The sequence below is a fragment of the Haliotis rubra genome, unplaced genomic scaffold (assembly GCF_003918875.1).
Source record: "Haliotis rubra isolate DU_JTF1 unplaced genomic scaffold, ASM391887v1 Scf118, whole genome shotgun sequence".
NCBI classification, from domain to species: Eukaryota; Metazoa; Mollusca; class Gastropoda; order Lepetellida; family Haliotidae; genus Haliotis; species Haliotis rubra.
The window spans coordinates 1,285,738-1,574,095 of record NW_025765092.1 but is presented as its reverse complement, the minus strand read 5'-3'; the positions used below and the strand labels follow the sequence as shown (position 1 = coordinate 1,574,095).

The 288,358-nt window shown below is 39.2% G+C and overlaps 11 protein-coding genes across 33 annotated transcripts; 4 read left to right on the top strand and 7 right to left on the bottom strand.

Moving 5' to 3' along the window:
* The first annotated feature begins 2,782 nt into the window (after positions 1 to 2,782).
* Positions 2,783 to 11,668, top strand: LOC124259282 (E3 ubiquitin-protein ligase RMND5A-like). Of its 6 annotated transcripts, none has more exons than XM_046693427.1 (10): positions 2,783 to 2,934; positions 5,328 to 5,467; positions 6,621 to 6,758; positions 8,041 to 8,141; positions 8,391 to 8,557; positions 8,852 to 9,017; positions 9,690 to 9,756; positions 10,044 to 10,079; positions 10,533 to 10,687; positions 11,017 to 11,668. In XM_046693427.1, the coding sequence occupies exons 1-10, from the start codon at positions 2,799 to 2,801 to the stop codon at positions 11,078 to 11,080; spliced, it is 1,170 nt and encodes a 389-aa protein (XP_046549383.1). In that variant the 5' UTR covers positions 2,783 to 2,798; the 3' UTR covers positions 11,081 to 11,668. The 6 variants fall into 6 exon arrangements, with proteins under 6 accessions (XP_046549383.1, XP_046549355.1, XP_046549374.1 ...); XM_046693399.1 differs by lacking the exon at positions 10,044 to 10,079 and adding an exon at positions 9,799 to 9,843 and having other exon boundaries at positions 11,002 to 11,668; XM_046693418.1 differs by having other exon boundaries at positions 5,322 to 5,467.
* A 15,304-nt stretch (positions 11,669 to 26,972) lies between these two features.
* On the bottom strand, positions 26,973 to 39,023 carry LOC124259403 (4-hydroxyphenylpyruvate dioxygenase-like protein). The gene is made up of 5 exons (XM_046693539.1): positions 38,310 to 39,023; positions 31,857 to 32,017; positions 30,918 to 31,069; positions 29,767 to 29,885; positions 26,973 to 28,709 (listed from the first exon to the last, which is right to left on the bottom strand). The coding sequence occupies exons 1-5, from the start codon at positions 38,471 to 38,473 to the stop codon at positions 28,547 to 28,549; spliced, it is 759 nt and encodes a 252-aa protein (XP_046549495.1). The 5' UTR covers positions 38,474 to 39,023; the 3' UTR covers positions 26,973 to 28,546.
* Positions 39,024 to 43,399: 4,376 nt separating this feature from the next.
* LOC124259488 (pollen-specific leucine-rich repeat extensin-like protein 1) lies at positions 43,400 to 44,425 on the bottom strand. Its single transcript, XM_046693622.1, has one exon. It carries the CDS (start codon positions 44,423 to 44,425, stop codon positions 43,400 to 43,402), a length of 1,026 nt encoding a protein of 341 aa, XP_046549578.1.
* Positions 44,426 to 52,927: 8,502 nt separating this feature from the next.
* LOC124259273 lies at positions 52,928 to 62,504 on the top strand. Its single transcript, XM_046693381.1, has 6 exons — positions 52,928 to 53,046; positions 57,359 to 57,524; positions 58,057 to 58,178; positions 59,624 to 59,738; positions 61,666 to 61,820; positions 62,362 to 62,504. The coding sequence occupies exons 1-6, from the start codon at positions 52,998 to 53,000 to the stop codon at positions 62,391 to 62,393; spliced, it is 639 nt and encodes a 212-aa protein (XP_046549337.1). The 5' UTR covers positions 52,928 to 52,997; the 3' UTR covers positions 62,394 to 62,504.
* Positions 62,505 to 68,902: 6,398 nt separating this feature from the next.
* LOC124259393 lies at positions 68,903 to 76,506 on the bottom strand. Its single transcript, XM_046693526.1, has 5 exons — positions 76,407 to 76,506; positions 72,648 to 72,798; positions 72,408 to 72,532; positions 70,172 to 70,310; positions 68,903 to 69,488 (listed from the first exon to the last, which is right to left on the bottom strand). The coding sequence occupies exons 1-5, from the start codon at positions 76,462 to 76,464 to the stop codon at positions 69,362 to 69,364; spliced, it is 600 nt and encodes a 199-aa protein (XP_046549482.1). The 5' UTR covers positions 76,465 to 76,506; the 3' UTR covers positions 68,903 to 69,361.
* Positions 76,507 to 83,844: 7,338 nt separating this feature from the next.
* On the bottom strand, positions 83,845 to 92,806 carry LOC124259385 (2-methyl-6-phytyl-1,4-hydroquinone methyltransferase 1, chloroplastic-like). Its single transcript, XM_046693514.1, has 5 exons — positions 92,755 to 92,806; positions 87,139 to 87,267; positions 86,572 to 86,707; positions 85,985 to 86,077; positions 83,845 to 84,029 (listed from the first exon to the last, which is right to left on the bottom strand). Exons 2-5 carry the CDS (start codon positions 87,262 to 87,264, stop codon positions 83,845 to 83,847), a joined length of 540 nt encoding a protein of 179 aa, XP_046549470.1. The 5' UTR covers positions 87,265 to 87,267; positions 92,755 to 92,806.
* A 33,387-nt stretch (positions 92,807 to 126,193) lies between these two features.
* On the top strand, positions 126,194 to 135,205 carry LOC124259375. The gene is made up of 5 exons (XM_046693504.1): positions 126,194 to 126,404; positions 131,639 to 131,767; positions 132,153 to 132,288; positions 132,785 to 132,877; positions 134,853 to 135,205. The coding sequence occupies exons 1-5, from the start codon at positions 126,252 to 126,254 to the stop codon at positions 135,035 to 135,037; spliced, it is 696 nt and encodes a 231-aa protein (XP_046549460.1). The 5' UTR covers positions 126,194 to 126,251; the 3' UTR covers positions 135,038 to 135,205.
* Positions 135,206 to 141,032: 5,827 nt separating this feature from the next.
* On the bottom strand, positions 141,033 to 158,367 carry LOC124259478 (2-methyl-6-phytyl-1,4-hydroquinone methyltransferase 1, chloroplastic-like). Its single transcript, XM_046693613.1, has 6 exons — positions 158,248 to 158,367; positions 145,676 to 145,804; positions 145,097 to 145,232; positions 144,511 to 144,603; positions 142,377 to 142,489; positions 141,033 to 141,068 (listed from the first exon to the last, which is right to left on the bottom strand). The coding sequence occupies exons 2-6, from the start codon at positions 145,799 to 145,801 to the stop codon at positions 141,033 to 141,035; spliced, it is 504 nt and encodes a 167-aa protein (XP_046549569.1). The 5' UTR covers positions 145,802 to 145,804; positions 158,248 to 158,367.
* Positions 158,368 to 165,920: 7,553 nt separating this feature from the next.
* On the top strand, positions 165,921 to 176,509 carry LOC124259264 (methyltransferase-like protein 27). The gene is made up of 5 exons (XM_046693374.1): positions 165,921 to 166,118; positions 171,391 to 171,519; positions 174,133 to 174,271; positions 174,644 to 174,736; positions 175,221 to 176,509. Exons 1-5 carry the CDS (start codon positions 165,960 to 165,962, stop codon positions 175,403 to 175,405), a joined length of 705 nt encoding a protein of 234 aa, XP_046549330.1. The 5' UTR covers positions 165,921 to 165,959; the 3' UTR covers positions 175,406 to 176,509.
* A 2,464-nt stretch (positions 176,510 to 178,973) lies between these two features.
* LOC124259141 (inositol hexakisphosphate and diphosphoinositol-pentakisphosphate kinase 2-like) lies at positions 178,974 to 254,546 on the bottom strand. 16 transcript variants are annotated; one of them, XM_046693239.1, is made up of 34 exons: positions 254,447 to 254,546; positions 250,965 to 251,200; positions 249,430 to 249,725; positions 248,586 to 248,671; positions 245,966 to 246,117; positions 243,929 to 244,030; positions 240,790 to 240,951; positions 240,061 to 240,182; positions 235,826 to 235,927; positions 235,283 to 235,369; positions 234,804 to 234,989; positions 233,212 to 233,297; positions 216,610 to 216,735; positions 213,586 to 213,704; positions 212,496 to 212,608; positions 210,462 to 210,482; positions 206,350 to 206,416; positions 206,054 to 206,195; positions 205,595 to 205,821; positions 204,816 to 204,961; positions 204,401 to 204,515; positions 202,629 to 202,736; positions 201,758 to 201,883; positions 200,796 to 200,930; positions 200,342 to 200,431; positions 199,541 to 199,691; positions 198,029 to 198,109; positions 197,340 to 197,402; positions 192,328 to 192,429; positions 191,671 to 191,676; positions 189,262 to 189,312; positions 186,973 to 187,050; positions 182,535 to 182,744; positions 178,974 to 180,380 (listed from the first exon to the last, which is right to left on the bottom strand). In XM_046693239.1, the coding sequence occupies exons 2-34, from the start codon at positions 251,115 to 251,117 to the stop codon at positions 180,166 to 180,168; spliced, it is 4,026 nt and encodes a 1,341-aa protein (XP_046549195.1). In that variant the 5' UTR covers positions 251,118 to 251,200; positions 254,447 to 254,546; the 3' UTR covers positions 178,974 to 180,165. The 16 variants fall into 16 exon arrangements, with proteins under 16 accessions (XP_046549195.1, XP_046549201.1, XP_046549247.1 ...); XM_046693245.1 differs by having other exon boundaries at positions 216,616 to 216,735; XM_046693291.1 differs by lacking the exon at positions 186,973 to 187,050.
* A 4,449-nt stretch (positions 254,547 to 258,995) lies between these two features.
* LOC124259240 (DNA polymerase nu-like) lies at positions 258,996 to 277,001 on the bottom strand. 3 transcript variants are annotated; one of them, XM_046693353.1, is made up of 22 exons: positions 276,935 to 277,001; positions 276,082 to 276,239; positions 274,487 to 275,704; positions 274,096 to 274,136; positions 273,544 to 273,632; positions 272,596 to 272,772; positions 271,423 to 271,529; positions 270,821 to 270,930; positions 269,743 to 269,861; positions 268,958 to 269,167; positions 268,395 to 268,478; positions 267,594 to 267,749; positions 265,379 to 265,562; positions 264,574 to 264,654; positions 264,078 to 264,192; positions 263,589 to 263,671; positions 261,700 to 261,771; positions 261,262 to 261,321; positions 261,000 to 261,110; positions 260,627 to 260,708; positions 259,951 to 260,018; positions 258,996 to 259,319 (listed from the first exon to the last, which is right to left on the bottom strand). In XM_046693353.1, the coding sequence occupies exons 3-22, from the start codon at positions 274,819 to 274,821 to the stop codon at positions 259,195 to 259,197; spliced, it is 2,409 nt and encodes an 802-aa protein (XP_046549309.1). In that variant the 5' UTR covers positions 274,822 to 275,704; positions 276,082 to 276,239; positions 276,935 to 277,001; the 3' UTR covers positions 258,996 to 259,194. The 3 variants fall into 3 exon arrangements, with proteins under 3 accessions (XP_046549309.1, XP_046549315.1, XP_046549323.1); XM_046693359.1 differs by having other exon boundaries at positions 274,487 to 275,666; XM_046693367.1 differs by lacking the exon at positions 264,574 to 264,654.
* Between the last annotated feature and the right edge of the window lie 11,357 nt (positions 277,002 to 288,358).

Sequence of the window (288,358 nt, the reverse complement as noted above, 5' to 3'; positions counted from 1 at the left end):
CACTTAATGTTGAAATAATAATAAGAGGAAATATAATAATACTATAACGGAGGTGGTGATGATGATACTTTTAAGAAATAAGACAGTGTTAAGAAGTGATGATAAAATTGATGTTTTAGGCCATGATGATTTGTTTAACACCGCACTCAGCAATATTCCTGTCTGTAAATAATCGAGTCTGGACGAGACAATCCAGTGATCAACAGCATGAGCATCGATCCACACAATTGGGATACGATGATATGTGTCAATCAAGTCAGCGACCCTGACCACCCGATCCCGTTAGTCGCCTCTTACGACAAGCATGGGTTACTGAAGACCAAATCTAACCCAGATCTTCACGGGTCCAGACGGTGATGATATCTTCGATTGTTATTAATGTTGTTGTTACGATGATACTATTATATTAGGAACCGTTCATAAATTATGGCTAGGGGGGTGATGATGATGATTTTGTGGGGCACCCATTTTGTTCTCTGGGGAGCTAAGGGGTTATCAATTTTGTGCACATGTACCGGGGTCATCAATTTTGTACATAAAAATATTTTAAAATCACGCTTAGAAATTATTGGGGGTGGGGGGGTGGTGGTGTAATTGTTTTTGTACATAACATGCAGGGGGTCACTTATTTATTTTGTACATAAATTTTAGGGGGGTCATCCACATTGTACATGCTTCTCAGTAAAAATCATCATCAACCCCCACCCCACCCCACCATAAATTATGAACGGTCCCTTACTGCATACAACCAATCAAAGGTTAGTGTGATATTTCTTTCTTGTCCAGTCTTCTATGTCACATATATCTTTTTTATAAGAAGACGCAAGAGTGCAAATGAATTTTCACAAACTCTCCGAGATATGTTAATAATTCGACAGACAGAATCGCTAATCAGCATAAGTTTCACAAGTCTTTTTGTAAACAATGTATTTTCAAATTTATGCAGAAGTTATATTTTAGGACTGCCTGTTCTGTTATCAAATTATGTATTTCTGTCGGCGCTAAATGGGATATGTTTCACATTTATAAGAACGTCATTAGAACCAGAGACCATATAGATTATATGGTCTCTGTTGGAACTAACAATTACGATGATACTATTATATTAGGAACCGTTCATGAATTATGGCTAGGGGATATGGGGTGTGTGTGTGTGTGTGTGTGTGTGTGTGTGATGATGACGTGTGTGTGTGTGTGTGTGTGTGTGTGTGTTTTTTTTTTGTGTTGTGTGTGTCACCCATTTTGTTCTGGGGAGCTGGGGTGGGGTTATCAATTTTGTGCACATGTACCGGGGGTCATCAATTTTGTACATAAAAATATTTTAAAATCATGCTTAGAAATTATTGGGGTGGGGGTGGTGTAATTGATTTTGTACATGACATACAGGGGGTCACTTATTTATTTTGTACATAAATTTTAGGGGGTCATCCACACTGTACATGCTTCTGATTAAAAAATCATCATCAACCCCCACCCCACCCCACCATAAATTATGAACGGTCCCTTACTGCATACAACCAATCAAAGGTAAGTGTGATATTTCTTTCTTGTCCAGTCTTCTATGTCATATAGATCTATATCTTTTTATAAGAAGACGCAAGAGTGCAAATGAATTTTCACAAACTCTCCGAGATATGTTAATGATTCGACAGACAGAATCGCTAATCAGCATAAGTTTCACAAGTCTTTTTGTAAACAATGTATTTTCAAATTTATGCAGAAGTTATATTTTAGGACTGCCTGTTCTGTTATCAAATTATGTATTTCTATCGGCGCTAAATGGGATATGTTTCACATTTATAAGAACGTCATTAGAACCAGAGACCACATAGATTATATGGTCTCTGTTGGAACTAACAATGTTTATAGCTAAAACACATGGAATTATCATGAAACGGCCCTCCTATATTATCAGAAATTTGCGGGCCGCTGCAAATGATATTGGACCGCTCAACCGTAACGACGGGCCACTGTCAGTTCTGTTGTCAAGTGACGTCATAGTGAGTGCGTCGGCTCATTCGACATTGGCTTTGGACTGGCAGATAGTCTGAGTCAAACAAGTCAAAGCAACCCGAATTCCCGCTTTAAATAACTGTAATATTGGCTTTCCTTCTGGTGCTAACCTTAACAATTGCACTATTAACGTTGTTGTTGGACCAAAACCGAACACTGACATAGTTTGACATGTTGCAGACTATGGTCTTGTTAAAGGCCAAGGTCGAATATCGTCACTTTCTGTTGTGACGTCACTTGAATTGTTCGATGACGTAATTGCATGCGGGCACATTCGTCACCACTCGGCCCTTTCCGTAATTCGGCTTGTCCCGGAATAACACGAATTGGTCACGGATGCATTCGGGCAGTCAACCCCGTCAGAAGTTGGTTTTGAGTTTACTTACAGTCAAATTCCTTCATTGTTTCCTTTTTCTTTTCAACACAAATTCCATGTATTTTAGCAATATTACCGGTAATGTTAATGGAAGAAGCTAGCCCTCGGGGCCCTCCTTCTGCAAATGATAATGCCCTCAAAAATTGCATTACCCTTATAACATTGTTAAATTAAGTAAATTAGTGACCACTGTTTATGCTATTTTAACCACTCGCGAAAGTGTCGTCACGATTTCAATACCCACGTACTAAGCATATTAATGTGACCTCGTTCATTATTTTTAAAATGTTCTTTACCACGAACGTATTGAAACAGATATTGCCAGAAGCAGCTATAAAAGAATCGCAAGCACTACTACATGCAGTTGTCTTTTCCTGGTTAGTTAAAGGTCATGGTCGTGGTCTGAAAAATGGAGGCCTGTGCTGCAGTGGAACGGGAAATCGACAGAGTTTTGTCAAAATTCACATCCCTCCATAACCACAGCCAGCGAACTGTTGAAGAACTAAGCACTTCCATTGAAAGTTTACGTCGAGAACTTAATGAGGGTAAGATTTGAAACAAGAAAACATTATTTTCAGCCTTGTGTTTTCGGCCTTATCTGTTCTTTGTTTGTAAACAAACTTGGTATTTTGAGATTTCATGTCAAGCAAAGACCAGCTGGTACTGTATCTTGCTGTGAATAGAGTTGGTATTGGTTGTTGATAATATTTTATGGGGGTTTAGGAGAACTGTTACCACGCAATAGTGATTCAGCAATAGTGAAATGATAAACATGATGATTATCATACTTACACCAAAGTTCATTTCCTGGGCCTAGATTTTCGAGCTCTCTTAGCGCTAAGATAGTCGTAGGTGCCATACATTAACATTAACTTACGACTATCTTAGCGCTAAGAGAGCTTCGAAAATCTAGGCCCTGCTACTTATATTTCCAACCAGCACAGGCTACTGCTTATGGGGATACATGCAGATCAGTGGCTTGAACAAACTACTCACGTGGCCAGTTTGAAGAATCTCTAGATGAATTAGTTAATTAGCCAACACTTTACTTCACTTACACTGCCACTGGTACTAACAAAAACAATGTATGTTTATTTTTATGGATAGCAGCACATTTGTGTGTATACCCAGTAACCACTCCTTCTGTCAAACTCAGATCTGAATAAAAATTTCCACATTTTCTTCAGAAGTTATTGGGATAATTTGTTCAAAGAATTGAATTGCCACACATATCGATAACCATGATAAGTATGTCTGGGAATGCTGAGAAAGAATCATGTGAGATCAGTGAAGTGAAAACCTCACCAAGAGAAGCTGCATTGAAAATACCTCTATGCTGCTTCTTGATACATGATCCAAATCTGTACCACATATACGCTTCAGCAAAGTGCATGCAAATATGATAATGTATCATTGTATATTTTGGAAAGATGCAACAATATTGTAAGGGTAATGCTATTTTTGAGGGCATTATCATTTGCAGAAGCCCTATGTCTTCCATTAACTACTGACGAAGGAGGGCAGTTGAAACAGACCGAGGGCTTCTGCAAATGATAATGCCCTCAAAAATAGCATTACCGTTATTATTGCTAAAATACATGGAATTTGTGTTAAAAAATTCGTGTTTACTCAAAACCAACATCTGATGGGGTTGACTGATGGAATGCAATTACGTCATCGAACAATTCAAATGACGTCACAACAGAACGTGACGATATTCGACCTTGGCCTTTGACAAGACCATAGCCTGCCACATGTCAAACTATGTCAGACACAACTTCAGTTTTCAGTGTTCGATTTGGTCCAACAACACTGTTAATAGTGCAATTGTTAAGGATAGCACCAGCAAGAAAGTCAATATTACCGCTATTTAAACTTTAAAGCGGGAATTCGGGTTGCTTTGACTTGTTTGCCCCAGAATATCTGCCAGTCCAAAGCCAACGTTGAATGAATTGTAAGCCCACTCACCCACTATGACTCCACTTGACAACAGAACTGATAGTGGCCCGTCGTTAAGGTTGAGCGGTCCAATATCATTTGCAGCAGCCCGCAAATTTCCGATAATATGAGGGACGTTTCATGATAATTCCATGTATTTTAGCTATAAATTTAATTATCAATTTGGTAACCAGACTGGTAAACATGGTGAATATTTTTCATTTGCCGTCATGCTCAGCTATCTGAGTAAGCAGGAGCGGGATCATCACCAAAAATAAAATTACATTTTCATAACTTGAGACCTCCCAGATGAGTTGACCATGTATCGTAACAAGTGATATCTAACCGATGAACCAGAAATGAATTCCTTCAGTTTTTCCCAAGCATTGTATAAGAAAGAAAATATTGTGACACAATATATGCGAGGTTGCCCTATATGCGCCGCTATACAGTATACAACAAACAATGAAGACTTTTTATTAATGAACATTGTGTCACTGTATGAGTGATGAGTACTATTGACAGAGCAGAACACCCCACCATTTTTGTGAACACCTGGTGTCATGACTTATTTTTACTGATCTATTCAGATGAGTTTCAGCACCATGTTGCTTTTTATGCCCATTGGATTCAGTTTCGAAACATAATTGAGACTGATTGTCCTCTGGTGGTGACATTTGAAATTATCATTAATGATGTTGACGCACTTTACCAATTAAATGATGTTGCACTTCACACTGTAAACATGATGAATAACATGCTATTACAGTGGTTACAAGTGAGTTTAGTGTTAAGCCACTTTTAGCACTATCACGGCAGGGGACACCAGAAATGGGCTTCACACATTGTACCCACATGGGGAATCGAACCCAGGTTTTCGGCATGATGTGCGAACACTTAAACTACTAACCACAAGGCTACCCCACCACCCCACCATGGTTATGAAAATGACAAAGTTACATTTCAAATCTGTTTTCATTTGTCCCTTCCCTAGTTACAGAGGACCATGAACTGACTCACACACAGTCCATGATCCTGTCACAGAGCGTCAAGAGGATCCGAGATGCCGTGTCAAGACTCAGCACAGAGCACAAGGACCTGCACGGAACTGTCTCCAAAGTGGGGAAAGCTATAGATCGGGTGAGACATCTGGATCATTACTATTATTGATGTTTTAACTATCTGTTATCATGATTATGTACATGTATACAGAACAAAAAAAGTTCGATATCGTGAATGTTTGGAGGGACATATTCATGAAATTGAGTGATCAGTTTTCATAACAGAAAAGTTCCCCCAAAGTGTTCATGATCCCTGTTTGTGCTTACAGACCAAATATACATGATCATGATGATATTTATGATATTGCTGCAGGAATATCGTGTCCATCATAAATAGATTCATAATTATGATCAGTAGATATGTTTGTTATTTTAATGATTTTGATAGAATCGATACATGTAATAATAAAGGTTGCTGTTATTTCGTCCTCTATTGCATTATTGTCATTTTCACTATTTGGGAATGTTTTGGTCATAATTGACTCATATTTGTGAGGTCGATTTTATATCGGTTATTATCATGATTAACCAACCTTGATCAGCCTGTGTACTAGTGTGTTACATAGTTACATCTTTTGATCTAGAGTTTGAAATATTATATGTAACATTAGTCCATTATATCCAAACTGAAACCTTTCTGTTTTGAACAGTGCATCACTATTTCACATCCTTGGATGATTTTACAAGAATTATAGAATGGGGGGAGTCATTTGGGTTTGTCATTAGTCATAATGTCAGTTTTACTCACAACTGAACATGTAACAGGCAACTAACGGGATCGGGTGGTCAGGCTCGCAGACTTGGTTGACACATGTCATTGTATCCCAATTGATGCTCATGCTGTTGATCACTGGATTGTCTGGTCCAGACTCTATTATTTACAAACCACCGCCAGTTGGAATATTGCTGAGTGTGGTGTTAAACAAACAAACAATTGAACCACATTACACACATTTTAGGATTAATCATTTTCAGTATAATAAGGACTATGGCATGTTTTGTTATTCTATGCACATATCTAAAATAGTGGTGGAGCACGTTGACTTCTTATGATAATAAAATGGAGACTGTATAAATGAAGATCATGATTAACCAACTGGACCAACAATGCCAAAAGATTTATCTTTCAAAAACTAGAGCATAATTTCATCATTTCCTGATTTCTACTCTTGATAACACAAGGTAATGTGTCTTGACTTGCGTCTTGGGTGTAATGTTGAGAACTTTTTCAGAACTTTGTGTCCGACTTCTCTGCGATAACCACTGAGGGAGCTTTTGATGGTGAGGACAAGCAGAAGCTTCTGAATGAGGTCGTGTGTGAGCACTTCCTGCGACAAGGCATGCTGGACATTGCTGAAGCTCTCAATGAGGTAACTCTATTGTCTGGCATTGTGAATCAGTACTGTTGAAATTAGTGTTCACAGGGATTGATGCTGACCAAAATTTACTGCCCAAAGACCACAGACCACATCACCACCATTTGTTATATTTTTCTGGTCCCTAAGACCAGCATAGCAATGTTAGTGTTAAACACTGCAGCATAGGTTCGTAATCAGGGTTTGTAATTACTATAGGTGTGCACATCAGGATTCAGGAAGGGCTAGAGACATTTTCTTTTGAACTACAGCTTTTCAAGAGGTAGATTGTAGCTAAATTAACTGGTGAGGACAGGAATTTCCCACTGATATGATATTTTTCTGAAAATCAGCTGGATAAGGGGCTACAATGTGTGACTATGGAGATGCTTTGAACAGCAGGAATCTCAAATCTTGATGTCGGTTGGTAGGGTTCAGACAGTTTCTCACATTACAGACCAAAACATGGAACAAAGTGCACTTTTTGTCTCTTCTGTGGTTACATTACTTCAGGTGGGGTGAGGTGAAATGGTGTTTAGCATGGCATTGAAACCTATCACACTTAAATAGCCAGGCGCATGCATATATGTGTGTGTATATGGCTGCTTGTAATATACCAGACTGAGACAGGTTTTATGGTGTTAGCCTATTTAGACACTCAGACACATCATATTGACTCAGATACAACCAGTTCTTGTTTTACCCCCCAAATGCTGAGTGCCTGGCAGGTACCAACAAGTGTGATGCATCCTAGAATCAAAACACCAGCATTCAAACTCTGGGTAGATGCAAAATTTATGAGGTCACATTACTTAAGGCTGTATAAAACTAAAAGGGAGCTGAACAGTTCAGTGTTCATTTTCTAATTTGGTCTGGATACTGTAACTTATACAATTTTGTGAATCTTATGACAATCTCTTTCTAATTTAGGCTATAGTTTAATGCTTAACTTGCATTCCTCGTGGTGTTTGAACTAGCAGACCAAGAAGCTGCCAGGAATGTAAATCAAATTTGCTGAAAGATCCAGTTCCACTTTATGTATGTTAGAGATGAAGCATTTTGTTGTTTCACATATAAAAAAATGGAGTTTGAATATTGAATTGGAGGGAATTTTCAGAAGTCTCTTCTGGCCATTGAAGATTTGATGACCTTGAGCTTTGTGTGGTCACTTGTAACATATCTCTGGTTTGATTCTTTAATCATGGCCACAGTGTGCTGGGCCCATTTATGAAGATCAGATTAAGAGAAGTAAAAGTATTATCACCATGGTTACAAGGATGTATGAATCTTGTGACAGGACGCAGCGCTTCAGCTTGATGGAGACAGGAAGGAACCATTTCTGGAGCTGCATAGAATTCTTGGAGCCCTTAAGCTGAGAGATCTACGACCAGCTCTTGGGTAAGAACATGAAACATCACTACCGATCGGTACCGTTGTACAAACGACCTTAGTGCAAAGACTGTCGTAAGTAGGAATGTTAAGGAATGGGAGTTATGATCATAAGAGCACTAATATTGTTGTGCACAAAAGCACTCTATTTTATTGACAATATAAAATGCACTCTTGGAAGAAAGTTATGATCGCCAAAATTTACTATTGACAATATATGCACATGTTTTCACTGTCTTCATCTGCATTGTGTTCCAGCTGGGCGGAGGCTAATCGAGACCGTCTGCTCCAGAAGAACAGCTCCCTGGAGTTCAAGCTGCACCGTCTGCAGTTCATTGACCTCCTCCGACAGGGCCCGGAACGCCAGAAGGAGGCTTTGTGGTATACACGCAACTTCTCACCGTTTGCACATCAACATGCAAGAGGTCAGTAGAAATTTAGAGTTACTTCCCTTGATCAACAACTGGTTTTTGTCAATAGCTTCCTTTACTTTATCCCCAAACTTTTCTTATTGTTTGGTCTTACTCTTAATTTCTGAGGTCTATTTGATACCATGGGGTATTCTTTTTAATCAGCAAGAGAACTCCCTGTGTCAATTCTGCCTCGGCCCAAATGGGTAGTCTCTTGTACATATATTTGATTCTGTGAGCATGATGCAGTGTTCTCTATATTCAGCAAGGATTTTCCTGAAATGCAATCACCTGGTTTTGTTGTGACAGAGTTACAGGCCCTGATGGGAAGTCTCCTGTACCTGAGACAAGGAGTGGAGAACTCTCCATACTCTTCCCTGCTGGACCCCATCTACTGGGAGGAAATCTGTGACGTCTTCACACGTGATGCATGTTCCCTCATGGGGCTGTCTGTTGAAAGCCCTCTCAGTGTCAGGTACAGTAAACTTTCTGTGTGGAAGGCATGGTGAGGTATGCTAGTGGTCCACTCATCTCAATGAAGACCCTGGTTCAATACCTCACAATGCCTGAAGCCCATTCAGGCCCTGATTTCTCGGAAAAACTTAAGTTTTTACTCAAATTTCAAACTGAGTTTGACAATTTGAAACAGCTGATTTCTTAACTCAACTGCATGTTTTAAGATAAAAAGGCCCAAACAACTTAAGTAGCCTATCTACCCAACTCAAATTGTCAACTATGTTTGAGTGTAATATCGATTTCAGTTCATTCTGGAAAATGCATTTTCCTGCTTTTTCTCAAATTTGAGTAAAAACTCTTACTTAAGTCAAAACTCAGACTTAAGTTTGTTTCGAGAAATCGGGGCAAGGTATTCCATGCTGTGGAATGGCTGAAATGGCAAAAACATTTTTACTCACTTCCTCCATAATGGCATGGCTTATTATCCATGATGTCAGTTAGTTCTTTATTAACTTAATTGAAACTTTGTGTTGTTGATAATGATTTAAACTTCTTTTTTGCACCATAGCTTGTACTCAACTTTGTCCATTGTTAATAAGGTTGCTGAAATGTAAAAGTTAGCTGACCAGTAAAGTTTGTTTAAGTTTGAAATTGACTTCATGTGTAATGAGAGCTTTTATGTGGATTCCAGTATTCGAGCCGGCTGCAAGTCACTGCCTCCCCTGTTGAGTATACGACAAGTTATGCAACAGAGACAGGTCAGTTGGATAACAAGCATGACAGTAGCATCATACTCACAGGTCACTGGGGTTTGGACTAACATTAGTAACAAGGATGAGTTGCCGGTAAGTAGCATCATACTCACAGGTCATGGACTAACTAGGATGACAGTAGTCACTGGGGTTTGGACTAACATTAGTAACAAGGATGAGTTGCCGGTAAGTAGCATCATACTCACAGGTGGACTAACATTAGTAACAAGGGGTTTTAGGACGGGTTTGGACTAACAAGGATGAGTTGCCGGTAAGTAGCATCATACTCACAGGTAACTGGGGTTTGGACTAACAAGGATGAGTTGCCAGTAAGTAGCATCCGACTCACAATATGGTGTATGGATATGCAAAGTGATGAAAGGGAGATAACTCTAAACGCGGTCTTGGCTAATTGCCAACTCTGGTACTCCTTATTATAATCCGATACCTGTGCTTCAAACACTTCAAAATTAACATTGAGGTGTTCGGTAAGATAAACATGTTGTTCACTGGTCCCTGAGGGCCCATGGATTGATGTACCCTCTATGTTTGTTTATGTAGAGGGTACATCAACCCATGTCCCCCTCATGACCATAAACAACTTAATATGTTTCCAGAGTCTGGATTAAACAGGATGAGTTGCCAGTAAGTTGTCATGTACTATGCCCAAGTGAATTCCTAACATGTCACCCCAGATATTTTTGAGCATGAATTACTCATGGTTTACTTTCCATAGGAAAAATAAAATTATGCAACGGAATATTTGTATTTCACATTTGCAGGTTGAGATAGACTTGGGTCCTGAGTACAGGTACCACTCCATTTTTGCCTGCCCCATCCTTCGCCAACAAGCTACGGAAAACAACCCCCCAGTCAGGCTGGTGTGTGGCCACGTGATCTCACGTGACGCCCTCAACAAACTCTCCAATGGAAACAAGTATGTATTTATAGAAAACCTGTCAAGTCAGTTGCCAATCATGGTGTTAACGTTTAGATGTACATTAAATCATTAAACTGTCATATTGATATGAAAGAAGTACTGTGCTGATGCCTTTTATGTTTACAGAGATTATGACCTCCTAACAATTTAGATAATTCATGACATTGCAAAATAACTAACCTTCTTACTTTCCATAAAATCAGTAGGTATGGAGTTTGGCAACTGAGGATGAGAATAGTGGTTTTTAGAAGAAGTTCTTTTGAGATATGTGTTTTAAAATTCTAATAGAAGTCATACCTTATGAATGACAGTGTGCTTTATTCCAGAGTGAAGTGTCCATACTGTCCGATTGAGCAGCTGCCTGCCGAAGCCAAGAGTATTTTCTTTTGATCTCATTGTTTGGTTGTACCATAACCTACGGAGTTGTCTCCCCTGTACAATTAGATGTAGAGTAATCTCCCCTGATCCCAGCAGCAGCAGCAGCACCTCACAGTGTTAACATATTGGCAGTTGGGGATAAAAAGGCCCACCTTTATCAGCAGCAGAAGTCTGATATTCAGATAACTTAATCTTAAGTGCAGTAAAACATTCTGTTGCTCCACTCTGACAACGTATGTACAAGTTTCAAAACATTTATTTGATCAGGCTTTGAGAAATATGTTTTTTCAGGTAGGTAGTGTTATATATAATTACATATGTACATAAAATTTTGAAAAATTGCTAGACAACTGCAAAACATTAAAGATTGCTTTTGCAGATATTCTGTCAATTTCTGTACCTGTATTCTATTCACGATAAAATATTTTACTGACCTCATGTTGACTTCAAGGCAAGCAGACCACAACATTATAATATTACTAGTCCTGATCAACATTTGATGGCATTTGCCTGGTGAACAAGACGGTTAGCATTTTTCTCTTTTGCCCCCAAACATCTTTGGCTAAAAATAATGAATGGTTCCTATACACATTCAATTGAGAACAATAACATCCTGGCAAAGAGTTTGTTTTGTTAAACATGAGGTTGTTATTAACTGGATGGGTTCAAATCAAATATTTTCTGAAAGTGTTCTTTCTGTAATAACTGTCAGTTTGGGTGCTCCAGATGTGCAGAGAGAGTTACGTCCCTTAGCTATGAGTCGCTAAACATTGGCTTCAACAAAGTGTGATAAATCAATAACAGCCTGAGTCACTTTAGAATATCCTCCCATATGAGGCATTGTGTAGAATGATGCTCATGGCGTTGATCACTGGATTGTCTGGTCCAGACTCAATTATTTACTGATTGCCACCATATATATAAATGGAATATTGCTGAGTGCGGCGTAAACAACAATCCAACCAACCAACCCATATGTCTGACAAATGTCTGACATACATCCCAAACTTGACTATCTGGCTGCACAGCAAATCACTATTTAAATGGGTGCTTAACAATAATTACAAGAGCGTATTAATAACATACTTAACAACATCATTACAATGTATTAACAACAAAATTGATATCACAACAACAATGTATTGACATCAAACTTCACAATCATCACATCCTTGACCTCGAGTGCAACAAATTTCCTATACATTTTACGTGGGTGGTGACTCTTTATATTGTTAACTAAAGTGTATCTTTTGTTGAATGTTTGGTGTGAATTTGAGTATCATTCGTAATATTTTATATTTTGTCATGTTAATGATGGAGTTATGCTAACAGGTTTTCGTTACAAATCATTTGTACATTTGTAGTGTATGTTGTTTTCAATGAGTTGACTGGACAGTAGCATATTTAAAATATTTTTTTGTGGTTTAATTATTTGGCTTAATTTTGACATGGCAATATCATGGTCATAAATTATTTAAGAGATTGAATGTATGAATCAGTGAAAGGGTTGATTGAGAATCATCACAAAGGCTTTGGATTTCTTCAGTAGTTAAGTCAATGTGAAAAGTTAATACCTTTTTCAATGTGAACAAAGGGAAGTAACTGTGTATGATGCATACAAGATGCAAGAAGCTTGTGGAGTTACGGAACATGTGCAAGTAAAGTCAATCCCGGGGGAAGAGCCATTGCTGATACTAAGAGGCAGCAGAATTAATGAGGTGGTGAGGTTCGGTAACTAAGGTGACTTTGTGTCGTTCAACTCTGGCAGTGTGATCACTCCTCACATGTTAATCATGGATTGTTATTAAGGGGTGGGTGGGTAGCAGGGGGTGGTTAATGCATTTGAACTCTGCACTAGTGACCCGGGTTTGATTTCCTACATTGGTATATATGTGAAACCCATTTCTGGTGTCCCCCGCCATGATATTGCTGGAATATTGCTAAAGCGACATAATCCCAAACAAATTCATTAACTTGCTGCTAACAGGCTTCAATTATTTGACCCTGGTTTGATTCCCTACAGGGGACAATGTGTGAAGCCCATTTCTGCTGTGCCCTGCTGCGATAGTGCTGGAATATTGCTAAAAGCGGCATAAGCCCAAACAAACACACTCACTTGCTACTAACAGGCTGCAATTATATAGCTGGAATATTGCTGCGTACAACATTAAACAAAATAACGCCATACAAACAAAGAAAATAGTGTTAACGATTATGAACTTTGTTTGAATTCTAGCAGTGCTTCCAGGACATAATAAATGTAAACTTATCTAATCCATTATTCCACTAGTAATGGCATATATCTATGTAGATAGTAGTTTGTGTCATTCTTCAACCTTGTTGATTGGTTCCCAGTGATTGAATCCCTGTGAATGCTCCAGCCAGGAAAGATTGAAGTACGCAGTACGACAGATGTGCTGTATTCTTTGTGTGTAATTTGAACAATCATAATCATAATAATAAAGGAAACAATGAAGGATCATATCGTTGATAAAACTAGTCATTTTATATCCTTTTTGAACTGTTCAGTGATAACCGTTTTATTGAGATATACGTTAACACAAACATACTTTTAATAATATACATTCTTCTTCAAGTTTAGTTGTGGTTTGTGTATGGCATTTCTGAAGAAAGGAAAATATTATGTGGATTCGATATGCAGTTCCTACACATTACTTGTGACATAACTATTAGGAATATATTTCATTGCAGCCGTCAAGGGAAAGATTTGCGTTAGAAATAATCCCATTGGTTTTGGGTAGCTCAAGTTAGCTTTGGTTTGTTATATGTTAGTTTTAGATATGTTTAGCCATTGTGAGAGCTCAAAGGAAAAGATTATGTGTTTTAAATCTAAAATACTGTATCCACATGTGATATATTGTAAGTTTCAATTTCTTTGTGTTTAAAGTAATTAAGTTCACAATATTTAGCCTACCCTGCTATGTACAGACAACAGACATGATTTATTAGGATCTGGTTTTGTACAGCAAAATGGCCCTCGGGTGGCCCAGTAGGGGGAGCTGTTTCAGTGGTGGATCCACAGGGGGGGTTCAGGGGGTTCGAAACACACACACACACTTGAAAATGACTAAAGACTAGATTGAACCCCAACCCCAACCCCCAACCCCCAACCCCTTTTGAAAATTTCTGGATCCACCTCTGTGTTTGCTGTGCTGTGTTGCATACATGGCTGTGCCAGGATCCAGTTGTCATTAGTTTAAGTGCAAGATTCACAGTGAACAGTGTTGGTTTGTCAGAACAATACCCCTGGGTTTTTACAAGGGTCGGAAATATTTCACAACTGCATCACCTCAGGCATTCCTCCTGCACGAAGTGGTGGTTCGGTAGCCCAGTGGTTAAAGCGGTCGATTGTCAAAGCAAAGGCCTGTGTTCGATTCCCCACATGGGTGCAGTGTGTGAAGAACATTTCTGGTGTCCCCCGCCATGATATTGCTGGAATATTGCTTAAAGCGTCATAAAACCAAACTCATTCACTCATGCATGAAGGTGAGAAGAAATGATAGAAACGAAATATTGTTCGAAGCTGCAGTAAAAAAAATCAGTTCTCTCTCTCACACACACTCACGGACACACAGCTAAATTGAAGAAGATAATTTGTTTGATGAGGAGTCCAGGTTGTGTACATATATTTAAAAAGACAAAAAAAATACCCAAGTACATTTCCAATTTTGTATTTTATAAAGTTGTGATTGGTGAATATTAATATGACCTATTTATTTGTGCAGCTGTAATGGCTATTCCTGTGTATATATGTAAATATTACTAATATATTATTGCCAACAGATCTGGTGTATGGTAGTGTTAGTCGTACTCCTCTGTAGTCTGTCACCATGAAGGTCCGATTCCATGTTTGTACCTACTGTGTCAGTCTTTGTGCCATTGCATTTGGAAGGTGAATATCTTGGAATAAAAGTTGAAAAATAGGATTCTTGTGTCTTTGATTCAAGTCTGCCTGGGTGTGAAGCTCATTACTGGTGTCCCCCGCTGTGATGTTCTGAATATTGCTAAAAGCGGCGTAAAACCAAACTCAGTCAGTCAGTCAGTCATGTCTGCCTGGCTGTCAACCACCCAATATTCCCGGCACCATACATAGTGTACTTGTCTCAACCAGTCTTGTTTCACACAGAAGACATAGACTGTCGGAGATGGCAGTGGTCCACCTTGCTTGCAGTTTGTTATTTGCCAGCTCTGTCCAAAATTATATAGCATACATAGTCAGTGTGCATATCTCATCCAGCCTTGTTTCACACAGAAGACATAAACAGTCTGAGATAGCAGTGGTCATTTTCCATCTGTCTAAAATAATATTGCATAATTAATCAGTGTACTTGTCTCATAATATATTTGTAATATGACCATCCTTTATACCCATCTTCTTCATCTAGTCTATGATGTGACTTCAATATTAGTTGAAGTGTCATCCATAAGTTCATTGCTGCTTCAATTGTGCAGATCGATGCTCATGCTGTTGATCACTGGATTGTCTGATCCAGACTCGATTATGTACAGACTGCTGCCATATAGCTGGAATATTGCTGAATGCGGCATAAAACTAAACTCACTCACTCATTGCTGCTTAGTATTAGGTAATGTTATCAGAAACCAATTTGGTTTGATACTCAAAAGTTTGACCGCCTCCGTGGTGTAGTGGTTAGAGCGTCCGCCCGGAGAGCGGAAGGTCGCGGGTTCGATCCCCGACCGCGTCATACCAAAAGACGTTAAAATATGGTACTTGTTGGTCCCTGCCTGGCGCTCGGCATTAATGGGTACAACAAGGACTGGTCGGCTCGGAGTCAGTATAATGTGTCTGAGTGGGGTATTCATGCTTCACTGCGGCATGGTATCTCAGTGGGCTAGCACTATCAAACCAGCTTTAGTCTGGGCTAGTACAAGCAGCCGCACATACACATACACATGCATGCACGTCGTCATATGAGCGAAATATTCTCAAGCACGACGTTAAACCCAATTTCACCTCACCACCTCACCTCAAAAGTTTCTTCATAAATGACACACTCGTGAAGATAAATGTTAGAATTAGTCATTTGTAACTCGCCTGTGTTGTAAGAGATGACTAAACAGATCAGGTGATCAAGCTTGCTGACTTCATTGACAGATCATGACATCCCAACTGCAAAGATTGCTGCTCATGCTGTTGGTCACTGGATTGTTTGGTACAGACACAATTATTTACAGATTGCCGCCATATTGCTGGAAAATTTCTGAGTGCGGCGTAAAACAACTACAGTGGAATCTGTCTATAACAGACAGGCCTGGGACCGACTCATTTGTCAGAATTGTAAAGCAGTCTGGTTAGACAACTTTTGTCCATTACTGTATGGGTTATCTTGTGGTCTGAGTTGGACTCCAACAGAAGTAACGATATATATTCAACAGACTGTTATTTTAGTGAGCTAAGTCCGAATTACATGGCATTGTTCTCATATCAAGTTGATTGTTGGGACTGTTATTTTAGTCCGCAATCCATAATTGACAGAGATTATAAAGCAAGCTTTTAATGATAAATTAGGAACAAATTTGCCAGGACTCAGAGAGTAGTCCGGATTATGGAGAACACCAGATTACACAGAGTCCACTGTAGTGAAGACGCAGTCATAAATGACAACAAGCATGATGAGTCAAATTTGATGTAACGTTTCACGTTATGTCCCCATACAAAATTGCTGACACAACAGATACAGTAAACCACATTCACAGAGAAAACACAAATAACAAACTAAAGTACTGTCGGAAATAGAAAAAAACTGTATTTTCTCATTTATCTCTACAATTTATGTAGTTGATATGCACAAGTGTGAAATATCAGTTAAACTAAGTTCGGCCTACCTACAGTCTCAGTGGTAGGGAAATAGGAAACGTAGAAAAAGGACTTTACTGAGGAGAGATTAGTGCAGAAATGAGCAATGTGGGTTTTTTCTAAGTCCAAAACGATTTATTTGGAACAGACCATGGCTTTATGCAAATTAGTGTGCGACGATATTGTATTGCAAAGGACACTTTTTAAATGCCCAATTTGAAATTAGATGTAGCTGCATTATAAACGATAGCTGGCATAAAAAATAATAACTTTCATGCTGAAACTATTAAAGATGTAGCTACCATGGAGTCTCACTGTCACTATAAAAAGAAACAGATAGGAGGGGTCGTCTCAAAAGCAAAACCTGGACGGGTGTCAGGGACGATCGTTGGGGTCGGGCTGGGGGATAGAGATATCAGCTAAGATGAGATAATTATACTGGGGAAGTACACGGCATCTTATAGCAATTTACAAATAATATCCAGTCCTGTCGATCTTCGCGATCGGGTGGTCATGCCACCTATATATTGAGACATTTAATACGATGCGTTTCTATGGTTATCAGATATCATACTCTTTTACATATCTCAACATAAACTTTGTAAAAGAAAGACACGTAAGATGTCAATCAATAGATGAGGCATAGTCAACACACATGAAAAAGCACAAAATATCTTTAAGATGACCCCTTGTGCCTGTAGGCAGCACATGCATTTCATGCCAGGTGAGTCGACGGTCTGTCATCATACCTGGCTGAGCGACCTAATTGCCATCTATAGTCTGATCTATTGTTTTCAGCAGCTATTCGTATTTTTTCTAAGTTTTGCCAAATTTTAAGAGTGAACATGCTTTTCTGGATATCCTATTACGCATCCCACTGAATGCCAAGTTAGTCCAAAGAGGGTTATTTCGACATATGCTATTTGCAGTTGTGCAAACTTAGGGATACAGAGTAACAGCCTAAAAACAGGTTTTTTTCTATTTCCGACAATACTTTAACAGATATAACTACTAAGGGAGGGGGAGGAAGAGATGATGGGGGTCACCCATTTTGTTCTGGTGGAGGAGGGGGCAGTACACATGGACTAGGGAGGTCAGCAATTTTTACATAAAATATCTTAAAATTATGGGGGGGTAGTTGTAATATATTTTGCACTTGACATGAAGGGGGGTCACTTTGTACATAAATTTTAGGGGGGTCATTAACATTGTACATGCTTCCCCATAAAAATCATCACCCCCCTAGCCATAAATTATGAACGGTCCCTAATGTCCCTTTGAATTTGTTACAATCATAGTTTACTATATGTAGGATGAATTAACAGTAAAATATGGAAATAACACAGCACACAAAGGTTTGTCTATCGTTTATTCCCATGAAAAAACCATGTAAATCTATCATAGAGCATCAGTTGCACAAAATCTGTTTATCTAGTTCTGTCATGGAAACAAAATGATGCTAACTTGATGTAAAAGCTAAAGGGAAACAAACAATGCTTAATGGTAGGACAGTGAATATGCACAGTTCATTTTCATTAATGGCCATATAATAAACTTTCAGGACAAAAAAAAAAAAGACATTTCAGATACCAGGGATATCTTTCTGGTTGAGAAAAGAAATCTTGTGATTAAGACACTTTCACCCTCAACTATTTTTAGAATTTAGAAACTTCAACTTCAACACAGTCAATATTTATCAGTCTCAAAGACCGAGACAAGTCAGATATGACTGAGAAAGAAATAAGAGCAGTGTATGAAATAAGCCAGAAACCAGGCCCAACAATCCAAAGAAAATAACTCAATCTTTAGTTACAATGAATAATTTCATGTCAACCCAGTGCTTTGAGCTTGCGATATGAATGTGCAATGTTCAAACAAAAATTGTCAAGTCTAAATGTAACGCTCAATTTGAAAAATAGATTTTAAGATATGGTGGATTTACTCAGGTGTATGGAATATGTTATCTACAATTTTTACCAGACTATCAGACTGGCAAGCTGTACATTTAGACTGTCCGTCAGGCAGTAGCATGTCTCAGGCAGTCGGATGGGCCTTATTTCATACACTAATAAGAGTCACATCTGTTTGCTAACAGACAATGTTTCATCTTTTCTAAAACACATATAATTTCTCATATACTAAAATGTATATGAAATGAACTATTCAAATCTAAATGTTTTGACAAAATCAGCTGTTCTGGTCCACAAAAGGTAACAATTCAAAGGACATTCTAAAACATTTTTACATGAAGGGTCTTCAAACAACTTTCATTGATACTGATAAAGTAATAAACTCTGATATATTCATCTGATCACAGTTAGCAGAACACAGAGGCATCTCAGGGTACAATACAGTACATTACACCCTGTACAAAGGCACAATATTTACCTGACAACTAACCTCAGTGTGAGGTGTGGCCAAGTGCTGTAAGCATTATGCTAAATTAGAAACAAATTAAAACAATAAGTTAAATATTTTGCCAAATTGGTACAAAGGGCATCCTGTTCTGTCATTTTATACCTATGCAATCATTCATTGAGTCTAGAATATCGAGCTACTTAAAGCCACTATCATAATAATTTGTTTTTAATTTCATTATATTTCAATTAACTTGTTTGACCTGAAAATTAGGTACTCTACTGATATTATCATATACAACTGATGATTTGAGACATTTTTACTATTTCAATAGTTAAAACACTTCTGATACTTGGGCACATCTCCATCAGTTCTATACTACTCAACTTTTGACAAGGATACCAATCTACTTCACCCTACTACATCTACATAGTATGAGTAAGACAAGTCAATAAAATACAAGGAAATCCCTATCAAAAGTTGAATAGTATATTACATTCCCACTATATAACTACATGGAAGTAAATAAGAACCTCAATGTAGAAAATAACAATGCTGTAAAATTGCTAACGGGTATTTATTTCCTGACAACAAAAACATTTGTGTTTATAAACTGATGCACTTCAATTGAAACAAAGAAACTGAAATCAGTTATGTAATGTAAAAATGTATAACTGTTCCATGGTAATCGTTATAAGTCTACTAAATTTGAGCACCCTGTCCACTACCTCCTCGAGACAAAGCCTAACTGTATTGGCCATGTCTTGGATTCAGCAAGCAATAAGAGAGGGGACATACATTGATTATATTTTATAGAGAGAGAGAGCGATGTATTTGCATATGAGGCCATACGACCTACAGTACAAAATAGTACATAATATAGTTATTGAGTTACCAAATGTGTACATAGTATGGATCGAAGAAACAAGTTTGCTAACAATGTTTCGTAAAATAAACGTATATCAAATATTTCACAGAGTTGTTGATGATATTAATATCAGATGATGTACAGAGACTTTGAATGGAGAGTAATGCCCACTTGATGTCTTTATATATAATATTTCACAGAGTTGTTGATGATATTAATATCAGATGATGTACAGAGACTTTGAATGGAGACGTAATGCCCACTTGATGTCTTTGGGCATATTTGCATATAGACCATACGACCTACAATACAAAATAATACATAGTATGGTTCTTGAGTTACCAAATGAGTACATAGTACTTTATATATACTTATGATAACGTTCTGAATATATACCCATGTCTCTACAAACAAACAAAGTGTATGTTATCAAAAGCAAATTACAAATCCAATGAGTACAACACTTTGCTATGTCTATCAACACTATCAACACTGATGCTGTTTAGATATTACTGATATCATGCACTGATATTAATTATTCATATTATAAGTATTCCATGAACCAACATGTGGCCATCTGGTCCCTATTACGATCCGTGAGATCAACCGCGTGATTCAGAGACGTTAGTAGTCACGTGTTACATGACATGCTATGCGGCTTAGATACCCCAACTCGCCTGCACTTCTTGTCTTTAACCCCCTGGTAATTGGGCATGAGTGAGTGAGTGAGTTGGGTTTTATGCCGCTTTTAGCAATATTCCAGCAATATCATCGAGGGGGACACCAGAAATGGGCTTCACACATGTACCCATGTGGGAATCGAACCCGGGTCTTCAGCATGACGAGGGGACGCTTTAACCACCGGGCTACCCCACCGCCCCAATAGGGCATGAAGACCTTGTATCGAGCTGCTGCCATGATACATGTTGCTACTGGTACATATTCCCATCTAGATCACTCGACTATGAGTCTGACAGTGGATGTTTGTCCCATAGCGTGTCCAATGCAGGGGCGGATACAGCTTTTTGAGAAGGGGGGGTTGGGGTTGCACTTCATTTCCACGAGAGTTTCAGTGGTCATTTAGTAAACTTTCAAAACAAAATGGGGTGCACACTTCATTTTCACGAGAGTTTCAATGGTCATTTAATAAACTTTCAAAACAAAAGGGGGTGCGCACTTCATTTTCACGAGAGTTTCAATGGTCATTTAATAAACTTTCAGGACAAAATGGGGGGGTGCGCACCCCTGCACCCCTCTGAATCCGCCTATGCAATGTCACATGGTCATGGAGCAGAGAAGTGAGTGAGTGAGTGAATATAGATTAACGCCGCATCAGCAATGTTGCAGCTATTCGCGGCAAATGGAGCAGATGAGGAACTCTAGTCTTGCAAATACATTGATAGTGGGACATACTGTTACACATGTCACCCTGCAGATAGCTGTTCAATTCAATCCATGCAACAAGAAACATTACCATAACATAATGCGCAACAATGTCAACAGAACAACTCAACACAATGGGTAGCTCTGACATTTGATTCAAATTGAACTGAACCGACATATACTCCCTAAGCCACAAATATTTCAGAAAAGATTCATAGCACAAATCTTACAAAATTTTTATACCACATACATTACAGAATTTTTTTATACCACATACATTACAGAAAAGATTCATACCACATATATTACAGAAAAGATTCATACCACAAATATTACAGAAAAGATTCATACCACAAATATTACAGAAAAGATTCATACCACAAATATTACAGAAAAGATTCATACCACAAATATTACAGAAAAGATTCATACCACATACATTACAGAAAAGATTCATACCACAAATATTACAGAAAAGATTCATACCACAAATATTACAGAAAAGATTCATACCACAAATATTACAGAAAAGATTCATACCACAAATATTACAGAAAAGATTCATACCACATACATTACAGAAAAGATTCATACCACAAATATTACAGAAAAGATTCATACCACATACACAGAAAAGATTCATACCACAAATATTACAGAAAGATTCATACCACAAATATTACAGAAAAGATTCATAGCCACAAATATTACAGAAAAGATTCATACCACAAATATTACAGAAAAGATTCATACCACATACATTACAGAAAAGATTCATACCACAAATATTACAGAAAAGATTCATACCACATACATTACAGAAAAGATTCATACCACAAATATTACAGAAAAGATTCATACCACATACATTACAGAAAAGATTCATACCACAAATATTACAGAAAAGATTCATACCACAAATATTACAGAAAAGATTCATACCACATACATTACAGAAAAGATTCATACCACAAATATTACAGAAAAGATTCATACCACATACATTACAGAAAATATTCATACCACATATATTACCAAAATAGAATCATACCAAATATAATACACAAAAGATTCATACTACATATATTACAGAAAAAGTTCATAGCACTTTTATTACACAAAAGATTCATAGCACATATGAACATTATAAAAAAATATTTCATCAACAGCCAAACTCCGCTTCAATGTAAGATGACAATTTAATATTTCTGGATGATGATGTATTGGCTACACAGTATCTGTATGATACTCTCAATAAATGAAACTCTCAATAAGGATTTCTGAACAAAGCAAAATACATAACTTAACATAATTCCCAAGCAGAGCAAATTCATGTGAAAAGTAATCCTTGGGATTCTCCAGCAGAGCAATTTGAAGGGATAACTGTACCCTCACAAACAAAGCAATGTGAATGTACAATTAGATCCTCTCTTCTAGATCTGACCGCCTCCGTGGTGTAGAGTGGAAGGTCGCGGGTTCGATCCCCGACTGAATCATACCAAAAGACGTTAATATATGGTACTTGTTGGTCCCTGCCTGGCGCTCGGCATTAATGGGTACAAGGACTGGTCGGCTCGGAGTCAGTATAATGTGTCTGAGTGGGGTATTCATGCTTCACTGCGGCATGGTATCTCAGTGGGCTAGCACTATAAAACCAGCTTCAGTCTGGGCTAGTACAAGCAGCCGCACATACACATACACGCATGCACTTCGTCATATGAGCGAAATATTCTCAAGCACAACGTTAAATCCAATTTTACCTCACCTCATCTCTTCTAGATCTGCCAATGTCCATCTCTCCCCTGAGTCTCAAGAAGACCAGTGAAAGTGAAGTAATTCTAATCACCAACAATTATCATTGGCCAACCACACAAGGAATATATTCTATGTCATGAGTGAGAACATTGATCATTCTAGCAATAACAAATAGATAACAAGAGTCATCAGAAGATGACATATCCCCCCGGCCCCCACATCTTTGAAAGAACAAATCATCTGACAGTTACTTAAAGTCCAGCTTGATTTTAGACTAAGTGCAAATCGTTTCCATGGAAATCATGAAAAAAATAAATGACAAAAATCTGCAAATAGCAAAAGGCACCACTTCAAGATCTGTCTCACATATCTGCCACGTTTTACTGAAAGATATTAAGAACTTTTTGAGTTGTGCTCCGGAAACGAAACCTACCCCGCCCTTTTGAGACTCGTTTCCATGGAAACCAAGAAAAATAAAAATGACAAAAATCTGCAAATAGCAAAAGGCACTACATTGGGATCTGCCTCACATATCTGCCAAGTTTTGCTGAAAGATATTAAGTAGTTTTAGCGTTGTGCTCCGGAAACAAAACCTACCCCTCCCTTTTGAGACTAAGTCCGAATTGTTTACATGGAAACTGAGAAAATAATAAATCACAAAAATCTGCAAATAGCAAAAGGCACCACTTCAAGATCTGCCTGACATATCTGCCAAGTTTTGCTGAAAGATATTGAGAAGTTTTCGAGTTGTGCTCCGGAAACGAAGCCCACCCCTAACTTTTGGGACTAAGTCTGAATCGTTTCCATGGAAACCGGGGAAAAATAAAAATGCCAAAAATCTGCTAATAGCAAAAGGCACCACTTAAGGTTCTGTTTGATATATCTACCAAGTATTGTTGAAAAATATTGAGCGGTTTTTGAGTTATGCTCTGGAAACGAAGCCCACCCCTCTTTAAGACTAGGTCCAAAACGTTTCCATGGAAACGACAAAAATAAAACTGACAATAATCTGTAAATAGCAAAAAGCACCACCTTAGGTTATGTTTGACATATCTGACAATTTTTGTTGAAAAATATCTAACGGTCTTTGAGTTATGCTCCGGAAACAAAATTATTGCGGACAGACAGACGGACGAGGCAACAAAGAAACAGTGAACAAACAAGATTAAAAATCTGTTTACTGATTTACGCTTAGATTTCATCTCCACACAAAAGCATATGTATGTATGATTTACTGTGTGCACATAAATCTTATTTTCTTAAACCATTATAAGTTGTTCACTGGTCGCAAGGGGGGCATGGGTTGATGTACCCTCGATGTTTGTTTATGTTCCCTGAGCCCGAACAAACATCTAGGGTACAACCCATGGGCCCCGAGGGACCAGTGAACAACGTATTTATCTTACCGAACACCTTAATGTTAATTTTGAATTGTTTGAAGCACGGGTACAAATCTTTTTGTAGCCATCGTTAGATTTTGCTGACAAGAAAAACAGATTTAGAGTTATCTCCCTTTCATCAATTTGCATTCGCAAAACATCGGTAATTTCCATACATCATAAGTGATTCAATGTTATTCGAGATAAAGAATTACTACCACGAAGTACCAAATGAGTTGCCATTGACAGCGGGGTACATTGAAATGTAACTCGCTTGTAAGGGGGTAAATTGAAAATAATAGAAGAGCGCTCAGCCAATCAGAAAGCGACATTTATGTGTGAGGTAAGATAAATATATATATCCTGTTATTCTTCATTCAGCAGAAAGAAGAACCTTGTACACGGATACAATGTATTAATCCAGCAATCAAACTGACATAGATCTAAATATTTAAAGACACAGCAAAATATTTGTTTCCTACATCCCATTTCACAAAAATATATACTCTCTTGATTAAATAATTATATTACTTTATGTACATATGCAAAGTGTATTCAAATAAAATTCATTACAGATTTGATGTATGCGTATCATCCCTACGAGGGGATAAATTAATATCCCATACTACAGTCAATACCCTACAAGGAGCTCATATGGCAACAAAATATGAACAACAAGAGTCATCAGAAGATGACATATCCCCGGCCCCCATATCTTTGAAAGAACAAATCATCTGACAGTTACTTAAAGTCCAGCTTGATTTTTAGACTAAGTGCAAATCGTTTCCATGGAAATCATGAAAAAATAAATGACAAAAATCTGCAAATAGCAAAGGCACCACTTTGGGATCTGCCTCACATATCTGCCAAGTTTTGCTGAAAGATATTAAGAAGTTTTCGGGTTGTGCTCCGAAACAAAACCTACCCCTCCCTTTTGAGACTAAGTCCAAATTGTTTTCATGGAAACTGAGAAAATAATAAATTACAAATATCTGCAAATAGCAAAAGGCACCACTTTGGCATCTGCCTGACATATCTGCCAAGTTTTGCTGAAAGATATTAAGAAGTTTTCCAGTTGTGTTCGGAAGCAGAAACCCATCCCTTCCTTTTTGAGACTAAGTCCGAATCATTTCCATGGAAACCGAGAAAGTAATAAATCACAAAATATCTGCAAATAGCAAAGGCACCACTTCAAGATCTGCCTCACATATCTGCCAAGTTTTGCTGAAAGATATAGAGAGGTTTTGAGTTGTGCTCCGAAAGCGAAGCCCACCCCTCACTTTTGGGATTAAGTCCGAATCGTTTCCATGGAAACCAGGAAAAAAATTAAAATGCCAAAATCTGTAAATAGCAAAGGCACAACTTTAGGATCTGTTTGATATATCTACCAAGTTTTGTTGAAAAATATTATCACGGTTTTGAGTTGTGCTCGAGGAAGCGAAAGCAATCCTTACTTTTTGAGACTAAGTCCAAAATGTTTCCATGGAAACCGGGAAAAATAAAAATGACAAAAATCTGCAAATAGCAAAAGGCACCACTTAAGGTTCTGTTTCATACATCTACCAAGTTTTGTTGAAAAATATTGAACGGTTCTTGAGTTATGCTCCGGAAACGAAGCCCACCCCTCACTTTTGGGATTAAGTCCGAATCGTTTCCATGGAAACCGGGAAAAATAAAAATACCAAAAATCTGCAAATAGCAAAAGGCACCACTTAAGGTTCTGTTTGATATATCTACCAAGTCTTGTTGAAAAATATTGAACGGTTCTTGAGTTATGCTCGAGGAAAGCGAAGCCCACCCCTCACTTTTGGGATTAAGTCGAATCATTTCCATGGAAACCGGGGAAAAATAAAATGCAAAAATCTGTAAATAGCAAAGGCACAACTTTAGGATCTGTTTGATATATCTACCAAGTTTTGTTGAAAAATATTATCACGTTTTTGAGTTGTGCTCCGGAAGCGAAAGCAATCCTTACTTTTTGAGACTAAGTCCAAAATGTTTCCATGGAAACCAAGAAAAATAAAATGCCAAAAATCTGCAAATAGTAAAAGGCACAACTTTAGGATCTGTTTGATATATCTACCAAGTTTTGTTGAAAAATATTGAATGGTTCTTGAGTTATGCTCAGGAAAGCGAAGCCCACCCTTCTTTAAGACTAAGTCCAAAACGTTTCCATGGAAACCGAGAAAAATAAAATGACAATTATCTGTAAATAGCAAAAGGCACCACCTTAGGTTATGTTTGACATATCTACCAATTTTGGTTAAAAATATCAAGCGGTCTTTGAGTTATGGTCGAAACAAAATGATTACGGACGGACCGGATGGATGGCGTGGTGACGGACGGACGGACGGACAGACGGACGAGGGCGATGACTATATCCCCACCGCATTATATGCGGTGGGATAAAAAAAGCAGTCAAAGGTTACCACAATATTGGTTTTGATGACAATCATGTCCAGAATACACACTATATGCATGAGATCATTGCCATAACTGGTTATTGAACGAAGGGATTTATTGTACATTTCATATTCCCATACCCTGGAACACAACTATTTAGATTATTTGAAATTGTATATAATATTTCTTCAGTAAAAGAAGATTGTATTCATCATAAATAGTAATTTCAGTATACACATATTTAGATAACTAATCATGATTATACCGGTGTATGAAAAATGTTGAAAAACACTTCTGAATAACAGGTGTTATTAATAATGTGCTTAATATGTTATTTAAAAAAAACAGCCAGTTATTAACAAGACTATCATATGTATCACAGGCCAAAACAGTTTTGTTGATTATACACTCAGTAACAAATATTGAAGCCCCCTGTAAACAAATAAAAAACATATGTATCTGTTAATCAAGATTGACCCACAAAGTTTTGTATAACATCACTATGAACAGTATTCCAGTTATCAAAGAATTCTGGTATGCATAAGGGAGGTAACTCTACACAGCAATGGCTATGACAACTTGACCATCAAAGCTCCCATATAAACAGTAACAATGTCATGGCTACTCATGGCTATTTCACTTATTTCAGGAATTTATCTTATATACTAAACTATGTTCATTTTGCAAGCAAATTGGTGAACAATCACTATTTTGTGCACAATTGGGATTTCCATAAGTTCTTATTTTCCAACAGTTGATATGTCGATATTGGATACATGAACATTGTATTTGATGCAGTAATGTAAAACAAAACATAAAATCTTTTTCCTGCCTTGTCATCAGTGAAATACATGTCATCTCAACAGCTCAATCAGATTAGTTATGATTAAACAAGTTTAACATGGAAGCAGAACAGCTCTGTTCTCAATCAGGGATTATTTCCTGTCATTTGTGGCAAACTTGGCTGTTCATGAACCTGACCCGGTGAATGTATTCATGAAATCAAAACAGCTCTACATCCCTTCTCCAACAACTAACATGGAAACAAATAGATCTCCATAACATCATGAAACTCCAATCCATTAAAGACAGGGTTGGAAAAAGATTGGTCCTTGCGGTTTTCAACTATAATAATTTAATCTTGGGAAGAAATGTTAACTTACAGCATGAGGGTTATGACAAGCCCCCTTGACTTCCATGCTTAATTCTGCACACTGCATGGCTCACCATAGCTTAGAGCATGACTGGTGTTTGGAATCTTTCTGCATGTATTGAACTCCTGATCAACGCTCACATCTCAGAGATTCTGTTGCTGAGAGATTCTAACTATTGCTGAGAGATTCAGACTGTCAGTTATGCAGCATACAACTTTATTTATAACAACTTCTTGTTTATTGCAAAGAGCAACATTTTGGTGTAGATTCTTTTAGCTTGATAACACGAAATGTGACTCTATGCAATAATGCCCATCAAACAAATATTCAGACTTTGGCTCAGAGATTCTGACTGCCGCTCTTGGACAGATATGCCGACACGGACTTCCACAGCGCCTTGATGTTACCAAAACCGAACCCTGATGCTCCACATCGCTGGATGATTTCTAGGAATAAGGTGTCTCGGTCAAACAGCGGCTGGGAGAACTTCTGCATCAGGTATCTGGAACACAGTGAGTGAGTTCAGTTTTGCGCCACATTCAGCAATATTCCAGCTATATGTCTGTAAATAATCGATTCAGGACCAGACAATCTAGTGATCAACAGCATGAGCAACGATCTATGCAATTGGGATACGATGACCACCCGATCCGTTAGTCACCTCTTACGGCAAGCATGGGTTACTGAAGATCAATTCTAACCCGGATCTTCATGGGTTCTGAAAAACAATATGGTCAGTGTGAATGTGTGGAACACAGTTACACTGGGTGTCTAGGTCACACAGAGTGCAAGATCCTCCAGGAACCACAATATTTTTCCTTCCCCCAAGCCAGACCCATGAAAATCTGGGTTAGAATTTAAGCCTACCAAAGAAAACTTTCCCACTGTGCAGAAAAACGCAGAAAAGACCACATTAATCGTGGAAATAGCAACATAAACATAATACCTTGCTACTGAAACAGTAAAAACGGCAACTTTAAAAACGAACAATCGCTAAAACTGGATAAAAAAGTCTCGACCGCATGTTGACATTTTCCAGCAGTTTCATTAGTTGCAGTTACAATGTTGCAGTTTCATAGTCTTTCGTTGCCGTTTTTACTGTTTCAGTATCGAGGTAATATGTTTATGTTGCTATTTCCACGATGAATGTGGGCTTTTCTGCATTTTTCTGCGCCAATGGGAAAGTTTTCTTTGGTAGGCCTGGAATTGATCTTTAGTAATCCATGCTTGTCGTAAGAGGCAACTAATGGGATCGGGTGGTCAGGCTCGCTGACTTGGTTGACATGTCATCATATCCCAGTTGCGTAGATCGATGCTCATGATGTTGATCACTTGACTGTCTGGTCCAGACTTGAATATTTACAGACTGCCGCCATATAGCTGGAATACTGCTGAATGCGGTGTTAAACAACAAACAAACAAATCAACTCTGCTTTTCCTGCAATACAAAGTCCCTAAATGAAGCAAGTCTAGATTGTTCTCACAGGAGCGCCTTTTCAATTTATATGGAGTTATATGTTTCTGTCCGTGGCTAAGCATCGAAGAAAGGCATCTCTTACCTGTGTGTGTCTTCACTGTCTGTAGCATCTGCATCCGCCTCCATGTCAATCAGTATCCCCTGAGACTTGAGCAGCTCGGGCTTCAACCCAATTTTCTGTATCTCATCCAGCTTCCCTTCCTGTCACCATGGAGATTAGAAAACCAAATTATTTCAGATTTTGATTATTATTATTAATTATTTCAAACCTGACCAACTTCAGACCTATGCTGTGTGTGGGTATAATGATTAACACTGAAAGTTTAGCTTCCTGAGTGAGTGCAGAGTTTTACCACATGTAAAGTATTACATACTAGATGCATAAATATGCAGGGGTGGTGTGATAGCCTAGTGGTTAAAGCGTTCGCACTGAAGACTGAAGACCCGGGTTCAATTTCCCACATGGGCAAAATGTGTGAAGTCCATTTCAGGTGTTCCCCACTGTGATATTGCTGGAATATTGCTAAAAGCGGCGTAAACCAATACTTGCTCACTCACTGGAAGGATGCAAATATATTTTAAGGCTGGAAACCCTAAACATAACTGAGCATCACACAGACAAACAAATATAAAGTCCCAGTGAATGATTGTGTGTGTAAAGTTTTTATGCTTATTTTAGCAATATCCAACCAGGATGGGATTCACACATTGGACCCATTCTTGCATATCAAACAAAGGTCTGTACCATGAGTTACGCTTTAAGCACTAGACCAACACAACATTGGGGCCTAAGATCAATTCTAGCTTAAAGCCATCAACTTCATCATAGTCATGGTAACAGTCAACACAGAGATGGAGACCTGGCCCCGTTTCACGAAGCTCTTGTAAGCTTAAGTTCTCGTAACTTTTCTCGTAGCATCGTACCTCCTATGTTACAGTATAGGAGGTACGAATGCTACGAGGAAAGTTACGAGATCTTAGACTTACGAGAGCTTTGTGAAACAGGGCCCAGAACCTTTGGCAAACACCTTACCTACCAAGCTAATAGTCTAAACAATGGACAGCATTATTAATCAAAAACAGAACATGGAGAAAATATCAAATACTTCAGTTTTTATTATCTCTTTGGTTAGCGGTATGTTTTGGAATAATCTCCTGAAAGACCAAGTAACATCATGCTTGTTTGGAGTCTGTCACAGTATTTGTGGGATATTTACAGGGAGTTATTGTTACCTCATAATAATAATTGGGAGGTGGCTCGGCAAACTTGACCCCCTTCTGTCTGAGCCCGGTGATGGTGGAGATGATGTCCGGTGTGTGTAGAGCTATATGTTGCAGCCCAGGGCCATTGTGCTGCTGGAGGAATGTGTCCACCTGATTTGGCCCTGAAATAACACAAAGTGAAGAACTGAATTGAACTTAAACCTTCGATTGTTTCATTTTCAAGCCAAAGCTGGAGTATCCCTGGACCCTGCCTTGGTTCCAATGTTTACAATCACATAACAATATTTCACATGAAACTGAAAGGCCATATTTCTTTGGTAAAAGGAAGCAGATTTTGTCATTGAGGCCAAGAACTGGATTGCATGAATCTGATTTGTCAGGAGCAGTCTCTCGCTTTCACAGGGCCAATCCCACAAAGTGTAAGGTGCAGCTTTCACCTTGGTTTAACAGAAAACACAGAACTAATATCTACCTGATAAAAATTGGTCTTATTTTGAAACAGCAAAAAACCGGAAGGATGATTTTGATATTTTAAAAGCCTCACAAAAGCAAAGCAAAAATTATAAGGATCCTAAAATACCCATACTAAATTGAAATATGTTTTTTTTAAAAGTTATTAAATATCTTTTAATACACATCATACATACGAGAGTATTTCCTACTTTTCCGAATCCTGATTTCATCATCTGATAATAAAGCTGCTTGATTTCTTTCCTATTTTGTTTCATAAAAACACAAGCATTCCACAGTAACTGTGCAGTACTGAGTTTTTTAAGTACTGCCCAAACTCAAACAGTTATCACACTGGGTACCTATTCTGACCAACTTGCATTGTACAATACAGCACCAGCACTTAGCACTAAGAATGTCATAAGTGTATGTTAAGGTATGGGAGTCACTGTAGTGCTCAAGATCATCTTGTACAACATCTCTTAGAACGATTGTTACCTTGACTAGGCAAAGACTCTGCCAGTACGAATGTTATGCGATCCTGATTCTGGCTAGGTGCTACCAGTCCCACCTCGGCACACTTCCAGTACTCAAAGGCCACCATCCTCAACCCGATATTATCCCCCTTGATCACCATACCCTCCTTTTCATCCTCATCCCTGAAAGAAGAAGAAACACACCAATCAGTTGAATATGTGCAACTTCAAATTAGGACTTAACCAGTATGCTGGATTAGAATTATGTGAAGGGTTAATATTGATTTATGCTGTTGTATGCAACATCAATAAAGTGAAGTGGTGGTGGTGGTGGAATTGGGTTTAACATCGTGCTTGAGAATATTTCGCTCATATGACAAAGTGCATGCGTGTGTATGTGTATGTGCGGCTGCTTGTACTAGCCCAGACTGAAGCTGGTTTTATAGTGCTAGCCCACTGAGATACCATGCCGCAGTGAAGCATGAATACCCCACTCAGACACATTATACTGACTCCGAGCCGACTAGTCCTTGATGTACCCATTAATGCTGAGCGCCAGGCAGGGACCAACAAATACCATATTTTAATGTCTTTTGGTATGATGCAGTCAGGGATCGAACCCGTGACCTTCCGCACTCTGGGCGGATGCTCTAACCACTACACCATGGAGGCGGTAATAAAGTGAAGTAACATTGATGCTACCAATACTGACAAATAAAAGAATCAGTATCAAGAGGTACACTCACAAATAAGAAGAAGTTGTTATCCATACATTTGTCAGTATTGTACATCCCAACTAAAATGCCAATCAAAGACATTATCGATGCTATCAATTTTCTGGGAAGATACATTATTATTGATCAAGATCGATGTCCATTGTTTCAGCTGGTTGCTATTCTTATCAGGTAGACCCAGTGGTTAAAGTGCTCGTTCATCACAATGAAGACATGGGTACAATGAGTGAAGACCATTTCTGGTGTCCCCACTAGTGCTGGGAATTGGTCAAAATCTCATAATTGATGATTGGTTCATTACAACCGATCAATCATCGAAAATAATTGGTTAGCGTCATTTATGAAATTGTCCTGATTATTTTTGTTAATGGACAAAAAAAATAAAGAAAAAACCCTGTAGTTCTTTGGTGTTTTTGCAAATTGCACAAAAGGCATTTGCAAATTTCACATCTTTAAAGGATGACTAGTAGGTTAGGAACATAAATTTCTTGGAGTCTTTAAGATAAATTCAATCATGACTTGGAACGAGCTTGTAGTGGTCATGAAATGTAACAGACAAAACCAACCTTGTGAAAAATATTGTTAATGCAAACAAGTGTTCCAGAATTGTTTGTGTTCGATTATGAGAAAACATGATCGATTGCTTGGTCGTTTAGTCACTGCGACCAATCTTCGATTATTTCAATTAATCGGACCACCACTAGTCCCCACCAGTGATATTGCTGGACTATTCTTAAAAGCAATGTTAAACCATAATCACTTATGAATGTTATTCCTATTATTCTTAAACAATTCAATTTAGAAAACATGGAAGCAAACACTGGTTCATGGTTTTTAACACACATCACATTCCTGGGCAGCATGGTATATGGTGATTAGCTCCCATCCACTATCAGGTGATATGGACTCTAATACTCACAGCTGACATTTTCAGAGTTGAAAGTCCATTATCACCGTGACCAGAGATCCAACCCAGTACAGATTTGAGATGAATTATAATACACTAAAAACTCAAAAAATATTTACCCAAAATGTGGTATCTCCTGACAAACTGGCAGTAAGCAGTAACTCTTGATCAAATAATTTTTCACCAAATTTTTGGAACCAGATGCAACTACAGGACATAGGATTTTTATTGTGATTTTGAATGTATATTCATGGAAAAACTTATCACAATACCCATTATTTTTAACCCTAGCAATTTATATTCATATCATAATCATGTTTGTTTGTCTGATTATTTTGAATCTTTGGTAACATACCAATACTATGAAAAATATGGGGTGTTGCAATACAATTTCCATGTGCACGCATGGGACACCAGAAGTGTATACCTAGGTTTTAAAGATTTACACAAAATAGATAGGTTTATGAAATAATGTTTGCAAAAAGTACAAAATAAAGATGTTATACAGCATATCAAAGCAGTTTCTCCTGGGCCCTTGTAATTACAACATGAAAGTACCAACCAGACCATAAACAGCATGGTAGTTACCCTGTTTGAACCAGTATCGGAGAACAAACAGTAATAGACATGATACATGCTCCCATATTGCAATATTAATTTTTGTACTATTAAAATAAGGCTCACTGCATGTACAGCTACTGTTGTCCAACAAAGAACCAGTTTGCTTTAATCATGGTAATCACATCCATCATCTTATTCTGAACTGAAGAGATCAGTCGAACAACGAAAACCAAACAATCCCAGGGACAATATTCTGGGTCAAAGGTTTCCATTTGGAAATCACTTAAACACTATTTCAGAAACTTGTAACTACTCACCACCTGAAGTGAGTGAGTGAGTGAGTTGGGTTTGACACAGCTTTTAGCAATATTCCAGCAATATCACTGCAGGGGACACCAGAAATGGGCTTCACGCAATGTACCCATGTGAGGATTCGAACCCAGGTCTTCGGGGGGACACCAGAAATGGACCTCACACATTGTACCCATGTGGGGAATCGAACCTGGGCCTTTGGCATGACGAGCAAACGCTTTAACCACTGGGCTACCCCACTGCCATCCACCACCAAAAGTGTTCTGTATGTGTTTACTGTTAATACCCCTACCTTCAATGTTCATGTATGAAGCAGGGAGAAATACATATGTTATGAATTTGAAATGTTAGTGGTTATGGAAATGATTCTGTGACAAATGTTCATGACATGATACATATTGTTATTGCCCGACCACCAAGTTGATTACATCCTCATGAGCCACTTGTAATAAAAACTGACACTGCTCAGCACTTAATGTTCATATATAGATATCAGAAATACCGCATTCACTGTATTAAGTGCCCTGTTTTAATAACCACAAATCTGCAAGTATTCACTTTTAGAGCTACATATTAGGTCTGAAAATGTACATGACAGTCTATAGTTCCTTGTCTATATTGCAGACTTTTCAACAGAAAACAGATGCATATCCCATTTTTATAAACCTATCTCCGATTTTTTCTGCAGTAAAGTAGGTTCCCTCCAGAATCGGGTAGACCTCTGTCGTGACTTTGCACCGATCATTTCTAAGCCCAGGTTTTGAAGTACACGTTTCGAAACCTCATATCAGGTTAAATTGCGACCATTTCATTACCAAACTTAACCTGATATGAGGTTTTGAAATGACCCTTATTTATGATTGATACAACTTTGTCTTGCTATGACTGATCGTAAAATATCTCATTATTGAAAACTTCCAATATATAGTGGCGATAACTGGTTTCGAACCCGCAACTCTTCGCTCTCTAGCTTGGTGGTTTTATCCACTAGGCTACGATTCGTAACGAAGGATCGCTGTGAAGAATGAGATTGTTTGTCAGTATGAACCATGCGTTCCTCACAAGACGGTACTTTCGGGGCAGCACATGCAGGACACAGGTGGCGCTTTTGCAGAGCACGTGCATTGCGCGTGCGAGGCAAAGTGTTGGCTGCCAGTCGCATCCCAGTTGACACATGATGTTCGATCATTTGCAGGCTGTTCCATCAATGTTATTCTGATCAGTACATGCACAAATTGAAAATAATACATATTTGTGTTTTACATTCATGACGGTTCATAAGTCTGATAAAACACTCTCCCTCGGTCTTGGTCAGGGTTGTAAAACCCTGCTCTCTGGTTTTACAATATCGACCAAGACCTCGGAGTCGTGTTTTATCCTTTACATAACATACATGCAGTTATTTTCCCATATTCAGTCATATTACCTCTGGCATGTAAACACAGGGATTTGCACAGGTTTCCCTTTCCATTCATTTATTTGTCAGTATGAAACAGCAGTCCTGTTACGATTCAGTTGTACTCGGTGAATCGAACCATATCCTTTTATGAATTCCTTCATTATTCATGGTTACTACTGTAGCAGGGTGTGGAGTCATCCCACAGATGAAATCCTTACCTTGTCAGCTTGCTGATGGGGTTAACCTCTTTTGGTCATGTGGACAAGGCATCCAACTTCAGATAAGAAGGTCCATGGTTCGAATCCCAGCACGGGACTTGGAAATTTTATGGCCGCTACATTGGCACCCAACGTGGGGCTGAGCACATTCATATCAAAATTTGAGCAAAATAAATCTCAGTACCCAACTATGCGGCTCGGGACGTGCCTTCTGTTGACTGGGGAGTATGTAGCAGGGCGTGGAGTCATCCCACAGATGACATCCTTACCTTGTCAGCTTGCTGACGGGGTTAACCTCTTTGGTTACGTGAACAAGACGTCTGACTTCGGATCAGAAGGTCTGTGGTTCAAATCCCAGTACGGGACTCGGAAATTTTATGGCCGCTACACTACAATCGAATATTTACGAATATGTGTAAGAGAGTGTTTTTACTTACTAGGTTTTACTGTTTGTACTTTACTTTATCTAAGTGAATGGAATGCAAAATGGAATATATCCAAGCCATGCAATAGCGTAACTTGAGTTATTTAAAGAGTGCCCCTTGTGTCACGGACACAGATATAAGCGGCATTGTTCGCAATGTATTTCTTTTTTTATCTTATAGAAAATATCCTTTAGATGTTTCAACTTTAGCAATTACATGACATGCTGGTTATTCTTTTTCCTAGATATTAACCATAAACTATTCATGAATAAATATTCATATTCGTTATTATATATTTGCAAAAATATTGTGTTCAACTCATAGTGTATTCATTGCAGCCCCATCAGTTACCAGTCAAACTGACCTGTACACAAATGTTATACTGTGTTAGAGAGTCTACATGTCACAAAAAAACACTACTGGATTAATTCTGATAGCTTACATAAAAATATTACCAATATTTAAATACATTGTCTCATAACCTAACACTGCTGCATAATCATATCAGAGATTGTACAGGAGAGACAAACCTACCTGGGTTAATTCAGGTTGCTTACATCAAATTTTACCGAAATATATTTCAAATTGCCTAGGGGATTTATTATGTTAAATAAGGTATGTGCTGACAGAGAACTGCTACCGATGTATAGAAGTTGTATCTGCTAGTGTGTCATGAAATCAACATCTGCTTGACCTGATGACTAGTGTTGATGACTTCATCAGTTGTTGATAAAAGCCATTCAGTCTCCAACTGATCATGGTACCCGACATCTGACTGATAATCACAATCATATTGAACAGTATGTCCATCCATTTAAATGAATGTATTTGAAATATTGTATTTTGTTACAAGTGTAAATAATTATTGGCAAAGCTCTCATGAAATATGTGATCTTGTCTATCAATTGTCAGACTTCCACTTTTTTGGAAGCTGCGCAGTGGCTGAATGGGTTATGTTGCTGACTTTGTGTGCTTGTGATTAGGTGCTTGTGATTAGGTGCTTGCGATTAGGTGCCTTAGGTGTTCAAATCCCGGATGGTACACAACTCCAAAACAGTATCAGAATCTGTATGGAGAAAGTGTAATCCAAAATATAACATATGCTGAAAAAGCTGATCAGTTGATATTTATGTAACATAGATCCAGACACCAATCCAGTCATTCTTGGGAACACCATTTATGCCAATGGCTGACAACCATTAGTTTTGACTGAATTTATATAATTCAGTATAAGTATCACTCAATGCACGTACATTAATTCTAAAACAGATGGGTTTGTTTGTTTGTTGTTTAACACCACTCTCAACAATATCCCAGCTATATGGCAGCAGTCTGTTAATAATCAAGCTTGGACAAATACAATCCAGTGATCAACAACATGAGCATTGATTGAAGCAATTAGGATACGATGACATGTGTCAAGTCTTACGACAAGCATTGGCTGCTGAAGACCAATTCTAACCTGGATCTTCACAGTTGGGAGTGATTAATGCAGTTAAGGAAGTTGAAGTTAAGCAACGTCGAGCTCAGACAGTCCTTGGATTGGTGACCATGTTTTGCAGCTTGACACCTGAGAGTTTCTAGGACTTTAGTCCTGCCCCACAACGAAGCACATCTGATATATGTGGTCTCACCTTAGGCAAGTGAGTTGGTTCAAAATTGCCTCTGTTCACCCAGCAGAAAATGGGTACCCGGATGGATAAAGTCATGTGACTATAACCTTCTTAAAGCGCCTAACACTAATAGGCAGCTTGGGTTACCCGGAGTAATGATAATTAGATTCTGATTAAGTGCTGTGAGCAATCACTTGTTGTTTGGAGACTGTGCACTGTAGAAGATGACTTAATATTATTAGTATTACTAATATTAGTAGTAGTAAAGTAAGCACCTACTGAATATTGGATAATATAATTACCTACCTGTTAACCATGAACCTGACCATTCCAAAGTGTTGTTGATACCAGCTGATCACGTCAAGGAGTGTCCCCATTTCACACACAAATGTCACATGGTCAACGTGGGTTAATTCTACATTGTTTACATTTTGGGAACCGTTAACTGAAGTTTCATTCCCCCGCATCATCTGGGGTCACAGGGACAAAGCCTGGCATAAACAATCCCCGATAACCATTACTCTGTACAAGGGTGTGTTTCACGTTCCCAACGCATGACACGATGGTGGCAGTCTTCACGTCTCCTTGATCGCTCGTATGACATTGAATCGGCCTGAAACATTCGACTCCGGAGTCGATCAATTTCTTTAGACACTTTTCAATGTCTTCGACTTGAATTGCGACATCAAAAGCTGTATCGTAATTCAACTTGCTGTTTCTCTCTCTTTCCGATCCACTAGTGCCAATTCTGTTCCGATCAAACCATATTTTGACGTACGGGTCTGCGATAATTTCTTCATATACGTCGGATGTAATTTCTGTTAGAAGAAATCTTGCCCGGCCGGTCGACAGCACCCACTGTTTCGCAACTGCAGAGGTTCTGGTAGCGATTAGTTTGAAACAATACTGAGAAATTAATTTCTGGGCGACTTTAGAACCATCTTTTACACCAAATTCGATGTGATGAAGGCAGCACTGATCCATTTTGTCGGGTTCACCCCTAAACTACCACACGTGCCTTTCAGCGGTCAGAACAGCAGACAGCTATCGCAATCTCTCGACGACGCTTGTCCAAGCTTATATAGTGTTTTGGTATGCAATGAAGCGAGCCCACTGACATTGCGCGGAGGTAAACATAGATACCGAGCTCCAAACAGCGTTACATTCCAACTATGACTTCTCGTACAAAATGTAGCACGCGGTGTCGCTGAGTGTAAATGGATTATGAAATAACGATATTTGTTACATGATCAGGTTGACACAAGATGGGATAAATTCTGCAGAAATAAATTCAGAAATGAAAGTAGATTTCTCTCTATGTATTCACTACCGACCGCCAACATAACGTTGTATCAGGTGACCGAACAGGAAATAACAATCTGGTCAATGAAAATGTTAAATTTGTGATAAAAAATAACATGATTTACAGTTGATTGTATTTCTTGTTTTGCGAATCATTGTTGTTGTTTTTTTATATAGAGATTAAGATTAATGTGTGTAATTGACTAATCTAATTATCGGAAATAGCAATCAGCTTTAGGCGCACTTCATCCAATATCTATACCGGCGAATCAGTGAAAAAAAATGGTCAATATTGATATTTTGAAACAGTATTTATGATAATGACGAGTGTGACTTGAAATATGAACTGTACAATGATTGACTGGTAGAGTATGTTTTATCGCCGCTTCGAACACTATTCCAGTTATATCAAGGCTTTTCAGCTTGATGTAGGAGGAAAGCCTGACTTTGGCACAGAGAACCGTCGATAACCCAGGAATTTGTGCCAAATGGCATAATCCGAGAAGCCAGTGTTTTGCAATGGAACATAATTCTGCCATCGAAAAGCGGAACCTTGCAGTTATACATCTTGGATTAAAACACGACATGTGTCACTGCGCCAGAAAACATATATGAGAATGTCTTTCTTTAACGACAGAAACTATTCCTTTTTAAATGCCTCATTACTGCATAATAAGCTATTGTATATTTGTAATATCGTATTTGTGGTATGAATTCGAAACACCATGGTGAAGGAGACAAACAACTGATCAGGGACCCCACAAGACAACCAATCAACATTAAAGTAGAGTTGAATTAGCCAACAACTCAACAGAAATCAAATATTTCTCTGAAAATCGTATTATGATAATTATTATTATTTATGGCACAACCAACAAATAAACTTAAGGATAATAATTTAAGTGCTTCGGACAAGCCAGAGACCCCAACTTTCCCTTTGGGTCAGATATGCCAGTGTTCCATCATTGAGATTTTTTAGACTTTTTATGTTTCATAACCAGGATACATTCTGAGTGTATCATTTGAAATAATTTGAACCTTTCTGATGCATTTTGATGTGGTGGACTTGGTCTATATTTGTTTGGACCGACTGGACTGTTAAGGATCAACTTGATATATGCAAACATACCCCCTGTTGTGTCTTCCGTATGACAGTGTTTAGGAGAAACATTTTCGGATTTCTGTCTGTAACGTTAAAACACATCTTTTAGACGTTCTGCGTTTAGTTGCATTATTTGGTCCATGGATCAATCGTTAAATATCAGGAATGTGAAATAAAAACAAACTCCCATTCAGATAAGGACGCTTAAGAATATAAAGACCACCACAAGTTGTTTCCATCAGACCATTAGAAGCTGCACCCTTTCAAAAGCCCGTGATTATTTGTTCAAATAACAACCAAATGTAACCTCCATAGGTACTACAGGCAACGTATGGTACCGACAGAGACTATATACAGTGTATATACCGATATAACGTATAAACACTTTTCAACACTCTTGTCACATTCCTCAAAATGTCACAAGGAAAATAGAGAATTTGAATTATTTTTTAATGTCGACACTATATTCTCACTGAAAGAGTAAAGAATCTTAATAACTGCAATTTTATTTTTATTTCAACCCCTACGTAACCACTTCCTTTGCGAGAAAACGTTGAAGTACGGAATATTGGAACGCACATTTTGGCTCGTCGCATGCCCCTTACATAAAAGAGCAAAACGTATAAAAATGAACCAAAGCTCGACAATACGATATATTTTGACCTTAAAACATGTCGCGTTGTCGCACTATCGCCCTCTGGTAAAATACAAAATACATCGTAAGACCAGAAATTATTGAGAATTTTAGGAATATGTTTAATTGGATTTGTAGTATAAACAACCTTGACCAGCTATCAAGTGCTTGGTTTCATTCAAGAGAGACAACTCTGTTAATCCTTTTTCATTAGTTTGTGAAGAGTTATCCCCCTTTGTTTACTTGCTAGCAGACGACAATTTCAGTGATCCTCAGTATGGATGATTTAGAGAAGAGGAAGTTGATTTTAGAGTATTATAACAAGGACATCAGATCAGCTAAAGTGATTTCAAGTAGAACAGGCATCCCCTTTTGGCCACTGTTTATCGTGTTTTGAAAAAAAATGCAAATGGATATGGCATTGAGCACCAGGGAGGCGCAGGTAGGCCCAGAAAATTGACTGTCGGTGACAGGAGGCGGCTTGGTATTCTTGTTTCTAAAAACAAACCAAGGAGTTTAGGAGACTTAAGGCTGGGTATGATTGATAGAGGAACTGTGGCTGTCTGTAAGGAGACAATTAGAACTGAGCTGCATGCAATGGGTTGGCAGAAAAGTCGAGGAATTCCATCACCGATCATGAAACCTGAACAAAAGGATCGAAGATTGAACTGGTGCTTACAGCATAGAAATTTTAACTGGGACAATGTGATTTTCTCAGATGAAAGTTCTGGGTGGCTGTTTCCTAATACACTAAAATTCTGGACCAAACAAACTGAAAAACCTTTGTATCAGCGCCCAAAGTACAGTCCGAAATTTAACGTGTGGGGTGGCATATCTGTGTTAGGGGCAACGCCCCTCTGTGTATTTGAAGGGAATATGAACAGTGAGTGGTACACAGATATTCTCGAGGGATATTTACTTCCATCTGCTCACGTGTTCTATGGAAATGTTTTGATTTTCCAGCAGGACAAGGACCCAAAACATCGTTCAAAGCATTCACAGGCCTGGTTTCGGACCCAAAATATGACATTATTTGATTGGCCAAGCTATAGCCCTGACCTAAATCCAATAGAAAATGTTTGGGGACTTATGAAGGAGAGTGTCAATAAGAAAAATCTGACAAATATTGCTGAAATGAAAGAAGAGGTGGTCCGATATTGGGACAGCATTGACCACGACTTTCTAACTTCTTTGATCAGTAGTATGTCCCGCCGCATTGAAACCTGCATTGCTGCCCACGGTGACTTCAAAATACTAACTGTTCACCTGTCTTTGAATCTGGAGTTATGTCCTGCTAATATTCACATTTAATACGTGAGTAATGGGTGAATGTTTTTTTAAAAATTACAATCTTTAAATTCTCAATAAATTCTGGTTGTACTGTAAGTCAATGCGGACAATGCGACAACTCGATAAATGGGCAAAATGTCACGTTATTGTAATGTAGCATAGTCTCGCTCTGGTTAATCTCCACGTAAGGGCGACAATGTCTTAGTATCGTATTACATAGTAAATTGATAAAACTCGAAACTTAATGTAATGAACAGTGAACGTATGTCGTGTCTGGTGGCGTGGATCGGACTGGATCATGGTTACAGTGACTGGGTCGCTTGTCAGGCTCTGACTCAATGTCTAGACAATGAATACCGCTGGACAACGGCTGGCTCGGCTGAATAACGTTCTCACTCAGTAGGTCACGCCTATCAAAGAAACTACTGATGCGGCCTTAAATATATTAATTTATAATTTCTTTTTGAATTTTAATAGCAGTTTTTGTGATGAATATTAACACATTTTTCTTGTTTTGCAAATTAGTGTACAAGTTTCTTTTTCGAAAAGTGTTTCGGTCGAGATGAAAGCTATTTATTTCACATTTTATGCATACCACATAAAACTGTTATCGTCATGGACTGAAAATCGCAATGTCCGGGTATGAATTAAAACAATTGGGGATTGGAGTTATCAGTTCAATAAACCCGATCTAAAACATCTGTGTTTTTAACTCGCTACCAGATGGACATTTCATCATTTCATGTTTTCCTAGAGGGAATTGTGTCAGTGTGTAGATGCTTATGAATAAAAAAAACCCAAACAATGCCAATTGACAAATTACAAAGAAGTGAGTGAGTGAATTTAGTTTTAAGCCGCACTCAGCAATATGGCAGCTGTCTGTAAATAATCGAGTCTGGACCAAACAATCCAGTGATCAGCAGCATGAGCATCGACATACGCATTTGGGATACGATGACACGTGTCAACGAAGTCAGCAAGCCTGACCACCCGATCCCGTTAGTCGCTTCTCACGACAAGCATGGGTTACTGAAGACCAATTCTAACCCGGATCTTCACGGGTTTATATTACACGGTAAACATGAAGTGTAGGGGGTTGTTGTAGAACTGAATGAGTCGACTGAGGGGCGTGGATGTGCGTGAGGGGAGGGTGAAAGGGGTGGACCCGGAGTGGAAATGGACCCAGCGTGAGGAGTGGAACGGAGGAGCGGGGTGAACGTGAGAGGAAGGGGTGGATGTGAGAGCCAGAGGGCACGTGGAGGGTGAGAGTGGAGGGACGTGGACCTGAGGGAGGAGGGTGGACGTGGAGCAGAGAGGGGTGGACCCGAGAGGGTGGATGGAACGAGGGGAGGGGTGGACGGAGGCAGGTGTGGAGGGGTGGACCTGTGGAGAGATGAGGAGTGGAGGGTGGATGGGACGGGAGGGGTGGAGAGATGGAGGGGTGGAGGAGGGGTGGACCAGTGGAGAGGGAGTGGACCGGAGAGTGGACCTGGAGGGGTGGATGGAGTGGGTGGACCAGGGGAGAGATGGTGGAGGGGTGGACCTGGAGGAGGAGGAGGATGGAGGAGAGCCCACCAGTGGAATGGACCCGGAGAGGAAGGAGTGGAGGGGTGGAGGTGGAGCCCGATGGAGGGGTGGACCTGGAGTGGAGGAGGAGGAGGGTGGATCTGGAGGGAGAGGGGTGGACCTGGAGGACAATGGAAGTGGTGGATGTGGAGGGAGGGGGACGGGAATGGAAGGGGGTGGAGAGTGGAGGGGTGGGAGGGAGGGAGGAGGGATGTGGAGAGAGAGGGCGTGAATGGAGGGAGAGGAGTGGAGGGGGTGGACCTGAGGGAGAGGTGGAGAGTGGCGTGGATGGATGGAGGGAGAGACGCAGTGGAGTGGGGTGGACCGGACCAGAGGAGAGACGTAGTGGAGGGGCGGAATGGAATGAGGGAGACGTGACGGCGACGACGACCTGGAACGACGAACGACGTAGTGAGCCACGCGGGACCCTGAAGGAACGGAGACGGACTGACGGGGCGTGGACACAGAGGAGAGAGGAACGGTAGGAAGGGCGTGGACCTGAGGGAGAGGAGTGAGGGGGGTGGACATGAGGGAGAGACGTAGTGAGGGGCGTGGACCTGAGGGAGAGACGTAGGTGAGGGCGCGGACCTGAGGGAGACGGAGGTAGTGGAGGCCGTGGACCACGAGGGAGAGACGTAGTGAGGGGCGGACCTGAGGGAGAGAGGAGGAGGGGCGTGGACCAGAGGGAGAGACTAGTTAGTGGCGTGGGCCTGAGGGAGAGACGTAGTGAGTGGCGTGGACCTGAGGGAGGGAGGAGTGAGGGGCGTGGACCTGAGGGAGAGACGTAGTGAGGGGCGTGGACCTGAGAGAGAGAGGGGTGAGAGGCGTGGACCAGAAAGAGAGAGGAGTGAGGGGCGTGGACCTGAGAGAGAGAGGGGTGAGAGGCGTGGACCAGAAAGAGAGAGGAGTGAGGGGCGTGGACCTGAGGGAGAGAGGAGTGAGGAGCGAGGACCTGAGGGAGAGATGAGTGAGTGGCGTGGATCTGAGGGAGAGACGTAGTGAGTGGCGTGGACCTGATGGAGAGACGTAGTGAGTGGCGTGGACCTAAAGGAGAGACGTAATGAGTGGCGTGGACCTGAGGGAGAAAGGAGTGAGGGGCGTGGACCAGAGGGAGAGAGGAGTGAGGGGCGTAGACCAGAGGGAGAGAGGAGTGAGGGGTGTGGACCTGAGGGAGAGAGGAGTGAGGGGCGTGGACCAGAGGAGAGAGAGGAGTGAGGGGCGTGGACCTGAGGGAGAGGAGTGAGGGGCGTGGACCTGAGGGAGAGAGGAGTGAGGGGTGTGGACCTGAGGGAGAGACGAAGTGAGGGACGTGGACCAGAGGGAGAGACGTAGTGAGGGGCGTGGACCTGAGGGGAGACGTAGTGAGTGGCGTGAACCTGAGGGAGAGACGTAGTGAGGGGCGTGGACCTGAGGGAGAGAGGAGTGAGGGGTGTGGACCTGAGGGAGAGACGTAGTTAGGGGTGTGGACCTGAGGGAGAGACGTAGTGAGGGGCCTGGATCAGAGGGAGAGAGGAGTGAGGGGCGTGGACCTGAGGGAGAGACGTAGTGAGGGGCGTGGACCTGAGGAGAGGCGTAGTGAGTGGCGTGGACCTGATAGAGAGAGGGGTGAGAGGCGTGGACCAGGGGAAGAGAGGACTGAGGGGCGTGGATGTGAGTGTAGAGAAGGTCTTGAGTTGATATTTCAAGCTCGCATTCTTTTCACACACACACACACACACACACACACACGGCGTATGAACATAGAAATTAAACCTAGATTTTTTCAAACCGTTTGATAATATGTTGTTATATGGAATGAATGGAAAGAAAGAAACAGAAATATAAGAAACTTCGCGTTCACGAATATTTTCGATGTCAAAAGCATAGCAAACCCAAACTGAAAGAAGCGGAGGTATAATCTGCAGTTAGGAAGTTAAAACTGGACCGTCCGAGTTGCACAGCATTGACCGACGAGATCCTTTTAGCAGAGTGTAGATCATAGATGGTAGAGTCTTATGTTGTGGAACACTGAATTATGAGGAAATCTTGTGCTTTTACGATTTCCACATCAGATTTCAGTAATACATAGAGTATGAAAACGCATTTATAGAACATGAATAAACGTGAAACGTTGGCATCTGGCATTATATATTATGAACTTATAAGAAAGCGACATCTGAAGAATGTGGCACACTGTTCCTTTTGATGAAGCTTGGTTTACTGAATCACACAGACCGCAAACTACCGGAATACACCTTCTGTATTCCCTTTACTAAATCAACAAACATCAGAACACGCTCTGAACTACATGTATAATGACATGCTAACGGAAGAGTAGAACATGTCCAAATAGGTCTTCATCTAAAGCACGAGGTATGGTCAGGGCCTGTTCAGGTCCATATGATCTGCAAAAATTAAAAAAGACGAGTAAAACATTCAGGACTTTTTTGTATGTATATACAGTACAACCAGAAATTATTGAGAATTTAATTTAATGTATTTTTGTATTTTTTTCACTCATTACTCACGTATTAAATGTGAATATTAGCAGAACATAACTCCAGATTCAAAGACAGGTGAACAGTTAGTATTTTGTCAAGTCACCATGGGCAGCAATGCAGGCTTCAATGCGGCGGGGCATACTACTGATCAAAGAAGTTAGAAAGTCGTGGTCCATGCTGTCCCAATATCGGACCACCTCTTCTTTCATTTCAGCAATATTTGTCAGATTTTTCTTATTGACATTTTCTATTGGATTTAGGTCAGGGCTATAGCTTGGCCAATCTAATAATGTCATATTTTGGGTCCGAAACCAGGCCTGTGAATGCTTTGAACGATGTATTGGGTCGTTGTCCTGCTGGAAAATCCAAAAATATCCATAGAACAAGTGAGCAGATGGAAGTAAATGTCCCTCGAGAATATCTGTGTACCGCTCATTGTTCATATTCCCTTCGAATACACAGAGGGGCGTTGCCCCTAACACAGATATGCCACCCCACACGTTAAATTTCGGACTGACTGTACTTTGGGCGCTGATACAAAGGTTTTTCAGTTTGTTTGGTCCAGAATTTCAGTGTATTAGAAACAGCCACACAGAACTTTCATCTGAGAAAATCACATTGTCCCAGTTAAAATTTCTATGCTGTAAGCACCAGTTCAACCTTCGCTCCTTTTGTTCAGGTTTCATGATCGGTGATGGAATTCCTCGACTTTTCTGCAAACCCATTGCATGCAGCTCAGTTCTAATTGTCTCCTTACAGACAGCCACAGTTCTCAATCAATCATATCCAGCCTTAAGTTTTCTAAACTCCTTCGTTTGTTTTTAGAAACAAGAATACCAAGCCGCCTCCTGTCACCGACAGTCAATTTTCTGGGCCTACCTGCGCCTCCCTGGTGCTTAATGCCAGTGTATGAAATAACCCATTAACGAAGTTTTCATCCCATTTAAGAAATGTAGACTAAAAAGACATTTAGAAGTTGGAGCAGTAGGGAAGGATAACAACTTCGCTCACACTGTAATAAAGAATAAGTTCATCCATATATTGTTACACTTCCATATTGAACAGAGGAGCTCTTGTTCACAATTGTACTTTCTCTTGAAGTTGGTAAAATCTGTCTGTTCGCATTTTGTATCCATTCTTCTGTAGTCCAAAATGCCGAAAGTAAAATCATTCAAGTGTGAGACATAAACTAGCTTGATGTTAATCATTAGATCGTATCTGAAAATATTTATAACATGTTCGCACAGGTTTTCGTCACTTTAAAATATTGAGGTTTCAGTTGTGCCAGGACGCGTAACCTCCTTTGCGCTTGGACCAGTGATCATCTGGGTTAGAATGTGCCTTCAGTAACCCATGCTTGTCGTAAGAGGCGACTAACGGGATCGGATAGTCAGGCTCGCTGACTTGGTTGACACATGTCATCCCAATTGCCTATATCGATGTTCATGCTGTTGATCACTGGATTGTCTGGTCCAGACTGGATTATTTACAGACCGCGGCCATACAACTGGAATATTGCTGAGTGCGGCGTAAAACAACGACCAACCAACCAACCTTTACGCGTGATAAATACAGCACAATTAAAACCGATGATTTGGATACGGGCGAGTAATATTTTCAAATTACATCATAATGCAAGTTATAACGGCTGTTAATTGTAATTTTAATAATTTGGACATATTAAATCCCTAAAACAGGTATTTTGAATTCAATTTTCGTAATAATTTCCTGTCCTCACATCCTGAGCTGGTGGACCTTCAAAGGTATTGCGCCTAACAACGCCCTTCGCCCACCCACACTCTATGGTAATAACAGGCCATTCATCAATGCTATTTAATCTTTGACGACCCAAACAAATCCACTGATGGCAATGTCAGTGCGCTGGGTCAGGGAAAATTGGTATTATTTGGCTGTACAAGTATTTCCCCAATCACCACGCAGTGTTTTATATGTCAGCCACATTTCATAATACTCATTTGACTAAATGCCAAAAGGTTATACTGATACTTTTAATGATATTCAACCACAAATCCATGTTGTGAAAATATCTGTAATCATCTTCATTATTTATTTTTGAGGTTTTAGTACGAATTTTATATATGATGTTACGTTTTTAAAGCATTGTTATATATAAGCATTTCAGATTTTAAAAATTCTACGAATAACCTTAAGGAAAGCATTTAAGAGAAATTGCATAGAGAATGTTACAAAGTGATTGTTTCTTCTTCTTCTTCTATACCCGTGAAGGTCCGGGTTAGAATATTGATCTTCAGTAGCCCATGCTTGTCGTAAGAGGCGACTAACGGGATCGGGTGGTCAGGCTCGCTGACTTGGTTGACACATGTCATCGGTTCCCACTTGCACAGATCGATGCTCATGCTGTTGATCACTGCATTGTCTGGTCCAGACTGGATTATTTACAGACCGCCGCCATATAGCTGGAATATTGCTGAGTGGTCACTCACTCACTCTTTTTCTTCTACATACCAAGTTTCGCTATTCTGTATTCCCTTCTGCATGGTTCCAACTGATGAGGAACTGGTTGAAAAGCATGGCTCTCATTACAACTGAAGATCCGACGAAAGCATCTCGGCGCGTGAATAAATTGTCAAAGCTATTGTTGTCTGTAGATCAAATTCATTTCAAAACTACCCTTACCCTGATTCACACTTGAACAACCGGTTTCAGTTTAAGCTAAACAGTTAGAAAGTTGATATTTTACGTTGTCCATATTTTAGCTAAACTAGTCTGTGAACAACACTCGTATGAAGTAAAACAATATATCAAACACCACATACTCTATATGACTGACTGACTGAGTTTGGTTTTACGCCGCTTTTAGCAATATTCCAGCAATATCACGGCGGGGACACCAGAAATGGGCTTCACTCATTGTACCCATGTGGGGATTCGAACCCGGGTCTTCGGCGTGACGAGCCAACGCTTTAACCACTAGACTACCCCACCGCCCCTTCTCTATATGAACAAGACAGAAGCATGTAAACCACATCGACACGAAAATATAGATCTATTGTACATGTACGTATCGTATACTAAAACGCGTTGGTCGATATAGGTAAAATATAGATCTATTGTACATGTATGTATCGTATACTAAAACGCGTTGGTCGATATAGGTAAAATATAAAACGTCTCTAGAAATACAGAAGTATACTCAACCATACAGTATATTTACGACATTGTTTACCCGAACACGACCGATAACATTATAATATACATGTATGGTAAATGCCTTTGGAACATATTCTATATGGAATAAAATATAAAACAGAGAAACGTAAAATAAATGCAAAACAAGAATATACGACAGTGTGTTGGTCACATTAACTTTAAAACTAACAAAACAGGTGAAACTATAACTTGGAACTATGATAGGTGTATTATTTCGTTAGGGAAAAGGTACACGCTACACATTTACTTAATGTGTGTATAATATGCACTTTACGGTACTTTAAGGCCACTTTAAGCGACCACAGCTGCGTGTGCAATATGTCTAATGGTTAACTTGATGATCGTGATTATGAAGTCTTTGATGTTGCCATTTATCGATTTCTCAACGCTGCGTTCAGACCGCTAGACCGTGTGACCTAGTCTGTTTTCATTTCATTTCATGACTGCGGTGCGTCGATTAGTTAAATTTATATATTTATGTATATACCTAAAACAGAGACATCACCTTCATCACCATCACCTTCCATAATCATCAACATTAAATACGACTACAGCAACATGGACAATCACCATCTAAATAAAAGCAAAAATAAGTATATAAGATATGTCTGTAAAGAATCCACTGTAACTCTTGTGTTATTATTATTGTGACAATATCCACCACTGTAGAAAACAACTAAAAGTATGTCTTGCAGAAAAAACACCTTGTTGACCAATCATTAGCACCATCAACCATCACCAACCAACATCAACATTGTCCACCAAGAACAGTTCCAGTCCCTAGCAACACCAAGAACAGTTCCAGTCCCCTAGCAACACTGTCCACCGCCAACCAACATCAGCCTTGTCCACCAAGAACAGTTCTAGTCCCTAGCAACACTGTCCACCATCAACCACCATGTACACCAACCAACATCAGCCTTGTACACCAAGAACAGCACCAAGAACATGTACCCTAGCAACACTGTCCACCATCAACCAACATCATCAAGAAAGTTCCATTCCCTAGCAACACTGTCCACCATCAACCAACATCAGCCTTGTACACCAAGAACAGTTCTAGTCCCTAGCAACACTGTCCACCATCAACCAACATCAACATTGTCCACCAAGAACAGTTCCAGTCCCTAGCAACACTGTCCACCATCAACCAACACCAGCCTTGTACACCAAGAACAGTTCTAGTCCCTAGCAACACTGTCCACCATCAACCAACATCAGCCTTGTACACCAAGAACAGTTCTAGTCCCTAGCAACACTGTCCACCATCAACCAACATCAGCCTTGTACACCAAGAACAGTTCCATTCCCTAGCAACTTTGTCCACCATCAACCTACATCAGCCTTGTACACCAAGAACAGTTCTAGTCCCTAGCAACAGTGTCCACCATCAACCAACATCAGCCTTGTACACCAAGAACAGTCCCTGTCCCTGGCAACAGTGTCCAACATCAACCAACATCAACATTGTCCACCAAGAACAGTTCCTGTACATGGCAACACTGTCCACCATCAACCAACATCAGCCTTGTACACCAAGAACAGTTCCATTCCCTAGCAACACTGTCCACCATCAACCAACATCAGCCTTGTACACCAAGAACAGTTCCAGTCCCTAGCAACACTAGCAACAGTTCCATTCCCTATTGTCCACCATCAACCAACATCCAACATCAGAACCTTAGCAACACTGTCCACCATCAACCAACATCAGCCTTGTACACCAAGAACATTTCCTAGCAACACTGTCCACCATCAACCTACATCAGCCTTGTACACCAAGAACAGTTCTAGTCCCTAGCAACACTGTCCACCATCAACCAACATCAGCCTTGTACACCAAGAACAGTCCCTGTCCCTGGCAACAGTGTCCAACATCAACCAACATCAACATTGCGCACCAAGAACAGTTCCTGTACATGGCAACACTGTCCACCATCAACCAACACCAACCAACATCAACATTGTGCACCAAGAACAGTTCCTGTACATGGCAACAGTGTCCACCATCAACCAACACCAACCAACATCAACATTGTGCACCAAGAACAGTTCCTGTACATGGCAACAGTGTCCACCATCAACCAACACCAACCAACATCAACATTGTGCACCAAGAACCGTTCCAGTCCCTAGCAATACTGTCCACCATCAACCAACACCAACCAACATCAACATTGTCCACCAAGAACAGTTTCTGTCCCTGGCAACACTGTCCACCATCAACCAACACCAACCAACATCAACATTGTCCACCAAGAACAGTTCCTGTCCCTGGCAACACTGTCCACCATCAACCAACACCAACCAACATCAACATTGTCCACCAAGAACAGTTTCTGTCCCTGGCAACACTGTCCACCATCAACCAACACTAACCAACATCAACATTGTCCACCAAGAACAGTTCCTGTCCCTGGCAACACTGTCCACCATCAACCAACACCAACCAACATCAACATTGTCCACCAAGAACAGTTCCTGTCCCTGGCAACCCTGTCCACCATCAACCAACACCAACCAACATCAACATAGTCCACCAAGAACAGTGCCTGTCCCTGGCAACAATGTCCACCATCAACCAACACCAACCAACATCAACATTGTCCACCAAGAACAGTTTCTGTCCCTGGCAACACTGTCCACCATCAACCAACACTAACCAACATCAACATTGTCCACCAAGAACAGTTCCTGTCCCTGGCAACACTGTCCACTATCAACCAACACCAACCAACATCAACATTGTCCACCAAGAACAGTTCCTGTCCCTGGCAACCCTGTCCACTACAACCAACACCAACCAACATCAACATAGTCCACCAAGAACAGTGCCTGTCCCTGGCAACAATGTCCACCATCAACCAACACCAACCAACATCAAACATTGTCCACCAAGAACCGTTCCAATCCAGATCATGGCGCACCATCAACAGCCAGACACGGTTATTTTCAGGCTACTGCCATACAGCTAGCATACTCCATGAAGAACAGACAAATCAGCAACATAAGCAAAGTCAACAAATACTCATTCTCAGCAACAGCAACAGCAACAACGGCATTCATCACAAATGAAGCAAAAACAGGATGGCGTCACCAGCAACAGCAGCAGCTTCAGCTGACGCCACAGTCTACAACAACTCCTCGTGCCTACACACCAAGGAGCGCCTGATTGTCAATGGCAACTACCGATGACACACCGATACGCCAGGGTCAGATGAAATGTGAAAAGTGTGTGGACGAAATAAGTGCATGGAAAGATCAGGGAGTAAATTACTTGGAATTGGCGCAGGGAGAGCAACTGTGTCGCCGTATGGAATTACAGTAAGTGGGTTTTAATTGCCCAATTGAACTTCATCTCACTCATATAAGACAGATTCCCGTTCCAACAACTGGCAGTAACACAAGACAGTGGATAACAAGCTGACATGACTGGTTTAATCTGTGGGATCCTTCTGTCATGGGCTGCACTGTGTGGTAGGTACTGATTGTAGTTCTTTCAAAATCTGTTTTGTTAGTACATGGAAGCTTACCCAACAGCAGATGTTCTCCGGACAGCTTGACTGACTGACTGAGTTTGGTTTTACGCCGCTTTTAGCAATATTCCAGCAACATCGCGGCGGGGGACACCAGAAATGGGCTTCACACATTGTACCCATGTGGGGATTCGAACCCGGGTCTTCGGCGTGACGAGCCAACGCTTTAACCACTAGGCTATGTTGCTAGTTTTATGTAAGTCAATGGTTACATGGTGCCTTTTTAAGATTTTTATATATAAATGTGGATTAAAGAACTTCATTATATGTGTGGTTGATTAAGTGAAAGGGAGGCAGTATCAAGGCTCCAGAAATGGGCTTCACACATTGTTCCCACACTGGGAATCGAACCCGGGCATTCGAACCGGAAAGAGAGCGCTTGATTACCGCACTCCTATAAATGGCATGCTGTTGTACACATAGTTTTAGGTTTCTGGAGGGGAGCCCCGTTTCACAAAAAGCCCGCTACTATCACCGAAACTCCAATACTTTAACACAGATTTACGACACTCGTGCCGTGCCGCTTTGTGACCTCTTCGCCGACTGAATGGGGATCGTTTGGACTAGATGACTGCTACACCTTGACAAGACTCGTTTGACAAACCTTGTTTGACGATATACGTTGTCCAAAATGTGACATTAAGGAGTAATATTTTCTTGTATGAGTAAATACTACATTATTTAGAATGGCGTATTGTTAATTCTCCCACGATTTCCACCGAAGAGTGAGTGAGTGAGTGAGTATGGTTTTACGCCGCTTTTAGCAATATTCCAGCAATATCACGGCAGGGAACACCAGAAATGGGCTTCACACATTGTACCCATGTGGGGAATCGAACCCGGGTCTTCGGCGTGACGAGCGAACGCTTTAACTACTAGGCTTCCCCACCGCCCCTCCACCGAAGAAGATTACATTCATAGTAAAGTATATATTTTCAATCCGTAGGCATTTAAAAATAATGAAATCAGAATAACAGGTCACAGAGTACAGTGATGGTAACTACAATATACAAGGCGTGTGTTGCCCACGCGACTAAATCTCCAGCTCACAGTATAAATTGTACGACAAATATATCCAGCTGACCAGGAAATAGGCTTATTTATCATTATTCTGACTATTGGAGAGGTACTAATTTGCGTATTAACTGTAACGATGTAACAAAAGCTGTTAACCCGTTACCGATTGGAGGCTGCAGTTAAGAATGCATGTATTGTACTCTAGGACGATAGATATATAACTTGTTTCATGTATATCTCACAGTTACACTCGAGGTCACACGACATGATTGTACAGCTGGTACCCCCATTAATTCTGATTAAGCATTTTTTTTAGCAACTGCATGTCAGTTAATGTTTGCCTCTTGTCCTCGAGAGTATAAGAACCCGTGAAGATCCAAGTTAGAATTGATCTTCAGTAACCCATGCTTGTCGTAAAAGGCCACTAACGGGATCGGGTGGTCAGGCTCGCTGACTTGGTTGACACATGTCATTGTATCCCAATTGCATAGATCGATGCTCATGCTGTTGATCACTGGATTGCCTGGTCCAGACTCGATTACATCCAGACCGCCGCCATATAGCTGGAATATTGCTGAGTGTGGAGGATTTCTTCAAAAACTGGTTCTTCATTTCAGCTGTGGAAATTAACTATTGCTTATAATAGATAAAATACGCTCCTATTCAAAACCGCGAAGACTTGACAGCGTCGATATGTTTTTGTTTCTCATGAAGCAAGTAATAGTTAGTTTTGGCCTAATCAAACTGAATGTATCGTATTTACACAGCATGGGATTCCATTATTATGAACGAATTACATAGATCATCGTAAAGTGAATATGTCAGGACGGGATAATTTGGCACCCACGTTGATGAGTGTTCCGATAGTAGACCAAGCTTTCCCCCTCACGACTCCTCTTTAATCAAATAAGGAATATGAATTATTTTGTTAAAACTATAACAATATAATATGAGTGTTATTTAAAACGCAATTTCAAGAAAATTACCAGTCTCCAAAAGAAACCCGGTAATGCGAACTGAACCACCCACAGTACCAGCACACGTCACACTAATGCACTGGGACGTGACACATTGGCACTAACATTCCCCCATATACAACACTATCATTACACTATACCAACAAACATAGATTTACAACAACACCCAAACAACACTATCACCGCCATACCAACAAACATACATTTACAACAACACACAAACAACACTATCACCGCCATGCCAACAAACATACATTTACAACACTATCACCGCTATACTAACAAACATACATTTACAACAACACACAAACAACACCATCACCGCCATACCAACAAACATACATTTACAACAACACACAAACAACACTATCACCGCTATACCAACAAACATACATTTACAACCACACACAAACAATACTGACAACATTTTAATAAGATTCATTTACAACCACACACAAACAACACTATACTAACAAACATACATTAACCAACCACACACAAACAACACTAACAACACTATACAAACATACATTTACAACAACACACAAACAACACTATACTAACAAACATACATTTACAACAACACACAAACAACACTATCACCGCTATACCAACAAACATACATTTACAACAACAACACTATCACCGCTATACCAACAAACATACATTTACAACCACACACAAACAACACTATCACCGCTATACCAACAAACATACATTTACAACAACAACACTATCACCGCTATACCAACAAACATACATTTACAACAGCACACAAACAACACTATACTAACAAACATACATTTACAACAACACACAAACAACACTATCACCGCTATACCAACAAACATACATTTACAACAACACACAAACAACACTATACTAACAAACATACATTTACAACAACACACAAACAACACTATCACCGCTATACCAACAAACATACATTTACAACAACACACAAACAACACTAACTAACAAACTATACTAACAAACGCTACATTTACACAACAACACACAAACAACACTATCACCGCTATACCAACAAACATACATTTACAACAACACACAAACAACACTATACTAACAAACATACATTTACAACAACACACAAACAACACTATCACCGCCATACCAACAAACATACATTTACAACAACAACAAACAACACTATACTACCAACAAACATACATTTACAACCACACACAAACAACACTACATCAACACCATACCAACAAACATACATTTACAACAACACACAAACAACACTATCACCGCTATACCAACAAACATACATTTACAACAACAACACTATCACCGCTATACCAACAAACATACATTTACAACCACACACAAACAACACTATCACCGCCATACCAACAAACATACATTTACAACAACAACACTATCACCGCTATACCAACAAACATACAACAAACATACAACAACACACACAAACAACACTATCACCGCCCAAACAACCAACATTTACAAATACCCAACAAACATACATTTACAACCACACACAAACAACACTATCACCGCCATACCAACAAACATACATTTACAACCACACACAAACAACACTACCAACAAACATACATTTACAAACAAACACACTATTAACAACAACAACCACACACAAACAACACTATCACCGCTATACCAACAAACATACATTTATAACAACAACACTATCACCGCTATACCAACAAACATACATTTACAACCACACACAAACAACACTATCACCGCTATACCAACAAACATACATTTACAACAACACTATCACCGACGTACCAACAAACATACATTTACAACCACACACAAACAACACTATACTAACAAACATACATTTACAACCACACACAAACAAAACTATCACTACGCTATACCAACAAACACACATGTACAAGCACAGACCAACAACACCACAACACAACACTATACCAGCAAACATATACTGACAACACGCGCGCGCACACACACACACACACACTCTCTCTCTTTATATATATATATGTATCTGTGTGTGCACACACTGAGATCACACACAAGTAACCCTGACACAAACACATACTGACAACCCAAAGAAACACGCCAAACTCCCAATTCACGAAAGGGGTATACGTCTGAGGTCCGTTTTACTCGGTGCTCTTTGTCACACATTATGTAGATTATTCTTACACGCCGTTATATAACTTGAATACACTTCAAAGCGACGTTAAACCACTCACTCACTCACTCACTCTGTTTCAGCAAGCAGTCCCTCCTTCCTGGCTCGACGGCAGGCGTTTGCCGGAGGCTGTGATCAAGCGACCATCATGACGTCACAACAAAGTTGCTACGGCTCCCTAATGAATGTAAGCCAAATGCAGCCTCCAAGCGGGGACAATGTGTTTGATAACATCGAGGAGTCGTGCAGGTAACGTTTACAGAATATTGTCAAACAAAACACTGTGGTGTTTTATAACACGAAAGCTTATTGGTGTCATTTGAGTGACAAAAATAAGTTTTTAAAACTGAAATGTCTTTTTATCTCGACATTTTTAAAAACAGCATAATAATACAACGATGAAATACTTACGAGGATATTATCCAAATAAAGAGAAAAAAGCCGAATTGTCGAAAAATAACAAAAAAACTGAAATAACGAAAAATTCGCTTTATATAGTAAGTGTGAGTGAGGGTAGTTTTACGACGCCATTTGCAATATCCAGCAATGGTGCGGCCGGGATTCGAACCCCGAACTTATGCCTTCAAAGCGGACGCGCTATCCGCTACGGAGTCGATCATTGATTTGGCATAGAATACCTGCATGCCTCGATCGAGACCAAGGAATTACACCATGACACCCGAGTGTTCGATTTAGAATAGTCCCCAGCAACCTATACTTGTCAAAGGCGGCTACGTGACCTACAGTGAGACCTGTGTATTTTCTACATCCATGCTTCCAGAGATGTTGCAGTAGCTAACAGTTGTTTCAAAGACGAGATGAGGAAATGTGGAGAGGGCGGAGAAATATTGGCGACTATGATGGCCAACACTTTTGACTATGTGTGTGGCGAGGGTCTTGAAAGTAAGTTTTCGAAGAAACTTCATATATTAAAAACTAACTGTATACCAAGAAAAAGGTTGTAATTAATTTACGAGCACCACATAGAGTCACATCTCATTCCCTCACCTTATACAGTCATGTTTCACCCCTCCCCATATACAGTCATATCTCACCCCTCACCATATAGTCATATCTCACCCCTCCCCACATAGTCATATCTCACCCCTCACCATATAGCCATATCTCACCCCCTTCCCCATATACAGTCATATCTCACCCCTCACTATATAGTCATATCTCACACACACCCCATATACAGTCATATCTCACTCACTCCCCATATACAATATACAGTCATATCTCACTCTGTCACCATATATAGTCATATCTCACTCCCTCACCACATACAGTCATAACTCACCATATTCAGTCATTTCTCACCATATACAGTCATATCTCACCATATACAGTCATATCTCACCATATACAGTCATCACCATATACAGTCATATCTCACCATATACAGTCATCATATCTCACCATATACAGTCATCACTCAGTCATATCCATATACAGTCAGTCAGTCATATCTCACCATATACAGTCATATCTCACCATATACAGTCATATCTCACCATATACAGTCATATCTCATACAGTCACCTCACCATATACAGTCATATCTCACCATATACAGTCATATCTCACCATATACAGTCATATCTCACCATATACAGTCATATCTCACCATATACAGTCATATCTCACCATATACAGTCATATCTCACCATATACAGTCATAGCTCACCACATACAGTCATATCTCACCACATGCAGTCATATTTCACCATATACAGTCATATCTCACCATATACAGTCATATCTCACTCCATCACCATATACAGTCATATCTCACCATATACAGTCATATATCACCACAAAGTCATATAATCACCATATACAGTCATATCTCACCATATACAGTCATATCTCACCATATACAGTCATCACCATATACAGTCATATCTCACCATATACAGTCATATCTCAGTCCCTCAACACATGCAGTCATATCTCACCATATACAGTCATATCTCACCATATACAGTCATATATCGCCATATAAAGTCATATATCACCACATACAGTCATATAATCACCATATACAGTCATATCTCACCATATACAGTCATACCTCACCATATACAGTCATCACCATATACAGTCATATCTCACCATATACAGTCATATCTCACTCCCTCACCACATACAGTCATATCTCACCATATACAGTCATATCTCACCATATACAGTCATATCTCACCATATACAGTCATATCTCACCATATACAGTCATCACCATATACAGTCATATCTCACCATATACAGTCATATAATCACCATATACAGTCATATCTCACCATATACAGTCATCACCATATATATGCAGTAATGTCTCTGTCCAGTCATGCTGTCGGAGTCCGACTGCTGGGCCCACGAAGATTTCACCTCGGATATTCTAGGGTGTTCGGAGATCATGGAAGCAGAATTTGCCAGAATGGGCTATAACGGCTTTTGTAGGTAAGTACCCCAAAACGGTGACATCACCCATGTATGTAGACACATCAAGTGTAAGGGTTTCAGATATTTGCATTTCAGATTTATACTCGTCATCAGTTTTCAATGCTCTTTGGTCAGTCGAATCCACATTATCACGGGGCTTCATTGTCGAGACCAATACAACATGACGTCGTACATTGTACATGACGTCAGAGATTGATGTCATACGTCATCTCAACAGGAGGGTATATATGGGAGTGGGGGTGGGAAGGGGGGAGGGTGTTCTCTGTAGATATTGTAGCATGTACAGTAATTGACGCCTATACAACCATGCCTCCCTCACGGTAATGTCCCTTTGCCATATTACTATACACCATTCACTATATAACTACTAGATATTACACACGTTTCTTTCACTAAAGTGAGTGCTATATGGATTAATCTTCTCGAGGGTGACGTTCACCGATTACTCCATTCATCACCTGTGAGCGTTATTCCGAAATTCTTTGTAGCTGGCTGGGTATTTCCTTATTCGCGTCGACTATGAAGGACACGTGCTCATTTAATCCAGCCCGGTTCGTGAAGATTCGGGTTTCAGTTGTCCTAGCGCATAGCATGTTTGTTGTAATAAGCGACTACGGGGTCATGAAGCTTCGTTAATGCATCTTATGGTATTCCAATTGAGTAGATCGGTGTTCATTATGTTAACCACTGGATTGACTGATCAAGATTCGACTGTTTACAGACTGCCGTCACATGGCTGGAATATTGCTGGATGACAACGTAAAACAACAAACCACATAAAGCGCGTGTATCGAATTAAAAGACAGTAGGACTGACTGACTGACTGAGTTTAGTTTTACGCCGCTTTTAGCAATATTCCAGCAATTTCACGGCGGGGGACACCAGAAATGGGCTTAACACATTGTGCCCATGTGGGGAATCGAACCCGGGTCTTCGGCGTGACGAGCCAACGCTTTAACCACTAGGCCACCCCACCGCCCCAAAGACAGTAGGAGTATGAATCTAGTTTCTGGAGTCCACGCAGAAGCCTACCTTGTATATCAACTCAGTTCGCAAATAAATGATGAAACATAAATACAGAGACTATGACAGAGATAACAGGGCTCGATTAAGTGCTTTGTTACTTGCACTGGTGCAATCCCAATATTGCAAAATGCAACCTAGTTTTTAGTCTAACTTGCACCAGGTTAATTTTTGAGTGGGTAAAACTCTGAATAAAACACCTAAATAATTCAATAGCATATTTCTTTCATTACAAATCACAATAAAAGCAGTGCAACATGAATTTGGTCAGTGCAACTAGTCTTTCATCTCAGGTTGCACCTGGTGCAAGTAGGTGAACATCTCTTAAATCGAGCCCTGGATTAACATCGGTGCCAATGTAAGTTATCTGAGTGTCTGTACCAAGAGAGGTTTCAGCAAATAATTCTTCATTTGACTTTTTTGTCTGTTTACAAAGAGTGGAAATGTGTGAGATCACGTTTTTTATCTCGTCAACAATTCAAGAAAGGATTTTTGTTTACAGAAGGATTCGCTGTATACTGTGGTACATATTGAATAACTAGTAAATTTGGTCGATTTTCTCTCATTTCCTAACCTATATACAATCCTTCCCGATATTTTTCACCATTATTGTTATAAAATAATGTTGTTGTCAACTCTTCATTAACCTTTTTCAAACTTCATACCCAGCCTAGACAGTTAAAAGGGTCAGTTAATTGTAAAATAATCTGCAACTACGCAATTAAAAGACATGTTTAGGAAGGTAAAGTATATTATAAATCAATAAGTATCCGGGGGTTTTAAACTGGGGGTGGGGGGTGTGTTTTAAACTAGGTAAAAGTAACGCTTTTGTTAACTGTTTACCTGAAGAGGGACGTCAGCTATTAGGGATATACAGGATATGCCTTGTTTTTTCTCACAGCGTCACCAACGACTTCATTCGGTGTATCGGTGACAGAATAAAAAGCAAAACTGTCTGCTCAGAGGACGCCGCGTGGTTTATGCAGGAGTTATTCAGGAGAAGCATTCGGCCCGCAGCAGACATGATGGGATGTCACCTTCACACTAGAGCCATACGTAAGTCGCTAACTTTAGGCACAGCAGTAACGTCTCAGAAAGTAGAAATCTGTTACAAAGTAGAAATCTCTCAGAAAGCTGAAATCTCTCAGAAAGTAGAAATCTATCAGAAAGCTGAAACGTATCAGAAATAGAAATCTGCCCGTAAGCTGCAAATCTATCAGAAAGTAGAAATCTCTCAGAAAGTAGCCTAGCAATCTATCAAAAAGCAATCTATCAGAAAGCAGAAAACTGTCAGAAAATTTATACCTTAAAGATAGTTAAAATCTGTTAGAAAGCGGACATATGTCAGAATTACCGCTGGACATAATTATGCAATGTCACGACCGAATGTATGAACCGAATATGTAAAGTGAATCTAGTTTGCAGAAACTGCATGATTACAGTATTTGAGGATGTCTTCCAGTCTCTTTGACAGTCTCTTTGACAGTCTCTTTGAAAAGTGTTTCAGCTACATTGCCACCCAAATCGCAATATATTTAATTTATCATTCACCATAAATCATATGTTGACTAATGACATAATTTTGTTCATTTTCTAGGAGCTATTGTCGACGTGCTACGAAGAAAGTAACACCCTGAATGGGATCTCCATCAACCCGAGTTCAGAATTACTGCAATATTGTATTCACTATTCAGAAAAAACTTCTATATTTCATATATTAAAGCCTTTTGTCATTTTCTATCACGGTGCTAGTTTTCGTTTGTTCGTTGTTTGACATCCCTGTCAGCAATACCCTAACGGCGGACAGTAAATACTGTATTTTCTCTAATAAGCGCCGGACCCTCTAAAAAGGCCCGGGGTTAAAGCAGCTCACTAACAATTATGGTAATTATACCAACTAAACGGAAAACGTACCGGGCCTCTAATGAGCGCCGGGTCTGGAAGTCCGTTGAAAAAATACGCGCCCGGGCGCTTATTGGAGGAAATACGGTACTCGAGTCTCTCGAACAGGCAAACCAGTGGTTGATGTTATGACGAACAATCCACGTCGCCAGGGCACGATGACACGCAGTTAACCTAGTCACCATTACTAACCTCCATGTCGCTCTATATATGCATAAAGATTTAGAGTGACAAACGCTCCACATGGCTGTACGAGTTATGACCCCAAGTTACCTGTATGTATCGATATACATGGGTAAGAGTGAGTGAGTGAATTTAGTTTTACGCTGCTTTTGGAAATATTCTAACAATATCACGACGGGTGACACCACAGATAGATTCACACATTGTTCCCATGTGGGGAATCGAACCTGGGTCTTCGGCGTGACGAGCGAACGCTTTAACTACCAGGCTACCCGTAGGCAAGAACGAAACGCTGCACTCAGCATCCTGTTGCTCTCCTGGGATCGGAGAAGTATTTACTCTGGATTTGTTCAACTATGACACCGTTATCGCACTCAGAACCCGCAGTGGCCTTTTGTCTACGACGAGAGGTAGTATTCAATAGACTGGATGGTATGATTAGTAAATTTTGCCAATTATATTCTTTGATACCAGTATTCAATAAACGTCAGGTTATACTTGAAGCCGTGAGTTCCATCCTGTTAACATTTGAATGCTGTGATCTGCTTTTAGTTTTTGTCAGTAATATATCCCTATCATCGTTATTATACCAAGAGGTGTCAGTATATAGGTTGTAGTATGTAGGCGTGGAATTTCCAACAGAAATACATGTATTTGATGAATACAGTTCGGACTATTCAATAACATGAACAACGACCCATGAAAACAGTACAACAGCAGAACGCAAAGAAACATCATCAGCAACAACCAGATCAAACATCATCGTCAATTACATCAAACCACTAGTAACATCTACTGGGTAAAACATCCCTATCAGCTGAATCATACAAAAGTAATTATAACATCAACTGGATCAAATATCATTAGTAACATCAACTTGGTCAAACATCAGTAGTAACATCAACCGGGTGAAACATCTACAGTTATACCAACTGAACCAAATATCACTCAAAACATCAACTGGATCAAACATCAGTAGTAACATTAACCGGGTGAAACATCTACAGTTATACCAACTGAACCAAATATCACCCATAACATCAACCGGATCAAACATCACTAGTAACATCAACCGAGTGAAACATCTCCAGTTATACCAACTGAACCAAATATCACTCATAACACCAACTGAACCAAATATCACTCATAACATCAACTGGATCAAACATCACCAGTAACATCAACCAGGTGAAACATCTACAGTTATACCAACTGAACCAAATATCACTCATAACACCAACTGGATCAAACATCACTTGTAACATCAGCCGGGTGAAACATCTCCAATTATATCACTGACTGACTGAGTTTGGTTTTACGCCGCTTTTAGCAATATTCCAGCAACATCACGGCGGGGGACACCAGAAATGGGCTTTACACATTGTACCCATGTGGGGATTCGACCCGGGTCATTCGGCGTGACGAGCCAACGCTATAACCATTTGGCTACCCCACCGCCCTCCAATTATATCAACTGAACCAAGTATCACTCATAACATCAACTGCATCAAACATCACCAGTAACATCAACTGGATCAAACATCGCTAGTAACATCAGCCGGGTGAAACATCTCCAGTAATATCAACTGAACCAAATATCACTCATAACATCAACTGGATCAAACATCGCTAGTAACATCAGCTAGGTGAAACATCTCCAGTAATATCAACTGAACCAAATATCACTCATAACATCAACTGGATCAAACATCACTAGTAACATCAACTAGGTGAAACATCTCCAGTAATATCAACTGAACCAAATATCACTCATAACATCAACTGGATCAAACATCACAAGTAACATCAGCTAGGTGAAACATCTACAGTTATACCAACTGAACCAAATATCACTCATAACATCAACTGGATCAAACATCACAAGTAACATCAGCCGGGTGAAACATCTCCAGTTATACCAACTGAACCAAATATCACTCATAACATCAACTGGATCAAACATCACTAGTAACATCAACTAGGTGAAACATCTCCAGTAATATCAACTGAACCAAATATCACTCATAACATCAACTGGATCAAACATCACCAGTAACATCAACTAGGTGAAACATCTCCAGTAATATCAACTGAACCAAATATCACTCATAACATCAACTGGATCAAACATCACAAGTAACATCAGCCGGGTGAAACATCTCCAGTTATACCAACTGAACCAAATATCACTCATAACATCAACTGGATCAAACATCACAAGTAACATCAGCCGGGTGAAACATCTCCAGTTATACCAACTGAACCAAATATCACTCATAACATCAACTGGATCAAACGTCACTAGTAACATCAACTAGGTGAAACATCTCCAGTAATATCAACTGAACCAAATATCACTCATAACATCAACTGGATCAAACATCACAAGTAACATCAGCCGGGTGAAACATCTCCAGTTATACCAACTGAACCAAATATCACTCATAACATCAACTGGATCAAATATCACTCATAACATCAACTGGATCAAACGTCACTAGTAACATCAACTAGGTGAAACATCTCCAGTAATATCAACTGAACCAAATATCACTCATAACATCAACTGGATCAAACATCACAAGTAACATCAACCGGGTGAAAGATCTCCAGTTATACCAACTGAACCAAATATCACTCATAACATCAACTGGATCAAGCATCACAAGTAACATCAGCCGGGTGAAACATCTACAGTAATATCAACTGAACCAAATATCACTCATAACATCAACTGGATCAAACATCACTAGTAACATCAACTAGGTGAAACATCTCCAGTAATATCAACTGAACCAAATATCACTCATAACATCAACTGGATCAAACATCACAAGTAACATCAACCGGGTGAAACATCTCCAGTAATATCAACTGAACCAAATATCACTCATAACATCAACTGGATCAAACATCACAAGTAACATCAGCCGGGTGAAACATCTCCAGTTATACCAACTGAACCAAATATCACTCATAACACCAACTGGATCAAGCATCACAAGTAACATCAGCCGGGTCATTCGGCGTGACGAGCCAACGCTATAACCATTAGGCTACCCCACCGCCCCTCCAATTATATCAACTGAACCAAGTATCACTCATAACATCAACTGCATCAAACATCACCAGTAACATCAACCAGGTGAAACATCTCCAGTTATACCAACTGAACCAAATATCACTCATAACATCAACTGGAGCAAACACCATTAGTAACATCAACCAGGTGAAACATCTACAGTTATACCAACTGAACCAAATATCACTCATAACATCAACTGGATCAAATATCACTCATAACATCAACTGGATCAAACATCACTAGTAACATCAGCCGGGTGAAACATCTCCAGTAATATCAACTGAACCAAATATCACTCATAACATCAACTGGATCAAACATCGCTAGTAACATCAACTAGGTGAAACATCTTCAGTAATATCAACTGAACCAAATATCACTCATAACATCAACTGGATCAAACATCACAAGTAACATCAGCCGGGTGAAACATCTCCAGTTATACCAACTGAACCAAATATCACTCATAACATCAACTGGATCAAACGTCACTAGTAACATCAACTAGGTAAAACATCTACAGTAATATCAACTGAACCAAATATCACTCATAACATCAACTGGATCAAACATCACTTGTAACATCAGCCGGGTGAAACATCTCCAGTTATACCAATTGAACCAAATATCACTCATAACATCAACTAGATCAAACATCGCTAGTAACATCAACTAGGTGAAACATCTCCAGTAATATCAACTGAACCAAATATCACTCATAACATCAACTGGATCAAACATCACTAGTAACATCAACTAGGTGAAACATCTACAGTAATATCAACTGAACCAAATATCACTCATAACCTCAACTGGATCAAACATCACAAGTAACATCAGCCGGGTGAAACATCTCCAGTTATACCAACTGAACCAAATATCACTCATAACATCAACTGGATCAAGCATCACAAGTAACATCAGCCGGGTGAAACATCTACAGTAATATCAACTGAACCAAATATCACTCATAACATCAACTGGATCAAACACCATTAGTAACATCAGCCGGGTGAAACATCTCCAATTATATCACTGACTGACTGAGTTTGGTTTTACGCCGCTTTTAGCAGTATTCCAGCAACATCACGGCGGGGGACACCAGAAATGGGCTTTACACATTGTACCCATGTGGGGATTCGACCCGGGTCATTCGGCGTGACGAGCCAACGCTATAACCATTAGGCTACCCCACCGCCCCTCCAATTATATCAACTGAACCAAGTATCACTCATAACATCAACTGCATCAAACATCACCAGTAACATCAACCAGGTGAAACATCTCCAGTTATACCAACTGAACCAAATATCACTCATAACATCAACTGGATCAAACACCATTAGTAACATCAACCAAGTGAAATATCTACAGTTATACCAACTGAACCAAATATCACTCATAACATCAACTGGGTCAAACATCAGTAGTAACATCAACCAGGTGAAACATCTCCAGTTATACCAACTGAACCAAATGTCACTCATAACATCAACTGGATCAAATATCACTCATAACATCAACTGGATCAAACATCGCTAGTAACATCAGCCAGGTGAAATATCTCCAGTAATATCAACTGAACCAAATATCACTCATAACATCAACTGGATCAAACATCGCTAGTAACATCAGCCGGGTGAAACAGCTCCAATAATATCAACTGAACCAAATATCACTCATAACATCAACTGGATCAAACATCACAAGTAACATCAACTAGGTGAAACATCTACAGTAATATCAACTGAACCAAATATCACTCATAACATCAACTGGATCAAACATCGGTAGTAACATCAACTAGGTGAAACATCTCCAGTAATATCAACTGAACCAAATATCACTCATAACATCAACTGGATCAAACATCACAAGTAACATCAGCTGGGTGAAACATCTCCAGTTATACCAACTGAACCAAATATCACTCATAACATCAACTGGATAAAACGTCACTAGTAACATCAACTAGGTTAAACATCTCCAGTAATATCAACTGAACCAAATATCACTCATAACATCAACTGGATCAAACATCACAAGTAACATCAGCCGGGTGAAACATCTCCAGTAATATCAACTGAACCAAATATCACTCATAACATCAACTGGATCAAACATCACAAGTAACATCAACCGGGTGAAACATCTCCAGTTATACCAACTGAACCAAATAACACTCATAACACCAACTGGATCAAGCATCACAAGTAACATCAGCCGGGTGAAACATCTACAGTAATATCAACTGAACCAAATATCACTCATAACATCAACTGGATCAAACATCACAAGTAACATCAGCCGGGTGAAACATCTCCAGTTATACCAACTGAACCAAATATCACTCATAACATCAACTGGATCAAACGTCACTAGTAACATCAACTAGGTGAAACATCTCCAGTAATATCAACTGAACCAAATATCACTCATAACACCAACTGGATCAAGCGTCACAAGTAACATCAACCGGGTGAAACATCTCCAGCTATATCAACTGAACCAAATATCACTCATAACATCAACTGGATCAAACATCACTAGTAACATCAACCGGGTGAAACATCTCCAGTTATACCAACTGAACCAAATAACACTCATAACACCAACTGGATCAAGCATCACAAGTAACATCAGCCGGGTGAAACATCTACAGTAATATCAACTGAACCAAATATCACTCATAACATCAACTGGATCAAACATCACAAGTAACATCAGCCGGGTGAAACATCTCCAGTTATACCAACTGAACCAAATATCACCCATAACATCAACTGGATCAAACGTCACTAGTAACATCAACTAGGTGAAACATCTCCAGTAATATCAACTGAACCAAATATCACTCATAACACCAACTGGATCAAGCGTCACAAGTAACATCAGCCGGGTGAAACATCTCCAGTTATCAACTGAACTCATAACATCCACTGGATCAAACATCAGCAGTAACATCATCTGTATTAATGTATTTATTGCTGTAATAGTTACACGGAAACAGAGCAACCATTGTTACTTTTGTCAAAAGAAACAATCGGGGAATATAATATGTCAGACACATCAACGGGGATCGTAGCTAAGAAACTCATCAGACAATGCTGGCATGTTACGATGGTTGGTTTCATAAACACTAAAATAAACTTCTAAAGTTGCAGTGATCATGTGTTGAGTTGATGAACTGGGTTATAATAGTATCAAGGAATTAATTATGTGAACAGGGCCCCTTTCTACGATCGCTTTGTGGAACACAGCCTAATCGTACGTCATTGATCAGTGCACCACGTCATCAAACAAATGACGTCACAGAATACAGTCACTGGCCATGAATCAACTTTCCAAGTGTAGATACTGCAGCAATGTTACACTTGCGTTACAGTAATACTGCCGACTACGGCTATCAATCCATCAAAGAGAACGGTCAGCACTTCAGCTTGGCCGAGAGTGTCTCTGGGTTGACTGTCCGGATAATGAAGGCCGCCAGGTTGTATGGGCATCTCTTCATGGTCCAGTCACCCATGCAGGCCCACACAAAGTCGTCCAGGGAGCTGCAACATGGACGACGCCATTTACCACGACAATCACAAGCATTTCACAAATGACCTAACGTCAATCATGGATATTCCGTATTTCCTGTAATAAGCGCCGGATCTATAATAAGCTCAGGGGGTAAGGCAGCTCACTAACAATTATTAATGATACCCAGTAAGCACAAAAGCGCGGGGCCTCTAATAAGCGCCGGGCCTGGAAGCCCGTTAAAAAAATAATTATTAGGGGATATAAGGCATTTATATTACAAATCCATTTTATCTTAGGATAGCAATACAGTCGTGAAATAGGGACAGCATCGGCAGTACTCGGATCCGAATGAAGACTTTGAAAGTATATAGTTATTGAATGATGGTTGTTTTGCTTCCATATTATTCTGTTTTGTTTCTTTCGTGTTCAGAACCGGGTGCTTGATTGATGACGTCAGGAATTCGATCTCAAGTATACGTGTGTGATACCTTTTTGTCGAGGAATCCTACTCAGGTCACGCTGACCTCAATGTGAAGGTTTCAATGGTGACGTTAATTGTTAGATTAATACAGTCTGTGTCACGAAAAGGACATGTAATAGATATATAACATCCTACTAGCTCACTTCTATCTGATATATTAACTGGAATTCTACGAAGTGTCCTCATGCTACATATGAATAGGAAATTATAAATATGTCGCAGGCTCCTTACTTGCAGAACGCGTACGAATCGGTGATGTTGTCTTTGTGAACGCTGGCGGCGATGTTGTCGACGTTGTGTTTGGCCTTACAGTGACGTAACCGGGCAGCAACGTTGTTGTCCAGCCAACAGGACGACCCGGAAATCAAATCTAAAAGAAATCAGAGGGAGTAGAAACCATTTGATCATATTAGCCGAAACGTTACCGCTGTTGCATGTACAATATAAACTTAAATAGAAGTGTACAAATATTAGCATCGTTTAACGCTGCTTTTAGATTTAGTCAAGTTACACTGCGAGTAAATGAAATGAGGAAGTAAAGAATACAGGTCTTATTTCAAATACGTTGTGATTCGAACCAGTGCCTTCAGTGCAAGCTCAACACCAGCTGTCAAGTCACCATTATTAATGTTTCATCGGTTGTCTCCCATTTGTTACACATGCCAGTTGTTACAAACTCTGATATTGCCGGTACCTATGGAACCACCACCAGACCAGAGGACCACGCACTAACAACAATCTCGAGGGCTTCCACAACAAACTAAACCGGACCTTGCCACACGAGGTAACCGGACAAAATCCACCCGGACAAAATCCACTCCCAAAATTGCCGCCCCGGACAAAATCCACCTCTTCTTAACAGAAAAAATGGACAAAATCCACCCTTTTCAAATTGCTGTAGTTAAAAGTTTTAGTGTGTCCTGATCTTTGATCAAGATGTTTTTCTCAAGCATTGCAAGCATTGTTTTGATAGCATTTACGTTTTCCTAATTGGCTGTTGTTCCTAGATGTGATGCATGAATGATTCATAAGGAATAATAACAAGAAATATGTTTCATTATGTGTGAAATATATGCTATTGTCATATTTACATATGCATTGATGCATGAATAATTCATAAATGTGAAATGTGAAAATGTGCTATTGTCATATTTTGTTTTTGTTATCGATTATGAATGACTGATATGAATAAAATTCATTTCTGTGACTAAACATGTCATTAGGTTTTTTTTCTTATGGTGGAATTTATTAGAGGTGGATTTTTTCCGGGTGGATTTTGTCCTAGGTTGCAATTTTGGGGTGGATTTTGTCCGGGTGGACTTTGTCCGGGTGGATTTTGTCCTGGATTCGCCACACGACCATCCGAATATCTACAGGTTCACCACCGTCATCCGCAAGATCGAGTCCGCAGACCGAGCCAAGCTGTCGCAGATCGTCTTCGGTGCAGCTCCTCTTACCAGAAAGCGTGTGTACGGGGAGTTGGAGAACAGAACCCAGAGACTGGAGGACCAGCTTCACCAGGGTACCAGGACACCACATGACTTCCTTGATGCCATCGGACATTTGATTAAGCTTGGTTGAGACTCTTGTTATGTGAAATCTATGTGCTGAGTTGAATCAGTGGTTTAGAAATAAATGATAAAAGACATCGAAGAATGATGAACTTCATATACATGGATTTGCAAACAAATGCATATAAAATGCAATAAAATTATATGAAGTGCTAATCAATTGTGTTGCGTTGTTCTATCTATGTCTGTAACGAGTATGGACTATCCCATTCTTCACTAATAGGTAATTAGTGTGTGCAGTGGTCTGTGACCTTATGTGTATTTGGGGGTGTAACAACTGGCATGTGTAACAAATGGGAGGATACCGTTTCATCCAGTTTCTTCAATGACGATGTAAAATGTTAGAGTGCCTGATTGTTACTTTGATGATACCGACATCTGTGTTTCACACGGTAATTTCTTGCTAATCATTGCACATGTTGTTAATTAGGTGCAATTTTGCTCTCCATTGCGGTGATAACCAGACATGCTCCTAATCATCTTTACAATTACAATTATGTCATTGTCATATTTGATAATTATACTAATTAGCATGGGTCAGTTTGATGTATACTCTCGTAATTAACATGCATTAAAGTGTTACTGTCAGTGTTCTCAACTTGACAACTGCTTGAGGGGGTCTTGGGTCCTGAGAATCAGTTGACATAGGTGGCAGGGATATAAAGCAAATACATACGACACACAAAACATACACACATAAACAACACACAATACACAAACATAAACAACTCACAAAACACACACAAAATACACACAAACAACATACAAAATGCACACACAAAACACGCAAATACACACACACCAAACACATACAACAAATACAACGTACACACACACACACAGACACACGACACACACATCCACATACCCATATTAACACACACCCGTTCACGCACCTTTCCTTCCTTCACCACACACATAGGACAGCATCCCAGCTCTGTCCTCTACCCCGCCCGTCTTCACGTGACCCTTGCAGTCATCTAGTTGGTTGTACACACAGTTCAAACTTCTGTGGGCCTTTCTGTTGAATACAAACATAATAGCCAAAGATCAGTCCATGGTCTTTATCAACTCTAAACAAAGTACCAGAAAGTGAAGGCAAGCACCTAACCGTATGCTCTTATCACACACCGTACCTGCAGAATTTCTTTACAACAGAATGTGGGTCACCGAAGTCTTCAGGATTCTTGGATTCGATCATTGGAATCTGCAGATTAGATATGGCTTTCGCGCATCGGCGGAATCTCTTGTGATGACATTGGTTGTCATGGGAACCAAATACTTGACCTGTAGAATGTATGGACTTGTCATTAGAATCTGGATGCAAGCATAATCATCATGACGCCTTTCAGGAACAAATATGTGCTACTCTTGGGGGACTACGACAATCTTTTGGCCAAAAATGCCAAAACGTACTATATTCTGAAGAAATTGAAAATAGATCATTGTTTCTTTACCCCCCAAATGCCAAATAAGCATGGTTTGCCTGAGATGCTATATGTTTTGTAAAACCTGTTGTGAAGTTGTATTTGTATATATAGTGTTCAGCTTCTTCTTCCACAATATCGAGTCAGTATAATGTGTCTGAGTGGGGTGCTGCGGCATGGAAGCAGTGAAAGAATATCCGTCGTCTCAAGCACGACTAACAAATCTCCAGAACAAATACTACAACCCATTGTCGAACAACCTATCGTCGATGTCCTCCCGCTGACCAACACACGTTTTGCCAGCATGTTGCGCTACATATCCTAACGTGGTCGTATATTAATGCAGTTTCAGTTCAAGCAGAGGCCTTTGTGCGATTCCAACCGTGAGATTTTGTTTATGAATCAATATAACATGGATGTGATACCAATTGTTCGCGTATTTGTGAGCATATTCTGCCCCACCGGCGGCACCGTCCCAAACACACGCAAAGGCAAGTCAATTGTCTACCTGTAGAACACGTGGTAATCTAGGTAGTTGTGCTGGAAATGAAAGATTTGTTCCTTGTATTTCCTGGGACATTCTTGAGACAGTTTTTACTACTGACTGGCACACATTCAAGGGAGGTAATCCGGTGCATTATTCTGAGTTAGGGAACAGCCATGATCCGGTTGTACGAAGCAGTAATGGTGAGTGAGTGAGTTAAGTTGACGCCGCTTTTAGCAATATTCCAGCAATATCACGGCGGGGGACACCAGAAATGAGCTTCACACAATGTGCCCAAGTGGGGAATCGAACCCGGGTCTTCGGCGTGACGAGCGAACGCCTTAACCACTAGGCTACCCCACCGCCCCCGAAGCAGTAATGACACATTAGTGCGTAATTAAACGTCTTTACTCATTACGTATTCATCCATTAACTATTCATTTATTCCAATTGTACTAACGATGTCGTTCATCTCTCATTAGCTCCACACTAACCTATCGGATGTTTGTGACATCATAGGCAGGTCATTAAGAACAAACATGGCTGCCAACATCATGTTGGAAGGCTGACGGTAAGGTCGTGTTTACAGACAGCAATCGCAGTGCACTGGATCCATGGCAGCAAAGTCGACTTCGGTGTGTGTGACGTCACAGCATCAGAAACGGCTGGACCAATGAAGCTGAAACTTGACAAGCTTGTTCCAGCCCGCCTTTTGTAGTTGTTGAAGAAAGTTCGAATCCCATTTCTCTTACAAACAATGTGTCGAATATTTGATATTATATGGCAAGTCTAGGTTTCCACAGTTTCAAGAAAATGAAGAAAGTCTCTGGGCTCCTTTCTGTTATATTTTATGATTATAATTTAGGAACCTATTTTTCAGTAAAATAAGTTCTTTTCAGTGACTAGATGTGAGTCCAGGGGAGGCGGTGAATTAGAGTATAGATATCTAGATACATTTTCCGCTACAAGCCTCAACATTATTTATTATATTTTTTCCGCCAGATTAAAGGATAATTATATTCAAAATGCGACAACGTAACCTGTCCAACAATCACGTTGTCGCGCTTTGGTCAAGTTTGGATTGCCTTGTTTCAACAGAATCAGTACATGCGCTAACAGGATTTCTCTTGGATGTCAATCCTCTAGTTGTGTAGTATGTTAACTGTCTCCGTCACAGGGCACTGCTGTGGGGTGTCAGGCAACCGGTACAGCGGGTCACGCTTTAACCTTTCCCGTCGTGCCATCACCGACTTTCAGTTATCTGTTCGTATTTACACCGCTAATTGCCTTTAACGCCCAGTGGTATGTGTTTGGACGGATGATCGAGACTGGATGGTCTCTGTGAGTGAGAGTGACACCGCGACAAAACAGCATTGTCCTTTCTAGAATTTCATAATACGTTTGGGAAGTGCAGTGTGAGTGAGACGACGATTACCGTGTAGTGTAATCATTGTTGGGATGCTTTGCGGATTAGAGTGGAATGTTCAAATCGTGTACTTTAAATGAAGGTTGTTTTATCTCATGCCGGATCTATGTGAGTTCATGCAACAAATTATGTACTTGGTTTTGTTCGTTTGAACATTTTATTCATTTTTTTATATCATCACCATCCTTATCATAATCAATATTATTATCAATATTATTCTAATTCTACTGATATAACCCGTGAAGTTACGTTTTGAAACTGATCTTCAGCAACCCATGCTTGTCGTAAGAGGTGACTAACGGGATCGGGTAGACCGGCACGCTGACTTGGTTGACGCATGTCATCGTATCCCAATTGCGTAGATTGATGCTCATGATGTGAATCACTGGATTGTCTGGTCCAGACACGATTATTTACATACCACCGTCATATAGCTGTAGTAGCAATGTAGTTATTAGAAAATTACTGACATCCAAAATAAAGTACACAACTGGTGTTTTGGTATTAGTGTATACTTTCTTTTGTACTTCAGTTTAGTTCGGTCCTAATATGAAAGATTATCGCTACTTCGGCCATGAACCGTTTCATGGTAGTGAATGAAACAAGAATGGTTTTACGATAGCGATGTATTCGATACGAGTGTCATAGAATAGCTTGGGAACTTATGTTTGAATCACTTCCTGGTAATGTTTTAATAACGTTTGTAATTCTAGCGTCACATACGAGTATCAATTGTACTATATTTTGTCGTTACGTTGCATTTAGAATTGATACACATAAGGAAGGGGGTTTTATGGAAGTCAACAAACGTTGTGTTCCACGTAATAAAGACGTTGGCATCCATAAAACTCACTATTTTGCCCGCCAGTTCAGCTGACAATACCTGTGCATTACACCTTTTTAAAGAAACTTTACAATCGCTATAATTGACTACAATTGATTCAACTATCCAAACGGCGACAGGAACCAGACATTATATTGCGATTGGAACAGACTTATACGTATCATAATTATAAAACCTCACTGCTTTTCTGCATCTAATCATAGAATACTAAACAAATTATATAAAACACGGTTAGAGAGTTGTGATCAATCTTCCGTTCCTCCTGAGTTGATAGTTGACTATTTATGAGTAAATGACGAAATGACTGGAACCAGACTCGCTGTCACCACAACCATTGGACATTCGTTTATCTCAACTATAATTATTTTATTCTAAATTGTGAATAGAAACAATAAATCATTTGAAACGAAAAATGCTTTTTAACGAATTCATAATTTGAGGGATTGATCACTATGTCTTTTAACCGCAGAAATTGTCCTTAATCAAATATACTTAATTTAATTGAAATCAGTTGGGTGGAAATAATTATCGTGTTTTGTAGACGCCGTTGATTTACTATTGTTTACCGAAACAGAAATACCAGTTGCTTAATGTGAATTATTCATAATTAGACAAACAATTATACAATAACTTGTCAGAATCTGAATATTCCCACGTACTTCAACACAACTATGTACACAATGGAAACATTAAAGTTTGATTTACACGACTTACCCAAATACACCAACACCCCAACGGACAGTATAAAGCACGGCTTCATAATGGCGGCCATGAAATAAAAAGTGTTAGCCTGTAAATCGGACAGAAATGTAGATATTGCGATGACTGTGCAATGTTAATGACAGTGGGGCCTACTTGAGGTAAATGTCAGCCGAGTCATTACTGTACAAATGAATAGCTTCCGCTGAGCCAATAGTCAAGCTGTAGTTGATCGTGGATGTTGACAAGCACTCGGCTGGTCCAAAATGTTAAAGTTATTCTGCCGGGAAGTAACCGATTTAAACAAGCTTAGTTTACAAAACACTGAGTTGATTTACATGCTGCGTGACGATGTTTCACACTTTCAGTTTTGATCCAGTGATTAGGTGAATAATGTACGATATGTACCCTTTTTGTAATTCCTCTGGTTCATAAATACAGTCAAATCCCGATGAGTCGAATGCCGGTGTCTCGAATATTATGCATAACTGGAAGTCCCTGTCAGTCCCGACCATTCCCTGTAATAGTTGTCATCATTTGAATACCGGTTACACGAATTCGTCTCATAAATACACACGATGACTCGAAAAGGAAATTTGGTCCCATGAGATTCAAACAACAGCAATCTTGTATACATAAGCCGAAGTCAGTCAATGAGAAGTTGATTGGTGTAGCAAACTGATCCAATTAACAAACCAGCGCGGCTCACACCTTTCCGCCATTTTACGGAAATCACTGTCTGTGCTAATCAGACTGGAACTAATAAGGTGCCCCTATTAGTGATATGGAAATCATTAGATAAACAAATGCTTAGGCCGAGGAATTAGGACTGGATCATCTTTTTTTTCTACCCTGATAGACATACCTATGTCTCGAATACATGGATAAGTCGAATTTATGTATATGGATGGTAAATGTGTTCAGGTTATAATGTTTTACATTATCTTACATATACGTGTAATTAACGTTTGTTTCAGCGCTTTACTATACACTGTCCTCTGTCCCTTCTATCTGACATAAGTTACCGAAAAGGGAATCGAGTGGCCAAAATGTCCGTTCAGTATGGCGAGAATCACCTGCCCTACGTTCTACGGTGATGGAGGGCGGTGGGGTAGCCTGGTGGTTAAAGCGTTCGCTCGTCACGCAGAAGACCCGGGTTCGATTCCCCACATCGATACAACGTGTGAAGTCCATTTCTGGTGTCCCCCAATGTGACATTGCTGAAATGTTGCTAAAAGCGGCGTAAAACCATACATAATACCATACTCACTCACTCAGCCACTCACTCACTCACTCTATTGTGATAGGTATCGGTAGCTGTAGTAAAGATGTTTGATTGCTCATTATAAGTCCGCACTGGTTTAAACTACTTTAAGTGTCGTTCTAGTGTAACTGGAAGCAGTTTTTGGATCTGGACGAGTGAGGTCACACCCTGAGCTTCAGACAGTGCCCTCTGCCATCAAATATAAAGCAATTATGACCAGTCATACGTTTTCAACACACGCATATCACACCCACCTGGAACTGCACAAACTCTGTCCAGTGTTGAAGCGACCCCTCTTTGGAAGTAAGTCATTAAGGTCAGGCGAACCTTTGGCCGAGGTAAAAAATCTCGCTTTGTCATCGGAGTGGGAATACAGTCTAAACCATTAGCTAATGAGTCCTTGACCTTATCATAACTGACATGTATACTCTCCCACAAAAGAAACGCATATAGGAATCTCAGCTGTATTTTTATGTTTATTTTGAAACATCTTGAAGGCTTTATGAGTCAATGAAATATATCGAATATGCACACTGGGAATGCAGACTTATCCGTCTTTGGCACCAACTCGAGGAAAGTCAGTTTGAGTGTCACATGGAGACGTGTGGTGGCGCTGAAGTCAATACCTCGTGTGACCACCGTGGGCATCCAGAACTGCACGGCATCGCCTCGGCATCGAACGAATAAGTCTCAGAATCTCGTGTTGCCCAATCGCAGCCCACTCTGCCTGTAGTGCCTGTGCGAGTTGCTGAAGTGTCTGGGGCTGAGGGTTACGGCGTCGCACCCGTCTGTCCAGGGCATCCCACAGATGTTCGATCGGGTTTAAGTCCGGTGATCTTGAGGGCCAGGGGAGCACATTGATGTTGTGGTTCTGGAGGAACTCTGTAGTGTGACGTGCTGTGTGGGGCCTGGCATTGTCCTGTTGAAACAACTCCCTCTGGCGATCAATGATTGGAAGGAGGTGTGGGCGTAGGATTTCGTCACAGTACCGTTGAGCTGTCAGGTTGCCCTGGATCATCACCAAATCACTTCTCCTACGGCAAGCTCCCCACATCATAACACTGTCCCGGCCGAATCTGTCCACCTGGGGAACGCAAGCGTCGGCGAAACGTTCACGTCAACGTCTGTACACCCGCATTCTCCCATCGCGTCGTTCCAATAGAAATCGTGATTCATCACTGAACCAGATTCTACGCCAATTCGGCAGGTTCCAGGCCTGAACGTTGGTGCACCATTGAACTCGATGTTGACGATGTTGTTGTCGAAGCACAGGGCCAAAATAAGGTCTTCTGGCACGTAAACCAGCCTCTCTCAACCTGTTCCTGACGGTCTGTGCAGAAAGCCTCCTCAATCCGGGTATTTGTCGAGCGGTACTGGTCGCCGTATCTGTTCGATGACGCAGGTGATGTACCCGGATGTAGCGATCCTGCTCCGCAGTTGTCGCTCAAGGTCACCCACTACGAGGGGCATCTGCTACCAAATTCTGCCGGCGATATCTCTCCTAGAGCCGTGAAATAGTGCTTTGGTGAACATTCATGCGTCTGGCAACTGCACGTTGAGACTGGCCAGCTTCAAGCAAACCAATGGCGATATGACGGTTGGCTTCACTTAGACGTGGCATTTTGCGTTCGTCAACAATATTCCAAATACAGTGAATAATCGACAGACAGCAATCAACCTTTTATACCCATCATTGAGACCATCTGATCCCCATCTTTCACGTGCATTGCATGTGAATTGTGTATTCTGTGACACTACACGCCGAAATTGAAAATCATGCTGTTAAATACGGGTATTTTACGGATGGTGCGTTTTGTTGTGATGCTTCAAAACATAAACACCATAGGACTCATAAACAGAGCAAAACCTTTTGTAAAATGAATCACGTTTTAATTAATTGCTACTTGAAATTGCTATTTTCATGATGCGTTTCTTTTTTGGGAGAGTATATATTCTTAGTTCAGTTATAATTGCGTTGTAACAGTAGGTATTGTCTATTCAATCATGGGACGATGGGGTAGACTAATGGTTGAAGCCATCGCGCATCACACCGAAGACCCGGGTTCGATTCTCCACATGGGTACAATGTGTGAAGCCCATTTCTGGTGTCCCCCGGGGCGGTGGGGTACGTAGCCTAATGGTTAAAGCGTTCGCTCGTCACGCCGAAGGCTCGGGTTCGATTCCCCACATGGGTACAATGTGTGAAGCCCATTTCTGGTGCCCCCCGGAGCGGTGGGGTAGCCTAGTGGTTAAAGCGTTCGCTCGTCACGCCGAAGGCTCGGGTTCGATTCCCCACATGGGTACAATGTGTAAAGCCCATTTCTAGTGTCCCCCGCCGTGATGTTGCTGGAATACTGCTGAAAGCGGCGTAAAACCATACTCACTCACTCTGGTGTCCCCCGCCTTGATATTGCTGGAATATTGCTGAATACTGGTTAAAATCACTCGATCACATGGATCACCAGGTCATCTGTGTGACAATTCAGTGACCCATGCATTTTAATCTATATATTTAATCTTACGCCCTGAGGGATCGTTGTCGACAGATATTCGTGACTGATGATTCCCTGCGTTGATCAGGGAATTGTCACAATTAATCAAAATATCCTCTGTGGAAACTGGGTAAATTGGAGTGTTACAAATGAGGTGTGTACCTAATGGGAATGGAACTGTATACGTGTTATAACAGTCAGACACTAGTGTCCACTGTTCGGATATCCACCATTTCCGCTATAAGGCACAATGTCCCCTTTCTGTAATATATACTAGGCAGCAAAAGAAACGTCAGTTTGGAATCTTCCTTCGCAGAAACGGATAACTGTAAACTCATTTAACGTTTTGATTGTATAGTTTTGACAACATTTCCAAATCTACCTGAGCAAAGACATTTCTTTCCCAAACCCAGGAAATGGTCTCAAAAACGCAAACCAGTCTCGGAGATGGTACGGTGTTCTCCATGTTTTTCATGCAACTCATGCTGCACGTGCTGTTCACAAGGACCAGCCCTGTAAAATGCACCCCCAAACCTGGTTGAAACATTCACATTACAACGTCAGCAGGATGCCACGACTCACGACAGCTCAGAGGAACCAGGCGCTAGGAAGACTTGAAGCTGGCCACACTGCACAAACCGTTGCCAATCACTTCCAGGTCAACGTTCGGACCATCTACAGGCTGCAGCAACGTTTCCGGGCCACCAACACCACAAATGATCGCCCCCATACTGGCAGACCAAGGGTGACCACAAGACGACAAGACCGCCATGTTGTGCGACATCATGTACAGAATCCCTTCATGCAGGCATCCGAAACAGCACGCCAGACAGTGGGGACACACGGAAGACCTTACCGTGGACCTATCCTCACCTCTCGTCATCGGCGTGAACGTCTACAGTTTGCCCTACAACACCAAAACTGGCGATACAGGCAATGGAGAACTGTTCTGTTCACAGATGAGAGTCGGTACTGCGTATCAACTGCAGATGGCAAAGCAAGAATATGGCGACGATGTGGCCAGCGTTACTCAGACCAATGTGTTATGGAAAGAGACTCATGGGGAGGTGCAAGCATCATGGTATGGGGTGGAATAGGCCTGAACCAGAGAGTGGGTCTTGTGTTGTTCCAGAACCTTGGTCCAGTGAGCGGAGGCGGCATCACAGCGGTGCGCTACATCGACCAAGCTCGCAGACCCCACGTCATACCACATTTCGCACTTCACCGGAACAACATTTTCCAGCATGATAACGCCCAGACCCATACTGCCAGAGCTACACGGGACATCCTACAGCAGAACGGTGTCAACATTATGCAGTGGCCAGCACTTGGTCCTGATTTAAACAGAGGAGAGTGAATAATGTCATACTAAGGCCGAACACAGCCGATTTATTGCGCCAGGCCTTTTCCAGAGTGCAGTTCAAGGTGCCAATGGCCTTCATCAATCGATTGGTGCACCCCATGCATAGACACTGTGCTGCAGTTATTGCCGCTCGTGGTGGTCGCACTAGATACTGAAGTCAAGGGTCTGAATGGACTGCAAACGTTCACGTAATGTCTTGGAATTGTGCTGAGTTATTCATTGATGTGTCAAGATATTGTACACAAAAAATGTTTTTGATCCGCTTTTTATGTCCATTTCTGTAATGATTTGATTACAGTGCCTATCTAATTTTAAATTCGTACTGACTTTCTTTTTTGCTGCTGAGTATATATCCCATTTCGTGTTTTACAATCTTCAGCGTCGTTCAAATCAAAATGATACAAGCGTCCGTAAAATCTTCACTTACTAGTTGCAATACGCATGTGTACACGTTGGAATATTCTTTCTTTGAGTGCAAATTCTGTTTGGCACATAGTTCACAACTTTTTGGGGTGGTCGTGGTCACAAGGATTCGAATCAATGTTTGGACAATAATTTTTAAAAACAAAAATCTAGACTTTTGCAATCGTATATTGTATTATATGTAATGTGTGTAGCGGTAGAATTTTCTTTAATATCAATTTCTTCACCGATCTCGTTCAAATTTGAAATATAGGTTAATCATAACGTATAAACACAATATACGATTGCAAAAGTCTGGATTTTTATTTTCAAAAATTATTGTCCAAACAGTGATTCGAACCCCTGTGTTCGTGGTGGTGGTTTACGTGATAAAGTAATTTTTTGCGGCATTTAGGCTCTTTACTAAGTATCTGTTTTTCTACTCATTAACAAAGTGACTATTTTCAATTTTAATCTTCAGATTTGTCATATCAAGCTGTATCTCAGTGGGCAAGTACTGAGCATGAGTTGGGGTAGCTGTCCCAGACACGTATTTAGGCATAGGGGCGTGTGTCGCTTAGAAACAGCATTAGAAAGACATATAGGTGTATAGACCCAACCATATTACTATATAAAAGGATAGTAAGGGACCGTTCATAATTTATGGCTGGGGGTGGGGGTTGGGGGTGATGATGATGATTTTTAAGGGGGGTTATCCATTTTGTTCTTGGGAGGTAGGTGTCAGCAATTTTGTACAAAAATTGCAGGGGTGTCACTTACTTTGTACATAAATATTTTATTTTATTTATTTATTTTTTTAAATTTTTTTTTTTTTTTTTTTGGGGGGGTCATTCACATTGTACTTGTATGCTTCTCCATAAAAATCATCATCACCCCCCAAGCCATAAATTATGAACGGTCCCTAATAGGGTAGGGTCTATACACCTATATGTCTTTCTAACGCTGTTTCTAAGCGAGACACGCCCATATGTATATAGGTAACTCCCAAGTACAACCATGTTGTCGATGTCAAACCCCCGGTCGCAACACCTCACCTAATAATTTGATGTATATTCAAGTTTATAGTCTGCTGAGGTTTAACTGTCATATAGTCGACGACGGTTTTCACATTAAAGTCTACTCAATCAATCTAAATATATTTACCAATACCAACACCAAAGGTTATTCATTAATTTCGCAGGAAATGGAACTGACCGAAGGATATGTTAAATGTCCTGTTTTCGGAGTTCCATGGAACCGGCCATGTGACTGAGTGACCATAAACATATCTGCTTTGCAATTACATACAAACATACACAAAACAGAATGAAATTAAAATAATTGGTGATAGCGGATATTTGCTATGTACAACGAGGTTGTACGGGCTGTGTCGAGCCAAAAATCCCGTAAATCCCTCGAACTTTGGCCTCGTGATGTAAAGACCCATTCCACTCGCTAGTTCACTTGTACCCCATACATGTATATCACAACACTTTATTGCACTTAGCAACGTTTTGATGTAGATTCGCATTCAGCGCCAATCGACCAGGTCATACAACTATGGGGGCGGTGGGGTAGCCTAGTGGTTAAAGCGTTCGCTCGTCACACAGAAGACCTGGGTTCGATTCCCAACATGGGCACAATGTGTGAAACCCATTTCAAGTGAACTCCCGCCGTGATATTGCTGGAATATTGCTAAACGCGGCGTAAAAGTAAACTCACTCACTCAAATTCATACAACTATGAAAAACTAAAATCCTAGTAAACGATGAATGAATTAATGTTTATTTAATCTCCTCATTTCTGTTTACATTTTACTTGATAAAGGACTGTATTAATGGACACGCTATGATTATATTTCTTTAAACTTTACTATATCTTTATCTGCGTATGTTCCATATTGTGGTGAGTGAGAAACTATTCACTGTGAAGTCAAATAACACGGTAGCGAAATACAATGCCGGTTATGTCTATGAAATAATTGGGAACAATAACTCGGGATACTTTTCTCCATTTCCCCTCCTTCTCTAGGGAGTCCATGAGGGGCTCCAGTCGATCCTTGTATTCATCCACCTCTCTCAGGAACACTTCACGCATTACAATGCATATAATTCCGCCTGGAAAAGAAAGAGTTCCTTGCAATAAATCTGCCATTTCCTATAACCTTAGATTTATCAATCAATGGGTATTGTTTTATCCACACAAACGGAAGAGTTTAAGATAGAAACGGCTTAAAGCTACAACAAGCTTTTATTTAAAAAGGTGGATGGCCTCTTGAAACGCTCAACTAAGGGACTTAACTGAAACAAAGAAATCACAAAATACGGAAACCCATGAAGTACATTCAAACACTATTTCTATATTGAATAATGCCATACTTATGGGTTTCATACTTCCAGAGTTACTCAAATCTCCCTAAACCTCTGAAGGGTTTCATACTTCCAGGGTTACACAAATCTCCCTAAACCTCTGAAGGGTTTCATACTTCCAGGGTTACTCAAATCTCCCTAAACCTCTGAAGGGTTTCATACTTCCAGGGTTACTCAAATCTCCCTAAACCTCTGAAGGGTTTGATACTTCCAGAGTTACTCAAATTTCCCTAAACCTCTGAAGGGTTTGATACTTCCAGGGTTACTCAAATCTCCCTAAACCTCTGAAGGGTTTGATACTTCCAGGGTTACTCAAATCTCCCTAAACCTCTGAAGGGTTTGATACTTCCAGAGTTACTCAAATTTCCCTAAACCTCTGAAGGGTTTGATACTTCCAGAGTTACTCAAATTTCCCTAAACCTCTGAAGGGTTTGATACTTCCAGAGATACTCAAATTTCCCTAAACCTCTGAAGGGTTTGATACTTCCAGGGTTACTCAAATCTCCCTAAACCTCTGAAGGGTTTGATATTTCCAGAGTTACTCAAATTTCCCTAAACCTCTGAAGGGTTTCATACTTCCAGAGTTACTCAAATCTCCCTAAACCTCTGAAGACCCACCAAGATTGACAATGCTATTCCACTTCACTCCGGAGCATGTCAACTATTATTGTAACACTTAACATGTACAAAACCATCATTTACACTGTTAATCCAAGGATTGAGACAACTAATAGATCCACACATTGATGTGCGATTTTATATTAATTATTATGTTTAAAGGCCAATATTAGGTCCTATGTGGAATACCAAGAATTGCAACAATACCGAGTCTACGTCCAAGTTATAGAAAATACTTTTTGCACCAATCTATTTACAACCTGAGAAAAGCATGCTAATATAGAGGTATCAAACTTGCTCTGTGTGGCTCCAAAACACGACCAGAACAAGAATTACGTGACCAACACGAAGTGCAAATCACAACGCGATCTTAGCACTAAGGTGATCGGAACTCCCATCCTTTAATATAGACTTACGATCGTCGTACGACCTCTATTATATGTTTCTTACGTAACTAAATGTGTTAAATGTTGGGCCAAAATAATCAACATGAATAACGACAGATTACCGAAGCAAATCATCTAATACTATATGGATTAGACGTCAACAGATCTTCGGCCACAAAATCAAACATAGCGCTTAAGGATTGTACGCTTGGAGTTATGCAAGATATTGGACATATTGATACTTTCATGTCTCGTTCAAACAAAGAGTGTTTACAACATCATAGACTTACGATCGTCGTAGCGCTGGAAACAAAAGTGATCCGGAACTCCCACAGCTTATTCGTTTAATGCATCCCATCCTTTAACCAGCTAATGATCGAAATACATCGAGAACCGTTTATGTAGATGCCTTCGATATAATATCCAGCTTGTCGAAATCGCCGTTGTCTGCTGTGCTATAGGTATAAATACTATAGTAAACCCCTCATTTGGAACATTTGTTCGACTTATGTCTTCAAATCATAAACTTACCTCTGTGAATTTGTCTAAATACATATATTTTGCTTTGAAATTGTATGAATCTTACGATTTCGCAATCGCAATATTGATCGGGCCTGTGGCCTAGAAAAACGTAAATAAAACGACATACGATCGTCGTAGTTCTGAGATCGCTTTGTGGGACGGGGACCTGGTATTTACCTGGTTTTACGATCCGGATCAGCTCCAGAATTCCGGAACAAGGAATGTGTCCCTCTCCCATGCCGCCGCTGGTGACGGCGCAGTCGTATGTATCTGTAAGGTTATTCAGAGCCCATTTCAAATTTAAACATCACTGCCAAATACCCAGCGTCTCGTAATGTCATTTTCAGAGCTAAACACACAAAAATAGAAATATCACAGACATAATAGAATCAATAGATAGCAAGCATTCTTCTCTAACTTAGACTTTCAAAAGCGATAGCAAGAGAATAATAATGTTTAGTCAATTGCATTGAAAAGAAATCAATAGACAAAACCAAACGCACTCTTCTCTAAATTAGACATTTCAAAAGCATATAGCATAAAGAGAATAATTACAGTTAGTAAAATACATCGAACACAACCCTCGACAAACATGTTGATATCCCAAAGATTTTCAGACCTAGCTGAAACGCTCTTGACTACATAAAGTTCGCAATAATAGATGGTATCTGGCATTTGATCTTCAGACAAGGTTAAAAACAACAACATATTAACATATTTAGCCTCTCCGCTTCACATGCCTATTCAAATGAGGACCACCTTACCATTGGGGATGGCCAGGGGAACCTGAGACAGATACTCGTTATAACACTCCTCGTACAAGCCCTTCTTCTGGGCTCTCAGTAGCATCCTGCTGGAGGGCTCCAGTGCATCAATGTGGACAAACCCATGGGACTTCAGCTGCAACAAAAGCTATGCTTAATATGTCTTGTTGAACATCAGTTACATGGTGAGCACAGGTTTCTTACAGGTCTGTTCCATATCTCCCAACAAAAACTCCGCAGGATTACTAAAGGAAATATATTTGATAGTTTATACTTGAAATGGGTACTCGGTCGGATAAGTGGTGTGACTATAACCTTCTAGCGCCTCACAGGCAGCTCGGGTTATCCGGGTAAAAATGAACTGTCTGTTTGTATGCGCTTCGAGCATGCATGCACTTGGTGTATGGAATTTAGCGCTGTAGAAGTACACAATATTATAATATTATATTATATGTCTGCATGCATTTAGAACCAATGTGTGGTTTTGATGAAATTCTGGCATAATCTCAGGCGATTCCCCATTGACGTTGAGCCCCTGTATTATCCTCCCAGATTCAGTAAGCTCACCTGTTCAGCTACGAAGCCAGTTCCTGCACCAATGTCTAGAATCTTCTTCTTCTCCCTGTTGCTTTCAAAGTAATCAGCAACTGCCTTGCCTGCAATCATGGGTCCGTTGTACCGACCTGGACACATATCCTGAAATACATCGGCTTAATAGAAACCAATTAAGGCACTGCAGCTGACCTGCCGTTTCTGGAAATATTGGTTAAATGGTAAAAACCTGAAAACGTGTTTGCAAAGAGGGTAATACAAAACTTAAAAGCCGGGTCGACAGAGGAAATACATCCACATCATGTTCCCACATACCAACAGATATCGCTCGTAAAATATTCTCAGCGGTGGAGCAAAATAATATCATATGAATGACATGTTTCCCACTAAATCCCAACTTCGGATCTGAGACAACATGCCCGAGATTACATAGACAAAAGTTTAGCTTCATAACGTCATAGGTTTCGAGTGAGTGAGTTAAGTAATGACTTAAAACACTCCTGCCAAACTGTAACAAATTAGAATGTTTTATTATCATTATTCCTGTGTTTTGTGTTTGTTGTTGTTGTTGTTGTTTTGTTGGTTTTTTTGGGTTTTTTGTTTTGTTTTTTTTGTTTTGGTTTTGGTTTGGTTTTTTTTTGGGGGTTGTTTTGGGGGTTTTGTTTTTGTCTGACCTTACACTTAGATAGAATTGTATGAGTGGTGGGGTACTACGATTTGGACATTTATCAGTGAAAATCAGTGATGGCACCAAGTGTTCAAGGTTAAACATATCCTGCCCTATAGTTAACGTCCTGTCCATAAGAAAGACACAAATGTAAATTACTTTGATTGTCTACCATTAAATCTACGAACTGACTTGACGAGGGTTTTGATGGTGAAGCCAGTGCTGTAAACCAAAAGGTGTGGCTCCATGGAATTAAAATAAAAATAAAAACATTCAGACTCTGAAGTACGTAACCAGCTGGGAAATGTAGACTTTATATGCTGGAACAATTGAATTCAGCCTCTTGTCATATAATTCATATATCCATCAGAAACCAACCACATACCTCTTTGAACCTATGTCCAGTTTGTTACATAAACTGCAACAAAAGAGAAATGTTCTAACTTTGAAAGGATCTATCTGCTCCACACCAGAAAAACTTGAGTCGGAAACTACAGTACTGACACATTCGGTTAATATGATGCCAGGACATAGCAGAGAGGTCTTGATGCCGGCAGCAAGCAGTCGACCCATCACTGTGCTCCTGCTAATGTTGTGACCCAATGCTGTTGATACTGATGACGTCACTGTGAGCATCCGGTTGCGCAGATGGAGGATGCGTAGGTGACCTTGCGGGGTGGTCACTCACGGTCGTCTCGGTCTGGGACTGTCTGGCCAGTTTGGTTGTGGCGTATCATTGACAATTTGACCGGTATGTAAACAGCATCAGATCATCGACATATCATATCCCTATTATTTTGAAAAGATAGACAATGAAGGTTTTGAAGCTGAGGTTGTGGCTTTATGAAAATCTTGAGCAAATGTATCTAACATCAGTGATGGGACCACGCAGGCTTGAGCCTCACTAGTCCATTGAGATGAGGGAGTGAGTAGACTTACATGGGCTGCTTTGAGTATAGCTTTTTCAGGGTCTGTATGACAGACTAGATCGCGAGCCCAGCGCGTATATTCGCGTCACGATCGCGATCAAGGGAACGCGTGAAGATGTTTGCTCGCGTACTGATCACGACGGGGGCGCGAAACGGTAAGGGGGTTGTAGTGAGTGAGTATGGTTTAAAGCCGCTTTTAGCAATATTCCAGCAATATCGCGGCGGGGGACACCAGAAATGGGAGTCGAACCCCTTGGCTGCCACACCGCCCCCACTGGCAGTTCGGAAGATGCAGAGCCTACATCACAATATGAGATACCATGAAGCCTCACGCAACACATGTTTCTCATAAATGTAATGCATCAAAAGGTTTCCTATTTCATTAATATTGAAACGTCCTGGAACTAATTGAATCATCAAACAAATGCAAATCAGAAAGACAATTCATCTTTTATATATTATGTATTAATAGATAAATACGTACGTAAAAATAAAGTAGCTTTTGAATAGGCAAATTTGCTTCCAGGTGTACATTATTTCTGCATCATATGTAACAATAACCAAAACATCGTCCAGTCTGCATAAATGTATAAGTGTTCCTGTTGTTTTAGACTAACAACTAGTCTCTGAAATGAAAATAGTTTACAGAAAAGAGCTCATAATCAAAAACATAAAATATCATGAAAAGGAGCCCTGAGACTTTCTTCTGAAGCTGTGGAAATCTAGACTTGACACATTTTCTAGACTTGCATGGGCTTTCTGGGATATATTTGCTTCAGGGTCTGTATGAGAGACTACTGTTGTTTCTCAGATGAGTGTATTTCTTTTTAAAGAGCGAAACTGTCCCTTGGTGGTGGTGGTGATGGTGGTGATGATGATGATGATGATGATAGTTTAAATTTATGGACAAAGTAATCTGTCCTGATTCAATTCAATGTAGTCGCTATGTGGCTGAAATAACCGATTATATACCGGGGGGATAAAAATCACCGTAACACCCCAGAGATGTCGTGTGCGACGACATTCGACAGCCAAACGACAAGATATGATCTAAGCCCTCCCAAGGAGAATGACGATGGACATCATCCAGGTGACAACATCAGAGTCGACGTGACTCTTTCTGTGCGCTTGAAACTATTTCCGTGTCTTGTAGAGGGCGTGGTCAAACACGCTATTGCTGTGTGCTTCGACGTACATTGTAATAACGTGGTAAAATGTAATATACTGCGGTAAATTGTAATAGTGCGGTAATTTCTCTTAGAACTTGAGAAATTTCTTATGGGTGCTTGTATTAGCTACTACACCTCAATTCAGTGGAACCGTCATGCCAGAATCGGTTCCTGTTTGTCTGTGATAAATGTTGACATTTTGTTGTGATTTTAATGTTTTCAACATATTTTACTTCATGCATCTCTATCGTTTGTGGTTTTTAAAGTAAATTGATTTTAAAACAGTTGTAAGGTTTCTTTGGCCGTCAGTTTAGGTAATATGTTTATTATTAAGTTTGCCGATGTGGAATATGAGTGAGTTTGGATTTACGCCGCTTTGAGCAATATTCCGGCAATATCACATGGCCATCATGTGAGGACAGAAATACATATAAGATGCCGACGCTTCGAAATTGATCACACTTAAGACAGTTTCCTTCAGGTTTGAAGACAGATTTGTTTTTCGATTCCCCGCTTGAAGAAATCAAAATGACCTTAACGTCAAAGACATGTCCATTCAAGTTCTAGGTCCCCTGATTTCTGAAAAGAGCTTTTGTTTTCACCAATACTTTGCACGGGGTAGTTAGAAGTCGTTCAATGGATATATGCCTGACTGTGGCCAAACACAAGTAAAACTGGATAATGTACTGGGCGCCATGAAGACGTTCTGTTTCCCTGATTCTGAACAAAATAGCCTTTGTTGCAACCAATCGGGTACTAGAAGACCGGGCTTAGTTGTGTTATAGGGACTAATTCAGGACAGCCATCGTCCAAATATTTAAAAACTAAAAACTATGTACTCAAGACATGTGAGACTTTATTGTAATATATATATGACGCTAAGCTGTATTTTTAATCACTACTGTACATCCTTATCACTACCGCATTGTACATTGACTTGTCAGACCATTAATTATTGTATAAGTCATTTATAACCTTTATTGGTCATCCCCCTTGGCCGTGTCTGCCATCACATCAACTAGTCAAGGAAGTGCTATTGTTTTTTCTATCTGTCCATTGATGAGTCGTCGCCTGTCCATTGTTGTCAAAAACTGTATATATACTTAGTATGCTCACATCTAGACTCAGAAGGAGTACGAGTTCGGTATTTGGACTGTCCGTTGGGACGACCACGAGCAGGATAATGCCGCTCGTAGGAAACGCCCTGGGGTTGAGCATGAACTCTGCTCACCTAAGTTATGTCTTGTGTATTTGTTTGTCATGTAACTAAAGAAGTTTGAGCTCAACGTATTCCTTCGTCTTGTCAACGTATTCTACGTACATTTCGTCTTAATTCCGAGCTAATGCCCCAGTCGACGCATATATCCACGCGTTGACAGTTGTAATAATGCTGACTGTGATCTAAAACCAATAGAACTGGATAACTTACAGAGCGTCATGAATAGTCCTAATTCCATGGTGACCCCGTTTCCAATTGGAATGTCTTCGCTATAAACAATTATCAGGCTGAAAGTTATTAAATTTATCTGGCACATTATGTTAGCTTTATTTACCAGCACCTGTGTTTAATGCATCTTGAATATTTGATCATATATGGACCAAAAGTGATTAATTATACTATATCGGGTAGTGGTACACCTGACATCGTCGGGACCGCCTCCGTGGTGTAGTGGTTAGAGCGTCCGCCCGGAGCGGAAGGTCGCGGGTTCGATCCCCGACCGCGTCATATCAAAAGAAGTTAAAATATGGTACTTGTTGGTCCCTGCCTGGCGCTCGGCATTAATGGGTACAACAAGGACTGGTCGGCTTGTATCAGTATAATGTGTATGAGTGGGGTATTCGTGCTTTGCTGCGGCATGGTTTCTCAGTGGCTAGCACTATAAAACCAGCTCAAGTCTGGTCTATAGTCTGTTTGCAGTGAAAACGTACCGATGAATTTCGCTTTAAACAAAAAAAAGTAAATCAAATAAAGTGAAATTAAGATTGCGAATCCTCTTAATTTTACCTTGCCAATTGAACATTTAAATCTCAGAACTTTATTCATCTTAAGATAAAAGGTGTTTAACAAACGATCATAGATTCAAATTGCTATTATTGGTTTGTATTACAAGGGGGTAAGCGTAGTAGTTGGAACAGTGAAACAAATGCACGTGCGATATGTGATGAGAGTTAACTTGGACCAACCATACTTGTTCTAGTGTTTCTTCTAATGTGCATACCCCTTGTAATACAAACCAATAATAGCGGTTTGACACCATGATCGTTTGTTAAACAACTTTTATCCTAAGTTGAATAAAATTCTGAGATTTAAATGTTCAATTGGCAAGGTAAAATTATGAGGATTCGCAATCTTATTTTCACTTTTTTTTCTATTTACTTTTTTGTTTAAAGTGAAATTCATCGGTACGTTTCACTGCAAACAGACTATAGTACAACCAGCCGCACCTACACATACACACGCATGCACGTCGTCATATGAGCGAAATATTCTCAAGCACGACATTAAACCCAATTTCACCTCACCTCACCTGACATCGTGAGTATTTACTATAGTGGTTCGTAAACACATGTTCATAACACTGTGGAAATTGCACAGACTCTGCTATTACCAGATATTTTGTACGAATACAGCCGCGTAGGAAGACATTTTTTTTCGCGTAAACCCGATAGGTTGCAAAGCTTTATGTTTAGATAGTATACGGGATTTACCTAACCTTTTTAGCAACAACCATGTGTAAGCCCGGGCGTTTTGTATAATGGTAGCTACGCCCCTGGAATATGGAAAATGTTTTGTTGCTTATATTAATGCCCAATGTTTGATAGTCATTCGTCGGCGTCAGCTGCTAACAAAATTGTACGTTCCTACCTTCTCATATTTCGTACTCCAGGTTGCATAACATTCAACAGCCTGCGCATGAATTATGCCCTTCCTGTACACAAGACGTGACTCCCTCGAAGTCCTCTTCGTCCCAGACGTGGACAGCACCAGCGGGGATGTTACCTCACATATGTTAGATACAAGACTAGCTTCCTCTTTGTTCGTAAATTGCAGTAATCATCGACGTTAATGGAAATGAACGGCCTTTCATTAACAATAGTCCGTTACACCAAGCCATGCTCCGGATCAAGTTTCATAATTAATAATTGTAGTACATGTAGTACATATACGTTTTCTGATGTACACTTTGGGATGAAATGTAAATTGATTTCAGAAAAAGATGCAAATGTACTGATTAGCTTTCTAAAATACCTCATACAGTTCCATTTTAGAAAAGCTCTTTGGCAACCATGCTTGTCGTTAAAGACGATAACGGGATCGGAATATTGCTAAGAATGGCGTCATGCAAAAAACGATCAAATCCAATCGTTTGCTAGTATTCGACACCTCGCTTGTGGAACTTTGACCTCACAGTCTCAGTGATGGGTTCTGGAACCAGCAAGGTGTCAAGTTTCTGAAACGATTTTGCTGCAATTTCTACACCCTCTATTTTGCTGACATAGAGCTTATGCATGTACAGAGTACATACATGTATATGTACAGAGTATATACATTTATATCTACAGAGTATATACATGTATATGTACAGAGTATATACATGTATATGTACAGAGTACATACATGTATATGTACAAAGCTGAAACTTGTACCTATGTTATCTAGTTACATCCCGTGGTACACTGTTGTAGGGATGGCATACACTAAACGCCAAAAGAAACGTTACCCTCCTACATTTACGAATTACTTAAAAACTATCAAAGATATGTTAGCAGGTATTAGTTTACAAGAAAGCTGAACAACAAAGCTTTATGCAAATCACGAAAAATGGTTCTGAAATGCATTCATATTTAGGTGAAATGCATCTTTTTCAGTAGAGCTAAATGGTCCTATTTTCGTCCATGCCGAAATAAACCAATAACAGTGATTTAAAGGTTGAAATACAAATCTTGTTTGAGACAGAGATAAACCATTTAAAGTCACCATTTTTCAACTATTAAAACAAGAAACAACTGTTGTAGAGTGCGCAAAATTGTCAAATAATCAGTCCTATGATTTCAGTCCTTTAAAACATTTTCTGCTGATTTGCATTAGTGAAAACAAGTAAAACGTGTCTGGGATGTTGTGAAAGATGTTTGGGAACATCTGAAATTTTCTTTTGGTAACATTTTTGCTTGCAAAGTAATATTTTTCCATTTCTGTTTACACATAGCAATATAAATCGCCAAAACGCAGCAATATTCAAGCAGTATTTGCATCCATTTCACATGTAGAATGATTCTGTAGGGTATAAAGAGATCCTAGAAGACATGATCTGAAACACAAGTACGAGAAATATGCCACGATTAACAGCTGAAGAGAGAGAAAGAGCCATTGTAATGGTGCAGATGGGGTCGACATACAATGCCGTTGCCAACGCCCTCGGATGCCATCGTATCACATTTATAAGACTTATTCAGGGCTTCAGACAGACTGGGGTCCCCGTAGACAGACCAAGAAGTGGACGTCCACGCATCACAACGCCAGCTGAAGATTGGTACCCCCGGCATTAAGGAAGGAGGGTAACGTTTCTTTTGGCGTTTAGTGTATTCTAGTCTATAAATGATTCTCGTCGTAATTTGACGTCAAAGTTGAACCAGTGCATTGTCGTTGACGTTAATGCTATAGCGGGAGTTTTCCACATTCCTTAACTGAAGGTAATCTGTCGTCCAAGACAAAATATAAATAACAGAACCGGACTATCCTTAACTTGTTTTTAGTAGTATAGATATAAATGGTAATGTTAACATGTCAGCTATGTAATAACTGATTAGGGACATGTCTAATGCGATGGTTATGGTCCTTGTGTTGTCGGAACTATACCGGTGCTTGTGTATGAGTGGCTCAGTCATTGGAGAGTAAGTGGAATACTGTTCCAAGCAGCGTTTAAACCTCTAGACTTCACCAAACTGTAACTGGTTTTAATCTAGCCATTCAGGTCCGTCAAACCTGTCACCACATTAAGTACAATGGTCTGGCAGTAAAGTTACTTCTCCAAATAAAATCTCACATACAGGACCAAGTTGATATTAATATACAAACACCGGCCGACGTATTTTGGCGTTGTTGACTTGAGAGAATGCATAGTAACATGTTTGTATTGCTGATTCTAAAAAGTGTTTAAATTAATTGATACAAATGACTATACACTATTAACCATCAGACATTCCACATGTTATAAATAACTTAAAAACGACTGAATGTTAATTGAAAATGATCGTGATATCAACAGACGCTCACTCACTCACAATTTTTCACTAGCATTTGTTTGCTCTGTCAAACAGCTTTGCTTTTATATTACTATTTACTAAATACACTCTTCTAAAAAAGAAACGCATAGTCCGAAAATAAGGAATTGTATTAAACGTATTTAAGTGTATATTGGTCGATTAAGTTTGAACATAGATGAAGGAAATTCGACACACGGATGACCACATGTATTGTTGTCATTGTTAGAATTAATTCAGTTCACTCACTGCGCATGTGTGGACACAAGGGGGCGTTCAGGTCAGTACCTGATGACACCATCCCTTGCAGCCGTCACTGCTCAATACCGCATTGGAAGGGATTGCACAAGTGGTCGGATTTTTGCTTTGGAAATTCTTTGCCATACCTCCTGCAACGCGCTGGCAAGTCCTCAAAGTGCCTGTGGACGATGGTGACGTTTACGGACGCGTCGATCAAAATCGTCCCATAGATGCTTGATCGGGTTCAGATCAGACGATTAGGAAAGCCAGGGAAGATCACTGACGTTTGCATTGCCGCGATAGGCACTTGCCACACGAGCTGTGTCAGGTCGAGCGTTGTCGTGTTGAAACAGCTCCCTCTGGCGGTTAAAAAGTGGGAGGAGATGAGGTCGCAGGATTTTGTCCATGTAGCGATTCGAACCACCACTAGCTTTGATCTACCCGTGTAGGACATGGCTCCCCACACCATGACGCTTTCTCCACCAAATATGTCCACCTGTCGACAGCAATTCGGCGCAAAACGTTCGTGTTGGCGTTGATAGACACGATGTCTCCCATCCCGTCGTTCCTAATGTCTGTAACATGTTGCACCATTGGACACCAGTTGTGCCAGGACAGGTCCAACTTTTGGTCGATATGCTCGAATTCCCACTTCGCTCATACAATTTCTGATGGTTTGGTCGGAAATTCTTCGAAGACCAGGAACCTGTCCTGCAGTGTCCGCTGCTATAGCAAACCGGTGACGGAGGTGAAATACCCGGATGAATCGGTACTGAGCAGGAGTGGCCACTCTTGGTCTTCCACTTCTGGGACGATCTTGGGTCGAATTGAAGCGTGTATAATCGAGATGTGGTGCTGTGGTGGGCGTTGAAGTGTCTTGCAACGGCAGAGTGGGACTCCCCTGCTTCATAATGCCCAAGACCGCCTCCGTGGTGTAGTGGTTAGAGCGTCCACACGGAGAGCGGAAGGTCGCGGGTTCAATCCCCGACCGCGTCATATCAAAAGACGTTAAAATATGGTACTTGTTGGTCCCTGCCTGGCGCTCGGCATTAATGGGTACAACAAGGACTGGTCGGCTCGGAGTCAGTATAATGTGTCTGAGTTGGGTATTCATGCTTCACTGCGGCATGGTATCTCAGTGGGCTAGCACTATAAAACCAGCTTAAGTCTGGGCTAGTACAAGCAGCCACACATACACACATACACGCATGCACGTCGTCATATGAGCGAAATATTCTCAAGCACGACGTTAAGCCCAATTTCACCTCACCTCACCTCACCTCACCTCACCTCACCTCACCTAATGCCCAATGGCCATACTTCGGTCAGTAGTATTCAATCTTGGCATTTTTCATCTTCGTCTACGTCGTAAGTTTCGTAATGAAATGATGTATTTGGTTTGGCCTTTTATAGTCAATTTCTCTACTCATGTCCGACACATTGCAGGTGCATTACATGGAAAACATTTTCTGCTTGCACTTATCATGTATCGTTTTCGTTTTCAAACACATTCTGGGATGTGTTTGCGTGCAATCCACAACAACCACGACCTGATTAACGGGATTCAAACATAGGAATTGTCTTAATGACGATTGCTGTCAAAATATATCGAAATGAACGGCTGAAAACAAAATGCGTTTCTTTCTTTTTTAAGAGTGTATACCAATTTGCTTCCACAAGAGGAATATTGTATCTGATTTACGGTGTGTACGAGACGCCAATGTTGTGTTGATCATATGTTAAAAAACAACTAGATATCAAGGCGAGGCCTACTTCCAAGCTTAGCCAATGTTGTTGCTGCAAGATGAATATTATTTTTACTGAATATATTCCTTACCACTACTCTTATAGTCTTTAGCGCCACCGTAATTGTTCTCGCGCTGAATGCTGCATGTATTGTGTACTCTAGTATGTATGTCATGTTACACCCAGTTGCAATAGTACTCCCCGCTCAGAAGCTGGAAGTATTGCTGTAAGCTATAAAAGTCGACTGAAAAATTTATAGGGGTTCTCACCTTCTCCTGTTTCTGATCATCTACTCAGATGTCAAAGTTGAACATAGATTTCCTGGATTTCGTCTTCTGTTTTATTCTTTTATACTATTGTAAAAAGATGAAATCCAGGAAATTCTTTACCTTCATCAAATAACATCTTCTAAAATGCCAATCAAAGAAAAAATAGTGTTGTAGGTTATAAAGGTCGACTGAAACATTAATAGTTTTCACCTACTCCTGTTTCTGATCATCATCCCCCCAGTTGGAATAATACTCAATAGATGTAAGTAGTGCTGTAGGATAGAAAACTCGACTGAAACATTGATAGTTCTCACATTCTCATTCTTCCGATAATCATCCACCCATTTTTGGTATAATACTCAATAGATGTAAGAAGTGCTGTAGGTTATAAAACTCGACTGAAACATTGATAGTTCTCACCTTCTCATGCTTCTGATCATCATCCACCCATTTGGAATAATATTCATTATCTTTAACTATTGCTGTAGGTTATAAAAGTCGACTGAAACATTGATAGTTCTCACCTTCTCATGCTTTTGATCATCATCCACCCATTTGGAATAATATTCCTTATCTTTAAGTATTGCTGTAGGTTATAAAAGTCGACTGAAACATGAATAGGAGTTCTCACCTCATACTTCTGATCATCATCCATCCAGTAGGAATAATGATCAGTAGATGTAATAGTGCTGTAGGTTATAAAGGTCGACTGAAAACTTAATATGTGTTCTCACCTTCTCATACTTCTGATCATCAACCGTTCAGTAGCTGGAATAATATTCCTTATCTTTAAGTATTGCTGTAGGTTATAAAAGTCGACTGAAACATGAATAGGAGTTCTCACCTTCTCATACTTCTGATCATAATCCACCCAGTTAGAATAATACGCAGTAGCTTCAGCTGGTGTTATCCCCTTCCTGAACGAATTATCAACTTCTCTGTTAGCCTCTGCATCACCATCACCCCAGACCCTGGGACCATCAGCATGACTCGGAGTTTCACTCATCGCAATGCCAGACTATCTGTTCTCGGTTTAACTGCTCACACGCAAGTAAAGCTGTTCTATTAGTACAGTGGTTGACAGATCATGAAATACTATTTTATTCACAGACAAATGCAACATGACGTTATCATCTATATTGCCATCTGGTGTTAATTGGTCCAGTGCACTTTGATTGATACGATCAGTGTGTACCCGATGTCCCCGAGGCAACTATAGCGCGAAAAGAATATCCGTTCATGGATGAAATCAAACTGAAAGAACATGTTGAGAATGTTTTAGACATCAGGATATGTGAGAGCGATTATTACTTGGGTTTAAAATGTTTGATCAAATCTCCCTTTGTTTTAGACATCAAGATATGGGAGAGCGATTATTACTTGGGTTTAAAATGTTTGATCAAATCTCCCTTTGTTTTAGACATCAGGATATGGGAGAGCGATTATTGTTTGGGTTTATAATGTTTGATCAAATCCCCCTTTGTTTTAGACATCAGGATATGAGAGAGCGATTATTGTTTCGGTTTATAATGTTTGATCAAATCCCCCTTTGTTTTAGACATCAGAATATTGGGGAGAGATTATTATATGGGTTTATAATGTTTGATCAAATCTCCCTTTGTTTTAGGCATCAGGATATGGGAGAGCGATTATAATTTGGGTTTGTAATGTTTGATCAAACTCTCTTTGTTGTTTAACGTCACACGGCGCAAAGGACGCTGAAGACCAATTCAAACGTAACTAACGTGGGTTGCTGAAGACTAGTTTTAACTCGAATCTTCATGACTTTACGAACAGGGGATGTTGAACATCAGCAAGGATACGAATCTTCCCCGAATGTTCACGGTTCCACTCCGGTGATGTGTGGTATCATCATGGTGCTACATGTACCCCGGGTGGTGTGTGGTATCATCATGGTGCTACATGTACCACAGGTGGTGTGTGGTATCATCATGGTGCTACATGTACCCCGGGTGGTGTGTGGTAACATCATGGTGCTACATGTACCACAGATGGTGTGTGGTATCATCATGGTGCTACATGGTGATTACCACACACCACCCGGGATACATCACCATGATGATACCACATACCACCTGGGGTACATCACCATGATGATACCACACATCACCCGGGGTACATTACCATGATGATACCAAACACCACCTTGGGTACATGTAGCACCATGATGATACCACACACCACCCGGGGTACATGTAGCACCATGATGATACCACACACAACCCGGGATACATCACCATGATGATACCACACACCACCCGGGGTACATGTAGCACCATGGTGATACCACACATCACCCGGGCTACATGTAGCACCATTATGATACCACACACCACCCGGGGTACATGTAGCACCATGATGATACCACACATCACCCGGGGTACATATAGCACCAGGATGATACCACACACCACCTGTGGTACATGTAGCACCATGATGATACCACACATCTCCCGGGGTACATGTAGCACCATGATGATACCACACACCACCCGGGGTACATCACCATGATGATACCACACATCACCCGGGGTACATGTATCACAAGTGTTACCTTTATCAACGAGTGTTGATATAATTGATATCAGTAGACATGAGGGTGAGAGTCTATTTATCATCAAAAATCATTCTTCATGTAGTTTTCAATGAAAAATGTACATCTCTCAGCACTGTACTACCATTAGACTTACAGTACAGCGATGTCATAGCATTGTGACGTCATTAAGTTCATGACGTCATAGCATTGTCAGGGCATTGTACAAAATCTACTGTCAAAACGATATCTCCTAGGAGATATCATATGATCTCAAACAAGCGATATCTCCTGTGGAACACAGTTATGGATGATAAATATGGATCTGCTTGATAAGACAACCACTGAGTGTTAATCCAGGCAGGTTGGTCATGGCTTTACTATCGAGCAGATGAAATCATACGATTCATAATACAGACTGCACACTTACCGGGGTGCATGTAGCACCATGGTGATATCACACATCACCCCGGTACATGTAGTACCAGGATGTTACTGTGGCGGATATATAATAATGTATTTTTACAGTCATGTACATATTAGTTTTAATATTATTAATTTTATGAATGTTAACAGTTACATTGCAGTTTCAGGGATATCGTTTCATATTAGGATATTTATGGATATGTGTATATTAACAGTCACTTTGCATTGCAGGTATAATATTTCTTATTTATAGTAATGAATGTTTTTTATCAACAGGTCAGTTTAATCTTTTATATCAATTAATCAGTGTGTATACCTTTAAATGTTATATTGTTAATGCTTATGTGTAAATATAAACTGTAACTTGTGTGTAAGTGTAAAAGTTAGGTTTAGCTTGTTAGGGTCACTAAGCTAAATTGCAATCCAATAATCTTTTAGTATCCAAATAAATGATTCAGTTCATTAAAGTGTTTTCTCTATCTTATGAGTGAATGGTTATATATTTGCACGTTTGACGGATTGATTTTATAAATGAGAGAAAGTATAGTGTGTATGTGAATGTAAATATGACTGCGATATAAGTTTGAACTGCTTATATTATATCCTAGGTGTTTGAAATGATAGAATATATACATATAGTTTAAGCTATTGCAGCTTTAACGTTGTACATTGTTTATACAGATTGTACGTACGCTTGACTGGCTTGGCGGCTTGACAGGGCTGTACTCTGCACCCTAGTGCCATACACCGGGTAGGCATTACATTGTGCTTGATTCTATGTATTTATGTAGCATTGTATATACATACTTTATATTTTCTATCTGGGCATGTTTATAGGATTTATATGCCTCTACCTTAACTATATTTGTCATTAACATGTAATCAGTAAATCAAGGAGTGATCGCCCCTTGTAGTCTATTTGTCTAGAATGTGTGTCATAGTAGTATTTCATCTAAAGGATGTGTGACGGATTTTAAATCTTATGTATATATTATGACTTTGTATTTATTGAACCGTGTATTGTTTCAGGGTGTTGTTAATATTGGAATAAAAGGTCTCACCCCCGTAACCAGTGTCCTGGATAATTTTGTTGACATCCGCTCACTATCCCGGTTACATTACCACACATCTCCCGGGTTACGTGTAGCACCATGGTGATACCACACATCACTCGGGGTACATCACAATGATGATATACATCACTCATCACCCGGGGTACATCACCATGATGATACCACACATCACCCGGGGTACATGTAGCACCATGATGATACCACACATCACCCGGGGTACATCACCATGATGATACCACACATCACCCGGGGTACATGTAGCACCATGATGATACCACACATCACCCGGGGTACATGTAGCACCATGATGATACCACACATCTCCCGGGGTACATGTAGCACCATGATGATACCACACATCACCCGGGGTACATGTAGCACCATGATGATACCACACATCACCCGGGGTACATGTAGCACCATGATGATACCACACATCACCCGGGGTACATGTAGCACCATGATGATACCACACATCTCCCGGGGTACATGTAGCACCATGATGATACCACACATCACCCGGGGTACATGTAGCACCATGATGATACCACACATCACCCGGGGTACGGGTAGCACCATGATGATGATACCACACATCACCGGGGTACATGTAGCACCATGATGATACCCGGGGGTACATCACCATGATGATACCACACATCACCCGGGGTACATGTAGCACCATGATGATACCACACATCACCCGGGGTACATGTAGCACCATGATGATACCACACATCACCCGGGGTACATGTAGCACCATGATGATACCACACATCACCCGGGGTACATGTAGCACCATGATGATACCACACATCACCCGGGGTACATGTAGCACCATGATGATACCACACATCACCCGGGGTACATGTAGCACCATGATGATACCACACATCACCCGGGGTAGCACCATGATGATACCACACATCACCCCGGGTACATGTAGCACCATGATGATACCCACACATCACCCGGGGTACATGTAGCACCATGATGATACCACACACCCCCGTGGTACATGTAGCACCATGATGATACCACACATCACCCGGGGTACATGTAGCACCATGATGATACCACACATCACCCGGGGTACATGTAGCACCATGATGATACCACACATCACCCGGGGTACATGTAGCACCATGATGATACCACACATCACCCGGGGTACATGTAGCACCATGATGCATGTAGCCATGATGATACCACACATCACCCGGGGTACATGTAGCACCATGATGATACCACACACCACCCGGGGTACATGTAGCACCATGATGATACCACACACCACCCGGGGTACATGTAGCACCATGATGATACCACACATCACCCGGGGTACATGTAGCACCATGATGATACCACACATCACCCCGGGGTACATGTAGCACCATGATGATACCACACACCACCCGGGGTACATGTAGCACCATGGTGATACCACACATCACCCGGGGTACATCACAATGATGATACCACACATCACCCGGGTACATGTAGCACCATGATGATACCACACATCACCCGGGGTACATGTAGCACCATGATGATACCACACATCACCCGGGGTACATGTAGCACCATGATGATACCACCACACATCACCCGGGGTACATGTAGCACCATGATGATACCACACATCACCCGGGGTACATGTAGCACCATGATGATACCACACATCACCCGGGGTACATGTAGCACCATGATGATACCACACATCACCCGGGGTACATGTAGCACCATGATGATACCACACATCACCCGTGGTACATGTAGCACCATGATGATACCACACATCACCCGGGGTACATGTAGCACCATGATGATACCACACATCACCCGGGGTACATGTAGCACCATGATGATACCACACACCACCCGGGATGATACCCACACATGTAGCACCATGATGATATGGATGAACCGGGGAACATTCGTATCCTTGCTGATGTTCAACATCATCCCTGTTCGTAAACTCATGAACCATGATCGGGTTAAACTGGTCTCCCGGGGGAACCCATGATGATACCACACATCCACCCGGGGTACATGTAGCACCATGATGATACCACACATGTGACGGGGTACAACAAAGACATATGATGATGTCACATACCCGGGGTAGTAGCACCATGATGATACCACACAGCACCCGGGGTACAAAGCACCATGATGATACCTCACATATCCTGATGTACATGTACCATTCTCATGATGATTCACACATCACCTCCGGGGTACATCCACCATGATGGATATTCTTTTCACGCTCACCTCGGGGTACATCGGGTACACCATGATGATACCACATCAACCATGATGGTACACTGCACCATGATGATACACATCCACTCATCATCAATTAACCCAGATGGGATATCGATAATACCACATGTTGCACCATGTAGATGATATTTCACATCTGTCAACCACCATGGTACTATAGAACAGGGGTATGATGATGTGACAGTTAAACCCCGGGGTACATGTAGCACCATGATGATACCACACATCTCCCGGGGTACATGTAGCACCATGATGATACCACACATCACCCGGGGTACATGTAGCACCATGATGATACCACACACCACCCGGGGTACATGTAGCACCATGATGATACCACACACCACCCGGGGTACATCACCGTGATGATACCACACATCTCCCGGAGTACATGTAGCACCATGATGTTACCACACACTACTCGGGGTACATGTAGCACCATGATGTTACCACCCACTGCCCGGGGTACATGTAGCACCAGGATGTTACCACACACTACCCGGGGTACATGTAGCACCATGATGTTACCACACACCACCTGGGGTACATGTAGCACCGTGATGTTACCACACACCACCTGTGGTACATGTAGCACCATGATGTTACCACACACCACCTGTGGTACATGTAGCACCGTGATGATACCACACACCTCCTGTGGTACATGTAGCACCATGATGTTACCACACACCACCTGTGGTACATGTAGCACCGTGATGATACCACACACCAAGGCGTGGAACCGTGAACATTCGGGGAAGATTCGTATCCTTGCTGATGTTCAACATCCCCTGTTCGTAAACTCATGAAGATTCGGGTTAAACTAGTCTTCAGGAACCCACGTTAGTTAAGCGTTTGAAATTGGTCTTCAACGTCCTTTGCTTGTATAGGCTTGAATATTGCGCCGTGTGACGTTAAACAACAAAGACATATCCTGATGTCTAATACAAAGGGAGATTTGATCAAGCATAAACCCAAATAATAATCGCTCTCACATATCCTGATGTCTAAACCATTCTCAACATGTTCTTTCAGTTTCAATTCATCCATTAACGGATATTCTTTTCACGCTATAGTTGCCTCGGGGACATCGGGTACACACTGATCGTATCAATCAAAGTGCACTGCACCATGTACACATCCTCACTCAATCATATCAATTAACACCAGATGGCAATATCGATAATAACGTCATGTTGCATTTGTCTGCGAAAAAAATAGTATTTCATGATCTGTCAACCACAGTACTAATAGAACAGCTTTACTTGCGTGTGAGCAGTTAAACCGAGAACAGATAGTCTGGCATTGCGATGAGTGAAAGTCCGAGTCACGCTGATGGTCCCCGGGTCTGGGGTGATGGTGATGTGGAGGCTAACAGAGAAGTTGATAATTCGTTCAGGAAGGGGATAACACCAGCTGAAGCTACTGCGTATTATTCTAATTGGGTGGATGATGATCAGAAGTATGAGAAGGTGAGAACACATATTAAATTTTAGGTCGACCTTTATAACCTACAGCACTATTACATCTACTGAGCATTATCCCTACTGGGTGCATGATGATCAGAAGTATGAGAAGGTGAGAACTCCTATTAATGTTTCAGTCGACTTCTATAACCTACAGCAATACTTAAAGATAATGAATATTATTCCAAATGGGTGGATGATGATTATCAGAAGTATGAGAAGGTGAGAACTCCTATTAATGTTTCAGTCGACTTTTATAGCCTACAGCAATACTTAAAGATAATGAATATTATTCCAAATGGGTGGATGATGATCAGAAGTATGAGAAGGTGAGAACTCCTATTAATGTTTCAGTCGACTTTTATAACCTACAGCAATACTTAAAGATAATGAATATTATTCCAAATGGGTGGATGATGATCATCAATGAGTATGAGAAGGTGAGAATCTATTGAGTATTATCCAATGTTTCAGTCGAGTAGGTTTATCAACCTACAACCTACAGCACTTCTTACATCTACTGAGTATTATTCCAACTGGGGGGATGATGATCAGAAACAGGAGTAGGTGAAAACTATCAATGTTTCAGTCGACCTTTATAACCTACAACACTATTTTATCTTTGATTGGCATTTTAGAAGATGCTATTTGATGAAGGTAAAGAATTTCCTGTACTTCATCTTCTTTTTACAATAGTATAAAAGAATAAAACAGAAGACGAAATCCAGGAAATCTATGTTCAACTATGACATCTGAGTAGATGATCAGAAACAGGAGAAGGTGAGAACCCCTATAAATTTTTCAGTCGACTTTTATAGCTTACAGCAAACTTCCAGCTACTGAGCGGGGAGTACTATTGCAACTGGGTGTAACATGACATACATACTAGAGTACACAATACAGTGCAGCATTCAGCGCGAGGACAATTACGGTGGTACTAAAGACTATAAGAGTAGTGGTAAAAGAAATACATTCAGTAAAAATAATATTCCCCTTGCAGCAACAACATTGGCCAAGCTTGGAAATAGGCCTTGCCTTGATATCCAGTTGTTGTTTTTTAACATATGATCAACACAACATTGGCGTCTCGTACACACCGTAAATCAGATACAATATTCCTCTTGTGGAAGCAAATTGATATAAACTCTTAAAAAAGAAAGAAACGCATGGCGTTTTCAGCAGTTCATTTCGATATATTTTGGCAGCAATCGTCATTAAAACAATTCCTATGTTTGAATCCCGTTAATCATGTCGTGGTTGTTGTGTATTGCACGCAAACGCATCCCAGAATGTGTTTGAAGACGAAAACGATACATGATAAGTGCATGCGGAAAATGTTTTCCACGTAATACACCTGCAATGTGTCGGACATGAGTAGAGAAATCGACTATAAAAGGCCAAACCAAATACACCATTTCATTACGAAACTTACGACGTAGACGAAGATGAAAAATGCCAAGATTGAATACTACTGACCGAAGTATGGGCATTAGGTGAGGTGAGGTGAGGTGAGGTGAGGTAAAATTGGGCTTAACGTCGTGCTTGAGAATATTTCGCTCATATGACGACGTGCATGCGTGTGTATGTGTGCATGTGCGGCTGCTTGTACTAGCCCAGACTGAAGCTGGTTTTATAGTGCTAGCCCACTGAGATACCATGCCGCAGTGAAGCATGAATACCCCACTCAGACACATTATACTGACTCCGAGCCGACCAGTCCTTGTTGTACCCATTAATGCCGAGCGCCAGGCAGGGACCAACAAGTACCATATTTTAATGTCTTTTGGTATGACGCAGTCGAGGATTGAACCTGCGACCTTCCGCTCTCCGTGTGGACGCTCTAACCACTACACCACGGAGGCGGTCTTGGGCATTAGGAAGCAGGGGAGTCCCACTCTGCCGTTGCAAGACACTTCAATTTCCACCACAGCACCACATCTCGATTATACACGCTTCAATTCGACCCAAGATCGTCCCAGAAGTGGAAGACCAAGAGTGGCCACTCCTGCTCAGTACCGATTCATCCGGGTATTTCACCTCCGTCACCGGTTTGCTATAGCAGCGGACACTGCAGGACAGGTTCCTGGTCTTCGAAGAATTTCCGACCAAACCATCAGAAATTGTATGAGCGAAGTGGGAATTCGAGCATATCGACCAAAAGTTGGACCTGTCCTGGCACAACTGGTGCCCAATGGCGCAACAGGTTACAAGCATTAGGAACGACGGGATGGGAGACATCGTGTCTATCAACGCCAACACGAACGTTTTGCGCCGAATTGCGTTCGACAGGTGGACAGATTTGGTGGAGTAAGCGTCATGGTGTGGAGAGCCATGTCCTACACGGGTAGATCAAAGCTAGTAGTGGTTCAAATCGCTACATCGACAAAATCCTGCGACCTCATCTTCTCCCACTTTTTAACCGCCAGAGGGAGCTGTTTCAACACGACAACGCTCGACCCGACACAGCTCGTGTGGCAAGTGCCTATCGCGGCAATGCAAACGTCAGTGATCTTCCCTGGCTTTCCAAATCGCCTGATCTGAATCCGATCAAGCATCTATGGGACGATCTTGATCGACGCGTCCGTAAACGTCACCATCGTCCACAGACACTTGGAGGACTTGCCAGCTCGATGCAGGAGGTATGGCAAAGAATTTCCAAAGCAAAAAATCAGACCACTTGTGCAATCCCTTCCAAGGCGGTATTGAGCAGTGACGGCTGCAAGGGATGGTGTCATCAGGTACTGACCTGAACGCCCCCTTGTGTCCACACATGCGCAGTGAGTGAACTGAATTAATGCTGACAATGACAACAATACATATGCTCATCCGTGTGTGGAATTTCCTTCATCTATGTTCAAACTTAATCGACCAATATACACTTAAATACGTTTAATATATTTCCTTATTTTCGGACTATGCGTTTCTTTTTTAGAAGAGTGTATTTAGTAAATAGTAATATTAAAAAAAGCTGTTTGACAGAGCAAACAAGTGCTGGTGAAAACTACCTAGTGAGCATCTGTTGATATCACGATCATTTTCAATTAACATTCAGTCGTTTTTAAGTTATTTATAACATGTGGAATGTCTGATGGTTAATAGTGTATAGTCATTTGTATCAATGAATTTAAACACTTTTTAGAATCAGCAATACAAACATGTTACTATGCATTCTCTAAAGTCAACAACGCCAAACTACGTCGGCCTGTGTTTGGATATTAATATGAACTTGGTCCTGTATGTGAGATTTTATTTGAAGAAGTAACTTTACTGCCAGACCATTGTACTTAATGTGGTGACAGGTTTGACGGACCTGAATGGCTAGATTAAAACCAGTTACAGTTTGGTGAAGTCTAGAGGTTTAAACGCTGCTTGGAACAGTATTCCACTTACTCTCCAATGACTGAACCACTCACTCACACACAAGCACCGGTATAGTTCCGACAACACAAGGACCGTAACCATCGCATTAGACGCATCCCTAATCAGTTATTACATAGCTGACATGTTAACATTACCATTTATAGCTATACTACTAAAAATAAGTTAAGGAGAGTCCGGTTCTGTTATTTCTATTTTGTCTTGGAATGACAGATTACCTACAGTTAAGGGAATGTGGAAAACTCCCGCTATAGCATTAACGTCAACGACAATGCACGGGTTCAACTTTGACGTCAAATTACGACGAGAATCATTTATAGACTAGAATACACTAAACGCCAAAAGAAACGTTACCCTCCTTCCTTAATGACGGGGGTACCAATCTTCAGCTGGCGTTGTGATGCGTGGACGTCCACTTCTTGGTCTGTCTACGGTCTAAATAAGTCTTATAACCGTGATACGGTGGCATCCGAGGGCGTTGGCAACGGCATTGTATGTCGACCCCATCTGCACCATTACAATGGCTCTTTCTCTCTCTTCAGCTGTTAATCGTGGCATATTTCTCGTACTTGTGTATCAGATCATGTCTTCTAGGATCTCTTTATACCCTACAGAATCATTCTACATGTGAAATTGATGCAAATACTGCTTGAATATTGCTGCGTTTTGGCGGTTTATATTGCTATGTGTAAACAGAAAATGGAAAAATATTACTTTGCAAGCAAAAATGTTACCAAAGAAAATGTCAGATGTTCCCAAACATTTTTTCACAACATCCCAGACACGTTTTACTTGTTTTCACTAATGCTAATCAGCAGAAAATGTTTTAAAAGACTGAAATCGTAGGAATGATTACTTGACAATTTTACACACTCTACAACAGTTGTTTCTTGTTTTAATAGTTGAAAAGTGGTGACTTTAAATGGTTTATCTTTGTCTCAAACAAGATTTGTATTTCAACCTTTCTTTGGGACATCTAAATCACTGTTATTGGTTTATTTGGGCGTGGACGAAAATAGGACAATTTAACTCTTCTGAAAAAGATGCATTTCACCTAAATATGAATGCATTTGAGAACTATTATTCGTGATTTGCATAAAGCTGTGTTGTTCAGTTTTCTTGTAAACTAATACCTTCTAACATATCTTTGATAGTTTTTAAGTAATTCGTAAATGTAGGAGGGTAACGTTTCTTTTGGCGTTTAGTGTATGCCATCCCTTCAACAGTGTACCACGGGATGTAACTAGATAACATAGTTTACCAGTTTCAGCTCTGTACATATACATGTATATACTCTGTACATAACCTCTATGTCAGCAAAATAGAAGGTGTAAAGAAATGCAGCCAGATCGTTTCAGAAACTTGACACCTTGCTGGTTCCAGAACCCATCACTGAGACTGTGAGGTCAAAGTTCCACAAGCGAGGTGTCGAATACTAGCAAACGATTGGATTTGATCGTTTTTTGCATAACGCCATTCTTAGCAATATTCCGATCCTGTTATCGTCTTTTACGACAAGCATGGTTGCCAAAGAGCATTTCTAAAATGGAATTTCAAAGGTATTGCACTGTATGAGTTTTTAAGAAAGCTAATCAGCACATTTGCATCTTTTTCTGAAATCAATTTACATTTCATCCCAAAGTGTATATCAGAAAACGTATATGTACTACATGTACGAGAATATTAATTATGAAACTTGATCCGGAACATGGCTTGGTGTAAAGGACTATTGTCAATGAAAGGCCGTTCATTTCCATTAACGTCGATGATTACTGCAATTTACGAACAAAGAGGAACCTAGTGTTGTATCTAACATGTGTGAGGATAACATCCCCGTTGGTGCTGTCCACGTCTGGGACGAAGAGGACTCCGAGGCTGAGAGGGAGTCACGTCTTGTGTACAGGAAGGGCATAACACATGCGCAGGCTGTTGAATGTTATGCAACCTGGAGTACGAAATATGAGAAGGTAGGAACGTACAATGTTTGTTAGCAGCTGACGCCAACGAATGACTACAAACATTGGGCATTTTCCATATTCCAGGAGCGCAGCTAGCATTATAAAAAAAAGCCCGGGCTTACACATGATTGTTGCTAAAAAGGTTAGGTAAATTACCAATACTATCTAAATATATAGCTTTGCAACCTATCGGGTTTACACGAAAAAATTTGTTTTGCTACGCGGCTGTATTCGTACAAAATATCTGGTAATAGCAGAGTCGACTGTGTAATTTCCAGAGTGCCATGGACATGTATCTACGAACCACTAGTAAATACTCACGATGTCAGGTGAGGTGAGGTGAGGTGAGGTGAGGTGAGGTGAAATTGGGTTTAACGTCGTGCTTGAGAATATTTCGCTCATATGACGACGTGCATGCATGCGTGTGTATGTGTATGTGCACCTGCTTGTACTAGCCCAGACTCAAGCTTGTTTTATAGTGCTAGCCCACTGGGATACCACGCCGCAGTGAAGCATGAATACCCCACTCAGACACATTATACTGACTCCGAGCCGACCAGTCCTTGTTGTACCCATTAATGCCTAGCGCCAGGCAGGGACCAACAAGTACCATATTTTAACGTCTTTTGGTATGACGCGGTCGGTGATCGAACCCGCGACCTTCCGCTCTCCGGGCGGACGCTCTAACCACTACACCACGGAGGCGGTCCCGACGATGTCAGGTGTACCACTACCTGATATAGTATAATTAATCACTTTTGGACCATATATGATCAAATATTCAAGATGCATTAAACACAGGTGCTGGTGAATAAAGCTAACATAATGTGCCAGAGAAATTTAATAACTTTCAGCCTGAAAATTGTTTATAGCGAAGACATACCAATTGGAATCGGGGTCACCATGGAATTAGGACTATTCAAGACGCCCTGTAAGTTACCCAGTTATATTGGTTTTAGATCACAGTCAGCATTATTACAACTAAGCCCGGTCTTCTAGTACCCGATTGGTTGCAACAAAGGCTATTTTTTCAGAATCAGGGAAACAGAACGCCTTCATGGCGCCCAGTACATTATCCAGTTTTACTTGTGTTTGGCCACATTGAACGAACACGACTTCTAACTACCCCGAGCAAAGTATTGGTGAAAACAAAAGCTCTTTTCAGAAATCAGGGGACCTAGAACTGGAATGGACATGTCTTTGACATAAAGGTCATTTTGATTTTTTCAAGCAGGGAATCGAAAACCAGATCTGTCTTCAAAACCTGAAGGAAACTGTCTTAAGTGGGATCAATTTCGAAGCGTCGGCATCTTATATGTATTTCTTTCCTCACATGATGGCCACGTGATATTGCCGGAATATTGCTCAAAGCGGCGTAAATCCAAACTCACTCATATTCCACATCGGCAAACTTAATAATACACATATTACCAAAACGTACGGCCAAAGAAACCTTACAACTGGTTTTAAATCAATTTACTTTAAAAAGCACAAACGATAGAGATGCATGAAGTAAAATATGTTGAAAACATTAAGATCACAACAAAATCTCAACATTTATGAAAGACAAACAGGAACCGATTCTGGCATGACGGTTCCACTGAATTGAGGTGTAGTAGCTAATACAAGCACCCATCAGAAATTGCTCCAGTTCTAAGACAAATTACCGCACTATTACAATTTACCGCAGTATATTACATTTTACCACGGTATTACAATATACGTCGAAGCACACACCAATAGCGTGTTTGACCACGCCCTCTACAAGACACGGAAATAGTTTCAAGCGCACAGAAAGAGTCCCGCCGACTCTGATGCTGTCACCTGGATGATGTCCATCGTTATTCTCCTTGGGAGGGCTTAGATCATATCTTGTCGTTTGGCTGTCGAATGTCGTCGCACACGACCTCTCGGGGGTGTTTCGGTGATTTTTATCCCCCCGGCATATAATCGGTTATTTTAACCATATAGCAACTACATTGAATTGAATCAGGACAGACTACTTTGTCCATAAATTTAAACTATCATCATCATCATCATCATCACCACCATCACCACCACCACCAAGGGACAGTTTCGCTCTTTAAAAAGAAATACACTCATCTGAGAAACAACAGTAGTCTCTCATACAGACCCTGAAGCAAATATATCCCAGAAAGCCCATGCAAGTCTAGAAAATGTGTCAAGTCTAGATTTCCACAGCTTCAGAAGAAAGTCTCAGGGCTCCTTTTCATGATATTTTATGTTTTTAATTATGAGCTCTTTTCTGTAAAATATTTTCATTTCAGAGACTAGTTGTTAGTCTAAAACAGCAGGAACACTTATACATTTATGCAGACTGGACGATGTTTTGGTTATTGTTACATATGATGCAGAAATAATGTACACCTGGAAGCAAATTTGCCTATTCAAAAGCTACTTTATATTTACGTACGTATTAATCTATCAATACATAATATATAAAAAGATGAATTATCATTCTGATTTGCATTTGTTTTGACGATTCAATTAGTTCCAGGACGTTTCAATATTAATGAAATAGGAAAACCTTTTGATGCATTACATTTACATTTATGAGAAACGTGTTGCGTGAGGCTTCATGAAGGTTCCTCATATTGTGATGTAGGCTCTGCATCTTCCAAACTGCCAGTGGGGGCGGTGTGGAAGCCAAGGGGTTCGACTCCCATAAATCAGATACAATATTCCTCTTGTGGAAGCAAAATTATATATACAGTATAAACTCTTAAAAAAGAAAGAAACGCATGGCGTTTTCAGCAGTTCATTTCGATATATTTTGACAGCAATCGTCATTAAGACAAGTCCTATGTTTGAATCACGTTAATCATGTCATGGTTGTATGTGTATTGCACTGAAACGCATCCCAGAATGTGTTTGAAGACGAAAACGATACATGATAAGTGCATGCAGAAACTGTTTTCCATGTAATGCACCTGCAATGTGTCGGACATGAGTAGAGAAATCGACTATAAAAGGCCAAACCAAATACACCATTTCATTACGAAACTTACGACGTAGACGAAGATGAAAAATGTCAAGATTGAATACTACTGACCGGAAGTATGGGCATTAAGTGAGGTGAGGTGAAGTGAGGTGAGGTAAGATTGGGCTTAACGTCGTGCTTGAGAATATTTCGCCCATATGACGACGTGCATGCGCGTATGTGTGTATGTGCGGCTGCTTGTACTACCCAGACTCAAGCTTGTTTTATAGTGCTAGCCCACTGAGATACCATGCCGTAGTGAAGCATGAATACCCACTCAGACATTATACTGACTCCGAGCCGACCAGTCCTTGTTGTAACCCATTAATGCCGAGCGCCAGGCAGGGACCAACAAATTACCATATTTTAATGTCTTTTGGTATGACGCGGTCGGGGATTGAACCCGCGACCTTCCGCTCTCCGTGCGGACGCTCTAACCACTACACCACGGAGGCGGTCTTGGGCATTAGGAAGCAGGGGAGTCCCACTCTGCCGTTGCAAGACACTTCAACGTCCACCACAGCACCACATCTCGATTATACACGCTTCAATTCGACCCAAGATCGTCCCAGAAGTGGAAGACCAAGAGTGGCCACTCCTGCTCAGTACCGATTCATCCGGTATTTCACCTCCGTCACCGGTTTGCTATAGCAGCGGACACTGCAGGACAGGTTCCTGGTCTTTGAAGAATTTCCGACCAAACCATCAGAAATTGTATGAGCGAAGTGGGAATTCGAGCATATCGACCAAAAATTGGACCTGTCCTGGCACAACTGGTGTCCAATGGTGCAACAGGTTACAGGCATTAGGAACGACGGGATGGGAGACACCGAGTCTATCACAACAACACGAACGTTTTGCGCCGAATTGCTTTCTACAGGTGGACAGATTTGGTGGAGAAAGCGTCATGGTGTGGGGAGCCATGTCTTACACGGGTAGATCAAAGCTAGTAGTGGTTCAAATCGCTACATCGACAAAAAACCTGCGACCTCATCTCCTCCCACTTTTTAACCGCCAGAGAGAGCCGTTTTTCAACACGAAAACTCTCGACCTGACACAGCTCGTGTGGCAAGTGCCTATCGCGGCAATGCAAACGTCAGTGATCTTCACTGGCTTTCCAAATCGCCTGATCTGAATCCGATCAAGCATCTATGGGACGATCTTGATCGACGCGTCCGTAAACGTCACCATCGTCCACAGGCACTTTGAGGACTTGCCAGCGCGTTGCAGGAGGTATGGCAAAGAATTTCCAAAACAAAAATCCGACCACTTCCAAGGCGGTATTGAGCAGTGACGGATGCAAGGGGTGGTGTCACCAGGTACTGACCTGAACGCCCCCCTTGTGTCCACACATGCGCAGTGAGTGAACTGAATTAATGCTGACAATGACAACAATACATATGCTCATCCGTGTGTGGAATTTCCTTCATCAATGTTCAAGCTTAATCGACCAATATACACTTAAATACGTTCATACATTTCCTTATTTTCGGACTTTGCGTTTCTTTTTTAGAAGAGTGTATTTAGTAAATAGTAATATTAAAAAAGCTGTTCGACAGAGCAAACAAATGCTAGTGAAAATTACTGAGTGAGCATCTGTTGATATCATGATCATTTTCAATTAACATTCAGTCGTTTTTAAGTTATTTATAACATATGGAATGTCTGATGGTTAATAGTGTATAGTCATTTGTATCAATGAATTAAAACACTTTTTAGAATCAGCAATACAAACACGTTACTATGCATTCTCTAAAGTCAACAACGCCAAACTACGTCGGCCGGTGTTTGGATATTAATATTAACTTGGTCCTGTATGTGAGATTTTATTTGAAGAAGTAACTTTACTGCCAGACCATTGTACTTAATGTGGTGACAGGTTTACCTGAATGGCTAGATTAAAACCAGTTACAGTTTGGTGAAGTCTAGAGGTTTAAACGCCGCTTGGAACAGTATTCCACTTACTCTCCAATGACTGGGACACTCACACACAAGCACCGATATAGTTCCGACAAAACAATGACCATAACCATCGCATTAGACGCATCCCTAATCAGTTATTACATAGCTGACATGTTAACATTACCACTGTTATCTATACTACTAAAAAAAAGTTAAGGATAGTCCGGTACTGTTATTTCTGTGTATGTGTGCATGTGCGGCTGCTTGTACTAGCCCAGACTGAAGCTGGTTTTATAGTGCTAGCCCACTGAGATACCATGCCGCAGTGAAGCATGAATACCCCACTCAGACACATTATACTGACTCCGAGCCGACCAGTCCTTGTTGTACCCATTAATGCCGAGCGCCAGGCAGGGACCAACAAGTACCATATTTTAATGTCTTTTGGTATGACGCAGTCGAGGATTGAACCTGCGACCTTCCGCTCTCCGTGTGGACGCTCTAACCACTACACCACGGAGGCGGTCTTGGGCATTAGGAAGCAGGGGAGTCCCACTCTGCCGTTGCAAGACACTTCAATTTCCACCACAGCACCACATCTCGATTATACACGCTTCAATTCGACCCAAGATCGTCCCAGAAGTGGAAGACCAAGAGTGGCCACTCCTGCTCAGTACCGATTCATCCGGGTATTTCACCTCCGTCACCGGTTTGCTATAGCAGCGGACACTGCAGGACAGGTTCCTGGTCTTCGAAGAATTTCCGACCAAACCATCAGAAATTGTATGAGCGAAGTGGGTATTCGAGCATATCGACCAAAAGTTGGACCTGTCCTGGCACAACTGGTGCCCAATGGCGCAACAGGTTACAAGCATTAGGAACGACGGGATGGGAGACATCGTGTCTATCAACGCCAACACGAACGTTTTGCGCCGAATTGCGTTCGACAGGTGGACAGATTTGGTGGAGTAAGCGTCATGGTGTGGAGAGCCATGTCCTACACGGGTAGATCAAAGCTAGTAGTGGTTCAAATCGCTACATCGACAAAATCCTGCGACCTCATCTTCTCCCACTTTTTAACCGCCAGAGGGAGCTGTTTCAACACGACAACGCTCGACCCGACACAGCTCGTGGCAAGTGCCTATCGCGGCAATGCAAACGTCAGTGATCTTCCCTGGCTTTCCAAATCGCCTGATCTGAATCCGATCAAGCATCTATGGGACGATCTTGATCGACGCGTCCGTAAACGTCACCATCGTCCACAGACACTTGGAGGACTTGCCAGCTCGATGCAGGAGGTATGGCAAAGAATTTCCAAAGCAAAAAATCAGACCACTTGTGCAATCCCTTCCAAGGCGGTATTGAGCAGTGACAGCTGCAAGGGATGGTGTCATTAGGTACTGACCTGAACGCCCCCTTGTGTCCACACATGCGCAGTGAGTGAACTGAATTAATGCTGACAATGACAACAATACATATGCTCATCCGTGTGTGGAATTTCCTTCATCTATGTTCAAACTTAATCGACCAATATACACTTAAATACGTTTAATATATTTCCTTATTTTCGGACTATGCGTTTCTTTTTTAGAAGAGTGTATTTAGTAAATAGTAATATTAAAAAAGCTGTTCGACAGAGCAAACAAGTGCTAGTGAAAACTACCTAGTGAGCATCTGTTGATATCACGATCATTTTCAATTAACATTCAGTCGTTTTTAAGTTATTTATAACATGTGGAATGTCTGATGGTTAATAGTGTATAGTCATTTGTATCAATGAATTTAAACACTTTTTAGAATCAGCAATACAAACATGTTACTATGCATTCTCTCAAGTCAACAACGCCAAAGTACGTCGGCCTGTGTTTGTATATTAATATCAACTTGGTCCTGTATGTGAGATTTTATTTGGAGAAGTAACTTTACTGCCAGACCATTGTACTTAATGTGGTGACAGGTTTGACGGACCTGAATGGCTAGATTAAAACCAGTTACAGTTTGGTGAAGTCTAGAGGTTTAAACGCTGCTTGGAACAGTATTCCACTTACTCTCCAATGACTGAACCACTCACTCACACACAAGCACCGGTATAGTTCCGACAACACAAGGACCGTAACCATCGCATTAGACGCATCCCTAATCAGTTATTACATAGCTGACATGTTAACATTACCATTTATAGCTATACTACTAAAAATAAGATAAGGAGACTCCGGTTCTGTTATTTCTATTTTGTCTTGGAATTACAGATTACCTACAGTTAAGGGAATGTGGAAAACTCCTTTTATAGCATTTACGTCAACGACAATGCACGGGTTCAACTTTGACGTCAAATTACGACGAGAATCATTTATAGACTAGAATACACTAAACGCCAAAAGAAACGTTACCCTCCTTCCTTAATGACGGGGGTACCAATCTTCAGCTGGCGTTGTGATGCGTGGACGTCCACTTCTTGGTCTGTCTACGGTCTAAATAAGTCTTATAACCGTGATACGGTGGCATCCGAGGGCGTTGGCAACGGCATTGTATGTCGACCCCATCTGCACCATTACAATGGCTCTTTCTCTCTCTTCAGCTGTTAATCGTGGCATATTTCTCGTACTTGTGTATCAGATCATGTCTTCTAGGATCTCTTTATACCCTACAGAATCATTCTACATGTGAAATTGATGCAAATACTGCTTGAATATTGCTGCGTTTTGGCGGTTTATATTGCTATGTGTAAACAGAAAATGGAAAAATATTACTTTGCAAGCAAAAATGTTACCAAAGAAAATGTCAGATGTTTCCAAACATTTTTTCACAACATCCCAGACACGTTTTACTTGTTTTCACTAATGCTAATCAGCAGAAAATGTTTTAAAAGACTGAAATCGTAGGAATGATTACTTGACAATTTTACACACTCTACAACAGTTGTTTCTTGTTTTAATAGTTGAAAAGTGGTGACTTTAAATGGTTTATCGCTGTCTCAAACAAGATTTGTATTTCAAACTTTCTTTGGGACATCTAAATCACTGTTATTGGTTTATTTGGGCGTGGACGAAAATAGGACAATTTAACTCTTCTGAAAAAGATGCATTTCACCTAAATATGAATGCATTTGAGAACTATTATTCGTAATTTGCATAAAGCTGTGTTGTTCAGTTTTCTTGTAAACTAATACCTTCTAACATATCTTTGATAGTTTTTAAGTAATTCGTAAATGTAGGAGGGTAACGTTTCTTTTGGCGTTTAGTGTATGCCATCCCTTCAACAGTGTACCACGGGATTGACTAGATAACATAGGTACCAGTTTCAGCTCTGTACATATACATGTATATACTCTGTACATAACCTCTATGTCAGCAAAATAGAAGGTGTAAAGAAATGCAGCCAGATCGTTTCAGAAACTTGACACCTTGCTGGTTCCAGAACCCATCACTGAGACTGTGAGGTCAAAGTTCCACAAGCGAGGTGTCGAATACTAGCAAACGATTGGATTTGATCGTTTTTTGCGTAACGCCATTCTTAGCAATATTCCGATCCTGTTATCGTCTTTTACGACAAGCATGGTTGCCAAAGAGCATTTCTAAAATGGAATTTCAAAGGTCATGCACTGTATGAGTTTTTTTAGAAAGCTAATCAGCACATTTGCATCTTTTTCTGAAATCAATTTACATTTCATCCCAAAGTGTATATCAGAAAACGTATATGTACTACATGTACGAGAATATTAATTATGAAACTTGATCCGGAACATGGCTTGGTGTAAAGGACTATTGTCAATAAAAGGCCGTTCATTTCCATTAACGTCGATGATTACTGCAATTTACGAACAAAGAGGAACCTAGTGTTGTATCTAACATGTGTGAGGATAACATCCCCGTTGGTGCTGTCCACGTCTGGGACGAAGAGGACTCCGAGGCTGAGAGGAGTCACGTCTTGTGTACAGGAAGGGCATAACACATGCGCAGGCTGTTGAATGTTATGCAACCTGGAGTACGAAATATGAGAAGGTAGGAACGTACAATGTTTGTTAGCAGCTGACGCCAACGAATGACTACAAACATTGGGCATTTTCCATATTCCAGGAGCGCAGCTAGCATTATAAAAAAGCCCGGGCTTACATGATTGTTGCTAAAAGGTTAGGTAAATTACCAATACTATCTAAATATATAGCTTTGCAACCTATCGGGTTTACACGAAAAATTTGTTTTGCTACGCGGCTGTATTCGTACAAAATATCTGGTAATAGCAGAGTCGACTGTGTAATTTCCAGAGTGCCATGGACATGTATCTACGAACCACTAGTAAATACTCACGATGTCAGGTGAGGTGAGGTGAGGTGAGGTGAGGTGAGGTGAGGTGAAATTGGGTTTAACGTCGTGCTTGAGAATATTTCGCTCATATGACGACGTGCATGCATGCGTGTGTATGTGTATGTGCACCTGCTTGTACTAGCCCAGACTCAAGCTTGTTTTATAGTGCTAGCCCACTGGGATACCACGCCGCAGTGAAGCATGAATACCCCACTCAGACACATTATACTGACTCCGAGCCGACCAGTCCTTGTTGTAACCATTAATGCCTAGCGCCAGGCAGGGACCAACAAGTACCATATTTAAATGTCTTTTGGTATGACGCGGTCGGTGATCGAACCCGCGACCTTCCGCTCTCCGGGCGGACGCTCTAACCACTACACCACGGAGGTGGTCCCGACGATGTCAGGTGTACCACTACCTGATATAGTATAATTAATCACTTTTGGACCATATATGATCAAATATTCAAGATGCATTAAACACAGGTGCTGGTGAATAAAGCTAACATAATGTGCCAGAGAAATTTAATAACTTTCAGCCTGAAAATTGTTTATAGCGAAGACATTCCAATTGGAATCGGGGTCGCCATGGAATTAGGACTATTCAAGACGCCCTGTAAGTTACCCAGTTATATTGGTTTTAGATCACAGTCAGCATTATTACAACTAAGCCCGGTCTTCTAGTACCCGATTGGTTGCAACAAAGGCTATTTTTTCAGAATCAGGGAAACAGAACGCCTTCATGGCGCTCAGTACATTATCCAGTTTTACTTGTGTTTGGCCACATTGAACGAACACGACTTCTAACTACCCCGAGCAAAGTATTGGTGAAAACAAAAGCTCTTTTCAGAAATCAGGGGACCTAGAACTGGAATGGACATGTCTTTGACATAAAGGTCATTTTGATTTTTTCAAGGAGGGAATCGAAAACCAGATCTGTCTTCAAAACCTGAAGGAAACTGTCTTAAGTGGGATCAATTTCGAAGCGTCGGCATCTTATATGTATTTCTTTCCTCACATGATGGCCACGTGATATTGCCGGAATATTGCTCAAAGCGGCGTAAATCCAAACTCACTCATATTCCACATCGGCAAACTTAATAATACACATATTACCAAAACGTACGGCCAAAGAAACCTTACAACTGGTTTTAAATCAATTTACTTTAAAAAGCACATACGATAGAGATGCATGAAGTAAAATATGTTGAAAACATTAAGATCACAACAAAATCTCAACATTTATGAAAGACAAACAGGAACCGATTCTGGCATGACGGTTCCACTGAATTGAGGTGTAGTAGCTAATACAAGCACCCATCAGAAATTGCTCCAGTTCTAAGACAAATTACCTCACTATTACAATTTACCGCAGTATATTACATTTTACCACGGTATTACAATATACGTCGAAGCACACACCAATAGCGTGTTTGACCACGCCCTCTACAAGACACGGAAATAGTTTCAAGCGCACAGAAAGAGTCCCGCCGACTCTGATGCTGTCACCTGGATGATGTCCATCGTTATTCTCCTTGGGAGGGCTTAGATCATATCTTGTCGTTTGGCTGTCGAATGTCGTCGCACGACCTCTCGAAGTGTTTCGGTGATTTTTATCCCCCCGGCATATAATCGGTTATTTTAACCATATAGCAACTACATTGAATTGAATCAGGACAGACTACTTTGTCCATAAATTTAAACTATCATCATCATCATCATCATCACCACCATCACCACCACCACCAAGGGACAGTTTCGCTCTTTAAAAAGAAATACACTCATCTGAGAAACAACAGTAGTCTCTCATACAGACCCTGAAGCAAATATATCCCAGAAAGCCCATGCAAGTCTAGAAAATGTGTCAAGTCTAGATTTCCACAGCTTCAGAAGAAAGTCTCAGGGCTCCTTTTCATGATATTTTATGTTTTTAATTATGAGCTCTTTTCTGTAAAATATTTTCATTTCAGAGACTAGTTGTTAGTCTAAAACAGCTGGAACACTTATACATTTATGCAGACTGGACGATGTTTTGGTTATTGTTACATATGATGCAGAAATAATGTACACCTGGAAGCAAATTTGCCTATTCAAAAGCTACTTTATATTTACGTACGTATTAATCTATCAATACATAATATATAAAAAGATGAATTATCATTCTGATTTGCATTTGTTTTGACGATTCAATTAGTTCCAGGACGTTTCAATATTAATGAAATAGGAAAACCTTTTGATGCATTACATTTACATTTATGAGAAACGTGTTGCGTGAGGCTTCATGAAGGTTCCTCATATTGTGATGTAGGCTCTGCATCTTCCAAACTGCCAGTGGGGGCGGTGTGGAAGCCAAGGGGTTCGACTCCCATAAATCAGATACAATATTCCTCTTGTGGAAGCAAAATTATATATACAGTATAAACTCTTAATAAAGAAAGAAACGCATGGCGTTTTCAGCAGTTCATTTCGATATATTTTGACAGCAATCGTCATTAAGACAAGTCCTATGTTTGAATCACGTTAATCATGTCATGGTTAATGTGTATTGCACGCAAACGCATCCCAGAATGTGTTTGAAGACGAAAACGATACATGATAAGTGCATGCAGAAACTGTTTTCCATGTAATGCACCTGCAATGTGTCGGACATGAGTAGAGAAATCGACTATAAAAGGCCAAACCAAATACACCATTTCATTACGAAACTTACGACGTAGACGAAGATGAAAAATGTCAAGATTGAATACTACTGACCGAAGTATGGGCATTAAGTGAGGTGAGGTGAAGTGAGGTGAGGTAAGATTGGGCTTAACGTCGTGCTTGAGAATATTTCGCTCATATGACGACGTGCATGCGTGTGTATGTGTGTATGTGCGGCTGCTTGTACTAACCCAGACTCAAGCTTGTTTTATAGTGCTAGCCCACTGAGATACCATGCCGTAGTGAAGCATGAATACCCCACTCAGACACATTATACTGACTCCGAGCCGACCAGTCCTTGTTGTACCCATTAATGCCGAGCGCCAGGCAGGGACCAACAAGTACCATATTTTAATGTCTTTTGGTATGACGCGGTCGGGGATTGAACCCGCGACCTTCCGCTCTCCGTGCGGACGCTCTAACCACTACACCACGGAGGCGGTCTTGGGCATTAGGAAGCAGGGGAGTCCCACTCTGCAGTTGCAAGACACTTCAACGTCCACCACAGCACCACATCTCGATTATACACGCTTCAATTCGACCCAAGATCGTCCCAGAAGTGGAAGACCAAGAGTGGCCACTCCTGCTCAGTACCGATTCATCCGGGTATTTCACCTCCGTCACCGGTTTGCTATAGCAGCGGACACTGCAGGACAGGTTCCTGGTCTTTGAAGAATTTCCGACCAAACCATCAGAAATTGTATGAGCGAAGTGGGAATTCGAGCATATCGACCAAAAATTGGACCTGTCCTGGCACAACTGGTGTCCAATGGTGCAACAGGTTACAGGCATTAGGAACGACGGGATGGGAGACACCGAGTCTATCACAACAACACGAACGTTTTGCGCCGAATTGCTTTCTACAGGTGGACAGATTTGGTGGAGAAAGCGTCATGGTGTGGGGAGCCATGTCTTACACGGGTAGATCAAAGCTAGTAGTGGTTCAAATCGCTACATCGACAAAAACCTGCGACCTCATCTCCTCCCACTTTTTAACCGCCAGAGAGAGCCGTTTTTCAACACGAAAACTCTCGACCTGACACAGCTCGTGTGGCAAGTGCCTATCGCGGCAATGCAAACGTCAGTGATCTTCCCTGGCTTTCCAAATCGCCTGATCTGAATCCGATCAAGCATCTATGGGACGATCTTGATCGACGCGTCCGTAAACGTCACCATCGTCCACAGGCACTTTGGAGGACTTGCCAGCGCGTTGCAGGAGGTATGGCAAAGAATTTCCAAAACAAAAATCCGACCACTTCCAAGGCGGTATTGAGCAGTGACGGATGCAAGGGATGGTGTCATCAGGTACTGACCTGAACGCCCCCTTGTGTCCACACATGCGCAGTGAGTGAACTGAATTAATGCTGACAATGACAACAATACACATGCTCATCCGTGTGTGGAATTTCCTTCATCAATGTTCAAGCTTAATCGACCAATATACACTTAAATACGTTCATACATTTCCTTATTTTCGGACTTTGCGTTTCTTTTTTAGAAGAGTGTATTTAGTAAATAGTAATATTAAAAAAGCTGTTTGACAGAGCAAACAAATGCTGGTGAAAATTACTGAGTGAGCATCTGTTGATATCATGATCATTTTCAATTAACATTCAGTCGTTTTTAAGTTATTTATAACATTTGGAATGTCTGATGGTTAATAGTGTATAGTCATTTGTATCAATGAATTTAAACACTTTTTAGAATCAGCAATACAAACATGTTACTATGCATTCTCTAAAGTCAACAACGCCAAACTACGTCGGCCGGTGTTTGGATATTAATATGAACTTGGTCCTGTATGTGAGATTTTATTTGAAGAAGTAACTTTACTGCCAGACCATTGTACTTAATGTGGTGACAGGTTTACCTGAATGGCTAGATTAAAACCAGTTACAGTTTGGTGAAGTCTAGAGGTTTAAACGCCGCTTGGAACAGTATTCCACTTACTCTCCAATGACTGGGCCACTCACACACAAGCACCGGTATAGTTCCGACAAAACAATGACCATAACCATCGCATTAGACGCATCCCTAATCAGTTATTACATAGCTGACATGTTAACATTACCACTGTTATCTATACTACTAAAAAAAGTTAAGGATAGTCCGGTACTGTTATTTCTATTTTGTCTTGGAATGACAGATTACCTACAGTTAAGGGAATGTGGAAAACTCCCGCTATAGCATTAACGTCAACGACAATGCACGGGTTCAACTTTGACGTCAAATTACGACGAGAATCATTTATAGACTAGAATACACTAAACGCCAAAAGAAACGTTACCCTCCTTCCTTAATGACGGGGGTACCAATCTTCAGCTGGCGTTGTGATGCGTGGACGTCCACTTCTTGGTCTGTCTACGGTCTAAATAAGTCTTATAACCGTGATACGGTGGCATCCGAGGGCGTTGGCAACGGCATTGTATGTCGACCCCATCTGCACCATCCCAATGGCTCTTTCTCTCTCTTCAGCTGTTAATCGTGGCATATTTCTCGTACTTGTGTATCAGATCATGTCTTCTAGGATCTCTTTATACCCTACAGAATCATTCTACATGTGAAATTGATGCAAATACTGCTTGAATATTGCTGCGTTTTGGCGGTTTATATTGCTATGTGTAAACAGAAAATGGAAAAATATTACTTTGCAAGCAAAAATGTTACCAAAGAAAATGTCAGATGTTCCCAAACATTTTTTCACAACATCCCAGACACGTTTTACTTGTTTTCACTAATGCTAATCAGCAGAAAATGTTTTAAAAGACTGAAATCGTAGGAATGATTATTTGACAATTTTACACACTCTACAACAGTTGTTTCTTGTTTTAATAGTTGAAAAGTGGTGACTTTAAATGGTTTATCTTTGTCTCAAACAAGATTTGTATTTCAACCTTTCTTTGGGACATCTAAATCACTGTTATTGGTTTATTTGGGCGTGGACGAAAATAGGACAATTTAACTCTTCTGAAAAAGATGCATTTCACCTAAATATGAATGCATTTGAGAACTATTATTCGTGATTTGCATAAAGCTGTGTTGTTCAGCTTTCTTGTAAACTAATACCTTCTAACATATCTTTGATAGTTTTTAAGTAATTCGTAAATGTAGGAGGGTAACGTTTCTTTTGGCGTTTAGTGTATAACATCCCTTCAACAGTGTACCACGGGATGTAACTAGATAACATAGGTACCAGTTTCAGCTCTGTACATATACATGTATATACTCTGTACATATACATGTATATACTCTGTACATATACATGTATATACTCTGTACATAAGCTCTATGTCAGCAAAATAGAAGGTGTAAAGAAATGCAGCCAGATCGTTTCAGAAACTTGACACCTTGCTGGTTCCAGAACCCATCACTGAGACTGTGAGGTCAAAGTTCCACAAGCGAGGTGTCGAATACTAGCAAACGATTGGATTTGATCGTTTTTTGCATAACGCCATTCTTAGCAATATTCCGATCCTGTTATCGTCTTTTACGACAAGCATGGTTGCCAAAGAGCATTTCTAAAATGGAATTTCAAAGGTCATGCACTGTATGAGTTTTTTTAGAAAGCTAATCAGCACATTTGCATCTTTTTCTGAAATCAATTTACATTTCATCCCAAAGTGTATATCAGAAAACGTATATGTACTACATGTACGAGAATATTAATTATGAAACTTGATCCGGAACATGGCTTGGTGTAAAGGACTATTGTCAATGAAAGGCCGTTCATTTCCATTAACGTCGATGATTACTGCAATTTACGAACAAAGAGGAACCTAGTGTTGTATCTAACATGTGTGAGGATAACATCCCCGTTGGTGCTGTCCACGTCTGGGACGAAGAGGACTCCGAGGCTGAGAGGGAGTCACGTCTTGTGTACAGGAAGGGCATAACACATGCGCAGGCTGTTGAATGTTATGCAACCTGGAGTACGAAATATGAGAAGGTAGGAACGTACAATGTTTGTTAGCAGCTGACGCCAACGAATGACTACAAACATTGGGCATTTTCCATATTCCAGGAGCGCAGCTAGCATTATAAAAAAAAGCCCGGGCTTACACATGATTGTTGCTAAAAAGGTTAGGTAAATTACCAATACTATCTAAATATATAGCTTTGCAACCTATCGGGTTTACACGAAAAATTTGTTTTGCTACGCGGCTGTATTCGTACAAAATATCTGGTAATAGCAGAGTCGACTGTGTAATTTCCAGAGTGCCATGGACATGTATCTACGAACCACTAGTAAATACTCACGATGTCAGGTGAGGTGAGGTGAGGTGAGGTGAGGTGAAATTGGGTTTAACGTCGTGCTTGAGAATATTTCGCTCATATGACGACGTGCCTGCATGCGTGTGTATGTGTATGTGCACCTGCTTGTACTAGCCCAGACTCAAGCTTGTTTTATAGTGCTAGCCCACTGGGATACCACGCCGCAGTGAAGCATGAATACCCCACTCAGACACATTATACTGACTCCGAGCCGACCAGTCCTTGTTGTACCCATTAATGCCTAGCGCCAGGCAGGGACCAACAAGTACCATATTTTAACGTCTTTTGGTATGACGCGGTCGGTGATCGAACCCGCGACCTTCCGCTCTCCGGGCGGACGCTCTAACCACTACACCACGGAGGCGGTCCCGACGATGTCAGGTGTACCACTACCTGATATAGTATAATTAATCACTTTTGGACCATATATGATCAAATATTCAAGATGCATTAAACACAGGTGCTGGTGAATAAAGCTAACATAATGTGCCAGAGAAATTTAATAACTTTCAGCCTGAAAATTGTTTATAGCGAAGACATACCAATTGGAATCGGGGTCACCATGGAATTAGGACTATTCAAGACGCCCTGTAAGTTACCCAGTTATATTGGTTTTAGATCACAGTCAGCATTATTACAACTAAGCCCGGTCTTCTAGTACCCGATTGGTTGCAACAAAGGCTATTTTTTCAGAATCAGGGAAACAGAACGCCTTCATGGCGCCCAGTACATTATCCAGTTTTACTTGTGTTTGGCCACATTGAACGAACACGACTTCTAACTACCCCGAGCAAAGTATTGGTGAAAACAAAAGCTCTTTTCAGAAATCAGGGGACCTAGAACTGGAATGGACATGTCTTTGACATAAAGGTCATTTTGATTTTTTCAAGCAGGGAATCGAAAACCAGATCTGTCTTCAAAACCTGAAGGAAACTGTCTTAAGTGGGATCAATTTCGAAGCGTCGGCATCTTATATGTATTTCTTTCCTCACATGATGGCCACGTGATATTGCCGGAATATTGCTCAAAGCGGCGTAAATCCAAACTCACTCATATTCCACATCGGCAAACTTAATAATATACATATCACCTAAACTTACGGCCAAAGAAACCTTACAACTGGTTTTAAATAAATTTACTTTAAAAAGCACAAACGATAGAGATGCATGAAGTAAAATATGTTGAAAACATTAAGATCACAACAAAATCTCAACATTTATGAAAGACAAACAGGAACCGATTCTGGCATGACGGTTCCACTGAATTGAGGTGTAGTAGCTAATACAAGCACCCATCAGAAATTGCTCCAGTTCTAAGACAAATTACCTCACTATTACAATTTACCGCAGTATATTACATTTTACCACGGTATTACAATATACGTCGAAGCACACACCAATAGCGTGTTTGACCACGCCCTCTACAAGACACGGAAATAGTTTCAAGCGCACAGAAAGAGTCCCGCCGACTCTGATGCTGTCACCTGGATGATGTCCATCGTCATTCTTCTCGGGAGGGCTTAGATCATATCTTGTCGTTTGGCTGTCGAATGTCGTCGCACACGACCTCTCTGGGGTGTTTCGGTGATTTTTATCCCCCCGGCATATAATCGGTTATTTTAGCCATATAGCAACTACATTGAATTGAATCAGGACAGACTACTTTGTCCATAAATTTAAACTATCATCATCATCATCATCATCATCATCATCACCACCATCACCACCACCACCACCACCACCACAACCAAGAGACAGTTTCGCTCTTTAAAAAGAAATACACTCATCTGAGAAACAACAGTAGTCTCTCATACAGACCCTGAAGCAAATATATCCCAGAAAGCCCATGCAAGTCTAGAAAATGTGTCAAGTCTAGATTTCCACAGCTTCAGAAGAAAGTCTCAGGGCTCCTTTTCATGATATTTTATGTTTTTAATTATGAGCTCTTTTCTGTAAAATATTTTCATTTCAGAGACTAGTTGTTAGTCTAAAACAACAGGAACACTTATACATTTATGCAGACTGGACGATGTTTTGCTTATTGTTACATATGATGCAGAAATAATGCACACCTGGAAGTAAATTTGCCTATTCAAAAGCTACTTTATTTTTACGAACGTATTAATCTATCAATACATAATATATAAAAAGATGAATTGTCATTCTGATTTGCATTTGTTTTGACGATTCAATTAGTTCCAGGACGTTTCAATGTTAATGAAATAGGAAAACCTTTTGATGCATTACATTTATGAGAAACGTGTTGCGTGAGGCTTCATGAAGGTTCCTCATATTGTGATGTAGGCTCTGCATCTTCCGAACTGCCAGTGGGGGCGGTGTGGCAGCCAAGGGGTTCGACTCCCATTTCTGGTGTCCCCCCCCCGATATTGCTGGAATATTACTAACAGCGGCCTAAAACCATACTCACTCACTCATCTCAATTGACTAGTTAGGCTCAAGCCTGTGTGGTCCCCATCACTGATGTTAGATACATTTGCTCAAGGTATTCATAAAGCCACATCCTCAGCTTCAAAACCTTCATTGTCTATCTTTTCAAAATAATACGGATATGATATGTCGATGATCTGATGCTGTTTACATACCGGTCAAATTGTCAATGATACGCCACAACCAAACTGGCCAGACAGTCCCAGACCGAGACGACCGTGAGTGACCACCCCGCAAGGTGACCATCACCTACCCATTCTCCATCTGCGCAACCGGATGCTCACAGTGACGTCATCAGTATCCACAGCATTGGGTCACCACATCAGCAGGAGCACAGTGATGGGACGACTGCTTGCTGCCGGCATCCAGACCTCTCTGCTATTTCCTGGCATCATATTAACCGAATGTATCTACGCTGGTCCACGTCATATCTGGGGGTTGGCTCGGCAACACGTACACATTTTGTGTGATTTGTAAGCCCCAATCAAAACAATTTTCAAAATAATTAACGTGTTTGATTATTTAAAATAATCCCAAAGTAAAATGTGTGCTTTCGTTTCCCTTTCCTGATGAGCAATATCCTAACAGCTCCAGCCACTGGAGTGTCCAATTGACAGCTTTTAAGGAACAATTGACCGCGTGCTTTCTACGGGGATTTCAAAGGGCGTCTACGTTGTTGGATCTGGGTTGCAACATACAAAGCCTCAGAAAAAGCCTCAGAAAAGCTTTCAAAACGTTTCAGTGGAAATTACGTGGAGGTTATTTCTAAATTTGACGCATCATTGTCCAAAAAAGACCATGACTATTTATTTGACATGAGGCGTCTATCACGTCAGGAACGGCCACGTACAACCGTCATGCTGGAAGATGGAATCAAACCGAGCACAGTATGTAGATTGCAATCTTGATGTCATCAGGCAAATAACGTAGCCCATGCTTGTCGTAAGAGGCGACTCACTGGATCGGGTGGTCAGGCTCGCTGACTTAGTTGACACATGTCATCGTGTCCCAATTGCGTAGACTGACACTCATGCTGTTGATCTCTGGATTGTCTGGTCCAGACTCGTTTATTTATAGACATATAGCTGGAATACTGCTGAGTGTGGCGTTAAACAACAAACCAACCAACCAACTTTATAGGATCTACTGACTAGATAGCTGGCTGTACCTGGCAGGGCAGGTCGTGAACACTGGAGCTGTTTGTTGGCGTGGGGTCTTTTCTCTTGGGATGAGGGTTGCTTTGATGGTCTGGTCCACTAGTCTAGCTGGGTAGTTGTTGTTCCTGAAGGCGTCGTCGTCAGTACTGTAGTTTCCGACTCGAGGTGTTCTGGTGTGGAGCAGATAGATCCTTTCAAAGTTAAAACATTTCTCTTTTGTTGCAGTTTATGTAACAAACTGGACATAGGTTCAAAGAGGTATGTGGTTAGTTTCTGGAGGATACATGAGTTATACGACAAGAGTCTGAATTCAATTGTTCCATCGTCCAATGCACTTTCATATTGAGGAATAGACCAGATCCAGCATATAAAGTCTACATTTCCCAGCTGGTTACTTCCTTCAGAGTCTGAATGTTTTTATTTTTATTTTAATTCCATGGAGCCACACATTTTGTTTACAGCACAGGCTTCACCATCAAAACCCTCGTCAAGTCAGTTCGTAGATTTAATGGTAGACAATCAAAGTAATTTACATTTGTGTCTTTCTTATGGACAGGACGTTAACTATAGGGCAGGATATGTTTACCCTTGAACACTTGGTGCCATCACTGATTGTCACTGATAAATGTCCAAATCGTAGTACCCCACCACTCATACAATTCTATCTAAGTGTAAGGTCAGACAAAAACAACAACCCCAAAACAACCAAAACACACACCCCAAAAAAAACCAACAACAACAACCACACACACCAAAAAACAAAACAAACAAACAAACAAACAACAACAAACAAACAACAACAACACACACCAAAAAACAAAACAAACAAACAAAAACAAACAAAAACAACAACAACAAACAAACAAAAACAACAACAACAAAAACAACAAAACAACAGGAATAATGATAATAAAACATTCTAATTTGTTACAGTTTGGCAGGGGTGTTTTACATCATTACTTAAAACTAAACTCACTCACTCGAAACCTATGACGTTACGAAGCTGAACTTTTGTCTTTGTAATCTCGGGCATGTTGTCTCAGATCCGAAGTTGGTATTTAGTGGGAAACATAACATTCATATGATATTATTTTGCTCCACCGCTGAGAATATTTTACGAGCGATATCTGTTGGTATGATGGAACATGATGTGGATGTATTTCCTCTGTCGGCCCGGCTTTTAAGCTTTGTATGACCCACTTTGCAAACACGTTTTCAGGTTTTTACCATTTAACCAATATTTCCAGAAACGGCAGGTCAGCTGCAGTGCCTTAATTGATTTCTATTAAGCCGATGTATTTCAGGATATGTGTCCAGGTCGGTACAAGGGACCCATGATTGCAGGCAAGGCAGTTGCTGATTACTTTGAAAGCGACAGGGAGAAGAAGAAGATTCTAGACATTGGTGCAGGAACTGGCTTCGTAGCTGAACAGGTGAGCTTACTGAATCTGGGACGATAATACAGGGGCTCAACGTTCTAAATGCATGCAGACATATAATATAATGTTATAATATTGTGTACTTCTACAGCGCTAAATTCCATACACCAAGTGCATGCATACCCGAAGCGCATACAAACAGACAGTTCATTATTACCCGGATAACCCGAGCTGTCTGTAAGGCGCTAGAAGGTTATAGTCACACGACTTATCCGACCGAGTACCCATTTCAAGTATAAACTGTCAAATATATTTCCCTAGTATATGTAGTAACCCTGCGGGGGTTTTGCTTGAGAATATGGATCAGACCTGTAAGAAACTTGTGCTCACCATGTAACTGGTGTTCAAGAAGACATATTAAGCATAGCTTTTGTTGCAGCTGAAGTCCCATGGGTTTGTCCACATTGATGCACTGGAGCCCTCCAGCAGGATGCTACTGAGAGCCCAGAAGAAGGGCTTGTACGAGGAGTGTTATAACGAGTATCTGTGTCAGGTTCCCCTGGCCATCCCCAATGGTAAGCTGGTCCTCATTTCAATGTGAAGGCATGTGAAGCGGAGAGGCTAAATATGTTCATATGTTGTTGTTTTTAACCTTGTCAGAAGATCAAATACCAATACCATCTATTACTGCGAACTTTGTGTAGTCAAGAGCGTTTCAGCTAGGTCTGAAAATCTTTAGGATATCAACATGTTTGGCGAGGGTTGTTTTCGGTGTATTTTGCTTACTATAATTATTCTCTTTATGCTATATGCTTTTGAAATATCTAATTTAGAGAAGAATGCGTTTGGTTTTGTCTATTGATTTCTTTTCAATGCAATTGATTAAACATTATTATTCTCTTGCTATCGCTTTTGAAAGTCTAAGTTATAGAAGAATGCTTGCTATCTATTGATTATATTATGTCTGTGATATTTCTATTTTTGTGTGTTTAGCCTGACAATTACATTACGAGACGCTGGTTATTTGGCAGTGATGTTTAAATTTGAAATGGGCTCTGAATAACCTTACAGATACATACGACTGCGCCGTCACCAGCGGCGGCATGGGAGAGGGACACATTCCTTGTTCCGGAATTCTGGAGCTGATCCGGATCGTAAAACCAGGTAAATACCAGGTCCCCGCTCCACAAAGCGATCTCAGAGTTACGACGATCGTAAGTCTATATTAAACGATGGGAGTTCCGATCACCTTAGCGCTAAGATCGCGTTGTGATTTGCACTCTGTGTTGGTCACGTAATTCTTGTTCTGGTCGTGTTTTGGAGCCACACATAGCAAGTTTGATACCTCTAGATAGGCATGCTTTTCTGAGGTTGTACATAGATTGGTGCAAAAAGTATTTTCTATAACTTGGACGTAGACTCGGTATTGTTGCAATTCTTGGTATTCCTCATAGGACCTAATATTGGCCCTTAAACATACATAATTTATATAAAATCGCAAATCAATGTGTGGATCTATTAGTTGTCTCAATCCTTGGATTAACAGTGTACATGATGGTTTTTGTACATGTTAATTGTTAAAATAATAGTTGACATGCTCCGGAGAGAAGAGGAATAGCATTGTCAATCTCGGTGGGTCTTCTGAGGTTTAGGGAAATTTGAGTAACTCTGGAAGTATGAAACCCTTCAGAGGTTTAGGGAGATTTGAGTAACCCTGGAAGTATGAAACCCTTCAGAGGTTTAGGGAGATTTGTGTAACCCTGGAAGTATGAAACCCTTCAGAGGTTTAGGGAGATTTGTGTATCCCTGGAAGTATGAAACCCTTCAGAGGTTTAGGGAGATTTGTGTAACCCTGGAAGTATGAAACCCTTCAGAGGTTTAGGGAGATTTGAGTAACCCTGGAAGTATGAAACCCTTCAGAGGTTTAGGGAGATTTGAGTAACCCTGGAAGTATGAAACCCTTCAGAGGTTTAGGGAGATTTGTGTAACCCTGGAAGTATGAAACCCTTCAGAGGTTTAGGGAGATTTGTGTAACCCTGGAAGTATGAAACCCTTCAGAGGTTTAGGGAGATTTGTGTAACCCTGGAAGTATGAAACCCTTCAGAGGTTTAGGGAGATTTGTGTAACCCTGGAAGTATGAAACCCTTCAGAGGTTTAGGGAGATTTGTGTAACCCTGGAAGTATGAAACCCTTCAGAGGTTTAGGGAGATTTGTGTAACCCTGGAAGTATGAAATCCTTCAGAGGTTTAGGGAGATTTGTGTAACCCTGGAAGTATGAAATCCTTCAGAGGTTTAGGGAGATTTGTGTAACCCTGGAAGTATGAAACCCTTCAGAGGTTTAGGGAGATTTGAGTAACCCTGGAAGTATGAAACCCGTCGGAGGTTTAGGGAGATTGTGTAACCCTGGAAGTATGAAACCCTTCAGAGGTTTAGGGAGATTTATGTAAATCTAGAAGTATGAAACCCGTCGGAGGTTCAGGGAGATTGTGTAACCCTGGAAGTATGAAACCCTTCAGAGGTTTAGGGAGATTTGAGTAACCCTGGAAGTATGAAACCCTTCAGAGGTTTAGGGAGATTTGTGTAACCCTGGAAGTATGAAACCCTTCAGAGGTTTAGGGAGATTTGTGTAACCCTGGAAGTATGAAACCCTTCAGAGGTTTAGGGAGATTTGTGTAACCCTGGAAGTATGAAACCCTTCAGAGGTTTAGGGAGATTTGAGTAACCCTGGAAGTATGAAACCCCTCAGAGGTTTAGGGAGATTTGTGTAACCCTGGAAGTATGAAACCCTTCAGAGGTTTAGGGAGATTTGTGTTACCCCGGAAGTATGAAACCCATAAGTATGGCATTATTCAATATAGAAATAGTGTTTGAATGTACTTCATGGGTTTCCGTATTTTGTGATTTATTTGGTTCAGTTAAGTCCCTTAGTTGAGCGTTTCAAGAGCCATCCACCTTTTTAAATAAAAGCTTGTTGTAGCTTCAAGCCGTTTCTGTCTTAAACTCTTCCGTTTGTGTGGATAAAACATTCAATACCGTTCCCCCATGAGAAGATAATTCAAACTTTCTCCGTTTGATTCATAGATAAATCTAAGGTTATAGGACATGGCATATTTATTGCAAGGAACTCTTTCTTTTCCAGGCGGAATTATATGCATTGTAATGCGTGAAGTGTACCTGAGAGAAGTGGATGAATACAAGGATCGACTGGAGCCCCTCATGGACTCCCTAGAGAAGGAGGGGAAATGGAGAAAAGTATCCCGAGTTATTGTTCCCAATTATTTCATAGACATAACCGGCATTGTATTTCGCTACCGTGTTATTTGACTTCATAGTGAATAGTTTCATGTCCACCACAACATGGAACTTACGCAGATAAAGATGTAGTAATGTTTAAAGAAATATGATCATAGCGTGTCCATCAATACAGTCCTTTATCAAGTAAAATGTAAACAGAAATGAGGAGATTAAATAAACATTAATTCATTCATCGTTTACTAGGATTGTAGTTTTTCATAGTTGTATGAGTTTGAGTGAGTGAGTTTACTTTTACGCCGCGTTTAGCAATATTCAAGCAATATCACGGCGGGGGGACACCAGAAATGGGTACACATTGTACCCATGTGAGGAATCGAACCCAGGTTTTCCGTGTGACGAGCGAACGCTTTAACAACTAGGCTACCCCACCGCCCCCATAGTTGTATGAACTGGTCGATTGGCGCTGAATACGAATCTACATCAAAACGTTGCTAAGTGCAATAAAGTGTTGTGATATACATGTATGGGGTACAAGTGAACTAGCGAGTTGAATGGGTCTATACATCACGAGGCCAAAGTTCGAGGGATTTACGGGATTTTTAGCTCGACACTGCCCGTACAACCTCGTTGTACATAGCAAACATCTGCTATTACCAATTATTCTAATTTCTTTCTGTTTTGTGTATGTTTGTATGTAACTGCAAAGCAGATATGTTTATGGTTACTCAGTCACATGGCCTGTTCCATGGAACTCCGAAAACAGGACATTTAACATTTCCTTCGGTCAGTTCCATTTCCTGCGAAATTAAGGAATAACCTTTGGTGTTGGTATTGGTAAATATATTTAGATTGATTGAGTAGACTTTAATGTGAAAACCGTCGTCGACTATATGGCAGTTAAACCTGAGCAGACTATAAACTTGAATATACATCAAATTATTAGGCGAGGTGTTGCGACATGGGGTTTGACATCGACAACATGGTTGTACTTGGGAGGTACCTATATACATAGGGGCGTGTCTCGCTTAGAAACAGCGTTAGAAAGACAAATGAATGAATGAATGAATGAATGAATGAATGAATGAATGAATGAATGTTCTTTATTTCCACCAATGATTTGATGAGTTATACATCCAGTTATGTATATATCTTTAGAGCATAACACACATTTGTGACAAAATAGAAAGTTCAATAATATTTGAAAAATTGAACAGAACATAAAAAATCATAGCTCTTGGCAACAGATGATCACTGGGCAATATGTACAAAGCATTGCATGCTATTCTTATAAATACAGAATGCTGGCTAGGTTCCATGCACTGATGCGTTTTGCAATAATGCTCATGAACCTAACCCAGCTATCGAGAGTCATGTCCTGCACAACGGGAGTAATGGAACCAAGGTATGTGAGGATTTTAACCTCGTCTTCAGCATCTTCGAGTCTCATATACGTGTCAAGAGACACGTTATCAAACAGATGCTCGCTCAGTGCGTTCCTGTTTTCTACCAGCTTGTCACAGTATAGGAGTTGATGTTTTACAATGTCCTCACTTTCAGTCTCGCATATAAGACACAGTCCAAGTGTGACGGGCAGTATACCCAACTTTATCAGAGCATAGACAGGAGGGGTGGCCATGTTATACCACAAACACAGGTTCCAGAGACGATGAGGAGAGAGGCGCGTATGAATGGCACCAAATCTCTGCATATTTGGACGCTATGGTCAATTTCTCTACTCATGTCCGACACATTGCAGGTGCATTACGTGGAAAACAGTTTCTGCATGCACTTATCATGTATCGTTTTCGTCTTCAAACACATCTGGGATGCGTTTGCGTGCAATACACATTAACCACGACATGATTAACGTGATTCAAACATAGGACTTGTCTTAATGACGATTGCTGTCAAAATATATCGAAATGAACTGCTGAAAACGCCATGCGTTTCTTTCTTTTGTAAGAGTGTATATCAATTTGCTTCCACAAGAAGAATATTGTATCTGATTTACGGTGTGTACGAGACGCCAATGTTGTGTTGATCATATGTTAAAAAACAACAACTGGATATCAAGGCAAGGCCTATTTCCAAGCTTGGCCAATGTTGTTGTTGGGTTTATAATGTTTGATCAAATCTTGCCTGAATGCCTGTATTGTGTTTAGACATCAAAATATCCCCGCTCAGCAGGAGAGCGATTATTACTTGGGTTTAAAATGTTTGATCAAATCTCCCTTTGTTTTAGACATCAGGATATGAGAGAGCGATTATTGTTTCGGTTTATAATGTTTGATCAACTCTCCCTTTGTTTTAGACATCAGGATATGAGAGAGCGATTATTACTTCGGTTTAAAATGGTTGATCAAATCTCCCTTTGTTTTTAGACATCAGGATATGTGACAAAGAGCGATTATTGCCATCTTGGGTGCACTTTTATAATGTTTGATCAAATCTCCCTTTGATTTTAGACATCAGGATATGTGAGAGCGATAATTGTTTCGGTTTATAATGTTTGATCAAATCTCCCTTTGTTTTAGACATCAGGATATGTGAGAGCGATAATTGTTTCGGTTTATAATGTTTGATCAAATCTCCCTTTGTTTTAGACATCAGGATATGAGAGAGCGATTATTGTTTGGGTTTATAATGTTTGATCAAATCTCCCTTTGTTTTAGACATCAGGATATGTGAGAGCGATTATTACTTGGGTTTATAATGTTTGATCAAATCTCCCTTTGTTTTAGACATCAGGATATGAGAGAGCGATAATTGTTTCGGTTTATAATGTTTGATCAAATCTCCCTTTGTTTTAGACATCAGGATATGTGAGAGCGATTATTACTTGGGTTTATAATGTTTGATCAAATCTCCCTTTGTTTTAGACATCAGGATATGAGAGAGCGATTATTGTTTCGGTTTATAATGTTTGATCAAATCCCCCTTTGTTTTAGACATCAGGATATGGGAGGGCGATTATTATTTGGGTTTATAATGTTTGATCAAATCTCCCTTTGTTTTAGACATCAGAATATGGGGGAGAGATTATTATATGGGTTTATAATGTTTGATCAAATCTCCCTTTGTTTTAGGCATCAGGATATGGGAGAGCGATTATAATTTGGGTTTGTAATGTTTGATCAAACTCTCTTTGTTGTTTAACGTCACACGGCGCAAAGGACGCTGAAGACCAATTCAAACGTAACTAACGTGGGTTGCTGAAGATTAGTTTTAACTCGAATCTTCATGACTTTACGAACAGGGGATGTTGAACATCAGCAAGGATACGAATCTTCCCCGAATGTTCACGGTTCCACTCCGGTGATGTGTGGTATCATCATGGTGCTACATGTACCCCGGGTGGTGTGTGGTATCATCATGGCGCTACATGTACCACAGGTGGTGTGTGGTATCATCATGGTACTACATGTACCCCGGGTGTGTGTGGTATCATCATGGTGCTACATGTACCCCGGGTGGTGTGTGGTATCATCATGGTACTACATGTACCCCGGGAGGTGTGTGGTATCATCATGGTGCTACTTGTGGGAGGTGTGTGGTAACATCATGGTGCTACATGTATCCCGGATGGTGTGTGGTATCATCATGGTGCTACATCTACCCCGGGTGGTGTGTGGTAACATCATGGTGCTACATGTACCCCGGGTGATGTGTGGTATCATCATGGTGCTACATCTACCCCGGGTGGTGTGTGGTATCATCATGGTGCTACATGTACCCCGGGAGATGTGTGGTATCATCATGGTGCTACATGTACCCCGGGTGATGTGTGGTATCATCATGGTGCTACATGTACCCCGGGAGATGTGTGGTATCATCATGGTGCTACATGTACCCCGGGTGATGTTTGGTATCATCATGGTGCTACATGTACCCCGGGTGTGTGTGGTATCGGGTGATGTGTGGTGCTACATCATGGTGCTACATGTACCCCGGGTGATGTGTGGTATCATCATGGTGCTACATGTACCCCGGGTGATGTGTGGTATCATCATGGTGCTACATGTACCCCGGGTGATGTGTGGTATCATCATGGTGCTACATGTACCCCGGGTGATGTGTGGTATCATCATGGTGCTACATGTACCCCGGGTGATGTGTGGTATCATCATGGTGCTACATGTACCCCGGGTGATGTGTGGTATCATCCTTGTGTTACATGTACCACGGGTGATGTGTGATATCATCATGGTGATGTACCCCGGGTGGTATGTGGTATCATCCTTGTGCTACATGTACCCCGGGAGATGTGTGGTATCATCATGGTGCTACATGTACCACAGGTGGTGTGTGGTATCATCAAGGTGCTACATGTACCCCGGGTGGTGTGTGGTATCATCATGGTGCTACATGTACCACAGGTGGTGTGTGGTATCATCCTGGTGCTATATGTGCCCCGGCCGATGTTGGTATCACCATGGTGCTACATGTACCCCGGGTGGTGTGTGGTATCATCATGGTGATGTATCCCGGGTTGTGTGTGGTATCATCATGGTGCTACATGTACCCCGGGTGGTGTGTGGTATCATCATGGTGCTACATGTACCCAAGGTGGTGTTTGGTATCATCATGGTAATGTACCCCGGGTGATGTGTGGTATCAGCATGGTGATGTACCCCAGGTGGTATGTGGTATCATCATGGTGATGTATCCCGGGTGGTGTGTGGTAATCACCATGTAGCACCATGATGATACCACACACCATCTGTGGTACATGTAGCACCATGATATTACCACACACCACCCGCGGTACATGTAGCACCATGATGATACCACACACCACCCAGGGTACATGTAGCACCATGATGATACCACACACCACCTGTGGTACATGTAGCACCATGATGATACCACACATCACCGGAGTGGAACCGTGAACATTCGGGGAAGATTCGTATCCTTGCTGATGTTCAACATCCCCTGTTCGTAAAGTCATGAAGATTCGAGTTAAAACTAGTCTTCAGCAACCAACGTTAGTTACGTTTGAATTGGTCTTCAGCGTCCTTTGCGCCGTGTGACGTTAAACAACAAAGAGAGTTTGATCAAACATTACAAACCCAAATTATAATCGCTCTCCCATATCCTGATGCCTTAAACAAAAGGAGATTTGATCAAACATTATAAACCCATATAATAATCTCTCCCCCCCATATTCTGATGTCTAAAACAAAGGGAGATTTGACATCTGAGTAGATGATCAGAAACAGGAGAAGGTGAGAACCCCCTATAAATTTTTCAGTCGACTTTTATAGCTTACAGCAATACTTCCAGCTGCTGAGCGCGGAGTACTATTGCAACTGGGTGTAACATGACATATATACTAGAGTACACAATACATGGCAGCATTCAGCGCAAGAACAATTACGGTGGTACTAAAGACTATTAGAGTAGTGGTAAAAGAAATACCTTCAGTAAAAATAATATTCACCTTGCAGCAACAACATTGGCCAAGCTTGGAAATAGGCCTCGCCTTGATATCCAGTTGTTGTTTTTTAACATATGATCAACACAACATTGGCGTCTCGTACACACCGTAAATCAGATACAATATTCCTCTTGTGGAAGCAAATTGATATACACTCTTACAAAAGAAAGAAACGCATGGCGTTTTCAGCAGTTCATTTCGATATATTTTGACAGCAATCGTCATTAAGACAAGTCCTATGTTTGAATCACGTTAATCATGTCGTGGTTAATGTGTATTGCACGCAAACGCATCCCAGAATGTGTTTGAAGACGAAAACGATACATGATAAGTGCATGCAGAAACTGTTTTCCATGTAATGCACCTGCAATGTGTCGGACATGAGTAGAGAAATTGACCATAAAAGGCCAAACCAAATACATCATTTCATTACGAAACTTACGACGTAGACGAAGATGAAAAATGCCAAGATTGAATACTACTGACCAAAGTATGACCATTGGGCATTAGGAAGACACTTCAACGTACACCACAGCACCACATCTCGATATACCCGCTTCATTTCGACCCAAGATCGTCCCAGAAGTGGAAGACCAAGAGTGACCACTCCTTCTCAGGACCGATTCATCCGGGTGTTTCATCTACGTCACCGATTATATTCTGTACAATAAGGAGGACAAAGCAGTGTTTTTCAATAAAATGCTTGTTGTCGGTATATACTCTAGTAGGTGTTAAAGAGATTTGAATTATATATTTTTTTATGCTCTAAAAATATGGGAAGGGGGAGGGGCTCATTGATTTTTGTACATGACATGCAAGGGGAGGTCACTTACTTTCACATTGTACTTATATGCTTCTCCATAAAAATCATCATCACCCCCCAAGCCATAAATTGTGAACGGTCCTTAATAGGGTAGGGTCTATACACCTATATGTCTTTCTAACGCTGTTTCTAAGCGAGACACGCCCCTATGTATATAGGTAACTCCCAAGTACAACCATGTTGTCGATGTCAAACCCCATGTCGCAACACCTCGCCTAATAATTTGATGTATATTCAAGTTTATAGTCTGCTCAGGTTTAACTGCCATATAGTCGACGACGGTTTTCACATTAAAGTCTACTCAATCAATCTAAATATATTTACCAATACCAACACCAAAGGTTATTCCTTAATTTCGCAGGAAATGGAACTGACCGAAGGAAATGTTAAATGTCCTGTTTTCGGAGTTCCATGGAACCGGTCATGTGACTGAGTAACCATAAACATATCTGCTTTGCAGTTACATACAAACATACACAAAACAGAAAGAAATTAGAATAATTGGTAATAGCAGATGTTTGATATGTACAACGAGGTTGTACGGGCTGTGTCGAGTCGTAAATCCCCCGAACTTGGCCTCGTGATGTATAGACCCATTCCACTCGCTAGTTAACTTGTACCCCATACACAACACTTTATTGCACTTAGCAACGTTTTCATGTAGATTCGTATAGAGCGCCAGTCGACCAGTTCATACAACTATGGGGGCGGTGGGGTAGCCTTGTGGTTAAAGCGTTCGCTCGTCACACGGAAAACCTGGGTTCGATTCCCCACATGGGTACAATGTGTGAAACCCATTTCAAGTGAACTCCCGCCGTGATATTGCTGGAATATTGCTAAACGCGGCGTAAAAGTAAACTCACTCACTCAAACTCATACAACTATGAAAAACTACAATCCTAGTAAACGATGAATGAATTAATGTTTATTTAATCTCCTCATTTCTGTTTACATTTTACTTGATAAAGGACTGTATTGATGGACACGCTATGATTATATTTCTTTAAACATTACTCCATCTTTATCTGCGTATGTTCCATATTGTGATAAGCGAGAAACTATTCACTGTGAAGTCAAATAACACGATAGCGAAATACAATGCCGGTTATGTCTATGAAATAATTGGGAACAATAACTCGGGATACTTTTCTCCATTTCCCCTCCTTCTCTAGGGAGTCCATGAGGGGCTCCAGTCGATCCTTGTATTCATCCACTTCTCTCAGGAACACCTCACGCATTACAATGCATATAATGCCGCCTGGAAAAGAAAGAGTTCCTTGCAATAAATCTGCCATGTCCTATAACCTTAGATTTATCAATGAATCAAACGGAGAAGTTTTTAACTATCTTCTCATGGGGGAACTGTATTGTTTTATCCACACAAACGGAAGAGTTTAAGATAGAAACGGCTTGAAGCTACAACAAGCTTTTATTTAAAAAGGTGGATGGCCTCTTGAAACGCTCAACTAAGGGACTTAACTGAACCAAATATATCACAAAATACGGAAACCCATGAAGTACATTCAAACACTATTTCTATATTAAATAATGCCATACTTATGGGTTTCATACTTCCAGAGTTACTCAAATCTCCCTAAACCTCTGAAGGGTTTCCTTCTTCCAGGGTTACTCAAATCTCCCTAAACCTCTGAAGGGTTTCATACTTCCAGGGTTACTCAAATCTCCCTAAACCTCTGAAGGGTTTCATACTTCCAGGGTTACTCAAATCTCCCTAAACCTCTGAAGGGTTTCATACTTCCAGAGTTACTCAAATCTCCCTAAACCTCTGAAGGGTTTCATACTTCCAGGGTTACTCAAATCTCCCTAAACCTCTGAAGGGTTTCATACTTCCAGGGTTACTCAAATCTCCCTAAACCTCTGAAGGGTTTCCTCTTCCAGGGTTACTCAAATCTCCCTAAACCTCTGAAGGGGTTTCATTCCAGGGTTACTCAAATTTCCCTAAACCTCTGAAGGGTTTCATACTTCCAGGGTTACTCAAATCTCCCTAAACCTCTGAAGGGTTTCATACTTCCAGAGTTACTCAAATTTCCCTAAACCTTTGAAGGGTTTCATACTTCCAGAGTTACTCAAATTTCCCTAAACCTCTGAAGATCCACCAAGATTGACAATGCTATTCCACTTCAGTCCGGAGCATGTCAACTATTATTTTAACACTTAACATGTACAAAAACCATCATGTACACTGTTAATCCAAGGATTGAGACAACTAATAGATCCACACATTGATTTGCGATTTTATATAAATTATGTATGTTTAAAGGCCAATATTAGGTCCTATGTGGAATACCAAGAATTGCAACAATCCGAGTCTACGTCCAAGTTATAGAAAATACTTTTTGTACCAATCTATTTACAACCTCAGAAAAGCATGCCTATCTAGAGGTATCAAACGTGCTATGTGTGGCTCCAAAACACGACCAGAACAAGAATTACGTGACCAACACAGAGTGCAAATCACAACGCGATCTTAGCGCTAAGGTGATCGGAACTCCCATCCTTTAATATAGACTTACGATCGCCGTAGCGCTAAGGTGATCGGAACTCCCATCCTTTAATATAGACTTACGATCGCCGTAGCGCTAAGGTGATCGGAACTCCCATCCTTTAATATAGACTTACGATCGTCGTAGCGCTAAGGTGTTCGGAACTCCCATCCTTTAATATAGACTTACGATCGCCGTAGCGCTAAGGTGATCGGAACTCCCAACCTTTATATACTTACGATCGCCGTAGCGCTAAGGTGATCGGAACTCCCATCCTTTAATATAGATCGATCGTAGCGCTAAGGTGATCGGAACTCCCATCCTTTAATATAGACTTACGATCGCCGTAGCGCTAAGGTGATCGGAGCTCCCATCCTTTAATATAGACTTACGATGGCCGTAGCGCTAAAGTGATCGGAACTCCCAACCTTTAATATAGACTTACGATCGTCGTAGCGCTAAGGTGATCGGAACTCCCATCCTTTAATATAGACTTACGATAGCCGTAGCGCTAAGGTGATCGGAACTCCCAACCTTTAATATAGACTTACGATCGCCGTAGCGCTAAGGTGATCGGAGCTAAGGTGATCGGAGCTCCCATTCTTTAATATAGACTTACGATCGTCGTAGCGCTAAGGTGATCGGAACTCCCATCCTTTAATATAGACTTACGATCGCCGTAGCGCTAAGGTGATCGGAACCCCCAACCTTTAATATAGACTTACGATCGTCGTGGCTCTGAGATCGCTTTGTGGGACGGGGACCTGGTATTTACCTGGTTTAACGATCCGGATCAGCTCCAGAATTCCGGAACAAGGAATGTGTCCCTCTCCCATGCCGCCGCTGGTGACGGCGCAGTCGTATGTATCTGTAATGTTATTCAGAGCCCATTTCAAATTTAAACATCACTGCCAAATAACCAACGTCTCGTAATGTAATTTTCAGAGCTAAACACACAAAAATAGAAATATCACAGACATAATAGAATAAATAGATAGCAAGCATTCTTCTATAACTTAGACTTTCAAAAGCGATAGCAAGAGAATAATAATGTTTAGTCAGTTGCATTGAAAAGAAATCAATAGACAAAACCAAACGCATTCTGCTCTAAATTAGTCATTTCAAAAGCATATAGCATAAAGAGAATAATTATAGTTAGCAAAATACACCGAACACAACCCTCGACAAACATGTTGATATCCCAAAGATTTTCAGACCTAGCTGAAACGCTCTTGACTACATAAAGTTCGCAGTAATAGATGGTATGTGGTATTTGATCTTCTGACAAGGTTATAAACAACAACATATGAACATATTTAGCCTATCCGCTTCATAGCCTATTCATATGAGGACCAGCTTACCATTGGGGATGGCCAGGGGAACCTGACACAGATACTCGTTATAACACTCCTGGTACAAGCCCTTCTTCTGGGCTCTCAGTAGCATCCTGCTGGAGGGCTCAAGTGCATCAATGTGGACAAACCCATGGGACTTCAGCTGCAACAAAAGCTATGCTTAATATGTCTTGTTGAACATCAGTTACATGTTGAGCACAGGTTTCTTACGGGTCTGATCCATATTCTCAAACAAAAAACCCGCAGGGTTACTAAATATACTAGGGAAATATATTTGACAGTTTATACTTGAAATGGGTACTCGATAGGATAAGTCCTGTGACTATAACCTTCTAGCGCCTAACAGACAGCTCGGGTTATCCGGGTAATAATGAACTGTCTGTTTGTATGCGCTTTGAGCATGCATGCACTTGATGTATGGAAATTAGCGCTGTAGAAGTACACAATATTATAATATTATATTATATGTCTGCATGCATGCATTTAGAACCAATGTGTGGCTTTGATGAAATTCTGGCATAACCTCAGGCGATTCCCCATTGACGTTGAGCCCCTGTATTATCCTCCCAGATTCAGTAAGCTCACCTGTTCAGCTACGAAGCCAGTTCCTGCACCAATGTCTAGAATCTTCTTCTTCTCCCTGTCGCTTTCAAAGTAATCAGCAACTGCCTTGCCTGCAATCATGGGTCCGTTGTACCGACCTGGACACATATCCTGAAATACATCGGCTTAATAGAAACCAATTAAGGCACTGCAGCTGACCTGCCGTTTCTGGAAATATTGGTTAAATGGTAAAAACCTGAAAACGTGTTTGCAAAGAGGGTAATACAAAACTTAAAAGCCGGGTCGACAGAGGAAATACATCCACATCATGTTCCCACATACCAACAGATATCGCTCGTAAAATATTCTCAGCGGTGGAGCAAAATAATATCATATGAATGACATGTTTACCACTAAATCCCAACTTCGGATCTGAGACAACATGCCCGAGATTACATAGACAAAAGTTTAGCTTCATAACGTCATAGGTTTCGAGTGAGTGAGTTAAGTAATGATGTAAAACACTCCTGCCAAACTGTAACAAATTAGAATGTTTTATTATCATTATTCCTGTGTTTTGTTTTTGTTGTTGTTGTTTTGTTGTTTTAGGGTTTTTTATTTGGTTTTGGTTTGGTTTTTTTTTTTTGGGGTTGTTTTGGTTGTTTTTGGTGTTTGGTTTTTTGTCTGACCTTACACTTAGATAGAATTGTATGAGTGGTGGGGTACTACGATTTGGACATTTATCAGTGAAAATCAGTGATGGCACCAAGTGTTCAAGGTTAACATATCCTGCCCTATAGTTAACGTCCTGTCCATAAGATAGACATAAATGTAAATTACTTTGATTGTCTACCATTAAATCTACGAACTGACTTGACGAGGGTTTTGATGGTGAAGCCAGTGCTGTAAACAAAAGGTGTGGCTCCATGGAATTAAAATAAAAATAAAAACATTCAAACTCTGAAGTACGTAACCAGCTGGGAAATGTAGACTTTATATGCTGGAACAATTGAATTCAGCCTCTTGTCATATAATTCATATATCCATCAGAAACTAACCACATACCTCTTTGAACCTATGTCCAGTTTGTTACATAAACTGCAACAAAAGAGAAATGTTTTAACTTTGAAAGGATCTATCTGCTCCACACCAGAACAACTTGAGTCGGAAACTACAGTACTGACACATTCGGTTAATATGATGCCAGGAAATAGCAGAGAGGTCTGGATGCCGGCAGCAAGCAGTCGACCCATCACTGTGCTCCTGCTGATGTGGTGACCCAATGCTGTTGATACTGATGACGTCACTGTGAGCATCCGGTTGCGCAGATGGACAATGCGTAGGTGATGGTCACCTTGCAGGGTGGTCACTCACGGTCGTCTCGGTCTGGGACTGTCTGGCCAGTTTGGTTGTGGCGTATCATTGACAATTTGACCGGTATGTAAACAGCATCAGATCATCGACATATCATATCCCTATTATTTTGAAAAGATAGACAATGAAGGTTTTGAAGCTGAGGTGGCTTTATGAAAACCTTGAGCAAATGTATCTAACATCAGTGATGGGACCACGCAGGCTTGAGCCTCACTAGTCCATTGAGATGAGTGAGTGAGTAGACTTACATGGGCTGCTTTGAGTATAGCTTTTTCAGGGTTTGTATGACAGACTAGATCGCGAGCCCAGCGCGTATATTCGCTACTATCGCGATCAAGGGAACGCGTGAAGATGTTTGCTCGCGTACTGATCACGACGGGGGCGCGAAACGGTAAGGGGGTTGTAGTGAGTGAGTATGGTTTTACGCCGCTGTTAGTAATATTCAAGCAATATCGCGGCGGGGGACACCAGAAATGGGAGTTGAACCCCTTGGCTGCCACACCGCCCCCACTGGCAGTTCGGAAGATGCAGAGCCTACATCACAATATGAGATACCATGAAGCCTCACGCAACACATGTTTCTCATAAATGTAATGCATCAAAAGGTTTCCTATTTCATTAATATTGAAACGTCCTGGAACTAATTGAATCATCAAACAAATGCAAATCAGAAAGACAATTCATCTTTTTATATATTATGTATTAATAGATTAATACGTACGTAAAAATAAAGTAGCTTTTGAATAGGCAAATTTACTTCCAGGTGTACATTATTTCTGCATCATATGTAACAATAAGCAAAACATCGTCCAGTCTGCATAAATGTATAAGTGTTCCTGTTGTTTAAGACTAACAACTAGTCTCTGAAATGAAAATATTTTACAGAAAAAAGCTCATAATTAAAAAATAAAATATCATAAAAAAGAGCCCTGAGACTTTCTTCTGAAGCTGTGGAAATCTAGACTTGACACATTTTCTAGACTTGCATGGGCTTTCTGGGATATATTTGCTTCAGGGTCTGTATGAGAGACTACTGTTGTATTTAAAGAGTGTGTATTTGGTGGTTTTGGTGGTGATGTGGTGATGATGATGATGATGGTGGTGGTGGTGATGATGATGATGATGATGATGATGATAGTTTAAATTTATGGACAAAGTAATCTGTCCTGATTCAATTCAATGTAGTCGCTATGTGGCTGAAATAACCGATTATATACCGGGGGGATAAAAATCACCGAAACACCCCAGAGATGTCGTGTGCGACGACATTCGACAGCCAAACGACAAGATATGATCTAAGCCCTCCCAAGAAGAATGACGATGGACATCATCCAGGTGACAACATCAGAGTCGGCGTGATTCTTTCTGTCCGCTTGAAACTATTTCCGTGTCTTGTAGAGGGCGTGGTCAAACACGCTATTGGTGTGTGCTTCGACGTACATTGTAATAACGTGGTAAAATGTAATATACTGCGGTAAATTGTAATAGTGCGGTAATTTGTCTTAGAACTTGAGAAATTTCTTATGGGTGCTTGTATTAGCTACTACACCTCAATTCAGTGGAACCGTCATGCCAGAATCGGTTACTGTTTGTCTGTCATAAATGTTGAAATTTTGTTGTGATTTTAATGTTTTCAACATATTTTACTTCATGCATCTCTATCGTTTGTGGTTTTTAAAGTAAATTGATTTAAAACCAGTTGTAAGGTTTCTTTGGCCGTAAGTTTAGGTGATATGTGTATTATTAAGTTTGCCGATGTGGAATATGAGTGAGTTTGGATTTACGCCGCTTTTAGCAATATTCCGGCAATATCACGTGGCCATCATGTGAGGCAAGAAATAAATATAAGATGCCGACGCTTCGAAATTGATCACACTTAAGACATTTTTCCTTCAGGTTTTGAAGACAGATCTGGTTTTCGATTCCCTGCTTGAAGAAATCAAAATGACCTTAATGTCAAAGACATGTCCATTCAAGTTCTAGGTCCCCTGATTTCTAAAAAGAGCTTTTGTTTTCACCAATACTTTGCTCGGGGTAGTTAGAAGTCGTTCAATGGATATATGCCTGACTGTGGCCAAACACAAGTAAAACTGGATAATGTACTGGGCGCCATGAAGACGTTCTGTTTCCCTGATTCTGAACAAAATGGCCTTTGTTGCAACCGATCGGGTACTAGAAGACCGGGCTTAGTTGTGTTATAGGGACTAATTCAGGACAGCCATCGTCCAAATATTTAAACACTAACACTATGTACTCAAGACATGCGAGACTTTATTGTAATATATATATGACGCTAAGCTGTATTATTAATCACTACTGTACATCCTTATCACTACCGCATTGTACATTGACTTGTCAGGCAATTAATTACTGTGTATGACATTTATAACCTTTATTGGTCATTCCCCTTGGCCGTGTCTGCCATCGCATCAACTGGTCAAGGAAGTGCTATTGTATTTTCTATCTGTCCATTGTTGAGTCATCGCCTGTCTATTGTTGTCAAAAACTGTACATATACTTAGAATGCTCACATCTACCATTTAAATCTCAGAACTTTATTCATCTTAAGATAAAAGTTGTTTAACAAACGATCATAGATTCAAATCGCTATTATTGGTTTGTATTACAAGGGGGGTAAGCGTAGTAGTTGGAACAGTGAAACAAATGCACGTGCGATATGTGATGAGCGTTAACTTAGACCAACCCTCCTTGTTCTAGTGTTTCATCTAATGTGCATACCCCCTTGTAATACAAACCAATAATAGCGGTTTGACACCATGATCGTTTGTTAAACAACTTTTATCCTAAGTTGAATAAAATTCTGAGATTTTAATGTTCAATTGGCAAGGTAAAATTATGAGGATTCGCAATCTTATTTTCACTTTTTTTTCTATTTACTTTTTTGTTTAAAGTCAAATTCATTGGTACATTTTCACTGCAAATAGACTATAGTACAAGCAGCCGCACATACACATACACGCGCATGCACGACGTCATATGAGCGAAATATTCTCAAGCACGACATTAAACCCAATTTCACCTCACCTCACCTGACATCGTGAGTATTTACTATAGTGGTTCGTAAACACATGTTCATGACACTGTGGAAATTACGCAGTCGACTCTGCTATTACCAGATATTTTGTACGAATACAAGCGCGTAGGAAGACAAATTTTTTCGTGTAAACCCGATAGGTTGCAAAGCTTTATATTTAGATAGTATTGGGGAACTGACCGAACCTTTTTAGCAACAACCATGTGTAAACCCGGGCTTTTTTTATAATGGTAGCTACGCCCCTGGAATATGGAAAATGTTTTGTTGCTTATATTGATGTCCAATGTTTGATAGTCATTCGTCGGCGTCAGCTGCTAACAAACATTGTACGTTCCTACCTTCTCATATCTCGTACTCCAGGTTGCATAACATTCAACAGCCTGCGCATGTGTTATGCCCTTCCTGTACACAAGACGTGACTCCCTCGAAGTCCTCTTCGTCCCAGACGTGGACAGCACCAGCGGGGATGTTACCTCACATATGTTAGATACAAGACTAGCTTCCTCTTTGTTCGTAAATTGCAGTAATCATCGACGTTAATGGAAATGAACGCCCTTTCATTGACAATAGTCCTTTAGACCAAGCCATGCTCCGGATCAAGTTTCATAATTAATAATTGTAGTACATGTAGTACATATACGTTTTCTGATGTACACTTTGAGATGAAATGTAAATTGATTTCAGAAAAAGATGCAAATGTACTGATTAGCTTTCTAAAATACCTCATACAGTTCCATTTTAGAAAAGCTCTTTGGCAACCATGCTTGTCGTTAAAGACGATAACGGGATCGGAATATTGCTAAGAATGGCGTTATGCAAAAAACGATCAAATCCAATCGTTTGCTAGTATTCGACACCTCGCTTGTCGAACTTTGACCTCACAGTCTCAGTGATAGGTTCTGGAACCAGCAAGGTGTCAAGTTTCTGAAACGATTTTGCTGCATTTTTTACACCCTCTATTTTGCTGACATAGGTGAGGTGAGGTGTATATGTACAGAGTAGTTGAAATTACAGGGTTTAATGTCGTGTACAGAGAAATATTTCTAGTTACATATGGACGAGGTGAGGTGAGGTGCGTCGTACTTGAGAATATTTGGACTGCATGCGTGTGTACGTGTATGTGCGGCTGCTTGTACTAGCCCAGCCGGTAGCTGGTTTTATAGTGCTAGCCCACTGAGATACCATGCCGCAGTGAAGCATGAATACCCCACTCAGACACATTATACTGACTCCGAGCCGACCAGTCCTTGTTGTACCCATTAATGCCGAGCGCCAGGCGGGGACCAGCAAGTACCATATTTTAACGTCTTTTGGTATGACGCGGTCGTGGATCGAACCCGCGACCTTCCGCTCTCCGGGCGGACGCTCTAACCACTACACCACGGAGGCGGTTGGTACACTGTTGAAGGGATGGCATACACTAAACGCCAAAAGAAACGTTACCCTCCTACATTTACGAATTACTTAAACACTATCAAAGATATGTTAGAAGGTATTAGTTTACAAGAAAGCTGAACAACACAGCTTTATGCAAATCACGAAAAATAGTTCTCAAATGCATTCATATTTAGGTGAAATGCATCTTTTTCAGAAGAGTTAAATGGTCCTATTTTCGTCCACGCCCAAATAAACCAATAACAGTGATTTAGATGTCCAAAAGAAAGGTTGAAATACAAATCTTGTTTGAGACAAAGATAAACCATTTTAAAGTCACCACTTTTCAACTATTAAAACAAGAAACAACTGTTGTAGAGTGTGTAAAATTGTAAAATAATCATTCCTACGATTTCAGTCTTTTAAAACATTTTCAGCTGATTAGCATTAGTGAAAACAAGTAAAACGTGTCTGGGATGTTGTGAAAAAATGTTTAGGAACATCTGAAATTTTCTTTGGTAACAGTTTTGCTTGCAAAGTAATATTTTTCCATTTTCTGTTTACACATAGCTATATCAATCGCCAAAACGCAGCAATATTCAAGCAGTATTTGCATCAATTTTTTACATGTTGAATGATTCTGTAGCGTATAAAGAGATCCTAGAAGACATGATCTGATACATAAGTACGAGAAATATGCCACGATTAACAGCTGAAGAGAGAGAAAGAGCCATTGGGATGGTGCAGATGGGGTCGACATACAATGTTGTTGCCAACGCCCTCGGATGCTATCGTATCAAGACTTATTCAGGGCTTCAGACAGACTGGGGTCACCGTAGACAGACCAAGAAGTGGACGTCCACGCATCACAACGCCAGCTGAAGATTGGTACCCCCGTCATTAAGGAAGGAGGTTAACGTTTCTTTTGGCGTTTAGTGTATTCTAGTCTATAAATAATTCTCGTCGTAATTTGACGTCAAAGTTGAACCCGTGCATTGTCGTTGACGTTAATGCTATAAAGGGACTTCTCCACATTCCCTTAACTGTAGGTAATCTGTCATTCCAAGACAAAATAGAAATAACAGGACCGGACTATCCTTAACTTTTTTTTAGTAGTATAGATATCAATGGTAATGCTAACATGTCAGCTATGTAATAACTGATTAGGGACATGTCTAATGAGATGGTTATGGTCCTTGTTTTGTCGTAACTATACCGGTGCTTGTGTGTGAGTGGCCCAGTCATTGGAGAGTAAGTGGAATACTGTTCCAAGCGGCTTTTAAACCTCTAGACTTCACCAAACTGTAACTGGTTATAATCTAGCCATTCAGGTCCGCCAAACCTGTCACCACATTAAGTACAATGATCTGGCAGTAAAGTTACTTCTTCAAATAAAATCTCACATACAGGACCAAGTTGATATTATTATACAAACACAGGCCGACGTAGTTTGGCGTAGTTTTTCTAAAAAAGAAACGCATAGTCCGAAAATAAGGACATGTATTAAACGTATTTAAGTGTATATTGGTCGATTAAGTTTGAACATAGATGAAGGATATTCGACACACGGATGAGCATATGTATTGTTTGTCATTGTTAGCATTAATTCAGTTCACTCACTGCGCATGTGTGGACATAAGGGGGCGTTCAGGTCAGTACCTGATGACACCATCCCTTGCAGCCGTCACTGCTCAATACCGCATTGGGAGGGATTGCAAAAGTGGTCGGATTTTTGCTTTGGAAATTCTTTGCCATACCTCCTGCAACGCGCTAGCAAGTCCTCAAAGTGCCTGTGGACGATGGTGACGTTTACGGACGCGTCGATCAAGATCGTCCCATAGATGCTTGATCGGGTTCAGATCAGACGTTTAGGAAAGCCAGGGAAGATCACTGACGTTTGCATTGCCGCGATAGGCACTTGCCACACGAGCTGTGTCAGGTCGAGCGTTCCCGTGTTGAAACAGCTCCCTCTGGCGGTTAAAAAGTGGGAGGAGATGAGGTCGCAGGATTTTGTCCATGTAGCGATTCGAACCATCACTAGCTTTGATCTACCCGTGTAGGACATGGCTCCCCACACCATGACGCTTTCTCCACCAAATATGTCCACCTGTCGACAGCAATTCGGCGCAAAACGTTCGTGTTGGCGTTGATAGACACGATGTCTCCCATCCCGTCGTTCCTAATGTCTGTAACCTGTTGCACCATTGGACACCAGTTGTGCCAGGACAGGTCCAACTTTTGGTCGATATGCTCGAATTCCCACTTCGCTCATACAATTTCTGATGGTTTGGTCGGAAATTCTTCGAAGACCAGGCACCTGTCCTGCAGTGTCCGCTGCTATAGCAAACCGGTGACGGAGGTGAAATACCCGGATGAATCGGTACTGAGCAGGAGTGGCCACTCTTGGTCTTCCACTTCTGGGACGATCTTGGGTCGAATTGAAGCTTGGTGCTGTGGTGGACGTTGAAGTGTCTTGCAACTGCAGAGTGGGACTCCCCTGCTTCCTAATGCCCAAGACCGCCTCCGTGGTGGAGTGGTTAGAGCGTCCACACGGAGAGCGGAAGGTCGCGGGTTCAATCCCCGACCGCGTCATACCAAAAGACATTAAAATATGGTACTTGTTGGTCCCTGCCTGGCGCTCGGCATTAATGGGTACAACAAGGACTGGTCGGCTCGGAGTCAATATAATGTGTCTGAGTGGGGTATTCATGCTTCACTGCGGCATGGTATCTCAGTGGGCAAGCACTATAAAACCAGCTTCAGTCTGGGCTAGTACAAGCAGCCGCACATACACACATACACACGAATGCACGTCGTGATATGAGCAAATTATTCTCAAGCACGACGTTAAACCCAATTTCACCTCACCTCACCTCACCTCACCTCACCTCACCTCACTTCACCTCACCTCACCTCACCTAATGCCCAATGGCCACACTTCAGTCAGTAGTATTAAATCTTGGCATTTTTCATCTTCGTCTACGTCGTAAGTTTCGTAATGAAATGATGTATTTGGTTTGGCCTTTTATAGTCAATGTCTCTACTCATGTCCGACCTATTGCAGGTGCATTACATGGAAAACATTTTCTGCATGCACTTATCATGTATCGTTTTCGTTTTCAAACACATTCTGGGATGTGTTTGCGTGCAATCCACAACAACCACGACCTGATTAACGGGATTCAAACATAGGAATTGTCTTAATGACGATTGCTGTCAAAATATATCGAAATGAACGGCTGAAAACAAAATGCGTTTCTTTCTTTTTTAAGAGTGTATACCAATTTGCTTCCACAAGAGGAATATTGTATCTGATTTACGGTGTGTACGAGACGCCAATGTTGTGTTGATCATATGTTAAAAAACAACTGGATATCAAGGCGAGGCCTACTTCCAAGCTTGGCCAATGTTGTTGCTGCAAGATGAATATTATTTTTACTGAATATATTCCTTACCACTACTCTTATAGTCTTTAGCGCCACCGTAATTGTTCTCGCGCTGAATGCTGCATGTATTGTGTACTCTAGTATGTATGTCATGTTACACCCAGTTGCAATAGTACTCCCCGCTCAGAAGCTGGAAGTATTGCTGTAAGCTATAAAAGTCGACTGAAAAATTTATAGGGGTTCTCACCTTCTCCTGTTTCTGATCATCTACTCAGATGTCAAAGTTGAACATAGATTTCCTGGATTTCGTCTTCTGTTTTATTCTTTTATACTATTGTAAAAAGATGAAATCCAGGAAATTCTTTACCTTCATCAAATAGCATCTTCTAAAATGCCAATCAAAGAAAAAATAGTGTTGTAGGTTATAAAGGTCGACTGAAACATTAATAGTTTTCACCTACCCCTGTTTCTGATCATCATCCCCCCAGTTGGAATAATACTCAATAGATGTAAGTAGTGCTGTAGGTTATAACACTCGACTGAAACATTGATAGTTCTCACATTCTCATGCTTCTGATAATCAACCATCCACTTTTGGTATAATATTCAATAGATGTAAGTATTGCTGTAGGTTATAAAACTCGACTGAAACATTGATAGTTCTCACCTTCTCATGCTTCTGATAATCATCCACCCATTTTTGGTATAATACTCAATAGATGTAAGAAGTGCTGTAGGTTATAAAACTCGACTGAAACATTGATAGTTCTCACATTCTCATGCTTCTGATAATCATCCACCCATTTTTGGTATAATACTCAATAGATGTAAGTATTGCTGTAGGTTATAAAACTCGACTGAAACATTGATAGTTCTCACCTTCTCATGCTTCTGATAATCATCCACCCATTTGGAATAATATTCATTATCTTTAAGTATTGCTGTAGGTTATAAAACTCGACTGATACATTAATAGTTCTCACATTCTCTTGCTTCTGGTAATCATCCACCCATTTTTGGAATAATATTCATTAGATTTAAGTAGTGCTGTAGGTTATAAAAGTCGACTGAAACATTGATAGTTCTCACATTCTCATGCTTCTGATGATAATCATCCACCCATTTTTGGTATAATACTCAATAGATGTAAGAAGTGCTGTAGGTTATAAAACTCGACTGAAACATTGATAGTTCTAACATTCTCATGCTTCTGATAATCATCCACCCATTTTTGGTATAATACTCAATAGATGTAAGTAGTGCTGTAGGTTATAAAACTCGACTGAAACATTGATAGTTCTCACATTCTCATGCTTCTGATAATCATCCACCCATTTTTGGTATAATACTCATTAGATGTAACTAGTGCTGTAGGTTATAAAACTCGACTGAAACATTTGATAGTTCTCACATTCTCATGCTTCTGATAATCATCCACCCATTTTTGGTATAATATTCATAGATGTAAGTAGTGCTGTAGGTTATAAAACTCGACTGAAACATTGATAGTTCTCACATTCTCATGCTTTTGATAATCATCCACCCATTTTGGAATAATACTCATTAGATGTAACTAGTGCTGTAGGTTATAAAACTCGACTGAAACATTGATAGGAGTTCTCACATTCTCATGCTTTTGATCATCATCCACCCATTTGGAATAATATTCAATAGATGTAAGTAGTACTGTAGGTTATAAAACTCGACTGAAACATTGATAGTTCTCACATTCTCATGCTTCTGATAATCATCCACCCATTTTTGGAATAATATTCATTATCTTTAAGTATTGCTGTAGGTTATAAAACTCGACTGAAACATTGATAGTTCTCACCTTCTCATACTTCTGATCATCATCCGCCCATTTGGAATAATATTCATTATCTTTAAGTATTGCTGTAGGCTATAAAAGTCGACTGATATATTAATAGGAGCTCTCACCTCTTACTTCTGGTCATCATCCACCATTTGGAATAATATTCATTATCTTTAAGTACTGCTGTAGGCTATAAAAGTCGACTGAAACATTGATAGTTCTCACATTCTCATGCTTCTGATAATCATCCACCCATTTTTGGTATAATACTCAATAGATGTAAGAAGTGCTGTAGGTTATAAAACTCGACTGAAACATTGATAGTTTTCACATTCTCATGCTTCTGATAATCATCCACCCATTTTTGGTATAATACTCAATAGATGTAAGTAGTGCTGTAGGTTATAAAACTCGACTGAAACATTGATAGTTCTCACATTCTCATGCTTCTGATAATCATCCATCCATTTGGAATAATATTAATTATCTTTAAGTATTGCTGTAGGTTGATATAAAACTCGACTGAAACATTAATAGTTCTCACATTCTCATGCTTCTGATAATCATCCACCCATTTTTGGTATAATACTCAATAGATGTAAGTAGTGCTGTAGGTTATAAAACTCGACTGAAACATTGATAGTTCTCACATTCTCATGCTTCTGATAATCATCCACCCATTTGGAAAAATATTCATTATCTTTAAGTATTGCTGTAGGTTATAAAACTCGACTGAAACATTGATAGTTCTCACCTTCTCATGCTTCTGATAATCATTCACCCATTTGGAATAATATTCATTATCTTTAAGTATTGCTGTAGGCTATAAAAGTCGACTGAAACATTAATAGGAGTTCTCACCTTCATACTTCTGATCATCATCCACCCATTTGGAATAATATTCATTATCTTTAAGTATTGCTGTAGGTTATAAAACTCGACTGAAACATTGATAGTTCTCACCTTCTCATGCTTCTGATCATCATCCACCCATTTGGAATAATATTCATTATCTTTAAGTATTGCTGTAGGTTATAAAAGTCGACTGAAACATGAATAGGAGTTCTCACCTTCTCATACTTCTGATCATCATCCATCCAGTAGGAATAATGATCAGTAGATGTAATAGTGCTGTAGGTTATAAAGGTCGACTGAAAACTTAATATGTGTTCTCACCTTCTCATACTTCTGATCATCATCCGCTCAGTAGCTGGAATAATATTCCTTACCTTTAAGTATTGCTGTAGGCTATAAAAGTCGACTGAAACATTAATAGGAGTTCTCACCTTCTCATACTTCTGATCATCATCCACCCATTTGGAATAATATTCATTATCTTTAAGTATTGCTGTAGGTTATAAAAGTCGACTGAAACATGAATAGGAGTTCTCACCTTCTCATACTTCTGATCATCATCCATCCAGTAGGAATAATGATCAGTAGATGTAATAGTGCTGTAGGTTATAAAGGTCGACTGAAAACTTAATATGTGTTCTCACCTTCTCATACTTCTGATCATCATCCGCTCAGTAGCTGGAATAATATTCCTTACCTTTAAGTATTGCTGTAGGTTATAAAAGTCGACTGAAACATGAATAGGAGTTCTCACCTTCTCATACTTCTGATCATCATCCACCCAGTTAGAATAATACGCAGTAGCTTCAGCTGGTGTTATCCCCTTCCTGAACGAATTATCAACTTCTCTGTTAGCCTCTGCATCACCATCACCCCAGACCTTGGGACCATCAGCATGACATCTGGTGTTAATTGGTCCAGTGCACTTTGATTGATACGATCAGTGTGTACCCGATGTCCCCGAGACAACTATAGCGTGAAAAGAATATCCGTTCATGGATGAAATCAAACATGTTGAGAATGTTTTAGACATCAGAATATAGGAGAGCGATTATTGTTTGGGTTTATAATGTTTGATCAAATCTCCCTTTGTTTTAGACATCAGGAAATGGGAGAGCGATTATTGTTTGAGTTTATTATGTTTGATCAAATCTCCCTTGTTTTAGACATCAGGATATGGGAGAGCGATTATTATTTGGGTTTATAATGTTTGATCAAATCTCCCTTTGTTTTAGACATCAGGATATGGGAGAGCGATTATTATTTGGGTTTATAATGTTTGATCAAATCTCCCTTTGTTTTAGACATCAGGATATGGGAGAGCGATTATTACTTGGGTTTATAATGTTTGATCAAATCTCCCTTTGTTTTAGACATCAGGATATGTGAGAGCGATTATTACTTGGGTTTATAATGTTTGATCAAATCTCCCTTTGTTTTAGACATCAGGATATGGGAGAGCGATTATTATTTGGGTTTATAATGTTTGATCAAATCTCCCTTTGTTTTAGACACCAGGATATGTGAGAGCGATTATTACTTGGGTTTATAATGTTTGATCAAATCTCCCTTTGTTTTAGACATCAGGATATGGGAGAGCGATTATTGTTTGAGTTTATTATGTTTGATCAAATCTCCCTTTGTTTTAGACATCAGGATATGGGAGAGCGATTATTATTTGGGTTTATAATGTTTGATCAAATCTCCCTTTGTTTTAGACATCAGGATATGGGAGAGCGATTATTATTTGGGTTTATAATGTTTGATCAAATCTCCCTTTGTTTTAGACATCAGGATATGGGAGAGCGATTATTATTTGGGTTTATAATGTTTGATCAAATCTCCCTTTGTTTTAGACATCAGGATATGGGAGAGCGATTATTATTTGGGTTTATAATGTTTGATCAAATCTCCCTTTGTTTTAGACATCAGGATATGAGACAGCGATTATTGTTTCGGTTTATAATGTTTCATCAAATCTCCCTTTGTTTTAGACATCAGGATATGTGAGAGCGATTATTACTTGGGTTTATAATGTTTGATCAAATCCCCCTTTGTTTTATACATCAGGATATGGGAGAGCGATTATTGTTTGGGTTTATAATGTTTTATCCAATCCCCCTTTGTTTTAGACATCAGGAAATGGGAGAGAGATTACTGTTTGGGTTTATAAGGTTTGATCAAATCTCCCTTGTTTTACACGTCAGGATATGTGAGAGCGATTATTACTTGGGTTTATAATGTTTGATCAAATCTCCCTTTGTTTTAGACATCAGGATATGTGAGAGCGATTATTACTTGGGTTTATAATGTTTGATCAAATCTCCCTTGTTTTAGACATCAGGATATGGGGGGGGAGATTATTATTTGGGTTTATAATGTTTGATCAAATCTCCCTTTGTTTTAGACATCAGGATATGGGAGAGAGATTATAATTTGGGTTTATAATGTTTGATCAAATCTCCCTTTGATTTAGACATCAGGATATGGGAGAGCGATTATAATTATGGTTTATAATGTTTGATCAAACTCTCTTTGTTGTTTAACGTCACACGGCGCAAAGGACGTTGAAGACCAATTCAAACGTAACTAACGTGGGTTGCTGAAGACTAGTTTTAACCCGAATCTTCATGAGTTTACGAACATGGGATGTTGAACATCAGCAAGGATACATATATGGATTGTTGTAGACCAGCTCTATCTCGAATCTTACCCGAATGTTCACAGTTCCGGTCCGGTGATGTGTGGTATCATCATGGTGCTACGTGTACCACAGGTGGTGTGTGGTATCATCATGGTGCTACATGTACCCCGGGTGATGTGTGGTATCATCATGGTGCTACATGTACCCCGGGTGATGTGTGGTATCACCATGGTGCTACATGTACCCCGGGTGATGTGTGGTATCACCATGGTGCTACATGCACCCCGGTTAGTGTGCAGTCTGTATTATGAATCGTATGATTTCATCTGCTCGATAGTAAACCGATGATCAACCTGCCTGGATTAACACTCAGTGGTTGTCTTATCAAGCAGATCCATATATACTGGTATACAACTGAGTGTTCGATAGCTGTAAGTCCAAAATCAGATTGGGAACTCATTGACCAGACGTGCTCAGACTCATGAAGAGGTTTGAATTCAGGGAATGTTCTGTTTAACGTTATTATGATGAGCTTTTGAATTCACAAGGAATGTAATTAGACCAGTTATTACTTTCCCCACTGAACGTATTAATATAATTAATTACATCTGATGTGAGGCTGAATTAGGCATTTATTTACTCAAATCGGAGTCTTAATGGAAATGTATGGTCCATTGTTGTGACTTATGTTCTGGAAAAATGTCTAAGATGTTAACAGGTACTCACTCTCGCGTGATCTTTCCTTCTATAACAGAATATCAATACCCGTACTGTTCGGGTTTCGACTTGTAATGTCGTTAATTACTTCAGGTTGTCGACCCGAGAAGATTAGACCTCAGTAACCCATGCTTGGCGGAATAGGCGACTAACGGGATCGGGTGGTCAGGCTCGCTGACTTGGTTGTTGACAAGTTGTTTTTGAAACGAATCAAGTTTTTTTCAAATTTTCATGGCTTTTGATACGACCCCCTCCTTCCCTCTACTGTATCAAGATGGAGTTTGTCGTTGTTTTAATAATGTTTTCGACTCCCGTTGAGTTTCAAACTTGAAGAAGTCGAAGACCTTGTAAATTACAGCTGTAACATCACAAGTAAACGTCATTGTGTGAGATGCATCAATCGCTCAATCAGTAGGATAAACAGTCACGTGACAAACTTGCACGTGCCTCTCGCTTACCTGGCTGTTACCTGAACTGTCGCTACACCCTTGTCACAAATCGTGATATAGCTTATGAAAACAATGATGGTTTGTGAAACAACTTTTTTTATTTTGTAGACAAAGATTATGACAAACTTCTGCAGCGTTGGTGTGTTTTTCCTATTTACTTTGGCGTTGGTTTGAATCATTTACAATTGTTTGTTTTTTAGTTAGAGTGGAGAGATTTTGACTCAAAGGGACTGTACCTCTTGCCAAAAATATTAGTTACACCTTCGAAACCCTTTCTAGGTTTGACGGGTTTTTTTCAGAATTACTTATAAACAAGTAATAACAAGCAAGGGATCGATACATTTATGACATTTAACCATTAACCTTTCTCAGAGGTTCACAGATATGCTGGAGCGGTAGGATTCAGGGTTAGAACTAGTCTTCTCATGATTGTCAGAGGCAGCAGAAAGAGGCGACTAACGGGATCGGATGGTCAGGCTCACTGACCTGGTTCATTCACGTCATCGTATCCAAACTGTAAAGATTGATGCTCATAATATTGGTCACTGGATTGTCTGGTCTAGACTCGATTATCTACAGTGAGTGAGTTTAGTTTTACGCCGCACTCAGCAATATTCCAGCTATATGGCGGCGGTCTGTAAATAATCGAGTCTGGACCAGACAATCCAGTGATCAACAGCATGTGCATCGATCTACGGATATGGGATACGGTGATATGATTGTTTACAGACTGCCTCATATAGCTGGGATGTTGCTGTGTGCGCACTTATGTAACATGAAGTTGGAATACTTAAAGAAACTTAGCCAAGTTAATGATTTGTGTGTCATTCTATTTTCTTTGAAGAATGTTCAGTTTAAACAATAAGACATATGGAGAAGACAATCCAGTGATCAACACCATGAGCATCGATCTACGCAACTGGGAACCGATGACATGTTTCAACCAAGTCAGCGAGCCTGACCACCCGATCCCGTTAGTCGCCTCTTACGACAAGCATGGGCTACTGAAGACCAATTCTAACCGGGATCTTCATGGGTCAGTTCCACTGTAAACGACAGTCATGTGTGTGACGAGTACTGCACGTTATGTATCTCGGTCCATATACAGGCCCTATGCAATCAACAAGGTGATTGAGCTGATGTCTCCTGCAATGGGCCTTGAATGGCTGGATAATCCCAGCGTCTAGGGGCTGCAGGTGACTTCTTGTTGTAGGTGTCAATTAACCAATTAAGGTACATGCAGCCAGTGTAACTGGCATTATAACCAAGTGAAAATGACTTTTTGTTCCAAAACCATTGACAAATGGCATTATGTCCAGTTTTCGCGTTATAGCCAGGGTATTACATGTATATAGGCAGGAAATCCGTTCTGGCAAAACCATGGCGTTGTATCCAGGGTGGCATTATAAACCAGGGACCCCATTATAACCAGGGTCATTATAACCAGGGTGCACTGTATGTCTTATTCATACCAATAGATATTACTTAAGCGGAGGCCTGAATATTTCTGTGTCATTACGGTACAAACAAACAGTTCAGTAAAAATAGTTTCTATGAATATATTTGAGTTTTTCATAAAGGTAGCTACGCGACTATTTTGCATTTAATGCTAAACACTAGGTCGCAATGGTTTTCATCAAACAGTCGACTGCCTACATCATCCCCGCGGCAACTGGGAATTAGATACCCCTCGCTAATGTACTGAACATCTTTTATGTAAATAATCCAGTCGTTCATGAGCATCGAATGGGATATGATGATGTCAACCAAGTCAGCGAGCCTGACCACCCAACCCCGATAGTCGGTTATTACCCGAAGATAGGATTCATTATATGTCCTAGAGCTCTTGTATTTCCAATATATGACTTATTGTTCAACTGAACATTCTTGAAAGAAAATAGAATGACACACTGACTGACTGACTGAGTTTGGTTTTACGCCGCTTTTAGCAATATTCCAGCAACATCACGGCGGGGGACACCAGAAATGGGCTTCACACATTGTGCCCATGTGGGGATTCGAACCCGGGTCTTCGGCGTGACGAGCCAACGCTTTAACCATTAGGCTACCCCACCGCCCCAGAATGACACACAAGTCATTAACTCGGCGACCGCCACCAGATAGCTGGAATATTGCTGAATGTGGCGTAAAACTCAACTCACTCACCCATTAACTCGGCCTGTGTTTCTCTAAGTATTCCAAACTAAACTCATGTTACAAACGAAATTGTTTCCAAATGATTTCTGTATCAGAAAATTTAATGGGAATGTAATATTCCTAACTCTTGAAGTAAGGTGCGCATTGTGCATGTGCCACCTGGCATTTAGATACACCAGTTCAAGCACCTACAAGCATGTAGGTCTATACATAAGCGCAATAATCATAAACGTGACATTAAACCTCAGTTCACCTGACCTCACCTAATATAGATAACGGCAACTGTTCCGGAATAAACTGGCGGAACTACGTGTGTTGCCATGACACCGGTAGGAACCGGAATAATCCTGATCCTATCAGACATTCCGAAATATACCGGATTGTAATGTGTAGTATCATCGTGTACACTGACATGAATAATCAAAGTGCGTTTTTGTCAACCAAGTTGACCCACCTCGTGTTTACAAATAACACACTACATGCATTATCACGATCGGAATCGTCCGATGTCTTAATTATTGACAGTAACTGAAGGCATGACGTAAGTGCTTTAGTTACACCTAAGGCTGGTAAAATTATAATCCTTGTTCCCAAGGATGTCCGCATCGTTTTGGAAGCCCTGATGTCGAGCCCTTTTAAATGAAAGAGTGAATGAGTTTGGTTTTACGCCACTTTTAGCAATATTCCTGCAATATCACGGCGGAGGACATCAAAAATGGCTTCACATGTTGTATCCATGCGGGGAATCGAACCCGGGCCTTCTGCGTGACGAGCGAACGCTTTTAACATTAGGCTACCTCACCGCCCTTGTGGCATTCCGGATGCCTCCCTGGAGTAGGCTGGATGTAAGGGAATGTTTTGTAGATATGCGTTTGCTAAACATTAATTGTTCAAAAATATTTATCAGGGTTGTTATTTTACTTGTATAGTGACAATTTGATAATTGAACCCGCTATATACACAGATATGAACGCAAAAGGACAGGTAAACGCATACACCCCCGCACGCACAGATACACTCATACTCTATGTCCCTCCCTCCCCCGCCCTCACACACACACACACACACACACACACACACACACACACACACACACACTGTCTCCTCCAGCGCTCTTCTATCTCTCTCTCTTCCACTCTCTCTCTCTCTATCTCACACACGCATACACCCCACCCCACCCCACCCCCACCCCCAGACACGGACACACAGTATCTGACTCCAACCCACCCTCTCTCACGCACGCACGCACGCACGCACGCACACACACACACACGCACACTGACCTATCAGGCTGAAAACGTCCTAAGAACAAAGACTATTTACTTGACTTGCCAGATCATTACTTCACGTACAAAGGATCTTTCTCGATCCCATCGTCCGTCTACATTTTCCATGTCACCATTACAATCAATAACATATCTGTTTTGTGAAAAAAACCACGATATCGGCATTACTCTTGCATCAGCCAAATCTTAAGCTAAAACAAACACCCTACAGTAGATTTCAAATGAAAGTGTCAGAAGGTTTTCTGAAGAGGTAAACAGCCATGTAAAAATGTGATTTGTCACTACGCAGACGAATGATGCAACACAACTGAAAAAGGAGCGGTGTACTGCAGAACCAAATACAGTGACGATACGCTTCCACATTACGTAAACCGTGAATTTGTACATTCCCAGAAACATGTATTCATATCTAAGAATTTAAAACCCTTTCAGCTCCTCCTTTATACCACATACTTCTAGTGTTGGGACACCAGGCCTTTTTTCGCTAATTTGGAGGCCATTTTGGATTTTAATATGGCCGCCAATTTCTCTGGATTTTCGCCAGTAATTTAATTCATTTTTTCCGTGCATAAAACGACTGAGGTATTATATTTCTTCTGTAAGCAAGCATCTATCCCCGCTTCTATTATATTAAATTCTAAACAAACAAACAATACGGACAAACAATCATGATCTGGCATATACTTACAAACTAAACGTCAACCCGTCTCAATCCGGGTCAGAATTGACCTTCAGCAACCAATGGATGGTACGGCTCGCTGACCTGGTTGATATATTTCATTGTATCCCAGTTGCGTTGATGGCAGCTCATAACATCAACCACTGGATTGTCTGTAGAGATTCGATTATTTACAGACCGCCATCATGTAGCTGAAAACCATGCATGAATAGAGTTACCTCCCTTGTATGACAAACAACCAATCTGACAATAATTGGAGGGAAATCGAAAACGGACACGTTCTTTTGTCGGCATTCGAAGGAAACGCCTGCTCGTTTCAAAGAAACTTCTCTTTCATAAAACAACCCTTCCCCGACATAAACAAACTTAATTGTTTATGAAACGCCCCCTTGGTCGATGTCAATAAATAATACAGTTTATGAAACGACCCCTTGTGACGTATGATATCTTGGTTCGCATCTTCGTGGGTTCTGCTGTCAAGAATACTGTTATATAAACAACCCTTCCTGTCCCACACAGGCACAAACTTCCAAGATGTCAAACAACGAAAATTCCCCTGGTCAACTGGGCAAGTGGAGGGAAGACGATCACGTCGCCTACACACAGAATTCCCGTGCATTCCGCAAGGGTATTTCACCATTTGAAGCTGTCGACTACTACTCCCAGTGGGCAGAATGTCACCAATATGATGAGGTGAGAATGCAATACAAGTTTTATCAAATCTGCAAATTATGTTTTCTCGAGATATTTTAACTCTTTTCATTGAAATTGTTCAGATCCATGTTCATGACTTCGGATGTGTTAGTAACTTTTGTTACTATATTTTTGAAATTTTTCCTTGTTCTAAGCTGTTCCTCGTAAATACAATTTGATATGAAAACAGAGAATAAAGATGATTGTTCGTATTAAATCTGAAGGAATTTTATTAGTGTAACATCTGAAAATGTGTATCAGTTTAAATACTAAACCAGTAATGAATGACAATTCCGTCATTATGATATCGCACACCCTAAAATTGTCCTAAGTAGTGGCCATACTTTTTAGGCTGACCGCATATTGATTTCGTGATACCACCATATACATGTATATATAGATAGTGCCATGATAAAATGTGTGTGTGTGTGTGTGTGTGTGCGTGTGTGTGTGTGTGTTCAGTATATCCTTTTCTTCTCATTTCTCATTATAAGGACCCTTGTAAGTATTACACAATTATATATTTACCACGATGATTTCTGAAATTGCGAAAGTGTTCAAAACTGCTGAATGTTGTTGACGATGCAGAATGATCGTGAAAGAAAGAAACGTCCTTTTGATTCGCAAGTAGTCTCTGAAATGAAAATATTTTACAGAAAAAAACAGCTTCCAAATTATATTCACAAAATATACTAGTAGTGTAGACTTTCCACATATTCTAGACTAACATGGGCTGCTTTGAGTATAGCTTTTTCAGGGTCTGTATGACAGACTAGATCGCGAGCCCAGCGCGTATATTCGCGTCACGATCGCGATCAAGGGAACGCATGAAGATGTTTGCTCGCGTACTGATCACGACGGGGGCGCGAAACGGTAAGGGGGTTGTACTTAGTGAGTTTAGTTTTACGCCGCTTTTACCAATATTCAAGCAATATCACGGCGGGGGACATCAGAAATGGGCTTCACACATTGTACACATGTGGGGAATTGAACCCGGGCCTTCGGCGCTACGAGCGAATGCTTTAACCACCGTCCCGTAAGGGAGCTGTACTCAGTGGGGCGTTCTGAGCAGCAGCACACGTGCTTTACTAAGACATACCTGGGCGGTGGAGTAGCCTAATGGTTAAAGCATTCGTTCGTCACGCCGTAGTCCCGGGTTCGATTCCTCCATGGGGGCAATATGTGAAGCCCATTTCTGACCGGCCGTCCCCCATTGCGTATGGCCTTGTCATTATTTGGTTTCATCTCAAGAATTTTCTGTTTTCTGTTAATGTGGTAGTTGGCATCGAACACTCAGTAGATGCATCAAACGAATATGGTTGTCTCTTTTTTGTGTCGTCACACTCGGACATACAGCCCGTGGCGAATCTGGAGTGTTGCCATAATTACGAGAACTTTTCCAAAGATATGCTTTATTGTTTCGATGAACGCGAATATCTTTGGAAACGTTTTGCTCTATTCCTGTTTGCAGAGGGCGGTGGGGTAGCCTAGTGGTTAAAGCGTTCGCTCGTCACGCCGAGGTCCTGGGTTCGATTCCCCACAAGTGCAATGTGTGAAGACCACTTCTGGTGTCTCCCGCCGTTATATTACTGAAATATTGCTAAAAGCGGCGTAAAACCATACTCACTCACACACTCACTTACTCTACCCTGTTTGCAGCATGGCCACTGCGCTTAGACCTTCAGCAAGCCGTGGCGTCGAGTCGAGGAGACATCTTCATGAATATGTATTGGGCGATTAAGTCAGAATACATATACTGTTACTGAAACGTCACGTGTTAGTTGATGACGGACAATGAGATTTAGCTCACGCACACAAAAAAACAACAAACTTTTAAATGTCAGGTACCAGGTGGAGAGAACACGACAAGAGATTAGTATAAAATATGAAACGCATATTGCATCATCCGCCGTTGATGGAAAGATGTTTTCTGTGCATATATTGTTACTGAACTCTCTCTGAAGTAACGTCACATGTCCCGTTAGTATATTGGCATGCGGATTTAGTAACAAATAGAGATTATTACACGAGCAAGTGTGTCATACGACTTATACGAAACGAGTGTGAAATTTCGTATTGCCCGAGCATGTATTTTTGTATATGGTTGCTGGGCAAAAGTGATATGTGCACATGTGCACGTATTGAAAATATGACATGACTTATGTTCCACCATTGATTTCAAAGTGATTGCGTCACGCCGAAGACCCGGGCTCGTATCCCCACATGGGTACAATGTGTGAAGCCCGTTTCTGGTATCCCCCGCCGTGAATTGCTCGAATATTGCTAAATGCGGCGTAAAACCATACTCACTCACTCACTCCAACCACGGTGACCACAAGTGTAACCTCGTTTACAGTCAATATGACCGCGAAAACCTGCAGTGAGATTGTGTACTGTGAAACCACTTCACAAACGTTTATGCAGATAAAGGTCAAGTCCAGAAAGTGCGTACTGAACAGCTAGTGAGAAGACCTTCCTCAACAGATAATAGACATTGTTGGTCGAGTGGCACAGAGAATTCCGGAGTTGACTTGTAGTCTACGGGTCAAAACTGGCACGAACCAGTTTTTGATTCTGTTTACACAGATATAAATGTGTAGATAGTCGGTTATCTGACGAATGTACCGATCATGTCATTACGTACTTACTGGTAAGGTGATGACGGGGTGATGAATGAAATGAAAAAATTTGGTGTAAAGTGAAAGTAGGGCTTAATTCTTTGTATTCTAACAACGCCATATTCCATCCTACATATTCACATGGCCGCTTATAAATGATTGAATTTGGATACAGAGTTAGTTGATATATGGGAGATGCACGTCGCGGTTTTGTTTGTTTGTTTATTTGTTGTTTAACGCCGCACTCAGCAATATTCCAGCTATATGGCGGCGGTCTGTATATAATCAGTCTGGACAAGACAACCCAGTGATCAACAGCATGAGCATCGATCTAGGCAACTGGGATACGATGACATGTGTCAACCAAGTCAGCTAGCCTGTCAACCCAATCCCGTTAGTCGCCTCTTACGACAAGCACAGGTTGCAGAAGATCAATTCTAACCGGGGCGGTGGGGTAGCCTAATGGTTAAAGCGTCCGCTCGACATGCTGAAGACCCGGGTTCGATTCCCACATGGGTGCAATGTGTGAAGCCCATTTCTGGTGTCCCCCGCCGTGATATTGCTGGAATATTGCTAAAAGCGGCGTAAAACCATACTCACTCACTCAATTCTAACCCGGATCTTCACGGTTCGATGACAGGGTTCGTTATGGAAACAGCTACTGATAGGACCTTACGATCTCTGACCAGAACATTACATCATCTCGAATTAGTGGATGATATTATATTACTCCTGGAGAGATATTTTAAGATCTTCGTCCACAATTTAGTTCACAAAATGTGTGAGAGAATGCACTACATTTCTTTATATTTTCACCTGATCTTATGATCATTTGTACGAATCCAAGATGCTCATTTCTTAAACCGGCGAGATTCTATACATTCCTATTTGCATATATGTTCGCGATAAAGATGTTTATAGATAGTGTACGATATACATGAACAACTTGAACATAATGTTTACTTTAGATCTGCTCTGTAGTTGATAACTCAACTCGTTGTCAAGATAACCTGGGGGTCATGTGTAAACGTGCGCTGATTTGACCGAGCTTGACTGGTTTGACATTTACAGCAGAATCGCTTCTGCCTTGTCTAATCTAGTCCAATGTAATCTCGGGTCTTCGATGTAATAGATTACGGGTGCTTTGTATGCGTTACATTTATTTGAGATAATGTAAATAATATAAATAATGTTTAACGACGCCCTCAGCGATATTCCAGCTGTAAGACCGGGGCGGTGGGGTAGCCTAATGGTTAAAGCGTCCGCTCGACATGCTGAAGACCCGGGTTCGATTCCCCACATGGGTGCAATGTGTGAAGCCCATTTCTGGTGTCCCCGCCGTGATATTGCTGGAATATTATTAAAAGCGGCGTAAAACCATACTCACTCACTCAATTCTAACCCGGATCTTCACGGTTCGATGACAGGGTTCGTTATGGAAACAGCTACTGATAGGACCTTACGATCTCTGACCAGAACATTACATCATCTCGAATTAGTGGATGATATTATATTACTCCTGGAGAGATATTTTAAGATCTTCGTCCACAATTTAGTTCACAAAATGTGTGAGAGAATGCACTACATTTCTTTATATTTTCACCTGATCTTATGATCATTTGTACGAATCCAAGATGCTCATTTCTTAAACCGGCGAGATTCTATACATTCCTATTTGCATATATGTTCGCGATAAAGATGTTTATAGATAGTGTACGATATACATGAACAACTTGAACATAATGTTTACTTTAGATCTGCTCTGTAGTTGATAACTCAACTGGTTGTCAAGATAACCTGGGGGTCATGTGTAAACGTGCGCTGATTTGACCGAGCTTGACTGGTTTGACATTTACAGCAGAATCGCTTCGGCCTTGTCTAATCTAGTCCAATGTAATCTCGGGTCTTCGATGTAATAGATTACGGGTGCTTTGTATGCGTTACATTTATTTGAGATAATGTAAATAATATAAATAATGTTTAACGACGCCCTCAGCGATATTCCAGCTGTAAGACGGTTGCTGTAAAACAACGTACTTTTATAAACACACTATATGTATTTCATAAATAACTTAAATACAGAGTTGATTAAAATTACACAAAAGTTCATACTTATTCAGCTTGTTTTGATCTCACATTTTACCTCACCTGATGCAATGAAAGCTTGTCATTTTTTAAATTCGTTATTGAATATTGAGACAGATTTAATTGTTTTGAGAAGTGATTGTATGGTTTAAATATAAGGTCGGAGGACACAGAAATGAGCATCGCGAATTAATCCCCATTATCAAGTCGAATCCAGGTCTTCCACGAAACGATCAAGCACATTAGCCACAAGGCTACCCCCACCTCCCATTTCGATATTACGGGGCGGTGGGGTAGCCTAGTGGTTAAAGCGTTGGCTCGTCACACCGAGGACCCGGGTTCGAATCCCCACATGGGTACAATGTGTGAAGCCCATTTCTGGTGTCCCCCGCCGTGATGTTGCTGGAATATTCCTTAAAGCGGCGTAAAACTAAACTCAGTCAGTCATTTCGATATTACAACTTTGCGAGCTGTTAATACGGGAAATATACAGGCGGGTACACTGAAACTGTCCAAGCGAAGTGTTCGAAAACAAATAACGAATTTGATGTTGTATTGCTAAATTTCAGGATCTGCGACCTGGACGGTACAACGGCCCACTGATTACCGCCACCGCTGTTGCAGAGTTCTTTCCCAAGGATAGAGAGGAGAAGAAGATCATGGATATTGCTGCGGGAACCGGATTTGTTGCCGAACATGTAATTTTCATTAATCAATTATTATATTGTCTTTACCTTTCTTTTCAAGAGCACCCGTGAAGATCCGGGTTAGAATTGGTCTTCAGCAACCCATTCTTGTCATCAGTGGCGACTAACGGGATCGGGTGGTGAGGCTAGCTGACTTGGTTGACACAATTGCGTATCCCAATTGCGTTGATCGATGCTCATGCTATTGATCACTGGATTGTCTGGTCAAGACTCGATTATTTACAGACCGCCGCCTTATAGCTGGACTATTGCTGAGTGCGGCGTTAAACAACAACCAAAGCAAATCTTGTCAAGAGGCTACTATTATTATACAATTATAGACTGGTGATGAGGTCAATTCCTGTTTTTATAGACCCTCGAAAAGCAATATTGACCGAGAACGAAGACGCAATATTGTTTTTCGCGGGTCCATAAAAACAGGTATTGACCTCATCACCGGTCTATAATTGTATAATATCCATACAGATGAAACATTGCCAAAGGAATGGAATAAATTGTCACATTTTCCCATAATTTCTCTTCATCATCGGTTTCCTCCTTGGCTTCATCATATGCCTTTTATCAATCTTGTAAATCCAATATCCCCTACTTTTTTTAATGGTATATATTCCACACGCAAACAATGTCTCTCACTTGCCACTAAATACCAACGTCTTGACCTATGGTTGAAACGGATTTTACAGCATGACCTACCATTAAATCAATGATTAATCAGTAAAGTTTTGCTGCCTGGCTCCCTGGGTATGTAGTCTGTCTCATACTCCCCGAACCGCATTATTTTCCCTTCTTCCTAGTCCTTTCTGTAATGCTAAAGCCCTAAATGAAACAGGTCTAGATTTCCTCCGGTTCAGGATCTGAATCTCACTTGTCACTGGGACTTCTTTGTTTCTGTCAAAATTATATATACTCATGGAAACAAATAAAGCAACACATGAAAGTACAAGTGTTCCTTTATTCATTCCCAGAATTCCCTCACAGTGCAATCAGAGACCTATTATATGGTCTGGTGCAATACATACCTTGTGAAGAAACCTGGAAAAGAATAAAGGAACACTTGTACTTTCATGTGTTGTCTTATTTGTTTCCATGAGTATATACTCAGAGACTTAGCCTTAGTCTACTTGGTATGCTGCGCTGGCGCGTCACCGAGGTGGGTCTCCATCAGTGAAGTGTATCTCCATCAGTAAACACCAGTGCAGTCAGTGCAGCATACACGGGGAACCAGAGTGCTATACTATGCTGATTAATAATTGAAGTTTACTTTTTCTCATATGCATTGGCATTGGCTAGTGGTATGCTCGCAAAATGGAATATCCCCTACTTTTTGTTAATGGTAGATTTGTGGGTTCGGGTTTTATTAGATCACGTGTTGATTTAGGTCTTCCCACCTTTGAGTGTCGATCGATGACATCCCTCTACAGAAAACCTGACTACGACTGTATGTATATCCTCATTGCGTGGAAAGAGGAAATGACATGACCTGACACTTACATGCCCATCCTATGTGTCAGCATGACACTGCATTTCGCTGAAAACGTCTCAGCTTGTTATCCGTCCAAACAAATATTGACTATGCACTTTTGTTTACTCTGGGTCGATCAATTAAAAGCATGCTAGTACAAATCCTTTATAACAAGTGTGCACACAGTTGCCAGGTGCATACGACTTTCTGCAGGTGAACATATGTGCAGTTTGTGAATGTTTAGAGTGAGTGGGTGAGTTTAGTTTTATGCCGCACTCAGCAATATACCAGCTTTATGGTGGCGGTCTGTAAATAATCGAGTCTGGACCAGACAATCCAGTGATCAACAGCATGAGCATCGATCTGCACAATTGGGATACGATGACATGTTTCAACCAAGTCAGCGAGCCTGATCACCCTTATCCCGTTAGTCGCCTCTTACAAGCATGGGTTGCTGAAGACCAATTCTAACCCGGATCTTCACGGGTTTGTGTATGTTTAGAAGTGGATAAGGTGATAATTGTATTATTTCCGTGCAATCTCTGACAATCAGTATGACATTACAGTAATTATGTATACAATAATTCTTTTAGAACTTACTATCTTTATCACGGTATACATACCCCTCTCTTGACGATTCCACAAGTATCGTCCGTACCTGTGCGTTTGGTATTCAGTCACTTTTGTGAAAGTCACAAGCATGCACCCGTTTGAGATTCAAACTGCGGCCAGCGGATACTTCCATGAATGTCATGTACTGTTGGAATGTCCGCTGTACGATGATCTACGTGAAAGTTTATATGGCCATATGTGTTTCAGCTATCCCAACTTCCTAGATTTATGTGATAATGAAAAAACGATTTTACTATTTAAAGAACATGTTTATTTTTCAGCCAAAAGCTGCTTTTATATACTTCAAAGAAGAAAACATCTTTTATTTCATATTGTTACTTTTATCATAGATGTCACTTCTGTGTAATAGTCTCTCATAACCCTTAACGGGTGGCTCATTTTATGTATATGTGTGTATATATCTGTACTTTTACATGAGGTGAGACTTAAATAAAATATGTCTGTCTGTCTGTCCATGGTAAATATATTGTTTAAACACACACGTGATATTCCTGCCTGTGTGATTTCAGCTGAAGGCCAAGGGGTTCCGTCACATCGACGCACTAGAGCCGTCAACACAGATGCTCTGCAGGGCCAAGGAGAAGGGGCTGTATGAGAACTACTATACCGACTTCCTGTCTGAGGAACCGCTGCCGACAATCAAGGAAGGTAAGCTACAGTATATTGACAACAGTCCTGTAAATTAGGCCACAGTTTAATGTTTCCAACAATCGGGAAAGGTGAGCTATAGTATACTAATTTCAACAATCATTGAAGGTGGAGAAATATTAATAGTCTTAAGAAGTACGTGTATTAGATTGTTTAAGAAGTATAGCCCAGTGGATAGCGTGTTAGAGTGCCAAGCTCGAGTTCGATTCCAAACATTGTCACTTTGTGACCCGGTCATTCACAAATTAAAAAACGTAAATGCTGCTATATCTGGTGTTGAGCTTGATAAAGTTGGGAAAGAAGTCATGGATATGTAAATATATTACTGAGGTTGCGCTCACTGACAATGCATATATTCTGTTTGGGTTTCAGACACCTACGACTGTGTTGTCATTTGTGGTGGAATGGGTGAAGGTCACATACCTTGCTCCGGAATCAGAGAACTTATCCGAATCACCAAACTAGGTAAGAATCTCTCCCAATTTATTTTAGTGAGTTTTATGTTGTTTTGAAGTGGATTGATGTGGAACAGTATTCACATTATTATTGCGACTTTTGGCATCAAGGGTTAGGATCGTGGATAGTGGAGATCCGGGTTAGAAAGTGTCTTCAGCAACCCATGATTGTAAGAGGCGGCTAATGGGATCGGGTAGTAGACTCGCAGATTTGTTTGATGCAAGTCTTCGTATCCCAGCTGTGTAGATAGATAATCATCGAGTCAATTACTGGATTGACTGGTCTAGACGTGACTATTTGCAGACCGCTATCATCATCTTGGATATAGCTTAGTGCAGAGTTTAACAAAAACATGACAATCAATATAGTGGATAGAAAGACAGCGGAATGTCAGTGCTCCGATCAATCGGCCGCGTCATAAAGAAAGACCTTAAAAGATCATACTTGTTTGACGCCACTGAACCTTGTGTTATTCTGTGCACTCTATTTTCAGGTGGGCTGATATGTATCGTGATGCGTGAACAATATTTGATGGAGGTGGACGAATACAAAGACCGTCTGGAACCATTAATGGACTTTCTGGAAATGGCGGGAAAATGGGTCCAGGTGGCACGTGCCACGGTCCCAGACTACTTCATCAATATCCCCGGTGTGGTCTACATGTACACCAAGATATGAACTCAAGCAACCAGTTTCTCAAATGAAACCCAGATGACGTTCACTCACGGCTCGAGTTTAGTATAGCTTTGTGCTTGTTGCTATAATTGGGTTTAAATCCGATCTTGGCCCCCGTTTCGAAACCTGTCTCAGAGTTTTGTCTACAGTTAATATCTCTATGAAATCATGCTTTAATTTTCCATATTATATACGGTGAAAGAGCATTTATTTTTTTCGACGTAATATAAATCTTAAATGTAGACCTATTCCTATAATACAGACAACGGTTCCTTCAGTCAAAGACTGTGTTCATTGCATATCAGGGTTTAGTATTTAACGATCACCAAAGTTTAACGATGAACAAGTACTTAAACGGTGAAACAAGACCTACAGGTGCTCTTCAAAGTACCCACTACAACATGGTCGGTACAATGATGGTTGTGCCCATGCCTTGTCGCAAAAGTCCATCCACATAACATACCAACATATGTAAATGAGCACTGTCAGTGGGAAGAAATAGGTGTCTAACCCTTTCAGCTCTTTGATAACCTTTTAGTGGATAGTGTCTTCTGAGTGCTGAATCCATACAAAGTAAATGGCATGGCTGCAATACTTGTCCTTCAATACAGAAATTTCTATGCTTACTAGGTTCACAAAGAAAACATACAGGTGTCCACATTATCCAAATCGTAGAGAGATAATAAAGCAATGACGATGGTACAGGAACAGGTTGACATAATGCCTGCGCCACCACTCTGGTTCATCCATCCATTTACCATGGTAAACGATCCACGCCATGGTAACGCACAACCAGCTAGGTGACACATTGTACTTCCCTGGTTGACATTAGATTTACATACGTTTCGAATACTCATGACCTATTCCGCCCGAATACCCAAGAGGGGTGTACAAAAAATAACATTAAATGTTCCTCTAAATTCACGGCAAAACACTATATATTTAACATTTTACTAGCTTGCTATTTACTTCCACCACGTTTTTCCATCTTGGTGACGGTGATCTTGCTGTGATTGCGCACAAACCTGTCGTAACAACGAAACTCTATGAATGACCATTTAACGGTCTTATGTATGCATTCAAAGAGAAAGTAAACCTGATACTGCATATGCTCTTGCGTTGTTTGTTCCAGTCCTACAAATGTGTCTGTGTGTTTTTTATCTGCATCCAAGGATTTGGAAATAATCGAGTCTGTAACAGATAAATGACTGACTAACACAATGAGCATCTGCAACGCCAATTGTGGCGCATCGTAGAATTTGGCCATCCGTCCCCTCCTGAAAATACGGGTCACAGAGATCGCCATCCAATTTAGTTACCCAGGCATAAGTGTGTAATATAACACATCATATTTGGTCGACTCTCATTTAGTGGATCCACGAGCTAGGAACGTTTAGAGTTCCTTGTCTTGTTATAACAGCCCAAGTTTTGCGGTTTACAATTTCAACATTACATTTCCAATATTCTAAAATATTGCTGACTGAGGAATATAACACTGATCTGTTACTCCCATTATTCACTGAACTTGCAGCTGTTATATAATGAATAAACACACAGACATTGTTGCCCAAAGTATGCAATATGCTGTGCTTCCAAATAACAACCACCATCCCTCCACATCAAACAATTTATTCCAAAACATAACAAAACTGTTTTCACATAACAGTCGGCACATTTTCACCAATGTAACTGGCATACACAACTGCACTCATGTCTTCATAATCAAGTCATCCATATATGTTGTCAAATCATGTTAAGAAAAATGTACGAAAGTGATTTCTTACGGGTATATTAGTAAAAACTGTGCCATCACTGACAGTGAAAATGTACCCATCAAAAGTAGTTGTAATCCATAAGTTAACTGTCAATTTCAAATTCAGTTTGTGCATTTACAGTTAGTACTGATCTGTTAAAGCAATTTCCTACAAACATCCTGAAAGCTGAAAATCACCACCCCAAAATACCCAAATCTGGATACAACAAAGTAAAAGGAGATAAAAGAGGTGAACACAATATCAAATATATAACAACATATTAATGTACCAAAAACATGGGAGGGATTACACTGTAACAAAAGAATGACATATACAGTCTGTAACTAAACAAGAAGACATCACTGGAAAGAACACATCGACTTTCCATTTTTAGATTTTCTTCCAGTACAGTCATATGTGGTAAACTTTGCTTGTAAAATATAACCAAAAAAAAAAACCCACTTCATGTCACAAAGCTTACAATTTTCAAGAAATGCATAACCACATAACTAAAAAATAATCTTCATCAAAGGTCCCATAGAGTAATGATTTCAAAGCAATAACTAACCTACTCAGTGTAATCAGTAAACACTTGATATACAAATATCAAATGGTTCAGTAATCGCACACATTTAGATTCCAGTTTTACTGTAAGTCCAAAAAATTCTCACAATAACCAGGCATTCCGAATAATGTCTATAATGTAAACCATGGTAACATATATCTGAAAAAATAAACATAAACATAAATAATTTCCTTCAATTTCTACACCAGTTCATTGCAGATATGTAGGTAAAATTTTCATAGACATTGGGTGGTTTGAATCTACATTATACAGGCTATAGTGGTTCCATGGAATCATGAACAATATGCTGTATTTATAAATGACAACCAACCTTCATACACTATATACATCTTCTGCTTTTCACTCTCACACAAATGTCCTGTGTAATAATAAGCTCTCAAACAATCTTATTTACACCATAATTCATATCTCAGCAATCACAGGGAGCAATTCATTCACAGTATCAGCAAAAATGTACCGGTAATTCCTAAAAAAATGATGACTTATGAAATCTGCATGAAACAGAATAAGACAAAACACCATACCAAAGTAACAGGTAAAATATGGTACTCTCAAAATTGTGCAAGGATAGGTCTGAATTACATGGACACATTTATTGAAAAAAAGACCCATTTTGTCAGGAGACATCTTTGTGAAATATGGTTGATTACAAAGCAGAAAACACATTGTGAGACAGAGAAGCATTGCACATTACATGTCCACTTTGAACACTCTGGCATAGTTGGAATTATTTAGTAACTATGAGCTTAAGCTGTTACGGGGACAACTATATAGCCTGATCCAGGGCTCCAGATAAGGGCCGTATCGGCGTATGTATGGCTAAAACATATGCACAATACAGTAGGAAATAATTTAGAAAACGTAGCAGATACACACCACAGACAGGTGTCACGGTCTTAGAATCATTTACAGATGTATTTATCTGAAAAAAGTATTGTTTTATTAGTTTTTTTTACCTGTTCACACAAGAGTAGCAAATGTTGTGGTGCATATATGAAACGAAACACAAGTTTACTGGTACTCCATTAAATTCCATTCAGTACTCTAAATGTACTCTTAAGGTTTTCCAGTACTCCTATATTGAACAAATAAGGAGTACGTACTCCTGATGTTGAAAAATAATCTGGAGCCCTGCTGATCTAATTTGAAAAAGGTACTTGTAACTTTCACACTTTCAAATCTTAGGGCAAAGGATTTCATTAGACAAACCAAGGCATACTCAAACCAAAGGGCCTTGTAGCATTAAGGAATTTGATAAATGGATAACATTGTGTGACAACTACAAACTAGACACATGCCTGTCATATGTTCAAAGTTGCCACAGGAGCAGAATGTCTTCATTCTTTAAAGGGGTATCCTAATATTTATCACCATTTGTACTAGTTGATATGTCAGATGCAGTTGTAACCCTTTTCACATGAACGAGGGCTCAAATATGTTAAAGATGTCATACTGACAAATACCACATGACGGATGCAGGACCCCACATCATGCCCATTTGAACAATGAAACACTGCAAAATGAAATTGTATGTGTACTGTCTTTCATACCTTCCTGTAAGATATGTGTGCAATTGAACACATTTTATTTGGTGATCTCACACACAAATAATAAATATAACAATTATCATAGAATCATTAAAAATTATCATACATCTTATAACTACTATTTACAATGTTAATTCTACATGTTTTTCAACATAATGATGAAATTTTCAGCATGTATAACAATATTTACATGTATTTGCCCTGAGTAGTAAGCATGGTGAACAATTATGCAATTCTTAGTAAAGTATGGGATTGGGTGGCGATTCAGATCACCCTGCAAAAAGATAGTCACCTTTCACACCAGAATCTAACCTACTCTACCCTTTATGTACAAACCTGAAATTATGTTTCAGTGATCAAGTACTTCATATGACTATTGATCAATTTCTCCAAAGAGGAACATGTTGCAAAAAAAGCAAAATAAAGCACATGGTCAAATGTAATAAATGTCGGAGATGCTGTCTTAAAATTCTGGAGAAAAGATTTTCGAAAATAAGTCATCTTGGTTAACAAAACACTTCCATTTCTCCTCTGGTATGACCAACATCATAAAGATGTTTTCTTGGATAGAAATAGTCAATAACACCCATCATGTACTCAAATACAGGTATGTGGTTTTTGTGGTGAAACCATGATCAGTGTTTGCATTGAGATCAGCATTCCATGAGGTATATACCAATAGATACAGGAAACAAAGAATCTCCTGCACACACTCAACGCCAACAAAGTCTTGAATCGTGGATTCTTACCTCTCTTACAGTCACATTTTTTTCATGCAAAACAGGAAATGTCTCCTGTAACATTTATTTCAAAGCATTGCACCATTCTTGTCAAAAATAATGTGCTGTCATGGTGACAATATTTCCAATTAAAATTCTACATAATTTCTGGGTCATCTTTTACGTCTTCTTTCTTATTTTGTGATGCAGTGGCAGCTGCAGCCTTGGCAGCTTCGGCTTCAATTCTCATGCTCTCTGTCTGACTGTCAATATACATCTTCAGCTTCTGCATTATGTCAACTGGTGTTGACATTGTTGTCGGGGATGATGGACCACCGGAGGAGTTGCTAGAAGAGGGGAGACTGTGTCCCACTGAAATAACAGGCAATCTGGGCAATGCACTTTAAGTAACATGGTGGAATATAATCAGTATGCAGAAAATTTTAAACAGGATAAACTGATTTTGGTTCACTAAATTCATTAAACTTTGTCAAGTCTCAGGAAGAGTGAGTGAGTGAGTAAGTATGGTTTTACGCCGATTTTAGCAATATTCCAGCAATATCACGGCTGTGGACACCAGAAATGGGCTTCACGCATTGTACCCATGTGGGGAATCGAACCAGCATCTTCAGCATGACGAGCAAACGATTTAACCACTGGGCTACCCCGCGGCTCCATGTCAGGAAGAAGAACACAGAGGGCTATAATGGGATTCCTTGGTAGTGATATTATGCACATTTCTCAATTTACAATGTGTCAAGCTACACTATATATATTTGCTGTATGTGTGCACAATACCTATCATGTGCATTTATACATTTTTTTTATGTATTTCTCAATGGATACCTGAAAGTGTTTGCACTCAAAATGGCTATGTCTACCCAACATTTTTATTGACACATTGTCACTTGTATTTATGGAAAGACAAGAAATTTTAAAGATTTAAAAAAATAAGAAAACAATAGTGGAGCATGGTCATTGCACATGTACAGCTTCATGCAAAAATATTCATTAGTTTGAGAGTTATGGGTTGGAGACAAAGCCTACAGTTGTTTAAGCCTAAGTCAAAACTGTTTCCATGGAAACAAAAGAAATTATGATTTAGAACAATTCTAAAAAAGCAAGGCACCAGTTTAGCTGATGAGCAATGCAAACACAGAATTGCGCTGAAATATGTCACATGGTTTTCAAGTTATGGCCAAGAAACAAACCCTATCCTTGTTTGATTGAAAGTCGAAATTGTGTCCATGGAAGCCAAACAATTACAAATTGTTCAACAATTCTAAAATAGCTCAAGGCACCAGTAATGTTGATGAGCAATGTATGCACGTGACAAGATTTGTTGAAAAACACTGAATGGTTTACTAGAGCAGGAATGTCGATACCAAAGGAGATACCATCACCAACAGTAACCAAGCCATAATCAATATGTCTACCCTCCAAGCTGGGAGTGGAGACATAAAAAACAGAACTACAAGAAAACTTGATTACTATCATATCATGAAGTCATTGCTATATCATATCAAATGTTGGTCAAGAGTAAAACTGTTCAGATGATACTTATATCTAATCTAACAGTGCAGATGTTGGTATATTTTATTACTTTCACAAACACGTGATGAAACATAGCCAGCCATGCTTCAATTTTCTATCTACTCAATAAAACAAAAAAGTGAACTTCTTCTGAAATGAAATTGATAAATGAAGATCACTGTTATTGATTTCTGAGAGTCTGAGAGGTGTAAATTCAGGTTTAGTGTCACTCCTTATTAATGGTAAGATATATTATTGGGGTTAGTGCTAAATCTGGATCTCACTCATGTTAACTCATGATATATACAAAACTTTATAATGTAAAATTGGCACTATGCAAATGACTTACACCAACATACACAATTAGTCAACTGGTATATATGTCTCTGGCACAGACACATGTTTTAGTGAAATAGGCAAATTCTACTCCAAACAAGTGGATTTTATCACATAAGCCTCCCAAAACAAACTACTGACATAATCACATATCTTGCTACATTCTTATTTGTATTTTGCAAAAGGTGATTACCATTATGACATATTATATTATGAAACCAAAGTCTTAGTTCGTAGGTTACATGCTTCAACTAACTATCACACACACACCTGTCACATCAATCATACAAACTTGTCTGGGAACAACCTGACATTTACCTATAACTCTTGATTCACACAACTTTCAGCAACACTTCAGCAACAGCACAGCAGGGTAGAGCAGAAATGTCCTTCACACATCATAACTCAACAGAGAATCAAACCCAGGCCTTTGGCTTGATAAGCAAATGCTTTGACCACTAAACTACCTACCTTTACTTTCAAGCAATGTGTACTCAACTTAAACTGAGTAAGATTTTTGCTCAGTTCCTCGGCAGCCAAACCCATTGAATGTACAAAAGGAAAAGGTCTAAGAATAATTGTTGAAGGTGCTAGTGTACTGGATAAACCAGGCTGACTATTAGTGCCACTGGCAATATTAATGGTGCATGCACGAACCTCTAGAGACATTGAGGGGCAAGCCAGAGGCGGTGGCAGCGGGATGGGTGGAAGGGGGGCCGACCATGCTGTATGGCGGTGATGCAATCGGGGTCACAAACTTGGTGTTGGTTGCGATACCCAGAAAGTCATCCATGTCCTTGAAGGTTAGGTTGTTATGTAGAGTCTCCAATGGCCGTAGTGATGGAACCATTCCAAATCCACCAAATGCTAAAATGAAATTGCATATGCTTATTATTTACACAGAATGGATAGTTCAGACCTCAGTACTTTGACTTGGGACTTTGAACAAACTCACCTCAGTTTTGATAAAAGTGCATATAGATGTAACAAATAATGATAGATTGGCTGTCTAGTTTGCATTTAGGTCCACAAAAACTAAGGATAAGGCCTGGCTCAGCCTGGTAAATCTCTGTTCAATAGTCAAAGTACTAGGTTCTTCCATGTTGTATGTTTCTGTAATAGAATGTTGATTAGTGAAGCATGAAATATTCTTTCAAACATTATAAAAATAGGCACAAAGAAATGTTCACATGTCTATAACAAACTGAAAGAAATTATCTTGGATATACATTAGAGACAAGCACTTATAGAAAACTGTATGAGACTACTGATGCATTTTTTAAAAGCATTTAAACAAAATAATAAATTAAGACAAAAACAAAACAGTTAAGAATGTGAACTTGAAATTAATGAAGAATAATATTAATTTCTAACCATGCACATGTATTATACAAGAAGACAACAGAGGATATTTGTGGAAAGGGGAGGATTGCACATTTTGTGAGGAGTGGAACATAATTATCTAGGTGTGGTATAAATATGCAAAACACTGTTGAAGGGTGCAGACCCTGATATATGGATTTAGCATGAAATTTTCAAGTACAATGAATTTAAAATATCACTTGAAACTCTTAGTTTTCGTGAAATAAGTATCAAATAAGTTTAGACAGTGACTTTGCTGAAGAGATTATAAAATGAATATATATCTTCGCAAAAACAACCAAGAGCATTTCACATGATTGCAGATCTCAAGGAAGCATCTTAGGCTTAAACAATGTCAAATATGATAAGACACCTGAATAATAACTGAAAGAATTTCTTATGAAAATAAAAAAAGATAGAAGAAATAACCCAACTGACATGAAATACTTTCAACAAATAACATAAGCAGTTAGAATGTATAGTACATACATTAAATATAAGTAAAGAATGTTAATGGAATTTTAGGTGTCCTTTGCTCTTCTCAACCTCATCATCTGAACATCGCTCCTAGTGCTATACCAGTATGTAACTTGGTGCATTCTAATTTTAACCATATTCTATTGATTTTCTCGCATATCTTCAAACCTTAATTGCGTCTATTATTGACTGAATGAATTGCACACTAAACATTATGAATGATTTATCCATAACTTTGTTAACTATTGACTGGTTGTTCAAAGACATTCTACTTTTAGAGGACCAAGGTTTTTAAAAACGAAATTGTCCCATCCCGTCAAAAAGATTAAAGAAGACAAACCACAGACAATTAAACATCAATCTTCTCAACAATATCAAATAATTAAGCATGCACACAAAATACAAAATACCAAACAACAAAGAATGCTACAACATCTTTTTTCCCCCATGTTATCGATGTCATTCTTTCATGCAAACCTCCTCAATAATAGTATTCATAAGATTTTTTTTTTATTTCATATGGTCAACATTATAACTGACAAATGAGGAGGACACTTATATTGTACATGGTGAGTACAAGTATACGTAACATACTTGGTCTGTATGGTGTATGTTCTACAACATGAGCACAACTGTCCTGTGATGCCACGAAGATGTACAAGCATACCTAGTACATGTATGGATGCAGTGTTCATTCTAGACAGCCATGTGACCCAATCTTTTAACAAGAATGATTCAAGAACTACCCCCTACTTGCAGCAGTTGGACATCTTTTATACCTCAAAAGGCATTATGTCATGACAATAAGATTTGTCAATGTGGTCCACTTGCCTGTGTTTATACAGAAGTGAACAATGTGATACATAGGGAAGCATCATAATGTGAGTGAACTTCACTACAGTTGTATGTTATAGCACAGGAAAAGCTTATCACTTTTGGAAGCCTTGTTGTAATATGTGTCATGTAAACTTTGGTCATTAATACACAATTGTATGATTGGCTTAAGCCAGCATGGGCAGATGTTTCTATCTACATGTAAGTAAATACAACACAGCGGGAGTGTCAAGTGTCTAAATACACAATTAAGTATTTAGTGAAACAACTTCTTGAAAAGGCGTTATTTGCAATGGAACAGTCAAACCCAGATTTTACCATTTATGAATTTGGTAATTAGACATGTACAGCTTTGCTGTCAGTGGACGAAACATCAATCTGGACCAACTCCAAATCTACATGATTTAAGATAAGTAGTTGGCTTTCTTTTTCTTCTTGTGTTTTGAATGAACAGAAAATCAGTGACTATTGAAAGCACAAAAATCAAATAAATTTTGAATTCCTAACATCCTGACACACCAAGCTGTGAAGAAGAACCAAGTAATTTGGAGTGTCCCTTTTGAAAATGGGACCCTCTTTTTCAAATGACACCACTTTTTTGTCACAAGTTATCTCATTGTGCCCTTCATTTTTGTCAGTTTGAATGAACACTGCAGTAGCTGCCAAACATACAACATCAGCATAATAGTTTATACTTGTGTATCTAGCAATGAATGGAGTGAGGGAGGTTTCGCACCACATTTTACAATATTCCAGCAATATCATGGCAGGGGACACCAGAAATGGGTTCACACACACCCATGTGTGAAAATGACCCCAGTCCTTCAATAACCAAATGTTTTAACCACTACATTACCCTACTGACCAAAAATGAAAGGAAAAGATATAACAAATTAAATACAAACTGAAAGTGCTTCTTACAAATAACCTACCAAATCTAAGTAAAAATTCTCAACACGAACACCCCAAAACATAATGTTGCTTGCTGAATTAAACATAGGGCAAAAGCAAAATAGAATTGATGTCACTGATCAATGAACTGAATTATAACACTTGTAATGCAATAACGTAATAATGTAAGCATATAGCCAGACTATTTTTCTAATGATTTGTTGAACACTGGTTTATTAAAACCACAGCTTTATATATGTCCATACTTGTATTTACAGTTTGCTATGTCCATGCTGCAACAAAGCAAGTCCCCTGCAACATGATGCTTGATACAACAGGACACTAACAGGACAACCACCTTAACCCTATAACTACTGGGACACTGCACTGACATACAGACCTGTTACCAATGTGCTCCTTTTGGATGCTTTGTGAGGGGAAAGAAATGATAACTTTGCAAAATAAACCAATATGATGATGAACAAAGGAGAGAGAGAGAGAGAGAGTGAGTGATAAAAGTCAAGTAAACATGTTAATAGAGAAACATGATAGTCCTATTGCAATCTTGAAATCAACATGCAAAATATACTTTCTGTTCTTGAATGGTATTCTAAACTGAACTTTTTGGATAATTTTGTAATCAAAACAAAGGCCACAAATGTTGTGATACCATTTCACTTATTTCAAAATATTTGAAAGCTTGAGACAAAAAAAAGATATTTTCAAGGAAACACTTTTTTGCTTATATATTGAAAACAGTGTCGAAAGATAAAAAAAACAGGTGCCACTGTCAAAAGTGTAAAATATTAACCGAATCAGAACATGAACCATACAGTTGCTGCTTCAACTCCTACTGAAATATTTTCTTCCAAGAAACTGAGGACAAAAGCACTTTCAAATGTAAATGACTGTTTTATTTGGGTCTGAAATGGTTTTGAGCAGTATGTTATATATCAGGGCATGTCTGACAGCTTGATCTGGGAGGAAAGATGAAAGAGATGTAGGTCATAGACATTTACTAATTTCTTCATTTTAGAGAACAACTGACGTACAAAGAGTGAATGAATGTGAAAATATGAAACATTATTTCTTGTGGCCATACTGAAAATCGGATTCAAAACATCTTAAACAAACTGGGATCATCATTTTTATTTTTAACAAGTATGTGAATTTTGCTTTCATAGCTACTGATATTTTTGTGTAAATTTTTTTTATGACAGGTGGCAGATGAAGCATGAAGGACACCATACAAACAAGGCTACGACATAACCTCACTTGACTTTCAGACAGGTGAGCTTAAAGTCAAAAGGCTCAGTTTTCATGATTCTTGAGTTAAAACACGCACAAGCCAAAACATTTGAAACTGCAATCTGGATTCAAATGGAAATATGTATTTGGATTAATCATATCAATATTTCATTACTTCACAATAACACAAGAGTGCAATAGGACTGAAAAGTCAATCAGTAGTGATAACTAAGGCAAGAAAAGCTAAGCCAAATTATAACAAACAGCACCATATGAGACATACCACCATCATTCTTGAGCTGGTAGGTCATGAGATCGGGCGTGCTTGCTGAGCCCAACAGTAAACTAGTACTTAATAAGCCTGTGGAAAATAGGATGTGAGTACTTATATGGGAGACACTGCAGTTAAGAAATCAGGCTAACTGCCCTACTGAAATACTGTTTTCTATGAAAAGAAGACTAATTTGATCTACATACAGTTTGTGTGTATGACTAACTATTGCTCATTGATATTAAGCGGAGATTGAGATCCTGATGGTGTTAGTGTCAAATCACTTTGAAAGTTCTGTTACATTATTATTTTTAGCAAACACAAAAGTATCGTTTTATGTAAAAACTACCATTTAGATCTGGGTGTACAAAGTGATCTTATGACTAAAGTGATTTTAACTCCCATACCTTAAAATAGAAGTACAACAGTCTTAGTGCTAAGGTTGTTTTGAACAATGGCTCCCAAGGAGATACCTTAGACTTACGCAGTTTCTCAAATCAGTGAAAACTCTGTGTTAATCCTTTCTGCTTTAAATCCTAAATACACTCAGCTGTCGATAATATATGTATGTCTTATGTATATAATCAATATATTGAGATATTTTAGTTGATATATTGACACTCAAATTTTCAATCAATGACACACCTACATATTAAACATTAAATATCCTATTATTCAAATCACTTCATTTTCCAAACATTTATGAACTTCTGAGACAGTGATTTACTATCAGTGTGAACTGATAACATTACAAAGTGTTATGGTGCTATTTCAAAGATAGCTATTGTAAGTTTTCCAGTTTAGAAGCATATATAGTTCCCAGTGCATATTTTCATATAACCTGGACATAAAAGGCTGTTAAATGTTAGGTTATCCCATATTAGGTACTATTGATAAAAGTTAAATAAAAAAATACCGGACAAAACACTGCACAGTAGCAAAGAGCCTCCTGACAGAAAGATAACCAAATTATTAACAAAGAAATCATAAAGAGTAGACAAGAAAATCATTAGAACACTTGCAGAAATGAAATTATTGTATCAGTTAAGATACTTCATATATGCATTTCCAATGGATGAAATCATAAATAGAGATGGGAGTATGAGGATGGAGATTATGACGATACAATGATAATGTTGACATGTATCAGAATATTAATGCTCATCATATTCAAAGCTTGGCAAATGTACTCAAATGCATGTGTTAGCATATAGCTTTAATAAATATATGTTCAGTGTCTTTAGAGGTACATGAATTGGCAATGTGTGTGTGTTATACATATTGTTAATCAGCATATAACTATAGCAGGGAATGAAAAATCCCATACTATTTAAGGCATCATAACATCTGTAACACATCAGATATTTAATTATGTCTGGAACTAGATTTGTTGGATGTCAGGTAACATTTAAAATTGTAAGAATATATTATAAGGTGCTGTTTCCATTATTACAAACTACTTTTCAGTTTGAGGTTACAGGCTATCACCTGCGATTCAAGTACTGTATATAAAATATACCGGAAGCAGTTGTAGGCAGATCATACCCATTTAACCAGAAGCAGGGATAATGTGGATTCATCTAGTCCTAGAACTGGGGGTGTCACGATTGAGCTACTTCACAGGTACAATTCATTACACTTATTTGTACCACATGAGGTTGTTCATAGCAATTAGTCAGATTTACTAACATGCATGGTAAACTAAACCTCATTATGATATACTTTGGCAATCAATTTAATCATTTGTTTCCTGAGAGAATGTGTGGTTAAACAAGCCTGAATAGTTGCAAAACTTATTCAGGTATAAATTTATTATCAACACATGAGTTAATCGTGACATCCCTACATAAGCCTCATGGGGTAATTTATTTATAAGAAAACAATCATGAAAACGCAAAAAGCCAAACTGACTTACACAGTTAAGAAGAATATTCCTATCCGGAGAAATAATGAGATGGTGAAAAGCTACAGAGTATGAGGGTAGTTTTGGGAGTTTTCATTGTTGAACTAGGAAGGTGGAGGAACCAAGTACAGGTTTTTGTTTGGGGAAGTTTTCCAGGTGTAAGGTATCCGAGGGAAACAACAGCATTACACACTTACAGAACAATATTAACACAAACTTTCAAACCAAAGCATATCTTAAATGGGTCCAGGTTAACCAATGCACACATTATTGAAATATCCATGCATATGAAAAACAAAAAGAAGTTAAGACACTCTTGTGTGCTTAGTTTAGAATTTTGTTACAAAGGACAGGTGCAAACTAGCTAATAATGTATCATTAACATAAACAAACGGTACCAATTTCATTGATTTGTAAAGCAAGCCAGAATTGCATCATATCTGGGTCATCTGCAAAATGATTAAACTGACATGAAGAAATAAATTAAAAACAATAACAAGAAATAGTGACTACACACTGAAACAATACAACTTTCAGGGGGAGATTTGAGGTGGACTTTTCAAATCAAATGGATAACAGAAGTATGCAATTTGACAATCTCAATAAAATTTTATCTTAATTCCTACTACCACTTTGCAAAAGATCTAAGGGACATCTTACTACTGGTCCTGTCAGAACAACCTCTCGTCAAACAGATCAAAACGTTAGTAACCAGAGTGGGAAAATGACAGTTTGAATGTGCTTTCTAATTACTCAACCTTGAAAAGGTGAATACATGTACAAGGTATTTGGAACTGTAGTTACAGGCTAAACGACTGATTGACTTAAAATCCTTTCTGTAGACAGGGAAGTTAAGCAAAACAATTTGGGTAATCTATTTGACATTCCAGAATGTTTATCCATCCAGTTCATGAATTTAAAATTTGTTGTCTGCAATGAAAGTGACCACTTTGAAACTAGTGCCATAAAGCTAATTAAAGCTGCTTTCTGATTGGATACGGTCAATTTTTATTAGTACTTTCACCCGTTGGTCAAAGTTGCAAAAGGCTGTTCTGTCAAGCCCTGTAATTAAATGTCCTCCAATCAACTTGTAGGGGCAGCAAGCACTAAGATCTGATTTCAGTGAGAGATGTATTGGCAGTTTGATGGTCATGTCTATTCAAAGAGAGTTGTTGTGGATACTGATGTTTCTTGCATGACAAATATAAGCCTATGTATGGTCTTCAATGATTTTTGATGAAATACTGTTAACATCATGTTCTTCTGCATTTCCAAAGTTGGAGAAGAACCACTTCACTGAATGTTTTTTGACAAGGTTTTGTTTATGCTATTTCAACTTGTTAACACAATAGTGATCAAACATATATCTACTTCCATGCTGTAAGTTTACAAACTAATACGTTTCTACATTAATCAACACATCAACATCAAGCAATGTTACATTAACTACATTTGAATGGAAAGCAGTTTTCTGATTATTGACCATAAGCCAATGACAACCTTTTTCTCATCCTTGACAAATCTTGACTGTTAGTCCCCCTTATTATAAATGATAATCTTTGAGGAAATATATACAAAAAATACAAAAACATCCATCCTAAAATAAACATCCTGGGCCTATTTGTTTGAGAAATAAAAATATATCCTATGTTTAATATGCAGCTTCAGCAAGCAGTTGAAGGAGTGTGAATGGGAACACAATTAATGGTGATATTAGTAACATTTGACACACATCTTCAAGCAGACAAAAGCTGTAAATGAAATATCATATCAAGTATATACATCCTTAGATTTCCAGTATTATTTATTTCCTTGAAGTGTCATTACCATAACCCTTAATCAGCAGGACAGGACATTGGGGCATAATGATCAACAATTATTGAAAGGAACTCAATCTAAATGGTTGATCAGTTAAAGTTGGGTCTTCACTGTATGATTGAACATACTCCTTTTGAATGCACATTCTGTCCATTTAAACATTCAAGCAAGATAGGCTACTGAAATTGTCAGAATCTACAGTTTGTGGAGGAGCCATAGTCAACATTCATAGCGAATGAATAAGAGTGAAATATGTTGAATTTCACATTCAGTAATAAATCTGGGTTAGATGAAAGAAGCAAGGTACTCCGAAAAGAAACTAGAATATCAGATGGCTGTTATCATGCTCATAAAATCATATTTCCTTTTAGACTGTATGGTCACTACTTAGCAATTTTTCAATGTGCAAAGCTCCAAATATAGACACTTGGGTGACAATGGTCAAAAACTACTCTTGCCAAACAGGGAAAGATCTTAACTTACAATTTTTTTCTAACACCTTTCAGTTACCATAACAAAATCTATATTCCAGCAACAAAATTGACAACACAAAGGTTAAGAGGAAACAGAGACATCAGAAGCATAAAAAGTACTGGAAATTTAAGGATGATATTTTTTATAAGGGTGATCCTGGGTATTTAGCTCTAGAGACTGGCAGTGCTTTCCGAAAATGAATAAAAATGCCTAATAGCATCAAAAGAAGAATTGAGATTACTCAGGGTTTTAGATGTTTTCCAAATATATCATTAAAACTATTAGTGATGTAATTAGTTAGTTTCTCACACTGGTTACTTTCATAATAATTTGAAAGTAAGTCCACACATGGAAAATTATCTACTTTATGAACTATAAAACACTCATGACCTACTTTAAGTCTTGTAAAGATATATGAAATGTCATTTACGGATGTTATCTTGAAGAATTTCGAAAATGGGTCTGTATTAAGAGGAATATGAGGGTGTAGGAATGAAAGTGTTTTTAATGCATACCAATATCTGGAACACACAAACAAACAGGATTAATTATTGTAACATAAATTCTATTCATATACATCCATAACAATTTACAAGAAATAAGAAAATTAAAGAAAGAGTTTGATGCATTTAAATTAACCAAATGACACACACACAAAAAGAGGTAAATTGATACTCCATTGTATTAAAAATATGTTCCCTTTAACATAGTCTGCATATCTTTTTTCTCAAATAAAAGTCAGTCCTAATGACAGATTTGAAAACTTAACCCTGACTGGTGCATTAATTATGAAATAAAAATGTATGAAAAATATAGATGCATAAACACAACTATCCTTAACTTGGATATTATAAATGAAGCATCAATGTGAGAGATATGAAAAAGAAAAAAAACAACACTATGGCTAAAGAACAATGAAAAGAAACCCTATGTTTTAGTTGGTCTGCCAAAGCATTCACTTGGATGATAATTTTGTGCTTTGTTAATGTCACAAAGTGAAATGTATGCAAAATACACAAAGCTACGGCATTCACTGAGTAGGATGAAAAATGATGCAATGAAACAGCATTCAAATGATATTTGATTAAAGGAGTAGATATAGAGCAAGCTAAGTTAATGCATAATTCCGTGCTTCTGATAACCGACTTAACATAGAAAATACATCTTCTTACCTTTAAACACATCAGTGCTGAGGTAGAAAAGGCTCGAAAAGGAATGATGTTGCCGAGACGATAGCGGTAAGTTGACAGTTTTGTAGTGACGTTGTACATATGCTGCAAGAAATAAGCATGTGTTAAGAACAGCTTATGGGTATTGTTTCATGTTCTGTAATATTGCAACCAACCAAAATATATTTTAAGGGAGTACTTTACTAGAAGATAAGATAAAGATGGTGAATGGGTATACATTATTTGAATCTATCATATTACATGTGTAAATTCCGCTGAGTCTTTGTACATGATCAGGTTCTCACCAAAGGTAAACCAACCAAAATACCCTCTATAATGTGACAGGCAATTGAAAAATAATGTCCATTATTCAAATCAATACTATGATTAGAAATACTTTCTCTGATAACAAAATACACTGCAGTACCTGTAGATTACTGTCAACTTATCTCCTCATCAATACATATATGTACTGCAAATATTTATGTAAATAAAAATTATCCAGATTTGTAATTGTGATGGGTTTTTCTTTGTAAGATGTCCGGTGTCTACATGTTTTCTATTATCATACACTGATAATCAGTCCGTACAAAATAGCATGAAGTGATAAGTGAGCGTATGTTAATGTTGACATTTGTTTCTTATCACTAGATCAATCAGTGTCTCAACTTTGGCTAACTAAGCAACAGTATTTGTTCAATATCCTATCGATTAGAATTAACTTCATTCTCATCACTTTAAAAAATTGTAATATGTATGGTGGGTAGGGATCATAATATTATTCAACCAATAATGGTAGCCAGACTATTTCCACCATGACAAGTGACAATCTGTCAAACACCAAGTGATAAGGAATTCCTTAAAAAGTAAGGACCAGGGTGTTAAAAGGATACAGCTGACAACTTGACAGTCATTACCATGCAATGAAATATTTTTAGTCAAACTAAGATAACTAGTGTAATAAATACTTGATAATGGTGTAAGTACCTAAACCGAAACTCATTGCAAGAAAGAACTTGGTTTTCCTTCATCTTTACAACTTCCAAAATGCCTTTCAAACAAGTAGTTTAATAAAGGCAAACAGTATATGGAGACATATAATAAATGCAATGAAATATGTTGCATTGTAAGTTAAAACATTATAGTGTGAAAACTAACAAACAAGGAGTTAGCCTATACATTAATATCATTATGACAACACTGAAATCAACATTTAACAGTGTACTTAAGTGCTGATTCTTTTCCCTAAAGACACTTATCATCCCAGAGTTGTTGGAGACAGATCTTGAATTTTATATTTAAAAAATTGACAAAACTGATTACTTTTCCTGGTTACTTGAAAGTTATTTTCACAAGATAATAAGATTATTCGACTTATCATCTGGAAACATATATCAGGCCAGTTTCTGGTAATTTGACCTAATTTTATCATACAAGATTTGCATAAGGAGACTTTCTAAAATCCAAACTTGATATGACCCATCAATATTTGTTCAGTTATCAAATAGAATACCAAAGATGTCAAGAAATTAATGATGACTGATGACAAACACCTGTGATACTGACTCTTGGTGTTCACACCATGATATCCAACAAATGTTATACAAAATATGATACCAAACAAAATATTGTTAAAATTATGAAAAGTCCTGTGATGAATGACTCCTTTCTAACACCATCCATGCAAGGTGTCTTCATAGATTTGCTACATGCATACCTTTACATCAGCTAAGTTTGACTTTATGACATTCTTAAGATGAAAATATGTAATTCGTTATCATGACAAAATGTGACTTCCTTTCGATAGTGATGTGTAAGGTTATTGAGTGAGCAAGTGAGTGACCAGGAGAGGTTTTATGACGTGGCAATGGTTGACAGCATGAATCCACACCATGAAAGCCAAGATAAGGTCTTCCTTGGGTGTCCACCACATATTTACTACAGTCAAATCCATACTAACAAGACTTGACGACTACTTATACCCATGTGTCTTAAAGGTACTCTTTATCCACTAATTCAGTTGCTAAAATCATGCCATAACAGTTAACTCACAAGTGTACTTTGACTTGTTATGTTTTATTAATTCTACTATGGAAAAGGCTGCAGCTAAAGTCACATTTCAAACACAATTCCACTGCAGAAACATGTTTTCAAGGACTTCTTTATTCAGTGGGAAAAAAAAAAGAACGACAAATGTTCATTTGAAGAGACCTAATAATCAGATGAGAAACTCTTTGACAGACTGAGTAAGTTTTTACATTACTTTTAGGAATATTCCAGCAATATCACGGTGATGGACAGTGGACACCAGAAATGGGCTTCACACATTGTACCCATGTAGGGAATCGAACCTGGGTCTTCGGCATGATGAGTAAAAGCTTAACCCACTTGGCTACAGCTCCGCATAGAAGCACTTTAACCTCAACATAATTGATAACCTCTGGCACTCATGATACTTGAACACACTGTCCCAATATCAGTTTCTTCATAATGATTCCACAGTTCTGACCATCACATGTAGCCATTTAAAACATTAATAACACACAAAGAAAAGACAAATAGCCTGATGAAAATGACCATATATAAAATGCACATACTGGACCTTGACAACTACATAATCTACCTATGTTCAGTGGTCAAAACAAGTGTAGAAGTGAGCAAAGATAACATACCCCCGCTTCCCACTTTGGGACATGGAAATGACTGATATTGATATATATAATGTGACAAGGATCAGCAGCTCACAAGACTTTCTCTTTGACTCTACTAAACTTTATATACATGTTAGATAATAGTTTTGGCATGTACTGATTATGGTAATAATTTATGGAAACCAGATATTTTTGTGTTTTCCGTGGAAACCTGACATACAATTGAACTTGACTGTCTCATGTTGAACACAATGAACTGGACGTAGATGAAGATTGCTATTTTTTAGCACATGGCATATCTGTGGGTCATGATTAACTTGTGTATTAAGTTTGGTGAACCTAGCATGTATAGTTTCGATGATATGCCTTGGTCAGGTACACATCAAATACATTTTGCATGTACATAGCATGTAAACTTTAAGAGATATGCTCTGGACAAAATAATCGAACACATTTGGCACTAAGTCATGTTTCCATGGAAACAGCAAAAATAAAATTCATATCTGGATCTAAACCCCAAAAGGCACATCTAGGGATCATGCTTGATATGTGTACCAAGTTTGATGAAGCTAGCATGTATAGTTTGGAAGATCTGCTCCGGACTAGATGACATCCTCATAGTCACATCCTTAGTCATGTTTCCATGGAAACAGCAAAAAAACTAAATTTGGAAAAAACTTTAAAATAGCAAAAGGCACATCAATGGGTAATGATTAACATGTGTGTGAAGTTTGGTGAACCTAACATGTAAACTTTAAGAGATATGCTCTGGACAAAATAATCAAACACATTTGGCACTAAGTCGTGTTTCCATGGAAACAGCAAAAGCACTAAATTCATGTAAACTTTAAGAGATATGCGTTCTGGAAAAAAAAATTAAAATAGCAAAAGGCACATCAATGGGTAATGATTAACATGTGTGTGAAGTTTGGTGAACCTAACATGTAAACTTTTAAGAGATATGCTCTGGACAAAGTTTATGCAGACGGACAGACGTAAAGCATGTGCAAATATCATGCATGGAGCCGGACAGAATGATTCGCCAATTTTCACTGAGTTTCATCATTTATATATAATAATACTCAAGTGATGTATATCATATTATAGCAATGATAGTAACTGCAATGATGTTAATGCCTGATCAAGCTAAATGGGACCACAGCTGTCCTGTTGATCAAACTTGTACACATTAAAGTAATAAGCATTTCTTTTGAGATGTTAATACCTGTTTGTGTGAGTTAAATAAACAAGGAGAGACAAGTCACATGTTACTGTTGACCATACAAGACACATGTGTTTCAAACCACAGCGAGTGAACAGCAAGCTTTTATGGTTATGCTAAATTAGTAATGTCACTGCAATATCATAGAAGTCAGAACCAGGCACAACAGCTGTCTATACAGTTCTACACACCACAAACATCATGACACAAGCTCCACAAATGAAAGTGACTCATTGTCATCGCCATTCCATAAAAAATACTTTATTACACTATACATGGTGGTAGAGCGAACTGTATTTCTTAAATACATGTATGGTATAGATAATATACTTTTAAGCATGAATGACTGATGTAAGGTGGGATTTTGAGGTAATTCTAAGGTGACTCTAATTAATAATTTTTAATCATAACACGAACTCCAAAGCCTCAAGGCTATCAAAGATTGGCATTCCAATGTCAGACTGAAAAACTTCAGCCATTGCCACTTTGAAGTTTATTCCTTCCCAAAAACAGAATTGTCAGTTTTACCAGTATCCACAATTGTATTTGTCTTAATGATACAAATAGCCATCCTTTTTTTAAACCCCCAGGTCTGGTAATGTGAAAACATTGTATCCATTCTGTATTTGTATTTGTATGAGCATGCAACACCATATTGTGCATCTGGTAGAAACAAGTATATCATGAAAAAATGTCAATGTGAAGCTTTTCTATTAAGTAAGCTTTCCAGAGTATAATAAATATAATATGATTTCTCTCTTTATCTTTTACAAAGAGGATACTCTTTCCTTAGTGGAATGTTTTCATATTTTCATTCATCATTAACAAAACCAACCAACACTACTGCTGGGTAAGGAGTGAAACTCACTGTGTTATAATAACTAACTTCTGAAATACAACCAAACACCCATCAGATGATAAAAGTAAAATAGCAATAGTTTTTTAACAAAAAAAATCAATCAGCTAGAACCATCTAGTGTGCCAACTACTGGGTATACAACAGCTTGATAGGTACAAGCACAGAGTCTGAAATGAAAGGAGATGTACAAACAGCAAGGCAAGTTCCATATTGGAGAGTGAATGTGGGTAACGAGCAATATAAACAAGCAGGCAACATGAGCAGGTCACAGCTCAATTCTCACCTGGTTCAGATGTGTTATCACCATTAGAGTTTTTGTCCTCTAGACTTCGGCTGCGCTTTTTTTCTGCATACCATAAGTTTAATATCAATAAGTTTACCTTTCCAATTCCAAGATCAGGGCCCCGTTCCTCAAAGCCTCCACTACGACTTCCGTAACTCCTATTCTCTAACACAGACTTATGACAGTCGTAGCACTACGATGGTTTTGTGGAACGGATGCGATGGTCATTATGAAAGTTCATATCCTGAAACATTCTGATAGCTTTTGTTTGAGAAAGAGACCATTTTATATAAAACATCACTACATTTAAGGGAGCTAACATACACTTTCAAAATTCACACGTCTAATTATTGTCACACTGGAAACCATACCCATTATGCAATAAGCAAACAAACACAAACAAAATGCATGACAGTACAATTGGCAAAAGTATCTTTTGTTTGTTATCTTGAACATTAGAGGAAACAAACACCCTTTAACATTCTTCTAAGTTTGTTTTTCTTAGAGGGATAACATTTTCCCTTTATGAATCTATGCAAATGTTTGAAAATATTCAATGCATATGGGTCATTAGAACTTAGCCAACACTGGAAAGTTGGAAAAACGCATTTTCAAAATGTACTCAAGCATGATATAAAACCATGCAAAAGACCTAACTGTAAACTCTAGCATGCAGTGTGACAACGTACCTGGGTCTCTAACAGAGTCAATAGATTTATCATCAAGGCTACGACTCTTCTTGTCATCCAAATTCTGTCCACCATTTGTTCCTGCCAAGTGAATAATATATATGTCTCACAATGATGAGTGTGCCACAGTGATCCAGAAAATGGTGTTACAAGCCAAAGATGAAGCAGAAGAAAATGCAAGGTACCATCTCAAAAGCACCAAAAAATACCATACCCACTTGTAAGCTATACAGTGTCCGAAATTAAGTGTGGAAGTCAAGGGGTCCTCAAAATAATCCTCATGTTAAGAGGTAAAGATTTTGGGGTCCCTTGATTCAGACACTACAGCTGTAAACCAAAAGGACTCCAGGACCTCCCTTAATATCGAACACTGCTGTAGAAGGACAGGAAGGAAAGACTGATGGCTGTAATAGACATAGGGCTTGCTAACTGACACATTCTGAATCCACACAGGTAGTAACAGGTCTTAAAATTCCATTATGTATGGCCAAACATAGCATAAACACATGACTTTTAAGGCCAATGTTATAATTGCTTCAAAAAATATATTAGATTTCAAAAACTGAAAATTGTATATAGTTATATACTTATTCTATCTTACACATGTATTTCTTCCTTCTTCGACACTAGAGTGGAAACGCTCCTAAGACAATGTAATACTGAAGCTGTGGTGGCTGAACAGGTTAGGCGTGTGCTGGCGATTAGATGTCTGACTGTGGGTGTGGGTTCGAATCCCAGATGGGACTCAACCCAACAAAAGCACTAGAATCTGTACTTTACTAAGAAAGTGTAATCCCAAATATAACATGTTACATTTGACCACTTTCTAAATGGCATTGTGTATTCACTAGTAAGACAAGTTTCCAGATTCAAAACATCTCATCCCAACACATGTTCACTGTCGCCCCATAAACAATGGGCAGAACACTGCCTGTATTCTGTGGAAACTGATTGCATGATGTTCCAAGCACACTCATTCTCTTTCAGGTTAAGGACATGAATATACAATTCATTGTGAACATCACAAATCCTGAAAGCCTAGCTGATCTGCAAGACATGTTGGATGGAGCTACAATACAGAAGCTGCTGGTTCAGGATGAAGGAGAATCCTGAGAATCTACATCCCTACTCCCATAGCCCAAAGATCAATTCTCTTCAGCACTTCCACCAATACATCAAGGTAATTAGAAATAAAATGAGTGCGCTGGGAACATCATGTAATCTAGATTCAGTTAGTGCCATAGTGTTCAGCCCATTGTTTATGGGGTGATCATGTGACAGTTGGGTGTTAGGGTTAGACTTCTGAAGCAGGAAAGTGATCTTAGGGGTGTTTCAACATTTGGATCGAAGACAAAGGATGAAATGCATAGTGTGCCATAGGATAAATTTCAAAATTATTGTTTCCTGATGAAAGTTGCACATAAAACAACTGATCAGCCCTTCAATATGGTTACAGCCAGATAGAATGCAGAATCTGTAGAAATAAGATGTCCTTAATGTGTGACAGATTACCTGATGGGCAACTTCCACTCAGTTTGTTACTGGAAGAGTTTCTTGAGATGGCAATGGGTTTCGAGACACTGTTTGTAGATAGGGTCTCATCAGACTCCCTTGTTCCAGGCACTTGCTTTTCTTCATCTGTGTCAGGACTTGAAACTTTTGTCTGTCATCACAAAAACAAATACTTATCCATCTAAAGACCCTATCTTGTGACTCAATAAGTCGATCTATTTTTCAGTCCATAGGACATTCAATGGATTCATTTAGTGTGGCATGAACATAGTATGTTTCATGGATGCCAACATGTGTCCAAATTCATACCTTGAAGAAGAGAGTACTTACGATATTAGTATTCTTGTGATAGCGTATTGCAAACTCCCTCTGTCTTTGATAAAAAACACAGAACCCCAAATGTTCCTCTCTGTCCACCACGTAACCAAACAGTTATCTCCCCTTGAACCCAAAAATAATTCCTCTCATCTGAGAACAAATGGAAACCCCCACACAGCTTAAGGCAGGTAGACGTTTACAGCTCTTGTATTAGGAGAGGTTCATCAATATCATAAATACTCCAAAGCAAACTCATCCCAAAGACAGCATCAATGTCTGTAGTTTGTGTTGCTGATCTGTTGGCAACCAGGGTGCCGTTGTACAAAGAGATCTTAGAGCTAAGGAGACCGTAACTCCCATACCTTAACATGGTCTTACGACAGACTTAATGCTAACATTGTTTTGTATGGCACACTGGACCAGATTATGTCATGGACTAGACTTAAGACTCCTCCAGCTCCCATGTGACCTGTTGCATCTTACCTCAGTAGAATCATCCGTCCCCCAGTCCCACTCAGGCATGTTTGACTCTGCTATCTCATTTGGCTTTGATTCTTGTTGTAGGTACATGTTCTGTTGAAATACAGCTTGATAATTAACAATAATATGGGAAATTTGTGTGAACAAATGAGCTGTAAATACATTATTTTGTTGGTTTTAAGTAACAGATTTACCAGAGCTCCAAATATATACTTGATTTAAACACATAATATACATTACTTGGTTTGCATCTGCCCAAGTGTGCATTAAATATTCAAAATGTATTTAAAAAATGATGGTATAACAATATTGTGCTGAAAAATTTACTGAATATGCTAAGTGAATGTTAACTTGTAAGTAGATAATCATGGCTCAAGTTTACCAGAGCTCTGAATATACCTTTCAAAACCATTATAATTTCACCTATCACAGTAAGTTAATTAATGAGGGCTTTTACCTCCAGGGACTCCATAATGGTTGCTTGATGTTCTGAATGTGAGAGTCGTGGCTTCATAAAGGGGTCAGGAGGTAAAGTGTAATTCTGCCAGGATGCTGAGCCCTTTATAGAACCTTCTACAAAACCCTTCTCCTTCTGTCATGAAAGAGAATCAGAAGCTACATTGTTGACAATATTGAACAATATTAATACTATCTTAAGAATTTTTTCTATTACTTCATATATTCTTAGATGAGTGAGTGAGTGAGTTTAGTTTTACACCAGTTTTAGCAATATTTCAGCAATATCATGGCAAGTAACATATTGCTAGATGAAGGCTCACGATAAAATTGGTCATACTGAGCCAGTTAATAATATTTAAGACATTCGTAAACAACAGCTATGTTTCTGAAAATAGTGAAAGTGATCTGGGTTTAAATTACTAGGGCTGCTATGATTACTGACAGATAAACAGTGAAATGAACCATATCCAATTATGAATTAAATTAATTATTTGTGATTGCTAGAATCAACTATTCATAAATTCTTTTAAAAAGAAGTGTTTTTACATTAGTTTTGAATGGTCCTTATCAAAACAAGATACTAGTATGCAAATTGGCAGGATAATGGCCAACCATTGACAGCAATGTGACCACAGATCACTGTCCTGATGATAAATTAGCACTGGTCATAACATGTCAGAAAAATAGTATGTTATCATTTCACTGAATATATTGAATAATACATAATATGGACTTGTTACTGTATCGATTACTCAATATTCATATTCATTACAAAATATTTGTGATATCATCAGATATCTGCCTCATTGTGGCAATAAAAACTACTGTCATAACTATAGGTGATAACTTTGAGGTGAAAGACAAGACAGACATATATATATCTCCTGTGTGACTGCACCAAGAGAACACAGATTAAAGTTACCAGTTTGCTACATATGAATCAACATATCTTCATGTTACCTTGTCTGATTTTGGATTAGGTCTGTATCCCATACTACAGGAAGGAGCCAGACTGGTATCACAGCAAGTATAGGCACCAGGACTGAAGTGGAGCTCCATGTGGAAGCGCTCATCTGAGTTGGGATCCTGATTCAAATAAGTATTCATTTTTCTTAAAAATCAATCTTACAAAAGGATTTTGATAAGTTTTGATAAAAGTTGATGCCTTAATCCTAATGTTCAAAATAAGAATGCTCAGATATCTGTAGGTTATGAACTCCAGCAATAAAATTGAGGACTCCGAAAACCACAATTTCCACATCATTTCAGTAATAAGCTATCATCAGTATTCATGAGAGTTGTATCTTCATATCCATGTTTCTTTAGGATAAGATGTTTTCTTGATATAAATTACCTGAACTGTACATTTATGGAATTCAGAACAATCAATTTTCTTGGACATTTTCTGATTGTCATAAAAAAAGGCAATGACATTGACAATCTGTTTCTTAAAAATCAGCATCTTAGAATTTCAGTAAAACAACAGTGTCTAGTTATGTCCAAAAACAATGGAAGGAAGTATTGATTGATTGTTGTTTAATGCTGCACTCAGCCATATTCCTTCTATATGGCGACAAACTGTAAATAATCGAGTCTGGACAAGAGAATCCAGTGATCAACAGAATGAGCATCGATGAACGCAATTGGGATGTGATGACATATGTCAACCTAGTCAGCAAGCCTGACCACTCCATCCCATTAGTCGCCTCCTTCGACAAGCATGTGTTACTAAAGACCATTTCTAACCCAGATCTTCACGGGAAAGGAAGGAACAAAAAACATACCCTATCAAAGATTTAAATTTTACTTTCTATATTAATGTGAAATATACCTTGCTAGGGTCCTCAAACATCATTAAGACAATTTGGGTCATGTAGTTGAGCTCTGCTGTTGCACTGAGGAAGTCCATAGCCCTCTTCCACTGCTCATCTTTCTTTGGCTACAGAGATAGAAATTCATCATAATTACAGTAAAACCTGCGAACACCGGCACCTGTCTAAACTGGCACACTGTCAAAACCAGTCCCGCCATTTTACAACGATATTATGATCATTAAAACATTCTCTAATCCCGCACCTGTCCAATCCATATTCCCGGCACAACTTTCCTGGGCCAACAAGCAATTTTAACTGTAATTTACACTGTCTAAACCAGCATGGGTATGAGCAGTCCAATACACTAATTAATCCTCTTGGCACGCTAGATAATCAGGAAATGGGTCTTGTGTTTCGTGCGTTACCTGACAAGACACTACTAAGACTGATGCTGCTAAAGGTGGCAAAATTTCAAGTACCGGCAAGTAATTTACAGTGTAAATGGCAGCCATGTTGGAAAATGATCATCACTGTCTAATCCAGCACCCTGTCTAAACCGGCATTTTATTTCGGTCCCGTGGGATGCCGGTTTAGACAAGTTTCACTGTATGTTGTCAGGATTGCAAACATCATTGTAACAGAATTCAGCTGGAAAAAGAATCTGAATGAATTCTTCTACTGACTGCCTCTCTACATTTGATGTTCAGGGTTAAATATTCTTTCCAGTGGAAACAAAACAAAATCTTACTACCAATTCTGGTTGTAGATTGACAGCATAAATATAATACCTTGTAGAGATTATTCAAACATAATCTCAATGAACAAGTCATCAAAATCAGATTAGAATGGAATCCAAATGCTACTTAACAATGTAAATGACACATATAATGTGTTTATGCCTCAGAGAATTGTTATTAAAATATATACAATACAAGTGTTTGCCACTAATAAGGCAATGTCCCCCGGCCCTAAAGAAAAACGAAATATTTACATATTTACTACTTTTTGTATTTTTGTCAGATAAAAGATGCCTAAACTGACTGGTGTCTGTATAATCACCCAATGATTAGGCTGTCAACATAATTGAAAACATTGGGTACAACAGTTCATGAGGTATCGCGTTAATAAGAGTTTAAAAAGTGGTCAAAGTGGCGTATTGACCTTGAAAATAAGGTCAAGGTCACCCAAAATCGACTGGTGTCTACATAATCCCCTAATGTAGGCTGTCACCAAATTTGAAGACATTGGGTACAACAGTTCTTGAGATATTGCGTTAACAAGAGTTTGAAAAGTGGTCAGTTCTTGAGATATTGTCGTTAACAAAGAGTTTGAAAATTGACATTGGTCAACAGTTCGACATGTGTCTACATATCCCCTAATGGTGAGTTTTGAAGAGTTTGATGATAAGGTCAAGGTCACCCAAATCGACTGGTGTCTGTGTAATCCCCCAAGGTAGGCTGTCACCAAATTTGTTGACATTGGGTACAACAGTTCATGAGATATCGCGTGAACAAGAGTTGGAAAAGTGGTCAAAGTGTTGTGGTGACCTTCAAAATAAGGTCAAGGTCACTAAAATCGACTGGTGTCTGCGTAATCCCCCAAAGTAGGCTGTCACCAAATTTGAAGACATTGGGTACAACAGTTCATGAGATATCGCGTTAACAAGAATCGGGACGTACATACGTACGGACAGACGCTGCTGAATACATAGTCCCCCGTTCCGGGTTGCGGCGGGGGACAATAAGCAAACTGATATCATTGATCTTATAAAATAAAAACAAATACATACATCACAAAGTCCTCCATATCTGAGCATTGTGAGCAGTGAGTGTATGTGGCTCTCACTGGTGAAATACAAGCGTGTCCTCACAAATCTCTCTGGGGATGCAACACCTTTAGAATACCTACAAACAGAACAGTTGGAAGTATCAGTGATCACTGAAATAACAGTCATTCAGTTCTTTGTGTCAGTCAGCCGTTTCTTTGTATTAAGAAGCCCTTTCTTTCAATAAGAAAACTCTTCAAAATATGATATACTGAATTAATGGGCAACAACATACAAAGTACATAGGAAGTTCAACATTTTGTTATTCAAAGTTTTACAAAATATTGCTATCCAAAATGTTCACATTGTTCAAATATTAAGATATTGTTAAACAGTCTAAGACTTTCATTTGCAATTTCTGTCAATGGTGAAACATTACCGGGAGTCTAGTCTTGTGGCATTATCATCCATTGTGGAGTCACTGGAGTGTAGACACTGAAGCAAGTCACTGCGTATTTTCCGCATCAATGGGGTGCAGTAGTTTTGGGCTATATGTAGTTTCTCCTCCACAGTGATACCATATTCCTGAAGTAACAAATCTCAATATTAGTGAATGCTGTTGAATCACACAGTATGCATCATTCCCACTGTACCACAATGTCCTGTGATGAACTATGATGAACTCCAGTACCTAGTAATAGATCTGCTATGGCTAACTATAGACAGTCCATTTTCACAATACAATCTAACTGTTTGTATGTAGTTATGCACCATACTCAGCAATATTACCGCTATACGACAGTGGTCTGTAAATAATCAAATCAAACCTGACAAACCAAGAACTGACATCATGAATATGGGTTCCTGAAGACCAATTTAAAACCTTCAATTAAATCTGGGTATACACAAAGTCAATACTAACCAATGAGCTCACACTTGTTTCACTTTGATATTATTGGTTTAGATACAGAAGCAACTAAAAATACATCAGTGAGTGAGTGAGTGAGTTTAGTTTTACTCCGCTTTTAGCAATATTCCTGCAATATCACGGCAGGGGACACCAGAAATGGGCTTCACACATTGTACCCATGTGGGGAATCGAACCCAGGCCTTTGGTGTGATGAGCGAACGCTTTAACCACTAGGCTACCCCACCATCACAAAAATACATCAGAGTAGGCAGACCCATGATCCCTGTGTTGAAAAAGGTTGGCCTTGCCTGGGGAATAATGATGTCGGCAAGAGCTTTAGAACACATGAACAGCTCCTCTGCCCTCTCAAACTGCAATGTCTTCTGGTTGTGCTGTAGGTCATACTTTATGCAGTCATATATGTCAGGGATCTTGCTGATGTCAAACCTCCCTATCTTTGTCTTGTAATCCTTCTCCAACTTGGCCCATCTTCGAATCAGCAACTCCCATGATTCCCCATGATACAGCTTTAGATCTGCATGGATAACATTCAGAATGCAAGAGTAGGTTATTGGGTGTGCATTCCATTTACAGTTACAGCAATATTTTAGAAAAAAAACCCAGAATTCTGTGATTTTAAAGTGATTATTGCATTTACGCTGCAGTCATGTCACCAAGCAATGACTATACACATTGCACCTGTGTGCATCAAAACTGGGTGGTCTGTTTGGTGCAAAGAGACAGAAACAAACTCATAAGACACTCACCTCTGGACTTGAGTTCCACCTTGAGAGCTCTGATTTTGGATGTTATTTCATGGATCATTTCGTGAACACGTTCACACATCTGTCTAGGATTCTTGACGAACTTCATGGCATTAATAAGGGATATACTGGACGTTGGAGCCAGCTGAAGGAACATATGCCTTTATTAGAAGCAAGCAAGCTTTACAAGAAAGAATGAATTTTGGACAAGTTCTGATTTAAACATACTGTCTCACAAAACACTCCAATATCATATCGAATAATATATTTTTAGAATGGACAAAGAAATCTTTTCTCACCTTCTCATAATCTTCATCAGAGAAATCTTTGTCTTCATTAAAAATATCTTTCAATTTTTCCTTGACACTGGAAACAGAAGTATTAAAACATTATTGCAAAACACATAAAAAAACTGACATAGTAACTTTGAGAAAACAGTCAGGATATTGTTCTCAGTAAGGAATGAAGAACGTAAGAAAAAGATAAAACAAACTTAAGGGTAGTGCAGAATATAACTGATGGTAATTTATTAAAATGAATGTCAAGAATACAAGTAGAGGTATGACAGAATGAAAGGATCAACCAAAATATAGATAAAGGGAAAATAAAGAGAAATAAAGCAGAAATAAACAATACAATATGTCCAACAACTGATCAACTCCACAGATGTATGACCAAGAGATAGAATATTTTCAAATTCCTTCTTAAAGTATCTGCTTCAAATACTGCATGTCTAGAACTATCACTAGCTGCAAGTAAACAACCCTCAAATGGACTAACCTAACTAGAAGGTGCATTGTGGGTAAAGCACAGCAAGAGTGGTCAAAAACAGCAACAGTGGTGAATTAAGGTAACAGTAAAACTACTGCTTACTGTGTGTATCATTTCAAGGCATTTTTGTAAGTTTCAAACAGCAATAGCAAACACACAATTTCCAAAAGGTATACACATGGTATTGGTTGTACAAGCTTTCCATCAAAACCAAAACATTTAATCTGGGAAATGCAACTAGCATAAGCAAATCCATGCAGGCTTTAGCAGGAGGTCATTGGAAGAACTAGAAAATGTTATCTATCAGAATTTATTACAAAGATAAACTGAGTTCAAAGGTAGTAATATGAATTTACTTTTCCTGATAATGCATTATCATATCAGGGAAATGTAGTATTGATATGCTGGAAATTTCACATATAAAGTTTATGCATTTTTTCAGCTAAACTGGTAGGCTCACAAGACCTGATTAAACAAGCAAACACAAATGAATGAATAAATGAATACAACAGAAATAGAAATAAGGACCAAATGAATATAATAAATAAGGCCAGAGGTGAAGAAGAACTGTTGGAAATCTCATGTTTAGTGGAAAAGAAATGACACTTAAATAATCCAAAATGTACAAATGGGGCTGCCTCTCATGATGTAGATACATTGGTCATTAAGTGACAATCTCATTAAAGTCAGGTCTTAGTTCTTGCTACTGCTGAACAAAGAAAACCGAGAAATCCTTAACAGGTCACATCAGAACAACCTTTACATCAACCAATAAATACATCTATTAACAGATCAGGAAAGAAACAATCGGAAAGTGTCTTCTAAAGTGTTCGAGTAATTCAGTCAAAATTATTGTCTATCTCTTACTTCAATGGGATAACCATTTGAATGGAACAGATGCTGCATAGCCAATGGGAAATGCTGTCATACAACATCAACCATACATTAGACTTTCCCGAAAGTACTTTTGTTCATTTTCCTCATTCTGAATTGAAAACATCAACATATATTTTGGAATGGAATGGAAGTCGTGAGTTTGAAACTTGTGCCATATTGCTTGAAAAAGCCACTTTTTGATTGGCAAATATTGACTATCAGTTAGTCATTTCAGTGGTCGGTCAAATTTTGTAATAGGTCATTCTGACATGACCTGAAATGGGATGTCCCAAGATCTTTGTTTCACAGAAGCATGCACTTAGATGAAATATTAATGAGATTGTTTGAGTAGTAATAAATATCCTACATACACCCTCCTAGGCTCATACTGCACTGCCCTTATTCACCAACAAAGCATATAATGCAAAATGCAAGTATCACATAATGTCATGTGTTTACACCAAACCAACAGTGTATACATAAAAGGGAATATGCATACATGAACTGTACCTAAATTATTCCAAAGATATGGGCAAGAGTTAATCAGATAAATAATTAAAACAACTTCCACTTCCATGTGACCTGGTAAAGCTATTTAGGATAGGTCTCTAGCCATATCGAGTGATGCATGTGTATTGTGTATGGTATGTCTATTGTTCAGCATGTCATGACAATAGCAAGGATATAACTAGTATCCAGTAGAACTGAGTATCTTTTAACATCTTGCAAGATGGATTGATGATGTCACTAGAATATCTTACTGCACAAATAGTATGAAAATATGAAATAAAATTCTAAAACCTGTGCCTTCTAGGGACATCTACATGCAACTTATTTCCAAACACAAAATTTGCCCAAACTGATGACATAAGTGCAGCGGACATGTAACCCATTACCACCACATCTTAATGTTCTGCCATGCTTACAAGCAGGGCTATAGAACTTCCACCATTACAGTAGCCAACTGCATTAGTACATGTACCATTTAAAGAGTATCACAATCTCACAAATTGATGATTCAAGTATCTTCTGAACCTCAGTAAAAATTACTGGTACAATGTAGGTACTGGTGAAACATTATGGCCCTAGTATGTGATCTATACATACAATATATCATTGGAAGGTTTCATTTTAAGATGAACCTATTCATCTGTTGTAGCATCAAGAATAATGATATGCCTACTACTAATTGAGTAGTTCCTGTTCACCAGCATCTAATTGCTCAAATAGTTTTATAAGTAATGCAACAAGAAACTTGAAACTAGTTGTTTGGGAAGTCATGTAGTCAAAACAAAAAGAAGGAAAGTCTACTGTTAGAGGACTCTTGCTTTACAGATGATAAACTGAATTGTGGCCTGTTAATGGCTCACTTACTCACTGCGATGTTCATGTTCATATGCAGATTGAAAGTAAACTGGAATATTCTTATGTACATAGTTGCTTGGTGTGTGAGTGAGTGGATGAGTTTAGTTTTACGCAGCACTCAGCAATATTCCAGCTATATTGCAGCGTTCTGTAAATAATCCAGTCTGGACCAGACAATCCAGAGATCAATAGCATGAGCTTCGATCTGCACAACTGGAACCGATGAAATGTGTCAACCAAGTCAGCGAGCCTGACCACCCAATCCTGTCTTACGACAAGTATGGGTAATGAAGGCACATTCTAACCCGGACCTTCACAGGTCTGTTTGGTGTGTCATGACACTAGTAGATGTTTGGCTACTATAATACTTGGCATTACTTTGCATAGCTGTTGCATCTCTTAAGGATTTGAACATGCACAGAAACTGTTACCATGGTTTTCAAATGTTACTGAAAGTAAAAGGGCTTGACCAGTTTCAAAAGGATAAAAACTCCTACTGTGTTTAGAAGGTGTGCTTAAGCACAAATCCATATGTAACCATCAGAACAGATTGTTTTTGTGTCACATACAAGGAGTGAACTTTGTTTAAGTTTAAAACAGTTTTAGTTTCTTTTTCTCAGATATTTCATAGTGTCCCACCTTATGAGAGGATAGGCTGAAATGATACAGGCCAAGTCAAGTATATTGTTGAAATCATGGTACATGTAAGGAGCTAATAATCAGGCTAATATTCAAACCCATGAAGGATGCTGACATGCCTTGGGAAAACAGATACAAGGGAAGATACTCAGCATTGTTCTGTCAGTGCCTTTACAAATAGTCAGACCTCTTAGTCTGTTTTTTTTTCTGTCATAATAGTATACTGTGTAAATACCTTACACAAACATGTCTCTCGGGTATATTTCAAACAAAATGTAATGTAAAACTGCAAATGTTCTGAGACGCAAACAAATCCTGCAGAATTTAAAACTGAAACTGAAGGGTCAGAGTAAATTTACATAACAATAGCCAATGTGAAGATACTGTATCGATCAGAGTTTAATGAGAGCAAGTGACAAGACGTTTGCCAAAGAATGTTATTCTAAATATTGCTTCAAATATGAATTCTTGCATTGTGGAAACTCCTAACTGTGTATGGCAATTACTGACTATTACAAAGTGTTCATCTGAAAGTAAAAGGGTACATGAAATCACAATTTTATATATTTTATCATGATAAAACAGGGTCTACAGCTGAATGGAATTATCTGAATTTGGAGAGGGATGGGAATATTACTGAGTTAGCCACACTTCAGACCAAACTGTTGAGTGGCATTAGAGGGTGGAGAGCTGATTGTTGTCAGTTAGTGTAGCAGTTTAACAGGGTCAGAACCATACAGTCATGGAGTGCAGTGCTTACAAAGCCTGGTGACTGTTCCACCTGGAAGAAATAAGCCTACTTAATATCCAGCATGGGAGGATTTCATACACATGGGAGGTATTATGCAGTGCCATAGCACTGTAGCTCACCTTTTTAAGACATTTTCACTTTAACAGTTCAAGAAGATGAAAACATTTACTTAGGTCATGTCACTATATTGTTATCCTGCATCTTAACCACCGTGACGTTGTTGTTATATTGCTAATAGCGGCTTAAAAACATACTCACTGTATCTTAGGGTAAATTAAAAGTCATTTTGAACCGTAAACAGCAAAGTTTGTAGTGTCATATTCCTGAAAAGCACTATACAGTGATTAATGTATTACATCATTAGATGTCCCACAGTCAAATATATATATCACAAATCCAAGAAAAAAATGGATTCATAAATTCGAGTCTGGATTCATAAATTCCAGAAATTGACATCATGTTCATCAATCTACGTAATTTGGATACCATGACTTAGATGAACCAAGTCAGTAAGTCTGACCACTCGATCTTTGTCTGCCGCCTCTTACGACAAGCATGGTTTGCTGAAGACCAGTTACTTCTAATCCAGATCTTCACAGGTCTTTTAGTTCTTTGAACGGTAAGCATCACAACATCAGTCCTGTGGTTTCAGCTTAATTATTGTTAGTTTTGATACAAATACTAATGAAAGAAACAAATTAAACTAACTTTGGTGCTATCATTGGTATGAGCATTCATGAGGTTTTGGTTTATTGATGGAACAGTTTATCTTCTTGAACAGCAATATCTGACAAACAAGCCATAACAAATGTCTGCCCAGACCTTAGGTCCAGGTGAGCTCAAAATGAAATGCAAACCACAGACAAATAGTTGGAATAACTTGATCAACAGAGTGATAAGCAAGTTGAATTGTCATCAAGGAAATTAGTCAATACATGAAACCTACAGGTGAATACAGCATACTCCTTTTATAGCACCTGCATGAGAAAGTCCCTCCACAGAATGTAATGGTTTTGAAAATTTGAAAGATCAAGAATTTAGACAACATATAAAATCTGTATCTAAAGCTTTACCCATTATGCAACAACTAAAATCAACCAACTAAATCATATTCACAAGCAGATACATGACATAACATACGGTAATTCATATACAACATATTACTATAATTTTGGAATTAGTGACACAACTCTATCAAGTATTATAACTGTCATGGTCAGACTACTGGCCCATGGGTATCTACCTAAATCATTACATTTAAAGGAAATCAACTAAAACTGATAAGCACAAGGTAGAACATCTAGAAATGGGGTAGGCAGATTTAGAGAGAGGGATAGAAGCACAACACATGTTTTTGCCTCATGGAAATATGGGATGTATATGAGAAGCTAAGTTTGTAATGGAGGTTGCAAACCTTTACAATGTGTACTGAACAAGTCTCAAGAAAGTCAGGATTTATGTAATCCTAACAGTACTAGGTTGAACTCTTTGAAAAGTATTCAGCAACTTATTACACGTTCTTATGGATTCTGATCATGAATATTACAGCAATGTAAGTGCAGACATGCTATATCTTGTTGCTAGTACTATCCTACAGACTACTGTTATTAGTTTTGTCTCATACATGATGCATCAAACATCTTGAATCCAAAAATAAGCATTCCCTAAACAATCATATTGAAACAATGCCAACCCTCATCCATATAAAAATGACAAATAATTTCAATACTCAATTCATTCAAAATTGAAACCATATACAGTAAAACAAGCATTACCATCATACTCCTCTAGTATAAAAAGTAAAAAGTAAAAAGCAAATACGCTCAGTCATTGTTGAGTCTATGTTATTTCGTGCAGTTTGTTTGCTGTTTCTGCTACAAGCATACTTAACTTTAGAAATTGCTGAATATTAATTCTGTTATTATGGTAACTACCAGATTACTTGAAGCCGTTCTAATCAGAACATTCAGATGTAAGAATTTGCAGTTTTCTCTCTCATGCTGAGGGTTTTAACAGATTGCAAGCACAGAAACGAGTACATACACAAGCTGGTACTTGGATTCCTTCCCCTCACTGTCCAAGAGTCCATTATTGTTGGCACTCTTCACCATCTGCATCAGTATTGGAGTTAATTCCCCTTCAAGAGCCAGCAAACCCTGAAATGCATTGTTACAGGTAATTAAGACATGGATTCCATCCCTTTCACGACCAAGGAACTTGCTAAAAGTTTCACTTTTAACTAAACAGAACCTATGCCATGAATCCCATAACTTTTTAGGCTTAATTTCAAACACTGCTTGAATATGGTGTGACAGACCAAATGTCATAATTAGGACAACTCTGGGATTCAAATAAACCATTACTTGATACTTAACTAAGGGATGCAACTGCACAATGTAACCCCATAAACTATCAGTTGCCTCTCTATGTGTGCAGTGCCAATTCTCCCAATTCACTGACCTATCTAATTGTCTTACAGCATGGGTAATGACAGGTTGTCTGTCAACACTATTTATATGAGGATCCAGAAGCAGATGCTTGAGTGACATCCCTCTTTAAATTAGACACCTAATGTGCTAACTTATCACTTGTGTTTGTCCACTCCCAGAATTAAGTATAGAGTACACACCGCTATTTTTAAAATCCTGGATCCACATCTGCATTTCTTAACTGTGCTGCATATCAACTACGTTAAATATAAGGAAAAATCTAAAAAAATCAATGTTTTAGTGACCTTCCTCTCTTGATTGATGATGGAGAACTGACCAAAGAAAGATGATATTTGACAAAATATCCCTCTTTAAATTAGGACACCTAATGTGCTAACTTATCACTTGTGTTTGTCCACTCCCAGAATTAAGTATAGAGTACACACCGCTATTTTTAAAATCCTGGATCCACATCTGCATTTCTTAACTGTGCTGCATATCAACTACGTTAAATATAAGGAAAAATCTAAAAAAATCAATGTTTTAGTGACCTTCCTCTCTTGATTGATGATGGAGAACTGACCAAAGAAAGATGATATTTGACAAAAATGGAAGATGATAAAATCTTGATTCAGATGCTGTAAGGAACAGCACTTCTCAGCAGTTTCGTCAACAAGATTCTGAACAAGCTGTATTATATTTACCTTGGCAAAGGCCGCTGCAGTCATCTGAACTCGACCTTCGTCCGATGCATATATCTTGAGGTCATGCCTGAAGGTGCTGTGAAGTCGCAAGAAACCCAACCCAGGAGATTCGAACTGACCTATCATACCAGAAAAATACAGCATAGCGTAGGGATTAATGAATAGTTTTCATATTAGTCCAAATTTTGAAAGACCTATGAAACGTACCTGCAGGATAACATTAACAACATAACTCCTTGCAAGCCTTAGTCTGTGTTCACGTTATCAATAATACTAAACAGGCAGACAACTATAAAAGCTGAGTGAGAATTCCTGACCATGTGTCAACACTGTACCACTTAACCAATAATTCAAATTTTGACACACTTTGAGAGGGTCAAGAATGGATATATTTCAAGACAGAATTGATGTCATTAACTTGAAAATAGAAAATCTACAAATTACCATGAGGAAAGTTACCTTGTTCTTTCTGCCATTTGAACTTCAAAGATGCACACACTTCCAATAAAAAACAACTATTATCACACTATTGTATTTCAATTTAGCCAAATGGCCATGCTTTTCAGTGAAATATAGTAGTGTTAATAATGCAGAGATTAGAATAACATAAATTGTTACAGTGATGCGTCAGAATCAATCATGTCAGTAATTCTTGATCAGTCTTAAACTAAACACATCAAAGTTTCCCTCAACCACATAAGTGAATTATGGGAAAGGTGGTTAATCTGCTTTAGCTGAGGGTAAGATATTCTACTATGACATTTTAGATTCCTGCATTCCGATTGGTCGAAAAGGAGTTGATGACGCATTGTCATGACGTTCACACAATATTGGCCCTCACTCAAATGAACTGATACAAAATGTCCATTTGAATAATCTTCACACATCGCAAAGGGGTGGTGGGGTAGCCTAGTGGTTAAAGCATTGGCTCGTCACGCGACGAAGACCCGGGTTCGATTCCCACATGGGCACAATGTGTGAAGCCCATTTCTGGTGTCCCCCGCCGTGATATTGCTGGAATATTGCTAAAAGCGGCGTAAAACTAAACTCAGTCAGTCAGTCAGTCAGTAACTGAACGACTGCCATTATAAATATTAGTCACCACTAACCAATATAAGGTGATTATACAGATATGTAAAATAGATACTGAGGACAATTTGCAGATTGCTGTAGACTATCACTGTTTGTTACATGCACAGCCATGGATCCAGTCAAAAGTTAACGTTGTGCTTTTCTCTGTTAGTTCACTTGGATGGTGGATATTTATGAAAGAACGTGTCATTAAACTGACTGTTATTTTCAAGTGTATGCTAAATTGCGGTGGTCAAGATTGAATTATCTGAATAATAAAAAATAGGAATGTGGAAGCAGTTTGTCAGTGTTGACATCATTTGAAGAATAGTGTCTTAAAAACATATGAATGCCAAAATATGCTGTTTTAGGCTTATGGCCATCAGTGACATGGTTATGTTACTGACATTGCATCCAGTAGAAAAGTTGTGTATCATGTAAACTTAACATGAAAAAAATAGATCAAAGCTTGACATGTAGGAGTGGAGTTGGTGCATGGGAGTTCTCACATCACTCATTCTATTCTACCCTCTCAAGCAAATTATCTATTTCACCTTCGGTTGCTATTTGGAATAGAATTAATAACAATGGTACCCCTATGTAAGTACTAAGGTAAGTATGACATACACCTCCTACTATATAAAAGAATAGAATGAATAACTATGCTATCTCTACGTAAGTAACAAGGTAAACCTTGCCTACACCTTCCTGCTATCTTATTAGAACAGAATTAAGAACTATGCTATCTCTATGTAAGCAACAAGGTAATCCTGGCCTACACCTTCCTGCTATAGAATTACGATAGAATTAAGAACTATGCTATCTCTGTGTAAGTAACAAGGTAAGCCTGGGCTACACCTTCCTTCTATAGAAATAAATTAAAACAAGCATTGTCACTAAGGTGACATAATCCCCCGCCGCAAATTATCAAATCAAACTTAAAAAGTAATGAAAGTTTAAGATGAAGTTAAATGTCAACAAGTCAAGCTCTCTTGATATCTTGCTCTTTAGTTGTTCAAACACACAAATATGTTCAAGGCTGACTTTGACCTTGACATGAATGTCATAGTGTATGAAATATGCAAAAATGGTACTAAAGAAATTGCTTATTGAAAAACATTCAAGGGAAGTCTTGAAAGTCTATGAAGAAAATCCAGTGAATTCAGGTTAACATGCTGAAATCTTCAAAGTGTCGCAGTGACCTTGAAAATTATGTGAAGATCTCCAAATTGACTGGGCCCTGCACCTTCATTAGATGAAGCTTGGTGTCAAATATGAAGAAAATCCAGTGAATGGTTCTTGAGGTATCTCGCTGACAAGCATAACATGCAGGTTAATATGCTGAAATCTTCATGTGTCACCATGACCATATTGAAAATTAAGTGAAGGTCACCAAAATCGACTGGGCCCTGTGCCTTCTCTAGATAAAGCTTGATGTCAAATATGAAGAAAATCCAGTCAATGGTTCTTGAGGTATCTCGCTGACAAGCATAACATGCAGGTTAATATTCTGAAATCTTCAAAGTGTCACCATGTCCTTGAAAATTAAGTGAAGGTCACCAAACCTGACTGGGACCTTTCTTATACTGTTATGAACCTAGGTACCAAATAAAATGGTTCTTAAGATATTCCAATTCATACGTACGAATGGACGGACGGATGGACGGAGCCTAATACTATATCCCCCGCTTCGAGCTAAGCGTGTCGGGGGATAATTACGAACTATGCTATCTCTGTGTAAGTAACAAGGTAAGCCTGGGCTACACCTTCCTTCTATAGAATTGGAATAGAATTAAGAACTATGCTCTCTCTACGGAAGTAACAAGGGAAACATTGCCTACACCTTCCTGCTATAGAATTATATTAGAATTAAGAACTATGCTAACTCTATGTAAGTAACAAGGTAAGCCTAGCCTACACCTTCCTACATGGCTAAACTAAACATGCACTGACCCTGACCTCCGGGGTATAAAGTGCGGAAAGCCTTTCCTAGATCTTCTGCTTGGATCTTGCCTGCAGGAGTTAGCTCCCCTTCCCACTTGACAATTAGTAGAAGGGATGGATCACGTGGCACATCATCTATGGAAAACAGAAAAAATAGAATTGATCTCATTTGCTGTTTGAATATACCAATGACTTATTCTTATTCTTCGACTTTTGATAGGACAAGTTGACATGAAGTATTATTATACTAAAGTAAAATACAAGGTTGAATGGAGAAATCACTCATTTGGCTACACTATTTAAGTTTAGTTTCTTTGTAATGTTATCTCGGGTACCTTAAAAGAAAATTATACATCAGCTTATGAAGCTCAATATCTATGACATGATAATATTCATCATGTTATATAGCATGACCAGAAATTATTGAGAATTTTAGGAATATGTTTAATTGGATTTCTAGTATAAACAACCTTGACCAGCTATCAAGTGCTTGGTTTCATTCAAGAGAGACAACTCCGTTAACCCTTTTTCATTAGTTTGGGAAGAGTTATCCCCCTTTGTTTACTTGCTAGCAGACGACATTTTCAGTGATCCTCAGTATGGATGATTTAGAGAAGAGGAAGTTGATTTTAGAGTATTATAACAAGGACATCAGATCAGCTAAAGTGATTTCAAGTAGAACAGGCATCCCTTTGTCCACTGTTTATCGTGTTTTGAAAAATATTACAAATGGATATGGTATTGAGCACCAGGGAGGCGCAGGTAGGCCTCAAAAATTGACTGTCGGTGACAGGAGGCGGCTTGGTATTCTTGTTTCTAAAAACAAACGAAGGACTTTAGAAAACTTAAGGCTGGATATGATTGATAGAGGAACTGTGGCTGTCTGTAAGGAGACAATTAGAACTGAGCTGCATTCAATGGGTTGGCAGAAAAGTCAAGGAATTCCATCACCGATCATGAAACCTGAACAAAAGGAGCGAAGGTTGAACTGGTGCTTACAGCATAGAAATTTTAACTGGGACAATGTGATTTTCTCAGATGAAAGTTCTGTGTGGCTGTTTCCTAATACACAGAAATTCTGGACCAAACAAACTGAAAAACCTTTGTATCAGCGCCCAAAGTACAGTCAGAAATTTAACGTGTGGGGTGGCATATCTGTGTTAGGGAACAGCAGCCCTCTGTGTATTTGAAGGGAATATGAACAGTGAGCTGTACACAGATATGCTCGAGGGACATTTACTTCCATCTGCTCACGTGTTCTATGGAAATCTTTGGATTTTCCAGCAGGACAACGACCCAATACATCGTTCAAAGCATTCACAGGCCTGGTTTCGGACCCAAAATATGACATTATTAGATTGGCCAAGCTATAGCCCTGACCTAAATCCAATAGAAAATGTTTGGGGACTTATGAAGGAAAGTGTCAATAAGAAAAATCTGACAAATATTGCTGAAATGAAAGAAGAGGTGGTCCGATATTGGGACAGCATGGACCACGACTTTCTAACTTCTTTGATCAGTAGTATGCCCCGCCGCATTGAAGCCTGCATGAATACCCCACTCGGACACATTATACGGACTCCGACTGATCAATCCTTGTTGTACCCATTAATGCTGAGCGCCAGGTTAGGACCAACAGGTAGTGTTGGGAATTGGTTAAAATCTCATAATTGATGATTGGTTCATTACCACCGATCAATCATCGAAAATAATTGGTTAGCGTCATTTATGAAATTTGTTAATGCACAAAAATATAAGGAAAAAACATGTACTTATTTGGGGTTTTGGGGGCAAAATTTCACATCTTTAAAGGATGACTAGTATGTTAGGAACATAAATTTCTTGGTGTCTTTAAGATAAATTCATTGATGACTTGGAACAAGCTTGTAGTGCTTATGAAATGTAACAGACAAAACCAACCTTGTGAAAAATATTGTTGATGAAAACAAGTGTTCCAGAATTGTTTGTGTTCGATTATGAGAAAACATGATCGATTGCTTGGTCATTTAGTCACTGCGACCAATCTTCGATTATTTCAATTAATCGGACTACCACTACCAACAAGTACCATATTTTAGCGTCTTTTGGTATGACATGGCGAGGATCGAACCCATGACCTTCTGCTCTCCAGGCGGACGCTCTAAACACTACACCACGGAAGTGGTCTCATTTCATAAGAAAGAATAAATCTTAATTCTGATGACAGTGCTGAATGTATGTTATTTGGGCATTAATATTTACATGTATTAACTTCGGATGAAGCGAGATTTTTTCTCTTTCTTAGGCAGTTTAAGTGGCAAAAGACTATATTTAAAGAACATTTGATTTATTTATTATTTATGAAAAGTTAAATTGCTGGTTAAATCATGAACTTGTGTTCCCTTGTATTTTGATCCATCAATGAATATGAGGTAAGGCAAATAACAGTAATTCAAAATAATATCTCTTCTATTTTTTTTATCATCATGATTATGGCTAGTTTCTCCAGGGTATAGAACCACTAGCAGTAGAATAATGAATGTATTAGAATACACAAAACAAATGGCTACAGATATTGAGTTATCAGGCTGGCAGGGCAGAGAGCTTGTTAATAGTTTTTCAAGAGCGAATGTGACCAGTGTGCGTAAATCTCCAGTCACTGGCCCAACTGGCTAGTGAATTTTCATGGGGTCATTTTGTAAATATATCATGCTCTCGACTTGTTAAGTTATAATACACTTCTAAATCATGCAAGATTATGGCCTGATAAGAATTCTCATCATATAACAGCTTAATGATGAAACCTGTGTCATGCAAACAATATCTTATTTTCATCTATTTTTGTAATCTTTGGTCAGTTTCTACATTCAAATTTCGGACTAGTGAATTATTTTATGGGCTAGTAACTTTCAGGCATAGCTAGCCCGACTGGCCAACAAAATTTGGAAACTATTTCGCACACTGATTATGTCTAAAGTCAAATTGAAATATATCAGGTGATTTTTATGACTGTATCAAACCTGTTCATTGACATGTTGACCAAATGTAACAAAGTACCTTTTATAGGTTATCAGAAACATTTGTAAGCCATTATAAACAGAAAAATAGCTAGTTCTTGAAGCATCTTAAAATGTTAAAGCATGAAATTAAACTACTATTCATGTCACAACAAATTACCCATGTGATTTAATATATCATCACTTTCTATTAAAATATTTAGAACTCATGAAAGCAACAACAGAAGCTTGCAAGACAATTTGGTCTTCATATATTCAGAAACTGAACAGAAACAACAAATGTTATGTCAAAGAAAGTCTGAATAATAATCCTGATAAATAATTTGTTGTGACAACATGTACAATGGCACAAATCATGAAATCACATAAACAAAAAGACATATAAAAACATGAGTTCTTTGTGGAAACCTGTAAATCAAATAAAGTATGAAAATGAATGCATTAAAGGTGCCGATGACAAGGATACATGATGATGTCAGCCCACTGCAAACAAATCCTCACTACACAGCAAACACTACTGTCATACCATTCATTGTTAGCGAGGTAAGTTGATTATCTACAGTCAATACAACACTAAGTTACTAACTAACTATATCATTCAGTGAAGAGCTGCAGACATATATAACAAGCACCTGAGACGAAAAACCTTGACCACCCAGGATCACAATTATTTCATAAAAGGAAACAATCTTTTGTTTCAAAGCTGCAGTCAGTAGACATACATATTCGTCACTTTACAAAATGTTCAGTATAACATGTGAAAAACAATCCTTTGCTGTTCTGACAAAGGTACATCCCAGCCAAAATACTTATGCTGCTTTTTTAGCATCCATGTAATGTGACAGGCAGCTAAAGTCCTCTGCTGGACTTGTTATCCCAAATTTAAGGTGTGGGGGTTATGGGTCTAATATCAACAATGCAAGAAAGTATGGAATAGAAAACACATTGAACAGTGGAATTGGTATACCTTGGACACCTATTAACAGAATCAGTGGTACCTATGTGCATGTGGGTTGGGTAAAAAGTCTGATTCAAAATGGGCTAAAGAAATCTTTTGGTAGCAGAGATTGATATGAGCCTTCACAGATCATAAAAGGAAACATCGAGGCAACTTAACTGGATATTAATAACATATCTAATGATGGAAAGGGGGAAACTCTCTGTAAACAGACTATCCAGATAAAAATGAAAAGAGTGAATGAGTGAGTGAGTGAGTTTAGTCTTACACTGCTTTTAGCATTATTCCAGCAATATCAAGGGGGGGGGACACAAGAATGGGCTTCACACCATGTACCTATGCTGGGAATCGAACCCGGGCCTTTGGCATGACAAGCAAACGCTTTAACCACTAAGCTACAAGAATGTGATACAGCAGACAGTGGAATGTGGGCGAGTGTAGTGTAGAGAATATTATGTACTGTTAATGATGCTGGAGAAGATTTATACTTCCAGATGATAGTCAAGCTGTAGTTTATTCCAATAACTGTGTTTACATTTGGAAAGACAGTGAAATCAGTCAAGTGTGCCCACTAATGAAAGGAGTGAATGAGTGAGTGAGTATGGTTTTACGCCACTTTTATCAATATTCCAGCAACATCAGAACATGTGGAACTGTATTCCACAATTCCAACTAGGAACCTTGAAGTCATTTATATGAAGGGTAATCTTACCATAGTTGGAGGTGGGTATTAAATATTTATTTCAAATGTCATCATTCAATATACACACTTTTGTAATGTAGTGACAAATATATATGTCCCATGACTGTGTAAGAGAAACCTTATGTTCCAAATCATGGTTTTCATGAGAAATAGAAAAAACCCAACAATATAATGAACAATAAAATTTCAGGGCTGCACTTCAACATCTCCAAAATACTTACCTTAACTGCAACTGATGTCATCACCATTATATTGGAATCTATTTAGCATAGGGTCCGTGATGGGTTTCCATCAAACATGGAAAAGTGAGCTACCCTTGAAGTTGGAAGTTTGGTGTATTGTATTGCTATTCATGCAGTGACGTTTTAACAAACTCAGAACAACCACACTGATTTAACAGTCATAATACTGTTCCTGATGTTTCAAAATGTTTTAGGAAACCTTTAAAGCTTAAACCAGTCCAATCACAAATAAACTTCATGTGTAGTAACAAATCCATTTTTCAAAACAACCTCATAAAGTAGAATAATGTGTCACAATGCAGTCTATAGCTGTCAAAGTCAACTAGCAACAAATACCAAATTTGGTAGAAATATTTCATAAATCGATATAAATAAAACACTAAGCTTTAGTAACAAAGCATTTCCAATACAACTGATAATCTGTGAGCCACTATTACTGTCAGGTTCTACCTGATCCTATCAGTGGCTAACGAGGAGCAAAGTATTAACACCCAGACAACTCACAACAGCAATAGACAAGCAGCTCATGACAAAAGCTCACTAGGATTAACACCCTATGTGGACTAAAAACGTGAACCTGCTAATCAAGAAATCTAGCCAATAAAAACAAAAATAAACCTTTAAACTTTTTAAGTTAGAATTTTTCATGTCCTATAAACAGGCATTATTGAAAATCAGTAAGGTCTTTCCATCAAAACAACGTCAGCTTCAGTTTTTTGTTTAGTACAGATGTATCAGACAGATCATTCACCTTAATAGGTTAAATACAAGAGATGTCACAGACAGACATGCATTTACAACTCTCCAACAGTGAATTTTAATTAGATAGTTAAAGGAAAATACGAGTGAATTGCAATAATTTGCTGGGTGAAAGATAAAGTCATCAGAAACATATTCCCAAATTTTCAATTAAAAATTATGTATAATTATGTTTTAATCGAAAACAGTTTCTGTAAATCTCAGCTTCGGCCATTATGCATATTTCGCTGGAACCCACGTGACCTTTCCGCTCGTGACATCAAATGTGCCTGGAGTCCGCCACATTGCCAAAGACCAAGCGCTACAGTAGTACAAATCGTGTTGTTTCTGTCGTTCTCTTAAATGGTACGATGTTGTATTGCGTTGCCTGGGTTGGGATGCGGCATCATCTAACATGGGAAAGAAACACCATTTCTTCCGTTTTCCAAGTGAAATGACAGATTTCGGCAGGAGAAATGCGCCGATCATTCCGAGTCGGACGCATATGAAAGAGACATGCACGCATGGGGTATGGAAATCCCCAAGCTAGGCTGAAGAAGGAAAAAGTATCCACGAGATTCATTTATACTCCATCATTCCCTGTAACAACTTACTGTCAGTGGTATTTTTAACATAAATTAAATCAAGTCCGGTTGCCAGTCGAATTGCCCCCCCTACAAAATGCCCCAGCAAATGGGGTAGTCAAAATGCCCCAATTTATTTAAAATGAATAAATATAGGCCATAAATGCATAGTTTTGTCAACTTTGATATTATGTTCTTCATATATAAGTATATACATAGTTATGAGTTTACTAATGAAACATTTATCAGAAATAACTTGTATATTAAGAACATAATATCATAATAAGTTGACAAAAAACTATGCATTTACGGCATATATTCAATCATTATAAATAAATTTGAACAAATTAGAATGAATGGCCAAATTTGCTGGGGCATTTTGTAGCTGGGGCACTTCGACTGGTACACATGAGATATATATTATCAACATCAGTAAGTGATTTCACATGAGCTTGAAAATGTTTCACTATAACGTTCTTTTCGGTTTGGAGCCCTAAATGATGCAGTCAACTCGAAACATTGCCGAATACAACGGCAAATCATGAAGTACTTGTTGCTTTCATATTTTTTCCATTTTGTCCAATTACGCACGTTGGCATCAGGCTCGCTACTAGTATTTGTCAGTAGTGAGTACCGTGAAAGTTGTTCTGTATTCTCATTGGCTGACAAGATGTCATTCTAAGGCTATATCCGAGTACCATAACTATTTCCATAACCAAACAATGGGGAAACATACGTTGTCCTGACTAGTATTTTATAATTCACTAGTTTTCGGGGAATAACTTATCTGCGTCGCGAATATTATCTCTGCTCGACCAGGCTGGGATCTTGTATCGAGACTTGATACGTTATTAATGAGAACTAGGATCCTAACTTTTTTCAACAAAATAATTCCAGTGTAATTTTTGAAGCAGATAATTTTTATTTTCCCTCGTCTGAAGCATAATTATTTTGTTTTTAAATCCCAGACACCCTACAGTCACCCATTTGACACAAAATGAACTGTAATCACATTTTTTTTATAAAAATTCTTAGTGACTGGTCATATATTTATAGGGGTGAGTTTGCTGGCTGGAACTGTATGACATTTTGCTGACAAATAGTAATCTTGTTAAATGATATGGTCTATTTTTAAATTTATTTTGACCTCAAGCGGTGTCTCCGTTTCGCTTGATTATTCTTCTTCATCTTCAGTGGAAGATTGTTTTGCAAGATGTAAAATCGGATCGTATTGATACGGTCTAACATCCATTTCAGAAATGACATCAGGAACATCTTTTAACTGCTTCAGAATCCATGGATACTGTAAGGTTGTGAGGTAAAATCAAAGAGAAAGCCATCAGCAACAGGCACTTATGACGTCCTGTCACGTGATACCCCCTCTGCTCATTAACTGTCGGTGTTTCCGTAATAGGCGGAAATCACGATCACTGAGAAATGCGTTTTGTGTTTTTATTGCTATTTTACAAACTCTTTGTTCAATTTTAATCACTTCAGCGCTTCCACACGGAATGTGACTTTTAGAATATCCTTTACAATATATCAAAAACTCAAAAATTACATATTTTTCCTTATCCTGACTCATACTCTTTTTTACTTGTAGAATCCAACAGAGCCGAGGTGGAATATATATATAATACTTTTGGATTTTAATAATTAGTGATTTGAACTGTGATGATTGTAATAACCCTATAGGAACTTCATAAAGCACTGAATTGATGAATTCCTGCTGCTAACTTATCAGCTGCCATATCTAGGTTATTACAATGTACTATTATGATAAAGCATATATATAACATTAATACAATGCTTAAGACTAATAGACTTAAGCATTGTTAATATCTTCAGTATATAAACTCCTTAGAGTTTGTTGTTAGCTAAATTACTTTAAAATATAAACATAGTACCAAGCTTAAGATATGATTAAACTTAAGCTAATATATAATAGCAAAACTCCTTTAGAGTTTGTTAGTTAATGTACTTATATGATATAGACATAGTGCTTTGAGCTTAAGATATGTGAATAAGCTTTAGCTACATATATAATAGCAAAACTCTGTAGAGTTTGTTAAGGCTAATATATTTTACAATATGAGTATAGTACTGTGCTTAAGATATAATTAACTTAAACTTGCTACATATATAATAGCCAAAACTCACGTAGGTGTTTGTTAGCTTATAGATTTATAATGTAACCATAGTACTAAGCTTAAGAAGATAAGATTAGACTTAAAGCTAAATGTATAGCAGTAAAAACTCCTTAGAGTTTATTAACTATATATACTTATGTTATATAACCATAGTACTGAGCTTAAGATATAAATTAGAAACTTAAGCTATATATATAATAACAAAACTCCGTAGAGTTTTTGTTAGCTAATACATTTATAATGTAACCATACTGCTTAAGATATGATGAAACTTAAGCTAATTGTATAATAGCAAAAACCCTTCAGGTTTGTTAGCTAAAATGTCTTTTATGATATAAACCTGAGTATTGAGTTTATGAAGGAAACCTTAAGCTACATACATATCAGCAAACACTCGTGGAGTTTGTTAGCTAATATACTTATATGATAGAAAAACTTAGTATTGAGCTTTGAAGGGAAACCTTAAGCTACATATATAATAGCAAAAACTACTTAGAGTTTGTGTAGCTATGCATATGATATAAACATAGTATTGAGCTTAAGATTTGAAGGAAAACTTAAGCTACATATATAATAGCAAAAACTTCATTAGAGTTTGTTAGCTAATACAAGTTATAATGTAACCATAAAGTTTGGAATTGTGATTGAGCTTAAGCCAAATATATAATAGCAAAAACTCTTTTAGAGTTTGATAGCTAATATACCTATATGATATAAACATAGTATTAAGCTTTAAGATATGAATAGAGCTTAAGTTACATATATATAATAGTAAAAACTCCTGGTGAGGTTTGTTAGCTAATACATGTTATAATGTAACCATATTGCCTTAAGATATGATGAGCCTTTAAGCCAAATAGCAAAACTCTTTAGAGTTTGTTAGCTAATATACTGATATGATATAAAGTTAAGTACTGAGCTTAAGATATGACTTAAGCTTGTTAATTGAGTTAGAAAGCAAACTCTTTAGAGTTTGTTAGTTAATGTACTTATATATGATACGGGTATAAAGTGCCGAGCTTAAGATAGAATGTTTTAGCTACACTATATATAGCGGTAGTAAACTTTGTAGAGTTTACAGCTAATATATTTTTAAAATATGAGTATAAGGTAGTACTGTGCTTAAGAAGGTACGAATTGTGTTGAAGGAAGCGGCAGCTCAAAACCTCCTTGTTGCAGAGCGACAGTTAGATGAGAATAACTCACAGCAACGGTTTTCAGGAGCAAGATTAGATTTAAGCTAAATAGAGAGGAAAGTAAAACCCTGCAGAGTCATTAACCATATACTTATGTTATATAACTATAGTACTGAGCTAGAGATAGAACAACCGGTTAGACATATATAATACAAACCCTCAAGAGAGCCTTGCTAAATAATACATTTTATAATAACCATACTGTCAAGATATGAGAGTTTGTTAGCTAAATTACTTTAAAATATAAACATAGTACTAAGCTTAAGATATGATTAAACTTAAGCTAATTATATAATAGCAAACTCCTTTAGAGTTTGTTAGTTAATGTACTTATATATGATATAGACATAGTGCTGAGCTTAAGATATGAATAAGCTTTAGCTACATATATAATAGCAAAACTCTGTAGAGTTTGTTAGCTAATATATTTTACAATATGAGTATAGTACTGTGCTTAAGATATAATTAACTTAAGCTACATATATAATAGCCAAAACTCTGTAGAGTTTATTAGCTTATAGATTTATAATGTAACCATAAGGTACTAAGCTTAAGATAAGATTAGACTTAAGCTAAATGTATATAGCAAAAAAACTCCTTAGAGTTTATTAACTAATATACTTTTATGTTATAACCATAGTACTGAGCTTAAGATATAATTAAACTTAAGCTATATATATAATAGCAAACTCCGTGACAGAGTTTTGTTAGCTAATACATTTTATAATGTAACCATACTGCTTAAGATATGATGAAACTTAAGCTAATTGTATAATAGCAAAAAACCCTTCAGAGTTTGTTAGCTAAAATACTTTTATGATATAAACCTAGTATTGAGTTTATGAAGGAAACCTTAAGCTACATATATAATAGCAAACACTCCGTAGAGTTTGTTAGCTAATATACTTATATGATATAAACATAGTATTGAGCTTTGAAGGAAACCTTAAGCTACATATATAATAGCAAAAACTCCGTAGAGTTTGTTAGCTAATATACTTATATGATATAAACATAGTATTGAGCTTAAGATTTGAAGGAAAACTTAAGCTACATATATAATAGCAAAACTTCAGTAGAGTTTGTTAGCTAATACAAGTTATAATGTAACCATAAAAGTTTAGAAATTATGATGAAACTTAAGCCAAATATATAATAGCAAAAACTCTTTTAGAGTTTTGATAGCTAATATACCTATATGATATAAACATAGTATTGCTTTAAGATATGAATAAGCTTAAGTTACATATATAATAGTAAAAACTCCGTAGGAGTTTGTTAGCTAATACATGTTATAATGTAACCATATTGCTTAAGATATGATGAGCCTTAAGCCAAATAGCAAAAACTCTTTAGAGTTTGTTAGCTAATATACTGATATGATATAAACATAGTACTGAGCTTAAGATATGAATAAGCTTAAGCTACCTATAAAATAACCCAAACTCTGTAGAGTTTGTTAGCTTATATATTTTTACAATCTGAGTATAGTACTATGCTTAAGATATAATTAAGTTAAGGTAAATATATAATAACCAACTCTGTAGAGTTGTTAACTTATATATTGTATGATGTAATAATCATAGTACTGTGATGATAAAAGAACTTAAGCAAATTATATATAGCATGTAGCTATTTAGTACTGTTATAAGATAAGTAGAAATCTGTAAGATTGACTTATCTTCTCCGAGGAACTGTCAACTGTTGTGCGAGGACCATGGGATCGAATTGGTGGATACCTGAGATGTCCTCGGTGATGATATCTCTCAGATAATGGTTGGCAACCACCATATCGGATCTCCAGAAAATAAACCCTCCATTATTTCAAATAATATTCTAGCAATCTATACGGAAAGGTTGATTTCTGTGAAGATCTATGCAACGTCGTTGATTAATTAATATAGCGACGTTTTGTGTTGTAAATAGCCTGTGCAATTGTCTTCACGTAGGCTTATAGACGGCATATGGCATACAGTTGATAGACAACTTATGCGATGTCTTGAACGGACTGGCCAGTGGCAGCTATATATGGACCAGTGGCTAATATAGGGAGACCTTGGAGGAATTCCTCGGTGGGGCGCCGAGGAGACTTCAGCGAGAAGCTCTTGAAGTATCCATTCTAGATTTCCTGTGTGAGGTAGACTTTGAGCCACTTAGCCTTCAGCGACCTTGGCGAAGGTATCGAGTCAGAGCCGATCAGTATATATATAATATATGGCGCTTGCCGCGAGCGACCTCTGTGTTCAACAGGAGTGAGTGAGTGAGTGTTTTGTTTCGCCGCGACTCAGCAATATGTGGAAGTCGGTGAAGCGCTACTCCTCGCGTGGCGTCCTTGTAACTGGTGAGGCTCTAGCTCGCTTCTTGGAGGTGGCCTGGGACTTCCTTAGCGAAGTGTCTAGAATCCGATCAATATATGAGCATTAGCTTCATACAGGGTGTGGTTCTTGCTGGTTCTGCATAAGTAGAGGCCGGAGAGTAGATCATCCTATCATCTTCAGAAGTCGTGTCACGAGAAATCTGGTGATAAAAAATCTCATTGATCATTCTAGATCTATTAATGCCAAGAACATGCGCCTCTGGCGTTTGAACTGTTATGGCTTTATGGTAGGCTGTGTCCATACCTGTGGCAACGCAGCAATCGAGTCGATCGGAGGTAAGGTGATGGCGTCTGCCTAGTCTTCCTTTATCAGGTATGTCTCGTGCCGAAGTTGCCACTCTTGGAAGGTGAAGAGATCTAGGTTGTTTACCATCCAATATAATTATCTCAGCGTCTGAAAATGATGCCTCCATCATTTTCTATCCCAGCATCGCTGATGAGATGTTGATGCTCTTCTGATGGTGGACTGTGTATTTCTATCTCTATGTCGGGTGGACGCCGGGGAGACCTGACTGTAGACTTGTGTGCAGACTTGTGTGGTGACCTGTGAGACGCGATCGGCGTGGTGATGTGCTTAATGAGATCGGGCGCTGTTAGCGGCGCAGAGATCGTGTTGGTGATCTCGTCTATGGGTTGACCTTCTCGGAGACCTGTGAGGAGAATGTTGATATAGCTTCGCTGGCTCTTGTGTAGTCAGGTGTCCTTCGCGAAGGCCCTGGCGAAACTTCCTCTGCTTCGGTCCTGAGGGAAGCGGCGATTTGACTACCAGCGAAGGCTACCGCGGAGGTCTGATGGTCTGAGTCCGCATCTAAGGATGAAGCGAGGAAGGTGATGATCTATCCCGCCTTCGCGAAGGCCATGAAAGGCTGTACATCTGGGTCCTTCGTGGAGGTGGTCTCATGACTTCCCTTCGAAGGTGGCTTCGTCGTGTGGCTGTTGCACGCTGATGGGGTGCCTCTGGGGTGTCGTCTGCGTTGGAACCTTCAGCGAAGGCTCCAGGCCTTGGGCTGGCTGCTTCCCAGTCTGTAGTGGCCTCCATCATGATCATGATTTGCCGCAACAGTTCATCTGGGATGGTCTGGCGACGAATTAGTCGGTGCCCTCTCTGCGATGTTAGCGGCGGGGCCCTCAGGAAGTCGATCTGAGCGTCAGTGTAGAGACCTCAGGCTGCATGGCGATCTCTGTTGATGTCACTGTAGCTGTCTCCGGTCAGCTTCTTTGGCGCGACGTCGGGGATGATGATGATCGGCTGATCATCGCAGAGGCCCAGTTCAGCGGCTGGAACAATCTCGGTTGAGAAAGTCGCAGTAGACTTCGTTGATTTCCCCTCAGAGGTCGGCGGCGCTGCCCTGGGGGTGCAAAGTCCGCGTTGAGTGTTGGTAGCGGCGGGACCCTCAGGAAGATCATAGAATATCAGCGTTGGTACATCAGGCTGCATGTTGATCTGCGCTGACATCACTGTTATCGAACATCGGTCATTCTTTTGATGTACATCAGGTATGATGATCGGCTGATCATCATACAGGCCAAATCTCGCGACGGGGAACAATCTCGGCCGAGAAAGTTCAAGCGAGACTTCGTTGATTTCCCCTCAGAGGGCGTTGAGATGCAGTAGAAACCCTCTAGTCTTCGGTTGCACGATGGGATGTCTGGGGAAGCAGGACGCTTCTTGGCGGCGGACTACGTCCACGCTCTCTACCACTCTAAGAAGGAACACCAGGCGGAGGGGGGTCAACCAACAGCAGTAGACTGGCGAGGGTTCAGGTGTATCAGTCATGGCTAGAGCTCTCTGCATCGCAGCGACCTATCTGCTGCGGCGTCTCAAACGCGAAAGTAATTATTTATTAAAGGTAGAATTGGATAAATTAGTATCGCGAACTGCAACGTGAATCACATGAAACATGGCAGTACAGCTAGAGGGCATATTAAATGGATCAGCAGCAGAATAAAAACGTAATGTGCAACAGTACAGAATTTTATCAACGTAATCCACTGCAACAACCACGGCCCGTGCATAAACAGTAGAAACACGACTAAATATCAATATATAATTGTTGAAAGATACTAGCTAAACCTCTATAGATCTCTATACGAAGTAACTAACTAAATATAATCAAAGGATATAGTGTGTCGGGAGACACAGGCGCTCTCACGTCCAGCTCACTGGGCGAAGAAGGAGAGAGTGAGGCACATGGGTAGAGGTGGCGCCCTCGTTCCCGCGCTTGTGGAAGGGAGGTAACTCGTAGTGTGCTAATTAGTGATTTTACATTGAAGGGAACTTCAATTAGGGAGATACAAGTGTTCCACTATGTTCGCAAGAGGAAGGAGACAAGCAAAAAGAGCATGAGTCAGGATAAGGAAAAATGTTTTGTTTTCGATTCGTATTCTCCTTTAAACAATGTTAATCATGAGAATACTATCAATTTCCATTCAGTAACATCAATCCTTTTTGAAGGTAAGGTATCACAAATAAATTTCAAATGATTAAATTTTGTGCAAGTTCAACAATCAATTTTGATTTTTTTTTTAAAATATAATCTACCAATGCCAAACTCTGATGGAATATAGACTTGCGTGAGAATCATACAACCATTACAGGTAATGTTTTGTTACCACTCATCTCCTCTACGTTTATACTGATGACTTGTTCATGCAATCAAACAGTAAATGAAAAACTTAGTGAGATTTTTTTTTTGAAAATCTGAAGCAACAACTCATTTGGTTTTTGAACATCTATTAATCCACAGTATACATGAAACCAGGTTAGACAAAACCAGCAAAAATCCCAGGTTACAACAGGTAAACCTTGCCTAGTGTTACTTGAAGAGTTACAGCCAACCTGCTACCCTTACACACAGAAACCATATCCGAATATAATGTGTCAAGCTATCAGTGTACTCAGGTCAAACTCTTTGTTCAGATCAAACAGAGCAATACAAATAATGAAACAATCCAACAACAAGCAGCGAACAAGAAGCCAACTTGGATCACATCTAGGTTACAAACCCTCACTGGACGAGCTGTGTAGATGGCCAAATGGCTGATTCTTGAGCTGAACTTTACGATGAATGCCCGTGAACTCGTACCTATATGTGTCCAACAGAAAAATTTACATCAACACGCAGAGCAAAGAAAGAAGCCGTGCAAGATGGCAGACTTGAATCTAAAGTGTATCATCAGGGTCTAGCCTTCTTTCCACAGTTCATTTTTCTCAACTGCTAAGAAGGTTCTTCATTCTTCTGAGTCTATATTTTTCCTACTCTTGTCTAAAATTGACAATAAATCATTCAAAATATCAAATGTCCCATCACCCCAAAAATGTCTTATTCTAACTGACAAATCAAGACATACCTGGGAATACCCTGGAATATTCCCGTTTCTATTCTAACAGTGTTGTCACTATCCAATTTATCCAAAGAATGCATTTATTTTAAAGTATCAGGATCAACAGAGTTACTCTGAAAAATATACCAGATCAAAATATGAAAGTTCTATCCTTATTGACCTAACACCAATCTGACTACCAAATCCCGACTACCTAATAATGACGTATCCTTCGACTCAGTGAAATGCCGATATTTTGTCAATGAAGCTGAAATATACTTAATCATTCAATATAGTTTCATCTCAATTCAAAGTCTTTCAACATGTTAAACTATGTTTATGTTCAACCAGCTTATTACTCTTTTGACTATATTTCTCTTTTTGCAAGTAAACCTTCAGAGTCCATTTCATTACTGTCAAGAAATAACTTCTGTGGTCTAAGTTGTTTTGCAGTCACCTCTGCTGAACACGCTGCTAATGTTAACTCAGATGATACAAACAATATATCAAGTTTACCACCTTGCAATGGACAGAACGGAACACAGAACAGTGAACAACAAGTACCAGGATTCCATGACTGTCCAGTTGAAACCTGCAATGCTGCTGGATCACCAGATGATTTCTCATATATGTCTAAAGGATAATCTAGAGAAAAGAAATATCAGTTAGAAATCTTGAACCTAGAAGAGATAAGAAACTTGGATTAGATATACTGCTTTAGAAGCTCAAAGTTATGTGGACATTTGTTATGAGGGCTTTTGTTAGTTATTAAGTTCTTAAGCTGTAGCAATGCAAGGGATTTGGGGGACATTTTGAATTTATGGAATTGACGAAATAAGACAGCTATAATAATCCCATACTAATACATAGGATGGTCCTATAAGGGTGTTTGCAGGAAACACAAGAATGTTCATTTAACTACCAGCATTGGGGTTGGGATACAAAATTATTTAAGGCAAGACAATATTTATTCTATAGTTTTTAAGTGCACTAATAACGAGCTAAATGGATATGCTTAAACCTACCCTAAATCTTATGTTTGTAATCACCAGACATAAATATGTAGTTTAGAAGGGCTTCCAGCTGTCCAGTGTACACATTATATAACCAAATGTGCTTAGTAAGCTACAGTCAACCATATTCTGCCTGTTTGATTGATTATATATATACACACTGTACAACAAAAACCTGGTCCCCTTGGCTCGGGCAGACTACACATGCTTCACAAAAGGCGTTCTATTGACCATGCACTGCTAGCAATTCGGCCAAAGTCCCCACACAAAACAACACAGAGCGTCAACAGCATGGAGTCTGGATTACAAATCTGAAGACCATTTACACACCCTCTTCACTGGAAGACTTCTTAGGGCAACCCTGAGGCTGGTATTTGATCTGCACTTTGCGATTTATTCCAGAAAAGTGTCCATACCTGAAACATTATGTGACCAACACACATTAGTGGGCAAATTAAAATCAATATCTTGATGAAATCACATTCTCCATCATGATGTCACTGGAACAATAGATTGACCTGTTAATCCCCTTTGGTGTGTATAACCACACAATTACATGCCGCAGTGTGGACAAAGAAATGGGACAATAGTCAATTTAATAATCACATTTACATGCGGCAAATGAATGTGGACAAACAGTAAAACAATAAGTAACAGTATTACCAGAATTACATACAACAAATCAAATGTGGACAAAACAGAGAACAGTAAGAAATTGTAACTTGGGGGATAATTTTGAAGGGCTGTTCAAAAGGGAATGAGAAAATAACTGACAAGAGACGTTTCAATATGAGTAGAATTACCAAGTATTCAAGTCAGACAATCAATTTATTTGAATGCATCGATAAAGGTTCATGCCATCTGGGCAGCCATGTTAATCAGCCACGCCATACATTTTAACAGCCTCTTAATCAGTCCTTACAACAAGGGGCCGCGGGGTAGCCTAGTGGTTAAAGCGTTGGCTCGTCACGCCGAAGACCCGGGTTCGATTCCCCACATGGGCACAATGTGTTAAGCCCATTTCTGGTGTCCCCCGCCGTGATATTGCTGGAATATTGCTAAAAGCGGCGTTAAACTAAACTCAGTCAGTCAGTCAGTCCTTACAACAAGCATAAGCTACTGGTGACCTAATCTGCACAGGAATGCCAGATATAATTCTACCCATATTTTTTCAAAATCAAACTGAAACACAAAGAACAGATTAGTTATCTCGCTGGAGACAAATGCTATTAGGACATTTTCTTCATCAGAGCAAATATTGATCAGACACTGTATCATAATAGACAATCGCCAAAACAGCAAAATGTCTTTAAGACATTTTAAAAATTCATTTATTCCATGTCACTAGGATCAGTCATAGTAAGAATATTATTCAATCAAATACACTGAATTTTTCCAATGTGAGCAAAAAGATCAAGTGTAACTTGTATATATGATGAAAAACAATGCTTCTGTATTTTTTCAAAGCAAGGAATTCTCAGATTTTTCCCCAGGAAATTGGAATTAGTCTGTCAGCATTTATGCCATTTCCAGAAAATGGCTTTGTGAAATAAACTACAGAAATTCTGATGTTTCATTCACACACTTATGAAATCAGTTTAATGTTTAAGTGACAAGGATCTCATCCAATGGAAAAGCTGAATATTGTGTAAATTTCATGTTAAAACATTCTTATTAACAAATCAATCAGGGAGTCAGGAAATAAAAAAATTCAATTAAAATAAATAAAAATAAATCAAACAGTTAGAGATTGTTTAACAACCTTTACATTTCTTTACTGTAAGTACCCGATCCAATCTAATATTGTTAATAATTTTTTGAAAGCTGATATGACAAGACACATTAAACCCAAAGACTGGAATTCAGTGGTTTCAATTCTAAACAGACATACAGAATCACACACATTGACAGATAAGACCTACATTTCCAACACAAGTTTTAGCTGCTGTAGCTTGGCCTTCTTCTCCTCCACTTCTGGATCCACTTTGTACTGACTCTCACTCAGCAGGTGGCGGACAATGTCAAGCACTTCCTGAAGCTGCTTCGGTTTCTTGAGCTTCAGGTGAGCCTTCTTCAGCCCTCCATACTTTTCAAACAATTCAAAGAACCTGGAAGAATCCGACAAATGACCAATGACCTAGATTCTTTATTGTCCAGTGTAATGAAAATCAAAGTGTCCATGTCATGACCTTAATTATGCCAAATGATGTTCAGGGAATGTTTAATACAAGAACATACATATACTAACCAATTATGTTATCTTCAAATTCAAACGTTCATAAATAAAAATGAAATTTTCACATTACTTGTTATCACAGAGCTGTCATAAAAAACCTCTTGTAGTCTTGTTCTGTAATGGTTGGCAATTCATTAATACTTAGGTTTAGAAATATATACACACTTTTTATGTTTCACTTCCATCTTCATTTTCTGTTTGGGTGTCCGGTCGCCATGACGAATAATAGCACTTACACATCGCAGCTCCATCCTAATTTCAATGCAAATATAATTTCAATGAAGATATATTGATGTTCCATCCAAAACTAAAACGTCTTTGCAGTTTAAGAACATACTGAAAGATTATCATGTAACAGAAAGCCCAATATAATTAACATTGATTAGTGCTGTTCTGATGATGAACAGTAATAGAGGTAAAACATATTAATCAACCAGTCATTAAATCTATCTGTGCATAATTTCCCACCCTATACTACTACCATATACTTTAATGTACTGGAATTCCAATTTTTTTCATATCTGCTTACAACTGGGGCATCTTCAGTGTCATAAGCGAAAAAGTCAACAATATGGCATTCAATCTAATAAAGTTCAAAAACAGGAATAGTTCTAAATGAGTATGAAAGATTCTTAACAGGGCGGAGTCATACTTCTTGAATGAACTTCAGCTACAATCTAACTGCCATCTCTGCTACCAGCTACTTACATGGGTCCTTGTGTCGTAGGAACCACTGGTATATCTTCAGGCCCAGCCCCTAACACCCATGGAAGCTGAAGCTGAGGGGCTAAGGCTCTCATGATCATTGTTCTGTGAGAAAAAAATTAATTTTTCAAGTAAAATTGATATTTTATACTTATCCTGACTCATGATCTTTTGCTTATCTCCCTTTCCTAGTGGAACACTTGAATCCTTTGAAGTTCCCGAAGTGGACGTAAAAATACACTCACCCATGAGTTACCTCCCTTTTTCCACGTAAACAGTCATGTGACCAGCCTTACTTGTCACTCTCTCCCTTTTCACCCAAGCGGATGGTTGGGGGCGAAGAAACGATCGGCTACAACAGAGTTGACACCGGCTCTAAGTAAGAAGAAGACTTAGTCTTCATCTACGTCGCAGAGGAGAGCATCTGCAGCCAGATTGGAGGCTAATCTACGCGGCCTAGTAAGTCAAAGCATCAGAAATCCTTCAACGAAGAGATTATACCTCCTCATGAAGTAGATGTATTTGATGAACCTCAGTTACTTCTACCTGAAGTACTTATTAGATCGGCACCTCAATCAACTTCCACGACTACTAAATTGTCTCCTGCAACTGCTACAGCAGGCCAGCTGTTTGACGACCAACCACCAACTTCTCAACGGAGTGAAGTTGAGGCACACAACTCATCAGCGTTCCCGAACACTTTATCTACATCGCAGCAGCTTCAATCAACGCAGAACTTTGATCCAGGTGAATTCAGGATCAGGTCCGAAGCTTCATAGTGACCTCTTTGATGTGCTGATACGGACTGAACAAAACAGGTAGCCCTCATGTGTGATATTGCAGAGATGTTCTTGCAGATCAAAATATCACTAGAAGATAGACCATACCACAGATTTCTCTGGAGATCTATGAATACAGATTCACCTCCTGAGGTGTATGAGTTCAGTCGTGTTGTATTTGGAAACACCTCTTCTCCTTTCCTGGCTCAGTTTGTAACCCAGGAACATGCTAAGACACATTCTGTAGACCTTCCTCTGGCTGCAGAAACTGTCATGAAATCCACCTATATGGATGACAGCATGGACTCAGTAGAGAATGCCGTTGAAGGCATAGAACTGTACAACCAGTTAACTCAGTTATGGTCTAGTGCTTCAATGCATGCTCGAAAATGGTTGTCCAATTCACTTAACTCCTAGATAACATATCTGAAGCAGATAGAGCTTCTGAAATTGATCTTTCTAAGGGTCATTTACCTTTGGTAAAAGCCCTCGGGCTAATGTGGATTGCTGAAAAAGATATTTTCACATTCAAAGCGGGAACGTCTATTCAACAAGAATCCACCAAAAGAGGTTTTCTTAGGCAAATTGCAAGACTGTTTGATCCGCTAGGATTGGATTCTGTGGATTGTGTGACATTGGATTCTGTGGAGACATTAGATTCCCTGGATTCTGTGACTTTGGATTATGTGACATCAAGATTGACACTGAACTGTGAACTGTGAGTATTGAATATTGACTGTGAACTGTTATTTGAACTGTTTGTGACATTATATAACTTGTTATGAACATTGTGGGATATTCGAGGATTAATGGACTTTCAGCTTGTAAGTATGAAAAGTATTTAATTTCAGTTTATTGCAGATGCTAGAGGTGTTAGCATTGTATTAGTATTGATTGAATTGTTTGTATTGTGTTGACAGGAGTCTTGTCAAGGAGAAGGGTATGGACAGAAGGAAATAGATGTTTTCGTTTTTAGCTTGGGTCAGCGTGCCCAAATACACCGGTCGCTATGCGTATATGCAAAATCTCGTGCATTTTATGGTCATAGCTGATGACAAGGTTAATCAGTTTAACATCGGCAGTTAGTTAGACACATTGCTGAGGGACAGGGTCGTCCATATCAAGCTCCAGCTAGGAGTTACAAATAACTTATTAGATTGCTTCCATTATCGGGAAGACATTTACACAGATACATAGAAGCTTAGTTAACATTCACACTTTTGGTGAATGTACAGTGCAGGGATTTTTCATTGGGTTTACTTTTTTGTTTTGGTTTTGGTGTATTAAATGTTCAGACATAATTATTTTGACTTTTCGTTTATTTTATAAATGGGGAATATGAACTGCCTCATTCCCAATGACAATATCGTTCTGGATGAGAGCCGTCATATTGAGAGCCTATAAGCAGCAGGACTAGAACCTCCTAGAGCTCCCAACCCACAGGAAGTCAGAGCACTGGCATCAACATTGGCTCTGCATGGAAATTGCTCTATATCAGCAATTATGGAGGGCTGCTTTTGGAAGTCGGATACGGTGTTTGCTAACCACTACCTCCGAGACATAGCCACCGGAGACGTCTCAGGCATTCGCTATTTTGGGCCTCTCGTTGTAGCACAGCAACTAATGGTTCCACAAAGGCGTTGAGTTGGAAAAACACACCCTTTATCATGTTGACTTGTTGATAACATTTACTAAGGAAAAGTATTAGTTTGAAAGTCCATGCGCACAGTCTAGGACAGACTAGCATAAGTGATTAAAGACCCTGTATGACTAAAGATCTTACCTGTACATTAAGGGGTCGCAACTCATCTATGATAAAGATCTTATCATAATCTATGGGTTGTTATAGGTATCTACTAATAATAAGATACTAGTATATCTGAAGCCACATGAATCAAGATGATTCAACTTGTCTGAGATTGAAGTAAGACAAGAAAGTGGTCCCCCCGAGTTATAACGGAAATTGGAAGAATAGGATCTCGGAAATGCCGTTACGCAGTTCCCATCGGGGTGATACAGGACGTATCTAAGGACAGCTGATGAATCCAGGAAGTGGCCTGACCCACCACCAATCTGTAGGATTCTATAAGCAAATGATCATGAGTCAGGATAAGAAAAAATATGTAATGTTTCAAGTAAAATTGATATTTTATACTTATCCTGATTCATCAGGACAAGCCCTCCCAACCTCCCCGCTGGAAACACTTCAGATTTCACAGTAGATCCAAGTGCATGGGCAGAAAAATCAGGAGAAAGTGACAAGTAAGGCTGGTCACATGACTGTTTACGTGGAAAAAGGGAGGTAACTCATTGGTGAGTGTATTTTTACGTCCGCTTCAGGAACTTCAAAGGATTCAAGTGTTCCACTACCATTCGCATAGGAAAGGGAGATAAGTCAGGACTATAGCTTGGCCAATCTAATAAAGTCAGATTTTGGGTTCAAAACCAGGCCTGTGAATGCTTTGAACGATGGTTTGGGTCGTTGTCCTGCTGGAAAATCAAAAAATTTCCATAGAACACATGAGCAGATGGAAGTAAATGTCCCTCGAGAATATCTGTGTACCGCTCTGATGTCTTTGTTATAATACTCTAAAATAAACTTTCTCTTCTCTAAATCATCCATACTGAGGATCACTGAAAATGTCGTCTGATTGGAAGTAAACAAAGGAGGATAACTCTTCACAAACTAATAAAAAAGAGAGTTGTCTCTCTTGAATGAAACCAAGCACTTGATAGCTGGACAAGGTTGTTTATACTAGAAATCCAATTAAACATATTCCTAAATTTCTCAATAATTTCTGGTCATACTATATGTCTGTTAGTTTAGGTAGAAGGCAACCAGTTTGAGACTCAACATGCTCAAGTGACAGAAGAAATTGTCATCTGCAAAAACCATGAGCAATACTACTGACTGAGCCTTAGAGAGCTCCACATTACCTAAGGAGGGTATCAAAATCTGCAGCAAAGAAGTGTTGCTGAGGTTAAATACATTTTGAGACCTTCAAATATGAGACTTCAAAACACACAGTATTCACTTTACGATGCGATTCTGGATGATCATTATTTTGCACTGTCAGATGAATGCTGCAAAAATAAAGGGACATGCTTCAGGCTATGTTTGTTTCTTTGTTAACGCCACTCTTGGCAATATTCCAGTAATATGGCAGCGGTTTGGACATAATCGGGTTTAGACCAGACAATACAGTGATCAACAGCATGAGCAGTTGGGATACGATGACATGTGTCAAACAGGTCAGCAAGTCTGACCACCTGATCATGTTAGTTGCCTCTTACGACAAGCATGGGTTGCTGAAGACCAATTTCAACCCGGATCTTCACGGACTAGGCTATGTAGCACTGTACTTCATATATATAAAAACAAATGAAGACTCGTTTATATATAAAGCAAAAAAAGATAAACTATTCAACAACTGTAACGGCAGTCACTAAATAACTTACCCAAGTATTTTGGCACAGTCATCATAGTATTTACTGGAAGTCTTCACAAAGCTAAACCCATTTACATCACACACATAGGACTGGCCACTAGCTCTCAGCAGATCAAATCCACATACATTTTGCTGAAAGGATAAAATAAACATCGTGAAACATCTGTTAATGAGCACTATATAAAGGATGTAGTAAGCATTTCATTCAAAGCCGGCCGCCTCTGTGGTGTAGGGGTTAGAGCGTCTGCCTGGGGAGCGAAAGGTTGCGGGTTTGATCCCAGGCGACGTCATACTAAATGACGTTAAAATATGGTCCCTGCCTGGCGCTTGGCATTAATGGGTACAACAAGGACTGGTCCGCTCGGAGTCGGTATAATGTGTCTGAGTGGGGTATTCATGCTTAACTGCAGCATGGTATTTCAGTGGGCTAGCACTATAAAACCAGCTGAAGTCTGGGCTAGTACAAGCAGCCACACATACACACGCATGCACGTCATCATATGAGCAAAATATTCTTAAGTGCGACGATAAAGCCCATTTCACCTCACCTCAATCAGAGCCTATATTTATTCTAATGGCTAAAGTGAGAATTTACTATCATGATATTTCATGTTTTGTACAGAATGATCAAAGATCATTAAAGAAGCATTGTTCTTTTGGAAAGATAAAACTAGCTTCCTCACTTCAAAATACAACTGCCATTGTTCTCATTTCAGTCTTTGTTTTAAAATATTCTTACCTTGAAAGCAAGACAAACTTTCTTGGCAATCATCTTCTCTTTGGCACTAAGAATAACAGGATATCTGATCTCCTTCCCATCCATGTCCCGCTCCACCTTCCCATCCAGTGCTGGGGATTTCCTGGCCTCTGCATGGGCATAGTCAGGACCCACTGTGTACACCTGGATAATAACAAGCTTATAGTCATTGACTGCTCTTGTAACTGGACACTTTAATATAATACTGTTAAAGGTCACATAAACCCTAGGGGGTACAAATACATAAATCACTAACTGGCATCGTTATAAATGAAACCCCGTCATTAAAACTACTCATTTCGACCTTTAATTGACTTAAATCGACCTTTTGACAACAGTGCACAATTCTCACCCGCGAACGAAATTTCAACCAATCAGAGCGGCGCGTCTCTGTGACGTCATATGAGGAATAGCTTTGAGGGCCGATGCAGAATTCATCTACATTTTAGGGGTTAAATTATCTTGTTTACAGGCTTGTATAAACCTGAAATCGTGACAATTGTTGTGGAAAATGAAAGCTATATGTTCTCACAATCTACTGTCATTGAATTTTGTCTCCTGCTTTGCCTAGTTTCCGAAAGTAACAACTTGTTTTCATAGACGATTCTGTCAAAATCGATTGGTGTCGTTAGGGTCCTATTTGTATAATGACTGATCCAAATTGATCCCATTTCTGTGTTTTTACTTCGATATTTAATCATGTCATGTAAAATCTGTTTGTATTCTCAAAACAGTGTCGGCCCATAAGTTTTCACATGCAATACAGCAATTAATACTCCCTTGTTGAAACCCGTGTTAGGTGGTATAAACCTACACATGTTATTTGTCATCATTCACTTGATGGTCAGTTAATGAATTTATAACAGATATAATTAGTGGTAACACACTTAGATTACCCGACAAAGGTTCCCATTTGGCATTTCTTATGTCTGGAGTAAATATTCAACATTATAAACATCGATCAAAGGATTAACCGATAACACGCTGATTGATTAATTACTTTTATCTAAACAGCGGAATTGTCAAAAGGTAGTGTTTATGTATGTAGATTTACTAATCTATACTGAATACACTCTGTCGTCGGTCGGGTGTCTGCGTAAAAACAACGCCCTTCTTTCAAAGGATTAACCGGCAATACATTGATTGATTGCCCATTATTGGCTAACTAAATTACTGTTTTTAAAGAAAGGCGGACATTATGCAATTAGTTGCCAGGTGTGCTATGTTGGGTGACCAATGAGACTATACACCAATACCTGAAAAGATTTATCACTTTTTCGTATATTAAACTGTTAAAAGACACATCATTTGGAACAGTTTTGTGGATATTGATGGATACATTCCTCGAACAAGGTAATGGCCTGATATTGTTCCTATAACTTTAATCTGTTGTAATTTTAATATTTGCATTTTGTTTTTATTCATTTGTCGTAGCATTCAACAGAATCATTGTTTTCGCCGTGAAGTGTAATGAGACAGACAACATGCACTAGGGTGTGTGTGCGAATTATGATTCACATTGGCAAACTTTAAAATGTCTAGATATTACAGTTCTGTTATAAATTCACTATAAGTATCAGCAGATCGTCTGCTTTTTATTTAGTTTCAAAATGCATACAAGTATGATAATAAACTAATTAGGATTATAAGACCAAATATAAAGACGCACATTGACTGACTAGTATCTACATACTGGTGAGTGGACATTAACCATGTGAATGTAGCAAGAAATTTATCGCGCAGTATTGTGACTTCGACCCCCACCTCGCTTCCGTGGAAGAAATCGTTATGTTATAAGTTATGTCATGCAAAATCCATTTGGTTATGATTTCAATACATATTTAACTACGAGTAGAAAGTAGTCTTGATTTTCGAACTTGATGAAAACAAACTATAATCTCATTAATTCTAACAGATTTTTTTATTTTCAAAAATGGCGGCGCCCTGTAGCGAACATCCGCCAGTCTGAGGATAAATGGTATTTAGGTTTGTTTTCTCCGAAAGTTAAAATCAAAACTACTTTCTATAAATAGTAATAAAATATGTATTTTTTGATGGCCAATAGGATTTTGCATGACATAGCGATAACATAACAAATTCTCTCCTGGCAGCAGGTGGGTGTCATATAATACTACTTACAATATTATTGTTACTTGACCACAACCTCACTTCCGAGGAAGAAATCGTTATGTTACAAGTTGTGTCATGGAAAATCTTTATGGTCATCAATCATATACATATTTTACTACAACTAGTAAGTAGTTTTGATTCTTTAACTTCATTGAAGCGATCTGAACACAAGTAAGATATCGTTTCAGGCTTCCTAACGCCACTTCTCGCGACTCACAAACATAACCCATTTAGCTTACGAACCGCGGGTCCTGTGGAAATCTGTGCATGGTGACACCATCGCCCGACCCCTAGGAGCAATTGACGACAAAGCAACGATTCGGGCATATTGTCGTTGATGTCGAGAAATCATCAAAATGATGAGCGTGCTACACACTTTCTATACAACTAACTGAAAATCGTTCCTCATATGACGTCACTGCAGTGCTCGGGCGACAGAGTTACGTAACCTGTCTGTGGTTTCGATGGCGGGCCGAGAGGGAAGCAGGCGACTTTTTGGCCACTTTTAACCGCTCGGTATTAATTAACCACAAGATTTTAAAGAATAAATTTGGTGTTCCGCATAAGACTAACCACAAATCTTTCATATGTAATGGTTAAAAGAGTAACAAAAAACAAAGTTTATTGGTTCTTTAACATAATGGAAGAACAGGGGTGTGTTCGAGCAAAGTGTTACAAGAGGCTGGAAACTTTGTTTCAGGCCATTTACCCCCTGCAGTCGAAATTACATGGGAAAATACATAACATGAGGCAGAATGAGTCTAAAAAAAATAAACATTTTCCCAATTATGGTACTAATTATTTGTACTTGTTTTTACATATGAGACTGATAAAAATAACTGTGGATTATGAACAGTGAAAAACTTAATCTGGACTGTACCATTCCCAGTACAATTGTACGGATTGATGAAAATAGCTCTGTTCCTGTTTCTTCAACAATGACTATTTCTGTTTGTAAAATACATCAAAGGATCAGTACATTACTACATACCTTCACATCAGTGCCGTCTGTTGGCATGAAGTCTTCATAAATGTAAGAACCAGCAGATCTTACACGACTCATAACAGAGTACACACTACTGCGGTCATGAACCTGGAAATACAAGGTCATGGACAGTTGTGATGCTTGTCATGTTTCAACAACTATGATCATGATGAAAAGCTCTCATAATAACTATCCCTACATTTTATCAATTTCATCAAACTTAACACTGTTCTTAACTTAAACAACACTCTGAATTCAGTGTTTAATAAACATAGTAAATGAAAGCTCAGAAAACAAATATCTCCTAACATACCTCAAACCAAAATGAAAGGTTTCTGATCACCATAATCACATTAGCACAACAATTGCCATGTACCAGTAGTTTCCTTAATGGGCAACATATGGCAATAAATACAGACAATAACAAATGACATATCTATAGTACTGACAATAAACATGATAAATGATAGACAACATGGCCAAATATAAGTCAGAATGTACAATATTGCTTGTACAATATGTTCTAAAAATTATATGCATTCTTTTCATAATCAACTACATGGCAAAAAATACAAACATAGTATGATCTCTATTTGTATAATATATAACCAAAAGGAACACGCTTGGGTATAGAGAATGCTTTCATAAAACCTGCAATGTGGGAGCTATCAAAGAGTTGTTTCAAGTAAACATCTCTTTGTTTGACCACATGAAAAGGTTTAGGTGAGTTAAAGTTTTACGCCACACTAAGCAATATTCCAGTTATATAAGGGTGGTCTCTAAATAATCAAGCCTGGATCAGACAATCCAGTGATCAACAGCATGAGCATCATCCAAGCAATTGGGATACCATGACATGTTCAACCAATTCAGAGTCTGACCAACCGATACTGTTGCCTTTTACGACAAGCATGGGTTACTGAAGATCAATTTAACCCGGATCTTCACAGGTCTGAAATAGTTTGAAATAGTTCAATAACTATGATAACTGTCTGAAAAAACATAATGGTAAGTTACTAAGTATGTGAATGGTGTCCCATGTCATCATCAGCAATATTCCATCCAAACACTGTGACCTTTAAACATTCAAGTCAAGGTCCAGGCAAACATACTTATGATATCATGAACAGATGCTCTTGATATCTTGAACAGCCATGGTTCATCAAGGCACAATGACAAACAATGAGCCAGTTATTACATCACAACAACCAAAGTATTTGGCATTTGGGAACGATGGGGGTATTTTAGCCCAAAATGGGTTTTAAATTAAAATACATATGAAGAGAATGAACTAAAAGCATGATGCATGCAGCTGCGGTCTCTGCCTCTTCTGTTTAGCTTACCAATCACCAGTGCACTACGAAAACATATAACATGACATAAAGGCGGCCTATTAAAGCTGATCTGTCAACTCAAATAATCCAAGAGTGAAAAACAGGAAACATTTCCTGAAGCACTTTTCAGTAAAACAAATTACTGGTTGTACATGGATATTTGTTCATGAGGTGTATGGAGGTTGATTCCTTGCATGACCTAATCTAATGAATCTCTTTTAGCTGACAATGTCAAGCTAAATTCAGTAATCATGGTAATTATTAATACCACATTTTAAGTATGCCAAGGTCAGGGCTGGCAACAGGAAAATCTATTTTCAGCTGAAAACTTAATATTGTGTCATTGAACAGGGGGTTTGAATTGATCAATGTAAAATAAAATCGGCAGAAATCCGCGAGTCAGCAGAAAATTGCCATCCCTTCAAGGCTGACTGTAAACACAATCTGGTATGGTCAAGACAAACCAAGGACTGCATGATCAAAGATCAAAGATGTGACTGAGACACCACAAGAAATAACTAGATCAAAATCACCACCTGATCCTCATATGTCTGTGATGAGCATGTGGTACTGACACCTCTTTTCCCCTTCAATGATGTGATCAAACTGTTGACAGACCAGTTTCAAACAATTCAGAGTAAATAACTGATTGCTAGCACAAAGCATACTGGGAGCAGCCAGAAACATGGAAACCCCATACCTGTCGTACCTTACGAAATAAACGTGTGCTACCTCCACCTGCTGACATAGGGAAATAGATGTGAATGTTGTGGTCTTCGGCATCTACAGGCTTCTCAACAAAGGGTTTGGGGAACAGGACACCATCTATCTCTATTGAGTCCTCAGTCTGTACATATTTACCTGTAAAAGAACTGCTGCCAGTCACATCCCAGTTGATTTCAACAGTAAATATCAAAATATTAATATTATATCTAAAGTATATCTTCAAGTTCATAAGTTGAATCAAACCCTCAGAGTCGGTTTTGAAACTATTTGCAATATATACAATAAGCTGTGGTGATAATGAACTCAAGGGACCAATCGTCTCTTAACTGCGACTGACATATACAGTACCGGTAAGTGAAAGGGAATATTCAAACAGATTGTTTTAACCTGGTTTACTGTGATTAGGGCTGGGACGATACACTATGTTATGTTACGATACGATACGTTTTGCGATATTCTACCTGCGATACAATACGTATCACAATACATACACCTTGAAAGAATGGCATAGTATTAAGATTTAAAACGATTAATTTCAAGGAATTGTGTATAACTGATAGTCCATTAGCTTCCATTCAGTACTCTAAATGTACACTTAAGGTTTTCCAGTACTCAATATTGAACAAATCAGGAGTACGTACTCCTGATGTTGAAAAATTATCTTGAGCCCTGTAAAACTGTTTTGAAAAAAAGTTGATTATCGTTTTGTATCGATACAACAGTCGACGATACGATAGCTGTATCAAACTTAAATGTATCATGATGTATCAGTCAGGGTTCCCACAGGCATGGCAGGCAAAAATCCCTGACTTTTCCCTGACAAGTATAGATTTTTCCCTGACCATTTAAGTGTAAAAACTGGCCTCCTTCCTCCCTTTCAGTCAGTCCTAACCACCGTGTTAAGATATTTCCTTTACACATATCATAAATACACACAGTATTTGTTAATTTATTACATTAACCAAAACATTGATATTTGTGATGAAGAAAATTTTCCTTGACTCTCCTGCCACAATGTTACATAATACTATTAGATACATTTGACCGTGACCATCAAATATATATTCTAAGGTGAAGTCAGTAATATATCATCTGAAAACTTTGTATTTTATATTAAAGGCTTTTGACAAAGAGCATAAATGTGAAACTAATAATTTAATTGAATTGTTTCATTCAAAGTCAGGAACACAGTTCTTCATTATCACAAAATGTTGTAATTATCAACGGCATATTTGGAAAGAATAAACATGCAAGATGTAGCTTTACATTCAGTACAACCATGACAATTAGATTATGAACACCATTCAAAGACTTTCAATTTTGTGAATAAACAGCAAATGTCAGAACATAGGGCATATTATAAACCTATGCTGTACTTTAACAATGGAACTTATATGGGTATTTTTGGCCAAAATGGGCTTTCACAATTTGCAAGAAACCACCATAGCCATCATACTATTTATAATATTTTGGAAAGGTATACAAATGAATGGAAAATTATCTGTTAACATAGTTATCTTTAGAAAGGTGGATCTATTGCCTATAAAGAAAAATGTTTTTGAATGGCACACAATTATCTATTGTTAATCACTATGCCTATCTCAGACTAGTGTTTTTCCATGCTAAACAAGAGTCATCAGAAGGTGACAAATCCCCCGGCCCCTACAAATATGAAAGAGCAAATCATCTGACAGTTACTTAAAGTTGAACTTCATTTTTGTAGACAAAGTCCAAAACGTTTCCATGGAAACCAAGCAAAATAGATACGACAAAAATCTGTAAATAGCAAAAGGCACCACTTTAGGTTCTGTTTGATATATCTGCAAAGTTTTGTTGAAAATATTGAACTGTTTTCGAGTTATGCTCCAGAAACAAAATGATTACGGACGGACAGGGGAAGAAGAGAGAGACAAAAAGAGTGTTATATATCTGAATATCATATTGTTTGATTCACAAATTCAACCGATTGTGCTTCATAGAAGGATATGTCTATTATGTAACCCATCTGTAGAAGATGAAATTCACATTATGCTGATTTAAGAAAACAATACATGCCAAATAATTATCTGTAAAAATATCCTTCAAGTGACTTTGTTTCCATTCTTTCCTCCAGAAATGAAAATGTAATATGTAATCTAGGGCTTTATGTAAAACATGCTGTTATGCTTAAAAGCAATCTCTGATCTGAACTGTAATTTATTTCATGAAATGTCTGTAACGTGTGCTGCATCTTTGACTTTTGACAACTACCATACCTGATTAGCGACATTCAGAGTCTTATTTTTCCCTGACCAAACCCCTAAATTTCCCTGACTTAACCCCCAAATTCTCTGACTATTCCCTGACTTTTGAAAACATATAAAAATTCCCTGACTTTTCCCTGACTTTCAGAGAAATGCCAAATTTCCCTGACTTTTTCCTGACCTGTGGGAGCCCTGTCAGTGCATCGGTGAATCGTCCCAGCCCTAACTGTGATGCGATAAAGGGACTGCTGTGAACTTGGTAACCTCCAGTACAAACTCAGAATGGACTTGAAAGATGATATCTGTAACCATCTGAATAGTTAGAGCAGTATTCTTTAAAAAAAAAACATAAGCACTGACTGATAGCCTTTTCTTCATTTCTGTTGAGGACAGCGTATCTTGGGTGAGCAATTCCCTCCTGGACTAGAATCTGGTACACTTGTCGCCTAAAATACAATACAAATATTCTATTAATGAGATGGAATGGTACATATTCTGGTTCTTACTTAGAGCTTTTCCTACTAAATACTCTAACAACTTCTAACATGCATAGATATATCATGATTATGTGTATCTAATGTGAACCTAAATGAACAAAATATTAACATTTGATCAAGCTAATCGTAAACACAATAAAGTTAATTTTGACATAGCAACTCTTTTCCGTATATTCAAGCATAATGCTCAACTGTCATTGCTGATAAGGCAAACAAATTTGTTGTCACATAAAGGTTCAGAATTAACATTTATCTGAAAGTCTTAGACAAGTTACCTTTCCTTATGGAATACGACTGTTAGTGTTTGTACCACAAGAACATCATTTGGAAACTAGTGAAAATCAAAATTAACTTCAATCAAAATCTTGGTGAGATGAAAACACTCACTAAGCCTTCTTTTGCAATGACTCTTTGACATGATGTGTAAGCAAATATGTGAAACCCTTACATATATGTCAGCAATGCTAGGTTGATCTATGTCATTTCTTCATATTCAAGTGATTTTGCTTGAGACAAATGTCTAAACCTTTTTATGACTTTATCAACATTTAAAAGGATAAACAGGATGACATGTTTATATGACAAATAGGTAGAAAGAGTACTACTAATGTCACTGTCTGATAATGTACACTCAATAATTCCTCAACCAATTAGGTTATACCCCTTCCATTAATTAATTACATGAATTCAGCAAGTTTAAAACCTACCTGTCTCTCAAACAATACTGATTTTCCAAGTCATTGATGACAAAAGGTTTTCTGAGCTTCTCATATGCAATGGCTTTGCTAAGCGGGAAGCCGTGTGAGTAGAACGATATCAGAGCATCACAGATAGGCCAGTCCTCAATGGATTCATTCAAGATCACAGATTCTTCAAACACAAGAATCTGTATTCTCTCAAAATGCTCAAGTCTTTGAAGAATTTCCCTCATTGGCTTAGACATAGCCTTCTTCGACATTGCACACACCCCAACCACAATCCTTCTGTCTGCGGAATCAGATCGCTGAAATACAAATGAGACTTTTCTTTAAAAACGCTTTTCATGATTACCATGAATGAAGATAATGCAATATTTGAGGAGTCAAGGGGTCCTTGCCATACCCCTAATGTTGAATGAAAAGATGTGGTCCCATAATTTCAAATACAACATACATATGGAGCAAAAAAGGATGATCGCATTATCCCCAATAATATAGAACACTGATAACAAGCATTGTCACTAAGGTGACATAATCCCCCGCTGCAAATTATCAAATCAAACTTAACAAGTAATGAAAGTGATGGTTGTAATTTAAGATGAAGTTAAATGTAAACAAAACATGACCAGTCAACCTCTCTTGATATCTTGCTCTGTAGTTGTTCAAACGCACAAATATTTCCAAGACTCACTTTGACCTTGACATGAATGTCTTAGTGTATGAAATATGCAAAAATAGTAATAAAGAAATTGCATATTCAAAAACATTCAAGGGAAGTCTTGAAAGTATATGAAGAAACTCCAGTGAACTGTTCTTGAGATATCTCTCTGACAATCTTAACACGCAGTTTAAGATGCTGAAATCTTCAAAGTGCCCCATGACCTTGGAACTTATGTGAAGGTCACCAAAATCGACTGGGCTTTGCGCCTTCCCTAGATAAAGCTTGGTGTTGAATATGAAGAAAATCCAGTTAACGGTTCTTGAGATATCTCGCTGACAAGGGTAAAACGTTAAAGTCCCCTTGTGACCTTGAAATGAAGGTCAAGGTCACCAAACCTGACTGGGACCTTTCTTTTACTGTGATGAACCTAGGTACCAAATATGAAAAGAATCCAGACAACAGTTCTTAAGATATTCCAATTTGTACGTGCACGGACGTAGCCTAATACTATATCCCCCGCTTCATGCTAAATGCGCAGCAGGGGATAATAAGTAGCTTGGCTCAAAACAGATGTGATAAATGTGGACATTATCTTTAGATTAAGGAGTTTAACTTAGTGACACAGGCAAATAATCTTTTAATCCAACATCTTGAACATGTTTCATAACCTTTGCTGGTAGAGATCAATACAAATACGAATACAAATACACTTTCCACATATTCAGCAAAACATTTGCAACTGATAATTAAACGTCAGCCATTTAATTTGGAAAATAGAGAATTTAGTTACAAACGTGAATAATCATCACAAGTTATGTAATGCATCATATCACATGACAGAAATAGGCACTTAGATATTTATTCTTTACATCTAGATATTTACCTCATAGCAACCTGGACTGCGAGGCCTCTCCTCAAAGTCATCACCGATCATGAACTTCACCCTGGGTGAATGTGGCCCCCCTGCTGCCTCCTGTTCTGCAGAGCTGACATTCACCCAGATGCCTGGAATTGGTAGCTCCTCCTTCCCTTCCATGTTTCAAGACGTGGTCAGAGCCTACTGACTGGAAGGTCTTTTGACATCTTTATCCATAACTCATGGTGCATGTCTACACTGATCTGTTGATTTGAAAGAAAATATGGTGTAAAAATATGACTAAAAAGTACTGTATTTCAATACAAATCGGCAATATAAATTCATACTTTTTCTTTTTATGCAATTTTCATCTAATACACTAAAAAAAAGAACCAAATTATCCATGAAACTACAATGACAAAATTTGAACCTCATTTCAGTGCACCATATCTGACTAAGCATATCAGCTCTGAGCAGTTTAGGTATCCAATATCCATGGTTCCAGAGGACAATTCTTGAATATTTTAATTCACCATTGTAACAACACATTTTCAATTGAGCCCTGATTTTTTAACAAATCCAGGCCACTTTATGGTCACATGCTTAATCTTAATGAAGTTCATAAGCTGAATAGTGATGGATGACTTGACAGATAATCAGCTGATGGTAATGGACTAGTTCATATAAATATTAACTGGTTTAAAAAAAACATATCAAGAATAGTACTGCTATTTATTCACCATTTCCACTGAGAACTCATTACAATTAACATTCAAACGGATTGAATAAAACTTTTATCAGAGCCAAATATCTGACCAAGCTGAATATGTTGCCTGCATACAAACATCTTGTTATCATGCTATATGGACAGGTATCATGGTTATCATTTGAACTTTAAACCTTCCCATGTCAGTGTTCACGAATGGTGTTTCCAAGTAACAGGACATTTGGTCCTATAAGTTTCAGATGTCTGTCTGACCCATTGAAAATTCACAGGACCCATAGAATAAAATTAAACACACATTTCAGGTTTAACATTTCTTATAATTGGCATTGAAATTATTAACAAACATAAGCTTTATAAACAGCAAACAAGTGTCACATGTCACATATAACAACTTCAGTTAAAGTCATTGTGAAATATACAGTCAGACACTGGGGCCGGTGGGTTGTAGACTTCTAGCGAATCTGCCGGATTTGTCAGAGGGTCCGGCACTCTTCGTGAACACTGTCCCATGGTCATATGTGTCTTGTGTTCTGATGGCTACATGTGAAGTCATTATAGCACTAAATAGTGTGTAACCATTTTGTATCTTCCGACCTCCCTTGGAGTCTGATGATAGCATCCCTAAGAACATGTCATATTTGTCCACCCACCCCACAGATACCATTTATTTCTGTTATTGTAATTGTTCAGGCAATAATAGTAAAGTCCTGTGAACTATTTTCAACTGGTGTTTCATTATGAGGCTGCACTGGATCAAAGTGAAAATATGAATGACAGGAGGAGCAAAATCTTTGAAAAAATAATAGGACACTGAACATGCTAAATGAGTGAAAAATAACATTTTCACATGGAGAGTATATTTACATAACATTTATTAAATGGACAATTTGAAGAAAACATTTTTCATTCGCATTTCAATGGAAAATATTTTACAATGTATAATAGTATATTTTCAGATAAGGTTAGATAACTTGATCACAACAGATTAGTTTGTCCAATTTATAAGGAACAATGCATGTCAGTTAAAGAGGATCACCAGGCTAACAGTCCAAACTAGAGAAAACTGGAAAGACTAACAGTATCACAGTATCTAGCCCAATGCAACACATACTGACCCAGTATTGGTAAGTGATTAGCATGCGTGACAAGTTGCTTGGAAACCCTTCAATGTTAGATTACTAATAGACTTTAACCATAGCACTGTCTTGAAAGGCCTACATTTGATTCATAATACAAGAAAGGTAATAATCTTATACATGAATTTGAAAATACACACTTCATATATATTTATAACAGGGTAATCCAAACAGTTCATTGGGTTATATCTAGTAGGGTTGTAAAGATGCATTGAACTATCGATGGATTGCAATTGTTGAGTTTCTGATAGCAATTAATCGATGGTACTGGTAGAAACGAAAAACTATTGATGCATTGATAGCATGTGTGACTGTCAATAGTTTAGTAATTGACTTCTGTTGATAAATGCACAGCACAAAATACACGATGTTTAGGTGCAGACTTGCAGCTTCATTGAGTTTATGTTTTAACTGTTTACTTAATCTAGGTTTCAAGTTTCTTGTCAGTTATCAAAAGAGACTGAAACTACTTCAACTTGTTTTTATTTCACATAAACTAAACATTCATTTGGGAAATGACTTCAAATGAGACAATTCAAGGAGAAAAAACTATTGCAATAGTTGGTCGCAATACACTATCGCTATCGCAATAGTACGTCATTTCTGTGTCTGTAGATAGCAGTTGAAAAGCATATTCATAACTTGCCAATAAAGTATGTACACTATTTACAGGTAAGTTACTGTTCTCTTTCAGCTTTTATCTTTCAGATGGTTTGAATGGCAGTCCATGTCAAGGACAATAGCAAGTGTCAAGACTCTGAAGCCCACGCACTGGACAACAAGGCTGCAAATGTACCCAGTGATTGCAGTTACGATACATGCACTGTCCCCACTGCACAAAAAAACAGAGCTGTGAAAAAATGCTATAAGCGATGGCCCAAAAAAAGGTTTCAATAGTTTTTAACTTTTGACAGAGGACATAACCATACGCCACGTGACTTATCATGCTTATTGTTTATTGAAACCTAGGAAAGCAGACGACAAGATGTGAGAAGGCTCGTGCTAACGGTATCTTTTTTACTTGACATTTTATTAACATAAAATTTGGTATTAGTGATCTTGGACTATTTATCTCATTGTGAGACAATTAGATTTAGTGTACTGTAATGCAGAGGTTTGGAACATTTTTGTCAACGAGGCGAGGCAGTGTGTGTACAAAAAAATTACCTTTTATAAACGCTAAAAACTGCCATCAAGGTATATACTGTCACTGACGGGGTCTTAGTACTATACTAAGACCCCGTCAGTGACAGTATATACCTTGATGGCATTTTTTAGCGTTACAAGCCCAAGACCCCGTCAGTGACAGTATATACCTTGATGGCAGTTTTTAGCGTTACAAGCCCCTGTGCTCTCGTTTTGTATTTGAGTCAACAAAACGTTGATACAAGAAGTAACATTAACTAAACCCAGTCACCCAAAGGCGCAAGGAAATACTGTATAACAAGGTGGCTGCGTTAGGAACGCAAGACTCGGGTATCTCACTCAAATATCTGCGCACGAACAGATAGAAATTCACGTCTGCTCGACCTCTGGGTTTGAAAAGGCACAACCAGCTGCGCGTTAAATACCTATGCAACGATATAGCTAATATGTCATCGTGTATTCAAGCCTGGTACTAAGAAGAAGCATGTTATTTTACCCACCGTGTTATGTTTTTTCTCTTGTTTCCAAAAGGAGAAACATCGTTTAGGCAGTTACAAAGGTCTACATTCTTGAGTTGTTGCCATCGAATGTCAAAACGGAAGTGCTTACATTCAAGAGAAGACAACTCTTGCAATAACCTTCTTCATTGACCTCTGGCTATTTTCCAGCTGCGTTACGTCTGAGCCTGAAGCAATAGCATAAATTGTTTTGCGTGAAATTAATGTTGACTCGTAATTAGAATGTGCTGGTACATCCTTAACGAAACATTACATGGGGCGTTCTTAAAACTCTTGAGGGTTCTATAGAGACCAGTGAGTCAATATGCGATCGAAGTTGCTCAATATTTATACATTTCTTATCGTATGTCCTTTTCCCGTTAAACAGATATTTTCGCTTCTTGAAAAATGGAATACAAGTGAAACCTTTGTTGTAGTATTAGTTTGTCTTGTGTTGTTTTAAAAACAGAAGCAGGATCGATAGAGGTTCTTTGAGAATTTATAATTGTGTTTGCCACTTTAAAAGGGCACTGATCTAGAGCGATTCCCGGGGACTGGTTGATGCTTTTGTAACGGATTTTTTGTTCAACCTGAGGGTACCCAAATATGTCCATTTAGTTCAATTTCATCACCAGTGACTAAAAATGTCAGGGATGAACGAATATGCAAGTCAGTGTACATCTTTATATTTGGGGCTTATTGACCTAGCATATTTAACCACACATTTTGATACACTTTGGAACATCCTAAGACACTTGTGAAATGTAAAATGACTGTAACATCTGGGAATTTTTCTACATTTTCTAAGTGACTCATAATTTACACAAACACGCCTACAACGAAAGGTGGAACAACGAATTAGTGTTGTTTATTTTACATCGAAGAGCTTCCTTAACGACCAAGTATCTTATAATCTAAAATATATGTTTCGGGATATCATAAATGGTGATTGTAACTATGTTTTAGATTTTTCACACTGACGTTAGGTCTCTGGTCAGTCGAGATAGCACACGGGACATGCATTTTCATGATGTCAACGGTTCTTTGAAAATGAAATCATTTAGTAAGACCACAATGAGCAATCAGTCAACGTGTTAATCTTTTGAACAAAGGATGTTGGTTTTACACAGGCTCTGCGCCACATGCAGGACATGGGTGTAAACTGCGTACACGAACACTAATTTTACAATTCTTCTCTTGCTGCACTTTCTTATTACATAACATGTAATACATTTGCTACATCAGACCTGAATTTCTAAGGTTAAGTGAGTATGGGTGACCCATCGCTATGGGTCGCATGTTCACGTACTGCGAAGGCGCCAAGCACAGTGGGGTATAAATTTCACAATAGCAGTATGTGCACAACAGTTTTCGGAACTAATTTAAGAGACGACCGTGTAAAGTAACTTAAAGACTTTCAGAAAATACACGATGGCAAGTTACTTGCATGGGGTGACGTAGGGATGTCGTGTTGCAACATCGGTGCTAACTTAAAAATTAACCACGCCGTTAATAGTCGACTTGTGAGTATGTGACCACCAATGAAGTAAAAGGGTCGTCTAAGACCTGGAAGACCGAGGAAGGAAGACCAATGGCCGTGATGGCCCGATCCTATTTCGTCTGGCAAAACACAAACCGTGATCCATGGCGAAGAACTGCGCCGGCAATGGAGAGTGGGTTCCGAATCATGAGGTTGCAGCCTGCTGGTCTGTGAGAACGTCTTCCTGATCCACATGCAACTGAACCCTTTGGCAGTGGCTCAGTGATGGTGTGGGTTGCGTTTTAATTAGTATGACTGCAAGTTGGGTCTCACTATTTGGGACACTCAATAGTCAACGTTATCAACAGGAAATACAGGATGCCTCTGTCGTGCCACATTTTGATAGCCATCTCTTTTCCAGTTGTCCGATATTCATGGATGACCTCACCGATCTCCAGACCTCGTTGCCCATTTGCAGAACGGCATCATCGAAACATTACCATAACCAGCAAAGAACCCCGATACGAACCTCGCTGAACATCTTTGGGACCATCTAGAACGCAAAATTTAAGCTAGAGAGCCCCTTGTTCAAAATCTGCAGGATTTGTCGCAGACACACCATTTGGAATAGCAGAGAATTCCGATGCTGAGAATGTGACGCTTGCTTCCCAGTATGGGCCGGAGACTTCCAAGATGTTATCAAAGTAAGAGTACAGAGAGTAACACCGCACACAGACCACAATATTTTCTGCAAAATCATAAATAGGCCATGGCCCATGCCTACATAGCATTGAACTCATTAGTTAGTTTCAAAGGATGCCCCGGATGACTTCACGACATTTTAAGCAAAGCTATACGTGTGACAATTTTTTCTACAACAGCACTATAATAATTTATTCGGAATTGCCTTCTTGAGGCAGGTCTCAGAGCTAGATGGGCTTAACTTGATGTTTTGACGCAAAACTAACGCCTGTAAGAGTATAGCATTACGACTGAGTGAGTTTAGTTTAAGGCCGCACTCAACAATATTCCAGGTATATGGTGGCAGTCTGTAAATAATCGGGTCTGGACCTGGCAATCCTGTGATCAACAGCATGAGCCTCGATCTATGCAACTGGTATACGGTGGCATGTGTCAACCAAATCCGAGGGCCTGACCAACCGATCCCGTTAGTCGCCTCGTACGACAAGGATGTGTTACTGAAGATCAATTCTATCTGGGATCTTCAAGGGGGAGAACTATTTGGTTCAGTGATGAGGCAAAATGTTTGCAAGCTGCATCAAGTTGATGGGAAGATTTCGAATGGACCCTCGTCGCAATGAATAACGTTTATGGCATACCGATAACCACATGAGGAAAATTGACTGATTTTGCAGTGCGACCTCAAGTATATTCTGAACATTTATGAATGTGTTTTGTATCACTCTGTGGATTGTGGGTTGTAGGACAATTCCCCACTCAGACAACTCCCCTCACAGACATTTCCCCACATGACAATTTCCCATCACCTGAGTGACAATTCCCCACACCTTGTTGTTTTTTTATGAATTGTGTTGTTGAGTTCTGGAGAAGTACTTACAAGACAAGTACTATTGTTTTTCTAATTATGGAGGTGAGCTCTTTTCTTAGCAATTATGTCTATGTATTTTTCACTGTCTGGAGCAAAGGAGACATTATGTTGTTTTTGTAATGAATCTTAAAGATCACCAACAACGCCTTAAGAACCTTTGTGTTGCATAAAGTGCTGGACAGAAATCCCTCGATCAGTTCCTGATATCCATTTCAAAGAACATTCGTCTTAGCTGAATGAAAGAATGTGCAAATGTAATCATTGTTATCACCTGTGTGTCGGATACTGTGCCTTTATGTATTTATTAAAGAATGTGAAATATATAATAAAAGTGTCTGATACTGACAGTTAAACTGGACGTACTGATTATTGTTAAGGAATGTGAAAGAATGAATAAATATAATAAAAAAGTCAATATCACTTTTTAATGTGTGGGGAATTGTCTGGACCCCGTGGATTGTGCACCCATGCTGATTGAAATCTTTAGTAGGGTTATCTCATAATAGTAATGAAATGTTTTTGATGGTAAACCATGAATTCAATGGTATACGATAATGTCTCCACTAATGATCCTCATGAAATACACCCCTTTGAGGTGTCTTTAGGACCGTTCATAATTCAGGGCTGGGGTGTGTGGGTTTGGGTGATGATGATGATTTTTATGGAGCGACATGTACAATGTGAATGACACCCCCTAAAATGTATGTATAAAATAAGTGACCCCCTGCATGTCGTACAAAATCAATGACCCCCCCACAAATAATTTCTAAGCATAATCTTAAACATGTTTTTATGTGTAAGATTGCTGACACACCCTCCCCAGTACGTGTGTTCAAAATTGCTGACCCCCATCAAAATGGGTGATCTCCTTAAAATCATCATCAACCCCACCCCCAGCCCCACCCCAGCCATAAATTATGAACGGTCCCTTACAGTCCAAAATTTGAAGCCTCAGGTCAGCATTACCCAGATCGGTTACTGGCATTATTCCTTTTTGGAATAAAAAGACATTTTTACAGCAAAGAAAGACATATGGGTCATCTTCAATTTATACATACTTAGTAGTTACAGGCACCAAAAGCAAAAATGTTTGAACATTTTACAATTGCTTCAAGCAATAATTCTTTTTGCACTCATGGTGATCACAATTTCTCGCTTTACAACCCCTTCAAATAGTGAAACATGTTGAATGTTTAGTTCACTTATAAAATCTACAGTCAAAATGGGTCAACCTAAAAAAGAAATGAAAATGATTTAAAAACATTAAGTGTCTTTACATCTATGCAAGATGGTAGCAGTAGTAGCGACCACCAAGATCTGATTTCATGTGATTAAATTTTGTTTTGATTTCAACACCTGCTCAGTTACAAGGGGCAGAGAAATGAAAGCAGCTAAAATGGCTCAAACTCACTGATTATCACCTAAGGCTGAAACATATTACAAAGAAAAAACAACTCTTACGGATATGAAACTTCTTTAAAATTTATTTTAATCCACAAAAATACATTCCAAATTCAAAAACAATTTACTGTATGTCAGTATATTAGCTTATAATAAAGTTTACATGTCAGCATACCGGTTTAAACTGATCTTCATATGATTGTCTAATGTCATAAACTCATGGTCTCATGTTTGCATAACAGACTAAGCTGACAATCAAATGTCTGTCCAACCTCAAACTGATGGTTGAAAGTCACAAGTTTACTCAGAAGACTGTAGATGTGCCCATGATGTTCCTGTACTAAGTGTCACTCGGATTGGGACATTGAGTTTTGCCATGTCCATACAGAGAGCTCTGCTGTCTTCCATGACATCTTTCACAATACCTGCAACATGTCACACAGAATAACACAAGCCTTCAATATTATGATTACTTTGCCACAATTTGAAATTTCTGTGTCTTTAATCTGAAGCGTTCGCTCGTCACGCTTAAGACCCGAGTTCGATTTCCCACATGGGTACAATGTTGGTTTTATCGTGCTAGCCCACTGAGATACCATGCCACAGTGAAGCATGAATACCCCACTCAGACACATTATACTGACTCCAAGCCAACCAGTCCTTGTTGTACCCATAAATGCCGAGCGCCAGGCAGAGAACAACAAGTACCATATTTTAACATCTTTTGGTATGATGCAGTCAGGGATCAAACCCTCGACCTTCCGCTGTCCGGGTGGACGCTCTAACCACTACACCACAGAGGCGGTCCACTTTAATCTGAAGTTAATGATACTACAAGTGAATGCTAATTTCAATGTCCTCCCATCTGAACATTGAAAATTTTCTGGAGCAATATATGAAGATTTAGATATGTACAGTGAGCATGTGGTACTGCTTTGACATATTATTACCCTGTACCTAAACTTTACAATTCATTTCATATGGTGGGAAGGCAAAATGTGGTTGTGATTCAAATGAATGCTGTACACATTATTGCCCCACAAACATTTCTCTGACCTTTGACTTTGTCTAGGTGTTCTTCTTGCACCTCATACAGCAGTTCATCATGGATCTGGGCGAGAAGTCTGACAAACATCAATACACACTGATAAGACTCATAATTTCAAGGTAAAAATACTGTCAGTCACAACAGACAAGACGATTTATTTGTCTGACAGTGTGAAGTTTGTAACCACAATCGTACTTAAGCAAAAGCTTCACAGGGGTTTAAAAAATTCATTGTGTTCAAAATTGAGAAAATACAATGCCACAGGAATACCCCACTCATTATACTGATTAATTGCCCAGTGGTCCTTGTTTCATCCCCAAAATGCCAAGCAGAAGGTGGGGTGAAAAGAACTACCACTTCTGGTCTTTTGGTATGAAAGTGGATCAATCTTTCACTCTCCGGTCCAGGCAAGTGCTCAATTCACTTGACCATGGGGGCAGTGCTCAGACCTCAAAGTTCAAATAATTAGGATCATAAAGGTGTAGAGTGTATATTTGTCTTATTTCCATAAATATTTGATACAATAACATGTATGAACAGTGCTCAGATATCAAAGTTCAAATAAGTAGGATCATAAAGGTGTAGAGTGTCTATTTGTCTTATTTCCATAAATATTGGATACAATAACATGTATGAACTTTATGTATTGTGTAACTAGATTCACTTATGCAATGTCTGTCATACCTAACTTTTGAACTCATGCCATGCTTGTTGAGATGACTTTGGACCTGTAGCATAGCTGCCTTACACAAATCAGCAGCTGATCCTGTGTGTGGGTAAACATAATGGTAAACGCAGTTTGTAATAACATCTTGTAGCAGGATTACACAACTTGTACTCCAAATAGTTTAAAATCTAAATCTCTTTGTATCATCATAAGCGACACGCAAACTGACATAATTCTAACAATGGTTGGTATTGAATCTCATTCAAGACAACTAAATATTGACATTACTGGTATTTCCTGTTTAATGATTATTTTCAGAATTCTCCAACCATGTCCAAGTGAGATGTCTGTAAGACTTCAAAGACTTTAGTTTGATTTTAATTTGATTACCCTGAACACAGAAATTAACAGCCTGCCTCCCAGCCTGTGCCCTCAGCTGGGGAGATGGATGATTAATGTGTGGGATGAGGCGTTTCCTCTTGAAAATTGTATGTGTGAAACCTAGAAATTGCAGAAATATATATAGGCATTATCTTTGTTGATATGTACATTGACACTTAAAACATCTATACTGATAGATAAGAAAATGATCCTTCATGTCATATAGTCTTCTTTAGTGTTTGTTTAAAGATAATAATGAATTATGACTGACCATGTTGTTGGCAGAACTCGACACACTTCTTCGTGAAGCTGTTTACAGCAGGGAATTTTGCTGAAACCATAGGTAATCCAACTTGATGAACAATACAGAGAGCATTGGTACAGTTGCCATTTAATCTGATTAATCTATTATTGAAGAGTGACTATGTTCCATGTCCTGCTGTCCATTTCCAATCTAGGTCTTGATCATTATGGTCATATTCAAAATGGCACAGGTGTCTGAATTACTTTAATCAAGCCACTAAGGATGGACAAAATGCCTATGCCTAGTAATCCCCAATAGCTCTTATTAAAACAAATTTGCTTTGAAAATAAATTGTAATTCAGAACCAATAATATTACCCTTAGAAACAACTAAATATCTTTAATGATTAATCACGCAAGCATCATCATCACCATCATCACAAAGAAAATCAGCTGCAATACATACTGAGGAAGCTAGTCATGATAGCCTTGGCATCATTGGAGCTCACTTTGAGATAATCAGCCAACTTCTCTTTGCCTACAACAGAACAATGGCTTGTCTTAAAAAGTCATAGGGTCCCAAAAGAAGATACGGCTGATGCTGGGGTTTCAAACATGATTGCAATCAAGGTGTTTTCACAGATAGTGAGGATATGAAAGGAGCTCTATTCTCAGAGTGGTTGTTGGTTTCAACACTGCTGTGAACAGTATTCCAGTTATATCATGGCATGTCAGGTAGAAAAGCTTGAAATGATGCATGTCTTAGACGTATAACACTTTGATGCAACCCACAAACATGGGCATGGTGGTGACAAGCAATAAAACAGATTCGTGTCTAACTGTGATTCAAAACAACAATTTTTAGGTTTCTGGTTTAATCTGAGTGAGTGAGTGAGTTTAGTTTTATGCCACACTCAGCAAGATTCCAGCTATATGGTGGCGGTCTGTAAATAATGGAGTCTGGACCAGATAATCCAGTGATCAACAGCATGAGCATCAATCTATGCAATTGGGAACCGATGACATGTGTCAACCAAGTCAGCAAGCCTGACCACCCGATCCTGTTAGTAGCCTCTTACGACAAGCATGGGTTACTGAAGATCAATAGTCTAACCCGGATCTTCTCGGGTAGGTTCAATCTGAAAAAATCCTAGTCATTAAAATATTGCATTAACAGTGAAAGAACATATACTTTAAGTATCTATTGCTGAATTCCTGTCACACAATCTTCAAATTTTATTATCCAGGGTGGTATCAATGGAGATACACTTGATATTTAGGCATGTACAATCTTCTTCTAATGCAGGGGCGATGGGGTAGTCTAGTGGTTAAAGCGTTGGCTCGTCACGCCGAAGACCTGGGTTCGAATCCCCACATGGGTACAATGAGTGAAGCCCATTTCTGGTGTCCCCCGCCGTTATATTGCTGGAATATTGCTAAAAGCGGCGTAAAACCAAACTCAGTCAGTCAGTCTTCTAATGCAGTTACCTATACCTGCATAAGTTATGCTTAATATTCCATGGGTATACATCATTCACAAATACAGTGTTCTTAAACTATTTTTAATTTCATTCATAGCAATGTTTGCCAAGGTCTTTACAATATAATCAATTAATGCCATCTTTCATATGTGTTGGTTTTACTGGGTTCTTTTTCGAAGAAACCTAGGTTATGGTGAAAATATAAGTAATATAAAAGTCTCCATATTGTACAATTTTCTCTTGTAGACAGAAAACGTATACCATTAACAAAAAGTAGGGGATATTGGATTTACAAGACTGATAAAATGCAAATGATGAAGCCAAGGAGGAAAGATATGATTAAGAGAAATTAAGGGAAAATGTGACAATTTATTCCATTCCTTTGGAAATGTTTCATCTGTATGGATATATATTACTTTTTTCCCATATGCATTGACATCAGCTAGTGGTATGCAAAATGGAATATCCCCTACATTTTTTTGAATGGTATATTGTAAATTATATACTCTATTTTTGGTAATTTGTGAAATGTGGTTAAAGTTTTAGTTTTCACATGAGAAAAGTACCACATTGAGTTAACTTTTCTGGTTCAGGCAACGAAACAATTTGTGACTCAATTTAAAGACAAGGGATTATCAGGCTCATTGGTGGTTAAAGAAACTTTAAACTGGTGTGTATCATATTGACAATTCTTCCTCGACTGATGAACCATGTTACAAAAATATTGTGCCTAATGTTTTTAATTCCAACTGAAGAAAACATCTAACAAAATCATTTAAGATATTTGAACATGAAAAGCGAAATACATGTACCTAATGAAAACATACTTCCTGCCTAATTTCCTCATAACTGGATTAGGACAGCTTAAACTCACCCACTCCATACATGACTGAGTAGACTATTCTCTTGGTCTGTTCTCTCTCTGGTGGACTGACTTCATCAACTGACTTGCCCAACCTACATGTAACAATTGACTGACTAAGCCCAAAAGCAATCATATGTATACAGTTAGTCTGTCTCACAGTCCCTGAACCACATTATTTACCCTACTGCCAAGCCCTATCTGCAATGCTAAAGTCTAATTAAAGCAAGTCTAGATTTCCTCAGGTTCTGAATCTCTGGTCTCCCTGGGGCTCCTTTTCAATTTAAATGGGCTTGTTTGTTACTATAAAAATTATATATATTCAGAGACTAAGTGTTAGTCTAGTATACAGTGTACAAGTATTGTTGCACGACTTTCTGAAGACAATTAATTCCAAAACAATTTCCAATTACATGCATTCATACAGTTTGCACATTGGTTTTATTTACCTAAATGAACCAAAAACATAGGCAATTTTTAAATAACAAATGCAGTCCAAACCATTGTGATGTGAGTTCAATGAAGATGTCATGGAGTTGAGGATTGTTGAAGATACCCAGAAGGACTTGGTCATCAGCCAGGTGAGCTAACAGTCGTAACTCTATCTGTTGAAAGTCTAAAAACATTAGTTAAGACATTGGTTAGATGCCATAGTGAAAACCTGGTATTACTATAGTTCTATAAAAAGTTTTATATATATGTTTATATTAAAAAAGAAAATATATTGGTAGAATGAAAAGGATTTATTTCCCCTTGTGTTGTACAAAAGTGCTATAATCAAGGCTAGTGGTGCGAAATGAAATGACTGTTATGATCATGTAGAGCAAATTTTTGAACATGACAAACTCATGCAATGTAATATAAAGGCTTACAATAGGAGGGCCATTTATCATATTTCTAACTCAGTTTGGATAAAGACATAAATTGAAAACACTTAAACCTTGAATAAAAATAATTTCTGTTGAGCAGTGTTTGAATGACAAAAGAGTTTCTCTACCTGCTGCCAGTAACAGGTGCCCGTCATGGCTGATGAACGGTTCTCGAGCAAAGATCTGTGTGGTTTGCTCACTTACTTTACCTGGCAAAACAACCATACAGCATTTAATAAGATGTCTGGAGTGACTGTTTGCACATACAGATTTGACAGTTCTCACATTTCTTAAAATCTATAATACATTTCAAAGCTTCAGATTGACATGAACACATGAGTAAAGTGACCTAAATGAAAGTCCAGGTATAAGAAATATGGGCCTGGGAACATTTGGCTTATCTATGATAGATCACTGTCAGTGACCAATGGCAGATGACAGTTTGAAACACTAATATTCTAAGTAAATTTATGATAGTTATTACAAATATATAAAAACTACGATAATAATTTCAAAATGTTGATAGATTAGAATGGAGTTTATGATTGCTGGTATATAAAGATGGTCATTTTGACTGTAATATTGATTATTAGGCTAAACTTTCTATGGTATACATGTTTTGCTTACCAAGAAGCTTGGGCTGTTTGAAATTTTGTTTAAAAAATATTGTGATGCTTAATATTAAACAAAATTGGGTTCATTGGTCTGATGGGGAAAATTAATTACTATTCTGTTTAAGTGTTATTTTAATAACTTCTACCAATGTAAGCCTTTTTTCCTTTCTTTTTTTGGATCAAATATAGAGCAGTGAGAACAATAAACTAAGAAAAAGACTGATGAATTCTTATGTATTTGATGATAGTTGTTTTTCTCTCATCATTCATGCAGTTGAACATGGCATTTGAAAAATGTAAAAAAAAGCTGTTGCCTTACCAACAATAAAGTTGTCCTGAACATCTGTGATGGTGACAGGGACCTTAGGGATGGCCTGTATGTTTGGCTGTGATGATGTGAGTCTCCCTGTGGCAGCAGCTGTCTGGTCCCAGTGGGTAGACAGGTAGCCTTTCCTCACACAGGATGCCATCCCATCAACATAGGTAGACTTCAGCTTCTGGAGCTGCCACAAGCATCAAGTATGACAGGTAAAAGATAAAATTTGCAAGCTTTTGAAAATATGACACAGTAAATAACTAGAAATATGAAATGTATGAAATGCTGTACCAACTTCAGGGAAGGTTATATTGGCTGAAAGATCTGTCCAATCATATCATTGGCAGCATGAAGTAGGGTGTTATGTCACTTTCTGCAATATGACTGCAGGGCACATCAGGAATGGGCTTCACACATTGCACCCATGTAGGGGTTCGAACATGCATCTTTGGCATGATAAGCAAACACTTTAACAACTAAGCTACCAATATGAAAATTGTTTCATTGCAGTGTTTGACTGATCAAATGAAATCCCTTGGGACCTGCATCAGAAAAAGTTCCCAGCATACTATACTCTCCCCAAAAGAAACGCATTATGAAATAGCAATTTCATGTAGCAATGAATTAAAACGTGATTCATTTTACAAAAGGTTTTGCTCTGTTTATGAGTCCTATGGTGTTTATGTTTTGAAACATCACACAAAACGCACCATCCGTAAAATACCCGTATTTAACAGCATGATTTTCAATTTCGGCGTGTAGTGTCACAGAATACACAATTCACATGCAATGCACGTGAAAGTTGGGGATCAGATAGTCTCAATGATGGGTATAAAAGTTTGATCGCTGTCTGTCGATTATTCACTGTATTTGGAATATTGTTGATGAACGCAAAATGCCACGTCTAAGTGAAGCCAACCGTCATACCGCCATTGGTTTGCTTGAAGCTGGCCAGTCTCAACGTGCAGTTGCCCGACGCATGAATGTTCACCAAAGCACCATTTCACGGCTCTGGGAGAGATATCGCCGGCAGAATGTGGTAGCAGATGAGTGGTGGGCGACCTCGCGACCACTGCGGCGCGCAGGATCGCTACATCCGGGTACATCACCTGCGTCATCGAACAGCTGCGACCAGTACGCTCGACAAATACCGGATTGAGGAGGCTTTCTGCACAGACCGTCAGGAACAGGTTGAGAGAGGCTGGTTTACGTGCCAGAAGACCTTATTTTGGCCCTGTGCTTCGACAACAACATCGTCGACATCGAGTTCAATGGTGCACCAACGTTCAGGCCTGGAACCTACTGAATTGGCGTAGAATCTGGTTCAGTGATGAATCACGATTTCTATTGGAACGATGTGATGGAAGAATGCGGGTGTACAGACGTCGACGCTTGCTTACCCCAGGGGGACAGATTCGGTTGGGACAGTGTTATGATGTGGGGAGCGATCACCTGCCATAGGAGAAGTGATTTGGTGATGATCCAGGGCAACCTGACAGCTCAACGGTAGTGTGACGAAATCCTACGCCCACACCTCCTTCCAATCATTGATCGCCAGAGGGAGTAGTTTCAACAGGGCAATGCCAGGCCCCACACAGCACGTCACACTAGAGACTTCCTCCAGAACCACAACATCAATGTGCTCCCCTGGCCCTCAAGATCACCGGACTTAAACCCGATCGAACATCTGTGGGATGCCCTGGACAAGACGGGTGCGACGGCGTAACCCTCAGCCCCAGACACTTCAGCAACTTGCACAGGCACTACAGGCAGAGTGGGCAACACGAGAATCTTAGACTTATTCGTTCGATGCCGAGGCGATGCAGTGCAGTTCTGGTTGCCCACGGTGGTCACACGAGGTATTGACTTCAGCGCCACCACACGTCTCCATGTGACACTCAAACTGACTTTCATCGAGTTGGTGCCAAAGACGGATAAGTCTGCATTCCCAGTGTGCAATTTCGCTATATTTCATTGACTCATAAAGCCTACAAGATGTTTCAAAATAAACATAAAAATACAGTTGAAATTCCTATATGCGTTTCTTTTTGGGAGAGTATATTTCATGTAGTAAGTACCAGACAGTCATTTGTCCTTAGTTGATGACTTGAAATCCTATCTAGTCAGCTGAGGATGCTACTTTATCATTTGCCAGCTTCAGTGACATAGATGGAAATCGTGCTAAGCCAAAAACAAACACATCCTAGGAATGACTCACCTGCCTATATTCCAACACTATTGCAGGTAGAGCATGAGTGTCCTTCAGCTGGGTCAGGGTGGCTTCGGAAGTCGACTTCTGATGGGCAACAGTGGTCTTGGCTATCTTACTCTTACCTGGTAACTTCTCATCCAGTCGAAGCTCTTCATACAGAACCTGAATGTATAAGGATATAAATGCATCCATTCCACATAACCTGGTTCGACGTCATTAATACTGAAGATGGCATTACACTGATGGGTCAGAAACAAAAACATACGTTTACAAAATGTGAAAGAAAATGTGGAAGGGCACATAGATTAAAAATTCATGAATTCCTTTCAGACGAGTCCCAAAATTTGCATATTATACATAAGGCAAACAACTGGCCTTGTTATGATTGTTATTCAAAAATTGATAAAAATTTATTATATACTCATGGAAACAAATAAGGGAACACATGAAAGTTCAAGTGTTCCGTTATTTATTTCCAGAATTTCACCCACAGTGCAATACATACCTTGTGAAGAAACCTGGAAAAGAATAAAGGAACACCTGTACTTTCATGTGTTCCCTTATTCGTTTCCATGATTATAGTAATTGTAATGCTTACAAGATATGTAAAAAGGAATGTCATTTGATGCCAATCAGTGTCTGTAATATAATGTGTCTATTGTCAGACAATACGCATGAAAATATATAGTTATTAATTATTTAAAGGTTCTTTCCTCTGAATGTCACAAACATTTATGGCTTGGTCAATGGTGTGTTCCATACAGGACATCAAGTTGTTTGTGTGTATTCCATGTGTTGAGTACCCACCTGTCTGAGCTGGGGATGACTGTTGATACAGAAACTATGCCCTGCTGAAGCAAAGGCTTTTTCTTCCAGCTTTGTAAGCTTTTTCTACGAGCAAAAGTAGAAAACATACTTAGTAACTATTAATAGCTGCAACAAATGTATACAGTTTGACAGGAATAAGTCAGGACTGAGTGAGTTTGGTTTTATGCCGCTTTTAGCAATATTCTAGCAATATATATTTGAGGGGATACCAGGAATGGGTTTCACACATTATGCCCATGTGGGGAATCGAACCCGGGTCTTCGGCGTGACAAGCGAACGCTTTAACCATCAGGCTACCCCACCGCCCCGAATAAGTCAGGAAGGTATAAAGCTCAAGACAAAGCAGTTAAAATAAATATTTCTTTTGATGTCAAATCAACAAACATGACATGAAATTGAAATGCCTTCAGCAAAAATGAGCTGTAACATCTTGCTGATAAATAGCATAATTATTCTTAACCCAAAGGAGGTGTCACATTTGTAGGAGACTTTTAGGCTGACTACCCATATTGGTGAAAGCCATGATAAACATTGCATTCTACCTTTAGTATATTAGAAAAAGCAACAAATGTGGCTGTGTTGACTTTGAATCTCTGCATCTCGAGCTGAGCTAACAAGGGAATCAGGCATGTCTCAATGTTGCAGAATAACCCCCAGAGATCATGTGACCATAGCCGCTCTCTCATCTTGGTCATCATGTCTTGGAGGAGGGATAGATCCGAGTCCAGACTTTTCACACCATCGTGAATCACCTACATTCATACATAACTGTGTTCAAAAGGCAGAAAACTTAAGCATAATGTCATTAAAATACAGACAATATATACAAAACGTTATAAAAATAATAACAAAAATGAGTGAAAAACTATAGATGCCATTTGCTTGCAAAAACAAGGATGTTATCATAGGAGATAAACATCATGTGTTGGCTGGGTGTTATTGAGTATTTGAAGCACAGGACTTCATTTGGAACCAACGGTTTTGGTTAACTTTTGTGCTTACAATTGCCAATTTGGCCTCCCTATTAAATATTAAATTTGTTATTTTCAAAACGGACCTCAGCCGCACGTCTAAAGCCAGGGTCATGAATTGTTTGACCATGCTGCTGCATGGAATCTTAATAGCACATCAAAACTAGCATAAGTCTGGACTGGTACAAGCAGCCACAACATACACTTGCATACACATAGCCATATAAGTGAAAGATTCTTAAACCTCACCTCACCTCACCTCACCTCACCTCACCTCACCTCACCTCTTAGTGTTATGCTTCCATCTATATATCATTACAAACATTCATCAACTGATATGACTACAGAAATGTTACACTGATGGTGTGTCGGACTCCGGACTCCTTGATGACATCTTGTAGACACCGAGGTGGTTTGTCAGAATTCAGCAGCCAGGAGCCAACAACTGGATCCAGAAGTTTCCATGAAGAACAATCTGGGAAAAAACCATTTTGAGCATCCACAACGCTTCTGTTAGTCTAAGCCATAATTATTATGTTTTAAGTTGAAAAAGACATTTCAAATCCTTTTAGAGACTATGCCTATTTGTATCACTAATCACTCACTATATTTTTGATCATTCAAATCTCCTATCCTGTATACTTTTACTTTTAAATATCACTTGTATCTTCTCCATGCAGTCTTGCACATCTGTTAACATGACGAGCATGATGACCAAAAGGATAAGAGTTCATGATGATTAACAAAGTTGTCTCCCTTGATGTGCTATGCCAGTTGTTTGAAATAATTGTCTTCTTTCACAGTAATCTACATTTTTATAGAATGATTAATGAATTATGAGGAAAGTATAACTTTGGATGTCAAAACTAACCAGTGTTTTCAATGAGGGAGGCTGACAGGTAAAAAATTAATTTCAAGCCAGAATTGTTGATATTTCTCAGTTGTACAACAAAGAGGATAATTTGGCCGACTTTCAGAAAACAGCATTTAAAAAGTAAATGTCTTGAATGTGTTGTCAAGAGATTCATGAAGCTGCCAAAAATAGTTAACTTAGTTTGGGAGGAAAAGCTAAGCACTTATATAATTTTCATTCAAGGATTAGAATATGATATGATACTTTTAAAGATGTTTCAAGTACCGGTAAAACATCTTTAAAATGTGTAAATGACGTTTGGTAAGTTTGACAATTTCAAACACTATTGTCGCTTTATAAACATTTTTCTTGAAATTTAGTCTATGGAACTAAATGGTAATATCTGGTTCAAGCTATGTTCATATACTACACATTTGGTTCTTGTTTTCAATTAATCATATATCTCAAATTGTTTCCGATATCAGCACTGCGGTAATTATCAGCACCTTATTGACCAAAGTCTCCTATCTCACTAGAGAAGACTTTTCACACATTGATTTCACTCTTATAATCTATTATACCTTTATTCCAGGTTTCTTCCAGAAGCTTGAGCAGTTCAATGCATACTTGCTTTCCATTCATCACTATTTTCTCAATGCTGTTATTCTCCATTATATCTAAGATAAGGTTTCTGAAAATATGAATGTTTTGTAATTTTAAGTGGATAATCATCAATACTGTATCATATGAACATATAGAAAAATCTCAGTTTATAAATGAGTGAGTGAGTGAGTTTAGGTCTACATTGCACTCAGCAATATTCCAGCTATATGGCAGCGGTCTGTAAATAATCGAGTCTGGACCAGACAATCCAGTGATCAACAGCATGAGCATCAATCTGCGCAACTGGAAACCGATGACATGTGTCAACCAAGCCAGCGAGCCTGACTACCCGATCCCGTTAGTCGCCTCTGACAACAAGCATGGGTTACTGAAGAGTCTAACCCGGACCTTCACGGGTCTCAGTTTATAAAACAAAATAAGAAAGTATAAATAACCCTAATACAAAGGATAATTATGTTGGAACTTAGGCATATTAAACCAGGAAGAGAAATGAAATGTGTAAGATACACTCATCACAATATCTGATAATTTAAGCAGTCAATTGCTCTATTCAATGTACTTGAACCAGTTCATGTAGAATTTATCATCTGCTGTGCAGGAAAACAGAGCCACAGACGATCCTGGATGGGACTTCAAAGTGAATGCCTTCATAGCTACAAACTTCAGCTGAAAATGAACAAGTTTTATACATGTTCTTTTACTCATAGATCAGCTTAATATTTCATTGTCTATTTGATTCATCCCATTAATGATCCTCACATCCGTGATCTTTTCTGCTGCAGTAATTACAGGTATCATAGATTAGATAAGGTGTATCAAATAAAATGTCAGGATCCAGATTTTAACTGAAGTTTCCATGTGTGTTTAAAGAAACTAAACTTATTTGCATGATGACAAATGAATGTTCTTACCTCCACCTTTTGTTGTTCATTTTGTTAAACACTTACTTAGCCACTTACAGTTTCTGCTAATCTAAATGTGATATTGCTGAATGCAGCATAAAGAGCACTTACTTTATCAAACCAAACATTTGCCAAAACAACCAAAGAACTGCCATCATTGTGTAATCATGATTTTAAAATCTTCTTGTCAACTAAGTTGTAAAAGTAAGTCACTACAGGTAGTCATTTTGTTATAATGATTAGGGCTGTAATGAATACACCATGGGGCTAGTATGATATGTTTTATGAATATATAGTAACAGATACAAATATATATTCATGAATACTTTATGTTTAATATCAAGGAATTAAAATGGCAAACGTGTCATTTAATTGCTTAGGTTGAAACTTATCAATAATTTCTGTAGAGCAAAAGAGCAATACATCACAAACAAGGCTGATAATACCTAATGACAGTGCCATAAGGTGCCTTGGTAAAATAGCTCAAGTTACACTACTGCATAACTTGGATATATTGAAATTGTGTATGTCACTTAGATATATAACATACCAGTTCCAAGTAAAATCAGTCTCTTAAAAATATTCGTAAATATTCTAGTGACCATGAATAATGAATTGAATTCATGAAGGAGTACAGTTTGATTCACTGAATACACGCGTGAATTGTAACAGGACTAATTATGGCGCACCCTGGAATACTTTACAGATGTTAGTAATCTCAGTTTGTATGGATGCTTAACTACTGAAAAGTTTGGTTCAGATTTCATGTTTGGCATGTATGACCTTTAGTTTGAATCTGACCATCTTGCATTATTTCACAAAACCTTCACCTTTAGTCCTGCTGGCTGGAAGCACCTCACGCTGGTAGTATTGTCTGAATACACAAGACTAATGCATACAAACTGACTGCTGCAGATGTCTTGCCTCATTCTGTTCCTTGACTCTTCTGACAAGTGTTGCATCTCTATGACACTTGCATCCCCAACTGTTGTGTAGTCTTCATGTAACTGGAAATAAGATGAACTCAAAGATTCAAAATGAAAACAAAGAATGTCATCACATAAAATGTATTGGTTCGTTTGTTATGAAACTTATGAATATAAATACAGAGTTGATACGTCATTCATGCAAAAACATTTTATCTATTAACCAAGATAAAGACTGACCATGACAAAAAAGAAATAATTTGAATGGATCAGCCAAGTTCATGTTTAACATAGGAATACTCCATTGCTGAATGGGAAAATAGTTCAGATGAATATTACAATAGAATAGAATGTGTTATTTGTTATAACTGGTACCAGTATGTGTGCCATGTAACATGGGGCAAACAAATAGAGATCAGTTAGTACTTGGGTCTCTTTGGGTTTTTTTTTAATGGTATTTCCTGATACCAGCTGCAGACAATTTGTGTAAACTGACTTTTAACAGCAAAGTTTCTCAAATCAGTAGGCCATATTGCAAGAGCAATGATAATAATGATCTGACAATAGATTACGGTTTCTTTGCAGCTGTTTCCAGCTTGTCACATGTATTTTGGAAAGGCCTAATGCACCACAATAGAGCAAAATGACCCCAATACTCATCCTTACTGAGAGTAGGGAAAATCTACTAAATATGATGAACTTGATGAAGCCAATTAACTTTTTGTAAATGGTACTGGGCATGTTCTTATCCTTGTGAGTCATTTTATCATTAGGCTTTTATAAACACAAACACTTTTGCCTTTATAGAGAGAATTAATAACTCAATATACAAATATATTGACCAATTACTACCTGATTAGTTTGCTTTCCACAGATTTTAGACTTCTTTGCTTTGCAAAAATCTGGAATCCTGGGAATCTTGTCAGTGTTATCGCTTTCTCCTGCATATCATAAGGGAGCTTTTCATCACATGAAATGCCTCTTGCTTCATGAATGTTGATTGCACAATGATGAGTAAAACAAAAAAAACCTGTGTACTCAGTTCATGCACTGCCAAAGCCTTTTCCTAACAGTGAGCAAGTGATTGAGTGAGTTGGGTTTTATGCCACTTTTAGCAATATTCCAGCAATATCATGGAGTGGGACACCAGAAATGGGCTTCACACAATGTACCCATGTGGGGAATTGAACCCGGATTTTCCGAGTGACATGAACGCTTAACCACTTGGCTACTCCACCATCCCCCTTTACCTAACAAATCTATTATTGTTGAATTAATTTTAAAGAAGGAGATCATATTGAAATCAGTGGGTTAGTGTTATTTAATATTTATGATTATGCAATATTTAATTAAACTTTGGCATACAAGGGTTGTAAAACAGATCATGTAATCTACTGGTCATACCTGGCAAGGTTGTTGATACTTTCACCTTTCTCTCTGCTTCCCTGCAATAATATGTTTGGAATATATAAACTTAATCTCAAAGAAATTATGTTGCAACTTGTGTTCATATAGTACTAAATGTGCAGTTTAGTATTGTATGACAGCCAGTTCAGATAACCTTGAGCTATCCTTATGTTTAGGATGAGTTCAACCAAAATGTTTAGTTTCTACCTTTTCAAATTCGATAAATATTCTATGCAAGGTTATTTGTTAACACAGTCTTCTGATGTAGTGCTTAAGGTTTAAACAATTAAATACAGAAATAAAGTTTGTGAAATATTCTACCCAAAGGCATAATAAATACTGCAAGGGGTAACATATGAAACATCAATAGAACTTTAGAAGTCAGTACCTCATCTGCTTGTTTATTTCCAGCTTCCTAGCAACAGAACAGGGTTGCTGCTGAAAATAGCTGTCAATGTGACTCTGACATCCTTTTTTCTGCAAACCTGGAGCACTTTGTTTGTCATCTGAAATAACTACTACTGTATTCATGTTTCTATCTTCCATCTTATCTGTCTGCTCAGCTGAAACAGGTGCCCCAAGTGTCTTACTTTGGATTGTGTTTCCATGAATAAGAAAGGTATTTTTCTTATTCTGCTCTCTAGAATAGATGCTGGGATTTAAAACATCTCTCTGTAGGCACTGATTCTTGCTGCTTGTGGTCAACCAGATAACATGGAACATCTAGATTCATATTTGAGTCGTGTTCTTCATGGACAATGCTTAGCTCATGTTTCTTCTGAATATGCATCCTCTGCATATCAAGCTCTTGGTTTTGATCAAAGGTTATCTCTTCACTGCTGATTTGCAATGGTTCTACCTGGGATGTGAAAAGATCTTGAGATGCTAAATACAGATCTTCATCATCAATTGTCATGGTGGAGCCGTTAGCTTCTGGAGGCAAGGGAGGAACCAGGGTCAACTCACATTGTTCCAGGAAGCCCAGGTTGAAAAGAGGTCTCTGGTATAGCATCAACCACTGATTGTGGTTTATTGGAACATTCTGAACTGGAACTTCTATGCTGATTTTCCATGACAGTTTCTGAAAGTTTTTGATTCCCAGTTATCTCCTTCATGTTTAAATCATATGCCCTCAGTTTCTTTGGGCTGTGAAAGTCCTCAAATAATGATGCTTTAGGTCTTTTCCTTTTTTCAAGTTTTGCCCTTTCTCTGTCATTGGCTGCTAATAGACTAATAGCATCAAGGTCATATTTGTTAGTAGCGCTTTCATTTTCTGTTGAAGTCTCCTCATAAAATGTATCCTGTTTAATGGTAGGGCCATTTTTGCCTGCATTTGACTGCATGAAATTTATTTTACTTTTCTGTGCTAATTCAAAAGGTCTCTTAAAAATATGGTCATTGACAAATGGTGAATCTGGAGGTTCTGTTTTGATGTGAATAGGGTCATTTATGCTCAGCTGTGATCCAGTTCTTTGAGAAATAACATAATTGTTGTTATTTCTCAGATTCTGAAGTGGATAGTTGTTGGTGTTGGTGGTAGATCGACAAGAAGGAGGTTCAGCCTTGAACTGATTGGAATAAAGTGATCTGTAGTATTCATTTGGATCTGAAAGGAAGAACAGGTCACTTGGCACCAAAGGCCATGAACAACATTGGTACCTTTACCATGGACACAACTAAGCCAGTAGCAGTCAAATAATTACTTATATTCATAGACAAGACAGTTATAGGGAGCAACAATCCTCAGTTTTGTAATTTCTTGTTTCTAACTCTGTAGGCTCAGGGCACTGATTGATACTGTTCAATGCTGTTCTATTCATGATAGAGCATTGTTTGCAGAAAATGCTCGATCTTCTATAAAAAAATATATTGTATGTTCAAATAATTCTTATAGTTTTGTTTTTGAAGCACTGACTGGAAATATCACTGTTTATAAAATATAAATCTCAAGCCTCACAAAGAATAACATAGGACAGTCCCCACCTTGAGACAGACGCTCCTTCTTCATTTGTGCCAGCAGGTATTGGTCTCGCATCTTGGTGTACTTCCTCTGTAGTGACAACATGACTCGCTGAGCATCAGGGGAAAGGGTGGCGTACCACTGGAGGGGAAGTAACTCCTCACTACAAGATATATTCATCCTGAAACAAAATATTTAGACCTGATACTGATTAACTGTTACAATGAAGATTTGTGATTGCATGAAACCATTTCAATCTATGAGTAAGGGCTATAAGAGAAATCTGTTAAGATCTGAATATATTTACATACAAGCAGATAACAAATTACACTATACAGATAATGAATGAAATTTTAAAAAGGAGGCTTATCAAGAGTTTCTTGGAGGGTAAAATAAAATGCCTCAAGTAGCAAATACCAGTTTAAATTTGTCTATGGGTATAAAAAAACAACAACCTCCAATGGTAGTTATAGCTAAAGTGATTGTGACTTGAATTTCACTGATAACAGGGCTGGTAACGGATTATCTATATGTTATTGGATTGGTTGTAACGATAAAATACCTGAAATTACAAAGAAATAAGAACTTTTAAAAAGTTCGGTCTTGTGTATCATAGACCGGAATTGGCACTTCTCCAATAGTCCAAGCTGCGAATAGTTAAGGTATCACAAGTGCTAATAGTAATAGAAAATTCCCTTTTTTATTGTCTTCGCTACATGTTATGGAGGCCCATGTTATTATTTATGGTGACTATTTCAAAGTATTTGACCGCCTTGATATCATGACTTATATCATAACATTCGGCATTAGGTGGGAAGTATGGTGGAATTTTAATTCATACAGAGACGTATATCATGTAGTAATCAATTCACTCACGAAAATAAGTGTCAAATGTCTTCTATGTGTAAATGAAGCAGACGACGTTTACAAATCTCCACTTCCGGTTCCAATCGGTATTTCTCGTGAAAGTTCGGAAATCACTCTGAATTCGTGACCAACTCGTATTATTCAGGGACAAGCCGAAAATTAGCGAATGATCACTTATGTATATTTACATCACACACTATTTCGCCGATTACGTTTTGTTATTTGATTTAAAAAAGCAATTAATGGATCTAATTCTGTAGTCCTAAACTCCATACAGCCTACGGCTCCAATGAACAGATGTTGTTTGTTTGTTTTATAAATTACGAGAGCCCTATGACATTCTTTGTTGGGACACATACTCATTCATGACACATTGTGAATTTTCCTCCTATTGCTTGTGAGTAAAAATGGGCTTACAAGTACCTATCCTTGCAAAGAACTTATACTGCGCCATTATGCCGTATGCTTTCTCAGTACAGATTCTAGTGCTTTGTTGGATGGAGCCCCATCCGATTCGAACCAAAATTCGCCGAGTCAGGAACGTAATCGCCAGAAAACAAAGTCAGCGATCTAATCTACTCAGCCACCGCGTCTTCCACAAAAATGGAAGTCTTGCAACTGGTAGTCTGGATCACTAAGTTAACTTGGTGTGTCCCTCTGACAAGCCTACTTACTTACTTTGTGTGTCCCTCTGACAAGCCTAAATAGGCACGGCTCCCATCGCCAAAGGCTATGAATACACAATGCGTATTTGAAAGTGGACTTTCTCAGTAAAGCATAGATACTGTCATCCTTTTTGGTTAACTCACATTTTGGATTCGAACACATACTTTCAGATTCAGACACCTAATCACCAGCACTCAAAGTCATCTAACCCAGTCATCCACTGTTTAAAATGCACTGTGCATTTATAAGCTAGTTATACATCCACGGGTTGCAAGATGTGAGAGCAACAGGTTGACACAGGATGGATCCAGCATCCATGCACGTGCATCTAACCTGCACGTGTGCAGGTGTGCTGCCTGTCAGTTCTGTCTCTGTCCATGTAATGATCAGATACATAACCAACCTAAAAATTTAAATCGATAACGGAAAAATGAGGGCGGGCCGAAAAGAATTGTTATGTTTTCGCATCTAATTTTTTCCATTCTGTAATGCGAAACTTACACGTTAACTGGTCGGAAAAACGTGAAATGTCAACTGCGTAATCTGAAACGTGCTCAAGAAGGCTGAAAGGATGAAGAAAGAGAAAACTGCCCACTCAAAGCATCGTTCGAGGTACATGAATTATTACATTATAATTCCAATGTTACAATAACAATCTCCTTTGCTCTTTATCGCTGAGTTCATATTTCAACATCAGACAGATGTGGTATTTCTGGGGCCTCAGTTCAAACTCTACACATCTTTGATTTAAACAAACATATTTTAAAATCGTTATTTGTGGAAAAGCCCTAACGCGTTGACATTTAAAACAGGACCGAGTGACACGCTAGAAGCTATATCGTTTGCCGGTTTGGTTGTTGAACGTTCCGGTGAACCAATTATTGCCATGAACGAGTAGAGTGCTTCCCGTGGTTTATCACAAATGGATTGGCACCAAATGTTTATGAGATAAAACTGTTTTCCCTGTAATGACCAGCATATGGATTGAGAAATCTCAATTGTGTTCCGAAACTTGACGGTTCTGCCCTTCCTATTCACCCGAAATGAGTTTGTGACCGAGCATTGTAAAACATTCAGTTAAACCACAAAAAAGAGCAGCGGACGAAGGAGATTTTATGACGCTTCTTTTCTTGACTGGCGAGGATACCCAAGGGAAGTAACTCTTCCGACCCTAATCGCCGATCTCACTGTATGATTGCTTCTTTTAACCTCACACCATCACATTTGAAAAATATGGATTAATTACCAAAATAGTTAATCCAGTCTTATCAAACGTAATTGGGAACTTCAAATGATGAGAGGTTTTTAGGGCTTTGTGTTTTCCTAATCTGTGTGAAAAGTTGGGATATCTATTACTGCGTTAGGCTTGGTGAAATGGGATTAAAAGTCACGTTAAGGATGTTTGCCTAATCAAGGTGAGTGAATGTGTTTTTAATCGTTTTTAGAAATATCCCAACAACATAAACACTCGGAACACAGGGTTTCAAAAACCCTTATATGGGGAATCGAACCCTATCATTCAGGGTGAAGGGTGAACGCTTCAACAACTAGTACATTCACCTACCCTGTTCTCCAATAGAAGTCAAAAATCGAAAATCAAACGTCCATTTATCAGTTTCCCACCTGTACTTTTGAAGATATTCAAACCCAGCTCACGTGATCGACAGGCAAACATACACTTTTTATATGTTTCTTTTAATATGTTTCAGAGTGGAAGTACAGATGAGAAGGTTTGCTAGCTAACTATACTCATTATGTACACGGGGGGGTGGGGTAGCCTAGTGGTTAAGGCGTTCGCTCGTCACGCCGAAGACCCGGGTACGAATCCCCACATGGGTACTATGAGTGAAGCCCATTTCTGGTGTCCCCCGCCGTGATATTGCTGGAATATTGCTACAAGCGGCGTAAAACGAAACGCAGCCAGTCAGACATGCTTTACGGCGCTGTGCGGGGGCTTTGTACACAACCCAGTCTTGCCACCTATTTCAACTATAGCAAGGCTCAACCGTAGTACTGGAGTCACATGTGCTGTTCTTTAGTTCTCTACCAGACAGCAGGTTGTTACAGCAGGGTTTCTTTAAGATGGTAAAGGTAAGGTGAAGTGAAATGGGGTTTAATGTCGTACTTGAGAATATTTCGCTCATACGACGTGCATGCGTGTGTATGTGTGGTTGCTTTTAGGCCCCAGTTAAGCATGAATACCCAACTCAGTCACATTATACTGACTCCGAACGGATCAGTCCCTGTTGTACCCATTAATGCCGAGCGCCAACAAGTACCATATTTTAACGTCTTTTGGTATGACGCAGCCGGGGATCGAACCCGCGACCTTCTGCTGTCCGTGCGGACGCTCTAACCACTACACCACGGATGTGATGGAAAAGAGACTTCTTAGCTCTACGTAGAGATCGTACCCTACGCACTGCGTAACTCCTATTTTAGGAAGAGTGAGGGAAATTGCTTTACCCCGCAGCAATGTTGCATCTATTCGCGCGAACTCATTTAGGAATCGTATCGCGCTAAGTCTGCTAGATAAGTCCTACGTATTTTTACGATCTTGCAATGTTTTCAAGATCCCCCAAGACATTTGAGAACTGCTTTATGATTGTTTTTAATGATGGTTGTGAGAATGAAACAAACTAATTAGGTGTACACACACATAACCATTATAGAAATGGAAATAAGCATATCGACTCCGATTCTCCGGCTACCGCAACGTCTGCTCTTCATCTCCCGACACGTGGACGTCGTCAACGGCACATGGAAGCGTGCACATCTGCCCTCCCCATTATCCAAGATGGCTGTTTACCTTCGGACCCCGATAACTTCATAACGTGTGAAAACAATCGGCATTTCTGCCGTAAGCTGAACAAACTGCTACACGGCCGTGGCGTAATGCGGCACATATGTACATAACCTTGAATGGTTTAATAAGCAAGAATTGAAACAGGTTTATTTTTTCAGTCGAACTTTAGCTGTGTCTTATTAAAATGAGTTACACTCGACGTTAACAAACTTCCGACATGTCGTAAACCAGATTTTACATGCCGTAAAGTTTACAAATCAAGGAAATGTATAATATGTGTGTGATTTCTGTAAGTAATAGCCTCTGAACACTTGGGGATCACTTTGGGTTGTTCTGTTTAGCTGTTATAACAACGAGGTATGTTGCACCTAAATGGGAGTTACCGCGGCAGGTGAAATCAATTTGAATTTTAAATCGAAAACAATGTTACGTTATAAGACATTTGCTTTTTTTTCCTGCACGTGTGTGCATAAATGTGCACGCATCTTTATATGCATGTATGTATGCACGTTTGTCTTTTCGCTTTAGTTATGTGTGTATTATTACAAAGCTTGGCTTCAGCCTTGTTATACTCAGATATACTTCAGTCTATAAGCCTGCTTGTCTGTGTCTGTCACGGCCCCTTTCAGTGTGAATGCTTGCCTGCGATTCTCTGACACTTCTGTGATACTATATGCTTACTTTGGTGTGTGTCAGTAAACTTGTTTCTAGGTTTTGTATGCTTGCTTCTGTGAGTCTATATGCTTGCATTTGTAAGTCTGCTTGCTTCTGTGTGTTTATATGCTTTGTGAGTCTGTATGCTTGCTTCTGTGTGTTTATATGCTTGTGTGAGTTTATATGCTCTGTGTGAGTCTTGTGTGTCTTGCTTTGCTTCTGTGTGTTTATATGCTTGCTTGTGTGAGTCTGTATGCTTGCTTCTGTGTGTTTATATGCTTGTGTGAGTCTGTATGCTTGCTTCTGTGTGTTTATATGCTTGTGTGAGTCTGTATACTTGCTTCTGTGTGTTTATATGCTTGTGTGAGTCTGCTTCTGTGTGTTTATATGCTTGTGTGAGTCTGTATGCTTGCTTCTGTGTGTTTATATGCTTGTGTGAGTCTGTATGCTTGCTTCTGTGTGTTTATATGCTTGTGTGAGTCTGTATGCTTGCTTCTGTGTGTTTATATGCTTGTGTGATGCTTGTGTGAGTCTGTATGCTTGCTTCTGTGTGTTTATATGCTTGTGTGAGTCTGTATGCTTGCTTCTGTGTGTTTATATGCTTGTGTGGTGTGTCTGTATGTCATTTGTAAGTATGCTTTCTTCTGTGTGTTTATACTGGTGTACTGCTTCTGTGTGTTTATATGCTTGTGTGAGTCTGTATGCTTGCTTCTGTGTGTTTATATGCTTGTGTGAGTCTGTATGCTTGCTTCTGTGTGTTTATATGCTTGTGTGAGTCTGTATGCTTGCTTCTGTGTGTTTATATGCTTGTGTGAGTCTGTATGCTTGCTTCTGTGTGTTTATATGCTTGTGTGAGTCTGTATGCTTGCTTCTGTGTGTTTATATGCTTGTGTAGAGTCAGTATACTTACTTCTGTGTGTTTATATGCTAGTGTGAGTCTGTATGCTTGCTTCTGTGTGTTTATATGCTTGTGTGAGTCAGTATACTTGCTTCTGTGTGTTTATATGCTTGTGTGAGTCTGTGTGAGTCTATGCTTGCTTCTGTGTGTTTATATGCTTGTGTGAGTCTGTATGCTTGCTTCTGTGTGTTTATATGCTTGTGTGAGTCTGTATACTTGCTTCTGTGTGTCTATATGCTTGCATTTGTAAGTCTGCTTGCTTCTGTGTGTTTATATGCTTGTGTGAGTCTGTATACTTGCTTCTGTGTGTTTATATGCTAGTGTGAGTCTGTATGCTTCTTTCTTCTGTGTGTTGTAGTATGCTTGTGTGATGCTTGTGTGAGTCTGTATACTTGCTTCTGTGTGTTTATATGCTAGTGTGAGTCTGTATGCTTGCTTCTGTGTGTCTATATGCTTGCATTTGTAAGTCTGCTTGCTTCTGTGTGTCTATATGCTTACTTCTGTCTATACTTACTTCTGTGTCTGTTCTTGTCAATATGCTTACTTCTGTCTTTAGGCTTATTCTGTGAAAATATGTATGTGTGTCTGTCTGTCTGTGTCTTTACGACTGTCTCTGTGTGTCTGTACAATTGTCTATGTGTGGCTGTTTGGTTTTCTGAAATTGAAATAATCGAAGATTGGTCGCAGTGACCAAACGACCAAGCAATCGATCACATTTTCTCATAATCGAACATAAACGATTTGGGAACTACTGTTTTAGTCTTTGAAATACTTGACAATGGAACATATCTTAGAAGTTGTCAGGGTCTGAAAACATGTTTATTTCTTAGAAAACACACTCCACTAACTAAAAAGTCATGACTGAATATTTCTTGAAGACTCCAGGAAGTTTATGTTCATGACATATTAGTCATCACTTTAATGTAGCAAGTTGCAACATGTTATACTTTTCTGCAGTAACAACCTGGATATAAAAATCTGAAAAATGACGCTAACCAATTTTTTTCGATGATTGTTCGTTGGTAATGAAGCAATCATCAATTGTGAGATTTCAACCAATTCCCAACACTAGTATGAGTACGTCTTTGTGTATATTCATGCACATCTGGCTTTGCATGTATGCATGTAACACATGCGAACGGATGTGCATCCCTTCGGGGAGCCTAAGTGAATTCAGATCGTGTATATTTCTGAATATTGATGAGCATGTTAAGGACGGATTATGGGTTTTTAAGAAATTCAAATAAATATATCGATAGTGTATGGAAAAGAATGCATTATTCAAAATAAAGCATCTACACGTGAAAGAGAGTATTCAAGACCTGTAATTGTATAGTGTTGTACAAAACTGTGAACATGTAATAAATATCAAGGATACTGAATGAAAAAAGGCAACTTAGGCTAAGGAATTTTTTAATCACTTCATTTGATATAAGACATGACAAGACGTAACCCTGCAACGGTGTGATAGGCTTTGAACGTTGCACGACTTCATTTTTCTTCAGACCGCCTCCGTGGTGTAGTGGTTAGAGCGTCCGCCCCGAGAGCGGAAGGTCGCGGGTTCGATCCCCGACCGCGTCATACCAAAAGACGTTAAAATATGGTACTTGTTGGTCCCTGCCTGGCGCTCGGCATTAATGGGTACAGAAAGGACTGGTCGGCTCGGAGTCAGAATAATGTGTCTGAGTCGGGTATTCATGCTTATCAATGTTGGAGGAAAACTTAAAGTGATGCAGGTCTCAAACGTCTACCACTGTGGTGACGTTTTTGTTTGTTTGTTTGTTGTTTAATGCCACAGTCGCCGAAACACTGCAAACTGAAGATCTTTTGGTTTGTTCGGTTATTATATGGCGACGGTCTGTAAATAATCGAGTCTGAACCAGACAATCCAGTGATCGATCTACGCAGCTGGCCACTGTGATGAATCCGACGAGCGTGGATGAGGTTTCTAAAAATGTATAACAAAAAGCTGTTAATTCCCATGACTGACTTAATATTGATGACTTTTTCCATGATTCATTTTCTCAGGAAAGTGAAAAATATTTTCAAAAATGAAAAATAAGTTTCACGTGCAAGTCAGGAAATTTGGCATTCGTTTTGGAGAAAGTTTATAACACATGGCGTTCAACTATGTCCTTATCGACGTGAATATTGAAACATACCTTGACAAGTTTCAATAATATTGTGTCAAAAACTGTTGAATCGCACGCATCTGTCAGAAGGCAATTCAACTTTTGTCCAGAGTACAGTTTCCTGACTTCAGCAGTTTATCAGCACTAGAGATCGTCCAAGATCAAGGAGGTCATCATCACCATAGCAACTCAGATGTGGAAACTCGACATCCACTGTTATGTCCTCAGCGATATAAATTCCTAGTTTACGTCCCAAATATGCACTAACTGTTCGTAACCATTTCCGAACTACCGTAAGATGAGCCTGAAGGCGCTACGTTTGGCGTTAATTTACCTCAACGTAATCGACTTCAACGCCTGCAGCGGTATTGATTACATCATCAGTAACGCTGGCGTTGAGTTTTGTTTACTGATGACTACCGTTTGCGTCCATGTGTATATGCGACGGTGAGTGTTATACCGGAAGTTACGTACGGGAAGTGTATTGGTGCGGTAGAGGAAGTCACGGGATGTTTGGAGACTTCTCTGATGGGCGAAGGTACAAATATACAAACATCACAGGTCTTCTCGTTGCCTGCGTTTTGAAAGCAATAGGCGTCATTGTTCAGCTTGACAATGTTCGATTCCACGCGGCACGAGTCTGTACTGATTTACCGAGAACTAATAACATAAACGTGGACGTCAAGGTCGCCGGATCTCAGTCCTAAGAAGCCTCTGTGTGATGAGTGAGTGAGCGAGTTTACTTTTACGCCGCTTTCAGCAATAACCTAGCAATATCCCACCAGGGACACCAGAAATGGGCTTCACGCATTATACCCATGTTCGGAATCAAACCCGAGTCTTCGGCGTGAAGCTTTAACCACTAGACTACCGCACTGTCCCCATCGCTTTACGACTGCCGTGACTGATAGTGTGACGTAACATGCAAGTGGCATGCACGTCTCCGCTGAACTTTCATTTTTTCCCTTCCAAAAACATTTTCCATATGTCGCTTTTATCACTTTTAAAACTTTGTAAAAGTTTTATCTTGAGTATATATGTGATCTAAAACTGAATTTACGGTATCTTCAGTACATTCATGAACAGAGCATAATGAATGCAAAAAATGTCGAAAGAGCTTCAATATCATCAATCCATAGAGGTGTTTGTGCATTTCCAAAGTTTGGCCACAAGGTCGTGTAATGAGAGAACGATTCTGATTGGCAGACCGTCAACGGAAACTTTATACGCAATTACCGTAGCCGTATCAAAAACTTGATTTAATATGTCAATGTCAATTATGTCCTGACGACAAAATCCATGACAACATGAGCGTAATGATCTTACGTTTATGACACGTGATATTTAAATCGAATTTTGTGGAACGTTTTCATTTACATCAAAGAGAAAATTGTTTTAACGCCACATGGATTTCCCAAAAACTGAAGTTCTTTCACAATTGCGGACAAAAATGTGGCGTTTTATTTCCCCAAACATGCATTTCTGACAAGTACTGTCGCATTGCAATGGTTTGGGTTATTTCAGAGATCGTTAAAAAATGCATTTAGTTCCTAGATGTAATTGTGGATGACATTTTGATGCATGTTGGAAAATTGAATTTCGACAAATTGCCTAGATTACGTTTTGTTTGCATGCAAATATGAAAACTCCATCAGTTTATATCTTTATATTTACTCGCGGAAGCATCTCAAATCAAATAGAAATCAGCCATGGTCCTAAAAAATATATCCTTTCCGGATTATATAAATATTTAGTGGAAACTGATAGAGGGGAATGAGAATTAACATGGTTAAATGACGTTTGGTAATTGTTCTCGATCCCAAAATTACCTGTTTGGTGTAAAATAAATCGTTCAAAATTCAGCCAAGAACATTTTGAAAAGTTTTCGATGTGATTGTTCAATCTGTGTGTGGGTTTGTACTTCTTGCCTTGAGGTCGTATTGCAGCGATAACTTTCAGTGAAACTAATGATTGATAGCATGAACATTGTTTCTTTATTGGTGCCCGATCTTCGTACGTATTATATAAATACCTAGTTAAGGATTTGTATCATCAAAGATATAGAATCAGAGAAAATTCGGATTGGAGCCCACTACTAGAACATCCTATCGCGTCGTAAGGATAAGTGTGATAAACTTTGCCCCATTCCTGTCCGAATAACTGACTGACTGAGTTTTGGTTTTACGCCGCTTTTAGCAATATTCCAGCAACATCACGGCGGGGGACACCAGAAATGGGCTTCACACATTGTACCCATGTGGGGATTCGAACCCGGGTCTTCGGCGTGACGAGCCAACGCTTTAACCACTAGGCTACCCCACCGCCCCTGTCCGAATAACAAATAAGGACCCATGAAGATCCGCTTCATCAGCAACCAGTACTTGTCGCTATGTGTACACAAACGGGTTCGGGTGGTCAAGGTCTGTTGTGTTCGGGTGGTCAAGGTCTGTTGTGTTCGGGTGGTCAAGGTCTGTTGAGTTGTTGATGGATGTCATCGTATCCACATTGGGTAGACACGTGAAGATCCGGGTTAGAATTGGTCTTATCAGCAACCTATGCTTGTCGTAAGAGGCGACTAAAGGGATCGGGTGGTCAGGCTCGCTGACTTGGTTGACACGTCATCGTATCGAAATTGCGTAGATTGATGCTCATGCTGTTGATCATTAGCTTGCCTGGTTCAGACTCGATTATTTACAGACCGCGGCAATATAGCTGGAATATTGCTGAGTGCGGCGTTAAACAACAACCCAACCCAACCCAACCCTATTGCGTGGATCAATAAAGCAATGATCACAATCACTCGATTGTCTGGTCCTGACTCGAATAATTACATTCCGCCGTCACAGCTTGAAACCCATTCCACCTCACCTGACCACCTCACAAAGGTATATATACTCACATCACTTCGGACCTTCTTCTCCCATATCAAGATATCACCTATTGATATACTCCCCATCAAAAGTTTAGACTCACTAGTGTAAATGTAGCCACTTACTTATATATTAAGTCAACTCTTCTAAACTAGATTTTGCAAAATTTTCCATCCTGTTTAAAGGTATTGTTTACACATGAACTGATGTATTGTAAAACAAATTTGTAACGTTGAAAAGATTATTGTCATGGGTTAAAAAATGATGAAACTGAGTGAAAATTGGTGAATTTGTAACAAATGTTTACACCACAACACAGCTGTTCACATGCACGATATTTGCACATGCTTTTTAGCAATTTAATGCATGATCCTCGTGCAATTCATTTCAGTCGTATATCATGCCATATATACCATAGTATCAAAAACATCACAATAAGTCTCGATTGTCGTGACAGTCAGATGACGTCATCATGTGATATCAATATATACTTTCTGTATGAAGAGATCCTGTCGTACAGAACGTCGATACAATAGAACGAAACAATGTCAAAACCGCCTGCAGCAGAAACATCGTCTCTGTCAACGTACAAATGAGTGTTTTGTGTCGGCACAAAGGTCATTTCCATGTTAACTCCACACAAGGAAGTGTTGATGGACCGACCCTTTCAATAATTCATGACCACAGTTTCAGCTTGGTCCTTTGTCCCCAATGCTGACATTGTACCCCATTGAAAACCGTCATGCAAATGTACCTTTAAGTGACAAATAATATGATTCGAATTATTTTAAAACCATTTCTCAACGACTGAGAGGTTTCTCTTTGTCCCCACATGACGACAATGCCACCAAGGGTAGATAATCCACCACTACACTCCCCAATAATGGCCACATGATAATTAAAATAATCCCAAGGTGTAATCGTATTCCGCTAAAAGTCCCATCGGAATTAGATGGTTCTTCGCACCAAAATTTAATTTGAACCCGTCAATCTTGTTTCAAATCCGACTCGGGTAAATTAATATTTGACCTCTCAGAACAGGGGCTGTAGGGGAGATCTGCATCAGGTTACGTGCATTGGAAAACAGCGTCCACCGACACATCTATAATTAGGGCCAGAGTGGTTGGGGCGACTGTGGCTGAATTACAAGGGATTCGGTCAGATTAACATCCCGAAAACTGGGCAGGATCTCCAATATTTAAGTGACAGATGAAAAGACTGTTGATAATTAATGTTTTCGTGACCTCTATGCGGGTTAATTTTTGGGGCCATTCAGTCTCCAGTAAAGACTGATTTGGAGCATTAAAATAAAGACTGACGCCTGCCATTGGTGATCATGAAGGATAATATTCGTTTATTCGATTATAGAAGGGTAATCATTTATTTTAGCGGGTTGTCCCGACTTGG

What these genes read in the sequence shown, in the direction of transcription:
- LOC124259282 (XM_046693392.1), top strand. Translation starts at nt 2,799, where the DNA reads ATGGAGGCCTGTGCTGCAGTGGAACGGGAAATCGACAGAGTTTTGTCA. An exon ending in GAAAGCCCTCTCAGTGTCAG is followed by an intron (nt 9,018 to 9,689) that starts GTACAGTAAACT and finishes TGTGGATTCCAG; the next exon opens with TATTCGAGCCGGCTGCAAGT. An exon ending in AAGTTATGCAACAGAGACAG is followed by an intron (nt 9,757 to 9,798) that starts GTCAGTTGGATA and finishes TCATACTCACAG; the next exon opens with GTCACTGGGGTTTGGACTAA.
- LOC124259403 (XM_046693539.1), bottom strand. Translation starts at nt 38,473, where the DNA reads ATGATGCGGGGGAATGAAACTTCAGTTAACGGTTCCCAAAATGTAAAC. An exon ending in GTCAGGTTCATGGTTAACAG is followed by an intron (nt 32,018 to 38,309) that starts GTAGGTAATTAT and finishes TTCTTCTTTCAG; the next exon opens with GGATGAGGATGAAAAGGAGG. An exon ending in AGAGTCTTTGCCTAGTCAAG is followed by an intron (nt 31,070 to 31,856) that starts GTAACAATCGTT and finishes GTGTTATTTCAG; the next exon opens with GGCCAAATCAGGTGGACACA.
- LOC124259488 (XM_046693622.1), bottom strand. Translation starts at nt 44,425, where the DNA reads ATGTCCACCCCCCTCACTCCTCTCCCTCAGGTCCACGCCCTTCCTACC.
- LOC124259273 (XM_046693381.1), top strand. Translation starts at nt 52,998, where the DNA reads ATGACTGGTTTAATCTGTGGGATCCTTCTGTCATGGGCTGCACTGTGT. An exon ending in GTCATGGGCTGCACTGTGTG is followed by an intron (nt 53,047 to 57,358) that starts GTAGGTACTGAT and finishes ACTCTGTTTCAG; the next exon opens with CAAGCAGTCCCTCCTTCCTG. An exon ending in CCTTCACACTAGAGCCATAC is followed by an intron (nt 61,821 to 62,361) that starts GTAAGTCGCTAA and finishes TTCATTTTCTAG; the next exon opens with GAGCTATTGTCGACGTGCTA.
- LOC124259393 (XM_046693526.1), bottom strand. Translation starts at nt 76,464, where the DNA reads ATGGCCGCCATTATGAAGCCGTGCTTTATACTGTCCGTTGGGGTGTTG. An exon ending in GTGTGGTGAAGGAAGGAAAG is followed by an intron (nt 70,311 to 72,407) that starts GTGCGTGAACGG and finishes GATTTCTTTTAG; the next exon opens with ATTTGATTTCCGGGTCGTCC. An exon ending in GATTCGTACGCGTTCTGCAA is followed by an intron (nt 69,489 to 70,171) that starts GTAAGGAGCCTG and finishes TCCATGTTGCAG; the next exon opens with CTCCCTGGACGACTTTGTGT.
- LOC124259385 (XM_046693514.1), bottom strand. Translation starts at nt 87,264, where the DNA reads ATGTGTCCAGGTCGGTACAACGGACCCATGATTGCAGGCAAGGCAGTT. An exon ending in TCCCCTGGCCATCCCCAATG is followed by an intron (nt 86,078 to 86,571) that starts GTAAGGTGGTCC and finishes ATAACCTTACAG; the next exon opens with ATACATACGACTGCGCCGTC. An exon ending in GATCCGGATCGTAAAACCAG is followed by an intron (nt 84,030 to 85,984) that starts GTAAATACCAGG and finishes TTTCTTTTCCAG; the next exon opens with GCGGAATTATATGCATTGTA.
- LOC124259375 (XM_046693504.1), top strand. Translation starts at nt 126,252, where the DNA reads ATGTGTGAGGATAACATCCCCGTTGGTGCTGTCCACGTCTGGGACGAA. An exon ending in GGAGTACGAAATATGAGAAG is followed by an intron (nt 126,405 to 131,638) that starts GTAGGAACGTAC and finishes GATGTATTTCAG; the next exon opens with GATATGTGTCCAGGTCGGTA. An exon ending in GATCCGGATCGTAAAACCAG is followed by an intron (nt 132,878 to 134,852) that starts GTAAATACCAGG and finishes TTTCTTTTCCAG; the next exon opens with GCGGAATTATATGCATTGTA.
- LOC124259478 (XM_046693613.1), bottom strand. Translation starts at nt 145,801, where the DNA reads ATGTGTCCAGGTCGGTACAACGGACCCATGATTGCAGGCAAGGCAGTT. An exon ending in CTGGCTTCGTAGCTGAACAG is followed by an intron (nt 145,233 to 145,675) that starts GTGAGCTTACTG and finishes CTTTTGTTGCAG; the next exon opens with CTGAAGTCCCATGGGTTTGT. An exon ending in TCCCCTGGCCATCCCCAATG is followed by an intron (nt 144,604 to 145,096) that starts GTAAGCTGGTCC and finishes ATAACATTACAG; the next exon opens with ATACATACGACTGCGCCGTC.
- LOC124259264 (XM_046693374.1), top strand. Translation starts at nt 165,960, where the DNA reads ATGTCAAACAACGAAAATTCCCCTGGTCAACTGGGCAAGTGGAGGGAA. An exon ending in AATGTCACCAATATGATGAG is followed by an intron (nt 166,119 to 171,390) that starts GTGAGAATGCAA and finishes GCTAAATTTCAG; the next exon opens with GATCTGCGACCTGGACGGTA. An exon ending in GCTGCCGACAATCAAGGAAG is followed by an intron (nt 174,272 to 174,643) that starts GTAAGCTACAGT and finishes TTTGGGTTTCAG; the next exon opens with ACACCTACGACTGTGTTGTC.
- LOC124259141 (XM_046693239.1), bottom strand. Translation starts at nt 251,117, where the DNA reads ATGGAAGGGAAGGAGGAGCTACCAATTCCAGGCATCTGGGTGAATGTC. An exon ending in GAATCCAAGTACCAGCTTGT is followed by an intron (nt 210,483 to 212,495) that starts GTATGTACTCGT and finishes TATTTCTTCCAG; the next exon opens with GTGGAACAGTCACCAGGCTT. An exon ending in GCCACAAGACTAGACTCCCG is followed by an intron (nt 204,516 to 204,815) that starts GTAATGTTTCAC and finishes TTCTGTTTGTAG; the next exon opens with GTATTCTAAAGGTGTTGCAT.
- LOC124259240 (XM_046693353.1), bottom strand. Translation starts at nt 274,821, where the DNA reads ATGTTCCATGTTATCTGGTTGACCACAAGCAGCAAGAATCAGTGCCTA. An exon ending in CTTTTTCTAATATACTAAAG is followed by an intron (nt 268,479 to 268,957) that starts GTAGAATGCAAT and finishes TTTTGCTCGTAG; the next exon opens with AAAAAGCTTACAAAGCTGGA. An exon ending in GTCATCCCCAGCTCAGACAG is followed by an intron (nt 267,750 to 268,394) that starts GTGGGTACTCAA and finishes TTATACATTCAG; the next exon opens with GTTCTGTATGAAGAGCTTCG.